Source organism: Staurois parvus, unplaced genomic scaffold (assembly GCF_062004578.1).
Source record: "Staurois parvus isolate SC_StPar_1 unplaced genomic scaffold, SC_StPar_1.0 ptg000106l, whole genome shotgun sequence".
NCBI lineage: Eukaryota > Metazoa > Chordata > Amphibia > Anura > Ranidae > Staurois > Staurois parvus.
The window spans coordinates 8,010,883-8,288,457 of NW_028317902.1; the positions used below are offsets into that span (position 1 = coordinate 8,010,883).

At 41.5% G+C, this 277,575-nt stretch overlaps 3 protein-coding genes across 6 annotated transcripts; all 3 read left to right on the forward strand.

Moving 5' to 3' along the window:
* Positions 1 to 655: 655 nt before the first annotated feature.
* On the forward strand, positions 656 to 87,305 carry LOC149467570 (flavin-containing monooxygenase 5-like). Of its 2 annotated transcripts, none has more exons than XM_089671536.1 (9): positions 656 to 691; positions 23,141 to 23,306; positions 36,602 to 36,790; positions 38,421 to 38,583; positions 48,151 to 48,293; positions 54,117 to 54,313; positions 67,821 to 68,176; positions 75,039 to 75,111; positions 83,749 to 87,305. In XM_089671536.1, the coding sequence occupies exons 2-9, from the start codon at positions 23,175 to 23,177 to the stop codon at positions 84,092 to 84,094; spliced, it is 1,599 nt and encodes a 532-aa protein (XP_089527662.1). In that variant the 5' UTR covers positions 656 to 691; positions 23,141 to 23,174; the 3' UTR covers positions 84,095 to 87,305. The 2 variants fall into 2 exon arrangements, with proteins under 2 accessions (XP_089527662.1, XP_089527663.1); XM_089671537.1 differs by lacking the exon at positions 656 to 691 and adding an exon at positions 10,945 to 11,038.
* A 20,009-nt stretch (positions 87,306 to 107,314) lies between these two features.
* LOC149467571 (flavin-containing monooxygenase 5-like) lies at positions 107,315 to 160,233 on the forward strand. Of its 2 annotated transcripts, XM_089671538.1 has the most exons (9): positions 107,315 to 107,375; positions 126,370 to 126,535; positions 129,960 to 130,148; positions 134,654 to 134,816; positions 138,787 to 138,929; positions 140,222 to 140,418; positions 142,282 to 142,637; positions 147,410 to 147,482; positions 155,238 to 160,233. In XM_089671538.1, exons 2-9 carry the CDS (start codon positions 126,404 to 126,406, stop codon positions 155,581 to 155,583), a joined length of 1,599 nt encoding a protein of 532 aa, XP_089527664.1. In that variant the 5' UTR covers positions 107,315 to 107,375; positions 126,370 to 126,403; the 3' UTR covers positions 155,584 to 160,233. The 2 variants fall into 2 exon arrangements, with proteins under 2 accessions (XP_089527664.1, XP_089527665.1); XM_089671539.1 differs by lacking the exons at positions 107,315 to 107,375; positions 126,370 to 126,535 and adding an exon at positions 133,130 to 133,709 and having other exon boundaries at positions 130,021 to 130,148; positions 155,238 to 155,896.
* An 18,265-nt stretch (positions 160,234 to 178,498) lies between these two features.
* Positions 178,499 to 221,491, forward strand: LOC149467572 (flavin-containing monooxygenase 5-like). 2 transcript variants are annotated; one of them, XM_089671540.1, is made up of 9 exons: positions 178,499 to 178,680; positions 181,717 to 181,854; positions 191,274 to 191,462; positions 194,985 to 195,147; positions 195,727 to 195,869; positions 203,840 to 204,039; positions 211,064 to 211,413; positions 213,668 to 213,740; positions 217,952 to 221,491. In XM_089671540.1, exons 2-9 carry the CDS (start codon positions 181,723 to 181,725, stop codon positions 218,289 to 218,291), a joined length of 1,590 nt encoding a protein of 529 aa, XP_089527666.1. In that variant the 5' UTR covers positions 178,499 to 178,680; positions 181,717 to 181,722; the 3' UTR covers positions 218,292 to 221,491. The 2 variants fall into 2 exon arrangements, with proteins under 2 accessions (XP_089527666.1, XP_089527667.1); XM_089671541.1 differs by lacking the exons at positions 178,499 to 178,680; positions 181,717 to 181,854 and adding an exon at positions 189,223 to 189,365.
* The last annotated feature ends 56,084 nt before the right edge of the window (positions 221,492 to 277,575 follow it).

Below are 277,575 nucleotides of genomic sequence, written 5' to 3' on the forward strand. Positions count from 1 at the left end.
ATTTATTAAATTATAATTTATGATTTCGTGTTTCAAATTTTATCCTACCCGGGATGTTTACTAGACTCTTGTTCGTACAGATTTCAGTGAGTTATTTCTAAAAATTACAGCCTACAATAAAAAACGACATATTTCCATGCAAAAAAATGGTACCGCTTTCAGCACAAAAAATCGGAAATAATCAGACCGCCGAGGAGGTTAAATGGTGGCAGTGCTGAATGACCAACCCCTTGTGGTCAGAGTGCAATGAGGCATAGGACCTAAGCAAGACCCAGTAGGTTGCTGCACTGACTACTGCAGTGATTTCCACCTTCCCAAGAGGCCCATAAGGAGTAATGCATACTTACAGTACTTATTGTGCCAAGCTGGATCAATGTATTTATCCAATATAGATATCTTATGCAGTTCAGCTTTAATTAAATTGTCCATTTAATATTTTGAAAATTTGGGATTATACAGTGGTGTGGGGTTACTAGGAACACAAGAAGCTTGTTTTTAAATGTTTTATCAGGCAACACTATTACTGCCAATACTGTAGTTTACTTGGCTTACTGAACATTAACAAGGAACCAGCTGCCAAGTTTGCTTTATTTAACAGATGTACTTAGTAAGGGCGGGGGATATAATAAAAGCCCTTGCCTCTTTTCCACAAACACTCATTCAAGAAGAAGCCGTTTTTGGGATAACTCAGGCAAGTTATTATTTCGTCCACCTCTATTGCTTAGCATTTCCAATGAAACACACTAACACATTTCTGCAATAGTTGCATATTATATTTGAGGTTGGAAACATCTGGATTAAAATCCTGGATAAACAATCTTTAGCAGCAGATGGGGTATTTTTCATTTTCAGCTTATTCTCATTAAAATTGTATTTTCTTGTTAGCTAACTGCTTGTTGTATCTTCTATGAATACAGGATAAAAGTCCTTATTCATCCATTTGTCACCAATAAACCGTACCTATATATTGCATGTGAATGTCACTTATCAGGCAAACTAACCTATGGATCATTCACAACTATTTTAAAGCAGAACGTCACCCAAAAGGGGAAGTTTTACTCTTCCACTTCCAATCGGATTGCTGCAGTGATCTGAGCAGAAGTACCCCCCACTCCTTCCCCCGCAGCCTTCTGGGTCCTGTGATGTGTCCCAGAAAGCTGTGAGACCATTCAGATAGCACAATGAGCAAACCGCATGCAAAAGTGAGCAGCCATCTGCCCACAGTTAGTATGCGAGTGTTGGGGACCAGAGCCTGGTGAAGAAACCGGCAGGGTGAGGACAGCGCTCCCTGATGTATAGGTTAAAAAAAATTATTTTAGAGTCCAAAAATGTTCTGATAGTCCTGTTAAAAGCTGTTGAGGCACAAAGTACTGCTGAGAAATCTTGTTCCTAGAATATTAGTTAATAGAAAGCCAGCATGTAATTTAACTGATCTGTGCCTGCACAAAACTGCAATATCAGTTTCACTTGAAATTGCCTTTTAAAAGCACAACCACTCTCCACAATGGTACACTTTTAGACATGGTTACATAGTTAGTCTGGATGAAAAAAGTCCCATCTAGTTCAACCTTAAAAAAAAAAGTTATAAATAAGTTATAATCCTATACCTACAGTTGATCCAGAGGAGGGCAAAAAAAAATCAGGCAAAGCACGATCCAGTTTGCTCCTGCAGGGGAAAAACTTCTTTCCTGATCCCCCGTGAGGCAATCGGATAGTCCCTGGTTTAACTTTACCTATAAATGTTAGTAACCAGTTATATTGTGTGCAGCTAGGAAAGAATCCAGGCCTTTTTTTCAGCAATCCATTGAGCTGGTCAGAATCAACTCCTGAGGGAGTCTATTCCACATTTTCACAGCTCTTACATCTGTTACATGCTGTAGTTTAGCAGTTACTGTACAAGGGTTCTGTTTGTAGGGTTGCAATGACTGACCGGTGGTCCAACGTATTTGACTTATAATGGGTAATTTACTCACATACATGTGCTCTAAGGCTACATTTACACTGACAATTTATACTGTTGTGAATTGTAACGGCAGGAATCAGAGATTTCTACTGCGGTATGAGTGGTTAGGTTCACAATAATGACAGGTCAATGGCAGCTGCACCTACTCACTGCTGTTTGTGCCGCCTGCGATTACCTGTGGTGATCGCTGCTGGACGTGCACAAAGTACATCCAGCAGCTATCACCAGTGGTAATTGTTGACTGTACAGAGAGCCGGGAATAACTGAGGCTACTAGCCATCTGTCATTATGGTGAACGAAGCCAGCGGCTACACCTAGCCACTCATAGCCACAGCAGGAATCTCTGATTCCTTCTGCTACATTTTGCACTGGCCTAAATTGCCTAAAAACACTGTGCTTAACATTTTCTATACCTCCTCATTCTAAATGCTGTGCTGTATGTTCCTTATTCCACACTGCCTCACTCTGTACTCTTCACTGTACATTTGACAAAAGAAAACGTCAAGGCCTCCCAACCACTACCCAGATGTGGAGTCACTGGTATGCACTTGCAAAGTGCACAGTCTATTTTCCTTTAATAAATCAACCTCTATGTCTTATTCTGTACACTGGACTATACATTACCAATTCCACACCAACCTATTTTGTACATTGCTGTGTACATTTCATTTTCTACACTGTCTTATTCTATACACTGTGTTGAACATAACCTATTCTACACCACTTCACTCTGTACACTGCCTGTAATACCGCATTCCATTGTGTAAACTGTACTGTACATCCCATTGTCTGCACTAACTCATTCTGTACACTGTTCTGTACATTCCCTACTCCACACTGCTTCATTCTATACTAAGTAAGAAGTCTGAGACTCTATTTAATCACATCCCTTTAAGCTATGCCCAATTATCAGTGCAATGCATACCATGCCCACTTTTTACCATATTGCATGCATTTTCTTTTTTTCAAAGAAGGGGTTTAAAAGTTGAGCTTTTGATCTTACACACAGGGCCAATGGATTCAAAAAATGCTCCTGGCTTGGAGTAAGTGTGGAGATCAGAATGTCTGACTTTTTTCTTACCTCACTTGCAGCATGCTTGTTAATAGTCAGTGATTCTGAAAGTAATTACACTAGAGCAGCCTTTCTCAACCAGGGTGCCCAGGCACTCTGGGGTACTTTGAGGTTTCTTCAGGGGTGCCTTGGCAAAATGTCTAAACATTGCCCAAAACTTGTATACATTCCAGCAGGTGGAATAAGCTTTGACTTTTAGTTGCACAAAGCCACTGGTTTTCATTGTGCACCATTACAGCCTTCTAGCCACCGGTGTCCTGACAACCAATGACACCATCAGTTGATAAGGAGGATGTTGGTTGCTTGAACAGCATCCTAGTTTGACCCTTCTTTGCCTGTTACATTCAGTGCTGGAGTCACATTAGCTCAGTGATGGAAAAAACTGAGGGAGAAGAGAAACACTGGAATACTACTCAGTACCAGTGTGTAAAAGTGTATTTGCTTTGGAAGGATAAATCCCCTCTAATGTTGGGTGTCCTACATATGTGGATGTTGCTGCGGTATATAAAACTATTAGAATAGTTTTTCTCATTTTAGAATGGGGTGCCCTTTTAAAATTATGGACAGACTATAGGCACCCCATTTTAGAATGGGATGTCTCAGGACTGTCCATCATTTTAAAGGGTGACTCGGGACTGTCCATAATTTTAAAGGGTGTCTTGACTGAAAAAAGGTAAAAAAAAACTGCACTAGAAAGCAAGGTAGCAATGACAGGCCCCATATTTCACTAAGGTCAGTTTTCTATTAAAGCTGGAAGAATGTTGGGAAGATATTGGCATCTTTTTTCAAAGGTGAAACATTTTGAAAGCTTGATATCAACATAATAATAAAAAGATATAAAGCGAGCTGTAGTGTATATGTTTCAGGCTAAGCTACTGAAGTCACTGGAACTTGATAACATTTTCTACAACCAATCACACACATTGTCATCGTTCCATGCAATACATCATGATAGATTGAATTTATTTAGCATTTCATTTTGATGTCTCTGGATATAGCTAGTATGAATTAAACGTGTGATTTCAAAACTCTGAAATAAGTTGTGTAACTTTGGACTAGAAATGGGATGTAGTTTATTTGGGTTTAGGAATGTCATCAACGGTTCTGAATCAGTTTTCAGGCAAAGTGAAAAACCATCTGGGTAATTTATGTTCAATAAAGGCAATGTGCAATATCCTGTGAGATTAGACAGACTATTGAATGCACACCAATAATTCCTGCTATCACTACTATATCATAAATAGTAATAAATCAATAATACAGCGCCAACAATGCTTAAATGTGAAAGAAATTTAGATATAGTGAAAAAGTCCCAAACAAGTCCTCAGTGTTATCTACTGAGGATAAATCAGAGCAATAGAGTCCCCAAACAGTGCTTCAATGAAAAGAAATTCCTCTATTATTTCCAAACAATAGGTGTTCTGAAAAATCACCACCTAGTACACTCCACACTCACCAGATACATTGGACTCCTAAATCGTAAGGTTCCGGTCTGACCTTGTGACGTCACGTGCGGTGAGTGGAGCTTACGCTATGTGCAGCGCTCCGGATCCAGTTCTCTGTGCCCATTGTAGTGGGGATCGTGGAACATTGTTTTTCATTCAAAAGGCTTTTAATGACTTTATACATGTGAGTACAATATATTTGTGATTATTGCTAAATAAAGAGTATAACAGAGTTACACTATGTGTGTTACATAGTTAGTCTGGCTGAAAAAAGACAAAAATCCCTCCAGTTCGTCTTGCTTTGCATAACTTTCCTGCATGCACGAGGAGTACGGTCAAGCACTAAGGAAGCATATGGAATCTGGGGTTTATCCATCTGAGTCCTGTTCATGCCTGAGAACACACTTCACCAGTTTAAGCATTTTAGACTCTTATGCCATACGAGCTAGGAGTCCAACGTATCTGGTGAGTGTGGAGTATACTAGGTGGTAATCATGAAGCACTGTGGGTGACACCATTTGTAGAACACCTATTGTTTGGATATAACAGAGGAATTTGTTTTCATTGAAGCACTGTTTGTTGGGGACTATATTGCTCTGATTTATCCTCAGTGCATCACAGCACTGAAGCACTGTTTGTTTGGGACTTTTTCACTATATCTAAATTTCTTTCACATTTAAGCATTGTTTGTGCTGTATTATTGATTTGTTATTATTTAAGGTGTTTTTCACATTAGGAACAGCAACAAAATATTTTATTATATCTTGGCATATATGATTTGTCACGTTAGTGCACGTATTTAAAATTAAATTTTATATCATAAATATTGTCTAGCAAAAAGTGCTCCCCTTTTTGATGACAGGAATGAATACTATTAGAGGTGGATAGGGTTTAGAGGGCCCACCAGTTTTAACGTCGCTAAGAGGGGGCAATTCCCCCCCCCAGATTATTCTGTGCCACCCCCATGTGCCCTCCCCCTAAATTAGGCTGCTGGGCAGAACTACCAGGGTTGCAGTGAGCAGGCCCTGGCATTCCACCACCAGGGGGGGGGGCGACAAATGGAACAGAGCCCATCATAGGCAGTATTGGGGCCCCTCATGCATGCCCAAGCACCTGTACACCCAATGGCATCGCTAGGGGGGTGCAGGGGTTGTGGACCGCACTCGAGTGGCACCCAGGTGACACCAGCCAGAGGGGTGATACCGGGGCCATCTTTATCATGGAGCAAAAGGGTGTATGGAGGCCCCAGCATTCATCTTGTAGTATTTCTGTAGTCTCCGATCCCCTTCTGCAGTATTTATGCAGTCTCTGACCACCTCCTGTAGTGTTTCCGCAGTCTCCGATCCCCTCCTGTAGTATTTCTGCAGTCTCTAACCAGCTCCTGTAGTATGTTTGCAGTCTGTGATCCTCTCCTGTAGTGTTTCAGCAGTCTCTGACCATCTCTTGTACTATATCTGCAGTCTCTGATGAGCTCCTTTAGAATATCTGCAGTCTCTGTTCCTCTCCTGTAGTATTTCCGCAGTCTCTGACCATCTCCTGTACTATGTCTGCAGTCTCTGACCAGCTCCTGTAGTATGTCTGCAGTCTCTGATCCTCTCCTGTAGTATTTCCGCAGTCTCTGACCATCTCCTGTACTATATCTGCAGTCTCTGACCAGCTCCTGTAGCATGTCAGCAGACTCTAAGAGTTTTTTTGTCTTTCTCAGATCTGAAGCAATACCTGAGGAAGAAAGGAAAACTCTTGAAACCTTGTCTTTAGGTTAGCACAATAAAAAGGTATAATTGCATACAGCATACTGTTGTATTTCATAATCTTATTTATATACAGTATACTGTACTTATTTAGTTTTTTTTCAGTGGTATGATTTAATGGTGAAAATTATTATTTCCCCCATCCCCACCCCCACTATATATTGTTTCTAGAGTTGTCACCGCCCACCAGAGAATCTTAGGTCTTGGGGTCCACCTGTCTAACCCATCAAATGACACAACTACATTATTCATCCAACAACATTGTCTTTATTCCTAATGCCAAAGCATAACACAAGACAATTATGCTTTTCATTGTATCTACAGTGCAAATAGAATAGAAATGTTTGTTTACTGAAAATATTCATGTTATTTCAGGTATACAACATAAACTATTTGCACCTTACAATTACCTTAAAAAAAGGTCAAGAATGAAACATGCAATTGAGTTTTAATTTCCCCCTCCCACCTCCGGATGGCAGGTACATAACACAGATTTAATCCAGTCTCAGTGACCGCTCTCCGTCTGCCTATACTGTCCTCAGATCACCTTCCATTCTGCTGCTGGGAGCTAAGAAACCATTTTGGGAATCACAAGTCCCAACTTTAAGCTTGCCACTGCCATCCTAGATTGTAAGCTTGAAAGAGCAGAGCCCTCGATACCCTCATGTTTTGCATTGTATTGTTGTTCTGTCACATGTTCTGTCCCCCTTTGTAATGTACAGCGCTGAGTGAACCATTGGCGCTTTATAAATACTGTATAATAATAATAATTAGTTAAGTACTCTCTTTAACACAAAATTAAGAATGGACTCTCTTTTTTGGGGGGATTTTTAAGGCACATAAAGACAGAAAGATTTTTTTTACATAACAATATTTAGAATCAATTTTATTATACAGAAATAGTTAAAATCATTAACTATCATTTAACTATTTTTTTGTATAATAACATTGATTCTAAATATTTTTATATAAAACAAATCTTTCTGTCTTTATGTGCCTTAAAAATCCCCCCAAAAAGTTGACCCATTCTTTATTTTGTTGTTTAGGGATGATGGCACTACCTATCACCACACTAATATCTTTCAAAAAACTCTCTTTAACACATGTGGCAATACTGGGAATTTGAGCAATCAATCAGCAAGCATCAGCGCTGTCATTGTGGAAGTGTTGTGAGCCTCATGTGCAACATTACCTGAATTGCCAAATATTTTTCCCAAGTGGCATGGGAAGTAAAAGAAGGGAAGAAGAGGGGAGAAGCTGGGGAGGGAGGCAGTTACGTAAGCCTGCATTTGTAAAGCACCATTTTACTGCAAGGTAAGGTCAGTTTTCTAAGATCAGCTATTGCAGAGGTTCTCAACCTTTGTGAAAACAGGGCTCAGTAAATTCTTTCAAAAAGCTTCCATGTCCCAACAGTAAAAAACAATTGTATTCCTATAATAAATGCATGGGGGTGCAAAATATGCGTTTATGTTGTATTGCAGCTGGTTGGGGGGAGCATTTAGTGGAGGTGTAACTGAAAACACTGCAGACCACTCCTGCCATGTTCTGGTGCTTGAGAAACAGTGACCTATGACAAAATTCTGCCAATGGGTGCAAGACATGCTGTCTGTCTCAATAGAAGCAGACAGGGAGCTCAGGAGTAAGCTCACACGAGTGTCCCTATAGGAAGTGGCTTTCTATGGTGGGCACTCGCTGAGGAGGAGGAGCCAGGTGAGCTGTCAGGGGACCCGAGAAGAAGAGGATCAGGGCTGCTCTTTTGCAATACCATTGCACACAACAGGTAAGTATAATTTTTTTGTTATTTTAATGAAACAACAAAAAAAGGAGCTTTAATATCACTTTACCTTAGACCAGGGGTCTCCAAACTTTCTAAGCAAAGGGCCAGTTTACCATCCTACAGACTTTAGGGGGGCTGGACCAGAAAATGTCCAGACATCAATGGGAGTAAAATATGCCCCATCTTTGGTGTTAGTGAGAGGAATTGTGTCCTATCGATGGTGTCATTGGGAGACATTGTGCCACATCTTTGGTGTCATTGGGCCCCATTCTTGGTATCATTGGAATGAACTGTACCCCATCTTAGTTGGAATTGTGCCCCATCGTTGGTATCATTGGGAGAAATTAGTTGGTGTCAGTGGATAAAATAGTGCCCCAAGGGCCAGATAAAAGCAAGCAAAGGTCCGCGTCTGGCCTCTGGGCCGCAGTTTGGAGACCACTGCCTTAGACCACAGCTTCTAATTTCTGGTGAAAACATTCAGTCTTACCACGGGATACTGGGCAGACTAAGGCTGAGAGATGTCATTGGTACCTAGGCAAAGGGACCAAAAGCCTTTTCCAAAGTATTTTTGGCACTTTTCCTCTGAAATTTTTCTTTTTTTAAGCCAAAATAGTTTACATTTAAAATGTCTTTGCATGTGGGGATATGGGCTGGGAAAAGTGCAACCTTGAAGTTTCATGTAAGGTCTGTTTTAAGTATTTAATAACGAATCAATTTCTTTCTTTTTTGCATACAATTCATTTGTGACATACCCCTTAAAGTGTTACTAAACTCACAACAGTAAAATCGGTCTGTATATGCAGTAAAGCATGCTTGTTATAGTCACTGTGGAACCTAAAGGGTTAATCCTCTGCATTGTGTAAAAAGGATGTCTGATCCTGTCTTTTCTTATCCTACCCTTCTTTTAGTGTCCCAATCTTTTCTCCTGATAAGACATATTGTGTGGAGACACTCTGCACATGCAGTTTGGTGTGCATTGCTAGAAATGTATTTTTTCATGGGAAAGTGCATGTGATCAGCACAGGGCCAATCAGCACTGTCCAGTCAGAGGTCAGGGGTACTGCATCAGTTTTAACCGGTGCTTGGCTGGACACTGATAGAAGTCACAAGACTGCTCTGACTGCTGATGAGAAAAGGTATTTAGCAGTTTATATTTGCAAACATAAATGCATTTTCATGTTCTGTGTACTGTGGGAGACCAGATATAGTGAATACAGGGTCCTGGGATTAGTAACACTTTAGGTATCCTTTAATAATCTCCACCTTCATGACTGACATACTGGACCTCCAAATAACTTATGATATGGACTATAGTACTTTTGTAAATCTTTCAATTAATATACAATATAAAATCTGAAAGACTTGCAAGTATACAGAATTATATGCAGTCTTTTTCAGCAATCTCTTCCCATTAATCCATAAATTGGAAACCCTCCAGTACCAATTTACACTCCTAATCCTTGTTTTGACATCCATGAAACAGTCTAGAGTAAAGGCAAGACTCTCAGAGAATCTACATGTTTTGGAGGTCAAACTCACTTAACAAGAACCTTTGGCTAATGGCTAAGCTGCAATGCAGCATGCCCAGGTATTGTAGGGTTTGGGAACTGTAGGTGCTCCTTTTTTACCAACCGACTTTGATTGTCTCCTCCTTGAACTATGATGATGATGATGATGATTATTATACAGGATTTATATAGTGCCGACAGATTGAGCAGCGCTTTACAATATAAAGGGAAACAGTACGATTACAATACATTTCAGTACAGGAATAGGAGGGTTCTGCTTGTGGAGCTTACAATCTAAAGGAAGGAGAAGGTGGTACAAAAGATGATAGCTGTAGGCAATGTTCTGATGGAAGTGGCTCAAGTACAGTTCTTAGGTGGAGGTGGGGTAGGCTTGCCTGAATAAGTGAGTTTTCAAAGATCGCCTAAAGTCAGATAGGGTAGCGGCTGACCAGACATACTTCAGTAGGGAATTCCAGAGGATGGGAGAGGCTCTGGAGAAGTCCTGGAGGTGAGCGTGGGAGGAGGTGACGAGAGAACTAGAGAGCAAGATGTCTTGGGAGGAGTGGAGCGGACGATTTGGACGATATCTGCGCATGAGGTTGGTGATGTAGCTAGGGGCAGTGTTGTGGATGGCTTTGTATGTTGTGGTTAGAATTTTGAATTTTATACTTTGGGTTGGTGGAAGCCAATGAAGTGATTGGCAGAGAGAGGAAGCAGTCGCTGATCGGTTGGTAAGGTGTATGAGTCTAGTAGCAGCTTTCATAACAGACTGAAGGGGAGATAACCTGTATAATGGTAGACCAGTGAGGAGGGAGTTGCAGTAATCAAGACAGGATATAACCAAGGCGTAGATGAGTTGTTTTGCGGTGTCATTGGTCAGAAAGGGGCGGATTTTGGAAATGTTGCGGAGGTTGAGGCCACAGGATTTAGCCAGTGATTGGATATGGGGCCCAAAGGAGAGGTCAGAGTCTAGAATTACACCTAACACCCTGGCATGAGGGAGGGAAGGACCGATGGTTGTGCTGTTGATCATAAAGCAGAGCTTCACCCAAAAGGGGAAGTTCCGCTTTAAGTCTTTGTCCCCCGCTCCCCATTAAAGATTGGCACTTTTGGGGAGTGGGTACCCGAATTTGACAGGTACCCACTCCCACTTCTGCTGCGATCACCTAGGAAGCGGAAGTTGTCCTCCTCCCCTCCTTCCACATAGTCTTCTGTGACATGTGACAGGTCCCAGAAGACTACAGGGCCATTCACAAAGTGCAGCAATTCTTATACATACGCAGTGGGCACCCGGCTGTGAAGCCGCAAGCTGTTACAGCTGGGTGCCCACGCTGAAGATGCCAGACAGAGAAGATGGCCAGTGAAACCAGCCGTGGTGAGGACATCACTGGACTGAGGGCTGTATTTTAAAAGATTTTTTTTTTCTCTTCAGGTGGAACTCCGCTTTAATGGAAAAGCCATGAGTGGGGGATCGGGGAGGAGGAAATATTACAAGCTCTGTTTTGGAAAGATTGAGTTTAAGGTAGTGTTGTGACATGTATACTGATATGTCGCTTAGTAGATTTGTGATGAATGAGGAGATTGAGGGGGTGAGCTGGGGAGTGGAGAATTAGATCTGGTTGTCACCAGCATAGAGGTGGTATGTGTGCAATCTACTACCTTTCTCATGCACAACCGCTGATAATCCTCCTCCACTAACTCCCCCCCACTTCCCTCAGCCTGAACCAAGCCCCTTTCTTTTTGCTCTCAAATTCCCTTCTCCCCATCCTATACCCCCGCACCCCCTCACTTCTCACCAGGCCCTTTTTTCCTCCTTTTCTTGTTGCTCTTTTCTCTCTTTTCTATCTCTCCTACAAGGGTTGCCCGCAATGATATTCAGGGCGTATTTACCACAAGGCAAGCAAGGCATTTGCCTAGGGCGGCATTTTTCAGGGGGGCAGCACCGGCCCCTGGAAGAAAAGACACTTTTCTCATGGGAACCAGGTGGGAGTTGAGAGAGGCTGTGGACTGCTTTATTGTGTATGCAGAGAGCCCGACTCTCATTCCCTGGAATGTCCAGAGCTGTGAAGGTGAGTGACTTTCTCTCCAGGGGGGATGTGTGTTAGTGGAAGGCTGTCCGGGGTGGGGGGCAGGGGTGTTGTTGGTCAATGGTAGGCTCTCTCTGCGGGGAGGGGGGTCTGATTTTTGTGTTGCCTAGGAAAGCACAAAACATAAATACATCACTGATGATACTACCATCACTGTTCACAACATATTTCATATATCCCTGTGTCTCTGTGACTATTGTTTATGCACAATCCCTACAATACAACCTTTGTATTTTCTGAAACATTCTGATAAAAAGACTGAACAAAAAAAAAAAAAAAACAGTGGAAGGCACTTTTTTTTTTTGCAATGTTTTATATTTCTTTTTGTTGTGTAATTACTTTTAGTGAAAACATGTTATAAAATAATTAGGACTTGAGCTATACTAGGCGTGTCTGTCAGTGTCTCTGGCACTGATCACGCTTTTTTTGTTTTTAATAATAAACTGCTCTTCTGGAGAAGACAGGAAGAAAAGCATCTGGCAATTTATCTGCATTTGCTAGAAAATCATCCGCAGTGTGGCTATATTTTCCCAAGATTATGAGATGTTTTGCAATTCAGCAGCCATAGACTTTTCATAACCCCTTGCTGACTGCCCCATAGCAGATATACTGCTACAGGGCAGCCTTGCTGTGCAGAATCACATAAATTTGACTCCAGTTCCTGGTCGTGGACGCCCTTCTTCTGCTGTGATTTGTCGCAGTAGAAGCCGATCAGTGGGTGCCAGTCAATGGATGAGCGCCGGCACCCGCTGATTGTCTAGGACTGTGTTTCCCAACCTTTTTTCAGTCAAGGCACCCTCTAAAATTATGTACAGTCCTGAGGCACCCTTTAAAATTATGGAGAGTCCTGAGGCACCCCATTCTAAAATGTGAAAAACTATTCTAATAGTTTTCTATAATGCAGCAACATCCACACATGTAGGACACCCAACATTAGAGGTGATTTATTCTTCCAAATCAAACACACTTTTGCACACTGGTACTGACTAGTATTCCAGTGTTTCTCCTCTCCCTCAGTTTTTCTTCATCACTGAGCTAATGTGAGCCCAGCACTGATGGAGAGGGGCGGGGGGTCAAACTAGGATGCTGTGCAGGCAGCTGACATCCTCCTGTGCAGGCAGCTGTCATTGGTTGTCAGGCTGCTGGCGGCTAGAGGGTTGTAATGGTGCATAGTGAAAACTGGTGGCTCTGTGTAACTAAAAGGAAGGCTTGTTCCACTTGATGGCTTGTATACAAATTTTTATGCAATTTTTTGACATTTTGCCAAGGCACCCCTGAAGAATCCTCAAGGCACCCCAGGGTGCCTGGGCACCCTGCTTGAGAAGGCTGGTCTAGGAGAATGACAGAACACAGCTCCGCCTATATAAACAAGTAGAGCTGTATCCTGTCAGTGGCAATGTGCTCATAGTGAAAACAGCACATACAGTACCCATTACACTTAGCTAGGCACACAGTTAACCCCTGATCATCCTAGATGTTTAACCCTTCCCAGCCAGTGTCACTAGTACAGTGTCAGTGCATATTTTTTAGCACTGATACCTATATTAGCATCACTGGTTCCCACAAGGTGTCAGTTAGTGTCCGATTGTCTGCCGCAATATCGCAGTCCCACTGTAAGTCACTGATCACCACCATTACTAGTATAAAAAATAAAATAATTTGTAGATGTTAGAACTTTTGTGCAAACCAATCAATATATGGTTATTGGGATTTTTTACATTTGTTTGTTTTTTTTCTGTTTATAGCGCAAAAAATTAAAAACCCAGAGGTGATCCAATACCACCTAAAGAAAACTCTATTTGTGGGAAAAAAATTTAATAAATGTTATTTATGTACAACATTGCATGACCGCTCAATTGTTAGTTAATATAACGCAGTGCCATATCACAAAAAATGGCCTGGTCTAGAAGGGGGGTAAATCTTTTGGAGGTCAAGTGGTTAAGTGTTATGGAGCAAGACTTTTGAGACGCTAATAGAAGAAAAGCAGCATGGCTTGGCATTGCCTTTGTTACCTTGGAGCATTGCAATGTACAAACACTGTCCCTGACTACTGTGCTATGAATTCATCTACCTCCCAGGTAGTGTGTGATATTCCAAATGATGTGAGTGGACAGCACGAAAAAATGACCGGCCAAAAATATATTGGTGGCTCTTCTGTCCTCCATCAAGTCTAAGTGGACTCCACAAGTTTCCAATAAAATATTGAGTTGACTCTTGGTAAAACAGTAAATGTACTATCAATATCTTAGCCATGTTTACTTAGCAGAAGCTGGCGAGCTTATGACTGGTCATGTATTTCTGTTTTCTGCCAAGACACTCCACAACTAACAATCAGCGATTGTAGGGCGATGAAAAACTGCCAGGTTTGAGGTGGATCATGTGCAGCAGACCAGTTATGGGTAACAAATTCACTTTTGTACTGCTTTATCCTGACTCGTCATTATTGCTGCAGAATATAATAAAGAATTCCTATCCAGAAGAGAACTGTGCTCCGTGGGTAACAGGGACAGTGGAGGAAGATGACATTTACTTTGATTTTTTGACTGGGATCTGGATAGATGTTGAAGTGTAAGATAAACTTGCAAAACTGTAAACTCTGTTTCTCACAAAGGATACTGAAGTCAGATGGCACTTTGTATGTGTTTGTGGATGGCCATGGACATTTCCCTTTCTTACATAGGATAATAGATGGGAAGAATCGTCAGTATGGTGGCACCTGCATAAAACTGCATCATTGTCCCTTGGGTTTAGGCTTATGTTTCATGGTTCAACTTCAAGGGTTAAGGATGTTTTTTTAGAAGGTTTTGCATCTTAGTCAGGGATTTAGATGTAATTGCTCACTTTAGGGTAGATTAGAATAAGGGTAGGGTAAAGGTTAGGTGTCAGAGTAATAAGTAAAAGTGTTACTAAACCCAGGACCCTGTATTCACTACATCTGGTCTCCCACAGTACACAGAACATGGACATGTAATTATTTTAGTAAATATAAACTGCTAAATACCATTACTCATCAGCAGTATATAGCAGTCTTGTTACTTCTATCAGTGTCCAGCTGAGCACTGGTTAATCTTGTAGGAGAAGTTTTCATTCCCCTCTGACTGTCCTCTGAGACTGCATAACCTCTGACCTTCTGTCCAAACAGTGATGATTGGTCCTGTGATGACCACATGCACTCTGCCCCCCAAAACAAAACTCTAGCAATAAACACCAAACTGAGCATGTGCAGAGTGTCTCATAGGGCTCTGTACTATCAACAGATGGTTTGGGGACTGTGAAAGAAGGGGAGGATCAGAGAAGACAGGATCAAACAGTCTTTTTACATAATGCAGAAGATTAACCCCTTAGGTTCCACAGTGAGTATAACAAGCATCTTTTACAGCATATACAGACTAATTTTACTGTTGAGGGTTTAGTAATACTTTGGGATTTTGGTTTAGGAGATCTTTAATGGTTCTCACAGGTTTAGGTCTATTCATTTTCCTCTCGGTGATTCAGTGTTTGGGCTGATTTAAGACTCTGGTGGTCATGTCTTGATTACCTGCATCCTATTGCACTTAAATAGTGCCACGGTTATGCTGGACATTGGTGAGTGAAATTGGCAGCAGGGAACAGGGGACACATCACCTGTAGGAAGCTAGTGTTAGACAAGCCTGAAAATTCACCATCATATTGGAAGACTAAACGTATATTATAGGTGACTTTCAATTCACAAAGCAGAATTGGAAAAAATGGAATGAGACTTTGTTCATAAGAAAAAGGAGTCAGTCTGGCCGTACAATATGTGTATTTTAAAACAGTTGCTACAGTTTTAAGAGCCCCCTGGAAAATGGAATGGGTGGCTATAAACATCACAGATATTTTAGAGCATTCTGGAAAATAATTTTATGATAAAATAAACAAAACAATGCTCAGGATGGAGAAATGCTGGAGTTGGGAACTCGAGATCTGAATTTCTTGCCTTGGTGATTGTAAAATATTTTGCATCACACAAGGTAGGGATCCAAACTCTGAGCAATGGACAATCCATCTATGGACTATGTACTACTATGACTGTATGACTCAATAACAAGGACAATAGAGCTGTCAAAACAATGTAGCTAACCATTTTTATATAAGAAAATGTCAGATGTTTTGCATGCATTACGTTTTGGGAAACAAAACCAAAGGTGATATTTACAGAATGATAATTACTTGTCTTATCTAATTGTCCTTTAGACAGAGGTGTGTTATATCACACTCAGTCTGATCTTTGTCCTTTATTTTTTTGGCATTGCCATGTGTATCATAGGTAAAGGTGATGAATGAGAACTATATGTTTTATGTTTTAGATGTTAGAAACATAATCTGCCTCCTCAAAGTGTACCTGTGGGCTTTTCATTTCTAATCTATCAGTGGGACTGTTAGAGTGCTTGTATACACCCATTTATTCAAAAAGTAACCCTGTACCCTGAAAATCAACCATAAATTATTGCAGGAAGCAGGGATTGCACCTGTCATGGCTGTGCTATGGTTAGTCCCTTCCTGTTCTTGTAGTCTCACTATTGGTTGCAGAGTGTAAGAGGTGGTCTCACTGACCAATAGAGAGGTGAAGGCAAGGCGGAACATACCATGACAACTGTGCTCCTTGTTTTTCTGTAAAAAGATTCCTAGTTGGTATTCTGGTAGTTGGTAATAAAATAAAATAAATAAAATTCATCAATCTCTCCCTCTCTACTGGTGCATTCCCCTCCCCCTTAAAGCACGCGCACATCACCCCCATACTCAAAAAACCCTCCCTGGACCCCACCGACCTAAACAACCTTAGACCCATCTACCTGCTGCCATTTACTTCCAAGCTCCTTGAGCGCTTAGTCTACAATCGCCTAACTGACAACAACCTCCTCGATCCACTACAGTCTGGCTTCCGTCCCCTACACTCCACCGAAACCGCCCTACTCAAAATCACTAATGACCTGCTAACCGCCAAAGCTAATGGCCACTAATCAGTCCTCTTACTCCTCGACCCTCCGCAGCCTTCGACACAGTTGACCACCCCCTACTTCTTAATAAACGACACTCCCTTGGCATCAGAGACTCCACTCTCTCCTGGCTCTCCTCCTATCTATCCCAACGCTCCTTTAGTGTTACCTATAACGCTGCAACCTCCCCCTCTCTCCCCCTCTCTGTTGGAGTCCCCCAAGGCTCTGTCCTCGGGACCCTTCTCTTCTCCATCTACACCTCCTCCCTCGGCAAACTGATACACTCCCACGGCTTCAACTATCACCTTTACGTCGATGACACGCAAATTTACCTCTCCACCCCTCAACAAACCCCTTCAGTCTCCGCCCATATCACCCACCTACTGAACGACATATCAGACTGGATGTGGCTCCATTTACTCAAATTGAACCTTTCCAAAACGGAGCTCCTGATTTCCCCCCCAGCCCGTGCTCCCCCCCACCCTCTCCATCACGAACAACAACGCCACCATCAGAACCACCCCACAAGCCAAAGTCCTAGGTGTCACTCTAGACTCAAACCTGTCCTTCCGACCCCATGTCCAATCATTGGCAAACTCATGCAGGCTCCACCTCCGCAACATCTCCGAAATACGTTTGTTCCTAACCCCAGACACTACTAAACAACTCGTTCACTCCCTTATTATCTCACGTTTGGACTACTGTAACTCCCTTCTCACCGGCCTATCTCATCGCAGACTAGCCCCACTTCAGTCTATCCTGAACTCACCGGCCAGACTCATCCACCTTACCAACCGCTCCGCTTCTGCCACCCCCCTCTGTCATTCCCTCCACTGGCTCCCGATTGCCCAACGCATTAAATTCAAACTACTAACACAGACATACAAAGCCATTCATAATGCTGCCCCAAACTACCTCACCGACCTGATACCCAAATACCACCCTACCCGTAATCTTCGCTCCTCACAAGACCTCCTACTTTCTAGCTCCCTGGTCTCCACCTCCCACACCCGACTGCAGGACTTCTCCAGGACTTCCCCCATCCTCTGGAACTCACTACCCCAATCCATCAGACTGTCACCTACCCTCCTCACCTTTAGGCGCACCCTGAAAACCCATCTCTTCAGGGAAGCCTACCCCGCCCTCACCTAACAGCCGATCTCCTCCACTCCTCCCATCACTCCATCCCCCACAGCCACGTCCTCCTGTACCACTATCCCCTCCCTCCTAGATTGTAAGCTCGAAAGAGCAGGGCCCTCGAACCCCTCGTGTATTGTTTTGTTACTGTATTGTCTCATGTTCTGTCCCCCACTATAATGTACAGCGCTGAGCAAACCTTTTAGCACTATATAAATACTGTATAATAATAATAATAATTTGCATTCAGAAACTGATAGATGCTGCATGAATATCCTACTGGGTTACTACAGATTAGAACGCTCGTATACAGTTAATAGAAAAACAGGACTAAAGATGAGGTATTCCTCTTTGTCAGATATCAGAGTTTATTTTCCAGGCTAAGGTTAAATAGTCTTAAAAATGCTCCCTGTCTCCTCCTAACACTGATTTTGACTAACCTAAGAAAGATTTGTAGGAAGCTCCTACAATGACTTAGACATGGACAGTGACTATACCCCTACTAGGCATTCCCAGCTGTTGTCAAATGCACCTCCACCAGATCATTCCCCGCAGCTAACACCTTTTGTACCACCTCCCTTCCTTTAGATTGTAAGCTCCACGAGCAGGGCCCTCATATTCCTTCTGTACTGAAATGTATTGTAATTGTACTGCCTCCTTTATACTGTAAAGGGCTGCACAAACTGTTGGCGCTATATAAATCCTGTATAATAATATTAATCATGTGATGGGATCAGAGCTAGCTGAAAAGATAAGTATATGCATCTTTCTTACGCAGTTAGTCAGCATAGTTGTAAGGAGTGTGTGTGTGTGTGGGGGGGGGGGGGTGTAGCATTTTTATAACTAGTTAGGTTAGCCTGGAATAAAACAGTTATAAAAGCTCTGTTTTTACTTAAAATAACAAACATGTTTTACTCACCTGGTCTGTGCAATGCATAGCACAGAGCAACCCCGAAGCTCTCGGCTCCTTCTCTTCTGTGTTTGCCCCCATAGCAAGGGAGAATGTCACCAGCACACTGAGGATCACCAATATGGGTCCTGATGAAGGGGTCCTGAAACTTTCTATAACTCTGATTGTTCATTAAAACTTTTGGACCTATATTGGTGATCCTCGGTCTGCTGGTGATGGTTGCCCTTGCTGATTCTGTTCGGTTCCAGCTGATGGTCGCTGCAGCACCCACTTATGCACTCAATCATTTGTAACTCAGGAACGTGTGAGTTTGGATTGTACACTTGCCCCCATATCAAGCGCACATATCAAAGTGCTGCTCAGCCCTGCCTCTCCCTCCTCACAGGATTGACTGACAACTGCAGGAGCCAGTGGCTCCCACTACTCTCAACTAAACTTGTGAAAGGGAGGTGAGAGTACTGAAGCTGGGCACAGTGCTGGATCAATACTGGATCATAAAAACTGTTCAGGGAAGTTTAGCAAAAAGTGTCCTCCTGTGAATATTCAGCAAATCTGGAGTATCCCATATCAGCCTACACTCCATCCAAGTTATTTGTGAAGTTAGCATGGAGAATATCAAAGGTAGCTGTTTAACACTCACCTTCTGAATTTTACACCTGCGATAAATAAAAGGACCAATATGGTATATCTTATCTACAATGTGTATAAAATGTAATAAAGGTCAGCTTCACTCTAACATTTTCATTCAAGGTTGCTTAGTGGAGGAAGGGTAGGCAAATGTGTTTTGTACAAGACTGATTATTACATGCAAGTGGGTGTGAATAGCTGCAAGCTTTGATGGGACTGCCTAGTTGCAGCAAATCATGGGAACTCCATGCTGGGGTTCTTGTAAATAATCGCAGGCAGCGTGCGTTCACAGGTGTATGGTTGGTGTATGTAGAAATAGATTGAAACAATAACCCACCTTAGGGTGACCAATAGTCTAGTTCTCTGCTTAAAAGTTGCATTCTGAATGAGCTTAGTTTAGCATTTCCATTTAGCATTTCCACAAGGACTTCTGTGAATCTAGGAGACTGAGGAGGGAGATCAGAAAACAGTCCTAGTCAGGGGCGGACTGACCATTTGGAAACTCGGGCACTGCCCGAGGGCCCGGGGTCAGTAGGGGGCCCCTTGAGATGCCCCTGGTACCTTTTTCATAGGCTTTTTTGAGTTTGGGCAAGGACACAGGGGCCCCATGATCCCCTATTGCCCGGGGGCCCCATGAGTTGTCAGTCCGCCCCTGGCCAGGACACAGGGGCCCCATGATCCCCTATTGCCTGGGGGCCCCATGAGTTGTCAGTCCGCCCCTGGCCAGGAAACAGGGGCCCCATGATCCCCTATTGCCTGGGGGCCCCATGAGTTGTCAGTCCGCCCCTGGCCAGGACACAGGGGCCCCATGATCCCCTATTGCCCGGGGGCCCCATAAGTTGTCAGTCCGCCCCTGGTCCTAGTATCTATCAAACTTAGAATATAAGTTTAATGGATCAAAAATACAGGTACATACTACTCTAAAATAGGTGACTAATAAAAAAAAATTATATTTATACATATATATATATATATATATATATATATATATATATACACAGTATATATATTGATCAGAAAAGACCTCTGTATAGTGTAGTATTTTTGGATGGTTGGGACTGTTAATTATCAGTTGATAACTCTATCTTGATGCAAGATGCTCAGGACTGTGGGATTGCTTGAACCAAGGAAAGTCCAGCGACCTACTAATATGCCTGTAGAAAGTATGTTGGTTGTCTTCATGCATACTGTCAGTCTCCGGTGATGGGGTTCCCAGGCTCTCCTGGTTATTTTTGGTTATTCAAATTTTTGGTTATTCATTGTGCAGTAATAGATTATAGTAAAAAAAAACCTGTATTTTACTGAGGTGCCTCCTAGTGAGGTGGTGCTTTGTAAAGAGTCTTGATACCAAGGGTTTAGGAGAAAGAACTTTGATTGATTGACTTCATTTCACCTGTGTGTTTCAAGGTGCTATGTCCACTAGGGCATGATTGGGAATGTGTTTGATTATATTTCAGTTGGTTTATGCTGTCCTTGCAATTAGTGAAGCTCCAAAAACACAAGTGAATGTCATGCTATCAGCAGTCCAAACTCAAAAAGAAAAGCCTATTAAATTACAACAAAAAACTACAATTCCCAAAACAATACCCCTATTTTTAAAGAAGGCCTTGCAGCAAAAATAAATAAAGAAAAACAATTTAACATAAAACAAAAAAAAAAAAAAATGAACATAAAAAGAAATGCATACACATCTCCTCCCCATCCCCCCCAAAAGAAATTAAAATCCTAGAATATAATCCCAGTAACGAAAGCTAATTTTTTTACTTCCCTTTCAGATGGGCGTTCCAAACAGGTCCGTCTGTCAGTTTTTTCAGGTGGACCTGATCGAAAAGTCCATTCATCCCTATGGACAGGTGGGTGTAAATGGGCTTGTGTCCATTTACAGCTGCCTACCTCTGGGTCTAGCCCTAATGCCCCGTACGCACTATAAGAAAATCGGACGGACGATTGTCCGGTTATCATCGATTGTACGCTGCTGGTCGAAAGCGATGTGTTTTATGCATGATAATTTTGTATGATATTAAGGCATTGCGTGCGAACGTCGTAGCGTAGCTTGGGAAATGATGTAATGTACGTGTGACCCTGTAGCCACGCTTTCGGTGCCATATTTGTTTTCCCTCAGCGACGGATCTTTCATGACAAATTTTCGGAATAGTAATGTATCCGAATGTTCTGAAAATACTGCAATTGCCATTATGGGTTTTGGAATTCTGGCCACACAGAGGCAACAGAGAAAAAAGACAAAAAGTGGTTATTTTTGTAAAATGGTATATAGTGAATAATAGAGTTATTGTTGAAAACATATATAATTTTTAATTGTGGTTTTATTTTTACAACATGCAAACACACACATTCATTGTGATGCAGTGACATATGTAATGTTTGTTTTTTGGGGGTTGGGTGAAGAAAACTGTTTAATAACATTAATGACATTAATGGCTGTAATGCTACGAATATTCCGTGGCGTTTACTTTCTTCAGGTTCTTTCGAATCATAAGCAGCTTCCGATTATGCGTGGTCTTTCATATCCAATTTTTCTCATATGAAAACTGTACACATTAAACAAAAATCGTTCGTTCTGTTCCCAAACGACAAAAATTTTGGTGTTTGCACTATCGTCAATTTTCGTTCGTAAGATCAGAATCGGCTGTCGAAAATGATGTACACACCGTCAGAAAATTGCACGACTGCACGAGTACGTTCATCTGATTTTCTTATAGCGTGTACGGGGCATAAGTCTAACTCCATCCTCTTCAATTTAGTTGGGTGCAACGTGGCAGGTGATTTTCATACCCTGGGATTTTCAAATTGCATGCCAAGTCGCACCCTATTGTCCGCAATTGGAGCGGTCATATCGGTACGGTTTCAACTTGGTCGGAGCAGCACCGATTTCAAAAGTAGTACATGCACTATTTTTGGTGCGATTTGCAAAGACATCTGTATCAGATTGAGATATTGCCTCTACTGGCCACTTCCTTTTTTAAACATTTTTTTCATAAAGTGAAAGGTTGTATTCTGACTCAGGTTGTTGTGATAGCAATTTATCCCTTGTGAGACCTCTCTGCCTAGCCTGTATAAGCAGATATAATCACTGTGGGCAATCCTTATCAGATAGCTGAACTCACCAATACTGTGTTCATCCAGAAGTTGCTTTATTCTGTACATGTGACAACAGGATACAGCAGAATGAATGGTTTCTAGTATTATGCGGTCAAAAGATGATACTTTCTGTAGTGTACTATGCAGAATACATGTGTCCCTGTTACATGTGGTCTGTTAACTGCCTCCATGACACAGGAAGTGCTGTACTCAAGAAGAAGGGAGGAGCTTCATATGCAAGGAACCTTGTCATAGATCTCAGGGAGGTAATATGAAAAACAAGTGCATTACCAAATAAGGCCACTGGATGGCAGCATATAACTAACTATAGAAATATCCATAGGAAATGGTACAAAGATTAACTATATGAATTCTCATGTACATTAACATAAATATTAACTGTGTAACAGCATAGGTTGGTTGCTATTGGTAATATCCACACTTCTTATGTTTTTCTCCAGGTTTTAATAAATAGCTCAAATGATACTTTCCTTGAAATGGGAAAAATATTTTTTTTCTGTATGAGCTAACAGCCCTCCTCCATACTTTACACACAGTTTTTTACTTTTCTGGTCCCTCAATGCTGCAAAAATATAATGTGATCAAATATAATACTCTCTGCTTTCTTTTGTAGAGCTAGACTTCTTTTTGACATAAACATGGTAGACTGATTGTGGTGATGGAGTTTAGACTGATTCTTTAAACATATGCATTGCAAGTGGTCATCTGAATTAAATTACAGAATTGTTTTCACATTGTCCCTGCTCCCAAACGAATAGCTTATGATATATTTTTTTGTTTTACAGATTTCCAGTTTAGCAGTCAAACTAGAATTTCATCATGGTTAAAAGGGTTGCAGTGATTGGTGCTGGTTGCAGTGGGCTGGCTGCTATCAAATGCTGTCTTGATGAAGGTTTGGAACCCACTTGCTTTGAAAAGAGTGGAGATATTGGTGGACTCTGGAGATTTAAGGTATTGTCAGCACATTATGAACAGTTTATGTATCTTTAAGTACATGTGGAGCATAACTGCTAAATACAGCAATTTGTGTATACACAGGGGTGGACTGACAACTCATGGGGCCCCCAGGCAATAGGGGATCATGGGGCCCCTGTGTCCTTGCCCAAACTCAAAAAAGCCTATGAAAAAGGTACCAGGGGCATCTCATGGGGCCCCCTACTGACCCCGGGCCCTTGGGCAGTGCCCGAGTTTCCAAATGGTCAGTCCGCCCCTGTGTATACATATAATGCATATATACATAGAATGCATAAATACATAGAATGCAGTTATATGTATCCTTCTTGGACTTGGATACTAGTGATGAGCAAATCTGTCCAGGTTCAATTCACATAGGGGTTTGGCGAATCATGTTATAAAATTTGGAGAACCCAACTTTGCCACAGATTGCATTAAGGGCAATTGGGCAGGGGGAAACTTTTGTTAGTCAATTTGTAGGGCTAATAGGTATTATAAAAAAGGATAAAAAAGAAAGAGAGTGAGAAAAAGACATAGGAAGGTGGGTAGTGCGAACTGTGAACCTGTGCCAATACAGCAGGGGAAGGGTTGTGTTGTGCAAAGTCAAGGATAACATGGAAAATATTTAAAGTGGTAGTAAACCGCTCAATAAAAAAAAAACAATGGGTCCCCTGCAGATCTAAGCCATAATATGTTAATATGCACTGCATGCTAGCACATTTGGACACACTTACCTGCTCACAAAGGCCTCCAGAGCCGTGCTGTCACTGATTCCCCAACACTTCCATCTTGACCTGGTTTTCCTTCCAGGTTTGTGGGCTCCGGCTGTTTGACTGGCCCATGCCATAATGACTCCCACGCACGGGCACAGCGTTCTGCATTCAACTGCATATTGTGTGTCCTGAATGCAGAGCATCACTGCACGGGTAAAGTCATCAGCTATTGCTGACGTGAATATCTCCTACGTTTCGGAGATATTCACTGTACCTACAGGTAAGACTGATTGTAAGCTTACCAGTAGGTACAAGTGAAGGGAAGTATACTACCGCTGTACATTCTTAAAACTACAGGTTAGGGATGCCTTAAAGTTATTACAGAATGGTGTGATTTTTACATACAGCCTCAGCATATTTTGGCTGGAATTGGCTGTGGAATTGATTTCATAAGCTGGAGTGTCCCTATACCAAATTTAGGCAGTCAGCCTGAGCTCTAAGACCTGGTTCAAACCTATGCATTTCTTAGTGTGTTTTGCAAAAATGCGCTACAGTCCATTTAAGTTGGTTTCCTATGGGACACATTCACATCTCTCCATTTTCAGCTGCATTTTTGGAAAGTATCAGTGACTTTTTTTCCTGCAACAAGTGTTGCATTTTTGATGGGTTTTTTTGCCAACAGGAAAGTAGTACAGAAATCTTTTCAAAGTTGTTCAAAAGATTAATGCAACTCTGAGTGCCAGAGAGTGTAAAGTCGCATCAAAGTGGCATCAAAGTAATTCAGGAACACTTTCAAAGTCGCAGTGGCTTTTAAAACGTTCCCGCACTACTTTGATGTGAGGTTGATTCTACATTGAGTTCCAGAGAGTGTAAAGTCACATAACATTTGCATCAAAGTTGCTCTCAATACTTTCCTGTTGGCAAAAAACCCGCTTCAAAAAGGTGTGAAAAACCCAACAGAAAAATGCATCAATCACAACATGCATACCTGTGAACAAGGCCTAATTGTTGCTGTTGTTGTTTCTGTATTCATTGGGTTTCCCCTAAGTTCAGACTTTATTTTGCTTCTGCCTGTTGCTAAGGAGTGTTCCCAGCAGATAGAGCGAGAAGAAACAATATAACTGAGTTATGAGGTTTTATTTCTCTGTGGAATATCACTTGAAGGTTCATTGTCAGTGAGGAGGGGGAAGATATAAACATTTGCAGTGAGTTTGGAAAGCTCAGCTGACCCAGGCTTTGCCTGGAGAGGAGGTTGTGCTGGAAGTCTTTGCCTCCCAGGCCTGCTGTATAGGTAGGGTATTTGCTAAAAGAAGGACCAAAACTTAGACCTAAAGAAAATGTTAGTCAATGACTTGGGGCTTGAAAGATCTTTGGTGTCCTGCCTGAGGTTTCATCCAGAGGAGGTGGAGTAGAAAGATGGCTGCTTGTATGTAGCATCTTGGATGAAGGCTTCTGTGCTGAATACTATCCTGGAGATATGGGTTTAAGCTACTGGTGGTATTACAAGGAGTGCTCAATGCTCACCCATTAAGGTACCTAAGACTGAACATATAGTTTTGGATCTGTTAGGCTTCTCTTAAAGGGCAAGGTACCTACGTTACTAGAAGTGAAGTCTGGAGCAGTGTTTGTATCTGTTTTCAGGTACCCTGTGCCCTAACCATCTCTGCTGAGTTTATTGAGCTAAATAAGCCTTCAGAAATACTAAAGTGACTGATCCTTAATTTCCTTTTTACCCACGATATGTCAAGAACTGAAATGCTAGCACATGAATCCACCTAGGAGCATCAACCACCGGTCAGTGGTAAGGGAATGCTACACTTTTATACAACAGCAGCACCCCTTGTGTGATTCATTTCAATTTTAATAAAGGACATTTTCCAGTAGTTTTAGCAGCAACGCATGCTTTTTTATCAATCAAGTACTAAGGCTGCTTTGATTAGTGGATATAAATTGGCCAGAGGTTTTCTGTGTCGGTCTCTGTTCCCACTTATGTAAAATTGTCCTCCCACAGATTAATTTAAATCAAATGCTGAGAGAGCTGTGAAAAAATGGCCAACAGAAGGACTGATTTAATCAGTGAGAAAGGCCACAATACAGAGACACAAAGCACAAACAGAAACAAGACCCCACCACTGCAATGAATGGAAATTACATTTTGCCTTCTCTGTCCTCCCTACAAGCTGCTTCCTATGGGGGAACTTGGGAATACTTGATTCACAGCCCACACTCTGCTCACTGGTTTCAATTAACAACATCAGGATCCAATGGCTCCCGCTGCTTTCAGCCAAGCATGTGAGAGAGGGTAGAAGGGAGAAGAGCTGCTGCAGACATGCACGGTGTTGAACCAAGATTGGGCACGGAGAGTATTTGGGGGGGGGGGGGTACTATGAAAAGGTTTCTTACCCTAATGCAGAGAATTCATTACAGTGTTACTAAACCCACAATGCTAAAATCAGTCTGTATATGCAGTAAAGCATGCTTACTATACTCACTGTGGAACCTAAGGGGTTAATCCTTTCTTATTATCTAAAAAGGCTGATTGATCCTGTCTTCTCTGACCCTTCCCTTCTTCTACTGTCCCAAATACATCCGCTGATAGTACAGAGTTTTAGGTGTCACACTGCACAGGTTGTGTATTGATAGTTTTTTTTTCTTTTGGAGTTTTGGAGGGTGTATGTGATTGGCACAGGGCCAATCAGCACTGTCGAGACAGAGAGTCAGGAGTTATGCAGCCTCATAGGACAGTCAGAGGACAATGAAAACTCCTCCTACACACTTTAACCAGTGCTCAGCTGGATACTGATAAAAGTCACAAGACTGCTATATACTGCTTATGAGAAAAGGTATTTAGCAGTTTAAATTTACTAAAACAATTGCATTCCCATGTTTTCTGTACTGTGGGAGATCAGATATAGTGAATTCAGGGTCCTGGGTTTAGTAACACTTTAAGGTAAAAAAACCCTTTACCTTTACAACCACTTTAAAGCCTAGTACACACGGGCTGAATGTTGGGCGGCATCAACCAGTTCAATAGAGACCGGCCGACTATGGGCTAGACAGAAGCCAGTCGTTCAGCAGGATTCTATCAAAGGGGCATGATCAGGGGCGGACTGACCATTTGAAAACTCGGGCACTGCCCGAGGGCCCGGGATCAGTAGGGGGCCCCATGAGTTGCCCCTGGTACCTTTTTCATAGGCTTTTTTGAGTTTTGGCAAGGACACAGGGGCCCCATGATCTCCTATTGACCGGGGGCCCCATGAGTTATCAGTCCGCCCCTGGGCATGACCAAAAAAGGTTCTGCCAATCAGCTCCCAATCAGAGCTCTTAGCCAATGGCTGGGAGCGCTAACCAAAATGTCCTAACTGGGGGACCGCTCCCCCCCTTGTCAGAGCACAATAGCTCACCAGAGGAAGTTGCTGTACTAACATCACATAGTTAATACAGTGGCTCCTCCTGAGTTGTCAGTTTTTTTTCATTCAGCCTGCTGAGTTGAAAAAAAAAATGGTAGTGTATACTAGGCTTTAGGCTGCTGTGAGCCCACCCTTGTAGGTGTCCACTGGACACAGCAGATCAAGGTGCTTGGCACCAATTATGGAATACACATGATTACATTTAAGAAGTACAAGGGTCGCTGGTTCGAATCCCAACCCCGGCACCACCTGCCTGGAGTTTGCATCTTCTCCCTGTGACTGCGTGGGTTTCCTCTGGGTACTACGGTTTCCTCCCACATGCCAATGACATGCTGGTAGGTTAATTGGCTCCTGTCTAAATTGGCCCTAGTATGTATATGTATGAATGTGTGTTAGGGACTTTAGAGTGTAAACTCCTTGAGGGTTAGGGACTGTTGTGAATTTACAATATATGTATGTAAAGCACCACGTAAATTGACGGCGCTATATAAGTACCTGAAATAAATAAATAATAAAAATTATCATAAATAGCTTCAATCCATGACAGCTTGCTTACTATTGTCATGCTATGAATGTCCCACAAGTATCACATGGTACCTGACACCTTGTACCATGTGATTACCTGTAGCCAATCACGATAGTATGCAAGCTGTCATGAATGAAAGCCATTCATGACAGTTAAAACTATTGCTTACAACAGTGATAATCACAGTTATAAGCAATTATAGTGTAAAAATCACTATGGCGACACTGAACTGCTCTGATGACAGTATTTAAAAAAAAATGGTGAAAAAAATGCTAAAGATAAAAAAAGGTTGAAAAAATTAGTTAAATTAGTTGAAAATAATTAGCAGTTCATAATGGTTCTGTTCCTTCTTATCTGCCATCAATTCTGCTGTACTTCTACACCTCATATGTTATCAGGCTGCATTATCCATATAATCTCTCTGCCTAAATCTCTTATTTAATTCCCTGCATTCAGTATCAAAACTTGTCATATCAGAACAGTTCCTCCTGGATCCCATACAGTATATTGTGCCTTGGAACAGCTCTGACAGTGCTCTGGGGATGGCAGCTGCATGCATGCCAAAGGGAATTTCTGGCTATAGGTTTTCTGTATGTTTTAGTGGGAATTCCACTATTCAGATCTCTGTATCTGGTGTAATCTAGAAAATTATTAGTATCCAGAAATCCCTCACATGTGAACGTTGAGTTTAGAGCATTCATTTAGATCATTCATATTTACATAGACAACAAACTCATGTATAGCCACAATTCCATATCTACAAAAATAAGATAATCTATGTACCTATAATACAAATTTAACAAATGCATCAAATGGGTTCCCATATCCAGAAACATAATGATCCTTCCACCAACCCATAAATAAGTTGGCACAAACTTAGCACCCGTCAAAATGTGACATCTATGGAGATAGAACCCATCATGAAACAAAAAATAATTGTGTGTTAATAGGAAATGGGTACGTTCAATATTCTTTTTTTCTCATTTCTGTCCATATCTCCTATACCAATCAAAATGGATTTGTAAGTCTCTACATCCAACTGAGGAACTGAAGATAATAGGGTAGATACATTACAGGTAATCAATTACCTATTGTTCTGCCTTTCTATTCCTTCCAGTTTCTGCACTAAATGCTCTGTGTCCCTAAAGCCCTGTATACACATTGAGAATATTGTCTGTTTTTTTTGCATGCTATTCTAATATCAAAAGTGAAGAGTTTACTAAAGTTACGAACATTCTTGTGCCACAGAATAAAAATTCAGAAGTGATGTAATGTATTTGTATTGTATTTTTGGATGAAAACTGTACTGGTTAAACTAAAATCGTACAATCTGGTATCGTACAACAAAACTTTTTGTGGTTGTCCCTTCGAGTAATTTTGGACAATTGCTGTGTAATAACGATGAGATTATCGTACAATTTTCTGATCACGTGTACAGGGCTTAAGGTAAGATGTAGGTCTCTGTACTATTGGTTGTAGCAATTGGTCCATCCAATTGACCAATCCCTTACTCAAACACCCAGTGCTTGCTATAATTTGTTGTGCTAGTATCTTTATGTACTTTGAGCAAATGATGAAAGATTGGAAAAATTGAATGATCTGGTATGATGTTATGCATAGTGTTCGTAACACAAATCTCCAAAGACTCAGCATATGAAATACAATTCTCTATTTCCTTTATTACCTCTCATAGCCTCCTCATAACATTTATCAATATCTAAAACTACTACTGCTCCTCCTTTGTCTACAGTTTTCTCAGTTACTTGTGAATTTTTTGTTTAAATTATGTAAGGTTTTTCTTTATTTCCTTTTTTCCTTTTCTTTTTTCTTCTTTTTTTCTTCTTTTTCTTTGTCCTTTTCTTTCCTTCTACTTTTTCCGTTGGCTACTTTAGTTGGTCTCTTTTTTTTCTTTTCTTTCTGTCATTTCTAAGAGAAATAAAACGTCGGAATATTTGTCAGTAAAATGGACAATTCTCTCTCTACATGTTTCTGATGTTCATCCAATGCTTTCCCTCTCTTGTTCACAGGGTAATAACCTAATCTTTTTCTTGTCCTAATATTAATTTTAGAGATTTTGGGAATTAAAAACCTTTCCTCTACACCTCTTTGTGAATCAATAGGATTTTGTAAATCGATTATATCAATATGCAAAGCTATGTTTTTTTGTCTTCTAGTAAGTTTAAAACCTAAAGAGCAATAACATTGCACGGATCATTAAAGTGTTACTAAACCCAGGATTCTGCATTCACTATATCTGGTCTTCCACATTACACAGAACATGGAAATGGAATTATTTTAGTAAATATAAATTAAATACCGTTTCTTAGCAGTTAGAGCAGTCCAGTGACTTCTATCAGTGTTCAGCTGAGCACTGGTTAAAGCTTGTAGGAGTATTAATTCCCCTCTGACTGTCCTCTGAGGCTGCATAACCCCTGACCTTCTGTCCGAACAGTGCTGATTGGTTCTGTGCTGACCACATGCACTCCCCCCCCCAAAAAAAAAAAACCCTCTATAGCAATAAACACCAAACTGAGCATGTGCAGAGTGTCTCATAAGGCTCTGTACTATCAACAGATGGATTGGGGACTGTGAAAGAAGGAGAGGATCAGAGAAGACAGGATCAAACAGCCTTTTTACAAAACCCCTGACCTCTGTCTGGAGAGTGCTGATCACATGCACTCTCCCAAGAAAAAAAAACCTCTCTGGCAATACACACCAAACTGAGCATGTGCGGAGTTTCTCCACACAATATGTTTTATCAGGAGATAAGAAGGATCACTGGAAGAAGGGGAGAATCAAAGAAGCCAGGATCAAACAACATTTTTACACAATGCAGAGGATTAACCCCTTAGGTTCCACAGTGAGTATAACAAGGATGCATACTATTGACTTTACTGCATATACATACTGATTTTACTGTTGTGGGTTTAGTAACACTTTAAATCAAAATCCTCATTAGAATCTGTATAATATGAAGGAACATGTAGGTTCATCACAGGGTTAATTAGAACATGACCGATTTTCTGAACCTCCCCATAATCAGGATCCATCGCACACCTGTACAGGGTGGACTGATCATTTGGAAACTCGGGCACTGCCCGAGGTCCCGGGGTCAGTAGGGGGCCCCATGAGATGCCCCTGGTACCTTTTTCATAGGTTTTTTTGAGTTTGGGCAAGGACACAGGGGCCCCATAATCCCCTATTGCCCGGGGGCCCCATGAGTTGTCAGTCCGCCCCTGCACCTGTAGTTCTTGCATAACATCAACTTTCGAGCAATTAAATTACTCACATCACCAAGCCTATCAAACAATTGAAAGTGACGGTGCTTGCATAATTCCAACCTTTGGATAAAAATGTTTTTGACCTTTTGTGAGTTCATACCTGAAAAAAAATTGTTTAAAATGTTATTATAAAAATCCATCTCCATGCCATCTGGTGTTTTGCAATGGAGATTGTGCAACAGTTTGTTCTACGAGATATTGGAACAACTAAACAAACTTGGCTAAACATTTTATAGAGACACATGAAAAGGACGCAAGATACCTGTAATAGAGATAATTAAATTCACAGACAGACCCATTAGGAGAGGGAACAGATTTTCTATATTATGTCATTGCTAAGCATTTAAGCACTTCCTGTCCGGACACTTTTACCCCCTTCCCGTCCAGGCCAATTTTCAGCTTTCAGCGCTATCACACTTTAAATGACAATTGCGCGGTCATGCAACACTGTACCCATATGAATTTTTTAGCATTTGTTTGAGACAGATAAAACTTTATTTTGGTGGTATTTATTCACCCCTGAGATTCTTATTTTTTTTTTGCTATATAATTGAAAAAGTCCAAAAATGTTGAAAAAAAGTGTTTTTTTTTTTAAATTTTACAAATAAATAATCTTTGTTCATAAATCTTGGCCAAAATGTATTCAGCTATCTTTTTAGTAAAAAAAAATAACCCAAATTAGTTTATAACCAAAAATTATAATTTTTCAAAAAACTTTTTTACATTTTATTTTTTTTTTTATATTATTATTATTATTTTTTTTTTTACCATACTGTCACCCTACCAGTACAGTGTCACCATAGTGACACTGTACTACTTTTAGGGGGTGATGAAGATTTTTTTTTTTTTTACACTGATTGCTTTTACACCCATAAAGGCTGTAAAATCAATAATATCTCCTTCTCTTTGGCTGTATTCTTGCAGCCATTGAGAAATACTGTGTGGGCTGTGATTGGTCACAGCTTGTCACATGGTACAAAGCTGTTGTGAATAGCCTTGTACCATGTGACCTCTGTGATCATTCACAGATTTCACACGTAGTAAGTAATGATGTCAGAAGTGACATCTTGCTTACTACTATTCATGTGATTACTGATTGGCCAATCAGTTATCACATGATCGGGACCTCACACAGAGGTCCCCTACACCGATCGGTGTTCCGCTGTGTCTGGAGGACACAGGGGGCACTGGATCGTGGTACCACGCGCTCCCGAGGAGCGCACACAGGCTAAAAATGTGGGCGCCATTTATGAACAGCAACCTGCTCCTGCACTGCCCCCATCTGGCTGTTTATGTAAATGGGCCGGACGGGAAGTGGTTAAAGGATAATTTCGCCTTTTGAACAAAAATAATAAATGCACACTTTTTTACAGTTAAAAAAAGAAGTGTATTCATTTTTTTGTCCAAAGGAGCCTGGAAAGCATTGCACCAGATCGCTGATGCCATACAGGTCTCCTGCAGACCTGTCAGAATATCTGACATGAGGGCGGTGGGCGTGGCTTCAGCTATGGGAACATGTTACACGTTCCCTAAAAACATGTTCCAAAGGTGAATTTATCCTTTAAGATCTTAACAATACACATACTGCATGTATATCCGAGGGAATTACTTTTGAATGGACTGTTTTTAATTACCATGGATTGTTCACAAAACAATAAGTTTGTCTATGCCAAAGTGAAATGCGTTAGATGTGTGGCCCCAAGTTAGAGGTCTGCAGTGTGTGCTGTATGTTTTTTCTGCACATTTATTAAACCCTTCTGTACTTCGAAAAACAATATTTTCTCATTTTTACTCTAGTATGAAATTTCCTTGTTTCAAAATATCTACTTGTATATAAGCAATTTGTGTGTATATAAACAATGTGTCGCAGGCGTCCTTGCTCACCCTCACGTGGTGTGCGTTAGTTAGATAAAAATAAAAGAATTAGGTGCCGCGCTCTATGCACCTAATATTATTTATTATTTTTTGTTTTGTTTAAATATTGGCATGAGGTGCATAAATGGGTATTCATGGTGATAGTTGAGAGAGATCAATATATATGAGTTTAAATAATTTTTTATTAATTTTTTAAGAAAAACAATGCATAGAGCGCGGCACCTAATTCTTTTATTTTCTCATTTTTGTCATAAAAAATATACAAAAAAACTCAAATTTCGTCAAAAATTTAGGCCAAAATGTATTCTGCTACATATTTTTGGTAAAAAATCCCAATAAGTGTATATTGATTGCTTTGTGTGAAAGTTATAGCGTCTACAAACTATGGTATAGATATTGGAATGTACACAGCTTTTACTTTCTGACTGCCTATCACATTTCTTGAGCAGCTAAAATACCAGTACAAACACCCCTAAATGACCCCTTTCAGAAAGTAGACACCCTAAGCTACGCTGAGAGGCATATTGAATCCATGGAAGATTTATTTTTTTTTAACAAGTCTTTGGAAAATGACAAAAAACATTTTTTTTATTTTTATTTTACACAAAGTTGTCACTTACATAATATATTGATCACACAATAATCCAATAAGCACCTTCAGGCTTTTAAAGGGCTTTATTTCCTCATTACATTTGCTGACTACCTATCACAGTTTTGGAGGCCCTGAAATGCCAGGATAGCACCAACCCCCCCCCAAATGACCCCTTTTTGGAAAGTAGACACCCCAAGGAATTTAAAAAGAGGTATTTTACAGAAATACATTTTTCTCACAAGGATATACTAGGCCGCTCATGCTCGCCAGTTCACCTTTATGGGGTCGGGTATGCCTGATCTTAACAGGGACCTCTTCTTCATCGTCCGAGCTACCTGTCAGGGTGCCGCTGCTGTCTACAGGTTCATATTCTGAGGCTGATTGTGTCAGGGAGTCTTCCCCTTCACTCTCACCTGACATGCTCAGAATCCTATAGGCCTCTTCACTAGTGTACCTTTTATTGGACATTTTGGTTTTTAAATTTACAGGTAACTAGAGCAACTCATGGGGAAAAAGAGCACCTGGCTGTCAGGAACTGCTTGAACTTCTACAAAAAAGTTTACCAGCAAGTGCTAACAGAGATCAGGCCTGATTCTCCAAACAGATCAGGCCTGATTCTCCGAACACTGCGGTTTTGTGTGCAATCAGGGGCGGAATGACCATTTGGAAATTCCGGCACTGCCCGAGGGCCCAGGGTCAGTTGGGGGCCCCATGAGATGCCGCTGCTACCTTTTTCATAGGCTTTTTTTAGTTTGGGCAAGGACACAGGGGCCCTATGATCCCCTATTGCCTGGGGGCCCCATGAGTTTCAGTCCGCCCCTGTGTGCAATGTATTACAGGTGACAGTGATCAGAAATTATACTGACACTGCACTTCTTGTTAGGGGTGGGGGGGAGCATTGGGGCTAAACGCTAGTGCTGGCAGTGAACGGGATGATCCTGCTGACACTGCATTTTTGGGGACACTAATACTAAGGAGGCACTGGTATAGTTTTGTTCGTGATCAATATATTGATCCGTACAAACACTATACTAGTAATGATGGTGATCAGCGACCTATAGCGTGAGTGCGATAGTGTGCGGGCAATATAACGCTAGCTGACCCTAGCTGGGAGGGACGCTAACTGACCCTGATGCTATCTGACACTATCTGACGTCGCTAGTGGCACTAATACAGTGATCAGTGAAAAATACTGCACGCTGACACTGTATTAATGGCACTGCCAGGGTGGCAGGGGGCAATCAAAGGGTTAAATATGGCAATCAAGTGGTTAAAATATCTCTATCTAACGTATGTGGGTGCAGTGTGCTGCTTTTACTCACGTGTGATGTCTTTCTTTTCTCTCTGGAACAAAATGGTTCCAGGGAGAGAAGAACCAGCTAGATCCTGTGCCTGTATTTACAAATACAGGGACAGCTCTCCATCTCCATTCGCTATAGGAGATCGGCAGAGTCTCAGCCAAAATCATTGGCTGAGACCTACTGACATACACCTCCTACAACAAAATGACAGCGGGGGTCAGCAGGGGGGGCGCACGTATGCGCACTCTAAACCTGGAAGAGCAAAGCAAGGTACGGGTACATCATTTTGCCTGCAGCTACCGCTCGCCCGCAGTACATTGTTAACCGTTTTCTCACCGCCCTATAGCAGAAATACTGCTACAAGGCCGCAGGGGTGCGCAAAATCACGTGTATATATATGTGATTTTGCATTTCTGGGTAGGGGGTGCGTGTGGGTCGCACATGTGCCCTACCCGCACCGCCATTGGCGGCCTCACCTGTCAATCACCGGGTCCCGACCTGGCGATCGCTGCGTACCGGAGGAGACACCTGTATGCAAAAAATACAGATACCTCCCCTGTCAGCTCCTGCAGTGTGCTTACAGTGTAAAGCACACACACAGCACACAGTAAAACAGCACACAGTTAACCCTTTGATTGCCCCAGATGTTAACCCCTTCCTGCCCAGTGCTATTAGTACAGTGTCAGTGCTTTTTATTAGCACTGATCACTGTATTAGTGTCACTGGGGATGTCAGTGACAGTTAGTTCCCCCCAGTGTCAGAATGCCTGTCGCAGTCCTGCTAAGTCACTGATCGCCGCAATAACTAGTATGAAAAAAAAAAAATATTCCAGTATCTATACCGCCATTTGTAGATGCTAGAACCTTCACATAAACCAATTAATTTACACGTATTGGGATTTTTTTTGCAGACGTGTAGCAGAATACATTTTGGCCTAAATTTATGACAAAATTAGATTTTTTTTATTTTTTTGCTTTTTTTCTCAAAATTGTCAGTCATTTTTTTTATAGCGCAAAAAATTAAAACCACACAGGTGATCAAATACCACCAAAAGAAAGCTCTATTTGTGAGAAAAAAGGACATGCATTTCATTTGGGTGCAGCGTTGCATGACCGTGCAATTGTCAATTAAAGTAACGCACACCGTATCGCAAAAAATGGCCTGGTCAGGAAGGGGGTAAATCCTCCCGATAGCAAGTGCTTAATCCACTGTGCTTGATATAATGAGTTAAAAGAATGTACTGCCAAAAGGAAAAAGCACACTGAATGTTCAACTGAGGTCAAAAGTGGAATCAGAGCCCAAAATGATGTTGCAAGTCAAATTCCTGGCATTCTGTATGCATGCTCATGTGTGTGTGTGTGTTGTAGCTTGGTTTTTTAAATTCTATTAACACAGTTATAAAGCAATACCAAAGGGTTCATATTTTTTACCTCTACTCTTAATAAATATAAAGAACATTACAAAAGTGCACAATACATTATAGAAAGCCTCACTGATGCAACCTATGGAAAAACATTTTTCACTTGCCTGACATTGCTAACCTAATTGATTGTACTTCTAAATTTGAATTCATGCTGTATGATGTTAATTGCAGGAAGTTCCTGAAGATGACAGAGCCAGTATTTATAATTCTGTTATCATCAATACATCTAAGGAGATGATGTGTTACAGTGATTACCCAATACCAGAGGACTACCCCAATTACATGCACAATTCCAAGGTGCTGCAGTATTTCCGCCTGTATGTCGAGCATTTTCAGCTGCTGAAATACATCAATTTCAAGGTAATTATTACTGTTTTTCAAATGTTGTAAATAATAAATGACCCTTCAATGTTATTGGTAGAATACTGTAACATTGTAATCAACACATAAAATAAAGTACAACAAATAAAATAAAGTACATTACAGTTTTACCTAATGAATTAAAGTGATTTTAAAGGTTTTTTTTTTAAATATTAAACATGTTATACTCACCTGCTCTGTGCAATGACAATAGAAATGGAATTGCTGCACATTCTCCTGGAAGCGCAAATAATTTCTTGAAGTGTCAAATACAGATTAAAACATCCCAGCAGTGATGCACTGATATGTCGGCCACCAAAAATTATCGGCCGAAATGAGGGTTATCGGCATTTTGCCAATAAAAAAAAAGGTGCCGATTTTGACAATTGACTTCAATGCAAAATTGCAACCTATTGACTTCAATGCAAAATTGCATTCCAGTTTTGATAATGCTGGTAACGTTAGCTGTGTAAAGTCACGTTAAAAACGTAAGTTTTTCAGCTTTTTTGGGGGGGTTTTTGCATTAGCGTTTAGTGGTGTTTTGCTACATTTAGCGGCGTTTTCCAGTGTTTTTCTGTGTTTGTGTTTTTGCGGTTTACCAAAAAAGTCCAAAAATGCCGGTTTGCTGCGTTTTACCACGTTTTACCGCATTGTGCCGCGTTTTTCAGCGATAGAGCATGTTTACAGCTAAAAAACTCCTCTAGAAACCGACTAGTCCTGGGTTTTTTTTCCAATCAAAAAAGTCCCTGCCAAAAAACATTGATTACAGTCCGTGTGCATGGATACATAGGATAAGATGCTGGGGGGTTTATTAACTGTAGAAAAAAAACGTCAAAAGCCAAAAACAGCAGCTGTAAAAACGTCCAGTGTCATGAAGACTTAAGCCTAGATATGGTTTTCAATTAACGAGATTCTTGGGTTATGTTTTGAATGGGAATCATTTTAATTTAGAATGTCTTCTTCATGGTCATTGTTTGTGCCAATTCACAAGTTCTGCGACTAAAGCTGGTCATACATTATACAATTTTTCTTATTCAATTTCCTTTAAATTTACCTTCAACTATGCAGTGCAAGGGCTTGCCTGATTGCATACAAATTGAATGTGATTAGGTTTGACCTCATATTATATAATTTTGGTATATCTAAAGGGAAATTGTACAAGAAAATTGTATAATGTATGGCCAGCTTTAGACAACTAAATGTTTCTAAACCGCAAAACAAACATGTAATATATTGCAGCAGTTCTCAGGTGTGATGTCTGCATTCTTTTTTAAGGCTGTTTTCAACCATGTGACCCTGTTCTAGACTGACAAAGCTCTTTTACTGTGCCGTATTTATGGAGGACCAGCATTGTCACCCTAGTACAGGAAGTCATTTTAGACTCAAGAACACTTTTCCTCATCTCCATAACATAGGTGGGAGGTGTTCTGTAGACCACATAGAGAACTTAAGACAATGCTAACGTATAACAGTACTAACGTCATTCATGTCTGCCTCAATGGGAAGAAAATGAAAAAAATGTATCAGTGACCACTGCCCTTGATGGCTAGCCTGTCTTGTTTGGCTCTGTTCCATTGGACATCAACAGGTGTAGTCAAATGGCTTCTGTCTTGTTCTCTCTTACATGAAGACGGCTGTTTGCAGCATTCGTAAACGCCCAGATTTTCTCACCACTGGCCAGTGGGATGTTGTCACAGAGTCGGAAGGAAAACAGGAGAAGCATGTCTTTGATGCCATTCTTGTGTGCATAGGTCACCACACACATCCAAAATTACCTCTTCATTCTTTTCCAGGTATGACGTTTTCAAAATGATAAGGTATACCCATACACAGGAAGATTTCATTAAACTGTGAGAGATTTGTCTACCCTTTCCTGTAAAGTGACTTTTCTCACTCATTTCACTTGGTGGATTACCATATTTTTTTGTTCCATAAGACACACCTAGATTATAGAGGAGGAAAACAAGAAAAAAAATATTCTGAACCAATTGATTGCAGACATAGTACAGGGGATGACCAGAGACTGCGGACATAGTACAGATGACCAGAGACTGCGGACATAGTACAGATGACCAGAGACTGCGGACATAGTACAGGAGATGACCAGAGACTGCGGACATAGTACAGGAGATGACCAGAGACTGAAGATATAGTACAGGAGATGACCAGAGACTGAAGATATAGTACAGGAGATGACCAGAGACTGTGGACATAGTATAGGAGATGACCAGAGACTGCAGACATAGTACAGGAGATGACCAGAGACTGGAGACACACTACAGGAGATGACCAGAGACTGCAGACAGTACAGGAGATGACCAGAGACTGCGAACATAGTACAGGAGATGACCAGAGACTGCGGACAGTACAGGAGATGACCAGAGACTGCAGACAGTACAGGAGATGACCAGAGACTGCGAACATAGTACAGGAGATGACCAGAGACTGCGGACATAGTACAGGAGATGACCAGAGACTGCGGACACAGTACAGGAGATGACCAGAGACTGCGGACACAGTACAGGAGATGACCAGAGACTGCGGACACAGTACAGGAGATGACCAGAGACTGCGGACACAGTACAAGAGATGACCAGAGACTGCGGACACTGTACAGGAGATGACCAGAGACTGCGGACATAGTACAGGAAATGACCAGAGACTGCAAACAGACTACAGGAGATAACCACAGACTTGCAGACACACTACAGGGGATGACCAAGAGACTAGAGACAGCACAGGAGATGACCAGAGACTGCAGACATAGTACAGGAGATGACCAGAGACTGAAGACCTTTGGGGAGGGGGGGTACTTGCACCCACATCCGCGGAGTTGTCCTCCCCGTAGTCTTGTGTGACACGTGACAGGTCCCAGAAGACTACAGGTGTCCATTCACAAAGCACAGCGCTTCTCGCACATGCGCAGTGGGCACCTGGCTGTGAAGCCGCAAGCTGTCACGGCCGGTCGCCCACACTACTGAAGATGCTGGCGCCAGGGAGAGAGGATGGCTGGTGAAAGCAGGACACCACTGGACCGAGGAACAGGTAGGACCGAAGAGCAGGTTCTTCTGCACAGTACAGCCGAGTGACCAGCCTGGTATTCTAACACGGCGGCGTATTTGCTCTATAAGACGCACAGTCATTTGCCCCCATTTTTTCGGAGGGAAAAAAGTGCGTCTTATGGAGCGAAAAATATGGTAAGTGAAGCTATGTTCACTTCGATTTACTAATCATGTGAAAATGTAAACCTGTTTTTTATTAATTACTCTGCACATAACTGGATATTCAAATTAAACGTAGTTTCCCTTTATTTACTAAGCTAAACAACTCACTTGGATGCCACAGATGGCATGTGACCCATCAACATATAGACATATATGGGGAGCAATATTACTCTGCAAATGCCACTTTATGCATTGTCATACTACCTTAAACCCAGTCTTTCCAGACAGTATGATCACCTGCTGACTTGGCACCGTCCACAGGCAGTTGCACTCTTCAATAAGACACAGAAGTTGAATTCAACACAATTTTACTTCAGACAATTGCAGTACAAAGAATATTTTCCAGTCTTTTGAAGTATAGGAAGACAATGACTTTCCAGAGCCCTCTCTGTGAAAACCTGTGAGCACTTACTAAGGGAACATGGAAGAAATGGGGGGGGGGTGTCTTGCTAGGAATTAATAAACTAGCACTAAATAGGAGGGGTCGGCTGAGGATGATATCACAGTCACATTAGTAAATTGTAGTAATGGCCAGAAACTTCCACTAGATATCAAAACATGCTGATGAATAATAAAATCTAAAGCATCTCAGTACAATACAGAAAAATCACATGAACATGGGGCAGAACACTGACCAGATCAGAATATCAGCTGGAAAAACTGGTAAGCGGGAAGACTTCCACATTTAGAGATCTGATCACTAATTGGTTAATGGCTTTGCTGTCTTAATCTCTATTGATGAAAACTATGATTGTGATGAATGATAAGATGATTAAATAAATATTAGAGATCCAGCTCCAAATGGCCCTGTATCCATAGCATTTTCTTTCTAAACCCCCAAGGGGGTTAAGAACTTCAGATCTAGGAGATGAAATATGAATATGAACCTATTGTTATGAAAAGATCCAAGAGTCAATGGCTGAGGAGGTGTTTTCGTTTGAGTTCACAGAACCCTTTATGATAAGGCTCATTAAAATGTGTAAGGCCTTTGTACTGAAAGGTCATAGGAGGAGGATAGCACCAGCATCAGTTGGAGTTTGTTTGGGCTTGCCATAATCTTGATTTATGTTTTTTTTTAATTTGTTTATAACGTTTTAGTAATTTTATTTTGTTACATAGTTACATAGTTGGCAGGGGCGGACTGACAACTCATGGGGCCCCGGGCAATAGGGGATCATGGGGCCCCTGTGTCCTTCCTCAAACTCAAAAAAGCCTATGAAAGAGGTACCAGGGGCATCTCATGGGGCCCCCTACTGACCCTGGGCCCTCGGGCAGTGCCCGAGTTTCCAAATGGTCAGTCCGCCCCTGATAGTTGGTAAGGTTGAAGGTTGTGTGTGTTTGTCACTACCACCAGCATATTCCTGTACATTGTGCTTGCTAGGAAACATATGTAACAGTTTTTTTAAAGTACAAGTATAGCTTTTTTTTTTTTTAAATGAAATGAAAAAATCTTACGTGCTACTATGGATCAAAAAATCAAGTGCATCTACAAAAACATGTAAATACACATATAGCTGCTGTAACACAACACCCTATCTCATATATGGGTAAGATCAATAAATAAATGAAAACTAATGTGCAGCGCTATAAAGTGGGAAATATCCATATCATATTAATATAACAATAATAAAATAGTGAATAATATAAGTGATAATTGTATAAAAGTCCCAAAGAAATTGCTTCTAATAGAATATCCTTCCTCCTGTGAACACATGGTGTTCCAACCACAGAAATGTGCACAATTCCTGCACCAGATGTCTGCTCACCTCCAGCAGTGCGACCTCACATATATTATGCTCGGTCTAACCACGGTTTTGGTCCCATAATGGACTCTGAAGATCCACTTGATGAGTAATGGAATCCAATGGCTCGCTCCAAAAGCAGCCCTCATTGGCAGTTATTCCTTATTATTAAAAAACTTCACATAGTATGTACCCTTTAAAAAGCTTTATTTCTCACAAAAAAACTTCCAATTATTCACTCACATGTGACAGGTGCCAGACTACACCAAGTATAAAAAGCCTCCAATATATATCTCTGCAATCTTAAGAATCTGTGCCGTCTGAGTCAGCTGAAAAATACTACAGTGGTATGTTTTAAAAGCATGACATCGCGTCATGATGTCATCTGCAAGCTCCCCCCTTTTTTTGCTATGCTTCTCCTATGGATCACAGAAATGCAGTTCATTCTGCACTCATGTGACCTGTTTTCAGCTAACAGCAGGCTAAAGTCACTCTCTCTGAAAATATGCCGACCATATGGGCACCTGGCTCAGCCTCTCGATCCACTAGGACCCTGAGTCAGCCCCTCCAACCCCTTCCACAGCCCAGTGACCCAGTGAGCGCTGGAGGGACAGAGCAGGAAGCTGGTGACTGGCAGTCACTGCTCTGCTCAGAGCGGAGGAGGAGAACTGAGCAATCAGTGGTGTTTGATCACTCAGTTCTCACTGCAGAGCCAGCAGGGGGCAGATGCAGCATCAAATCAATGCTGCATTCACTTAGGTGAATATAATTATTTTTTTTTTAAAAGACATACTTCTCATTTCATTTACCTGCTCTACCCACTGACACCACCAACTGTAGAAGGGACTTTCACATCATCACCACTCTAACACTAAGGAACCTCTTCCACAGTTTAAGACCGCGCTGCTTTTTTTCCAACTTTATTGTGTGGCCGCATGTTTTCATAGCCCTTTTTAATCATCACTCAGGGAAAATAAATTTAATGTATGTAATTGTTCCTCACAACTGAGGTCCTTCAGCCCCCTTAACCCTTTCGCTGCCAGGTCCATAAGCAGGGGGTTTTATACACAATCTGGTGGCTGCAGCCATCGGGATTGTGTATAAAACTGACAGACTCCTGTCTATTAGGTGAAAGCAGTGAGCTATCTCTGCTGCTGCCAATTGTTTCCACAACCACAGTTCTGATGCCCCCCCCCGTTGGCACACTCCTGCCATTAAACCGGGCTCTGCTTGCCTATCTGTGGGCCCAGGGAGAGCTCTACTCCCCTTCTTTGTGTGACCTTGAAGGTGACGTCCATGATGTCCCTTCTGGGTCACGGATGTCACTTTCCTGACTAGATTAGCCAGGGAAAGATGTATAGCAATGCGATTTGCATTGCATTACATCTACTGGAGCCCAGAGGAGACATGCAGGGTCTTTTAGATGTATGTCTCAATAAAGAGAGCCTGTCACCAAAAAGTCATCACATAGGAGACTTTGTGTCCCCTATGTGATGACAAAAAAAGTTAGGTAAAAAAAAATAAAATTACACCTAATCACATAACATCATTCCTACCCCCCCAAAAAAAATGTTGAGGCCCCCCCCCACATACATACACATACAGACCTTCTCCAGAATGCTAAACTGATGACCTGTAGGGGCTTTTGAAGCCTCTTCTATAGAACATATAGGGTACTGAAGTTTGATGCAATTTCATAGGCACACACAAATTTAAGGTTTGGCATGTTGGGTATTTATTTACTCAGCACAACTTCATCTTTTATATTTTACTAAAATCTGGGTAATGTACTGCGTTTTTTTGCCCTAAAATTCACTTTAGTGTGATTTTGTACTGACATTTTGCTTTTCCTAGACCTTTGCAATAATATCATGTGACCCAAAAAATTTGGAACTACAACTATTTTATTCTCTAGGGTGTCTGCTTTCAGAAAATATATAATTTTGGGGGGTTTTGTTTAATCTTCAGGCCTAAAATGATTTTTTAAACGTGTGCAAAAAATTAGGGAAAAAAAGGCCCTGGCAGCGAAACGGTTAATAGCTCCATTGCCGTGCTTTGTACTCTCTTCAGTTCAAGCATATCCTTCCTGAGAACTGATGACCAGAAATGGACAGCATACAGTAAAGGAAATAAGTATTTGATCCCCTGCTGATTTTGAATGTTTGCCCACCTACAAAGAAATGATCAGTCTAAAAATCGAAAGGTAGGTGTATTGTAACACTGAGAGATAGAATAGCAACAAAAAATTCAAAAGAAATGCATGTCTAACAAATTATAAACTGATTTGCATGTTCATGAGGGAAATAAGTACAGTGGGGATCGAAAGTTTGGGCACCCCAGCTAAAATTTTGTATTAATGTGCATAAAGAAGCCAAGGAAAGATGGAAAAATCTCCAAAAGGCATCAAATTACAGATTAGACATTCTTATAATATGTCAACAAAAGTTAGATTTTATTTCCATCATTTACACTTTCAAAATAACAGAAAACAAAAAATGGCGTCTGCAAAAGTTTGAGCACCCTGAAGAATTTATAGCATGCACTGCCCCCTTTGCCAAGCTGAGACCTGCCAGTGTCATGGATTGTTCTCAATCATCGTCTGGGAAGACCAGGTGATGTCAATCTCAAAGGTTTTAAATGCCCAGACTCATCTGACCTTGCCCCAACAATCAGCACCATGGGTTCTTCTAATCAGTTGTCTAGAAAACTGAAACTGAAAATAGTTGACGCTCACAAAGCTGGAGAAGGCTATAAGAAATTAGCAAAGCGTTTTCAGATGTCAATATCCTCTGTTCGGAATGTAATTAAGAAATGGCAGTCATCAGGAACAGTGGAAGTTAAAGCAAGATCTGGAAGACCAAGAAAAATATCAGACAGAACAGCTCGCAGGATTGTGAGAAAAACAATTCAAAACCCACGTTTGACTGCACGATCCCTCCAGAAAGATCTGGCAGACACTGGAGTTGTGGTACACTATTCCACTATAAAGAGATACTTGTACAAATATGGTCTTCATGGAAGAGTCATCAGAAAAAAACCTCTTCTACGTCCTCACCACAAAAATCATCGTTTGAACTTTGCAAATGAACATATAGGCAAGCCTGATGCATTTTGGAAACAAGTTCTGTGGACCGATGAGGTTAAAATTGAACTTTTTGGCCAGAATGAGCAAAGGTACGTTTGGAGAAGAAGGGGCACAGAATTTAATGAAAAGAACCTCTGTCCAACTGTTAAGCATGGGGTTGGATCAATCATGCTTTGGGGTTGTGTTGCAGCCAGTGGCACAGGGAACATCTCACGAGTAGAAGGAAAAATGTATTCAATAAAATCTCAGCAAATTTTGGATGGTAACTTGATGCCATCTGTGAAAAAGCTGAAGTTAAATAGTGGATGGCTTCTACAAATGGATAATGATCCTAAACCCACCTCGAAATCCACGGGGGATTACATCAAGAGGCGTAAACTGAAGGTTTTGCCATGGCCTTCACAATCTCCTGACCTCAACATCATTGAAAATCTATGGATAGACCTTAAAAGAGCAGTGCGTGACAGACAGCCCAGAAATCTCAAAGAACTGGAAGACTTTTGTAAGGAAGAATGGGCAAAGATACCTCAAACAAGAATTGAAAGACTCTTGGCTGGTTACAAAAAGCGTTTACAAGCTGTGATACTTGCCAAAGGGGGCAGTACAAGATATTAACTCTGCAGGGTGCCCAAACTTTTGCAGACGCCATTTTTTTGTTTTCTGTTATTTTGAAAGTGTAAATGATGGAAATAAAATCTAACTTTTGTTGACATATTATAAGAATGTCTAATCTGTAATTTGATGCCTTTTGGAGATTTTTCCATCTTTTCTTGGCTTCTTTATGCACATTAATACAAATTTTTAGCTGGGGTGCCCAAACTTTCGATCCCCACTGTATTTGATTTCCTATCATTCAGCAGGATTTATGGCTACCAGGTGTCTTTCATACAGGTAACAAGCTGAGATTAGAAGCAATCTCTTAAAGGAAGTGCTGCTAATCTCATTTTGTTACCTGTATAAAAGATACCTGTCCACAGAAGCAATCAAACAATCAGATTCCAAACTCTCCACCATGGCAAGGACCAAAGAGCTGTCCAAGGATGTCAAGGACAAGACTGTAGACCTACACAAGGCTGGACTGGGCTACCAAACTATCTCCAAGAAGCTTGGTGAGAAGGTGACAACAGTTGGTGCAATCATTCGCAAATGGAAGCAACACAAAACAACTGTCAGTCTCCCTAGGTCTGGTGCACCATGCAAGATCTCACCTCTTGGAGTGTCAATAATCATGAGAACTGTGAGGAATCATCCCAGAACTACACATGAGAATCTTGTCAATGATCTCCAGGCAGCTGGGACCACAGTCACCAAGAAAACAATTGGTAACACACTACGCCGACAAGGATTGAAAGGGAGCAGAGGTCCCTCTGCTCAAGAAAGCACATGTCCAGGCCTGTCTGAAGTTTGCCACTGAACATCTGAATGATTCAGAGGAAGACTGGTTTAAAGTGTTGTGGTCAGATGAGACCAAAATCAAGCTTTTTGGCATCAACTCAACTCGCCGTGTTTGGAGAAGGAGGACTGCTGCCTATGACCCCAAGAACACCATCCCAACTGTCCAACATGGTTGTGGAAACATTCTGCTTTGGGGGTGTTTTTCTGCTAAGGGGACAGGACAACTGCACCACATCAAAGGGACAATGGACGGGGCAATGTACCATCAAATCTTGGGTGAGAACCTTCCCTCAGCCAGGGCATTGAAAATGGGTTGTGGATCGGTATTCCAGCATGACAATGACCCAAAACACACGGCCAAGGCAACAAAGGAGTGGCTCAAGAAGAAGCACATTAAGTTCCTAGAGTGGCCTAGCCAGTCCCCAGATCTTAATTGAAAATCTGTGGAGGGAGCTGAAATTTCGAGTTGCCAAACATCAGCCACCAAACCTTAAAGACTTGGAGAGGATCTGCCAAGGAGAGTGGGCCAAAATCCCTCCTGAGATGTGTGCAAACCCGGAGGCCAACTACAGGAAACGTCTGACTTGTGATTACCAACAAGGGATTTGCCACCAAGTACTAAGTCATGTTTTGTGAAGGGGATCAAATACTTATTTCCCTCATGAACATGCAAATCAGTGCATAATTTGTTAGACATTTATTTCTATTGAATTTTTTGTTGCTATTCTGTCTCTCAGTGTTACAATACACCTACCATTAGATTTTTAGACTAGTCATTTCTTTGTGAGTGGGCAAACATTCAAAATCAGCAGGGGATCAAATACTTATTTTCTTCACTGTATTTAAGTTGTGGTCAAACCAGAGTTTTGTAAAGTGATAGAATTATGCTGTAGTTGTATCGCTTGAATATATACTCTTTTTAATGCATGCTAAAAGGTTTCTGGCCTTGCATGATACAACTTGTTGTTTGCTATTGTTTGTCTACTAGGACCCCCAGATCTTTTTCCATCCTGGATTCTCCCAGAGGTTCTGGGATAGCTCCCAAGTGCATCACTTTACATTCTTCAATATAAATCCTTATCTGCCATATAGCTCCCTACCCCACTATTCTTTCTAGATCTTCTTCTACAGTTGCTATATCCTATTGTGAAGTTATTGCTCTGTTTAGCTTTGTATCAACAGCAAATATGTAGCATGACTTTTGTTTTGCACATATCTATCAGCTCAAATTTTCAATGTTGTGATAAAAATATTTATAATTACATTTTACTTTTACATATCTAAACTTGAAATGTTTAAGGCCCCTTTCACATGGTGTGGAAATCCATTCCGATCAGCAGGGCATCCATTCACAGATCTCTTACTGATACTCAGAGTATGCAAAGTGGACATGGACGGAGACTGCTTTGCTCTATGGGTGGCTGGGAGTAAACAAACTCTTCGGTCTGTTTACACCTGATTACCCTCTGATCAACCTAAATGGAAGAGGATGGATCTCCTTCTCTCTTCCTTTAGTGGACCTGAACAGACCCGGAGGTAGGCAGATGTAAATGGACACAAGTCTGTTTACACCCGCTTGTCCATAGGAATGCATGGACCTTCCGATTAGGTCTACCAGAAAAACTGACAGGTGGACCTAATTGGATCACATGTGTGAAAGGGGCCTAACTCTGTATTTTACACACATATCTATTTCTTTATTTTTATGCTCAGCCATTGAAGACTACAGGAAAGATTGTCTGTCCTATCAGCATTGGTAGCTCGAAAAACCCAGCCTATAATGTAATTAACTTTGCAAGCACTTAATGTTCCAATAAACAGCATTACCCTGATAAGACAGGGTTTTATATTTATTTAAATAGGAATGCGTTTTTGGGAATCAAAAAGGTAATACTTCTTTGCTGTTGTTTACAGGCATTGAAAACTTCAAAGGTCAGTACTTTCATAGCCGCGACTACAAAAATGCCGAACCTTTCAAAAACAAGAGGATAATAGTTATTGGTATTGGAAACACTGCAGTTGATCTTGTGGTGGAACTCAGCGCTGTAGCTAAGCAGGTATGTATTCTGATTCTTCTGAGGATGGGGTGAATCTTTTTTTAAGTCTGTATTTTCAAAAAGTTCACTGCTCTAAAAAAGATTTTGCTGCAAAATGCATTTATCAATAGCGTGCAGAAAGAGTGCTATAATGTTCTATTACCCCTATAAATTAAGTATAATGAGTAGCACCCTCCATATTTAAGCTAGTGTGAGCTAGACTTGGTTGGACAGGGGCTGAGCAGCAGCCCAGGTGTAATAGCCATAGAGGGGTCAAATTGTGGTCAGGGCTGAGAGGATCTGCAGGCCAGCTCCTCTGGAATTTCCCCCTGTTCTAGGGCTTTTGGAGGAAGGCCTTAGAGGCAGTGGATGGATCTATGGAGTGGCTGGCTGCACTTTTGAGGGGTTCTAGTCAATCCCCACAGGAGGTTGGCAAAGGGCTGGGTACCCTAAAAGTGTTGGAGCCTGCTCAGTTGCAGAAGAGTTGGCGGGAGTGTTTGGGTGGAAGATGTAAAGTTGATGGAAGGAGGCTGTGAGGAAGCCCAATGGGATTGGGCCTACTTGCAGGCCTGGATCTGGAAAGGAGGAAAGCTCAGAGCTCTCCGACCCCCTGAGAGAGTACCACCTGTATAGCAGGGAAGGAGCAGCCCAGCTGACAGGCCTGGTAACAACAGCCAACCCACAAGCTGTACAGGAAAGGATCTGAGTGAGTACACTTACACCACCTGGGTGGATAGGGGAAGGAACACTCTGGTGGATATCCAGATTAGCCACCTACCAGTGACTGTTCAACTATTAAAGTGTCAGGAACCGGATCCCCTGCTTAGGGAGGTCCCCAGATTGCTGGGTGAAGAAGAAGAGTTCATCTAGGGTCTGCGGTGGTACATTAAGGAGACGCTGGCTAGCTCTCCAACAAAGGCTGTGCTGCAGAGAAGACTTTTAAATAATTCCAGGGAGTTGTCCTTAGTTTATCAGTTTTCTTTGGCATCCTGTACACCCCTAACCCTATCCTAGTTCAAAATCCCCTAAATAAAACAACAAAACCAAGGCTGAAGGACTGATTTCTGACTCTAGATGAAAGCCTGTGTGAAGATGCATGATGCCTGGCTGTGCAGGACTATAGGGGGACCCAAATCTCCTAGTCACTCCTAAGAGGGTAGCGCTAGACATGAAAATGAACTCTTCAATTTGTTTGGAGCATGTTCTGAACAAGGTGCTTACTGAACTTCTCTGTGTGCTCCCACCAACATAAAACAATACTGCCTTCTTCTGTGAAAGGAATTCACAACTCCTAGAGAAACTGTTGTATTTTATACTAGTGCCTGTTCACTGCTAATCTGTGTGAAATTGCATCTGATGGCTGTGCCCTCATGTTGTCCATAATAAAATCAACAAGCGATCTCAACAAATGTCATAATTGCTAGTGCATGTGTAAACAGCAACTATGAAAAAATTGATCCTGACCAATAATTAAATACCTCAAACAAAATAAATCAATGAATACATAAAGAGTAATCTGACAGTCAATGTATAATACTGTAATGTTTAAAAGAAAAGTGTGGACTTTTTTTTCACCCCTCTGGAATTTCCCAGTATGTACAGCCTGTGAAGATGGGGGCACCAATATGTACTTCTTGAAGACGCTGCCAGGCGAAACGTACGTCAAAGCGCGATTCCGGGTTCCAGTGACGTCACGTCCGGCCCCAGCAAGGGCGAGGCTTGGAATGCATGTTGGCCATCTTAGACTTCACAGGCTGTACATACTGGTGCTGGTAGAATAGGCACCTTTACATGTGAGTGCATAGCATTCTTTTAAACATGTTCCATTATAAATAAAAACTGCACTTAGATTGCATAAATTTCCCTTGGTTTTTTTGAGTGACTTGGCACTACAATATAAGGAAAACCTGCTACAAGGTACCCCCTTTTTTCTGGAGAGTCCATTGGCAATCCTCCTTCCTTGGACCATTACCTGCGGAGTGTTGGTGACTGGGAGGACTAACCTGGGATAGTTCACTTTTTTTCACCGGGGTGTGGACACGTGAATTTCTGTGATCAACATTATCTCCCAAAGGACTGTTATAATCCTTGATTGTTATCACGATCAATTTGTGTTTGACACATGGTGAAGGCACATGGACTTTTATGATTTACATTACACCTACGGTATCTTTCCCCAGCCTGGACCAGCTGAGTGATGTCACGGGTCAGAGAAGTGCAGAACGAACTACACTCCTGTGATCCACAGAAGTACAGCCAAAAGAGATTTGGCTGTACTTCTCCTTTTAATAAGGTTCTTCAAAAAGTTTCTGCACTTTTTTTTTTACATAGATATGTATAAAAGTGCGGAAGCTTTTTGAAGACCTCCTTGTATATAGTAAATATGTGCACATTCATAGTACAATCATAAGTTAGTGCCAAGTCCCTGCAGATTTCATCCAGCAAGTGGCAAAGAACAAACAGCATGTAAATGTTTCTCCATGTGGATCCCCCACCATAATTCACTCAGCCTCTTACAAAATATTATTGCTCTCCTTTAGTAACAGAGATCCACATGCGGTCAATGTAGGTAAACCTCTGAAGCAGTCTGCTTCTGCCAGCACTATCCATCAGACCTCCAGCCAGCAAACATCAAAGGGTTAAGAACACACCATATACAATAGTGTTATCGTCTAAGAAAATAAAAGGTAGCTGACATAGTGTTATACCGCCAAACTAAGTTGCTTTGTTCCTCAATAGGGCAGGTACTCACACAGCAAATGAACAGAGAACACAAGCAGGTAAGGCCACAAATCTGAGCAGAGCTAGGACAAGGGGTGGACAGGAGGGGCGTCTGCCCTGGGCGCTGTGATATCATTTGAGATGGGGGAGCACTGCATAAAGAGTTCCTGCAGCTACAAGCTGACAGGAGTAGTCTCAGCAGAATCACTACTCCTGCCAGCTTAGTGTAGAAAACAAGCAGAATCAGGAGAGCTGAAGAGATCCAGGAGAAGGTGTGGGCTGTGCTTTCTCTCCCCTCCAGTTCCTCCTCCTGCTACTGCAGAGCTCCCACATCTGGACTGTCTGAATGGGACTGTGCAGGGTTTCCGTACCTGCCGCCATCTCTTCCCAACAAAGAGCAGGTAAGGAAACCCTGGGGGTCAAGTATTTGTGCTGAGAGTGGGCTTGGGGAATCTGGGCTTGGGGAGAATTTGGCATGCTTAGGGGGTTAGTGTGCAGATTAGTGCTTGATTTGGGGATTTTTGCTGACATGTAATGCTCATACATCTTAGGGGGAGGGGTGCAGTTTGCCATCTTTGCCCTGGGCATTAGGTAAATTTGTCTCAGCACTGAATCTGAGACTCAGCGGGCGTGGTGACATCACTATCTAGGCCCCGCCTAACATGTTTCATTTCAATTGTTTGTTCTTTGCACTTGCTGGATGAAATCTGCATGAACTTGGCCCTTGGAATTTGCCCACTTTTATGATTGCACTATGAACTTTCTTACTATATTTTAGGTGTTATTATACATTGACTGTCAAAGTATTTTTTATGTTTTTATTGATTTATTTTGTTTGAGGTATTTAATTATTGGTCATGATCAATTTTTTTCATGGTTGCTGTTTACACATGCACTAGCACTTTGACATTTGTTGAGATCACTTATTGATTTTATTATGGAAGCACATCAATTTATCTAGACAATTGTTTTAGTTTCTATAGTATATTGGTTCTTAGAGTGCTGAATTCTCTCATATACCAAGCGCGAGAACATTATCTCTTATATATACTCTGTAATTGCAGTGGGTGGCTGACAGAGAGCAAGATAGCCAATCAGATTGCATGCAGATTAGTGTTGATCTGGCTAAATGGTTATCACTTCCTCCTGGCAGTACTAGGGTTTTTGGTTCTGAATCCCAAACATGGCATGTCCTGCCTTGAGTTTGCATGTGATCCCTGTGCCTATGTGGGTTTCCTCCGGGTACTTCAGTTTCCTCCCACACTCCAAAGACATGCTGGTAGGTTAATTAGATCCTGTCTAAATTGGCCCTAGCATGTGTGTGTATGAATGTATGAATGTGAGTTAGGGACCTTAGATTGTACACCCCTTGAGGGTTAGGGGCTGATGTGACTGTACAATATATATGTAAAGCACTGCGTAAATTGATGGCACTATATAAGTACCTGTAATAAATAATAAAATGAATAAAATATGTAACTTCCAGCAACAGAGATCTGTGTGTATGTGTTTGTGCATGACTGTCTAACAGTCCAGACAGCCGACAAACTTCAGGTGGTGCCATATACCCCAATTTCTTGTTAGCAGGTGTACATTTTTTGGGTTGTTTTCTGTGTTCAGATTGGGTAACTTTGGGTTCTCACTATAATTTTCCTGCAATGATGGCGTGAGGATGCATGAGTGATGACGATACCTCTGGCTTCTCCTGTTCTTTCCACCTCTCTAATAGATCACTTTAGACTTCAGGCCCATTTTGTAGGTATAGCTATGTAAAACATTAAAAATAAGCGCCTATACTGTTTAAATTCAGTAATACACTGTCTCACCCTGCTTTGCACATGCTCAGTTGCTCTCCATTATTAGGCACTGCCGAATTTGTACAGGCCGATCTGCTGACAGCCTAAAAATTTACTGCTGATCAGAGGCTCTAGGCTGCAGCAAAATGTCAGCCTCTATCAAAAATAAACAGGAGCAACGCTGGAGGCCATTTACAGTACACAGTAATGTTGGTAGCATAATTTTAAATGGGGAATGTATGTATGTTCTTGCTAAAGAACATTATTTTTATCAAGTTGTTATGGGTAAAATGCCACTTTAACTTAGTTCCTGGGTAGAGCATTCATATCCTGTTTACTGAATGCTACTGGAGGACACAAATTGTTGGAAATTGTTTTAACACATAGATCTTTTGGGTTCATTGCATATAAAGATGGCTGAAGTTTATGTATCCTGTTGCTTTGGAATTAAGTCTTCTGTACATTTTCTGATTAAAAAAAAATAAAAAAGGTTAATACTTACAAAAGCACCCATCTGTCATTCTGACCAATAGGTCTAAAACTGTCCATTTACATGAAAATCTGAATGAACAATCTCCTTAAAATTTACCAGCAAAAACGCAATGTGAAGGGCAACTTAAAGGATCTTTTTAATTTTTTTATTCAATCAGGTTCTCATACTACATAGTTTAGGAATATAAACTGGAGAGTTCTTTAGGATAAACATACATCATCTTTCACCATTAATGATTTGCCATGCTTTCTTCTACACTGTGTCTTAGTGTTGAGTAGTAGAGGCAGGGCTTTGCTTCCTCTTGTCAGAACCTCTCGCAAGAAGAACCGTGATCAGGACAGTAGTGATATCACTAAATCTCCCTCCAAATCACACGAGACTAGAAGTCAGATGTAGCTGAGCCTTAGAATCTACACAGCAGACATTCAGATATGAGGCTGTAGGTACAAAAGTGCTCAGGCACACTCACTGGAAGTGCTCTATTTTTTTAAAGAGAAATTCCAGACAAATAGTAAATAGCAGTGTACTGCTTCAGCGTAATTAACATTCCTTTTTTTTTTTTTTTTTACAGTTTCAATAGTTTTTATTGCAATAGTTTTTCTTTTCTTAATGCTTTTAATTTTTTAACATTTCTAGGCATTCTCTATAACATAGCAAATCTTCCATTTTGGGTTCAGATCTAATTTAAGGTGAATGTTTGAATCTATTTGTAAGAAATAGCATTTGATTAATCAAGTGTGCCTCTAGCTCTCAATATTCCAGCTTGTTGCTTTAATCGAAGCCTTCTAAAGCTGTATTACAAGAATTTGCAGAATTTCCTCCACTGTCTTTTAGGTATTCCTCAGCACCAGAAGAGGGGCCTGGTTGTTAAATCGTGTTTGTGATAATGGCTTTCCATTCGACATAGTTTTGACCACTCGCCTAAATTCCTATTTGCAAGATACTTTTCCAAATCTTATTAACAGCTACATGGAGAATAAAGTCAGCGCCAGAGTTAACCATGACAACTTTGGTCTAAAACCTAAACACAGGTAATGAGGTCTTATTTTCTTTATTCGGAACATGTTATTAAAGTCTCAGGTTATTTCAGAAAAGTGAAACTGGAGATGGATGATATGAAAGAAAAATTTTTTATGCTGAGCAGTTTAACAACCTGCCCACACTGAGAGGGCTCTCCTCGATAAAGGAGTTGGGCAATGAAATGCTGGGAACACAAGGCCTTGTCTGTTCCAGTAATTTTCAGATCAAGCAGTGTGCATAGTTGCCAACATTTCTAAAATGTTTTTAAGGACAATTTTCTGTCTGTGTGTACAGAAAGCCATAGTAGGTGGTGCATAACATTAATTAGGGGTGGGGCATTTATTTCTTAAGGGCGTGGCTGTAGAATAAGCAGAGAAACAAAAATGTGGCACGCAGCACATGCTCCAGGCGCAAGGTGGGAATGACTTAAATTATGCTAGATATTGGGCGTGGCTTAAAGGGGTGCGGTTAAATGGAGTGTGAAATGACAACTCAAATACAATAATCCAAATGCATATACAGACAGTCCTCTACACTCAGACACATCTATTGTGAACCAAAAGGGAACGTACAGGGGGCGCATGCGCGGCCAGGGATGATGGCAGACGTGTTCTGCTGAGCTCCGCTCATCCCCGGCCAGGAGTGACTCACCCGCTCCGCACTACAGCTGATCTTCTGCCTCGGGTGAGTCACGTTTCACCAAGCACCCGGCCCAGCACCAGGGAGAGGCTTCTATGGGGAAGATAGGGCACTGGAAGCCCCCCTCCCCGCAGCCTCAGGACCCGCGGCCCTCGTCTCTGCGGCGCTTCCTATATAGGCCGCAATCCCCGGCCTCTAGTGAGGATAGAGGTCCGAGGAACGATCCCGGACCTCTAGCGGCCGCGGAGGGTACTGCACCCTGTATTTTCCCAGCACAGCTGCAAACCTCTGCTCCGATCCTTCCACACATGGGGGATCATGACCCCCAATTGACAGCAGGAGAGGCTATGGACAACCCTACTCCAGGGGGTCTCCCAGCCCCTGGTCTGAATCTTCAGCAGACAAAGTCGTCTCCTCTGCTCACAATCTCCGCGTTAGACGACAAGCTGCAAATTTTTTTACGAAACATTACCGCCTCTATAGCCGCTGAAGTGGGAAAATTGGCTAATGAGCTCAGAGGGGAAATAGCCCAGATTGGGGACCGCACGGATAAGCTGGAAAGTAAGTTTGATGATTTGGTGCAATACGTTCACGTTTTGGAGGAAGATAATGCCTACCTGAAACATTCCATGTCCCAAATGCAACTCCAGCAAGAGGACTTGGAAAACAGGGAACGGCGCCAAAATATCCGTATACGTGGTTTGTCCGAATCTGTTGCTGATGCTCAATTGCACTGCCATCTACTGTCCTTCTTCATCGCTACTGCCCCCATGGTCCCAGAAGCAGATTGGCGGATGGATAGGGCCCATCGCTCTCTGGGCCCTAAACCGATTGAGGGAACCAGTCCACGTGACGTTATAGTCCGCTTCCACTACTTTCAAAGTAAAGAAGCCTTACTATCAGCAGCCCGCCACAAATCTTCTTTGGAGTTTAAAGGTGATAAACTCCAACTCTTCTGTGATCTTTCTCCGATTACTCTTGCTAAGCGACGGGCTTTTAAGCCGATCACCACACATCTTCAACATCATCGTGTCCTGTATCGTTGGGGGTTCCCCTTTAAGCTGGTGGTTGTTAGGGACAACACCCATGTTGTCCTCCGTGATCTTCAAGAGGCGGATTATTTCCTTAAGCAGTTGGGACTTCCACCTCTACCTGATGATATGTCCTCGCCGCCGCCTACTCCATCCCGTGGATGGCTTTGAAGGAATTCCGATCCTCAGGAGCAGATATCATTTTTGTCCAAGAGACCCATTTCAAATCTACAGGCTCCTTTCGTTTTGCCTCGAGATTTTTTCCCCGTGCCTACTCGGCTTTTGATCCTTCTGGGAAGGCCGGAGCGGCAATTTTGATTGGGTCACATTGCTCCCTTCGGGTTGTTTCCTCCAAAGTTGACCGACAGGGTCGTTTCATTCTTCTGGAGTGTATGTTTGGTGAGACTCCCATAGTTCTGCTGAATTTATACGCCCCTAACACAGGCCAATTGCAATTTCTATCCCAAACACTCGCCGAACTGGATTCCTTTTCCACTTCGCAGGTGATAGTTGGGGGAGATTTTAATCTGATTCTTTCTCCCCATAAAGACAGGAAGGTTCTTTTTGAGTCCTCTCCCTCGAAGCGGCAATGCTCCTCTTCAAAATCCTTTCGTAGATTAATTAGGGAGCATCGTCTCTTTGACGCATGGCGGATTAAACATCCTCTCCATAAACAGTTCACTTTTTACTCTACCCCTCACCGTAGTTATTCTCGCCTAGACCATTTTTTCGTTTCTGCTCCATTGCTTCCACTTCTGGTATCTTCTGATATTAATCCCATTACTTGGTCCGACCATGCCTCTTTGACTTTAAACCTTTTTTTCCCCCCTCTTATATCCAAACCTTGTCATTGGCGCCTTAATGAGACCTTTCTTTCCACAGACCATCTTAGAGATGAATTATCGCAGGGACTTGATACTTATTTCACCCATAATGTTGGTTCCGTAAACTCCTCCTCAACTCTATGGGAAGCTCACAAGGCGGTTTTTCGAGGGCTCTGTATTTCTATGGGTTCTCGTTTAAAAAAGTCCTCGGCGAGTGCTAGGGCTTCCCTCATACAACAGCTATCTTGGGCGGAAGGTCGGTTATTGGCTAAGCCATCTATTCCTGGGCTCCAGAGGGTAATTTCTCTACGGGATCAGGTTAAAGCTCTTGACTCCAGTAGGACTGCTCAATCCCTCCTTTGGGTCAAGCAGAAATTCTATGAATTTTCCAATAAGCCCCATCGTATGTTAGTCAATCGTCTCAAAGCTCAGTCCCCTTCCACGATGCCTGACTTACTAATACAGCCAGATGGAAGCCCCACTTACGATCCTCGGGCTATGGCAACTCTTTTTGGCTCATTTTACGGGAAATTGTATAACTGTTTAACCCCGGACCTGCACCCACCCCTCACACAGTCATTATTTGATAATTTTTTTGATACATTGTCGCTCCCGAGTATTTCACCTTCGGACACTGCCACCCTTAATGCTGACATTACCCCAGAGGAATTACTGGACACAATCAAACTTCTCCCTTCTCGTAAAGCTCCGGGACGGGACGGATTGCCCTACTCCTACTATAAAACATTTATTCATATTCTGGCACCGCATCTCCTCTCTCTATATCATGATCTTTTTAAGGGAATTATACCTCAGACTGAATTCTCCCGTGCATATATCTCGGTCATCCCTAAACCCGATAAGGACCATTCTATCGTGGACAACTACCGCCCCATTGCCCTACTCAATTCCGATTATAAGATTTTTACCAAAATTTTAGCCAACCGATTGTCCGGAATCATCTCCAAGATCATACATAGGGATCAAGTGGGCTTTGTACCTGCCAGACATGCCGCAGATAACACTAGGAGAACTATTGATCTGGTTGATCTGGTTAACAGGTCCTCTACCCCTACAGTGTTATTAAGTTTGGACGCTCAAAAAGCTTTCGACCATTTAAGCTGGCCTTATATGTTCATGGTCTTGGAGAGATTTGGTTTCAAAGGTCCATTTGTAGCAGCTTTGAAGGCCCTCTATTCATTCCCCCTTTCACAGGTCAGATTAGCTTCTTTTCTCTCGCCTCCCTTTCAGATGTCAAAAGGAACGCGTCAGAGCTGCCCACTCTCTCCTTTACTGTTTATTCTTTGTCTGGAACCTCTAGCCATCGCTATTAGGTCAAACCCGGATATTCGCGGGATACAGTCACATTCCCATGAGTACAAATTATCGTTATTTGCAGATGACATTCTTCTCACGCTTACGAGTCCCCATACTTCTTTACCGATTTTGCATAAGTCCTTGAAACAATTTGGGGCTATTTCAGGTTACAAAGTCAATACGTCCAAAACTGAGGCACTCCCAATACATATCCCACCTATCGTTTTGTCCTCGCTTCAGGAAGCCTTTCCCTACCGGTGGTGCACACACTCTTTAAAATATTTAGGTACTAATATTTCTCTCTCTTACCAATCCATATACGAGGCCAATTTCCCCCCTTTGTTTATAGCAATCTCTCGCTCTCTGAAACGTTGGGATGCCTTGCCCATCTCTTTTCTCGGTCACATTAACGTTCTAAAAATGACCGTGTTACCCAAACTCTTGTACTTGTTTGCAACTCTCCCCGTTCCCGTTCCTATGTCCAAGCTTCACTCACTTCAGAAATCTTTCCTACACTTTATCTGGCACAATATGCGGCACAGGATTGCACGCTCTGTTCTGCTTTCTCCGCGTTCTAGGGGAGGTCTGGGAGCGCCGGATATAATCAAGTATTATTATGCAACTCACCTTAGTTTTCTTCTGTCATGGTCCACGCAACACCCTCCCAACACATGGACTGAGATTGAATCTTTACAACTGTCCCCAGTTCATCCATGTTCCCTTCTTTGGTCCACCGCGGATATCTCTTCCTTCCGCCATCTATTCCTTGGTCCCATGCAATTTTCATTGACGGTATGGCAGAAATGTAAGACTCAATTTACTCTAGCCTCTGAATGCTCCCCTTTGACAAATATCCTCTACAACCCTAACCTGCCAGACAATATGGCCATATCTCGGATGTCTCTTTGGGTGGTATCTAACCTTTTTCAATTGCGTCACTTGGTACATCCGGTGACTCGTAAATTACATTCATTCCCGGATCTCCAGAAAAAAGCTTCTTTACCTCCTCATCACCTATATATATATTTCCAAATACGCCATTTTTTCTCTACTCTATCACTCTCATTGATCCTGGGGAAGCCTACACCCTTCGAACGTTTATGTATGCAGAGCCCCCACCAAAGGGGTATTATCTCCAATACTTATAAAATTCTTATGGCTGCATCCCCTTTATCTAATGAAACTCACCTTTACATGCGTAGGTGGTCTCAGTTTGTACAACGTGATATTGATTTACTGACGTGGAAGAATATTTGGGTAAATGCATCTAAATCTTCTGTTTGTGTGGTTTTTAAGGAAAACATTTATAAGATTTATGTTATGGTACAAAACACCTGAGGTTCTTCATGCTTTCAACCCGAGTGCTTCTCCTGTCTGCTGGCGCTGTGGTAAGGATTCAGGTTCTTTCTATCATATTTTTTGGACTTGTAAATCTATTGTTCCTTTTTGGGAGGATGTCCGTTCCTTGTTGCAATCAATGCTGCATGCCTCGCTCCCTTTTGACCCTCTGCATTTTTTGCTGGGCTTGCCATTCCCGGGTCTATCTAATCCAGCCAGAAAACTTGCTGCTCACGTGTTGACCGCGGCCAGGAGAAGTATTCCTATGGTTGGTTATCTTCTACTCCCCCCACACTGCTGACTTTGTACAAACTTATTGCTGAAGTAAGACGGATGGAGTATTTGACTGCTTTACATAATTGTTTGTCTGCTGTATTTGAGTTGATTTGGCTCCCGTGGGATTCCTTCATTTCCTCTTTGCCGGCTCGAATCTAAGATCCTGATTGTTTCTGCACTGATTTTGTATGACTTTGTATGATTCTATTGGACATGATTATATGTAGTTATGCCATCAATGTTTCTCTCTGTTCTGTTTATAATTTACTTATTTGAAAACCAATAAAAATTGTTAATACAAAAGGGAACGTACATGCCCCCAGGCTTCTCCAAGAATTTAATTCCAAGTATCCTGAAAAGATGGCCCAGGTGGGCATCCGGAGGCTTCCCTTTAGGGGGGAGCACTGTCAGGGTCTTGTCCACGGTAGAAGTTCTGGAAGATCTTGCATTTCTGCCAGTACTCTACATGGCTGCAGAAGTACACATCAGCCTCAGTCTGGTGCCAGACAGCCTTTATAAGGAGGCTCATCAATCCCTCTAGTTGCTGGATGATCTCTAGCTTCCCGTGCCCTGTTCCTGTCTCTTGTGATTCTGACTTGTGATTTCCTGTTACCGACTCGGCTTGCTTCTGGACCTGTCTACTCTGATTTAGCTCTGATCTGACCTCGGCTTGGCTTACGGATAGTGTTTCTCTCTCGCTCTTCTGTGAATGACCTCGGCTATCCCATCTGACTATGACCGCTCTGATTCCCACCTGGTACCGGACCTTGGTTTGAACCGAGTACTCAGTAAACATCCAAATCCTGGAAGGGCTTGCATACCACGCACAGGCGCTTCCTGTCTGCAGACCTATCTCCATGCACCAGCTGTGCTTCTGATTGGACCACCAACCAGCACTCCTACAGGCGACCTGTGCAACTTTGGGCCAAACTCCCGCTGTCCCACTCTCAGGGGAGTCCGGAACTTAGCCACAAGGGAAGCCCTCTCTCCATTGGCCTCCATCACCAGGTACTTGATATGATGGCTGTGTCCAATCACAGCCATCTCTGAATGTCAACAGAGACATGTGTCTCTGTGGCTGTTTCCCTCCACTGAACTCTGGGAGCATATATCTAACAAGACGACCCAGAGGCAAATCGGGATTCGCTGCTTTCATGGAAATATGGCAGTATGCTCGTTTCCAGAATTCAAGCATTGTTTTTCCAATGTAGAAGCCTATATCTATCCCCATTTGGTAGAATGGTATTACTGTCGATATTCATATATTGACAGTAGGGGCAACCCCCACACGTAAAGTACCCAAGTTTTTATAAGGGTCTTTTTTGGAACAACCTAAAAAATCACTGTGTACCAAATAGTCTTTTAAGGATTTTGCCTTATGATAAGTTATTGTGGGATTCTCCAAAATGTGGGGACTAAGTAATGGATCTAAGAGATGCCAGTATCTCTGCAAGATTTTTCTAATTTGTTGGTGCTGTTTGGTGTATCTCGTAATGATACTGACACCTCTTTTTTTTTGGAAGAAGATTTTTTGGAGAACAGATCTTATCTAGATTTTGCTCTAACTTTTCTAAAGGCTTTTTTAAGGCATGTGGGGGTATAAAGTCTTTGGAGTAATCACTCTTTGCTTGCACTAAGAAATCACTATCCTTTGAACAATTGCACCTAATGCGCAGGTACTGGCTATAGGGAATTGATGAAATAAGGCACCGAGAGTGTGAACTCTGAGCATGAAGGCTTGCATTGCCTGCAGTGGCTTTCCTGCAAAGGTTACTTGTAAGAATTCCATCTGAATCTTTGTTGAAAGTGAAGTCTAAAAAGGTGATCATAGCAAGATCATAAGCCATTGTAAATTTGAAATTAAAGGTGTTATTGTTCATGGCTTCAAGACAATGTGAAAGTAAGTTAGGGGGTCCTTCCCAAATAAGGAAGATGCCATCTATGTTGCGATACCACATACTGATATGATTGGTCAAAAACCTCCACTCCTCATTTTCCAAAAAAGTTTGTTCCACTCCCCCAGGTACACATTGGCATAGGATGGGGCACAGCATGTTCCCATAGCCACGCCCTGCACTCGGAGGAAGTGGGAACCCTAGAAAATGAAGACATTGTGAGTTAGAATATATTCCAAGGCCAGAACTACAAATTATTTTACTTTTTGATCTTGCCTATGTGACTGAGACAGTATATATTTATTAATGGAGAGTCCCTTATCATGGGGAATAGAACTATACAGTGTCTCAACATCAATGGCTACCAAAATAGCATCTTTAGAGAGTTGGATGCCCTCCAGGTTTTGTAACAAATTGATTGTATCTCGGACGTAAGATAGAAAACTAGTAATAAAAGGTTTAAATTTTTCTTCTACAAAGTGGCTAATATTTTCTGTCAAAGAACCACAGCCTGATATAATTGGTCTTTCTGGAGGGTCAGTGCTATTCTTATGAATCTTAGGCAGAGCATAGAAAGTTGGAGTTTTGGAGTGATTTGTACAAACAAATTCCCATAGTGTTTTATCTATGACCCCATTTAAAAAGGCATCATCAACTAAGAGATAGAATTCTCGATTGTACTTATCTAAAACAGAAATTGGGCGATACCACTCAGCATTGTTCAGAACTGAGGCGCATTTGTTTGTATTGATCATTGCTCATGACAACAATATTTCCACCTTTACCAGATGGCTTTATCGTTATGTCAGGGTGGTTGAATAGTTCCTTCAAACTTTCACTTCAAAATGAGACTAGATGGATTGCATTGCTCAATGCTACTACCCCTCCAGGACTAAACGACACACTCAGTTTTAAGCCCTTTTGGGATAGTTTTGTCTCGAGTTGGTGGGAAAGATAATTTGAGGCAGATGTCCATCCTTATAGGTTATCCTCATGAGTTTTCCCCTCCCACATATCTAGACCTTGTAGATTAATCCACACACCACATCATCTCTTAGTATTGAGAATTTGGGTGTCATGCTTGCCAGTTTTTATGTATTATGCATTTATTATGTTTACATCTAGCCTGTTGATATTGAGCTGTATGTTTTACTTACATACACCTTGTATGTATGTTTCTTGTTGCAACCACTGGTGTGATCCAAGGTGTATATGCTGAGGAGTCTTTGTTTGTGGGGAAGGTACCTTCCCTGCTTGTATGATTTTTCTCCACCTGGTGCACCAGGGCCGGTCAGTTACCCACAACCAGCAGTGTTTGGGAGGAGGTGGAGGGCTGTGTTGCCCACTTCCCTCTTCCATGGTCTAATTCATCCCGCCCTGGTACTGGCATCCTGCCAGTCTGCTGGAACTGTGTGCTGGCGAGGCTCTTGATGTGTGACATCGTAGGGGCATGGCACCAATGCCTCAGCGGTTGCCATGACAGCGGAGCTGCGTATGCGCGGTTTATGGCTCAGGCTGCGCAAGCCTGGTGGTCCTGATGCCATATTTAAATCCTGATTTATGCAGTACATGGTAGATCTTTTGATGTCATATTACCACCACGAGGAGCATATTTTATGAGAATGTATTGGGAGATTCAGGTAAGAAAAAGCTTTCCTTTCATCATTTTTTTTAGCGTTATATTTTTGGACACCCAAACCTTTCTTAGGAAGTTGGAAGAAGGGGGGAGCAAACAAATAACCCCCTCTTGCATATGATTTGTTATTTTTTATGCAATGCACCGCTGATATAGTAATTTGCCCAAATTTTGATAGGACCTGAACTGTCAGGACAATATTAGGTATAGAGAGTTCATGGATACTGTGGCGCCTACACATATATATTTGTTTATGCCTTGACTATTAAAGGTATATACAGTTGTGTCCAAAATTATTCAACCCCCAATGCTGTAAAGGGGTTTAGGGACTATAGTGTACATTTGGAATTGTATTCAGAATCAAATCCTACAAGGACGTTGTAACTACCCAAATGCAACTAAAATGACATCAATTGTTTATGTAATACAGTAGTAAATGGTTCTTATGTGGTTTCTTCATTGCCACAATTATTCAACCCCTTAAAGACTACCACTCTGAAGAACAGAGGTTCATACAGGTGCTTTCCATCAGGTATTGAAAACACCTGTGGATGTCACCGAGCAGCAATCAAGCATAATAAGCACCAATTAGGCAGCTTTAAAATGACTGTGATACTCAGCTCCTTCTAGACATTTACTGGTGTGGTTACAAACATGGTGAAGGCAAGAGAATGGTCCAGGAAGACAAGAGAAGAGGTGATTTCTCTTCACAGGAAGGGCAATGGCTATAAGAAGATTGCAAAGATGTTAAACATACCAAGAGACACCTTAGGAAGCATCATTCGCAAATTCAAGGCAAAGGGCACTGTTGAAACGCTACCTGGTCGTGGCAGAAAGAAGATGCTGACTTCGACTGCTGTGCGCTACCTGAAGCGTAGAGTGGAGAGAAGTCCCCGTGTGACTGCTGAGGAACTGAGAAAAGATTTGTCAGATGTGGGTACAGAAGTTTCAGCCCAGACAATAAGACGCACACTGCGTAATGAAGGCCTCCGTGCCAGAACTCCCAGGCGTACCCCCTTGCTGTCTCCAAAGAATAAGAAGAGTCGACTGCAGTATGCCAAAAGCCATGTGGACAAACCACAAAAGTTGTGGGATAGTGTTCTGTGGACTGATGAAACAAAATTAGAACTGTTTGGGCCCATGGATCAACGCTATGTTTGGAGGAGGAAGAACAAGGCCTATGATGAAAAGAACACCTTGCCTACTGTGAAGCATGGTGGAGGGTCAATCATGCTTTGGGGCTGTTTTGCTTCTGCAGGTACAGGGAAGCTTCAGCGTGTGCAAGGTACCATGAATTCTCTTCAGTACCAGGAGATATTGGATGGAAACGTGATGCAGTCCGTCACACACCTGAGGCTTGGGAGACGTTGGACCTTTCAACAGGACAATGATCCCAAGCATACCTCCAAGTCCACTAGAGCATGGTTGCAGAGGAAAGGCTGGAACATTTTGGAGTGGCCATCGCAGTCACCAGACTTAAATCCGATTGAGAACCTCTGGTGGGACTTAAAGAAAGCAGTTGCAGTGCGCAAGCCTAAGAATGTGACTGAACTGGAGGCCTTTGCCCATGAAGAATGGGCGAAGATACCCGTAGATCGCTGCAAGACACTTGTGTCAAGCTATGCTTCACGTTTAAAAGCTGTTATAACTGTAAAAGGATGCTGTACTAAGTACTAAGATTGAATGTCACTTGGGGGTTGAATAAAACTGATAATGCTGTGAGCACAGAAAAGACATTTGTGGTTATTTCATTATAACTGTTATGTTATATTTGTCTGACCTACAAGTGCCTCTTTAATGTAAATGTAAGCAAGATGACTGAATGATCAAAAGCAATGTCAAACTGGCCAAAACACTCAATTTCAGTGGGGGTTGAATAATTTTGGACACAACTGTATACCTATTTTCAGACATGTAGTTTATTTAATATTCTGTGCTGTCCCCTAATGGAACTGTCTGCATAATATCTAGTGCTGGGAATCTGTGGCTACTGTGGCACTTATGCATTTATATATTCACATATATGCATACGCTCTTATTGTTGAAACTCTTTTTTGTTGAGATGCCATCTCATTTCAGTAAATTTATTTTACGTATAACCAATCGTGTAATTTTTTACTTTTTCATTTAGTATATATGATTCTTTTCTCTGATAATTTGTTTTTTAAGCTTCGAGGGCAGATAGTATAGTAATAGTTTCACATTGTGTCTTTATAGACCCATTTTTGACCCTCCTAGCCACCAAAGTGGCTCCACTGTCTACCTACAGGTGATCCCTGTGTGAAAGAATCACTTTGGGGATTGGTTTCCTCCCCCTCCTCCTAAGCTACCCTTTTCCCATCCAGCCTTGGCACATCAAGGTGTTGTTGGTGAGCACATCAAGAATAGATAATTCTTTGCCTTTCTTTGTGCAATCATGGCAAGTTAAACGTATAGAAGAAAATTGGATGGTATGTAGGACTTAGATATATATATGTTCTTGATTGTATAATATTAGTGATGTTATTGCTAATTTTAAATCATGTCCACTATACTCTGTAGAGTATTTTGCTGGCCATCCTTCCTCTTCAGCATATGCCTGAAGAAAGACTTTTGTTCTGAAACACGTCGGGTTTTTCACTTGCCTCTCGTTTTCTTCTGGGTCACAAAAGAGGGTGAATCCTCACTTCTCAGCTCATAGCAAGTTTTACAGGCATTTCTTGTCATGTTTGATGAATGATTTTAATATTTGTGTGATGTGTCAAATTACGATGTTTCTTAACAATTCTGTAATAAAATTATTTACATTATCTGTTTTGAGTTGCCTTAAAACTCCCAGTAAAAACTGTTGGGGAACACACCTTTGGGCATTATACTGACACGGTGATCACCCTCAGGTGTCCATACCCCTTCACTCAGGGCTGATAGAGGAGGTAGGGGGAGGGATCTCTCTGCTTGAGTGTCCGTGATGGAGCTACATTTTTGAGGTTCTGTCAAAGCTCTGAGCAGGACATAGGTGGAATTTCGGGATTGTCCCGGGCATTTTGGGTGTGTAAAGTCAGAACTCCTGACCTATAGTCTATACAGTAGCTGACCACACATTATAGATAGTGTAGGGATCTGCTGCACTTTACTGTTTGTAAATAACTGTGCTTCTTAAGTATCATATAATTAAATGTGTACAATCATTTCCTGTCTCTGGGTGATTGGGTTGGAAGCCCCAGAGGGAGAAACTATAAAGGGAGAGTTTAATAACCACGTCCTGCTATGGAAGAGCTGCTGCTGAATCCAGACCAAAAGCAGGAATTATTAGACAATATTTAATACTTTACTATTGTTGCCCATAGCTTCTGGCTGTATGCATAATATTCATAGACTGGTGACAAAAGTATATCTGTCCCCTTGTTATGACACATGCATTCTACCAGATAGTTCAGTCTGTGACACAGTGTGCTTGCATAGTGGTCACCTGTTTATTGCAATAGAGTTTATATGCAGCTCCTGTATTCTAGTTAACCATGTCCTTTCTGGTTTTGGATTCTATAACTAGTGTTCGCTTAGAGCTCAATAACCAGCATAGGCTAAATCAGATTAGGCATCCAACGGCCCACAGGTAGAGGTCTGGTTGCATGGTAAACTAGAAGCTACTAGGGACTAAGAAGCAGAGTAGATAGGCTAACCCTGCGTTCCAGTGCCACTCCATGGTTTCTTCTGGTGAGAAGCTACGCTGCATGCTGGTTGGACAACGGTTGGCAGATCTCCCCATCATCACTTCAAGTTTTCAACGCCAAGACAGACACCACATCATGATCATCATCAGGGGCCCCTGCAACTGGACTTTGCTGAAACATTCATCTGGGGGTGTTTTTATTATTAGCTACAGTATATATAGATATCCGGGAATATGTGCACAATTCCTCCAGGACTCCAGTCAGGCCCTTTGTTGACAATACGTGTTTGTACATTGGATATATGTAGGATTATTAACCTTTTATTATTACATTATTTCCATACTCGTGTATCTATGTCATTTTGGTTAATAGTATTTGCTGGCTGCAGTAGTTCCTCTTTTATCAATTACTTTGATTAGATTGTTGGTTAATTTTCCAGGAAGGGAATCCCCTCTGCTCACAGAAGCCCTGTCTTGGGTGCTTGGATGGAGATAGTGGCAACTTTATTATCAAAAACACTCTCCCACTTAATGGTTCTCATATTTACCTACAGGTTTAGCATAAAATCCTGTTTGGGGAGATCAATTTCTCACCCCCCCATGCCCATTGGGCTATTGCATTCCGATAGCTAGTGGTTGCATCTGATTGGATGCAGCCACTGTTTGGCTGACACTATTCGGCTGACAATCTTCTAACTCGTTCTTTTGGTTTTCCAGTCAAAGGCCGTTGGGTGTGAGGAGGCTGACAGGGCCACTCACAAAGTAAATTTCAGTGGGTTTTTCAGGAATCGGACAAAACTTGTACATTGGTCAAGTTCTACAGTATCAGAATATGTTTAATGCAAAAGCTACCATTTTACATAAATCATGTCTCTACTTACATATAAATATATATATTTATATATATTTACAGATTTTTCGGTCAGCATCCAACAATTAGTGATGATTTACCTAATCGCATTATCTCCGGCAAAGTGCTGATGAAAACTAATGTGACACGTTTCACTGAGACAAATGCCTTTTTTGAAGATGGGACAGTAGAAAAAGACATCGATGTGGTCATTTTTGCCACGGGATATAATTTTTCATTCCCTTTCATTGATGAATCTGTTATAAAGGTTGAACAGAATGAAGTGCCTCTGTACAAAATGGTGTTTCCTGCGAATCTGGAAAAACCATCAATGGCTTTCATTGGTTACATCCAACCAATTGGTGCTATAATGCCAGTCTCTGAGATTCAGGCTCGCTGGGCAACAAGAGTCTTCCAAGGTAAAGAGTAATGGAATTATTCATCTATTTATTGATGTTTAATTATTCTATCATGATTAAAGTGGAACTCCAGGCAGATATAAAATACACGGAAATGGGGGCAGCTCAGTATATTTACATCATGTATTCGTACATGTATTTTTAAAAATATATGCTATTTGTGTAAATACTCAAATTTGATTTGGTATCAACCTCTTGTAGTCCATATACAGCAAATCTCAGACTTGTAGAGAAAGAAGCAGCACAAAAAGCAAGTCATTTGTGCTGCAGTGCAAGGAGCATGCCCATAGGAGGAGAGAGAGAAAAGATCATCAGCCTGCTGCTTCCCCTTTCATTGTCTAATTACAGGCTTTGGGTCAGGACGAGACATACATTTTACTGAACTGTAGCAGAGGTTTCCTGTCCTGCCAGAGAGAGCTGTGTGGTATAGCTTACAAAAAAATTACAACAAAATATATATAGATGACAATTACCCTAAAATATCTGCGTACTTCACAAAGTGTCCATAAAAACAAAGGTGGATATATAAATTAATAAATACATATAAATAATTAATTTAATAGTGCTCAGAAAGTGCCAGTGATTATATGTAATCAAAATCCATTAAAAAAAATCCCAAAAAAAGGAATAAACAATCCTATAGTGATCTCCAATAATCTTCCCAATGCCCTCAATCCAGTGTGCTCAATCCATAGTGCCAGGCCCTCTACCACCATGCACTCGCCAGAAGGCTAATGATTAATAGCCTATAACCCAATCCATAAGGTACCTCCATAGATTGCTCCTCAGTACAGTTGAAAATACAACCGAAATGGAATCCTAGGAGAAAAAGCAGCCTCTGAGGTAACAAATCAGTGGTCCTAGAGAAGACGTTTAATCTTGCATGTTATTTGCATGGAAAATCATTGCAGTATAACTTCCACAGTGCAACATTTCTCAACCACCTGCCATTCATAGCACCCGTTAACAGTATGCAAAATTTCGAGGCACCTCTGTCTAAAACCACTTTCAATTCAGTACACAGGAAGTTACAGGGGCACTGGATTTCTGTCAGGACCATCAGATATATTTCTATACTTGCATAAAATGTACTTAGACTCAGACAACTCACCACCTGCATCTCATCACCTCACGGCTTCCTGCCATCTCCGACTTCCTGCACTCCCTTAGACTATGGGGGAAATATTCTAGTAACTTAATTTCTCCTTACCTCCCGTTATTGGGACTTCTCACTCCTCAACATACCTTCCATCGGCCCACCTTATGAGAACCCCATTGCAGTCCACTGGTGGCGCCTCAGATATACATATGAACTCCTTTCTCTAGATTGCATTAAGTCCTTTGGCTATCTCTCTCTATCGAAATTGGCACCTACCAGAGGGAAATCTCTTTCTCTACATCCAAATTCAACATTACCTTTCAGACATGGTCGCACAAAAACCCCCAACACTTAACTCCTTTTAAAAACAGTTGTAGAAAGGACCAATATTCGAAAGGTCTAGAGTCACTCACAGACACCATGGGCTCAAATAGGCAAGCATACATGGACAGGTGGGAGCAGGATCTCGGCATCACCCTGGATATAAGACTAGAATGCTATTGGGCTGGCCTCCTCCAAATGCTCGCTCAACATATTGGTGCAGGAGAACACCTTTAAAGTGCTATCCCAGTGGTAACTGACCCCTGACCTCCTGTCTAGATTTGTCCCCAATGTCTCTCCACATTTCTTCCGGGGCTGCACTAACTGTGGCACCCTGTGGTGGACCTGCCCTGTAGCCTTTTGCTTTTGGATAAGAGTTTATAACCTACTTTGTTCGGTCCTGCACACTAATTTTGCCCATAACCCAACAGAAGCCCTCTTGAATAAGCCTATCGCACACCTGGGCAAATATCAAAGGAAGCTGGTAGGACATGTGTTCCTGGCCGCACAGCAGACCCTAGCAAGGGCTTGGAAATGACCCTCAATAAACTTTGTCGATTTCAAACAGCATCCCCTGGGAACCATGACTCTGAAAAATCAACCTCCATATTATCAGACACACACCCTGTGATCATTGGCCTTGGGCCCGCACTTGCTTAACATTGATTGGACCCACAGACGCCCCTCCCCCCACCACCCTCTCCAACCATTCCCCCTCCACACTTCTTCCCCTTTTCCTTTTTTTCTCTATTCCTGCTTTCCTTCTATCCTATCCTGACACACTTCATCCTGTCTTTTAGATACCAGGCGCACCCCTCCCCAGTTTTTTAAACACTGTTTATTGATGAATAGATGGAGGATTCCTCATGGGCCTGTTCATGCCGTATCAATACCACCAGTCGTGCTCATTGAACACTCCCATGAGTGGCCTGGTCATTTCTTTTATTTACACCTTTCCTATTTGTTGTTGCGGAGATTCTCTCTCCCTTTGGTATAATTCTTAATGATGTTAAGTGTATTTATTACACATAGTCACTTTTGTACTTTGTACAAAAAGGAAATTTCAATACACATTTTGTAAATAAAAGGACTTTGCTCCATTTAGAGAAATTTTATGTTACATCCTGTTCACTCTATAGGTCAAGAATTGAAGTAAAATCCCCCCAGGGGGACAAAGATGGAAAAATAAAAAAAAATGACTGGGGTTCTACCATTACCTACTTTATTGTGGCTTTATATACACTTTCAGTATATTTTAACCACCTCCCGCCCGCCATATAGTCCAATGACGGGCGCAAGGTGGTTCTCTCATTCTGGGAGGACGTCATATGACGTCCTCCCATTCTCACCGCGCATGCACGGCTTAGGGAGCGCACAACGCGGCGATCAGAGGTGTGCTGTGTCCCTCGGACACAGCGGATCACCGATCTACAGAAAGAGCCGAAGATGTCGGCCTGGTCATGTGATCAGCTGTGTCCAATCACAGCTGATCACATGTAAACAGGGAAATGCCGGTTTTCGGCATTTCTCTCCTCACGAGCTGTCACGCTGACAGCTCGAGAGGAGAGGAGAGCCGGTAATCGGCATTCCGTGGAGGGGACATGTAAACTGATCATCAGAGCACTGATGATCAGTGTGCCCTGATGATCAGTGTGGCCCCAGAAGTGCCACCTGTCAGTGTCCATCAGTGCCAGCTGAACAGTGCCACTTGCCAGTGCCACATCAATTCCAGATATCAGTGCCTATCTGAGTTGCCTTTCAGTGTCACCCATCAGTGCCAGTCAGTGCCACCTATCAATGCCAATCAGTGCCACCTATCAGTGCTGTGAATCAGTGCCACCTATCAGTGCCAGTCAGTGCCGCCTATCAGTGCCGCCGTTCAGTGCCCATCAGTGATAACTGTCAATGCCCATCAGTGCCACCTACCAGTGCCTCCTCATCAGTGCCCATCAGTGCCACCTATCAGTGTCCATCAGTGCAGCCTATCAGTGCCCATCACTGCAGCCTCATTAGCACACATCAGTGAAGAAGAAAGATCACTTATTTACAACATTTTACAACAAAATCTAAGAAAAAACTTTTTTTTTCAAAATTTTCAACAGTTTTTGGTTTGTTTAAGAAAAAATAAAAAACCCTGAGGTGAATAAATACCACCAAAATAAAGCTCTATCTGTCACAAAAAAATGATAAAAATTTCATATGTGTTGCATGACCGCGCAATTGTCATTCAAAGTGTGACAGCGCTGAAAGCTGGAAATTGGCCTGGGCAGGAAGGGGGTATAAGTGCCCTGTAGGCAAGTGGTTAAACACTTATTACTATTGTGTATTGTACTATTTATGTAGCATTATAGTTTTGTGTTATAATTTATGTAGCACAAAATAATTTTAGCATACATAGTTTATGTAATCTAATTATCTGGCTGCCTGTCAAGCCCATCATCCTTATTGAAACCAATAGGCTAAATTGTTGGGTCAAGCCATGCCCCTGCCCTATAGTTTACGTACGTAAACTAAAAGCCTATTAAAGCCCAACTCAAGGCACAGCATTTTGTAAAATCTCCAATTTTTACATTAACTTAGATGTATGGGGTTTATAAAAAAATATATATATACATACATACTCACCTCCATGCTGCAACATTGGTCTGATTCTACAGCTGTCCTCTGCCCCCTCTAAGCTGTAGAACTTGGCCCCTGATTGCTCAGTTGTCACTTTACTCGTGTAGAGTGAAGAGTGGTGACTGTCAGTCACTGCTCTCCGCTCTGCTCCTCCAGGGATCACTGGAGTGCTGAGCTGGAGAGGGGCAGGCACAGCTGACTTTGGCTTTCAGCCACGGGCAGAGAGTCAGAGCCAGCGGTCAATAAAGTAAATAGGTGGAATCCTGACAATATGGTTGGGATTCTTCAAGAGCCTGTGAGCCTGACCCACTGTCAACTGATTTGTATGAAGAGAAGTATGGACATTTGGCCATACATCTCTTTTAACACTGTCAAATTTTTACTAACCAGAAGCTCTATCAACTCCCCTGAGAGCTCCTGATACTGTATGTGCAATGGGAACTGCACTTTTGACTTATCACTGCATCAGAACAAGGTCTATGGACAACACCAGAACCAGTGTTGTGCCTCCTCCATCCCCCACATATCCCCTAGAGTCTAGGGCCTAGACCCTACACTCTGCTGTGTCATTCATAAAGTTTAATAAGGAAGTTGTGATGTATTTTGTGAATGTCATGGCAGACTGAGGGTTGCAGAGGCCCAATACTGAAACCAAAGACTCTATTCCAGTGTAGTGGTGGTCCTGGAATGTGGATCCCACTGTAGATATCAGGAGCTCTCAGCTGAGATAAGAGAGCTCTTGAATTAATAAGAAATGACCGTATTAATGAAAGCCCATACCTTCATCAAAACTGCCAATCCTTCATATGGATCCCCTTATTATGACTATGATACTGTGTTTCTGAACAAATGTATAATTCAGCACAAAATCAAAAATATTGGTACCTGTGAGGCCATCAGTGGCCACCTTTTTATTCATATCTCCTGGGCTACGTACATGGGTAAACAGTGGTGCTGCATATGATTTCCTCCTATCTCTCCCCATTCAGCAGTAAACTACACATCCCATCATGCATCATGCAGTGTCCTGTGTGGGCATTACTTGAGTGGGTTTGTGGATGGTGTCCAAGGGAATAACAGTAGTACAAAACAGTCAAGATTACAAGTGAATGGGTCTAAAAAATACTGCACGGAGCTGGGAAGGGATGTGCAAAAATAGGCACTAAGTTCAAAATCTTGTCATAGCTCCATCCATAGCTCTTCTATATGCTGATGTGATAATGTCAGCAATATTCCAGATCAATTTACAGAAGAGGTGGTGAGGGGACCAGTCCCCTGGGAGCAGCCCTTATTGTCTGGTCCCCTGGACAGAAAATACTAACATTCTGCATCTGAAAGAGGACTTTGAGAAAAGGTCTCACATGAATGTCGTTGCTTCAATACAACTTAAATTATTGCTAGTTGTCTGTTTGCCTACCACAATGTTCTCCAAACTGTGGCCCTTTGCTTGCCTTTATCTGGCCCTTGAGGCATTATTCCTGCCACTAACAACAACAATGGGGCATAATTCCTGCCGCTGTTAACAATAATGGAGAATTATGCCTTCCACTGACACCATAAATGGGGCACTATTCTTCCATATCTTCCCCAAATACGCTTGAGGTGATTGTAGCCGTATTACTGCACTTGCAACAGAAACAATTGAGTACTGACGTGATACTTTTTTTAATTTGCACTAACATACAATTTTGAGGACAAGCTTTTGGGGTATGTCCCCTTCTTCAAGGTCCAGGCAGTACCTTGAAGAAGTGGACATACCCCAAAAGCTTGTCCTCAAAATTGTATGTTAGTGCAAATAAAAAAAGTATCACGTTAGTACTCAATTGTTTCTTCCCCAAATACCAAAGATGAGGAATTGTTTACTCCCATGCAGCACAGTCCAGCCCACTTAAAGTCTGAAGGACAGTAAACTGGCCTTTTCTTTAGAAAGTATGGAGACCCCCTGGCCTAACAGACTGAGAGTGGGGCTTTAGACCCAACTCACACTAGGTTAGCACATGAAAGCACACTTTTTTTGATTTTGCATTCATTTGAGAAATGGTGCATATCTCATCAGGACTGGAGTTACATCTCAGGAGCCTATAGGCAAAGAATTGTGAAGCACTTCCCCCCCCCATTTACAGTATTGCTTGGAGGTTGTGTCTCGTGTCGCTGCGCCTGTGTTTGATGCCGCAGCAAAACCGCAGCTGGTAGCAGTCCACGGCCTCAACACAAATGTGTGCAATATATATATAAATTCAACCGCATTATAACACCACACTGCCATGATATAATGCACTTTAAAAATATATATAGCTAGATATATAACAGTCATAGGTGTGCACTCCAAACCAAAGCTCAAACATGTGTTTGAGTGTGTGTGTGTTGCCAGTTAAAGAAGCACAGTGCTGAAAAGCAAAGAATAGCCTGGTCAGGAAGGGGGTAAAACCTTCCAGCGGTCAAGATGATTTTTATCTGTCATTTTTAATTGTTCTCACATGTGTTAAAATAAAGGTTTGATATCCAATCAGATATCAAAGCATATTTTTAACACGTGTGAACAATAAAAATAACAGTTAACAATGAACTTAAAGCGTATGTATTGCCGAGGTGGTGTGAGTGTGTTTGATCTCTCAGAAGTGTTGGAGGCTGGGGCTTAGGTAAGTTTTTTTTTTGAGCAAATGGTTTGTTTGCAAATGGCTTTTTAGTTATGTTGGGGAAAGGAGGAAATGAGGATGAATAAAAAAAAGCAGACCTTTATATGAGCAACTTATTTTTTAATTTTTATAGCTGTATATAAAGTTGGGCTTTAAATGTTATTAACCATGTCTACACTTATCTTAGGTCTTGCCAAGCTTCCATCCATGAATGAAATGAAGGAAGAGATCAACAAGAGAAAGAAAGACTTGGAGAACAGGTTAGCCAATCTCCATGCACAGAATTGGTCAAAAAGTTTGAGGAATTGGATCTCCACTTTTACGCCTCTTGCACATGGGACACCTGAAAACACCATGTTTTTAGGCATTCATGCATGCTTGCATGAGTGCATGCTGATTTTTGCAGAAGTCTACATTGACAATTTTAGGCATTCCATGCATTATGAATTTTATTTTTGAATACTTCTAAGGGGATGCAGACACTGCAACTTTTTTATTATTATTATTATACAGTATTTATATAGCGCCAAAACGGTTTGCTCAGCGCTGTACATTATAGTGGGGGACAGAACATGAGACAATACAGCAACAAACAATACACGAGGGGTTCGAGGGCCCTGCTCTTTCGCGCTTACAATCTAGGAGGGAGGGGATAGTCGCACAGGAGGAAGTGGCTATGGGGGATGGAGTGGTAGGAGGAGTGGAGGAGATCGGCAGTTAGGTGAGGGTGGGGTAGGCTTCCCTGAGGAGATGAGTTTTCAGGGTGCACCTAAAGGTGAGGAGGGAAGGTGACAGTCTGATGGATTGGGGTAGTGAGTTCCAGAGGATGGGGGAGGTCCTGGAGAAGTCCTGCAGTCGGGAGTGGGAGGTGGAGACCAGGGAGCTAGAAAGTAGGAGGTCTTGTGAGGAGCGAAGATTACAGGTTGGGTGTTATTTGGGTATCAGGTCGGTGAGGTAGTTTGGGGCAGTGTTATGAATGGCTTTGTATGTCAGTGTTAGTAGTTTGAATTTGATGCGTTGGGCAATCGGGAGCCAATGGGGGGAATGGCAGAAAGGGGTGGCAGAAGAGGAGCGGTTGGTAAGGTGGATGAGTCTGGCCGCTGAGTTCAGGATAGACTGAAGTGGGGATAGCCTGTGTTGGGGTAGGCCGGTGAGGAGGGAGTTGCAGTATTCCAGACGTGAGATAATAAGGGAGTGAACGAGTTGTTTAGTAGTATCTGGGGTTAGGAACGTACGTATTTTGGAGATGATACGAGGTGGAGCCTGCATAAGCTTGCTAACGATTGGACATGGTATTGGAAGGACAAGTTTGTATCTAGAGTGACACCTAGGACTTTGGCTTGCGGGGTGGTACTGATGGTGGCGTTGTTGGTCGTGATGGAGAGGGTGGGGGCGCGGGCTGGGGGGAAAATTAGGAGCTTGGTTTTGGAAAGGTTCAGTTTGAGGAAGTGGAGCGACATCCAGTCTGATATGTCGTTCAGCAGGTGGGTGATACGGGTGGAGACTGAAGGGGTGAGTTGAGGGGTGGAGAGGTAAATTTGCGTGTCATCGACGTAGAGGTGATAGTTGAAGCCGTGGGAGTGTATCAGTTTGCCGAGGGAGGAGGTGTAGATGGAGAAGAGAAGGGGCCCGAGAACAGAGCCTTGGGGGACCCCAACAGAGAGGGGGAGAGAGGGGGAGGTGGTAGCGTTATAGGTAACGCTAAAGGAGCGTTGGGAGAGATAGGAGGAGAGCCAGGAGAGAGCGGAGTCTCTGATGCCGAGGGAGTGTAGTTTATCAAGGAGGAGGGGGTGGTCAACTGTGTCGAAGGCCGTGGAGAGGTCAAGGAGTAAGAGGACTGAGTAGTGGCCATTAGCTTTTCTTATTAGAACACTGAAAGTGCACCAGGTGCTTATAATGCACCAGACCCTCCTATTCAGGAACATTTATTACTTACAGAGGATTGTTTTTTTTCTCTTGTTCAAACATTTTATTAATTTACAGAGCCAAAGGAACAAACATAAGGCATCTCAAATACATGTATATGAACAAAACAAAACAATAAAAAACATAAAAGAAAAAAAGGTAAAAAGGGGGGGGGGATAAGGAAGAACAGGTTGCCCTTCCACAGAAAGGGATAGCAATATGATACACATTTAACAGTTGAAAGTGTTGCATAACAAGGGAAGGTGAGACATGGCAAGCTCTGGGAGAAGAGCAATATTTCCTTGAACTACATGAGGGTTCCGCATAAGGCCACAGAAAAAGGGTTAAGGTAGGAGAGAGAGAGGAGGGGAGGAGAATAGGAAGAACCAGAGGCAGGTACTGAGAAGGAGGTAGGAAGGTGTGTGATTTCCGGGGGAGAAAGGGTATTCTCTGGACCAAACCAAGGTATAATTTAAATGAAAATGGTAGGGCCTTCACAAGGAGGGACTAGATAGTGCTAAGGGAGAAGCAGCGTATCATCAAAGTTTGGCGGAAGGAACCGGTCCAACCATGGAATCCATATGGTCAGGAATTTCGGGACCAAATCTAGGACGGTAGCTTCCACTTTGGCATGGATCATTGCTTGGGTAACTTCATTCTTAACTGCAAGGATATTCAGAGATGGGTACTTCCACACTTTGGCCATGATCTGTTTAGCTGCTGTGGTGAGTTATAGGAGAAGTTTAAATTGAGATTTAGAGATAGAGGGGGATGAAGATTTAAGAGGGCTACAATCGGATCTGGTGGTAGTGGTTGAGCAAATAGCAGGGATAGCATGTGAAAAATTTCAGTCCAGAAGGTTTGGGCAACCGGACAAGACCAATAAATATGAAAGTAAGTTCCGACCATCGCACAACCCCTACAGCATTCTGGAGGGTAGCCAGGGGTATATTTAGCTATCTTCGCCAGGACTAAATACCATCATGTCAAAACTTTGTAGTTAGTCTCTACGGCCACCACATTCTGCAAAGAGGACTTGGCAGCTGACCAGATACAGTCCCAATCTGTAGGGCCCAATTGAAGTCATAGATCTTTCTCCCATCCAGTGACATATGTAGGGGTAGGAGGAGACTCTGGTGTGGACAAAAGGCTATAAAGAGCTGAAATAAGGCCACACCTTTGTGGGTCCTTGTAGCAACAGCGTTCAAAGGTGGACATTGAATGGGTGGATTGGAATTGGGTGGCGATTGGAGCGAAGAAGTGCTGTATTTGAAGGTATCTAAAGATTTCCAACGCTGGTATAGAGTACGATTTGCGGAGAGAGGAGAAAGTTTTGAAGCCCCTATTAGTCACAAAGTGGTGGGGACAAAGTAGGTTTGCTGAGGACCAGTAATTGAAGGATCGGAGGACCAGGCTGGTGGAAAGACCGGGATGAGATTAAATTTATGTATAGTTGAATGAGGTACACGGGGACGAACGGAACCCCAGATATATGAGTAGGCACGCCTCTGCAAGATGCAGAGAAAGTGCATGGGTACTGTTATGGATAAGACTCTAAACAGGTACAGTATTTTAGGAAGGATAGACATTTTTACTACAGTAATTCTGCCAATCCAAGCCAATGGTAGGGAGGATCATTTGGTCATGAGGCTAGAGAGATGAGATAGCATAGGTAGGTAATTTTTGGAATAAAGGTCGGAATGGCTAGCAGTCAGCTTGACGCCTAAATAGGGGATGGATTGCTGAGTCCAAGAAAGTGGTAGGACTTTTTGCCGGTGGGACAGGTCGTGAGAGTTTAAGGAGATATTTAGTGCCATCGAATCTTGGGGATTAACATGTAGGCCGGAAATATGGCCAAAACCATGGAGAAGCTGGAGTAGGGTCGGAGTAGAGGTCAGTGGAAAAGTGAGGAGAAGAAGCATGTTGTCCGCAAAGAGGCAAAGGTTATGGTGAGTACCACCTATCTCGAGTCCTCAAATATCAGGATTTTTTCTAATCTAGAGGGCCAGGGGTTCAATGGCTAGAGTGAAAAGCAATGGGGATAAACCTTGGTGAGTTCCACAAAGGATTGGGAATGAAGATGATTTGAGTCCCAGATATTGAACATTGGCTCGCTGTATAAGGATGAGATCCATGACAAGAAGTGTGTTCAAAAGCCCCAGCGACGCAAGATAAAATAAAGGTAGGGCCAAGAGACCGTATCAAAGGCCTTTCTGATATCCAGAGAGAGAAAGCATGTAGTAATGTTACGAGCTCAAGCCAAATGTGCCAGAAGAACCGCGCGCCTAACATTGTCACCCGCTTGGCGTATTGGTATGAAGCCTAGTTGGTCATTGTGGACTAGGGAGCCTATAAATGGGTTAAGGTGAGTGGAGAGTATTTTCGCGAGAAGTTTAATGTCTACATTAAGGAGGAAAATTGGCTTATAGTTGGACCAGGCAGAGTCATCGGAATTGGGCTTTGGAATCATGGAAATAGTGGCGGTCACTGTTTCGGGTTTAAAGGACTGACCGGAGAGGATGGCATTGAAGGCATTCGTAAGAACTGGAGAAAGAAGGTGTTCAAATAAGCTGCGGAGAAGCCATCAGGACCAGGGCGTTTGCATAGCTTCAGGGTCTTGTTAGCATTTAGGGTTTCCGTCGGGGTGATTGATTTCTCCAGGAGTTCTAGCTGATAATCAGACAGTCTTGGAAAGGATTGTTTTTTTTCTCATCAAACGTGAAGTTACACTTTAACCCGTTCATGATGGGAAATAAAACAAAACATAGTGCCTGGACACATTTTTGAAAGTTTGGCATGTGTTTGTAAAACTTTACATATCAAAGCATCAACCATTGCACAGAACCCAGTGTCAGAATGTCTACCGCATTCCCACAGTCCCGCTATAAGTTGCTGATCGCTGCGATTACTAGTATAAAAAAATAAAATTCCATTATATATACTGCCATTTATAGATGCTAGTTATTTGTAAAATGTTTTGAAAACCATTTATCATTTTCCTTCCACTTCACAATTATGTGCCCCTTTGTGTTGGTCTATCACATATCCCCCTGTATCCTAAGTCCATAGCTCTGGGGGCAGACCCCTGTCAGATCCCAAGCGTCTACAAACTATGGTATAGATACTGGAATTTACTCTCTGACTGTATCATATTTCTCGAGGTGCTAAAATGCAAGGGCAGTAACAACACGGAAAGTAGACACCCTAAGCTATCTGCTGAGAGGCATGTTGAGTCCATGGAAGATTTATTTTTTCTCCACAAGTTTTTTTTACAGAAAGTTGTCATTTAAATGGTATATTGCTCACACATGTCATGGGTATATTTGGAATTACACCCCAAAACATATTCTGCTACTTTTCCTGATACCACAAGTGTGAAACTTTTTGGAAGCCTAGCCACATACAGAAGCCCAAAATCCAATGACCCCTGTGAAAGCCTGATGGTCCTTAAATTCCTCATTTCACTTCCTCACTACCTATCACAGTTTAGGAGGCCCTGAAATGCCAGCATAGCACCAAACACCCCCAAATAACCCCTTTTTTGGAAAGTAGACACCCCAAGGAATTTTTCCACAGGTTTTGAAAAAGAAAAAAGAAAGGAAAAAATATGTTTTCATTTTTTTTCTTTCTTCATTTTCTAAAAACTTGTGGAAACAAACGAGATCTGCAAAATACTGCTAATAGACTTCTAGTTCTCCTGGTTTAGTATTGCCAAGCTACTCAAAGAAACCAAGAGACATTTATGCATTCTAAGTGCAGTATTTATTGATAATTGAACACCTATAAAAGAATGCTATGCACTCACATGTATAGGTGCCTATTCCACCAGTATGTTCAGCCTGTAAAGTCAAAGACGGCCGACATGCATTTCAAGCCTCGCTCTCACTACGGCCGAATGTGATGTCTAAGGAAACCGGAAGTGACGGAATCATGCTTCGACGTACGTTTTGCCTGGTAGTGTCTTCACTTCAGGAGGACCATCTTGGGATATTCAGAGACGTATGTTCCAGCCAATACCATCAAAACACATGGAAATGGTGGGATTGCTTGTCCCACTTTGAATTTATGACAATTTATTGTACAGTGCCTACCTATTCGCTTTTGTAGTGATGTATGGTCCAGCAGGAGAAACCACAGAGAGCAGCCAGCTAGCAGTTATTTACACAACTAGAAGTGTGCAAATATGTGCAGTGTTTGAAAGCACGGTGAAGTGGTAGCTTTTCAAGAAATTGGCCACTGGATAGGTAAGTATACGCTGTCTTCTTTTACTGTTTTTATGGACCTACACGTGACCCTGTGCTGACGGGATCACTTTAGGTAGAGAGAACTCTATAACCAATTGCATGATCATTATTGCGGGCTGCATTTTATGAGTGGTCTGTAAAATACAGGCCACGGTATGTAATAATATGGCTGTGTACAGAAGAGATCTAATAGCTCTTTGCTATAAACAGGCCCCTATTGTACTAAAGCACTGTATTTCATTAACAATTTACTTTTTTTTTTAATAAAATACTTGTTTTTTTATCTTTTTTAGCTGGGCTATGCCTGCTAATTTATGTTTAAATAGCTAACTATAGTCTGTAGTGCTTTTGGGTAATGTGGCGCTTTATGAATAATAAATTATTAATGAATTGGGCGGTGTCTGACTCGCGTATATAATTAGGACACAGTGCCTTCAGCCATTAAGGCAAAATAACTTAATCAATAATATTAAATAATACAGACACCTTGATAAAATATACCAGCACAATGTAATTTTCCTAAATTCTTTTACCAATGTGATTTCTTACCAAATATACAAATATCGCCAATTTGAATAATAAATAAATAATTTATTTATATACAGAAATATTTATATATATTTTAATACAAATTAATTTACTGGTGATTAGTGTTTCTTACACACGATCAAAGGAATAACCCACGATAAATTGCAATTAGGTCAGTCTTAAAATGTATGCAATAGCAAAGTAAAATAACAAAACTCTTGATTTATCGGCGATTTGAAAAATATTATATTTCAGTATTCCATGTATTTTCCACAACTCTCGCGGCCGAAGAAAGTCAGGAAAAATACTTCTGACATTATAAAACTGAAACACTTCAAATGCATCCTAAGAACAATGTGTTTCCAGCATACCAATATAGAGAGGAAAAAAAAAACTCTATTCTACAAGCAATACAATCCGACACGAAAAATTAGCACCCAATCTCCCTATACACCATCCAATCTCGATGGTTCAACAAGATCTATACAATTACGAAATAATTAGCAGTTGATATCAGCATGCACAGTACCAGCACTACAGCTCAATAAAAATAGTTATAAAGTTCTAGTAATAACTTTAGTATGAATAAACGTTATGATAATCTGGCCACAATATCTCACCACTCCCAGAGATAGCGTTTGAGATTTTGGATGGAACAGTAGGCAGGTGAAAAGTGTTGTTCCTTAGCAAGCAGCAGTCTCTCCAACCAGCAAAAGTTCTCCTCTTTCAGTAAGCCAAGCAAAGGGTATTTCTCTTTTAAAAGCAAAAGCTGTGTTTCTTTTCTTTTTCCAAGCAAAAGGATTTCTTTCAAGCAAAAAGTGTGTGTTTTGGTAGGCAAAAGGTTTCTTTTCTTTCATCAGCAGAAGGTTTTTTGTTTCGTTTGCAGAAAGTTTTTTTTTTAAAAATGCTCTCCTTCTGTATAAATACTGTGGGGATCCACTGTCTGCTGGGTCCACCCATAGCAAATGTCAATTGGACAGTTAGAATACGACGTTTATTTTAGATGTTCTTTACCTGTCCACTAGAGGCAGTTGTGTTCCATGAATGAAGATTTGATTTTCTGCTTATGTGAAATTTAAGTAGTATTGCATTAACAAAATATTTGTCATGATGAAATATCAAAGCAGCTTTCATAGATATCCCTCTTGATAAAGTCCATTTATTTGCGTTGGGTTAAACATTGTGAACCATCCTTATTAAGTGAGAATTATATCTCTGCGGTTATCAATTATTATGAAAATGGTTGATATTAAGGAGAATACTCCCGTAATTTGTCATGGTACTTTATCAGATGATGCACATGTGTTATTTCAGTCCATCATATCATATACCTCATATCTTTTTTCACTATGATATGTAGGTACGTATTGTTAGTAAGTAATATTTTTGAAATGGTCTACCCAGAATCACAATTCACAGCATATGTTATTGGAAATTGGTTGACATTTGGTTAATGCTTGATGGGATTTTATAGTTGGGAAATTGACATGATTTTATCCTTTGAGAGTCTTTTTCAAAATTTTTCTTAATAGTATCGTGATTTTATTTAATCCATTACTAGATTCAAATTTAAACCTATTTCTTTTGGCTGAACTGTCCCTTAGCTCACCTCATAATGTTTGTTCTTACTAATTCCTGTGTGGCTCTCCTAATGCCCAGAAACAACGAGAGTAAATGAACATTCATTATGTGCAAACATGGAAGAGTTGCTCCTATTGTCCTTTTAGTTAAATGTTGGTGCTTTGCAAATGTGAGCCATTTCTCTCTTGCTAGATGTTTTATTTCTTTTAGAATCCAGGTACATTTATGATGTGTCTTCACAATGAACATTCATGACATCTGGAAGTCTTTTGGTCAATACTGGCCAGTGTATTCCTGGTTAGGGCTGTGTGAACCATTGCATCTATTTTTATCAATTGTGAGAGTTAAATAGGCCATTTAGATTCAGTCAACATAATGATTACCTTCTTCTTGTGTGCACCTGGTTGGTCAACAATTGTTAGTGTCTTTTGTTTAAGTGGTCTATAGTAAAGAAAAGGCACTTCTTTCTCTGGAAAATTACTAGTGCTTTTGAAATGTCTCACTGAGTTATTTTCTGATATAACTTATGGATCTTTATGTATCAAAGCCATAACAAGTCTCCAAGAAAAATAAGGAGACCATAGGAAAACGATCTTGGAATATTCTTTTCACAATATTGTCCAAAACCTCTTGTTTCAGGTATGTCAAAAGTGAGCGTCACACCATACAAGTGGATTATGTACTATACATGGATGAAATGGCAGTAGAGGTAGGCTGCAAGCCCAACGTTAAGCATCTTTTCCTGTCAGATCCCAAGCTTGCCTGGGAGATATTATTTGGTCCATGTACACCTTACCAGTATCGCCTGTGTGGACCAGGGCAATGGAAGGATGCCAGAAAAGCCATTCTATCTCAGAAGGATCGCGTCATAAAGCCAACAAAGACTCGCATCACAGATACTGAAATGACCCACAGTTCATTTAATATGCTTGTTAAGCTTCTGGGCATCTTGGTGATCTTTGCTGCCATATATGTCTTAATGTAATTAGGCCAAGTAATGCTATGATTCAGAAAAGTCCATTCTTACAGGCTTCAGTCTCTTGACCAAGACCTATTTGTTATATAAAATATCCTTTAAATTTGAAAAATCCCATATCCTCCAACTTGGATTGTAATGAGACTGTCCTTTTTATTCTTGGTTACTGAAAAAAAATACATTCTCCTTAAAGCATTACCTCTTATGTGCAATTTCTTTTTATTGTTTTATTTTGATCTCTATCATAAAGAGAAACTCTGATTCAAAAAAGGAAAACCTTTTTTTCCAGTAGATATTATGGCCTCAGACAAATGTCTTTTGTTAGCTCCATTGGTGCTTCTATGCAATACATACAGTCTTTTCCTCTGGAGAGAAGTTTTACATTTTAGACGTATTTTTTTTGGGGGGGGTGGTTAGGGGGGGTGGTATACAGTTTGTACCACTGGATTTTGGGGATCATAGTATGGCACATTAAAAAATTAAGTTTCTGTACTGATTCTATTTGTTCTTGCTAGCATCACCATGATAGTAGTGTTTTAGGGGTCGGGCCCAGCTTAAAGTTTAGGTAAAAGGGCTTTTCTTTATGTCTGGGTAAAGTGAAGAGGGGTTAGACCTAAAGGGTGTTTATTCTTGTATGTGTTTCTGATGGGGAAATTCACCCTCTCTATTTCCTGGGGACCATTGTCAGTATAACTAAAAGTAAGGGGAAGGCCAAAATTTTGAGCTGTCACTGGAAAAAGCATAGAGAAGAATTTTCCAACAGGAAAGTTATTTCAATGACAAATGTCTTAGGGATTGTTTTCACTTTGGAGAAATTTCTTCTCATTTCCTGTCTACATGGTTGACAGTGGCAAGAAATCTCTGGAATGGGATACAATGACAAAGAATACCTTGCAAGGGTTTTGACCATTTCTTACTCAATTAATTTAGCTATACTTTAAAGAAGGAGATTTTTATTAATGTGTTCTGTTCCCCAGGGAACAAGATAAATATAGCACCTTGTCCCATCTTCCTATGTGCTGTCTAAGGCTAGCTGTGAGATCAAACAGGGCATCCCTCTTCCTTCCACTGCTGTCCAACAATGTAGCTAGCAAGGAGATGGCTGCTTTTACGAACAGCACTTTTTCTCCATCTCCAACTCCAAGCGCTTGCCTGCTTGCCTGGAACATTTTAGCTAATAAGCCACTCTCCCCTCACATTCCTCATGAGGTGCTTGACTGAGGAAAGTGCTTGAAAATGGAGAAAAGCAACGGTCTCCATGCTAGCTGTACTGTCGGACTGCCATGGAGGAAAGGGGGATGCCCTGTCCAACCTCACAGTTAGCATTAGACAGCACATAGGAAGATGGGACTAGTATGTCAAGTACTTTGTCTTCTGAGGAACAGAACACATTAATATACATTGAAATAAAGCCTCTTCTTTAAATTTAGGGGTTGTGTATAGAGCCTACAGAAAAGTTAAAAGCCAATATGTTACTATTCCTTTTCAAGTGTGTAAAATTCTTTCTTAATACTGAAACTCACACGCCAAAAACATGTATTTTCAGAAGTTGTAAACTAATGTACCATGCAAAGTACAGTATGCATGAATTTGACCTGTACTTTGTATGCTGCCTAATCTGTTCTAGTACATTAAACATGTTACTGTTAACTGTCTGCAGTCATAATTTTGTATATTGTCAATTCACTGCTACTTATCTCACATTTCACAAACCAGCTCATGCACAGATTTGAAATCTCAACTGGCTTGTAGTGGAACTGAGAGGTGACAAAAGAGATTCAGGCTTCAATCTAATAGTATAGCCCAAACCTTTTTTTATTAGTAATGGATAGAAAAAGAAGGAATTAAAAACCTCTGCAGTGTTATTTATTATTGTATGTCAACCATTGTGGGAATTCCCTTCACTTCTTGTCCCAGAGCTGTAATAGGAAGTTAAAGGAAATCTCTCAAAGCACGGGGGATTCCTCTTTAAGACAGTTGTCCCCAGAACAGGTGTCTCCATTGGACGATTTCCCTTTACCCCTTATTCTGGGGACTATTCTAAGATTTTGGATTTCCCATCCCTTTCTTTCCCAGTGACAATGACCACCAATACAAATAAAGGGGAGAAGCCCCCCAATGGGGACTCAGACAGCAATAACAGCTTGACAGAGAGCCTTCCCTATTATCCAGAACAAAACAAAAAAATAGGTTTTGCCTAGATATGCACCCAGATGGAGGTTTTTCTTAAATTATCCTCTTTTACTATGCCCTTTAAGGGACAGCTTTGCTTGGTTACATACTGTGATACAACCATTAATCAGAGATAGCAACTATAGTGGTTCCTTCATTCTTTTATCCTATCCTGTCAATAAAGCAGAGCATCCTTTGTTGCTATAAATGTTTATTTTTTCCTGATAATAATCAAAATAGTCAGGGGTATAACTACTGATGATTAATTCTAATATTCCACTGTTGGTTTATTCTTTTTGTACATACACATAAAAACATGTGAATACATAACATCAATGATCCGTTTGTAATGCTTTTTCTGCATTTTGTGATGTCAATGTAACCGTTATTTGGATTTTTTTTTTTTTTTTGAGGGGGGGAGTGTAGTTCTTATGCATGCTTTCCAGCATCTTACATACAGATGTGTGTAGTATATTGTGTGTAATATATATGTATATGTATTGAAGACATTGAAACACATACTGTTCATTCTTGGACGGGCCAGTGATAAGACCACTTTACACACCAAAAGAACTCCTTACTATGTTAATGTATGCAGGAGGTAATTACATTACCTTTGTTGTGTTGGGTTAACCTGTTTTTGATTAAATAAAGGAGAGTCAGGGGAAGTTTCTAGGTCTAGACACATAAAATCAAACATGCTACTAAAAGTGGCCAATCAGGGTGCTTGCCATTGTACTGAATGGGGAAAATGTGTATATTAACACAGGACACAGAGCACAAGTCAGGATACATGGGACAGAGCACAGGTCAGGATACGGGTGACAAAACACAGGTGACAGGACAGGTATAGATCATAACTCACATTATTGCATGCATGGGAGCAACCTAGGTATGCTGGACGGTGTACTATCTCTATGCTTGATATTAAGTATCTTGAATGGGACTTTGAGAGTTGTTGTTCATTGTAACATTTACAAGTATTCAGCTGGATTTCTGTCATCTGTAACAAATATCTTTATCCGAATAAATGCATCTCTCTGGGAAAGGACTATTGGTTGCTGCGGGAAAAGTATATATACAAATACACCCTGGTCATCCGGAGAAGGGCTGGATCTCCATGTTTGATGTGACGTATCATTGCAATCTTTACAAATATTCACCTGGATTTATGTTCTATGGATTGTCATTGAGTCCATTAAATCTCTCTAGAAAAGCTATACTTGTCATAATTTTAAGACAACATTGGTGCCGTGACCCGGATTCGAACCGGGGTTGCTGAGGTTGTCTTAAAATTATGACCAATGTTGTCTTAAAATTATGACAAGTGTAGCTTTTTTAACACAAAGTTGTCAATCTATAAGATATTTATAACAAATAGCGTGAACATACCAATAATTACACCCCAAAATACATTCTGCTACTCCTTCCTATTAGGGGGAGTGTAAGACTTGTGTAAGACTTTTTAAAAATTTAAACAGTATATGTACCCAACATTGCAACCTCTGCAACACAAAAATCAACAAACACTGTATAAAAAACAATATAAACAAAAGATTACCTGTGGTTTGAGAGAGAACTGGCCCAGGAAGCAGGCAGAGACATGGTCAGCAACAGCCAAAAATCATCAAGACAGCAGGCAGGAATATGCTCCATAAACATGATAGGGTCAGTACAGGCAGCAACATGACACCCAGGCAGCAGGCAGGAACAAGGTCCATAAAAAGTCCTGGGTCAATACAGGCAGCACGCAGAGATTTGGTCAGCACAGCCAAAGAATTAGTCTAGGCAGCAGGCAGGAGCATGGCCCATAAAAAGTCCTGGGTCATTACAGGCAGAGATATGGATAGCCCAACCAAAGTATTTGTCCAGACAGCAGGCAGGAACATGGCCCATAAGAGGACCTGGGTCAGTACAGGCAGCAGACAGAGATATAGTCAGCATAGCCAAAGTATTGTCCAGGCAGCAGGCAGGAACATCAGGCTTAGGGCCTCGTTCAAGTAGGACCTGGGCACAGGGGTAGAGGCTTTGTCCTACCCAATCTCTTCAAAGCCTCCAGACTAATAGACCCTGTTCCAGGAATTACACCCGGAGAAAACCAAAAACTGTTTCTCTCTACTTGGAACTCCACTCTGAATCCCCTCACATATGTGAAACCCCTGTATTATCTTGAATCCCACTACTACAGTAGCAGGGCAAAAGATCAATCCAAGTGGAAGGCAAACAACATGATTGATTAACAAGCCCAGGTCAGTGCAGGAAGACGGTAGAAGCATGATTGATAAACAATCCAGTCGACAGGCAGAAGCATAGTTGATAAATAGGCCAGGGTCAGTTCAGATGGAAGGCAAAAACATGGTGGATAAACAATGCAGACGGCAGGCAGAGGCATAGTCGATAAAAAGGCCAGGGTCAGTTAAAATGGAAGGGAGTGGCATGGTTGGTTGAGGCAGCAGGCAAATGATCAGCACACATATTGAACGTAGGGAAATGCAGGCTATTAGAACTATGGGCAAATATTTTAGTGATCAGTCTCTGATGCATAGGCCCAGTTGGGAGGGACATTGGAGACAATGAAAACTGGTGTCTTTTCTAACTCCCTCTCTGGTGCATACTCATCATATTTTTTGGCCTACTACTGTTGGTGGAATGCTCTCTAGGAAATGCACTCATGAAGTCTGCTCACAGAATCAGAGCAATTATTTTCTGGGAGGATCCTTGCTGGTAGATAAGGGTCGATTTGTTCAATAAATTATACCAGAAATGGGACCTTCTTGTTGTTAAATAGAGCTGTAGCATCTGATCATTGAAATCCATCCCCCCCTGCCCCCATGTAGAAAGTATAATCCTGAATGCATGCAGACTTTTGAATGGAACCGTGTCTTCTGGGAATTTCCACCAAGGTGTCATTGTGGATAGTGGACAGGATGTAAACATCTCTCTTAGCCTTCCAGTTCATGGCCAGCATTTCGTTGTTTCTTAGATTCCCCACTTTGCAGCCTCCCAAACTTTGTGGGAAGCCCTTCCTGTTTTTTTGGGAGGTACCACAGGCCAAGGTTTTCTCACGGTGCAGGTGGTGTAAAAGGGGCAGACTGGTATAGAAATTGTCTTGGTAGATGTAATAACCTTTTTGGAAAAGTGGAAAAGCCAGGTCTCTGACAATTTTTCCACTTGTGCCGATGTAGGTTGGGCACATAAGGGGCTTGAGCTTAGAAATATCCAGTGGTTCTTTCACAAAGCTTGCAAAGCTTTACTCCATATCTGGCCCTTTTACTTGGAATGTACTACTTGATTCCCAGCTGGCCAATGAAGTGGACAAGGGATTTGTCCAAACATATGTTTTGGTCGGGGACATAAAGTTCAGCAAATCTTTGGGGAAAAGAATTAGGAAGTGGGCAAATTTTTTATTATTTGTCATAGTTGGGATGAACTTTGGGAGGGCACTGAGTATTGTCACTGAAATTAAGAAGTGCATGATCATTTCATAGCGTGACCTGTGCATTACAGCAGAATAAAAGGGCATGGGGTGGGTGGACCAGTAAGCATGTTCTTCATTTTTGTAAGCCCCATGTTAAGGGTGAGGTCCAAAAATAACTTGAACTCCTTTACCCTTTCCAGCAAACTTTATGTAGCACTATCCCCTTAAGGGTTGCTTAGTAATTTTTGGGTTTCCTGTCAATCTGGACCTCTTTCTGAAAGCCCAACCTCTGCTGACACCACTGTATTCTTATGACCAGAATAAGCCAGGACTGTAAAATGGACTCACACACAAGTTAGTGTAAACCAATATAAGGTTTATATTGAATTTGAATGTAGTTTGATAAAAAAAAGCACAAAATAACATTGGCATGTGCAGCAATATAATCACTCTTCCCAGCTTTAAGTAAAAGTAACAGCATCCACAGTAAAGTGCCAGTAACTGTTAGCAGGTCTGCCTTCAGAAATAATCTAATCCCTCAAATCTGAGGTGACTCTTGAATCCTCAGTGAGTGGGAACAACTGTCAATAAACAAGTAAGCTCACTGCGTGGTCCTCAGAACCTGACAGCAAGGATTAGATCTGAAAATGGAGAGAGCTCTCATCTATAATCGACCAATGTCCCTTTAAGAACAATATGGAGTTTTATCTGTGCTAGTTGACCCAATTGGTGTGAAGATGATCTAAGGTGTAGATGATAGTTCCTTAGGATAACAACACAAAGGATAAGGAAGGAACAAAAAGGAGGAATAAGTACTTCTCTTCTTAATGGCAGTGAACTGATGCAAGGTCCCCTTTAAGGCACTAAACAAGGACAGATTTAAAGTAGTGAAGTGTAACAGTTGGCATAAGTGTCTGTGAGCAAGAACAACTCTCTCTCTGGATGACAAGGGCCAAAGACAGCAGTAGTAGAAATCCTGTTCAGCTGGGAAAGGTAAATTGTTGTTTCAGTTGGCACTGCTGTATTCTGGCGGCTGGCCTGCAGCTTTGTGCCCTGCAGTCAGCTTGGATGATGAGACTGTAATGCAAATGTATTCCAATGATGGCAGCTGGAAGAACTAGGCCGCAAACTGGGGTAACTATGAGTAATGTCCGCAACTATGTGCAGGTAGATGTGATGAGATTGTCAGTGTTCACTTAGTGGGTGTATGGAACTCTCTCACCTGATCAGTGGTGTCCGACAGGTCTTAGCAGTCTGTTTTTCTCTACAGATGGGGGCCCCCACAGACTCTCCGGTCCTTATTCGGCATCCCGTCTGGCCTCCTGCTTACAGATTGGCTCGCTGGGCGATGTGGCAGGACTGACAATCGGCAGACTCTTTCCACTCCTCCTCCCTCTCTGACTCTGACTACACGGCATGGTCCAATACACTAACCATCAGCACACTTCCTTCTCTCTCGATCTCTCCCCTCACACTTTCTGTTCAGTCTCCCGGGCTTTTAGATATTTATACCCTCGCCCACCTTCTCTGGGAAATGCAGCCCCTAGGTGCTCTGCTCCCCAGTGAAGTCCTGATGTTCAACATACAAGTTCCAGAGGGCTGTTCTGCCAAGTGTGATTGCCCCTGACTGGCAGGCCATGGCCATCTAATGTCCATTTTAATACACTACATCTAACACCATATCAATAGGTTACAATAGCAATAACAAATAGGGATTTTTAGTTCACACGTAATGCAATACATGTTTAAGCTGGCCAACTGCATCAAGGTATTCTCTTTTGGCCAGTCTTACTCTGCTCTGCCTACACAAATGCTTCTGTGGACACAATGCCAACATGGGGCAAACAGACACAAGGTGGGGGAGAGCTACTAGGTATAGTAAACATAATAAATAATGTGGCAATGCTCTGGAAAGCAGTGAAACACTATGTTCTGGTGTGAGCACACAATATTGTTTTCGGTTTGCAGCTACTTGCATTTTTCTATGAGGAAATTGCACACAATGGGCCCTAAATCTGCAGCCATGACTAACAACAAGTAAAGGGAGGTCCTGACCAAATCACTGACATCAGGAGAAAATACAAGTCAACCAAAACCAGACAACACTAACGAAAAGCATAAAAAAAAGCAAAATAAACACAAATGACCACCCACAGGTAGAAAACAGAATATATTAAGGGCCAATTCAAACTACTGAGCATTTTAGCCACTGTCAAAACGCGGGTCTACACGTGGACACACAGAAAACAAGTGTCCCACTCACACTGCAACACAGCCCAGACCTGCGATGTAGGGGTGCTGCAAAAAAATGCAGACATGCTGCATTTTTTTGCAGCACACCATACAGAATGGCATGGCATTGGACAAAAGAGCAGAGCATCGCACTGCTGTTCAGCACCATGATTGAAGTGAACATTTTTTTACACTTCAAATAAAGTTTGTACAAAAAAAAAAGAGCAGTGTGATGCGCTGAATCAAGCACCACACTGTCCCCTACCTCAGCCAGTAACTGACAGTTGTAGAAGCAGTAAAGGGGTCCGGCAGTTTTGTAACTCCGACCCAGGAGTTACAAAACATACATAGCAGAGCAATGTTGCAATGTAGAGTTTGTCATTTCCCACACTGCCCATAATGTTGTGATAAAAATATTAAACATATATGAGCTGAAAATTGCAAATATTTATATAAAACAGTGTAGTGCCTCTCTAGTTAGCCAGGGGGAAGTAGCAAGGTTTTTTAGTTAGAGGCTAGATAGCAGCCTGGGAGGAATCAGCCTGGGTGTGAGTCAGCCAGATAACTTGAGGTCAGGGCTGAGGGCACTGTAGGTCAGTTCCCTGATACCTCCCCTTGCTTTAGAAGCTTGGGAATTTTCTACAATGCAGTGGGTGGGGGTGAGTAAGGGCTGATCTGCATACTCAAGGGACTCTGGCCAATCAAGCAGAAGGCTTGCTATGGGGGTCAGAACAGCCCTTAAGTATAGGAGAGCATGACCAGGAAGTGGTCAGTGTGGGGTGGAAGATGAAGTGAGAAGGTTGGTGTGTGGAGCCTGGGAGGGCCCAGGGAGGGACCCACCTGCAAGCAGGAGCTGGAAAGGAGGATCTCTCTGCCTCATTGTTCCCTGAGAGAGAACAGCCTGGGAAGCAGGGAAGGAGCCAGCCCAATGTAAGGCCTGAAGGCAGCCACCAACCCACAAGCTTGCAGGAGAGCACACCTTCTGGGCCAGATAATGGGAGAGGGCAATTAGGTGGCGAACCCAACTAGCTCCTCATCTAGGTTTGTTTTTCTACATTGGCAGCTTCTGGGTCCCCTTGCCCAGGGATTTCCTCATGGAGCTGGGTAAAGAGGAGAATTCATCTGGGGTCTGAGGCGGTACACCAAGAGGGCTGGAGAGGTCTCTACATTGCAGTTTTCTTGGGCATCTATCCTATCCAAGTTCAATAACCCTTAATAAAACCTAAAAACCAAGTTCAAGGACTGTTTACCGTCTCCAGTGTGCAAGGTCTGAAGAAAATGCATGTTGCCTGGCTGTGTAGGACTATAGGGGGACAGAAACCTCAGCGACTCCTAATTCGGTTAGTGCTACAGATAACAAGCAGTCTGAAGACTGCTATACACCTTCATCAGGGATGAACTTCAGATTTGTGTCAATGGAAGGTTCAACCTAAATTCTAGCCATTTGAGGTTTGCTGAATGGACAAATTAAATGTCCAGATCTGGTCTTTTTGCCTGCAATGAACTTCTAGCTTCTACTGTAGTCAGAATTTCTTCATTTAGTGGTGAAAACATTAATGCCCCAAAGGAATGTACATTTTTTTAGTGAATGAGGAAAAAAGGGTACTGTGCATCCCTTGCTTGCTCACTTGGTGGGGGGGGGGCAAATATATGAGGCCCCTTATGTTAAAGAGGGCTCTCAGATTCTGATTAGTTCTCCCCTACAGACTCCTACCTCCATTGGGCCAGGGTAGAATGCACCTGTCATATACAGTACTGTGCAAAAATAATAGGCAGCTGTGAAGAAATGCTGTAAAGTAAGAATGCTTTCAAAAATATATTTTTAATTGTTTATTTTTATAAATTTGCAAAATGCATAGTGAGCAAACATAAGAGAAATCTAAGTCAATTCAATATTTAGTGAGACTACCCTTTGGCTTCAAACCAGCTTCAATTTAATTAATCAAGAAACGGCGATTTTGAGGATCGTAGACATAGTGGCCAGTCAAGGTAACTTAATGCAGCAGACAATAGCCACATCATGCTTCCCTTCAACATGGGAAGATGTCCAGCAATGCCATCAGCACAGAACTAGCAAGAACCAGTGGAACCCAGGTACACTCATCTAATATCCGGAGACGTCTAGCCAGAAATGGTCTTCATGGAAGAATTGCAGCTAAAAAGCCATGCCTCCAATGTGGAAACAAGGCTAAGCAACTCAAGTATGCCAAATATATAGGAACTGGGGTTCAGAAAAATGGCAGCAGATGCTCTGGACTGATGAATTGAAATTGAAAATATTTGGCTGTAGCAGGAGGTAGTTTGTTTGCCGAAGAGATAGAGAGCGGTACAATAATGAGTGTCTGCAGGCAACAGTGAAGCATGGTGGAGGTTCTTTGCAAGTTTGGGACTGAATTTCTGCAAATTGAGTTGGAGAGTCGGTCAGGATCAATGGTGTCCTCAATGTTGAGAAATACAGGCAGATACTTAACCATCAGGTAGGCTTGTGATGGCCTAAAAGTTATTCTACACCAGGACAATGACCCCACACATACAGCCAATGTCATTAAGAACTATCTTCAGTGTGAAAAAGAACAGAAACCTGGAAGCGATAGTTTGGCCCCCACAGTGCCCTGATTTCAACATTATCGAGTCTGTCTAGGATTACATGAAGAGACAGAAGGATTTGAGGCAGCCTACATCCACAGACGATCTGTGGTTAGTTCTCCATGATGTTTGGAACAACCTATCTGCCGAGTTCCTTCAAACACTGAAATGTGTAAGTGTACCCAGAAGAACTGATGCTATTTTGAAGGCAAAGGGTGGTCACACCAAATACTGACTTGATTTGGATTTCTCATCTTTCATTTACTTTCCATTTTGTTTATTAATAAAAATAAGCCATTAACACTTCTATTTATGAAAAAATTCTTCATTTACAGCATGTTTTCACAACTGTCTATAACATTTGGACAGTACTGTACATGTAAGCTATGTGGATTTGGGCACAGACATAACTTTATTTTTGATGCACAGTGCAGATCAGTCACCAAACCAAGGTCTCTGTTTCTCTGTCCTATATTGACAATGTGGGTTTGACTTACTAAATACAAATAGGCTGTTTACTTTCCAAGAGATGTTGCACTTTGCAAGAGCATTTGCCCCAAAACTTAGTAAATGTGGTGAAGATTTGCTTTGCAAAGATTCATAAGCAATGGGGGGGAAAATGAATTTTTGTTGCACATGATTGGATGACACAAGTCAGTACAGCTTCACTTCAGTCACTAAGCTCTGGAGCAAATTCCCTTTTAAAATGCAGCTTCCCTTTAAATCTGAACAGCCTATTTGCCTTCAATAAATCAAACCCTCTATGTCCATTAAAATATGCTATAAGTAAGTATTTGGCATTGTGCACATTGCAGTAGGGTCTGGACAGCAAGAGAGCACTTTAATACAGTTGGCCGGCTTGAACATGCATTGCAAAATATGTGAATTAGGAATCCCCATTTTTATGCAAAAGTTTGATAGAAATTTGTAAGGGTGTATAGCAGAGGGTTATTTCAAAATTTTATTTGAAAGTTGCATACATGACTTTTGCCTTGTGCAATGAGCAGGATAATCATGTAAATAACATTTGCATTAAAGAGCATGTAGATATGATGTCTTTTAACTAGATAACCATTAATACAACAATAACATAAAATGTAGAATAACATTTTATGTTGAATATTAAATATTAATAAACACGGATATCAAATAGACTTTGCTTGAGTATATAAATAATACATGTGTCTCTACAAATGAATACTGTATTTATTTGAATACACATCTTTGTCCAGTGATAGCTTTGTTACTGTGAAGATATAATGCTTTATAAAAAACAGGTTAGAAAATGAGGGTAGTTATAGAACGTTAGATACTAAAGAGTGCAGCACTTAAAAAAGTGACAGATAATTAGAAGAAAACAGTGAAAAAATGTGTGAAAAAATAGTCCATCCAATAAAGAAAAAGTCCCAGAGGCTGTGATGAAAAAAAGGAAATCCATGGACAGTTGTGTCACCAACCACTCAAAAGGCTTACCAGAAAGGCATAACCCGCTGTTAAGAGTGGTCAATCACGCTTTTTTAAACAACCCAGAAAGCCGGTCACTCGAATCCTCCTTCAGATCACCAAAAGAGCAAATAAAGATCTTCCAAACAATGGATCTTACTTAGGGTAGCTGAACAACTCAGGATAAGGCTCAAACTCGTAGTAGGAAACATGTAAAGAAAGAGCGCTCCACATAGTGTGAAACCATTATAACAACATTTATTTAAATTACGGTTGCACTCACATGAAAGCTAACATCATTAGGCATTGATAGGGAAAAAAATTCTAATTTTCCAGTTTCCAAAATGGCCACCGGCTGGTTGCGTATGCGCAGTAGCGTGTGCACGTGGCTCGTCCCTAAGCATTTCGGCACAGGTAACGTCATCAGGGGCACCTGAACATGTTACCTTTTTTTGATATCTGTATTACTAAACATGTGCATGACAATGGTATGTTAACGGTATATTCATTTTGTATTAATTGTTTTATTTTAAAAAGTTTGTTTGCTTTCCTAAGATTAGTGTATATTTAGAGTTATGAAGTAGTTTGTGGGCTATGGAACTTATAGCAATAAAAAAACCCGTTAATTTGTATTATTTGAGAGCCATCTAGATTATCTTGATGTATGGAAGGACATGCACTTTAGATGGTCCCCAAAGACTCTAAAAAAAAGTGGCCGTGTGGGGCTCCGCCTACCCAGCTGCTTCACTTATTCACAGCCCCCAGTGAATGGTAAACTACAAGTCCCGATAGCCTTAGTGGCTGTCAGCTTGTAGTTCTGAATTAACTACCACAATGCTGTGAGCGCTGTGGTAGTTCATTCAGTCTTCATAGTATCAGTAACAGCTTTCCCCTACGAAGTACGAGGCAGCAGACACACTGACAAGTCTGCATAAGACCTGCATGGCATCAGCAATCTCTTGATCGCTGGTGCAATGCTTTTCAGGCTCTTGCAACAAAAAATAATAAATGCACATTTTTTACCTGCAAAAAAATAAGTATTATTTTTTGTCAAAAGGTGAACTTATCCTTTAAAAGACAACATCACTGTTATGTTATCCTTTATTGCCATTAGGTGTCAGCCTAGTTTAGGCTTTAGATATATTCTGTGGTTTAAAAGTGGAAGTTATTAGATTCAAACTTTTAAACAGGTCATTGTAAGCTCCAAAGAAAAAAATAATGATAGCTTTTAGTGGTCATGATTCCTGACCTTCTTCTGAATGCCTTTTTAATTGTCATTTCTCTCTTGATTCATTTTTCCAATTATCTGATTAGTAAGGTGAGTTTTATTTCTGAGAATGTAGTTTTTCCCTTTTACAGCAATTAGTAAGCCAATAGGATATAAGCAGTTGTAATTTTTGCCAGTGGTTGTAGTTTTCTGTTCCTGTCTAATGTGTACTTTGAAAGATCTTGATGAACAGTAATAGTTCTTTTCATAGAAAAGCTGTTCCAATGATCAGAGTTTAAAAGAGAAGTATGGGATTTCGATTTAAAAAAAAATCATACTTGCCTAGGTGGATGCAGCATCGGTCCTCCACTGGCTTTAGGAATGAGAACTCAGATCACATGACCACAAATCGCTGAGTTCTCGCAGCCGCTCTGAGTAGAGAGTGGTGACTGTCAGTCATCCAGTGGTGGACTATTGCTGCAATCCTCACATCCAGAGCCAGTGTATGGGAGTGATGATGTCAGGAACAGTTCACCGCACAAGAATGCAAAACCATAGGGGGGAGCATATCTCTGCTATCCTCACCCCTAAACAAAAACCAGCAACTAACCCTTGCAGTGTGGGTTGCCATTAATCACATTGTCAAGCATCAATCACATTGTCCAGCAATGCAGATCTGATGAATGACAACTGCTGACTCATTAAAAGCAAAGACCTGCTGACACGTCTGATTCTGATGACTGCTCACCATGAATTACATGATTTGAGGGGGTCCCCCTTAACCCTTTCTCTGCCAGGTCTCTGTATCGTACAGACCTGACCAGGGGCGGACTGACAACTCATGGGGCCCCTGGGCAATAGGGGATCATGGGGCCCCTGTGTCCTTGCCCAAACTCAAAAAAGCCTATGAAAAAGGTACCGGGGCATCTCATGGGGCCACCTACTGACCTCGGGCCCTCGGGCAGTGCCCGAGTTTCCAAATGGTCAGTGGGAGGGGGTTTATACACAATCCAGTGACTGCAGCCACCGGGATTGTGTAAAAACTGCCAGGCAGACTCCTGAGGCTGAGCTGCCGCCCGATTTCTTCCACATCCCCTGATAATGGTCTCCCCCCCCATGCACGTGCTCTCCTGCCATAGATTCCAGGTTCTGCTTGGCGGATGCCAGTGGAGAGGAAAGGGGAAAGCAGATTAATGCCCGTTCTACTCCCCTTCTTGTTATGACCCGGAAAGCTACGTGTACGCTGTCACTTTCTCTGACTATTCTATCTGCATAGAAATGTATTTCAAGAGGTATTTTAGACCGTGCATGTCTCATTAAAGAGAACCTGTCACCTAAAAATCATCACATAGGGGACTTTGTGTTATTTTTATTGCAAAAAAAAATAGTTACACCCAAGCACATAACATCCCCCCAAAAAATATTTTGAGGCCCCCCTACCACCACATATATGCACGTTGGGGCACCTACGTGTGAAAATGTGGATTGCAATACATGTTACATATCACCACGCATGCTGGAGTGAGAGCAATAATTCTAGCACAAGACCTCCTCCACAACACTAAACTGATAACCTGTAGGGGCTTTTGAAGCGTTGCATAGAGAAAATTTCATAGGTGCACACAAATTTAAGGTTTGACATGATGGGTATCTATTTACTTGGTGAAACCTCGTCTTTTATATCTTACCAAAAATGTGAGTAACGTATTGGGTTTGTTTGCCCTAAAATTCACTTTAGTGTGTTTTTTACTGAAATGTTGCATTTCCTAGACCTTTGCAGTGATATTGTGTGATGTATAAAATTAGAACTAGCAGTAATTCTCTAGGATTTCTGCTTTCAGAAAATATATAATGTTTGGGGGTTTTGTATAATATCCAGGCCTAAAATGATTTTTTAACGTGTGCAAAAAAAAAATGCAAAAACGGCTCTGGCAGCGAAAGGGTTCAAATCCATATCAGACATGAGGGACCTGGTATGAATAATAGGGAGGCACCACTGTTCTTTTTAATCTATCACCCCTTGATTTACATTCACCTGTTAGTGAGTTTTTGTGGAAGCGATGGTAGAAATAGAATACAGATTTTCACCACAGATAGAAAGCATGTTTGAACAGAAAGTAATTTTGAAGACTGACGATAGCAGGTTGCATTTGAGGCGTTTCTGCATTGCGTTTTGCGTCGTGTTTTTTGCACTTGCATTTTTTATGCATTTTTTATGCGCTTTTTATGCATTTCGCTGGTTTTTTATTTTTCCTGTTGCTAGGCAGATTTTAAACTCAAAACACATCAAAATCGCAGCAACAACGCAATATATGCTTTTCTGTAGCATTCCCATTGAAGTCTATAGAACCAAAAACACAACTTTTTGCGTTAAAAAAGGTTCCTGACCCTTTCCAAAAAACTCACCAGGTGAAAACGCGCAGATGTTAACATGTCCCATAGGATATCATGTTAAATGAACTGTACTGCATTTCTACAAAACGCAAAACACTGCAGAACATGCTTAGGTGTGAACCTAAGGTAAGGCTAGGTTCACACCTATGCAGGTTGCTTTTGAGCCTTTTCTGTAATGTCGTTGCATTTTGCACCTGCGTTTTTGCTGCATTTTTTAATTTTTTTTTTTTTGCTTACTGCTAGGCAGGTTTAAAATGCATCAAAAATGTGGCAGAAATGCAGCAAAAACACAGCAAAAATGCAATATATGCTGTTCTGCAGCATTTGCATAGCAGTCTATAGAACCGAAAACGCAACTTTTTGCATTAAACAAAGTCCCTGACCCTTTCCAAAAAACGCACCAGGTGAAAACGCAGAGATGTGAACGTGTCCCATAGGAAATAATGTTAAATGGACAGTCGCACATTTCTGAAATACGCAAAATGCTGCGGAAAATGCTTAGGTGTGAACCTAGGGTAAAGAAATGAGTGTCTTTTTTTTTAAACTGATACTGTTTGCACCATATCTAAAAAAAACTATTTGGACAGGCTGCAATTTCTGAGCGAATTAATAGGCATTTAGCACCCTTAAAAAAATAGTTTATATTTTTTAAAACTGATGATGTTGAAAAAAAAGACTCAGTTCAAAAAAATAGTGACAAGGAACCGCTGAACTGTTTTGTGATTTCTCTGCACACCTGAAGACAACATACCTTGCTCACCCAGCACTTAACCGCTTCCCGACCGCCCTATAGCAGATATACTGCTACAGGGTGGCATGGGTGCGCAAAATCACATATATATACGTGATTTAGCATCGGCAGTTAGGTGGTGCGAGCGTTACACGTGGGCCCTACCCATGCTGCTGTCACAGCTGTCAACCACTGATTCCTGGCCGGTGATTACCCGCCGGCGCCCGGTGATTGCCGAGCATCTCCAACGGGGAGGAGAACTGTTGACTCCTTGTCAGCTCCTTCACACTGCTTTAATGATGATGCACTGCAATTCAACCAAAAATGAATGACCAATGCAGCCTAAAAAATTTAACAATTTCTACATCCATTAAGAAAACTGTATAAATAAAATTTTGGGTATTAGTGGAAACAATGCAATGTAACCCAAAAGGAAAATTCTTATAGAGAAGAGGATCAACCATAGCCAAAGATTATATAGTTTTATCTACCATTACACAGCTGAGAAAAAATTGAGTTTTGGGTGTTGGTGTTTCCCAAATACAATAACCCCACAGAAAAATTCCTGCAGAGCGGAGGATGGTCTTTCTTTAACAAACATTAACTGTATCTGCAACTGTAGGACAGCTGTGAGAAAATTGGGTGTTGAAGCAAGAAATATGTCACCAGCATACCAAGGATCTCCAGAACAGGTCCAAACCTTTATTTAGTGATCACACCATAGTTACAAAAGCAACGTTTCAGAGCCTCGCAGGATCTTTTCATCAGACATGCCTGATGAAGGGGACCTTTGAGTAGCCGAAATATTACTTTTGTAACTATGGTGTGATGACTAAATAAAGTTTTGGACCTCTTCTGGAGATTCTTGGTGTACTGTTAACATGCGTTTCCCTTTGAATGTCTGCAGCACCCACATATATTGCCAGCCAATTTCAGGAACATGTGCATTTGGAATACTGTGCTTTTTAAGTGGGTTTTGGGTGCCATGATGCCCAAATAGCCCCACAGATAAAATCTTAGAGTACAGGATGGGCCTTTTTAAGCAAAATTCACAGCATTTGCATATTTGAAATCGTTGCTAAAAAATTGCTGCAAAAAACAACAGCTATGGCCCCATTTTTAGTCGATATTGGTGGCAGGCCTTCAACAGTGGCTGCAGATATTAGAGGTGGCAGGTAGAGGGGCAGGGTGTTCTCAAGGAGACCAGACATGGTAATTGTGACAGAATGTAAGATATAAATATATGTAAAAAACGAGTGCTAGATCTGTGTGGGTGGAGCAGCTAGCATGAAAGGCAATGACCTCAGAACCTTCTAAATACAATATATATATCAACATCAAAATGAAAAGTCTTATCATAAATCATTACCAATAACAAAACCCGTATAGCCTACAGATATATATAGCGTCTCTTGATATTTGAAGAAATTATAATATACAACACTCTGAATGTGTGGTAATCTTGTGACAGTCTTACACAGGTCAGAATCACAATGGTGACATTGGTGGTACGTATAGGTGTAGATTACACTAACCAGATAGCACTAACTATAGCGCATATGAATGATGATACATAGGTCATCTGCCGTTGGACATCTAGGATATGGATCGTCTGATGGACTGCCACAGGAATTCCAGCCTATTAGCCACTCTTCCAGATAATAGCAAAGCGATCAGGATCCACCAGAGGGAGCCAGCGATCAGGATGTCATCACAGATATTTAACCCTGCATCAGGGAGTATGCAGTATACCCGAAATCCACCAGAGGGAGCCGGTAACTAAGGTGTCATCCAGTGGTCTCCTTTTAAGAGGTAGGCTCATAGAGAAAAGAGCCCAAGCACAGAAAATGCCATAGTGTAACACTGCTTTATTGTGAAGAACATCAATTAAAAGGAACGACACTTACACTATTTAAAAAACTTTTGGCGCCTAGCCAGCTGGGCGGTCCACGGGGTGTAGTCACTGAGAGCCCCCACATCCCCACCCCTTTGCCCATGTCGCCAGGGATTCTCCAACATGTAAGCTAATGGGACCGTGTAACATCATTGGTTTGTGAGGACACCTACTGAGTACTTAGAAACCACAGTTCATTCACTTATATGTCTGGAAATTCACTTTCATAAATCTTTCTAACCTGTGGTAGAAGATAAACTTAAAGGATAAGTTCACCTTTCATCAAAAAATAATAAATGCACATTTTTTTGCAGGTAAAAATTGTGCATTATTTTTGGGGGAGGGAGCCTGTAAAGTATTGCAGCAGTGGTCAGCAGATCGCTAATGCTGTGCAGGTCTCCTGCAGACCTGTCACTGTATCTGCTTCCTTGTACGGGGGAGCTGATACTTATTTGGCAGGAAGACTCAATGAACTACCACAGTACTCACAGCGCCATGGTAGATCATTGAGCCAACAGCCGCAAATTTTTAATTCACAGAACACAGTGAGTGATGCCGCTGGGTGGGAGGAGCCCCTTACACTTTTTTTTAAATTATGACAGCTAGCGGGAGGAGAAGATCCCTCGCTAGTGTCACAACATGGTTTCGGGGGGGGGGGGTGCAGCGGCCAGTCAGGGTTCAACAAGTAACATGATGTTGTTCCACCAGCCTCCAGCCCCATTCACTTACAACTTGCATGACTGGGAATCCTGGCCACGTAAGCAAAAAAGCCAGGAACTGGTGTGGGGGTCGTCCCTAATTCATGTCAGGCCCTTTGGGTCTGGTATGGATTTTAAGGGGGTACTTCACACAAAAATCAAGGAAAAAAAGACTGAGGCACTCCTCAGAATCCATACCAAACCCTTATTTGAGTATGCAGCTTGGCAGGCCAGAAAAAAAGTAAAGAATCAGGGGCTTATTCAGATCTATGGTCTTTTAATAAACCCCTAGTAGTAAAAAAAATAGATTAAAAATAAAAAAAAAAACACATTTGTGCAATGTGGGAACTCATGTGAGTTCCCACATGTTGCAGCAGTACACAAAAACAAGGGTTGTTCTTGGTGTGCTGTGGTACCATTCATTGTTAATGGCACCCTGATACACCTTGCTAACACACGTGCGTTGCTTCATGCCACAACACTATGCTAATTTATTGCTGTGTGCTACATTTTTAAAAATGTGCGTGTGTGTGGAAAATCCATTTAACAACTTGACGACAGGGCTATAGCCGAATGACGACTACGGCACGGTTGTCCAGTTTTGGAAGGGCGTCATATGACGTCTGATACAGCTGATCACATATCACAGTAAAGGGCCAACCACAGAGGCCCTTTACCACGTGATCAGCTGTGTTCAATCACAGCTGATCTCAATGTAAACACAGTTGCCGGTTATCAGCTGCACTTTCCTCATGCTGTCACAGCGTGAGAAAAGTACTGCCGATAACTGGCAAGTGTAAAAGACATCAGTGCAGCCCCAACAGTGTCCATCAGTGCAGTCCCAACAGTGTCTATCAGTGCTGACTGTCAGTGTCCATCAATGCTGACTGTCAGTGTCCATCAGTGCTGCCATTCAGTGTCCATCAGTGCCGCCAGTCAGTGTCCATCAGTGTCACCAGTCAGTGCCTGTCAGTGCCACCAGTCAGTGCCGCCTATCAGTGACCTTCAGTGCTACCTATCAGTGCCCATCAGTGCCGCCTATCAGTGCCCATTGGTGCCGCATATCAGTGCAGCCTCATCAGTGCCTCCTCGTCAGTGCCCATCAGTGCAGCCTCATCAGTGTCTCCTCATCAGTGCAGCCTATTAGTGCCCATCAGTGCAGCCTCATCAGTGTCTCCTCATCAGTGCAGCCTATTAGTGCCCATCAGTGCAGCCTCATCAGTGTCGCCTCATCAGTGCTGCATATTAGTATACATCAGTGCATCCTCATCATCGCACAACACTGAAGAAGAAAAATTACCCATGTGTAAAATTTTAGAACAGAAACTAAGGAAAACATTTTTTTTTCTAAATTTGTGGCCTTTTTCTGTTTGTTTAGCAAAAAATAAAGAACCCAGTGGTGATTAAATACCACCAAAAGAAAACTCTGTCTCAAAAAAATAACAACTTTGTTTGGGTACAGTGTTGCATGACCACACAATTGTTATTCAAAGTGCAACAGTACTGAAAGCTGAAAATTGGCCTGGGCAGGAAGGGTGTAAAAGTGCCCAGTAGGCAAGTGGTTAAATGAATTGGCTACCCAACTCTTAGATTGTAAGCTCTAAGGAGCAGGGCCCTCTGAATCCTCCTGTATTCATTTGTGTTGTAATTGTACTGTCTGCCCTTTTGTTGTAAAACGCTGCGTAAACTGTTGGCGCTATATAAATCCTGTATATTAATAATGCAAAACATATTATTGTGCATAAAATCACACATCAATATGCATGCATTACCACAATAGAGTGTAGGAGCAGTGACATCATGACCTCCACCTCATCCAATCAGAGAATGCCTTATAAACAAAAGAAACCTAGAAAAGTGATGGCACAAAAAAAGACAAAGTGGTCCATTAAGTCTGCCTGTGGTTTTTTTTAAATTTTATATGTGTAGCATTACCCTCGTGAGGGCTGCTGTGTTTCTTGGTACCTCTAAGCTCTGCACAGCCAGACAACATGCATTTTCCACACTTGCACCCACAGCCAGTGAACAGTCCATTGTTATTTTATTAGAGGAATATAACTTGGATAGGGATTATAGGATGCCCAACTTAATTGAATCAAAGCACTGGGATAACTTCATTCCTATTTACAGAAACAGATACTGGACTGTTCTTTTCCTTGAAAGCCGTCAGTCATTGCAGATCAGTAGCAACAGCCCTTTACAGGCAAGGAACTAGCAGCCCCTCCGAAATCAATTTAGCTTCTTGTAAAATACACGCAGAGATGTCTCCCCTCCCCTGCAGAACTGCTCCAAACTCCACAGCCTGCAGACACTACCAGCCTTCCTGGCTGCTCTCTAGATCTCCCAGGACAATGATAAGGGATTAAGCCCAGTGCTGTCCTTTGGAAGTTTGCTACATGTGGCAGACTCTCACCTTGTGAATCCCAGGGTCTGCTCATGTACTCCTAAGCCTTGATCCTGTTCTGTACTGCTGAATGGACCCTCCTGAGCCAGCTCGGAGTCAAGCCCTCCCCAGCCGCCAACAGTCTCCTCAGCACTCCAGCTTGCACCTGACTAGCCAGTCTGACTATCCCATATTTCTGGGCTTGTCCACCACTCTACCAGGGCCTCCAAACCTGGGATTAGTTAGACTCCCACAAACATGTAGATTAGGTCTGACAGGGATTGGGTTTAAACTCAGAAGGGTCTCTTTTACCTGAGCCACCTAGAATGCTGGACAGGTCCCTGAACAAATTATTTGATGATCCTGTCTTGAACCTTGTTTTCTCTTGCACCTTGAAGTCTTTGCCCCTCCAATTCACTTCCTTATTTATGCCATGCCTCTGCACTTCCTATTGCCAGATTATTGTGCTCCTCCCCGTATTTCTACCCACAGCTTTGAGCTACCACTATTACTACTTGGAATCAACTTTGGCTTGTGACCCCAGACTATGAAATTCTTCTCCTGTATTAACCGTGGCTTGTGTTCTGACTACGAAACTGTTCTCCTGCATCAACCTTGGCTTGTGACCACCGACTACGAAACTCTTCTCCTGCATCAACCTTGGCTAGTGACTCTGATACTGATCCTCTATCTAGTGGTCCAAATAATTCAACCTCTTAAGAACTGTGAGCGGTGCTTAGCCTGATGTTCTCAGTCATTTGTCTCCACTCTCTACAGGTATTTTCCTAACACCGCCTCTTCCATCTACTGGCTTCTGGAAGGTTTCTATAGTCCTCGAGAACCAGGTGGAGGCGATAGAGTTCCAACTTGTTAAGTCACCCAGCTTGACTTGCAGTAACCTGAACTTAATCACAGATTCACACAGTTACCATGAGTCATACCCAATAGATTTGCTTACACTATTCTAGTAGCACAATAGAGAGTGCTACATATGTTTTGCATTTTTGTTTTGTTTTGTTTAGATCTGAGTATAGACCTATGTTTGTCCCAAGCATGTTTGAAACTATTTACTGTTGACTGGCTTACTACCTCTGCTGGAAGTTTATTCCAAGCATCAACTATCCTTTCAGTAAAATATTACTTTCTAAGATTAGTTATCCAGTTTCCTCCAGTTAGTTTGAGGTCATGTCCCTGTTTTCTTGATTTTGGTTTCATATTGAAAATACTGACCTCTGAACCTTATTCACTCTCTTGATGTATTTAAAGGTTTCAGTCATGTCTCCCCTTTCCCCTTTTCCTCCAGACTGTACATATTAAGTTCCTGAACGCTCTCCTGATGTTTTGGCCCTCAGACCTTTCACCATTTTCCACAGGATAGAATGAGTCCTGAAAAAAAATACAAAGTAGTCCACAAATGGTGACAACACAGTGCGACCCCCCTGAGGCCAATGTGCAGAGGAGCAGCTGCTTTCACAGGACCTGAGAGTATCCTGCAAGATTGCAGCTATCACTGTAGTAGCATAGACAGCTACAGCGATTTCCAACTTCCCAAACAGTACATCAGGTATGAGTAATACATACTAACCAGGGGCGGACTGACAACTCATGGGGCCCCCGGGCAATAGCAAATCATGGGGCCCCTGTGTCCTCACCAACACTCAAACCACACCCAAAAAGCCTGTGAAAGGTATCAAAAGGCATCTCATGGGGCCCCCAACTGACCCCGGGCCCTCGGGCAGTGCTCGAGTGCTCTAATGGTCAGTCCGCCCCTGATACTAGCATCATGCCAAGCTGGACCAATGTAGATGAGCAATATAGATTATTTGTGGAGTTCCGTTTTAATTACATTGTCCATGTATTTGTGAATGTAGGGGCTTATGCTATTATGCAGCAGTGTGTGGTTAATAAGGAAAACAAGAAGCTTTTCTTTAAAATGTTTATTTTGGCAATACTAATGCTGTAAGTACTGTAGTTCACTGGTTTACTGAACATTAACAAGGAATTGGCAAAGTTCCAGCTGCCAAGTTTGCTTAATGTAACATATATACACGTTAAGGGCGGGGGATATATTTAAAGGCCATGCCTCTCTCACACAAACACATTCAAGAAGAAGCTGTTTTTGGGATAACTCAAGTAAGTAAACTTTATGACCACTTATACTGTGTAGCATTTCTATTGAAACACATTAATAAATATCAGAAAAATTTACATATTATATTTGATGTTGGAAACATCTGGATTAAAATCCTAAACATAATCTGTAGCAGCAGGTGTAGTATTTAATTTCTAGTTTATTCTCATTAGAACTGTATTTTCTTGTTCGCTAACTGCTTGTTTAAGCTGTTGTGATTGCAGAACAAAATTCCTTTTTCATCCATTTAGGACAAACAGTACCCCAATACAGCTTGCAAGTGCATCACACAATCTTACCTAGAGATCTTTCACAGCCATGTTCATTTTCATCCAAAAACTTGGATTATAGTACAATTGAACTGTCTACTGTAGATGATAATGATGTTGACTGTGTTGTTTTTTCAAGAAAACCTATAACCATAGTGGTTGCAGTTGCCAATCACTTTCTAAAAACGCTAGTTTCCTGGTCATCATGCTGAACCACTGACTTCAAATGCGAAATCACTGTCTTGGAAGGCTAGCAAATTCCTAATGTATTCAGTGCATACAGTGCACATGGGCTCCAGGTGCAGATTGTGTACTTACTATGCACACCAGGGATTCAGGTCAAAAGGGGCTGTCAGTGGAATCTGTCTCTCCCTTGTAATCCTCATCACTTGCCCCAGCATTCAGAAGCAGATGGATAGAAATCTGTATGTGAAGTCTACCTCTGTCTAGTCTTGTTCTTCCCTCTGCAATGCAGCCACAGCACATTGTAGAGAAAGTTGTAAGGTATTCCAACAATCCAGTTGGGGGATATTATTTTACTAGCACGTCCTACGTCTATCCTGGGGCCCTCTTCTCCGCTGAATGTGACTGCAAAAGATCCCGGCAGCATATGTAGAAGGCACCTTGTAGCAACTGTCCTACTTGTAGCAACTGTCCTACTAGCCCCTGTACTGCACTGAATTACCTCATTCCATACACTGCCCTGTACATACCCAATTCCACACTAACTCATTCCATACACTGCCCTGTACATACCCTCTTCCACTACACCTCATTCCATACATACCCTTTTCCACACCACCTCCTTCTGTACACTGTGCTGTACATATCTGAATCCACACTAACTCATTCCATACACTGCCCTGTACATACCCTCTTCCACTCCACCTTATTCCATACATACCCTATTCCACACCACCTCCTTCTGTACACTGCGCTGTACATACCCAATTCCACACTACCTCATTCCATATACAGCACTGTTCATACCCTCTTCCACTCCACCTTATTCCATACATACCCTATTCCACACCACCTCCTTTTGTACACTGCGCTGTACATACCCAATTCCACACTACCTCATTCCATACACTGCCCTGTACATACCCTCTTCCACTCCACCTTATTCCATACATACCCTATTCCACACCACCTCCTTCTGTACACTGCGCTGTACATACCCAATTCCACACTACCTCATTCCATATACAGCACTGTTCATACCCTCTTCCACACCACCTCATTCCATACATACCCTATTCCACACCACCTCCTTCTGTACACTGCCCTGTACATACCGGAATCCACACTAACTCATTCCATACACTGCCCTGTACATACCCTCTTCCACACCACCTCATTCCATACATACCCTATTCCACACCACCTCCTTCTGTACACTGCGCTGTACATACCCAATTCCACACTACCTCATTCCATATACAGCACTGTTCATACCCTCTTCCACACCACCTCATTCCATACATACCCTATTCCACACCACCTCCTTCTGTACACTGTGCTGTACTTACCCGATTCCACACCACCACAATCCATAAGCTGGGCTGTGCATGCCCTATTCCACACCACCTCATTCCGTATGCTGGGCTGTACATACCCTATTCCATGCTGCCTCATTCCGTACACTAAACTGCAAACCCAATATTCAGCGCAATGTAAACCACACCCACTTTATGATGCAGTACACACATTTTCTTTTTCTTGTGATCATGCAAACAGGTCCACTGTATTCAGAAAATGATCTGTCTATATACAGTACCTGTGCATACTGTAAATGTGGAGGACTCGGGACAGTCCTGCTATGTATTCTTTCAAAGATATAGCCAAGGGATCTGTAGACTTTGCTGCCCTCAAATGGCTGGGGTAGTCCAGAGACCAACTGCAAAAAGACAAAGAACAGAGGGTGCCACGGCCTAGTGCATTATCCCAAGGGAGTTTTTTAAAAGTAGGCAAAAGCATATACACTCACAAACAGCAAAGTTGTTACAGCAATATGCAAATAGTTGTCCACTAATGCAGAGGTGGGTAGGACCCAAATAGAGGTGAATGCCAAAGAGACTCCGTCCGGGAATCCGCGGTGGCTGACGCGTTTAAGGGCAAGCCCTCTTCTAGCTGTGAAGAGGGCTTGCCCTTAAAATGCGTAAGCCACCATAGATTCCCGGACAGCATCTCTTGGGCATTTGCCTCTATGTTTGCCCATTTCCATCACCACTGGGGTCACTTTAGCTGTGGAAGGGGGGAGGAGAGGAACGTTGGAATACTAGTCAGTACCATTGCGCAAAGCTGTATTCACTTTGTAAGAATACATGAGTCCTACATGAGTGGAGGTTGCTTTGTTATGTGAAACTATTAGTTTAGTTCTTTAAATTTTAGCATGGGGTGCCTCCAGATTGTGCAGAATTTTAAAGGCTGCCGTGACTAAAAAAAGGTTGAGAAACACTGCATTACACAAAGATAGATTGAGGTATTCATCTTAGATGCCTCTGGGTATAGCTAGTACAGATTAAACACATGATTGCACAATTATGATATAAACTTCAGATTAGATGTAGGATGTAATTTGTTTATGTGAGTTTAGGAATGTTATTAAACACTCAAAATAATTTTCAGTATGGGTAGGTTATATGCAATTAATGCAATGTCATCAAATATAATTTAATATTAGACAGACTATTATGTCCACACAAATAGTATCTGTTATCTCCACTATATCATAAATAGATTAGCAGAAGTGTTCCTGTTTGTTGATGAATGCAGTCAGAGGCACACTGGAACACTGGGGATCAACATTCATCTGCTTCAACAAGGACTGGCTGAATTTCAATCCATGTGTGGCCACTGTGGTTGAAAAGAAGTTGTTCTATCGACTGACTTCTGTTCAACTGCCCTGTTGGTATTTTTTTTACTTGATCAGTGCCACAGGCAATAGACTACAGCACTGATCTGTGTATTCTGACACTGGGGAAGTCTCTCCACTGTCAGAATACAAAGACTCAGCAAGGCGAATTACCCCATCTACCTCCATTGTGTGATTGAGCGAATCGGGTCAATTTTCTTCCTTCAACCCGCTGATTGATGGATAAAAACTGACCCATGTGTGGCCCACGTTAAGTCTTGGGACTCTTCTGGTCAACTTATCACATTTTTCAACATGACACAACCACATTATTCATCCAACAACAATTCCTTTATTCCTGATGCATACATGACACAAAACAATTATACTTTCCATTGTATTTACAGTATCACACGGTAATGAAAATATGTAGTAAGTCTGCATTCAAGGGAGTAGAAATTCTTGTTTCTGAAAAATATTGATGTTATTATGGTTATACAACACAAAATGTGTGCATTTTTCACTTATCTTTAGCTTAAAGCTAGTTCAAGGCACTTAACACCGGTAGATCTAATCTAGTTTAATTCATTTAACTTGACAGTTCCTCACCTTCCATTCAGCTGGGAGCTAAGAAACCCTTACATGAACCCAGGGCTTTTTTTCTCAGAGAATAGATGCAGGAACTACTCCCTTATGAGATACTTCTTGTCTCAACCCCTACCCACTTCCCAGTACCGCCCCTCTTAGAGAATACAGGACCAAGTATCATTTTGTGGTGTCAAGTAATTTTTTTAGAATCTGTTATTGAGAACAAGAAAAAAACACTAAAAAAGAACACCTGCAGCCAGCAGCAATAGACCCCAACAACAATAGACCCCCCAGCAACAATGGACTCCAACAACAATAGACCCCCAGCAGCAACAGCAGATTTCTCAGCAGCCAGCATCAATAGACTCTTCAGCAGCCAGTGACAACAGACCCCTCTCTTAATAGTAGATCCCTGCAAAAGTGAACCTCCCAGCAATACAAGCCCCCCAGCAACAATAAATTCCCCATCAGCAACAATAGACTGCCATGTAAATATAGTTGCACTCCATAATTAATTTACTCCCCAGCAACATATTCCACCCCTCAGCAACAATAGATCCCCCAGCAGCAACAACAACAGACATCCACAGCAACAATAGACCATCATCAAAAATAGGTCTCCTCCAGCAACATTAGATCAACCAACAGACAGCATTATTAGACCCTTCAGCACACCCCAGCACCCCCTGGAATTATATTCCATGCTGGAGGTGCCGGAACTGCATTCTCCCATGTTCCTACTGAAAAAAAGCCCTACATGAACCACAATCCCAACTTGAAGCTTGCTAATAGTACTCTCTTAAAAGCCCTATGTGACAAGAGTGGATAATTGAGTGGCGAAGCATCAGCGCTGTCACACCCTTGCAGAAGTGTTGTGAACCTCATGCTCTCCATTACCTGATTACCCACTCTTTTTCTTTAATAAAGACCTAAATAACAGAGTAAGCAAAATAAATGCAGGAAAGTGGAGCAGCTGGGGAAGGAGGTAGTTATGTAAAACTGCATTTGCAAAGGACCATTTTACTGCAAGGTAAGGTTAGATCTCTAAAATTGCCCATGGGAGTGGTTCTCAATCTTTGCAGACCAGGGTCCAGTAAATTCTTTTAGAAAGCTCCTATGACCAAACAGTATAAAAAGAAAAAAAGTATATGTTCCTAGAAAAAAAAGCATAGGAATGCAACAATATGTATATAAATTGTATTAAAATGGAAGTAATTAATTGAAAATATTAGTTACCTTTACATTGGATTCCTGCATTGGGCCATACATCCTTGAATGCAGGTGACCCTAAGCATTAATACAGCTCACAACAGAATACAATAATTGCGTATTTCAATCTGTCATTGATTTTGACAGGCTGCAGGCACTGGGCTGTATACTGTACCTGTGCCTCCCTTGAACCAAAGAGAGCCTGGGCCAAATAACCCATGTACATAAGCCCTTAAGGTCGTAGTAATCGCTAATAAGAAGTATCATTAAAATTGCTGCTTTTCCCTCTCCCAGTAGAAAGAGGGAAATCTTGTCTCCAAATATCACCCAAACCGTACTCTCCGCTCCTCACACGACCTCCTGCTCTCTAGCTCCCTCGTCTCCTCCTCCCATGCTCGTCTCCATGACTTCTCCAGAGCTTCCCCCATCCTCTGGAACTCTCTACCCCGATTTATCAGACTATCGCCTACTCTGCTCACTTTTAGGCGATCTCTGAAAACCTATCTCTTCAGGGAAGCCTATCCTGCCCTCAGCTAATAATGGAATCTTCTGCTCCTTCTACTAGTTCATCCCGCACAGTTACTACCTTTTGTAACACTAGCCCCTCCCTCTTAGATTGTAAGCTCCGAGGAGCAGGGCCCTCCTGACCCTCTTGTATTGAACTGTATTGTTGCTGTATTGTCTCCCGTTATATTGTAAAGCGCTGAGCAAACTGTTGGCACTATATAAATCCTGTATAATAATAATAATATTCGACAAGCAGGTTCCACTACAGTAGCTTTATCTAAGATCAACATTTAAATGATAAGATAACCTTTTAAAAAACAATAATAAATGCAAATTTTTTTGCAGAAAAAAATGTGCATTTACTATTTTTTTATTAAAAGCACTGCACTGCACTGCACAATGCAGGGCTCCTGCAGACTGTCAATGTAAGCTGTCTGCTTGTACCTCAGATGGACAAGCAGTTACACAATGATAGCATGAATTAACTACCTAGAGAGCTCAACAGCACCCTGGTAGTTCATTGAGAACTACAAGCCAACAGCTGCAAAGTGTGTTGGTACTTGTAGTTCATTCATTCACAGAACCTTGTGAATGAATAATGTGTCCAAGTGGGCAGGGCCTCTAATGGCTGTGCTCTTTTCAAACAGTGACAGCAGGTAAGGTTAGAATACCCCTAACCTGCTGCCACAGGGGTTTTGGGGTGGACCAGGGAGCGACTGTACTTATCCTTTAAACTTTTTTTTTTATTTTTTTATTGGTATGCAGCATTTAGAATGACATGGTTGCTTCACAGAACAGATAAGCCACACAGTGTAACATTGGAATCATCCATATGTACATACATGCTGGTGAAAATATGTTCGGGGCAGTTATCATAAAATGAAAATATATGTGGACATAGAGCCCAGTTGCAGTAGTGAGTGTGAGTGTACAATGATTAAGGGGATCTCTCCGAGCAGGTTGTGTAAGAGCTCCCCCTGCAATGGAAATAGTCCTTCAAATTTCCAAAACAAGCTTCTGATAAATGTGAGAAGTCTGATGCGGGACATTCAACTAGGGTCAGACCATACCAGTTTTTAGTATATTATTACAGAAGAGTGAAGAGACAGAGAAAAGAGAACAGGGAAAGAAAAAAAAAGGGGGTGGGGGGTAGGTAGGAGGGGGGAGGTCTAAGGGGAGGGTAAGTGCCACCCGGGGAGTAGGGAACAGCAGTACCTGGCCTGCGGATGGAATCTCAGGTTCTAAAGCACAGAGCAAAGGTTATGTGTATTGCAGAAGCGGAAAAGGTCCCAATAAAACCACCTGGTCTTATGTTCTTCCGATTTGTCCCAAATAGTAGATGTCAGGTCCTCCATCTGTTCAATGTCATTCACTCTTGCGAGACATTGGGCCACAGTGGTGGCAGTCTGTTGCTTCCATTGGCTCGGTATACAAGCGAGCGCTGCGTTTTAAACATTTTTTGAGAAGAGATTTCTTTTTTAACATGGGGGTAAAGAATGCAGATGGGTTGTTATGCAGGGATATATCTGTAAGTTTGTGAATAAGTTGAAGGACTGGTTGCCAGAGAGTCTGAAGTTTGAGGAATTCCCAGGAAATATAAACAATAGTGTCCAGATGTTGTTTGCAGCTCCAGCAATGGTTAGATGGGTTGAGAAATAGTTCAGCTAAGACTGATGAGGCTCTGTATCATCGTGTAGTAATTTTGTAGGAGGATTCTTGACATTTACTACAAATGGAGGACTTCTGCGCAAGAAAAAGATTGCATTCCTTCTGGGGTTCTGTGAAACTAGTTTCTTTCTTATTTCTCTAAAAAAGCGGCTGAAGAACTGGGTGGAGGTTTGTCCTCTATGAGGATAAATCTTTTCTGCAGGTTTATTTGCTCTGTTAAATTTTTGGAGTAATAGTTTGGAGCTCTACAATTGTCCAGATTACAGCTAGTTTTTGGAATTATCCAACGGGTGTTTATCCATCTACCATTGAGGGCCAGTTCGGTCCTTTTGATATCATAAAGTGTCCAGGTCCATGGCATGCATCTGGAATTTGCATTGTGCATTTTGACCCATCCTTAACTGGGGATCAATTTGATTTAGTAAGAGGCAGAATTTTTTGTGTGCTGGTGATGGTGGATTTTCTTCATCTTCTTGACCAGATTAGAAGCATTCGTGACATTGATGTCCCAGTAAAGAGGGGCTTATTTCACGTTATATCTCTTTCACTTGTGAATTGGACTTTTCATTTATTCCACGTATTTCCATTATTGTTTTGGTTACATGTACTTTTATATTATACCGGTATAACTATTAAAGAACAATGCAGTAAATTCAAATAGACCTTTGATATACTCAGTAAAACATAGCACATTTCTATGTACTTGTACCTATATACCTATATACATATATGCATCCAGAGAAATACAAAGGCTAAGTGCAGCAGCCGTCTGATGCACTAGATTGGGGTCAGGTCGACACGGTGCAGCACCAGAAAGCCCCTGGGGCCCCCGTAACTGTCCCGAGTCTGTCCAGCAGGGTGCAGGATTGGTCATGTCTATAATAGCCCATCGGGGAGACAGAGGGTGGCCAGGTGGTGATAGAAAGAAAAAAAACTCCCACCTCTAAGTAGGTCAGGGTGGTCTCTTCAAGGCAGAACTCCATCCTCCTGGCAAAGTTTGTGTCTGGACATCCCATGACTCTCCTGGGGGATCAATAAACTGCCTAGAAGGAAAAAATAATATATCAACATTTCATAAAATGCATGTGATAATAGAAGCATTTAAGAGGAGAACTATCTACTTCAGTAACTACAATATGTAAAGAGAAAGACCTGCCACAGCTCACAGCAGAATGTGTTTGGGGGTCAAAACAGGCAAATCCATATTTTCCCTAAGGACTCTCCTGTAGGACTAACATATTCACTGAAGGGGACTGGAAAGCCCTCTGGCTCAAAACATGTTATGAAACTGCTGAACAATAAGCGGTCTTACATAGTACGTAGCCAACACACGACCTCAAGGGGCTGGTGTTGGGTGGGCCCGAGAGGGACTTCTTCGAGGCCAATGGTTGGACCGGCTTCTTTGTCGACTGCGAGGGGGGTGTCCGGAATTGCAGATTATGGGGTATGGATACCAAGAGCCAGTTGGGTACAGAGATCGGGTCCATTTCTGCAAAAGGTGAACAGATCCAGTAGTTCCAATGGGTGGCGTAGGGGAAAGGTATTCAGGTCCTTTTGGACAATGAGTTGAAATGGGTGTCCCCACATGTATGTAAGTCCCTTCTCCCCAAGGCCATCTAGAATAGGTTTAAATCTGCCGTCCCAGGGTTCTATGAACCAGGTTAATAGCTATGTCCATGTTAGGCAGGCGATCTAGGTAACAGTTAAAGATGGTGGTCACCATTGAGTGTAACTCTACAGGACAGAGTCTTGGACTCCTCTCAACCATATATTCTTTCTGCGACTGCAGTTCTCTAGGTCATCCAGGAGAAACTGCACCTGGATGCCTTGATCAGTAAGCTCAGTATTGGAGGATTGTAATGTTTTCATGGTCTGAGATACTTACTGAACCAGAAGTGACTTTTTCATCCCCAACTCTAAAATATGCCCCCTCGTAGGATCTTTACAACTCTCCCAGTCCATGCCCTCATATTATCTTCTATCTTTGCCACTAACTAGATAAACTCCACATTCGTGAATAATATACAGAACACCACCCAGTTAACTTATGATGTGGGATGTAATACTTTTTTTTTATTAAGCTATCGCTTCCCATTAATCTATATGAAGTGCTGCTAAACTGGAAACAGCCCAATATCTCAAAGCACCAGTTTACATTCCTTACACGTGTTCTAACAGCCACAAAACAGACAATAGCAACGGCATGGCTCTAAGAGAACCTACATGTGACAGAGGTCAAATCTTGGTTGCACTAGACGTTATTCAATGAAAAACTAATGGCTAAGCTGCAAGAAGGTTTTGGGAACTCATTTTCTGCCAACCAACTTTTACTGTTGCCTCCTGTTGGTGCATGCAGTTTACAACCTATATAACGCACAACCACAGCAAATCCTCCCTAACCAAACCCTCCCTTCCCCATCCCAAACCCAGCTCCCACCTTTTACCTGCCCAAATCTCCCCTTCCTTTCCCCCTGCCACTCACCTATACCAAGCCCCTTTCCTTCTTGCATGTTTCTTTTTTTCTACAATGGTTGCACTCTGATACTACAGTTACCATTGTCAAATTTCATGTACCACTTTTTGGTTCTGTGTATTGTTTATGTGCAATCCTTACAATTCCTGAATCGTCAACCTTTGCATTTTCTTAAACCTTCTAATAAAAAGATTAAACAAGAAAAAAATGTGAAATACACTTTGGGGCTGATTTACTAAAACTGGAGAGTGAAAAATATGGTGCAGAAACAAATCAGCTTTCAGGTTTTATTGGTAAAGATTAAATGAACAAGCTGTAGTTAGAAGTTGATAGGCTACCACGCACAGTTGCACCAGATTTTTCACTCTCCAGTTTTAGTAAATCAATCCCTATCTTTTTTTCTGTCCTGCAATGTTTTATTTTTGATCATTATGCAAATAGTTTCAATGAAAACACCTTGCAAAAAATGTATGTGAGCTATACTGTCTGTGAGTGATCCCGGCAAAGATCATGTTCTTTCCATTTTTTGAAAGCAACAATGCTGTTATGGAGAAAACCATCTCATCCATCCAGGAACTCATCCAGACTGAGGCTTTATTCCTCCCCGCCATATGGTGTTTTCCTAAATGTCAGCCATTGACGTTTCACAAGTGACAATGAGTGCAGTTTTGAGAAGGTCATGGAGGAGAAGCATCTGGACTGAACATTTCCATTGCTTTTGTTACCTTGGCGCATTGTCATGTACCAGTACTGTCCCTAGCTTCTGTGCTGTGAAACCACTTACACCTACCTCAAGGTAGTGTGCAAAATTCCAAACAACCTGAGTAGACAGTACAAGAAAGGACTTGCTAGAGATATGTATCTTTAATATTAAGGCCTCATTTACACCATGGTGCAGAGACAACAGTTTTAACAAGCTCATGTCCCTTCATTCCGCTCTTTATGACCCAATGCTTGGGTTTCTCTGTTTACTTCCTACTCTCTGAGCAGCCATGTGCTTTCAGATAGTGTACCATGGGTCTTTTGTGAGAGCTGCCAGATTAGGTTCAGTTGAAGGCTCCCACAAAATAGCCAGCTATTGGTATAGAGAAAAATGATGTAATTCCAGACTCTGGAAATGTCTTAATTTCCTGCATCCTATTCAAATTAACTAGTTGCCGACCGCAGATAGCTGAATGACGGCTGCACTGCGGCCGGCCAGTTCTGGGAGAGCATCATATGATGTCCTCCCAGAACACGCTCTCCTGTGCGCCCCCGTGAGCGCACACCCGGCGATCTACGTGATCGCTGTGTCCTACGGACACAGCTGATCATGCGATGTGGTGAAAGACCAATCACAGGCCTTTTACCACGTGATCAGCCATGTCCAATGACACGCTGATCACAGGGAAATGCAATTGCCGGTTCTCGGCTGCACTTTCCTCACTCTGTCAAAACGTGGGGAAAGTACTGCCGAGAACCAGCAATTGTCAGAGCAGGGATCGGCACTGATCATCAGGGCACTGATGATCAGTGCCCTGATGATCGATGCCCAGCAGTGCCACCCACCAGTGCCGTCCACCTGTGCCCAGCAGTGCCATCCACCTGTGCCCAGCAGTGCCACCCACCTGTGCTCACCAGTGCCACTCACCTGTGCCCAGCAGTGCCACCCACCTGTGCTCACCAGTGCCACCCACCTGTGCCTAGCGGTGCCACCCAGCAGTGCCACCCACCTGTGCCCAGCAGTGCCACCCACCTGTGTCACCCACCAGCAGTGCCACCCATCAGTGCCACCCACCTGTGCCCATCAGTGCCACCCACCAGTGCCCAGCAGTGCAGCCCAGCAGTGCCACCAGTCAGTGCTGCCAGTCAGTGCCCAGCAGTTGCGCCAGTTAATGCCCAGCAGTTGCGCCAGTCAATGTCCAGTAGTGCCGCCATTCAGTGCCCAGCAGTGCCGCCAGTCAGTGCCACCTATCAGTGCTATCAGTACCCATCATCAGTGTCACCTATCAGTGCCGCCTATCCGTGCCACCTCATTAGTGCTGCCTATCAGTGCCCATCACTGCTGCCTATCAGTGCCCATCAGTGCCGTCTATCAGTGCCCATCAGTGCAGCCTCATCAACGCACATCAGTGAAGGACAAAAATTACCTGTTTGCAAAATTTAATAATAGAAACAAAGAAACTTTTTTTTTTTTCATATTTTTTGCTCTTTTTTTGTTTATAGCGCAAAAAGTAAAACACCCAGTGGCAAGTAAATACCACCAAAAGAAAGCTCTATTTGTGAGAAAATAATGGTAAAAAATTTCATATGGGTACGATGTTGCATGACCGCGCAATTGCCATTCAAAGTGCGACAGCGCTGAAAGCTGAAAATTGGCCTGGTAAGGAAGGTGGTATAAGTGCCCGGTAGGCAAGTGGTTAAAAAGTCCCACTGGCATACAGGGCATTGGTAAGTGAAAGTGGCAGCATGGGACATTTCACCTGCGGGAGGAGATATTTTAAATCTAACTCTGGAACAATCACCATCCTATTGCTTAGCAGGAATTTTATAAATATATCACAGATGACTCTCACTGCACAAAGAACAATTGGGAAAAAAAAGGAATGAGGCTTTGTTCATAAGAGAAAGGAAACATTCTGGTCATACAGTATGTGCATTTTAAGAGATGTAAGGCTTCATGAACAGTGGGCTTAAAAAAACACCAGTTCCCTTGGCAGAAAAAAATGCTGATATACCGGTAGATTGTTTTTGTACAGTTTAGGGAGCCTAGTGGGGGTTTTTTTCTGCCAGAAAGCTCCAATCAAAAACGCAAACAAGAAGGGCTTTTTTTCCTGCCTTGAAATGTTCAGCTTCAAATGTGCCTCTAATCGTCCTTAAGCCAGAGTGCATGGAGCTTTACAGTTTCAAGCACCCCCTGATAAAATAGAATGGCGGCAATAAACAACACAGATATTTTATAGCATTCTGGAGAAAAATATGATGAAATAAATCCATGCTCAGGAAGGAGAAATGATGGCGTTAGGAACTCAAGATTGTTGCTTTGGTGATTTGTTATGACAATTTGATCACACAAGGTGGGGATGCAAATTTTGGACAATGAACAATCCATCTATGGACTATGTACCACTGTGACTGTATGAATCAATAACAAGGACAAAAGAGCTTTCAAAACAATGTAGCTAACCATTTTTATATATGAAAATGTTAGATCCCACATGGAAGAAAAATATATTTTAGATATATTTTAAAAATATTCTTCCCAAATATAATGACATATACTACATATTTGGCCATATTCTGTATATATATATATATATATATATATATATATATGTATGTTGAAATGTGTTTTTTATATATTACAGTATATATGAAAAATATTTTTTTATAAACATATATATTTTTACATATATTTGTAAATGCATTCCAAAAATGTAAGATTAAATGTATTTTTAAAGACATACAGTATATTTCAAAATGTATTTTTCAAAATATTTTCATATATTTTGTAATATATAAAAAAATGCATTTCAGCATACAGTATATATGTGTATGTGTGTGTATGCATGTGTGTATATATATATATATATATATATATATAATGGTTTTTTTTTTTAATATATTGAATACGGCCAAAATTGTAGTATTTCAAATATATGTCAATATATGTGGGAAGAATATTTTTCTTCCATGTGGGATGTTTTGCATGCATTAACTTTTGAAAAACAAAGCTAAAGGTGAAATTTATAGAATGCTAATCACTTGTCTTATCTAATATACCCTTTAGACAGATGTTTATTGTACCACACTTGGTCCGATCTTTCAACTTTTGTGTTATTCTTGGCATTGTCCTGTGTGCCAGGTAAAGGTGATTAAAATGTCAGGTTTCTGTTATGTAAAATAATGAGACAAAGATAAATCATTTCAGAACTTTTTCCACCTTTTAATGTAACCTGTAAACTGTGAGAAACTAAGAAAACAAAGACTAGTTATGGACTCAACCAGAATGGGGAATTTGTAAATACTCAAAAGAAATAATTCAAACAAAGGAGAAGACAATCAATGGGGCACACAAACTTCTTTATTAACACAGACAAAATTAAAAGTATAAAACAAAACACAAAAAAATCGCACCACACTCCACAGGTCCCAAATAAATAAAGATAACAAAACTTCCCTCATACACCAAACACCGAGGCATAGAGATCACAACAGCAACTGGTTCCATACGTACGACCACATGTAGTCCATAGGAGGATGTAAATATGGTATGATAACCCTGTGACCCCCTCAGGTGTCGAGCTGTAGGGCACCATCCAGGGGAGATCCTGTCAGGCCACTGTAACCTCCCTCATACATGATCAGGTCAAGAACTAAGCTGAAAGACGATGGTGTATTGATGGATGTTCCTGAGAGTACGTATGCTCCAAAGGTGGTTTAGATGGAGAGTGCACTTCTTTGAGGGGTTTAACATGTAGCGGCCATAGATGAACTAGCAACGGGATTTTCTTCAAACTGAAGGTAATTGGTGTGGCCAGTGAACAATCAGAGTAAGCAATAACTTCTCAATTGAAGAGGTGACATTAGTTAAAGAGAAGCACAGTCTCTTTGATACACAAGGGTGCACATGGTGACACATATAAGCAATCAAAATAGGCTATGACTACTTAATTCAAGAACTGTCATTATCTGAAGAATTGTCCCTTTGAATGGTGCAAATAGTATAACTTTTAAGCAATTGAAGTATGCAGTGACTTCTCAGTCAAAGAAAGAACATTATCTGAAGCACTGTCCCTTTAAAAGCACAGGGGTGCACATTATTATTATTACTATATATTATTATTATTGTACAGTATTTATATAGAGCCAACAGTTTGCTCAGCGCTGTACATTACAATGGGAGACAGTACACGAGACAGTACAATAACAATACAATTCAATACACAAGGGGTTCAAGGGCCCTGCTCCTTGGAGCTTACAATCTAAGAGGGAAGGGATAGTGGTACAGGAGGAAATAGCTGTGGGGGATGGAGTGGTAGGAATAGTGGAGGAGATCGGCAATTAGCTGAGGGTGGGGTAGGCTTCCCCTAAGAGATGGGTTTTCAGGGTGTGCCTAAAGGAGAGGAGAGTAGGTGATAGTCTGATGGATTGGGGTAGGGAGTTCCAGAGGATGAGGGAAGCCCTGGAGAAGTCCTGGAGATGGGCATGGGAGGAGGAGACCAGGGAACTAGAGAATAGGAGGTCTTGTGAGGAGCGGAGAGTATGTTTTGGGTGGTATTTGGATATCAGGTCGGTGATGTAGTTTGGGGCAGTGTTATGAACAGCTTTGTACGTCAATGTTAGCATTTTGAATTTTATCCGTTGGGCAATCGGAAGCCAGTGGAGGGATTGGCAGAGGGGGGTGGCGGATACCGAGCGGTTAGTAAGGTGGATGAGTCTGGCCCCACTATTCAGGATAGACTGGAGCGGGGATAGCCTGTGGTGAGGTAAGCCGGTGAGGAGGGAGTTGCAGTAGTCAAGTCGTGATATGATAAGGGAGTGAATGAGTTGCTTGGTAGTTTCCAGGGTTAGAAACGGACTTATTTTGGAGATGTTGCGGAGGTGGAGTCTACATGAGTTTGCCAACGATTGGACCTGGGGCTGGAAAGATAGATTGGAGTCTAGGATGACACCTAGTACTCTGGCTTGTGGGGTGGGACTGATGGTGGCATTGTTGGTCGTGATGGAGAAGTCGGGGGGGGGGGGGGGGGGGCACGGGCTGGGGCGAAAACTAGGAGCTCAGTTTTGGAAAGGTTTAATTTGAGGAAGTGAAGTGACATGCAATCCGATATGTCGTTCAGTAGGCTAGTGATTCGGGCGGAGACTGAAGGGGTGAGGCGAGGGGTAGATAGATAGATTTGCGTGTCATCGGCATAGAGATGGTAGTTGAAGCCGTGAGAGTGTATCAGTTGGCCAAGGGAGGAGGTGTAGATGGAGAAGAGAAGGGGCCCGAGGACAGAACCTTGAGGGACCCCAACAGAGAGGGGGAGTGAGGGGGAAGTGAGGGGGAGTGAGGAGTGAGTTTTCCTCCCAGCCCCGCGCCCCCCCTCTGACTTCTCCATCACGACCAACAATCCCACCGTCAGTCCCATCCCGCAAGATGGGACAGAACTTGGGACCCTTACAAAGAAGGGTAAGCTGGGCTTCAGAGAGCTCCATACCAGATAAGTTCACTACCCTCAGGGTCTCCTGTTCTCTGGGGGAATCATATGCTGATCTATTCCGTATTTTTTTCAGGAAAGGTGTAAATATCGTGTGGGTACTTACTTCCTGTGGTGATATCTGCATTCTCATTCCTGGGGCAAATGTGGCTGATGGTCACAACCTGGTCCACTACCCCTCGAGGTCCTATATCTATTGTGCCTCCCCCTTCTGCGCCTTTTGGGCCTCCATCATTTTTTGCCTGCAACAGAGTTGACGATGGTAATTGCATAGATGTCTCCTCCAGGTTTCCCCCTACGTTAGCCACGACAACTTCATTTTCTTCCAAGGCCATATTTTTCCTTTTGACAGAATCCTCTTGGCCAAGGTGTGTGTGTGTGTGTGTGTATGCATGTGATATAGAGAGCTTGGATAAACTTCTTGAGGGCAGGATCTTATATGAATGTAAAGCACTATGTAAATGGTTGGTAATGTATAAATACCTGTAATAAAATATTACTATTGTCAGTGGCACTTTTTGTTTTGCCCCACATAGGTACACTTTTTTTTTACGTTATCTACAGTCTAACTTCATAGACATGCAAACCTATTATTATAGGCACAAATTACAGAGGGCAAAACTAACAAAATGTATACAAACAATCAAACAAAAGAAACAATAACATCAAATTGATTTAGGAATTTATAAGGTTGCTACTTTGGGTTCACATAGCTATCAGCATTCATATAATTAAACATTAGACTGTATTTTATATTCTTTTTGTGTTTGGTGTATGAGGGAAGTTTTGTTATCTTTCATGCATCCTTCCCGGTATTACACTATTACTTACATCATTGGTCTGGTGCTGGGCTTATGGCTGGTCCAGTCTGGGCGTAAGAGTCTTTTTGTTATGATGCTTTTTGTATCTTTTCCTGCATAGAACATGTTAGACCTTACCAATGAGTCATCCATACAATTATCTTTCAACTAATGAGTTTCTCCCCTGATGGGGATTTATTTATTTGGGACCTGTGGATTGTGGTTCAATTCTTTTTTTTTTTTTACTTTTAATTTTGTCTGTGTTAATGAAGAAGTTTCTGTGCACCATTGATCACCTTCTCCTTTGTTTGAATTATTTCTTTTGAGTATTTAGAAATTCCCCATTCATGTTGAGTCCATAACTAGTCTTTTTATTCTTTGTTTCTCACAGTTTATAGGTTACATTAAAAGGTGGAAAAAGTTCTGAAATTATTTATCTTTGTCTCATTATTTTACATGTGCCTTGAAAAAGTATACTGAGATTAAATGTCACACAGGTGGACTCTATTTACTAATTAGGTGACTTCTAAAGGCAATTGGTTCCACTAGATTTTAGTTAGGGGTATCAGAGTAAAGGGGGCTGAATAAAAATGCACGGCACTCTTTTCAGATATCTAATTTGTGAAAAATTTTGAAAACCATTTTATCATTTTCCTTCCACTTCACAATTATGTGCCACTTTGTGTTGGTCTATCAAATAAAATCCCAATAAAATAAATTTACGTTTTTGGTTGTAACATGACAAAATATGGACAATTTCAAGGAGTATGAATACTTTTTCAAGACACTGTAAAAGGGTGCAGATGATACAGAAGTGTAAAACTGGCCAGCAACAGGGCAATTTTAGTAAACAAGGCTAGACCCAAATTTATTAGAAACAGAGAGCATGGGCAGAGATTTTACAGTTTTACAACAAGAATTAAGATATTACATAAGATACAGCAATGTAAAATTGGCCAGCAGCAGGATAGGCTTAATCAGGGGTAATAGGACTAACTAATGTATGCCTAACTTTTATTTCTACTATGAGGATGGGGGTTGGTTTGAATGTGAGTGATTGTATTTGATTTGGTTAAAGTGCACATTTTTCTTGCAATTCGTGATGTTCCAAAACAGATGGTCCAAAGTGAATGCTGTGCTTTGAGCAGTCCAAACAAAAAATAAAAATCACAATACAATAAAAAACAAACAATGCCAACAGAATAAAAAAAACCCTAAAAACAATATTTGTTATAGGAAGCTTTGACAGTTGAACCTAAAAAGGTACTGTGATGGACCGCCTGGCACCCCACCTGGGTGCTTTCATCAGAGAACTGTTTCCTCGCCGCTGGGACACAGGACCAAGGTATTATAGCTGGGCATTGCACCCAAGAACTAGACAACACTTGCTTAGGTGCAACTGGAACTCACTTTACTGTCAATTCACACAGAATTTATACCACACAAGATCAGATAAGAGCTTGATAGCATAATCCTAAACAATACAAACTGTAAACAGTAATATCATCAGTACATCCAATGAACAGCCAACAGCAAACAGTGATCTAATCATACAGTAATCTAATTAACAGTTAGCAGCTAACAGTGATTTAGTATGCTAATCTACAGTCAAGCACCCAGGCCAGTCAGGGAGCTCATCCAAGACAGTCTGGCACCTACAACCCTGGATACACAAAGTACATTACACATGCTATTTTCAAGGTACTTGTGTAATCTGTCCACTAGAAAAGTCATCATAAGGAAAAGTGGAATTCATTTATCTTCATAGACTTTTTGAGGGACATTGTTGATAAATATTTCTGTCCCAAGTGGAGGAGCTTCTCCAGCCCAATCTGCAAGAAGGCCATCATATTTCCTCTGACCATTAACCTGTACAAGATTAAGAATATACCTTTCCATCCACTCCAGAAGGAAAGCTTTATTGTATTTATTCAGAGAATTAATCCAAGTCTCTCTCTCAGCATTCATCACACTGCTCTCTCCATGGGCCTTAATCAGTGGATAGAAGGCTAGCCCCTAGCCCCAGTTGGGTCTGTCACAGGCACTATGAGCATAAAATAAAAACCAATATACCCCCCACCCCACCACCATCACCACCACCTTAAAAAAACATGAAAATCCCAAAATAGTGTTATATTAGCTCCAAAGTGAAGACATTTCCTTTGAAATGGGAAAAAGATTTATTTTCTACATCAAGTAAACATCCCTGTTCCAAACTATACATACAGCTTTCTGCTTCCCTGGTCCTTTACTGCTGGACAAATATAATGCTGTCTGCTTTATTTTGTGGAACTAGTCTTCTTCTTGACATAAACATGGTAGACTGATTGTGGTGACTGAGTTTAGACTGCTTCTGGTGGTAATTTGGATTCAATCTTAGGATAATTTTTACTTTCCTCCTGTATCCAAACAAATAGCTTATGATACATTTATTGTTTTACAGAATTCCAGTTAATCAGTTAAACTAGAATTCCGCCATGGTTAAAAGAGTCGCAGTGATTGGTGCTGGATGCAGTGGGCTGACTGCTATCAAATGCTGTCTTGATGAAGGTTTGGAGCCCACTTGCTTTGAAAAGAGTGGAGATATTGGTGGTCTCTGGAGATTTAAGGTATTGTCAGCACATTATGAGTTTTTGTTTTATATATTTTCACTTATATTTTTATGCAAATAAACCCTAACATGATGTAAAATAGATGACTGATACTAATTATGTATTACAACTGAAACAAGCAGCCTTTCCAAAGCCTTAAAGTGGACAGCCGGACAGCCATGCACAGTCATGCAAAGCAGTGTGCTTACAATGAAGCACAAAAACAGCCCAGTATGTAAAACACACAGCAAATAGTTAACCCTTTGATCGCCCCAGATGTTAACCCCTTCCTGCCCAGTGCCATTAGTACAGTGTCAGTGCTTTTTATTAGCACTGATCACTGTATTGGTGTCACTGGAGATGTCAGTGACACCAAGTCAACCCCCCCCCCTAATGTCAGAATGCCCACCACAGTCCCGCTATAAGTCACTGATTGCTGCCATTACTAGTAAAAATAAAAAAAAGAAATCCCAGTATATATATACTACCATTTGTAAACTCTATAACTTTCACATACACCAATTAATTTACATGCATTGGGATTTTTTGTTAGCAAAGACATGTAGCAAAATACATTTTGGCCTAACTTTATGTTGAAATTTGATTTTTTTAATTTTTTTTACTGGACATGTTTAATTCAAAAATATTGTTTTATTCTCAAAATTGTCGGTCTTTTTTTTTAAATAGCGCAAAAAATAACAATGCACAGGTGATCAAATACCACCAAAAAAAAGATCTAATCAGGGGAAAAAGGATGTAAATTTCATTTTAGTGCAGCATTGCATGACTGCGCAATTATCCGTTAAAGTAATGCAGCGCCGTATGGCAAAAAATGGCCTGGTCAGGAAGGGGGGTAAATCATCTGGAGGGCAAGTGGTTAATCTCATTCATTCAGGTTAAATAAACATTTTCATTTAATTTTAGCAGCAACACGTGTTTTTATCAATCAGTACTAAGGCTGCTTTGATCAGTGGATAGAAATTGGCCAGAGGTTCACTGAGTCTGTCCCTGTTCTCTGCTCTGATGCAAAACTGTCTTGCCAAGGACCAATTTTCATCAAATGCTCAAATACAGCTTTGAAAAAAAGAGACCTGCAGGAGGACAGTTTATATCTGGGAGAAAGTCAACATACAGAGATTTAGAGCGCAAACAGCATCAAGACACCACCACTGCAATTCACAGAGAAAAAATCCACATTTGCCAGCAGACTCTCATCTCTTCCTATACGGCTGGTCTGCTTTCCCTCTTTTCTCTCTATAGTAGCTTCAATACTCTCACATTATAGCTTCAGTGAGCCCACTGTTGTATGGTGGGGGGAGGGGCTGGCTTATACAAAATGCATACGTTACTTTGCAGTGCGATTTGAGCCCATTCATTTTGTATGGGGTAAAATCGCATAACAAAGGTATCAGTAATCGGTATCAGTGAGTACTTGAGCACAAGTTTCAGTACTCCTACACGCCGATAAAAAAAAAATGGTACCCTATTTCTAATGCATTTTAAAACCTGAAGAGCAATAACATCCTGTGAATCACTAACCTTAAAATGCTCATTAGAAACTAAATAATATGACCAAACATGTACATTCATCACAGAGTGCAACAGAACATGACATTTGAACCTCCCCATAATCAGTATCCATTGCACACTTGTAGTCGTTGCATAAAATCAACTTTCTAGCAATTAAATTGGTCACATCATCACGCATCTCTAACAAATGAAAGTGATGGTGCAGTGTATAATTCCAACCTTTTGTATAACCGATTTTTCACACTAAAAAATGTAAAATGTACCATTTGGTGTTTCATAATGGAGATTGTGCATCCAATTAATCTACAAGGTATTGGCGCAACTAAATGAACAAACATGCTAAAACATTTTATAGACATACAGTATATGAAGAAACACAGATCCCTGAAACAGCAATGACGGAACACAAAGAAGGATCCATTAGAGGAGAGGACAGTTGTTTTACATTATGTAATCAAGAAGAATTGCAGAACTTCACAATAAATATTTGTTTATCAATTATGATGGATTGTTCATCAGACGAGTCTGTCCATTCTAGAGTTATGAAATGATTTATTAAATATGGTATTATTGTCCTTAGACATATTTCCTTAAGCAATGTTGTTGATATCAGTCCTCATGCACACTGGACGGTTTTACAGCTGCTGTTTCTGGCTTTTGACATTTTTTCTGCAGCTAGTAAACCCCCCAGCATGTTATCCTATGTGTCCATGCACACATAGACTGTAATCAACGTTTTTTGGCTGGGATGTTTTTTGGCTGGAAATAAAAAACACAGGACTGGTGGGTTTCTAGCGGAGTTTTTTAGCTGTACAAAACTCTGAAAAATGTGGTAAAACGCAGCAAACCGGTGTTTTTGGACTTTTATTAGCGAAAAAAAAATTTCTGGGTAAAAAAAAACACTAAAAAACGCAAATGCGGGAAAACGTGGAAAAACTCTGCTAAATGCCAATGCAAAAATGCTAAAAAGAGCTGAAAAACTCACATTTTTAACGTGACTTTACACAGCTAACATTACCAGTGGTATCAAAACGTCTAGTGTGCATGAGGTCTTAAATGCAGCTAGGGGAAGTACGTGAGCTTAACTTGGTAGCAGCCACTTGTAATCCTTCCTGTCCTCATGCACAACAGCCCGCAGACTGGGATAGGGAGCTGCAGTATTAGTAGCCAATCAGGTATGCTGCATGCACATGTACTGAAGAAGAGGCATGTTGATTGGAGGAAAGAGCAGCATGAGCAGGGGTGCTCCTTACAGGCTAGGGACAGGAGGAGGTCATCAGACCTTAATGATTAGCAATGATAAGGAAAAATATGGTCACCATACTGGTTGTATAGACTGGCAAAGTTGTGCAAGTTCATTATTGGTTAGATAGAAATAAAAATCCTTCGACAGGTAAAAGAGATCCTAAATATGTATTTTTGAACCCAACGCTCCATACAGTTTTTAAACTGAGTTACATTTGAAAGCCGTCCAATGCAGGGACCTCTTTATTGGCCACCAAAGTGGGATGAGCAAGTGACAACTCTAATTAGTTACAGGTTTTTGTTTTGGTGAAAATTTCTATTTACCGGTAATCAGCTGCATATGATATTAATTAAGAGGATGTACTACCAAAGGAAAATAAATACATGCCGAACATTCAACTGAGGGCAAACTAGGAGTCAGAACCCAAAGTGATGTTGCACGCCAATTTCCTAGCATTCTGCGTTTTGAAGTTTTCTAACTCGAGTTAACACATTCAAATCAACACCAAAGGTTTATTATTTAGCACCTATAGTCTTGATAAATTAAAAAATGTCACAGCCTCAGTGATGCAATCTATCGTAAACCATTTTTCACTCATCTGACTTTCTTAGCCTAGCTGACTGCAGTCTCTATATCTGAATTCATGCTGTATGATGTTAATTGCAGGAAGTTCCTGAAGATGACAGAGCCAGTATTTATAATTCTGTTATCATCAATACATCTAAGGAGATGATGTGTTACAGTGATTACCCAATACCAGAGGACTACCCCAATTACATGCACAATTCCAAGGTGCTGCAGTATTTCCGCCTGTATGCCGAGCATTTTCAGCTGCTGAAATACGTCCATTTCCAGGTAAGTATTACAAAGATTAATGCGATAATGTGTTGTAAACCAAATGAAATCCTAGCATAATGTTCTACTACCACAGTACTGTAATAAATATATAGGCTGTACTGAAAGGAACGCAAAGGTGAACATAACTTTTTTATTAACACTAAATAGTTACATAGTTAGTCTGGCTGAAAAAAGACAAAAGTCCATCCAGTTTAACCACTGAAAAAAAAAAGTTATAATCCTATTACCACAGTTGATCCAGAGAAAGGTAAAAAAAACCCAGCAAAGCAGGATCCAATTTGCTCCTGCCGGCAAAAAAATTCCTTCATGATCCCTCGAGAAGCAATCGGATATTCCCTGGATCAATTTTACCTATAAATCTTAGTAACCAGTAATATTTTGTGTATCCAAGAAATAGTCCAGGCCTTTTTTAAAGCAATCCACTGAGCTGGCCAGAACCAACTCTTGAGGGAGTCTATTCCACATTTTCACAGCTCTAACTGTGAAGAAACCTTTCCATGTTTGGCGATTAAATTTCTTTTCCTCCAGACATAAAGAGTGCCCCCTTTTCCTCTGTGATGACCTCAGGGTGATTAGCTCTACACCGAGTTCACTATATGAACCACTGATGTATTTATACATGTTGATCATATCCCCTTAATCTCCTCTTCTCAAGAGAGAATAAATTCAGTCCCTCTAATCTTTCCTCATAGCTGAGCTCCTCCATGCCTCTTATCAGTTTGGTTGCCCTTCTCAGTATATTTTGCCAGTAGTGCTGTGGAACATCCAGGTGCTCTTTTGCAAACTTCAAACGTGCTGCAATCTTCTTTTTGGACAGCAATGGCTTCCTCCGTGGTGTCCTCCCATGTACTCCATTCTTGTTTAATGTTTTCCTTATTGTAGATGTGTCAACAAAAATGTTAGCATGTGCCAGAGATTTCTGTAGGTCTTTAGCTGACACTCTGGGATTCTTCTTTACCTCATGCAGCATTCTGCGCTGTGCTCTTGCAGTAATTTTTACAGGACGACCACGCCTAGGGAGAGTAGCAACAGTGCTAAACTTTCTCCATTTGTAGACAGTCTGTCTTACCGTGGACACATGAACATCAAGACTTTTGGAGATACTTTTGTAACCCTTTCCAGCTTCATGCAAGTCAACAATTCTTGATCGTAGGTCTTCTGAGAGCTCTTTTCTGCGAGGCATGGTTCACATCACAAAGTGCTTCTTGAAACCAGTAAACCCAAAACAGGTGTGTGTTTTTTAAGGGCAGGACAGCTGTCAGCAACACATCCAATATCATCACACTGATTGGAGTCAAGGTTGGCTCCCTCCTGGCTCCAATTAGCTCTGGGAGAAGTCATTAAGCTAGGGCCTCACATACTTTTTCCTCCCTGCACTGTGAATGTTTACATGTTATGTGCAATTAAACCATGGCAACATCTAATGTTTGTGTAGTATTATGTTCAGCAGACTGTGTTCTTCTATTTTTGTGACTTAGATGACGTTCAGAGTACATTTTATGCCCAATTCATGCAAAACTCCACGGTTCACATACATGTGTGTTGCCTTTCCACATACATGTACACGCTCATGGAAAGGCAACGCACTACAGTACTTAATCATCTCCATGGGTGATGCTTTAAAAGCCTTTACTGGTTACCAGTTTAGTTACACAGAAGGTCTGGTGCTAGAATTATTGCTCTTGCTTCAATGTTTGTGGTGATACCTCAGATGTGTGGCACAAGCACCATTTATATATGTGTGCGCGACTTACATATTCATTCACCTTTGCACGTGGGGAGGGAGCACTTTTAATTTTGTTTTGTTTTTTGTACACTATCTTTTTTTTTAACCCCTTTGCATTGGCACCTCCCGGCCCTTTAAGAGTTTCAGAAGCCAGGAGGCAGGCGTGGTTTTAGGGTCACGTGACCACTGTGATTCGCTGTCACGAGGGTCACATGATCGGAAAAGGTCCCAATTGCAAGGGGAGATTGGGACCTTTCCATGAGTCACGGATACCTGTGCTGGGAGCGCGCAGGGCACGCACTCTCAGCACATATGTATTTTCTCATTGCACACAAATATGCAGCCACACGGCGTCAAGGTCCAGGTGCCGAGTGGCCGCATATTTGCATGCCCTCGGCGTCTAGTGGTTAAATCAACATTATTGCTATTACAAGGATTGAACAATGTCCCTTGTGATAGCATGGCCTGTGACAGGTCCTCTTAATGGAGAGATCTGGGGTCTTTTAGACCCCAGATCTCTTCTTTGGCCTCCAAAGCAGCCATTCAGGTACAGATCGGTCTGATCGGCTGCTTCACTGACTAGTAACCAGCCAGTGTATTTCAAAGGAACAGAGGAGCCCAAGAAGGTGGCGTAAGACGCCGCCACCTGTAAAAGCAATTCAGCGGCTAAATAGTGTTCAGCATCGCTGGCTGCAAAAACACTGATACTGGGTTCCCCGGTATCCCTGGTTCCACTAGAGGACATACGAGTATGTCCTACAGTGTTGCAGCAGTTAAACTTCTTCATCTATGCACATGCACATTGCTCTTGTCAATGGCATAATCTGCATAAACATTCTGTAGTCTTCTGTGGATGTCAAACAGCCCGCACCCCTCCATCATCAAGAACTCAATGACATCACATTGCTTCTGCGTGGAATCCATTATCTACATACAATGATAAAAAAAGATGACTTACTATGGAGAAAGATTTACTCTACCAACGTATGAAATTTGATTAACCTATACAAGTTAATAAGAACGTTTATTTTGCAGTACTTTTGGTACAGACCTCGTACTGGGTGTGTATGTGCGCACACTCGTCATGCACATACAGACTATTTTCAAACTTTGAAATTGAAAATGACCCTACATGAGGGTTTTCAGGAGGATTCTTGGAATGTTACAGGGATTGAGTGAAACATTTTAATTTTTCTATTTATTGATTGATTTAAAGACAACTTTAAAGCCTAGCTGTATTTTCAATTAACAGGAATCATTGGTTATGTTTTGAATGGGAATGGTCTCAGGTGATATACAGAGATGAACCTAATCCTCCTACATAAGTTGAACCAGTTTATCTGCAGTTTTGTCTTCTATACATCTGTTCAAATTGCGGAATGTATAAAGCTTGTCTGAGCTGTCAGTAATACGGGATGGGGAGCTGAAATTACAGACTATAAAAGATGCACCCCTATGACTACGAGCAGTTACTCGAAACGCGTCAGAGAGAGCTACAGCAGGTGGGACGCTACGCCGCCAGCGCCATGAGGGGCCCCGGCGGCCATCTTGACTATACACTTGGTCAGTACATTGGATCTCTTCTTACCTCTGCTACTATGTATGCCTGTTTACTGAATAAATACCTTAAGGATATTACACTATGTGGCTCTCTCTGTTTGTTTGAGTTCTTTTGAGAACCAATCAGGATTACAAAGCAGCCACGTCTACCTAAACTCTAGTGTGACAGCACCAGGCAGTGAGAGTAACGTGACCAGATCTGACCAGACCAGTTGGATGACACCAGATGTTCAGTGGTCTCTATACAAATGCGCATTAAGAGTGCGTATCTGGTGAGTGTGCAATCTTTACATTATCCATCACCTTTTTTATGGTTCCACATATTAGACATCTGAACACTCCTGTTTGGACTTATTGATTTTATCATCACTTCCTTCACTTCATAGCCACTGCATAGTGGCCTTTTTTGTGCGCACATTGTCACTTTTCTTTTTAATATTTTAATATTTTAATTTTTTAATTTTAATTTTGATTTATAATATTGTTGAGAATTTCATGGCGCTGCATCCTCTTTTGTCTCTGAAATTACACACTGCTGAGCTCAGTGAGAGCTCTGAGACCTGATTGGAGGAAGGGACACACTCCCCCTCACACAGCCCACAGGAACAGAGCTGAGGTTGTTAACCACAGGCTGTGTGCTGGAGCTCTCTCCCCGTGACCATTTGTTTTCTCTTGGTGTCAGGAAAACTTGTCAGAAGTAACTCATGCAGATAGAGTACAGACAGAAATGACACTTCGTGCTCTGGATTGAGGCAAGTACACACTATAGAGGGATATGCTTTTTTCATATTTCATGACTGAGGTTTACAGCCACTTTAAGACAACTAAGTGTGTCTAAACCTAAAACAAACATGTAATATAATGTAGCTTACAAGGCTTTTGTCTTAATTTCAACCATGTGATGCTGTTTTAAGGTGACAACACTCTTACTGTGCTGTAATTTATTTAGTAACAGCATTGTCACCCTAGTACATTAAGTTGTTTTAGACTATAGAACACCTCCCCTTTCCTCCTCTCCATAAAATTGGTGGGAGGTGTTCCGTAGAGAGAGCTTAGGACAATGCTATCTTATACTAATATCTTTCATGTTTGCCATAATGAGGAAAGAATGTATTATTGATAACTGGCCTATTGATGGCTAGCCTGTCTTGTTGAGCTCAGTTGCCATGAACAGGTGTAGTCAAATGACTTCTGTCTTGTTCTGTCTTGCATAAAGACGGCTGTTTGCAGCATTCAGAAGCATGCAGATTTTCTCACCACTGGCCAGTGGGATGTTGTCACAGAGTCAGAAGGAAAACAGGAGAAGCATGTCTTTGATGCCATTCTTGTGTGCATAGGTCACCACACACATCCAAAATTACCTCTTCATTCTTTTCCAGGTATGGCACTTTCAAAAAGATAAGATAATAAGGTATACGCATATATGGGAAGATTTCATTAAATCATTAAATTGTGAGAGATTTGCCTATCCTTTTTTATGTAATCACTTCTCTCCTTCATTTCACTTATTGAATTAAGTCAAGCTATGTTCACTTCAATTATCTAATCATGTGAAAATAAGAACCCTTTTTTTTTTTAAATGAATTTCACTGCACGACTGGATTTTCAAAATAAGCATACCTTCACTTTATTTACTAAGCTGCATAAGCAAGACTTTTGGATGCCACAGATGGCATCTGACCCATCAACATATAGGGGTTGATTTACTAAAACTGGAGAGTATCCCCATAGACAAGCATTGAAACTCTGATCAATCCAAAATATCAACAGGCAAAACTGGGAACTTAGAGATCTGATTGATGATTGGTTAGAAGCCTTGCTGTCTTAATCTCTATTGATGAAAACAGTAATAGTTAATAATATAATGATTAGATTATTAGTTGGACGAATATTTAGATATCCAATATCAAATAGTCCTATAGCCCCATCATTTTGTTTCCATACCTCCAAGGAGGGTTAAGAACTTCTCATCTAGGAGATGAAATATGAATATGAAGCCTGTGAGTGGGTGCAGCATGGGGCAGTGCAGTCTGGTTCCAAATAACACAACTTGGATTGAAGTCAGGGCCCAAAGATACAAAACAACCCAGTGGGGGGGCACCCAACTGGAAACACTCACAGTTCTGAACAGTAATGCAGAGCAGGTCCTGATGTTCCAACAGCATCTGTCTCTGAGGGTAGAATGTGGTCTGGTCGGTTTGTGCCCAATTAGGAAGATTACTGAAAACTATAGCATGTCCCTACTCATACAGTACATTTCCCTACTGCAATTAACTTTTGTTGACAAATGGGTGACCTGCACCTACTGTCAGAGCCTGGGTCCAAACCTGGGCCTTCTGCGGTGAGAGGCAATGTTTCTTCCTGCTGAGCCACCTGGAATGCTGGACAGCTCTCTTGACAATAATTTGGATGATCCTGCCTTGACCTTGTTTATCTTGAACCTTGAACCCCTTGCTCCTCCCATGAACTTCCTGATAAAAGCCATGTCTCTGCAATTCCTGTTTGCCAGATTATTGTGCCTTCTCCAGCCAGTATCTCGCTTTGTCTCTCCTGCTGCCATCCATACCTTCACTTCCGACCTTTGGCTTGTTCCTTGACTATGATTCTACCTCATCCCAACCTGCTACCGCTTGTTATCGACCCTTGGCTTGTTTACTGACTAGGCTTCTGCTAGATGCCTAACTGCCATATCTGCTACTGGATCCTGGCTTGCTCACTTCCTGGTGGGGTGATCCTGAGAACTGCGACCTGGTACTAACACCCAGCAAAATCCATCTCCACCATCAGGAGCTCTGGTGAATACCGGTTAGTGCTTAGACCCCGCACCTCAGGTGAGCCTGCGTCATTTCCCAGGGTGACCTGCTTGTTTACCTATCCTGTTGGTTGGTCTGCTGCTATAGCTACAGGTCTCTGAACCTGACCTCACACCGTGACACCTACACTGTCCACTTACAAAATGTGCACCAAGCCAGGGAGCTAGGGTCTTAAGTAGACTCTGCCTGACCCAACATAGCCACCGGAGTCACATGGGGCTGCAGTATCCAACTGGTGTCAATCAAGCGTTACATAGTTAGTCTGGCTGAAAAAAGACAAAAGTCCATCCAGCTCAACCATAAACAAAAAAAAGGAAAGTTATAATCCTATACCGACAGTTGATCAAGAGGAAGGCAAAAAACCCCAGAAAAACATGATCCAATTTGCTCCTGTTGGGAAAAAAATCCTTTCTGATCCTCAAGAGGCAATCGGATATTCCCTGGATCAACTTTACCTATAAGGAAGCGTTGGGCATCTTTACCATAGGTGAGGGCAGACAAAACTTGCCTCGGCGTGACCATGGACTCTGCTTTCCTTGGACATTGTGTTGACTGTCCTGGGGGTTGTTCCTCTGCTCCAGGAGCCACTAGTTTAATGGCAGTATACATGAACTTTTGAATTCAGGTCACCCACAGTTCTTATGCTGGCGGTGTGAAGGTCACACCGCCAGCATATTTCTTCCTTGGGGTCCCTCCGCAACGGATTCTCACTCTTGAAGGGGTGGACAGAGTCCCATTTAAAAGGAAGACATTCCCTGTTTCAAGGAAGCCACATCATGGGTTTGTTCCCTCAGTACTGTCTGAGAAGATGACAGGGGCAAAGTGGCAAGGAACTCTTTCAAGTGCATAGGCTCATACTTTTTTGTCACCGTCTTGGCTGCTTTTGCATCTTCCTGTTTTCCTCGAAAAGAGCTGGTTGCATCCTGATTTGTTCTTGCAGGGCCCTCTTGACAAGGCCAGATTTCATTCCCACCATGAATTGCTCCCTCAGCAGATGCTCTGATGTGGTAAAATTGGCACAAATGCACACATCACTCTTTTGCAGGTGTTTCTAGAGGATCTGGAGTGCTACCACAAAATAAGTGAGACTCATCTTCCTGTTGCCCCTGGACAAAAAAAAAATCTCTATCTCAGCTCTGGGACATTCTATCCAAATAGGACCTCCAAATGTGATACAATCTGTTACAATGTGGCTTGTTCCTCTTCTGAAAGCGCCATCACTGCTTGGCGGGCATCATCCTCTAAGGCGTTATTAGCCTGCTCCACAATCATCCAAGCAGGAACCTGATATAGGAGTTTAGCACTCTCTAATATCTCCTCCCACTCAGCCAGGGGAATGTTTGAACTATTGAACTTAGGCACTAGTTTAAATAGACTTTGCCTGACTCAAGATGGCCACCAGAGTCACATGGGGGGGCAGCATCCAACCAGATCACTTCCCCAGTGACCTTGGAAACCATAGAGGAACATGTTCCTCCTGACTTGCTCTCCTTCTGCAATTCCGCTGTTGTCGAGCGCCACCTGCAGTGGAGAAAAGAGACTGCATCTGCCTACAAGCTATTATTGCATGGAACCCTTTAAGATAAGGTTCAATAAAGTGGATCTTCACCCTCAAAAGAAATCTCTCTCCTCTCCACCCCTCCTCCACTCTGTTACACAAGATTCTTTTCTTTTTTAGCTGTTTTACCTTTTTTTTAATTAAAAGGATTTGGTCCTGGTGTCCCTTCATGTCACTCGCCTAGATAAATGATGTGCGCTGTGCTCCCTGTGCCTCCTGAGATATGCACATCACTTATCCCAGAAGGCATAGTATTTGAGCAGCGCATCATCTGGAGGCCTGCCAGCTGAACCTAGAAGAGTCAGCAGCCTCCCAATGTCACAAAAAATGATCTGGTCAGTGGAAGAATAGAAGAGGATCTCAGCAGGACAAACCTGGATCCATTGGGTAGGTGAGTATCTGAACTGTGCACAGACTGCAACCCAATGAGCAGGGGTTAAAAAAAAAACAGGGGGAGGGGTAAGATCTGTTTAAAATGTGTAAGGCCTTTTCACTGAAAGATCTTAGGTGGAGAAAAGCAACAATAACACCTGAAGTTTTATTGGGCTTGTCATAAGCTTTTTTTTAATTATTTGTTTATAACTTTTTAATAATTTATTTTTCTGCATGGCTTCTGTTTTGCATGTATCTATATTCTGCTTAAAATTTCAATATTTTGCTAAAATATTTACATTTAAGTTTGTTTTTTTACTTTTACAAATCAGAACTTGAAATGTTTACCTCTGTATTCTACATTTGTTATGAATCCATTTTTTTCAATGTTATTGGCCACTGTAGACTGTAGCAGGCTTAACGGAGATTCTGTTGTATCAGTATTGGTAGATCGGAAAACCCAGTCTGTAATGTAATTCACTTATAAAGCAACTAATGTTCCATTAGACAGCATTACCATGATTAAACAAGGGTGTATATGTATTACTAAACAGGATTGAGTTTTGGTGAAACAATAAAACAATGCATCTATGCTATTGTTTACAGGCATTGAAAACTTCAAAGGTCAGTACTTTCATAGCCGTGACTACAAAACTGCTGAACCTTTCAAAAACAAAAGGGTAATAGTGATTGGTATTGGAAACACTGCAGTTGATCTGGCGGTGGAACTCAGCGCTGTAGCTAAGCAGGTATGTATTATGATTTTACTTATGATGGGCTGATTCTTTTTAAGTCTGAATTTTTCCTTGCGGCTTCACAGCTTGCTCCCCAGTGCACATGTGCAAGCCATGTTGCGCCATGTAATGTGTCCCATGAGGTTGCGGGGATAGAGGGATGCAAACTTCTGGTGAAATCGCTGAGGCGATTCCAACAGAATTCAGGAGCAGAAACCTGTCAGAGCTAGGTACCCACTCCCCTCTCCAAAAATGTTGTCATTACTTGCAGTGGTGGGAGGGAGGATTAGGAAGAGCAGAATTTCCATTTTTTAGTGAAGTTCCACTTTAAGCACAATTAACTTGTCTAGATATTCGTTACACCACGGGTGTCAAATGGGTGGCCCTCCAGCTGTTGCCAAACTACAAGTCCCATGAGGCATTGCAAGACTGACAGTTACAAACATGGCTCCCAAAGGCAGAGGCATGAAGGGACTTGTAGTTTTGCAACAGCTGGAGGGCTGCCAGCTTGACACCCCTGCCTTACACTATAGCAAATCTTCCCTTTTTTGAGTTCAGGTCCACTTTAAAGTGGTTCAAAAACAAATTCCCCCCCCTTCCTTATACTTACCTGAGCCCCATCGTGATCTAGCGCTGTGCATGAGAACTACGGCTTTCCTGGCTTTGTCCCTCCTCACTGGGCAGATTGACGGCAGCAGGAGCCATTGGCTCCCACTCCTGTCAATCAACTCCAGACTCTGTGTCAATGGACGCAGCAGTGGGACTCAGGAGCAAGCCCATATGAGTTCCCCCATGGGAATCGGCTACCTATGGTTGGCACCAGCAAGAGGAGAGGAGCCAGGAGAACCGGTGGGGGACCAGAGAAGAAGAGGATCTGGGCCACTCTGTGCAATTCTAGTGCACAGAACAGATAAATATAGACATGTTTGTTATTTTAAAAAAAAAATCCTTTACAACCTTAAAGGTGGATGTTTGACAGTCTATTGTGTGTTGAATTGTTGTGTAAAATTGTGTTAGGTTAGTCAATTGAGCCTCTAGCTCTCCATACAGCACTTTGTTGCTTACATCTAGGCAATCTAAAGCTACATTACATGAATTTGCTGCATTTTTCAAGTGCCCCTTCTATAAATAGTATTCTTCTGTTTCTACTGTTTTCTTCCGTATTCTACTGCTTCTTTCACCGATGATTTTAAGATGATATTTTCTGATATGTGTCAGAGATTCCATCCCCCATTTCTTTTGTGACTAAATGTTTTGAAAATGTTATTAAATTATTAAAATTTGAGCAAGACCTCCACTGTTTTTAGGTATTCCTTAGCACCAGAAGAGGGGTCTGGTTGTTGAACCGTGTTAATGACAATGGCTTTCCATTGGATATCGTTCTGTTCAGTCGCTTCTACGCCATTTTGCAAAATGCTTTTCCAAAGCTGACTAATACCTACTTGGAGAACAAAGCCAATTCCAGAGCTGACCATGACAACTTTGGTCTTAAACCTAAACACAGGTAACGAGGTGTTTTCTTTCTTCAGAACATACAATATAATAACACATAATAAGGTCTCGGAAAAATTCAGAACAGTGAAACTAGAGATGGATATGAAAGAGCTATTCCTCTACCTGCCTACACAGAGAGAATAGGTTCAACAGGGTTCTCCTTTATAAAGGAGTAAGGCTATGAAATGTTGGGGATACAGGCTTTACTTTGTGAGCCTTGTCTGATCCAGTCATTTTTACTACAGATCAAGCATGCAGTGTAAAGTCAGAACTCCTGACCATCACTTTTGTAGCAGAACCCCAGTAGGAGCCAGCAGTTTTAAAGGTCCCAAGGTTTTTTTTCCCAGAATTGTCCTGCAGCCAGACACACAGTCATTCTTTGTCTCAATGATTATTCCAGGGCTGTTCTTTTTGGTGTTTTTATTTTAAGTGTAACTCAGATAGGAATGGGGGATTAGTGGAATACCGCAATATGAACTATATACAAAGATCAGGGCACTAACCTTCCTTCTGTAGAACTGTAAGCAAAGTCCTTGTAAAAGCAGGCAGTGGATTTAGCTGCATAGTAGTAGCTTAAGACACAAAAACTTCCTCTTTTGAACAATTTGAGCAGAGTCCCTTCACAAAAGAATTATAAACTGACGTCTTCAGGATGCCAGCCGATGTCCCCTTCGCATGCACACAGCTGAATTTCTAGCACCAGAGGGGTGGCAGCAGCTCACAGGCTCTAGGATCTCACACCAGTCTGTACTTACAAATGTCCTCAGATAATGGTTGCCTCCAGGCACAACCTTTCAGACACCTTTGCCAGTTATCTCAGACTAGATCCTCAGATGACAGCCCCTCAGTCAGCTTCCAGCAACTTTCAACATCCAGGCCCCTCCGATAGCCCAGCTTAGGCCTCATGAACAGCAGGCACATGGCAGGGTTGCCTATGGAGGAAACCAGCCCACCTTAGGCTAAGATGCTCTCCTGCAGGACAAGACAATTCTGCTCCAGGTCCCAGACTATTTATACCCTTTTCCCAGCAGCCACCTGTAAAGGGCTTACAAAGATTGGCTGGGACAGTATAAACATTCATCCTGCCCATTTACATTACCCCACACCTATGTTCCAGAACCACCCAGATGCTTCAGAAAAGGCGAGGGAGAGCAATCAAACCTGCACCCTGTGAGACACAGAACAGACCTAATCAATCACATGCAACTGCACTGGCTACAATGAACTAAATTTGCCTAATCCATAAATTTCAGTCACACTGATTACAGTGAGACAAGCTAAATTTTCCTAACAACAAAAACGCAGCCCCACTGGATACAGTGAGCCAATAGTAAATCTACCTAATCCTAGCACCTAACAGATTCCCTGATTTGCTCTATATAGAACAGATGGACAAATTCTCCTGCTAGGCTATTGCATTCTGACAGCCAGTGGCAGCATGTGTCAGAATACCTGAACAGTGGTTGCAGCCAGGGGCGGACTGACCATTCGAGCACTCGGGCACTGCCCGAGGGCCCGGGGTCAGTAGGGGGCCCCATGAGATGCCCCTGGTACCTATCATAGGCTTTTTTGGGTGTGGTTTGAGTGTGGGCGAGGACACAGGGGCCCCATGATCCCCTATTGCCCGGGGCCCCATGAGTTGTCAGTCCGCCCCTGGTTGCAGCTGATTGGATGTAGCCACTGTTCGACTGACGATTAAAGACTATTTAACAAGAAGGGGCTGATGGGGCCACTCACAGAGTGAAGTTTGGTGGGTTTTTCAGGAACCAGATGAAAATCACACATAGGTCAAAATCTTATTTAACCATATCAGAATATGTTTAATGCAAAAGCTACCATTTCTAATAAAATATGTCCATGCTTAAATATTCAGAATTCTGGGTCAGCATCCAACCGTTAGTGATGATTTACCTAATCGCATTATCTCTGGCAAAGTGCTGATGAAAACCAATGTGACAAGTTTCACCGAGACAAATGCCTTTTTTGAAGATGGGACAGTAGAAAAAGACATAGATGTGGTCATTTTTGCCACGGGATATAATTTTTCATTCCCATTCATCGACGAATCTGTTATAAAGGTTGAACATAACGAAGTGCCTCTGTACAAAATGGTGTTTCCTGCACATCTGGAAAAGCCAACAATGGCTTTCGTTGGTTGCATCCAACCAATTGGTGCTGTAATGCCAGTCTCTGAGATTCAGGCTCGCTGGGCAACAAGAGTCTTCCAAGGTAAAAACTAAATGTATTTATTCATTACTAATTCATTTTAATTATTCTGATATGATTAAGCTGACCTCCAAGCAGATAATAATATGAAAAGAAGGCAGCTATGTATCTATTAATACATCATGCATTTTAAAAAAAATACAAACTGTGTAAATACCTGAATTCTGTTTGGTATTGGCCTGTTGTGGTCCCTATAGGGCAGAGCTCAGACTGGGAGGGATCAAAACAGGATAAGGAACCAATCATTTGTGCTGCAGTGCAAGAAGCATGCTGATAGGAGGAGAGAGATAAGCACATCAGCTTGCTGCTTCTCCTTTCATTGTCCAATTACAGGCTGGGGCAGGGAGGGGGTGTGTACAATTTAACTGTAGCAGAGAAAAAAACAGGTTTCCTGTCCTGCCAGAAAAATTGTTTAAGCCTCAGAACTAGTTGGATAGAATACAAATTCTTTGACAGTAAACAGTTTCCTTATCAGTGTATTTAGCTGTTTGCCTGGAGTTCAGCTTCAAGCTTCATCCCACTCTGTGGATATAACAAATTGGGCATATTTTCCATTATTCACATGTGGTATAGAGTATGGGGCAAATAATTCAAATGAATAGCAATTGAAAAATGGAATTTTCAAATATTCATACTTTTATATAAAGTCTACTGTATATAAAGCCAAACCTTTTTTTTTAATTTTGAATAGAGCCTATGTCCTGTTTCTATTGCTGTCGGGATCACCTGGAGAAATTCACTCACTCTATTTGCCCTGGTCACTAAGATTAAGAATGACAGCAAATCAAACATTTTGAGTTGGCAGCAGAACAGGATCAAAGTGGTTCTAAAGTCTAGATAGATTTCTTTTTTTTATCCTCTGTATTTTTTATTCTCTTTATTAATGTGAAAAACTCCCCACTACCTATCCTGACCCTCTTCTTCATTCCTAAACACTTGCCAGACTGAGTGACCAATCCGGTGCTGTACTGGCTGCTGCACCACTCTTCTCTATCAGTCAAATTCAGGTGAGGAAGGAGCAGGAGTGGGGCTTACCGGCACTGTGTGCGTCTATGGACGCACACAGCCCAGATCAGGAGCGCACATGCATGGGTGTCCCTAAAGCACAAAACTTGCTAAGGGGGCACTCAGAGAACTTAAAGGGATAATCTTACAATGGGTACACACTTTCTGGTGACAACTGTCTAAGTCTAGGTTCACACCTATGCATTTTCTGTTGCGTTTTGCAGAAACGCACAGCAGTCTATTTAACATGATTTGCTATGGGACAGGTTTAGGTCTCCACGTTTTCACCCGGTGCGGTTTTTGGAAAGGGTAAGTGACTTATTTAAAGGTGGGAATACAGGATTAGAAAATCGACCGATTGGTCATCCGACGACCGAGAGGCATTCGTTCGTTGGTTGAAATTGTGGCCCACATTAAGAAATCTAAAAAAAATCGTTCGTCGGGCAATACGTAGTGTTGAGGTCCTCCATACAAGTGGAAGTGATGCAGTGTGCGTGTGACCTTGTAGCCACACCCTTCTGGCCAGAACAAGCGATATACACAACAATTAACAGCAATGAGTATAATATAGTTTATTACATTATCTATATACATAAATAGTGATACATAAAATATAATCTGCAGAATTCTGGTTTCATTATCACATTAAGCCAATCTACTTTTAACATTTGGATTTTTCGTTCCTGTTTACGAAGATTCATTGGACATAAATATCCAGGTCATCTTCTGATTCCGCTCATGCGTACGACCATCATACCACAGCATAGAAAATCGTTCGTTCGTATGCGAAACGACAAAATTTTTAACTGTTACTCAACCGGATTTTTCTGTTCACAATATCGTTATCAGTTAAAACATTCTGCTCATCAACGAAGAGAAAATCGTTCAATCAGTGGTTCCGCAAAAATTTTTGGACGATTTTATTTATCATGTGTATGGGGCATTACATGCAAAACGTTGTGTTTTTGGTTCAATAGGCTTCAAAGGAGACGCTGCAGAAAAGCATGCAGTGCGTTTTTTATGTGTTTTTTTTATGCGTTTTGCATTTTAATCTGCCCAGCAATCAATTGGAAAAAAACCACATCAAAAACATGTCAAAAATGCATGTGCCAATACGCACTGCAAAAAGCACTGCAGAAACGGATCAAACACAAACTGCATAGCTGTGAACCTAGCCTTAGAGAGGATTTCTCTAAATTTTGAGAAATTGGAGTTCTAAACTACATACATATAGGAGTATTAAAATAATCTAATTTATGCTGGATCTTTCTCCCAGGAGCTGGCAGAAAAACCCAGCATAAATTATGTTCGATCCCATACATATTTACACACGTTAATGTGCATATTTATGTGCATTGATAGGCATAAGGTATTGGCTAGAATATTCATTTTTTCTAGCTGCTAGGCTGAGATTATATGAATACATGCACATTTATGCATCTATATGCATGTTTACGTACACATATGTATAAATTATGCCAATATGCTTCTGCTTTCTGAATGCAGGTTTGGGGCATTTTTTACTCCTAAATGTAACTAGAATACAAATTGAAATGCCACAATGTGCATGGACACATTCACTAAAGCTGCATTCAGAGGCATAAAAGTAAAGAGAAACAAAAAATGTTCCAAAAAGTGTTTTTTTCTGCCTAGGTGCTTGAGGCCTTAATGTGAAATTCCAAATTTGGAATAACTTTACCAGAACTGCCATTCCTTCATATGGATCCCCTTATTGCATGGATCTCCAAACTGCAGCCCGAGGGCTGGATGTGGCCCTTTGCTAGCCTTTATCCGGCCCTTGGAGCCACTATTCCTCCCAATGATATGAAGCAGTATTCCTTCCACTGACACCGGCAATGGGGCACTATTTCTTCCACTGATAACTATTATGGGGTACTATTCCTCCCATTAATACCAATGATGGGGCACTACTCTTCCTCTTACTCACCACCATCTCTGAGGCCATGTTTTTCACTGATACTGGGCTTGAAACACTTTCTACCCCCATTGGCTATACTCCGGCCCTCTTAACCACTTCCCGACCGGCCGTTGTATATAAATGGCCAGACGGTGGCACTGCAGGGTCGGGTGGCCGTTTATAAACGGCCTCCCTGCACCCTGCTTGTGTCCGCTCCCTGGGAGCATGCAGTACCGTGATCCGGTGCCCGTGAAACACCGATCGTCGGACGGGACCTCTGTACGAGGTCCCGATCATGTGATCCCTGATTGGCCAATCAGTGATCACATGCAAAGTAGTAAGCAAGATGTCACTTCTGACATCATTGCTTACTACGTGTGAAATCTGTGAATGATCACAGAGGTCACATGGTACAAGGCTATTCACAACAGCCTTGTAACATGTGACAAGCTGTGACCAATCACAGCTCACTCAGTAGTTCTCAATGGCTGCAAGAATGCAGACAGAGAGAAAGAGAAATGATTGCTTTTACATCCTATAATGGTGTAAAAGCAATCAGTGTAAAAAAAAAAAATCTTCATCACAACCCAAAAGTAGTACAGTGTCACCATGGTGACACTGTACTGCTAGGGTGACGGTATGTAAAAAATAAATAAATAATATAAAAATGTAAAAAAAAATTTAAAAAAATTATAATTTTTGGTTATAAACTAATTTGGCTTTTTTTTTTTTACTAAAACGATAACGGAATATATTTTGGCCAAGATTTATGATGAAATATTATTTATTTGCAAAATTTTATAAGAAAAACACTTTTTTTCGAAATTTTTGGACATTTTCATTTACATAGCAAAAAAAATAAAAATCCCAGCGGTGAATAAATACCACCAAAATAAAGTTTTATCTGTCTCAAAAAAATGGTAAAAAATTCATATGGGTACAGTGTTGCATGACTGCGCAATTGTCATTCAAAGTGTGATAGCGCTGAAAGCTGAAAATTGCCCTGGTCAGGAAGGGGATGAAAGTGTCCGGTCTGGAAGTGGTTAAAGTCTGAAGGACCATAAACCGGCCCTTTATTCAACATGTTTGGAGACCTCTACCTTATTGTAACTAATAGTTACTAACTATGATCCTTTTTTTGTAAACAAATGTATAATTCAGCCACAACATCTGGTTACCTGGACAGGAAATTACTAACATACTGCATCTGAAAGAGGACTTTGAGGGAAGATCTCATGAAAATGCAGCTGTTGAAATACAGCTAAATTGTTGCTAGTTGTCTGTGGGCCTATAGACCCAATTCACACTAGGCTAGCTTGTGAAAACACACTAAATTGGGTGATTTTATGTGCATTTGAGAGATGCATGAAACACGCATGTTGCATTTATGTTGTCATTCAATGTTAATGGTACTCCAAGCAAGAAGTGCGTTGTTGCACAATGTGACAAATGCTCCAAAAATGAATGGTAAAAAAAAAAGCTCAAAGTCTGAAGTTCCAAAAGATGCATGAGCATCTTTGCTGCAATTGTCACATGTAGGACAGTCCACTGTAATGTATGGGCTATCCTACATTTACAAAAACATGGGAAAAATACACTAGTGCAGGGGTGTCAAACTGGCAGCCGTCCATCTGTTGTGAAACTAAAAGTCCCATCATGGCTCTGCCTTTGGGAGTCATGCTTGTAATTGTCAATCTTGCAATGCCTCATGGGACTTGTAGTTTGGCAACAGCTGGAGTTTGATACACTAGTGTGAATAGGGGATTAAAGACAAACCATATACAGTACATAGAAAAATAGCTGCAAGTTAGGTTTTAAATGTTATGTTTAACTATGTCTGTACTTGTCTCAGGTCTAGCCAAGCTTCCATCCATGGCTGAGATGAAGGAAGAGATCAACAAGCGAAAGGAGCACATGCAGAGCAGGTTAGCTAACCAACGATAGGGCACTATTCTTCCCACTGACACCAATGATGGGGCACTATTTCTACCACCAACACCAACGATGGGCACTATTTCCCCCCAATGACGCCAACAGTAGGGCACTATTCCTCAAACTGACATCAATGATGGGGCACTATTCCTCCCACTGACTCCATTGATGGGGCACTATTTCCCTTCCTCTGACACCAAAAATAGGACACTGTGCCTCCCACTGACACCAAAGATGGGGCACTATTCCTCCCACTGACTCCATTGATGGGGCACTATTTCCCTTCCTCTGACACCAAAAATAGGACACTGTGCCTCCCACTGACACCAATGATGGGGCACTATTCCTCTCACTGACACCAACAATTTGGCACTATTCCTCCCACTTACACCAATGAAGGGGCACTATGCCTTCTCCTAATACCAAAGATGCGTTGTTTACTCCTACTGATGCTGGGACAATTTCTACTCCCAATGGCCAAAGTCCGGCCCCGCGAAAGTCTGATGGACAGTAAACTGGCCCCATGTTTAGAAAGTTTGGAGATCCCTGATCTACTGTATCCCAACAATCACCCAACTGTATGAGATACAAGAGGGAGTCAACAAGCAAACAAAATGGGAGCCTTTCCCCTGCAGTGCCCCCTAGTGGCAGAAATAGATTTCCATAGACTGAGAACTGCATTGAGAAGTACAGTGTTCTTTGTATTCCAGGATTTGCTTGTCATCAACTGAGAGAACTTTACGTAAAGTCTCAGAAATCTCTCATTAAGGTCTTCTTGCTATATAGTTTGAATGCCATGTCTAATATATATTATTTACCATTTTAAAAGAACATATTCCCAGAAACAAATTTTCTCATTCCCATTTTTCCAGAAAAAAACAAAAAATGGCTTTGCAAAAAACAAAGTTTTTTTTCAAGTCCTTCCCATCTCTAATAGGACCCCCTCATATTGTCTGCAGCAGGCGTACTTGTAATGGGGACATCTGCTTGGCCAGACATTGGCACTAAAATGCACACGTCCCTGCCCCACTTCTTGTATAGGATCCACTGCTGGTAGTCAGAAGCCTTATCCATATTGTGCCCAACTCCTTGTTATAGGCCTACCCATGACATCCCTGGCCATGAACCTATATATTCATGAAAAAGGAATATCAACACTCGAAGTACTGTATATTTTTCTGCACTGTACTGTTCTTCAAAAATGACAGTGACATATAACATTACATGGACATAATGACAGAACTCTTTGACATCGATTTCCATACATAAGAGCAGAACTTCTGTAGCTATCACTCAGGAACAAGATGCCATCACATAATTAAAGTATAACAAAAGGCAAAACTTTTTTTGTTTTTTTGTCAGAGTGGAGAAGAACTAGAACACCTATTAGGTTTTGATTGCCATCTGTGCCCCTGAAAGTAAAAAAACTCCAAATTTTGGGTTGTCCCCACAAAAGAAGGAACATTTTTCAATGGGGATACTAATTCTGGAGACGTAGGGGTCCCCAAGGAATTCCCTTAAAGTGTTACTAAAACCAGAACCCTGCATTCACTATATCTGGTCTCCACAGAACATGAAAATGCAATTATTTTAGTAAATATAAACCTGTTAAATACCTTTTCTCATTAGCAGTATATAGTCTGTGACTTCTATCAGTTTTCTGCTGAGCACTGGTTAATCTTGTAGAAGGAGTTTTCATTCTCTCTCCCATGAGGCTGCATGACCCCTGTACCTCTGTCTGGACAGTGCTGATTGGCTCTGCGCTAATCATATCCACCTCCCAGCAAAAAAAAAAACCCTCTCTAACAATGGACACCAAACTGAGCATGTGCAGAATGTCTCCTAGGGGTTTTTGTTTACTATCAGCAGATTGGGGACTGTGGAAGAAGGGGAGGGTCAGAGAAGACAGGATCAAACAGCCTTTTTACATAATATGGAGGATTAACCCATTAGGTACCACTGTGAGTATAACAAGCATTCTTTACTGCATATACAGACTGATTTTACTGTTGTGGGTTTAGTAACACTTTAATTTGCAGGGATTATCTCTCACTACCTGTTTTGGCTCCTTGAAGCCTTCCCCGTGACAGATCATCTCAGTGACACATCAGGCATAGTTATATTATGGTAATGATTAGCTGATACAATATATCGTAGCCTCTTGCACTCTCACTAACAGCAGCACTGCTGTGGATTAGTCCTGGAGGTTGCATCTGTCAGACCCTAATGTTCCCTCATTGATTTTGACACTGGAAGTGAATCAAAATTGTGAACTTCATCTATCAGCCATTAGAGTAGACAGAGAGAAGAGCCATTTCTCTGGACGTGGATGATCCATGCTGGATGCAGGATTTGTAGTCAAAGGAAACATGTCAAGTTGTGGAATGAGTTTTCCGGCATTGGGCTTCACAACATAGCCTGAATCCATGGGACACCAGGATTTTGCTGAAATCCTGGGATAGTATTGAAGAATCCAGAAAGGTAGGGAGTTATGTGCATCTTGTACTCACATTGAGCCCCAAGGTGGGGCTTAGCTATGTAATCATCTCAGAAGACAGATGGGGGGTTATTTACTAAAATAGCATGGTGAAAATCTGGTGCAGCTCTGCATAGAAACCAATCATCTTCCAGGTTTTATTGCCAAAGCTTAATTGAAAAAGTGGATGTTAGAAGCTGATCAGCTACCATGCACAGCTGCACGAGATTCTGAGTGCACCAGTTTTAGTAAACCTACCCCATTATGTGGCTCGGCAAGGTCACCATACACGTTACAATCTGACTCTACAATCTTTGCACAATTAACTCTAGATTTACCAAGACTATGTAATATGAGGATTTGATTAAACTATCCAATTTTTTAGTATTCAGGCTGTTCCTTACACTACATAGTTGTCGGCAGATCTAAAGCAGAGTGTACAATCAGATTGTAACATGTTTGGTGAGCTTAAAGGATGTGTTCACCTTTTTAAAAAGAAATAATAAATGCACTTTTTTTTGCAGGTAAATAAAATGAGCATTTATAATTTTTTTAGGAGCCTGTAAAGCAGTGGTCACTGGGACACTATTCCTCCCACTGATACCAATAATGGGGCATAATTCCTGCTACTGACATCAACAACCGGGCACTATTCCTCTCATTGACACCAACGATGAGGCACTTTTCTTCCCACTGACATCAATGATAGGACACCATTCCTCTCACTGTCACCAATGATAGGGCACCATTCCTCTCACTGACACCAATGATAGGGCACCATTCCTCTCACTGTCACCAATGATAGCGCACCATTCCTCTCACTGACACCAATCATGGAGCACTAACATAAAAATAGTGCAGCGCTAAAAGTAGTGATAGTAAGACAGGTATAAGTCCACTAAAAGTCTTGGTCATAAGAACGTGTCCAGTGACAAGTGAGGATTCAAACTTGGTGATCCGTGTGGAAACGGCTGAAAAACGCACTCACCAGAAGCAAGACACATAAACGCAGTGTGCATCTAGAGCTCATGGATCCTCAATCCAGAAGGGAATAAAGCTGGTCCAGTTACAGGAATGGTATGGTTCCATACCTCTGAAGATGTGCGTGTGCACGTAACGCGTAAGGAGGAGCCTGGACGTTGAGACGCTACGCCGCCGGAGCCACGTGGAGGCCCGGCGGCCATTATTCAGAGTGTCAGGGTTAGTTTGTCTTGCTGACACATGTTTATGATACCTGCCTACTTTGAATTGGATACTATAATTTTTAATAAAGCTGCTTTTTATAACCTACTACACTATGGGTGTCCTTCCCTAAACTCCCCTGAGGAGCTTTTGCTTGCAGAATCCTGATCTTGGAATCCTACACCTAATTGGGAAGAGGAAGATCTGTTGCTGCATCCACAGAGGAGGGATACACCATTCCTGTAACTGGACCAGCTTTATTCCCTTCTGGATTGAGGATCCATGAGCTCTAAATGCACACTGCGTTTATGTGTCTTGCTTCTGGCGAGTGCGTTTTTCAGCCGTTTCCACACGGATCACCAAGTTTGAATCCTCACTTGTCACTGGACACGTTCTTAAGACCAAGACTTTTAGTGGACTTATACCTGTCTTACTATCACTACTTTTAGCGCTGCACTATTTTTATGTTATTCCATTTTAAGTACATATTGGTTGCTTAGAATGCTTAGCCGCTTTCAGGACTAGCGCTCACTGTTGTTCTCCTTATTTGATAATCATGGAGCACTATTCCTCCCACTAACACCAATGATGGGGTACTATTCCTCCCACTGACAACAATGATTGGGCTCTATTCCTCCCACTGACACCAATGATTTGGCTCTATTCCTCCTAATGGCACCAATCATGGAGCACCATTCCTTCCACTGACACCAACAACAGAGCACTATTCCTCCCACTGACACCAACAATGGGGCACTATTCCTCCCACTGACACCAACAATGGGGCACTATTCCTCCCACTGACACCAACAATGGGGCACTATTCCTCCCACTGACACCAACAATGGGGCACTATTCCTCCCACTGACACCAACGATTGGGCACTATTCCTCCCACTGACACCAGTGATGGGGCCCTAGTCTTCCTAATGGCACCAATCATGGAGCACCATTCCTTCCACTGACACCAACAATAGAGCACTATTCCTCCCACTGACACCAATGATGGGGCATTATTCCTCCCACTGACACCAACAATGGGGCACTATTCCTCCCACTGACACCAACAATGGGGCACTATTCCTCCCACTGTAACCAACGATTGGGCACTATTCCTCCCACTGACACCAATGATGGGGCACTATTCCTCCCACTGACACCAATGATGGGGCCCTAGTCCTCCTAATGGCACCAATCATAGAGCACCATTCCTTCCACTGACACCAACAATAGAGCACTATTCCTCCCACTGACACCAATGATAGGGCACTATTCCTTCAGCTAACACCAATGATGGGACACTATTCCACTGATACCAATGATGGGGCACTATTCCTCCCAGTGACACCAACAATAGGGTGTTATTCCTCCCCCTAATATCAAAGATGCATTGTTTTCACCCACTGATGCCAGAACAATTTCTGATCCCGATGGCCACAGTCTGGCCCCCCAAAAAACTGAAAAGTAAACTGGCCCATTGTTTACAAAGTTTAAAGACCCCTGCTGTGCACCTGCAATCAGCATATCATGGGTGCAGTGTCAGGCTCCTGCAGACTGTCTGTGTACCTTTCTGCTTATACCTCCGATACACAAAGACAGTTTCTGAATGACAGGAAGATCAATGCACTATGAGAGCACTCACCAGCTGCAATGGATGTCGGTACTTGTAGTTCATTCATTCTTAGGACTCTGTGAATGAATGATGCAGCACTGTGGGTGAAGCCCTGCATGGAGGAATGGAGGGGGGGGGAGTTGCAGATGCTGAACATATAACATGTTAAACCCTAAATACAGGTGTAACATGTAGCATGTTCACAAAGGCGAATTTGTCCTTTAAATAGACAAGAAAACTGTATGGTGGCATGCTGAAAAGTTGTGCCAAAAACCTGACTTGGAGCTTTAGTTGAAGATTACATAAAGAATTGGTATTTAAATATTTCTATGCCGTGTTCAGTGGGGATTAACATACAAAGAAAAAGCACAAAAGACACAAAATATAATTGTGAAAGTGACTTTATATTAACAATATCTTACGACTGCTTTATCTATTAATGTGAATATATATTTGTTAAAATGATTCCGCTTGTTGAATCTGCCAAACATTTGAATATAAACCTTCATAGCGAACAAATGACAGAACACCCAGTCTTCATGTAAATATTTATCTTACTATGTATATAGTCCAATTTCAACACAGAGCAAATCTACACGAATCCCTTTTTTTCTTCAACCGGATATGTAATATTGACAAGCAAATATTCTATTTACTATATGTGATTGTGTAAAATAGTCATTACTCCACTACCAAGGGTGTTGCTAGGATTGTAAAAGACCTGGAGCACCCCATAGAGAAGAGCTCCAGTGCAACGTGGCAAATAGTGGGTGCGACCAAACTGTGCTGACAGTGGATGAGGCTGAAAAGGGCATACTGTAGAAAAAGAGGAACCACAGTCCTCGCTGCACTGGTTCTGCCCTCCCCCAGTGTTACCTTTGAGTTCTGGCAGAGCCCTGCGTGGGACATTTCCTGTGTGCACAAAGATGCATAGGTTTGGAGTTTCCATAATAGACTGTCTTTGCGCATGGATGGGGAAACCTACAGGCGCAGGACTTGGAGCTCTGCAGCATATCTACATACATGCAGGGGGGCACAACCGTCATTTTTGCCCAAATGAAAAATTCAGAAGTGCTGTTTTGCAGTACAAATAAATGGTCTTAAAAAAACTGATATCCAGTTGTATGAGAGGGGGGAGAAGGGTACTAATGCGGTGAAGGTCTGCTTTAAATAGCGCCCAAGCCTATTTACTGCACACACAGTACACATGCTACAGAAAAAAGCTTTTGCAAACCCCAAGTGGGCTTTCATGTACTTTGCACAAGAGGAGAGGCTTCTGTCTAGCTACTCTGCCATGAAGCCCATATTGGTGGAGGACTGCAGTAATGGTTGTCCTTCTGGAATTTTGTCCCATCTCCACACAGTCTCTCTAGAGCTCAGTAAGGGTGATCATGGGGTTCTTGGTCACCTCTCTTACTAAGGCCCTCCCTCCCCCCCCCCCCTGTTTCCTCAGTTTGGCTGGGTGACCAGCTCTTGGAAGAGTCCTGGTTGTGCCAAACTACCCCCCCCCCCAAGAACATATGGGTCATTGCTCTGAACCATTGGCTGAAAGCACTGATCAGATGCTGATCAGCAGATCTTTTATGGTCATGCCCCTCATCAGAAGCTGGCTGAACATCCAGGTGCCTGGCACACAGCTGGCTCAGCCTCTTACCATGCCGCTGAGAGCCTAAGCCAGCCACTTCTGTCCCCTCCACAGCCCAGTGCTCCAGTGAGTGTTGGAGAAGCAGAGCAGAGAGGCGACGACTGACAGTCACCACTCTCTGCTCTGTGGAGACTGAGATCAGCAGTCATGTGATCGCCAGTTCTTGGTGTGACAGCTGCAGCATCAGATTGATACTACAGCCACATAGGTGAGTATGTATGTCTGTCTTTTTTTTTCAGTAATCCTGCACTTGTCTTTTAACTCCTTCCCATCTGCCTGCCTGTGCACCAAGTCCCTTTAACTGGTTATTTAGCCATGGGAGGGGGCAGAATAGATTTCCCCACCACGCAACCACTATGAATGACTGTCACAGCAGTCACATGATCATGAGTCTGTCTTGGTGTCTCCCAATCATAACTACAGACTGGTAGCTGTTGGTGGCAGCTGGGTCACTGTGCTGGGAGTGTGCAGCAAATGCTTTCTCAGTGCAGAAACCTCAGCTGCCATGGATGAATATGTGGAGAGTGTAGACATTAAGGTTGCAGCTACACAATTGTGTTACATGGTCGGTAACTAGTTAAATACAATCCTCCAGCCCCTATGTGCATCCCACGCACAAAAAAAAATGTTTTAACCTTTTTATTGAGTGCACTTTGCCTGCATAGTATGTACTTACTTACCTAACTATAGTCTTCACTGGAAGCCTAGGTGGCAGGGTAACAGTTGTGGAGCACAACTCCTTATGTTCTGAACATAAAAAAAATAAGAAAATACTAAAGCGATTTTTTCTTGGAATATTCTTTTTACAATATCGTTGGAAACGTTTTGTTTCAGGTATGTCAAAAGTGAGCGTCACACCATACAAGTGGATTATGTACCATACATGGATGAGGTCGCAGTAGAGGTAGGCTGCAAGCCCGACATTAAGCAGTTTCTCCTGTCAGATCCCAAATTGGCCTGGGAGATATTCTTTGGTCCATGTACACCTTACCAGTATCGCATCTGTGGACCAGGGCAATGGAAGGATGCCAGGAAAACTATTCTAACTCAGAAGGATCGCATCATAAAGCCAACAAAGACCCGCATCATGCATAGTGAAATGGCTCACAGTTCATTTAATATGCTTGCTAAGTTTCTGGGCATCTTGGTGATCTTTGCTGCTATATATGTCTTAATGTAATTAGGTCAAGCAATGCTTTGATTGAAAAAAGTCCATTGTTACAGGCTTCAATCTCTTGACCAAGTCCTATTTGTTACAGTATATATGATATTCTTTAAATTTGAAAAATCCTATACTCTCCAACTTGAATTGTAATGGGACTGTCCTTTTATTCTTGGTTACTGAAAGAAGTATTCTTCTAGAAGCATTACCTCCTATGTGCAAATTGCTACTGCAATTTTTTTTCTATTATTATTAGTATTATTGTATATTGGTCCCTGTTATAAAGTGAAACCCTGCTACAAAATAAAAAACCTCTCTTTTCCAGCAGAAATATTGTCCTCAGACCAACTGTAAAATATTTTGTTAGCTTTATCAGTGCCTCTATGTCAAACATACAGCCTTCCATCAATGAAACTTTGGTGCCCAGTTTGTAGCATAGGAGTTTAGAGGTTCATAGCAGGGCACATTGACAAAATAATGTTTCTGTACTGACTCTATTTTTTTTTCTGCTAGCATCACCATGAGAGTATTTCTCTCCATGAAATTTTAGAGGCTGGCCCAGCTTAAAGTTTAGGTGAAATAGATAGGTGGATAGGATTAAGAGGGGTTAGAACCTCCATCTGGTTTTTATTGCTGTGTGTGTCTCTGATGGGGAGATTAAAGTGATTGCACACTCTCACCTTGTAAAACAACGTATTCAGTTTAAAATAGCAATGAAAGAAAAAACATTTGTGTATAGATATATAAAATTGTAAATACTTTTTTTTTTTTTTAAATAAGTGATCAGTAGGGAGCTAGGGTAGGATAAACAGCAGCACACTGATCTTCCCATTGAAAGACTGTGCAGGGAAGGGGGGGGGGCATTTCAGGACAACTCTGATCATTGGAGGAGAGTACACTGAGTTGCCAGTACAGTTAGAGAGCTGACCACGTTGTGTTCTCCTGCCTAGTGTGGTCAGTATTTAAAAGGAAAGTAGAGGGACTGCCAGGAACACCAGGGATTTCACACAAAGGAAGCAATACAAGGAGAACAGGATACTTTTCCATACAAGTACATGGTACAGCAGGCACATAGCAGGAATATGAAATGTCAGGTTTATAACTCTCTATATCCTTCTGATCATTTTCAGTAGATCTAAAAGTGAGCGATAATCTAAAATTTTGAGTTGTCATTGGAACAAGCATAGAGTGGGGAAACTTTCTTCAATGACAAATGTCTAAGGGAGGATTTGCTATAACTTTGGAGAGAATTCTCACTTCCTGTGTTCTTGATAGGAATTGAAGAGAAATCTCTGAAATGGGATACAGATAACAAAAGACAACCAGACAGGACTTTTGACCCTTTGTTACTCTTGAACTTTAGCTATACTTTAAATAAGTAGCCTTGACAGACAAAGTACATGTAGAACCTTATCTCATCTTCCTATGCGGTGTCTAAGGTTACCTGTGTGGTCGAACAGGGTATTCCTCCTCCTTCCATGGCTGTCCGACAATGCAGCTAGGAAGGAGGTGGCTGCTTTTACAAATGGCACTTATCTCCATCTCCAAGCATTTGTCCGGTTTTCTGAAACTTTTTGGCCTACAAGCCACCCTCCCTTCACATTTCTCATGTGATTCTTGTCTCAGACAAATGCTTGGAGATGGAGAAAAGCAGGTGTCTCCTTGCTAGCTGTGTTGTTGGACAACTGTAGCAGGGGGAGGATTGCCTTGTCCGACCCCACAACTAGCATTAGACAGCACATAGAAAGATGGGGCAAGTACTTATTGTAGAAAATTGAAGTAGGATTTCTTTAGGTTTAGGAGTCATGTATTAGGGCTGGGTAAAGATAAAGTGGTTGTTAGGACTAAAGATGTTTTTTAACCTTAAGGAATTATCTGCATTAAGGTTAAAAAAAAAATTTAGGTGCAACTACCCCCTGCCCCGCGATCCAGCACTATGGTCAAGAGCAGCAGCTCTGCTCTCTCTCTCTCCCTACTCACTGGACTGGAGGGCAGCAGGAACCATTGGCTCCTGCTGCTGTCAATCAAATCCATTGACAAAGGACTGGGGGAGGGGCTGAGCAACACTGTGCGTGGCATGAGACACACACAGTGTGGCTGTGGATTGAGCCCGCATGAGTACCCCCATTGCTATGGGGACACTCAGGAGGCAGGAGGAGCCAGGAATGTCAGCGGGGGAACGGAGAAGAAGCAGATCACAAAACCATTGCACAAAGCAGGTAAATATAATATATTGTGTTTTTTTTTTTTAAACAGAACCTTTACTATCACTTTAAGAGTCAATAGGTCACTTTACTTTTCAGGTGACACTGAGACTCACACACAAAAAAAAATCTATTTTAAAAAAACACTGAATCAAAAACTCCTGCTCTGCAACAAAAAAAATATATTAAATAATAAAAAATTGTAATCAAAAGAAATTATATATATATATCAAATGTATTTCAGCAGCTGTTGTCATGTGTCCCTACACCGAAAATGTGTTTAAATATAAACTCTGCGCAATCAAGGATTAATGTAATTGTGAACTCGTGATTAGATTTAAAAAATCATATATATACAATTCCTATAGATAAATAGAATCCACTACATATGAATAAAAAAATTACATAAAACACAAAAAACAGTGATCAAGTCCACACACATTAATGTATATTAGTGTATAAAAGTCCACTATGATCTTCCACCTTGAGTGTAATCCATATAAATATATAAATTCTACCAGTGCAGCTATTCTTGATCAATCACCACCAGAAATAATTCCTCACCAAAATGGCCAACTTCCAGTTCCTGTGTAAGTGATGACATCATACAGCCATGCCCTTGACATGTTTCGTCTTCCAGTCATGACTGCTTCAAAAGGACGTGGCCGGGAAGGGTCATATTTATACCTGCTCCTCCTTGCCAAGCACCGAGCGCCATTTTGTTGTATACTAGGTGTTATTAGATTGTATACCAATTGTCAGCCACTAGAGGACCATCAGGAAATCTATATTGTAGATCTGGTCAACAATAAGAACAGATCGAGAAACACCACATCCGTCCACTAGCCTCCATATTGTAGAAGAAAAAGCACCATTTTCCCATATACCACAAGAAAGAGATATATAAAGGGCACAAACAAAATTAAATTAAAAAACACCCTTTAACACTTAATATAAATATATAAAGGAGATTCCAGGAGACAGGCAGTTACTCTAGGAGAGCTGGACAGAGCCGTAGAAGGTCCTTAACCTATCAGCAGGACCGATATCTGCTCCTTTGTGCAAGGAAGAACAGGATGAGCACTGCCAGAGCCCTACAAAACATTACCTCCAGCAGGCCATCGATCTGAATGTCTCTGACCAAACAATCAGAAACAGACTTCATGATGGTGGCTTGAGGGCCCAATGTTCTCTAATGCTCACTGCCCAGCACTATAGAGCTTGATTGGCATTTGCCATAGAACACCAGAATTGGCAGGTCCGCCACTGGCGCCCTGTGCTTTTCACAGATGAAAGCAGGTTCACCCTGAGCACATGTGACAAACGTGACAGGGTTTAGAGAAACCGTGGAGAATGTTATGCTATCTGCAACATCATTCAGCATGATCAATGGAGGACATAAAAGCTCTTGCCCTGTAATATATATCATGATGGATACCTAAATACACTACTCAAAAAAATTAAATGAACGCTTTGAAAACACATCAGATCTCAATGGGGAAAAATATCATGCTGGATATCTATACTGATATGGACTGGGTAATGTGTTGGGAACGTAAGGATGCCCCATCATTTGATGGAAATAAAAATTATCAACATACAGAGGACTGAGTTCAAATGTATTTTAAGAGGTTAAAAGCTAATGTAGCACAAAAGCATGCATGAAATTGACCTGCACTATGTATGCCAAATAATCTGCCCTCTACCTCTACTGTTTATCTCACATTTCAGCAACCAGCGCAGGCACGGATCTGAAATCTCAGTTGGCTTACAGTGGAAATGTGAAATGATGAGAGAGACTTCAGTCTGACTGCATTGCCAAAACTTTAATTAGTATTGGATAGAGTATGGAAGGATTACACCCCTACAAGTTTTTTGGGTTTTTTTGCTGTATGTGTACCATTAGGGGAAATTCCCTTTACTTCCTTTCCCAGAGATGCAACAGTACATTGGAGAAAAAATTTCAAAGCAAGGGGAATTCTTCTCTTATACAATTGACCCCAGAACAGTTGTCTCCAATGGATGATATACCATTTACCTCTTTTTCTGGGGACAACTCTAACATTTTGGATTTCCTCTCAGTTTCTTTTTCAGTGACAATGGTCTCCAGGACAAATATAGGGGAGAAGCTCCTCAATGGGGGTAAGAAAGCAGCAAAAATTTGACAGCAGGCCTAACCCTCCCCACACTATCCAAAACAAAAAAAACATTTTACCTAGATATACACTTTAATGGAGGTCTTTCTTTTAATCTTTTAAGTGTTCCTCTTTTTTTATGCCCTCTAAGGGACAGCTTTGCATGATTACATACTGTTGTACAGCCATTAATCACAGAAAGCAATTACTGAATAGTGGTTTCTTCATTCTTTTATCTTATCCTGTGAATAAATGGATCCTTTCTTGCGGTAAATGTTTATTTTTTTGTATATACAAATAAATAAATGCATCTGAATACATAACATAAATGGTCCATTTGTAGTGCATTTTGTACATTTTGTGCTGTCAATATAACAGTTATCCAGAAAAATATTTTTGTAGGTGTAGTTTTTACATGCTTTCATCTTTATAGCATCTTACATACAGATATGGCCCCATCATGGCACATCTGTGTGCGACCAAAAATAGCCCGAACATTGCCAGAAACCACAATTTATGGTGCACTACTCAAAAAAATGAAAAATGAAAATGAAAAAATGAAATCAATCATAAAAACAATCCATGTGAAGCAAGATAAATAAACTCTGCATTTATATACAACAGATAAACAAACGAAAGTCCATTATCATGAGACTGAGATCAAATCATTCGGTAAGGGCCTAAAATGCTGAAGTGGATAAAAGGACTTTATAGTGCCTCATCCACGGCGGTCAAGGTTAATGGGTCCCTTTCCCAGTTTTTTAAAATGTATAACAATACCAGACAGGGTTGCCCACTCTCCCCTTTATTGTTTGTTATATCCTTGGAACCTGTCCTGGAGAAAGTAAGGAAGTGGGTGGATGTAACAGGAATAAAGATGGGACAAGTGGAGCATAAAGTGGCAGCTTATGCGGATGACGTTGTTTTATATAGTAAATCCAAGAATAGCCCAACTTAATGAAATTGCTAAAACAATATGGGGATATATCAAATCTGAAAATAAACCCGGCAAAATCAGTAATTTTAAATATTAATATTCCAAAAGCGGAGAAGCAAAAGTTACAAAAAGAATTCCCATTCACATGGAGGGATAAAGAAATAGGCTATTTAGGAATAAAACTGACCCCTTCAATAAAAACTCTTTATCAGACAAATTATATTCCATTAGTGAACAAAATAAAAAGAGAACTGGGGAGGCTGTCAAAAGGTGGTGCTTTCTGGATAGGTCGTATAAACTTGATAAAGATGGTGATAGTACCAAAAATCTTGTATAGGTTCCATATGCTTCCAATATATATCCCAGGATCTTTCTTTGTTATAATACAGAAGATGATAGGTAGGTTTATTTGGGAAAAAAAAAATGAGAATTAGGTATGACACACTGAGTAGGATGAAAGGTAATGTGGGTTTGGGGCTGCCAAATATTAGGAATAATTACCAAGCGGTGTTACTTTCACGAATAATAGATTGATAATTTAATTCACAAAGGAAAGGTTGGGTGAATTTGGAAGAGACATCGAGTAAGACACAGTTAGGAAAGATGGTTTGGGTTCCACATAAGTTTCGTTCACTAGATGGGAACACCAGTTCACTGACAAATAAAGTTTTTATTGTTTGGGATAAATTGCATAAACAAAAAGGATGGAAATATAATTCGGGTATGATCCCCTTGGTGGGAACGGAGTTTTTCCCACTGGTGAAGGATAATATCTCTGAGAAATGGATTAAAAATCAGAACACACGTTTAAAAAATATATTGAGGAAAGGTAAGATGCACACTTTTTTTGATTTAAAAGAAAAAAAATATTTATTTTTTATTTTAGATGACTTACGGTATGGTCAACTTGCTCACTTTGTATCAACACTTCCACAACCACTGAGGATCCTGGAGGATCAGTACCAATTTGAGAAATTGTTGAATGTAACTATAGCCTCGAAACATGGCACCTCTAGGATATACAGTTGCAAGAAAAAGTATGTGAACCCCTTGGGATTACGTGGAGTTTTGCATGAATTGGGCATAAAATGTGCTCTGAATGTCATCTAAGTCACAACAATAGAAGAACACAGTCTGCTGAACATAATACTACACAAACATTAGATGTTGCCATGGTTTAATTGCACATAACATGTAAACATTCACAGTGCAGGGAGGAAAAAGTATGTGAACCTTTGGACTTAATAACTGGTTGACCCTCCTTTGGCAGCAATAACCTCAACCAAACGTTTCCTGTAGTTGCAGATCAGACCTGCACAACGATCTGGAATAATTTTGGACCACTCCTCTTCACAAAACTGTTTCAGTGTAGTAATATTCTTGGGATGTCTGGTGTGAATCGCTCTCTTAAGGTCATGCCACAGCATTTCAATCGGGTTGAGGTCAGGACTCTGACTGGGCCACTCCAGAAGGTGTATTCTGTGCTGTTGCAGCCATTGTTTTGTTGAATTACTTGTATGCTTTGGGTCATTGTCCTGTTGCATCATCCATCCTCTGCGGAGCTTCAGTTGGCGGACAGATGGTCGTACGTTTTCCTGCAAAATGTCTTGATAAACTCTGGAATTAATTTTCCCATCAATGACAACAATCCGTCCAGGCCCTGAGGCAGCAAAGCAGCCCCAAACCATGATGCTCCCTCCACCTTGTTTTACAGTGGGGATGAGGTTTTGATGTTGGTGTGCTGTGCCTTTTTTTCTCCACACATAGTGTTGTGTGTTCTTCCCAAACAACTCAATCTTGGTTTCATCTGTCCACAGTATATTTTGCCAGTAGTGCTGTGGAACATCCAGGTGCTCTTTTGCAAACTTCAAACATGCTGCAATATTCTTTTTGGACAGCAATGGCTTCCTCCGTGGTCTCCTCCCATGTACTCCATTCTTGTTTAATGTTTTCCTTATTGTAGATGTGTCAACAAAAATGTTAGCATGTGCCAGAGATTTCTGTAGGTCTTTAGCTGACACTCTGGGATTCTTCTTTACCTCATGCAGCATTCTGCACTGTGCTCTTGCAGTCATTTTTACAGGACGATCACGCCTAGGGAGAGTAGCAACAGTGCTAAACTTTCTCCATTTGTAGACAGTCTGTCTTACCATGGACACATGAACATCAAGGCTTTTGGAGATACTTTTGTAACCCTTTCCAGCTTCATGCATGTCAACAATTATTGATCGTAGGTCTTCTGAGAGCTCTTTGCTGCGAGGCATGGTTCACATCGGACAGTGCTTCTTGAAACCAGTAAACCCAAAACAGGTGTGTGTTTTTTAAGGGCAGGACAGCTGTCAGCAACACATCCAATATCATCACACTGATTGGAGTCAAGGTTGGCTCACTCCTGGCTCAAGTTAGCTCTGGGAGAAGTCATTAAGCTAGGGCCTCACATACTTTTTCCTCCCTGCACTGTGAATGTTTACATGTTATGTGCAATTAAACCATGGCAACATCTAATGTTTGTGTAGTATTATGTTCAGCAGACTGTGTTCTTCTATTGTTGTGACTTAGATGACGTTCAGAGCACATTTTATGCCCAATTCATGCAAAACTTCACGTAATCCCAAGGGGTTCACATACTTTTTCTTGCAACTGTATAAGATCCTTGGTGATATAGAGAGTACTGACCCTCCTTAGTTCTTGGAAAAATGGGAGTGGGAGTTGGCATCAAAGTTGAACGAACAACACAGGAATCATTTATTTGAATTAGCACATGAGGTAACAAATATGAACACAGTGGAAATTAATTATAAATGTATGGCCAGATGGTATATCACACCGAGTATAGCACATAAACAACAAGCAGACATTTCACCTTTATGTTGGAGAGGTTGTGGGGGAAGAGGCACGATGGCACATATTTGGTGGGAATGTCTGAAGATACAAGAATATTGGAAAGTTATATTACAACATATTCAGGAGATATGTGGGACTAATATACAGAGGGATCCGTGGAGCTGTTTAGTTTATAAATTTGAATCTTTGACCAAATTACACAAGAATATGGTACCTTACCATCTAGTTAGTGCGGCTAAGGGCCTGATCCCTAAATTTTTGCTTGTCCCTGATCTTCCATGTATGAATGATTGGGTTAATAGAGTGGATAATATTTATAGATTGGAGAAGCTGTATCATATTAAAGAGGATAAAATGGAAAAATTTAGGAAAACATGGAGTCAGTGGTTGGCCTTTAAAACAACTAAAATATATGTGGATCTACTTGGAATTTAAGTAAATAAGTATTGAGGGAAGCATGCAGGAGTGCCTACAGAGAAGAGGGAACAGGAGGAAGGGAACACAGATATAGACTGATAATGACGAAGGTTAGAAACTAGGAAAGTGGCAAAGTTTTAGAGTTTTAGGGAATGTGGAGGGGGTGAGGGTGGGATGACGAGGGTAGGGAAAATATGATATGAGTTATTTGGGATGTACGGGAGAAGATTGTTATTGTATGTGCTTTCTTTTCCCCAACTTATGTTTATTTGATGTTCCTTTTCTTTTATTTGATGTTCCTATTCCTTTCTAATAAAAGATATATTATAAAAAAAAAATAATAATTTCGTAAGAGGCCATCTATATGTGGTGGAGGATAATGTTGTCTTTGGAATGATTTTCATCACATCACTTGTGTGGACGTATTTGTTTATCTTTTGTATATAAATGCAGAGTTTTTGATATCTTGCTTCACATGGGTTGTTTTTATGATTGATTTTATATTATCCCTATATAAGTACTTGATTTTTTTGAATAGAGGGTAAGGGGATGCTCTGGTCTCCCTGCGGCAACAGTGCAGATGTAATCACTGCGGTCTGTACTGCACTGCCTCAGTTGTCTCTGCTGATCTGGCCTCTCAGCCATTTGGTCAGTATGCAGCAGATGTGCTCTCATTGGTTTCCTTGTCTCCACGACTTCTTAGAGCAGTCTGTAAAAAACTATTCCACCATGCCTCTTACTGCACAGTGCCTATGGGATTTGTATTCTGAAGAGTCTATGGGTCCCATTATATGGCTGTTGTCCCTAACTACAACTCCCAGGATTCTGAGCTATTGACATAGAAATCTATGGGCTTGCTTGGCTTTACTTCTTCCCCTGCTGGCCAGAGGAGAGTAGTGCAGTATAACATCAGTATACCCTGTAGAAAGTGAAAGTGGTTGTAAAGAGGGAAATGTATCCTTCTCCATGTTTCTGTAGTCCAGCACCCAGCTACACTGGGAATACAAGCAAGTTTATATGGACATTCATACTAAGGACAGTGCATATTCTTAAAAAGCAGTAAATGAGCTGTGCAACAACCCCCACTGAGCTCTGTAGTTGAAGCCGCACAGAAGAAATGTGTCCTCAGTGTTCACAACTGAAACACTGAAAGTGGTTCTAAAGTAAAAAAAAGTGTTTACCTCAATGCATTCCCTGCAATAAAGTGGTAGTAAAATGTTTTGTTTGCTTGTTCCTCCAGGCAGGGCCGTGGATAAGGGAGTACCACCAGTCCTACTGTAGGGGGCCCAGACCAGACCAGCAGGGGGCCCAGGCAGCTGGGGGAATCAGATGTAGGCAGGGAGGGTGATCGGAACAACGGAGGGGCAATTACTGGAACCTATCCCCTGAATGGCTCTCTCTGCAACAACTGAAAACTGGCTTCTTCTCCTCTCCCTCCCATCAGCTTTTAGGTGCTGCAGAGAGAGCCATACAGGAGATTGGTTCCAGTAATTGCCCCACATCACCCTCCTTGTGCACCATATGTTTCCCCTCTGCTGCCCAGGACCACCCTGTGTGCCCCCACCCCCACAGTGCTGTCTGCTTCTCTCCTCTCCTGGAAGGGTCCAGTAAATATGTCCCATTCACCAGCTCCTTCCTTTCCTGAATGAACACAATGAGTGATTGATACTGATCACTTCCTGTGTTCATTCATAACTGAAGCATAATTAACTGTGGGTTTTTTTGTGTTTTTTTTTGGGAGGGGGGCCTGCCAGGTTGGCTGTATGGGGCCCCATGCTTTCTAACAGTGTCCCTGCCTCCAGGTAAGCTTACAATAAGGCTTACCTGTAGGTAATGTGAATATCTTCTAAATGTGCACCGCTTAAGAGATATTCAGAGCTGCTGAAGCCGTTGATGTCACCAGTACATGTGCAGTGTGCTCTGCATTCAGGACACACTGAGTAAGAGTGGCGGTGCTCTCCCTACATGTACATGTGACAGTACTGAGTGCCGAGTGATAGGCCCCCATTCATGTGAGTGTACATATTGGGATTTTGTTTTCAATCTGTTTTTAAATAAAGCAATTTGCACAATGAAATGCCCTGTTTGTCTATATTCTGCATACTGAAAGCTGGTGGAGTGGAGAGAAGAACTTTGGTGGCAATTTCCATAGAAGCTGTCCTTAGTAATTCCATCTAACCAGGAGAGAGAGGAACACAGAAGAGGAAAGATCTGTGGCTCTAATAGATAAAAGCGCACACTGACCTTCCTATGACTAAGGGGTCATATATTAATGAGGAGCGTACACCTGAGTGGGAAGGTGGACACAGAAGAAAACTCTTTTTACCTTTTATTCCCAGTAAATTATTGAGTTTTGAGACTTTTTATATTTATTTATTTATTTAATGATGAAATATTTATTTTTACATGTATTTATTTTTGCATAAGTCACTTTATTGTGCACATACAGTACGTCTTACTTATTTGAAAAAAAAACCAGCTGAATATTTCAGGTTCACAGTTTACTCTATTAAGATTCATGGTCCACTGAGATGTAAAAACACTTTTTTCAGTATGTTTGCACTTTATTAAGTTTATGGTTTACAGAAATCATAGAAGTCAAATACAGAAGTCAATGCAGAGCACACTGTGCCGCAATCATGATTCCCAAGCACAGCATGTAACCATCATGCGCATGCATCATTGCAGCCTGGCCATTCAAACACCTGGAGAGCATGAACCCAAAGGGAAGATGAGGTGAAGATGAAAGTGCCTGCAGGAGGGCTCATTAATTTACTACACTGTAAAGGCTCTCCCACCACCTCCCTCTCTTTTCTGAGGAAACTCTGAGCTTTATGAGAGACCCCTGGCCAGCTTCTCAGGACCCATTGGTCCACGATCTACCACCACACCCCAGACCCTATAAGAATATGCTATGAATAGGTTAATAAGTGGCTACACCTGTTTAGTATCTTATGTGTTTTATATAGAAAAGCCATTTAGGACCTGATCACTCCATTATTACTGCATAGTGCAGGTTAGTAATCAGCTCCTTGCTGCAACAGGTTTGAACTCTCCTCTATGGAGTACTGCCACGTCATGATTTTTGCTAGTTGTCTGGTATGTTTGTTTTGTTTTTACATTCACTTCACATTGCACTTTTTAGAGGGATTCTGGTGCTCTGCCATGAGTCTTCATTATCCTGGATTCTACTTATTGTTCACCACACAGTGTCCTGTTATTGGCTGTCAACATTTTACTGCAGTTTTTGGTTTGCAATAGGGTTTGATGCTTTGTGTATATAACTGCAGTTACTCCAAAGCTTAGTAAATTAGGTAAAACTTCACCTTGCAAATAATACCCAATCGCGTGTAAGGAAAATTAAAAAAAAAACAGTATTTTTGCTTGCACATGATTGGGTGCTTTTAAGATCTTCTGCTCATTTTCTAAGCTCTTCAGCAACTGCTCTTGCAGAGTGCAACTGCACTTTGCAAAGTACACAGTCTATTTGTCTTTAGTAAATCAACCCCATTGTCCAGTTACCCTATGACCTCTGAACTTTGCATTGCGCTGTCAAAACACAAAGGTGAGGGGGCTTAGGTTTTAAATATACTTGCATGTGCATAACTTGTGTTTAATGTCTTGAAGAAGACAAGCAGTGTCTTGTGGAAACATTTAGCAATAAAATGTTGCTTCAGTACAAGACCCGCAGGAGAAATTCCCAGGAGAAATGTGCTGATCAGAGACTGCTGCTGTCATGTGAGTGCAATGCAATGTGTGAAGACCTGGATACTGAGAGCCCACACAATGGATCAGTTTTTTCACTTGCTGGACACAAAGAGTAACTTTGACCATCAGCATACCCCTGACCATAAGGAAAGGACCACTGGCTACTGCGTGGGGCTCTAGCTTGTGAGGAAGGACCCTTTTGCAAGCCTACATGAAAACACCTGGAGTTTGGAGAGTTCCTACTGTGTTGAAAGACCTCTTGACCATTGACTTTTTTCTTGTATTTCCACCCCAGTGGGGTTGCCTTAACACCTCTTTATTTGAGAATAATCCAATGCCACTTTTGGATTACAAAAAGTGTACTATAGAGCACTCCTACCACTTGTAAGGAAGGAAAATGGGAACTGTTTTATAATTCCTTGCAATATCATAATCTGGTAAAACCACATCTTAGCTAAAGTACGGGAACAAGGCTTACCTTAGAGCACCAGAGTTTAGTACAGGTCAAGAAGCAGGGTTCACAGTAAATTCAGCCCTAATCTTCAGGCACAGATACATTTCTGATCCTATCTCACCTAGTAGATGTATTTTAGACTTTAGTCAGCAGTGATAGAAGAAAAATGTTTTTATATAGTCAACAACTTGCAGACTTGTTCCATTACAGACAAGGAACTCCGTACAGGTAAGATCCTTTAATAGGATGAGATCTGTGTGGATGCTACTTTCATCAAATGATCATGCATCAAAAAGTCATGGGATTTAAAAGTTTAATGCATACCCCATGTGAGGGCTGTGTTTACCCACACAGGGATACACAAGTGTTCTGTGCAGGCACTCCCATTGATGTCAACTGGGGTGCAGTGCCTACACAGACACACCTGCTGACATCCGTGTAGGTGTTGGTGCATGCCCTGAATGCACATTGTTTGAGTTTGGGGACACCCACACAGATGTCAATTTGGGAGCAGCAGATGTGTCCATGCACTGCACCCCAATTGATATCAATGGGAGTGCCTGCATGGGGATGCACAGAATGTCTGTGCATCCCCATGCATAGAAACACAACCCTCACGCAGGGTACGCATTGATATGCCCCATGTGCATGACTCCTTAGAAAGTAATTAGTAATTTGTAGGATAAATTACCAAAATAATAAATAGGTATGCATCTATTCACATAGTTAAATGTGCTTGGACACATTGTAATAACCACCATGAACATTTACTATATAAGTCTTCTACAACTATGGATCTAAATCACATTGTTATCTAACATTCCTACCCATGTATCATATTGAATTATATTTTAATATAAATGTGTATTTAGTTTCAGTGATAGCAGGTTTGGTATTCAGGTGAAGTATTCAATTTTAATATGTGAATTATTCTGACAATGGATGTCAATATCATGATGGGAAAGTGTAAGAAGGGCCAAAAGGAAGTGGACATAACGATTCATTCCCAGGTACCAGTAACAGGCCTCTTGCCCACTGCTATGCTAGTGTGAATCTCTGCTCCCAGAGGGAGCAATTACTGTGCACAGTTCCAAAACCAAATGTACATTACCATGCCATGACTCCTCACCCTGAACTTGTCCAGCTGAGCCAGTTTCCAATTCAGTGTAGCAGTACCCCCTTAAGGGTTATTTTTGGGCTCCCTGTCACTCTTGACCCCACTTTGAAAGTCCAGCCCCTGCTGACATCACCATACACTTCTGGCTAAAGTAAACTCTCAATATTACTAGAAAATAGACTTAAACACAAGTTAAAGTGAACCGATATTTTGTTTATATCAGTATGAGCACAGTAAAGCAGCACAAAATTATAGGCGTGCATATAATAACAGGTATCACTCTTAGTGATAATTTTTCTGGTAATTTTTTTTTTTTTTAAATCATACTTATCTAGGTGGATACAGCATTGGTCCAATGCTGAATCTGTCCCTTGCTGGCTCTAAGGGTGAGAACTCAGCAAATACATGACCACTGATTGCTGAATTCTCACAGCCGCTCTGAGCAGACAGCGGTGACTATCAGTCACCGCTCTATGCTCAGCCCCCCTCCACGCTCACTGTGGAGGAGGAGGGAGTGGCTGGCTAAGGCTCTCAGGGACTCACTGTGAGGCTGAGCCAGGGGCCTCTCCAGACTTTGGGGTGGATCCCGACTTTGAAGTCGGGATCTTTCCCCAGCCTTGACCGGCTGAGTGATGTCAGCCGACAGCGGGCTTCAGCCTGCTGTTGGCTGAAAATGGGTCACAGGAGTGCAGAATTAACTGCACTCCTATGATCCACAGGAGAAGTACAGCCAAAAGAGTTTTGGCCATACTTCTTTAGGCAAAGGTTAGAACACATACAGCAAAAATCTCAGTTATGACATCCTGCAAGTCAGAATTTAACCAAAGGCCTCAACTTTGAGATGTTTCTGTCCCCAGTGAGCAAAGGAAAACTATTTAAGAATAAGGCTGGGTCACTTTGGGCCCTCAGAAGCTGATGACAAGGTTCAGGTATAAGATAAAGAAAGAAATATTTAATTAGGAACGCTAAAGTCTCTTTAACTACAGTGAGAGATTTTCTGCAAGCTTGTTGGGGTCCAGTTGATGCATTACAAGAATCCAGAATCTTCTTGGTTGCGACAGGTGGAAGTCCATAAAGGAGGATTTAGGCAAGCACAGGCACTGTCTCTTTAAGATGTATTTAGCTTGGTCATTACCCCTTTAAGACACAAGATGAGCTGCAGGCTTTAAGTAAGATGTCTAAAGGGTGGGCAGAAGCAATTAAAGGCAAAGGGTTAATTCCTCTCTAAGCCGCAGTAGCAAATGACGTGTCCCTTGATGGATGTAGACGCATTGCAGAGGAAACTGGTGTGGCTTGACCCGCAGAGGGTGGATACTGCAGTAGGCTCTGCTGACTGGATTATGCTGGAGATGTGTTTGATAATAGGCCAGGTGAACCAGGCCCTAACTTGTGGAACTTGTGAACAATGTCAGTAACTAGATAGAGAATGGATGATTCAATAGAATTTCAGTGGAAACTTAATTGACTGAAGTTTGAGACTCTCACCCGATCTGTTGCATAATCCCAGTCCCTGGTGGTCTCTCTGTAGATGGGGGCCCCAGGGGACCTGCAGCTCCTCCTGAAGAGTTCATTAGTGGCTGCAGCATTCCGGGTCACTGGCCAACAGGATAGTTCTCCAGATTCTCTGGCGATGTCAGTAATCGGCCTCTTTCTCTGCTCTCCCACTCTGTGGCCTGGTCTGGTCCTCCGGCATTCTGCACAGCTTTCTCCTCACATCTTCCTTCCAGCTCTCTCCCTATTCACTTCCTGCCTCGGTTCCCGGGCTTCTATATTTATATGCCTCTGCCCGTGTGCCAGCTCCTCTGGGAAATCTAGTTCCCCAATTCCCTGCCTTATATCAGAGTCCGATGGTTCAGCCTGCAAAACTCATAAAGCTTTTCACCAAAATGTGTACCACTGAGTTGCAGGATACCGCCACATTGTGTCTCTTTTAACATCCTGCAGTCTGAATAATAGCAAGGTGTTACACCAGAATAAGTCAAGATTAACCACTTCCTGTCCAGACAATTTCACCCCCTTCCAGCCCAGGCCAATTTTCAGCTTTCAGTGCTATCACACTTTGAATGACAATTGCGCGGTCATTCAACATTGTACCCACATGAATTTTTTAGCATTTTTTTTAGACAGATAATTTTATTTTCGTGATATTTATTCACCACTGGGATTTTTATTTTTTTGCTATAATTATAAATAAAAAAGTCCAAACATTTTGAAAAAAAAAGTGTTTTTCTTCTAATATTTTGCAAATAAATAATCTTTCTTCATAAATCTTAACCAAAATGTATTCAGCTATCTTTTTAGAAAAAAAAAAATAACCCAAATTAGTTTATAACCAAAAATTATAATTTTTCAAACAATTTTTTTATATTTTTATTTTATTTTTTTATTATATTTTTGTTTTTTGTTTTTTAACATACCGTCACCCTAGCAGTACAGTGTCACCATAGTGACACTGTACTACCTGTGGGGGGTGATGAAGATTTTTTTTATTTTTTTACACTGATTGCTTTTACACCCATAAAGGCTGTAAAAGCAATCATTCCTCCTTCTCTCTGGCTGCATTCTTGCAGCCATTGAGAAATACTGGGAGAGCTGTGATTGATCACAGCTTGTCACATGGTACAAGGCTGTTGTGAATAGCCTTGTACCATGTGACCTCTATGATCATTCACAGATTTCACTAGTAGTAGCAATTATGTCAATGATGCCAGGAAGTGACATCTTGCTTACTACTATTCATGTGATCACTGATTGGCCAATCAGTGATCACATGAATGGGGACCTCACACAGAGGTCCCATAGAGCGATCAGTGTTCCGCTGTGTCCAGGGAGCGCACACAGGCAGTGAATGTGGGGGCCGTTTATAAACGGCCACCCTCTTCGGCACTGCTCCCATCTGCACGTTTATGTAATGGGCTGGACGGGAAGTGCTTAAGAAAAAGGCCAGTCCAGTGAGTTTTCAATGCATGCTTAAGAATGGTATGGCAGACAAGACCATTTCCAGCAGTGGTTGGCTGTACCTTAACCTGGGCGGTCACACTTTGTCCTGTCCCTGCAACTATCACCAACTAGATGTACAGGACCTCCTTTAGGTATTCCCTAGCTGGCATATACTTCTCACATTCAAGGCTACATGGCTGTGGAAAAGGCCCTAACTAGTCCCATGAGAGCTCTTTTCTGCAACCACTGCCTTTCAGTTCTACGTCTCCACCCGAAATCACTCTCCACCCAAATTTATAGTCCACCAGAGGATGCCGCCTAGTGTCTAAAGTGGGAATTAAATCAACTACATTTATCTCATCTAGAGCCTGGTACATCCTTGTGCCAGTTGTCTGGAAAAGTACCGCCAGTGCTTGCCATACACAGTAAAATATAAGTGCAGAACAAAACTTCATCAATGGTAATTTTTGGGAAAATATACCTAAACAAATCAGGTTATAAACAAAGAACATAAATACTAGAATACTATCTCAAAAAAGGCAATACAGTACAACAATTGTACAGAGCTCAGTTTAAGAACATAACATTTAGAACCATGGGTCCGGCATGTGGGCCATGTGTGGATTCTTGCTACTGGAATGACCAGGTTATGAGATCAGCAGCAACCCCTCAGCCCATTTAAACTAATAGCGGGCTGACAGCGGCCCATGCTGTTCACATGTAGCCACACACAGAGTAATTTGCTGTGGATAGGGACCAGGGGTGGACTGACCATTTGCGCCCTTGGGCACTGCCTGACGGCCCAGGGTCATTAGAGGGCCCCATGAGATGCCCCTGGTACCTTTCATAGGCTTTTTTGGGTGTGGATTCAGTGTGGGCAAGGACACAGGGGCCCCATGATCCCCTATTGCCCAGGGGCCCCATGAGTTGTCAGTCCGCCCCTGATAGGGACCAATGTCCAAGCCCCGGCACAGTAAGCTGCATCCAGGCTCGGGCATCTCTCCCAAACTGCAGCTAACTGCTATGTTTGTGGCTACATGCGATCAACAGCAGCTGCTGTCATCCCTCGGTCAGCTGTCAAGCTGTTGCTGATTGCATAACCCGGTCATTCCAGCAGCAAGAATCTGCAGGAAAAAAAAACGGGAATTGGCTTTATATTCAGACGTACAGTAGTTGCAACTATCATTTTCATATTTTGATGTTGATTGGTGGTTCTGCCACTAGGTGGTGTTGGTGTTCTTGCATGTTATGGAGTTCTTTCTAGAGGTTTTGATATTATTTAGTTTCTGTGTTCCTATCATTTCCAATAAAGGGCTCAGCCTTGTGTCCAGCAGCATCTTCAATAGTAAGTCAAATCTGCAGCAGCTTTCTAATGTTCAGCAGCACATCTTACCTTACTTCCTCTCTGAGTGTTCACTTTAACCACTTGCCTGCCGGGCACTTTTACCCCCTTCCTGCCCAGGCCGATTTTCAGCTTTCAGCGCTGTGGCACTTTGAATGGCAATTGCGCGGTCATGCACACCAATAGTTAATTCAAATGGATACTGCGCTAGGTGAACCCTTAAAACTTTGTGAGCACTATGAAGACCTTCACACCTCTGAAAAGCGATAAAAATTGAAAGTAAAACACTGTAATAGTTAAACTAAATAAGTGCATACATATGTCCTATGAAGACCCTCAGCCCTCTGAAGGGCAATCAAAATTAAAAAAAAATTAATTGAATAAACTGAGTGAGTGCAATAATCATAAATATGTGTAAGAAACCATAATATGTGGTCAAATTAACCTAAAATTTAATGCATTATCTATGAGCCCTATGAAGACCCTCACAACTCTGAAGAGTGGTCGAGGTTGAGGCTAGGTCAAATCTTAATGTGCAAAAAATTCACCTCAAATATACATAAAGATTAGTAGAAAAATGTCAAAAACAAAAAAGCAATAACAAAAACTCCATATAGACATATACCATAGTCCATAAGTATGAGAAGAAAATTCCACAATCGATGGTATTATTGTAGACAATGCTGTAAATGCAAATAAACTTGCTTCAACTGGTCACCAGAGTGCACACCACCACCAAAGTAACGAATGGAGGCTTACCAGAATAGGAGACCCCTTTTAATTACAGGGGGTCCCAACCAGCTTTATAATGTAGAGCACTGTCAGTTTTCCCGTATCACGACACAAAGCATGGAACTTCCCGGACTCCAACTCAAATAAAAACTCAAAGTGTAGTGCCAGACAAGGTCATGAAAGAACAAACATGCCTCTCATAGCCTAATACATATCAAAAACTTCTTTATTTGGATCCTATTTACAAGCTGTAGAACAATTAAAAGCATTCATATGAACCAAATCCAAGATGGCCAACAATGCGATAACATCAGAGGGAGGTTCAGCACACCAATAGTTAACACTTTTTTTATTTATAAAGGTCTCCTTACCCCTGGTTCACATATCTGCGTTCCTGCGTTCCTGTGTTCCACGTTTTGCGCGGGCACGAGAGCCCATTCATTGGACACGCAGGGAAGAAGTCCCTGTACTTCTGAAAACGCAGCCCGCACGGGAACCTCAGTTCCCAGTACAGTTGTGATTTCCAGTGTAGGCGGCATGCCATTAGAATGAATGGCACCTTCCTGTGGGTCCGCATTCTTCTGTGCAGGTGGTGCGGGTGCATGGATTTTTGTGCGGATCCGCAGCGGCACCACCTGCACATATGTGAACCTAGCCTTAGAACAACAGCACCACAAGCAGCTGTGTAACCAAAATGCCCGGTTGGGAAGTATTTACAACATAACATAATGATTGATTGAAGTAATGGGACAGATTGTGGTGAGAATATAATATGTACAGCAGCAGAAACAATGATTATATGCAATGTTTTGGAGACATACTCATTAGCTCCAGTAAGTTCTAATGTTACGCAATGCGGCTGATGATGATCACAGCACACCAGTGATCTTCGCTGCATTGAGAAGCACTAGAAAAATAGTAAACAGGTGGCGCACACACCTAGTGCATTTATTCAAAGGTATAAAAGACAAAAACATACTCACAGACGAAGCATGTATTTTGCATAATGAAGATGGCCACAACGGAGTGCAAGGTGTTCCAACTGTCAATGCGGTCAAGAGGCTGACGTGTTTCGGGGACGAGCCTCTTGACCGCACTGACAGTTGGAACACCTTGCCCGCCGTTGTGGCCATCTTCATTCTAGGGCAATTATTTATAATTGGCTCTGAGGAAGAGGCAAGTCCTCGAAACGCGTCAACCTATTGGATGTCTACATTCCCCATTACGGACTGTTACTCAGTGCGCTGTTGACCCAGCTGTTCTTTTAATGTTGTGCCTTGACTTTATCGTTTGTGAGTACAACACCTATTTTATTTCTTATTAAACATTTTTTATGGTAATGCGCTAGGCCTTTGTTCTTTCCTCATTCAGTATATTTGGATTCCCCCGGTCTGTTGAGGGCAGCAAGGTGTGCATGTTCCAGGACATTCTTAATGTGATTGTAGACTGCATCGAGTCCATCCCCAAGCGCAGGAGCATTTGTGTTTGTTGGTTAGTTGGAACACCTTGCCCGCCATTGTGGCCATCTTCATTCTAGGGCAATTATTTATGATTACTCTAAACTGGTGACATTTGGGGGGGGGGGGCTTTTAACCCCTTAGTGACTAAGGGTAAAACAAATCTCAGTGGTGTAACAAAATTTTAATACTTTCACATGTGTTAGTAAAATCGTACATATCATCGGAACTACTTTGTGCATCTAGATTTATACTTTGTTTTTTTCAAGACATTCATTTCAGATATCTCCTGATTATTTTTTCTTTATTATCAAAGGAAAACTAGCCCAAAATATTAAAAAAAAAAATCACTTTTTTTTTAAATTTAGCTGTATATTTCTTGCTACTACTATAACCTACCACCAAAGATCAGCCAAAAATAAATTCTCCTGCTCCTGACAATCACAGTGATACTACATATATGTATGTTATTTGTTGTTTGTACCTGTAGTAAGGCCCAAAAACAATAGTGTGCATTTTTTTTTATCCTACCTATGACATACTGGCATTGACACTGTCTGACACTGAAAGTAATTTTAAAAGTGCTTAAAAAAAAAAAATCCTGAACAAAATTGATGACCCTGACCTTTGACCCTAATACTAACCCGAGCACTGACCTAGATCTAATTTTGATCTAGATATTTTTTTATTATTGTTGTTATTATCTTTTTTTATTTATTTTTTTACACATGTGTTTACTATCTCTCTGCAATGAGAGAGAGATACAATGTATCTCATTCAGAGAGAAAAAAGAAACACAGGGATGGGCTGCACAGTGAATAATCACTGTTATAGCCAATCAGAGACCTAATTATCCTTCTTATTTTTTCTTTTTTTTTCTGTATCAACAGCAAGTGTGCTTGCCTTGCTAGCCTTTGAGACTCCTCTTTACAGCTTTTTTTTTTTTAATTTTTATTATTAATGCAATCTGCACTCTATTAACTTGGAGGTTTTGGATATCAGGGATCTAAAAGAGAGAACTTGTCACAGCAAAATGTTATCACAGAGGGTCCCCTATATGTGATAAAAACTAACATTTAGTGAAAAAAGTGTAAAAAAAAGTAAAGTAACACCTAGATCAAATTTTGATCTAGGTATTTTTTTCTTTATTTTTTTTACACATGTTTACTTTCTCTCTGCAATGAGAGAGAGATACAATGTATCTCTCTCCCATTCAGAGAGAAAAAAGAAACACAGGGGTGGGCTGCACAGTGAATAATCACTGTTATAGCCAATCAGAGGCTACCACAGCAATCAGGTGACCTGGAACCTAAAGTTTCGGGTCCCGGTTGTTAGTATGGGACTTTGTGCTCCCGGTGACAATCCTGTCTTTGTGCTTGGAGTGCGGTGTGTGGCACGCTCCCAGCACAAAGACAGGTTCACATATATGTGGCCCCATAGAAAAAACCCCAGTTCTGTGAGGTTGCATGTATGTGTACAGTTGGCGGGAAAGGGTTAAAGAGTTACTTATGGAAAATTTAGGGAACCAAAGTTTGTTGCCATTTCACAGGCGCACCCAATTTTCAGACTCAACAAGCTGGGTATATGTTTACTGGCTGCAACTTCATACTAAATATATTACCAAAAAAGGGGTAATATATTATATTTGTGTGACCTAAAATGAAATTTACTGTATGTGTTGTGCTATCTCGTGAAATTAAAGTTGAAATTACCACCATTTTAATCATCAGGGTCTTGGCTTTCAGAAAATATGTAATATTTGGGGGATTTTAGGTAATCTTCCTAAAATTATTTTTTAATGTGTGCAAAAGAGGCAAAATGTCTCTGGCAGTGAAAGAGATAAATAAAGATAACAAAAGAGTAAATCATTTTTTTACAAGCAAATGTCACTTCAAGCTGCTCTGTGATCAAAATATATTTATTTATTACAGGTACTTGTATAGCGCTGTCAATTTATGTAGTGCTTTACATATATACATTGTACATTCACATCAGTCCCTAACCCTCAAAGGGTGTACAATCTAAGGTCCCTAACTCACATTTATATACTAGGGCCAGTTTAGACAGGAGCCAATTAAACTACCAGCATGTCTTTGGATTGTGGGAGGAAACTGGAGTACCTGAAGGAAACCCACACAGGCACTCCCTGCAACATGCAAACTCCAGGTAGGTGGTGCCATGGTTGGGATTTGAACCAATGACTCTAGTACTGCCAGGCGGAAGTGCTAACCATTTAGCCACTGTGCTGCTCACAAAATGATTTGTTTTCGCTATAGTGCAATTTCTGCTCACCCCTACTTGTCAGTTCTTACAGACAGAGATCATTCTTGTATTTTGTGACTGCTTTTACTTTGCAATGGTGTTTACATGGCTCATATACAGGATATTATCTTTGTTTGTATAAGCCTTTTTATGTGGTGCCTTTAGAAATGATATTGTCAGTAAATAAAATGAATGATAAAGTCCAAATAGCTTTTGTGCAGTAGACCAAAGTACAGTTATATTGCACTTGGTGATAATACACATGATAAAACATTAACAGGATTCTGGGTGAAAGGCTACTGTGTGTATTGTACGCATAGCAAGAGGCCGCAGCTCTGCATTCTGTCCCTGTGATTGGTGTAACCAGACCTACAAACACACTCCCTTGTTTTTCTTTTGACAGTTTCCTGCCTGGGAGACTAGTAGAAGCTGTCAGGGCTCTGTGTGCTGTCCGTCTGCTTAGAGTTAAAGGAGGAAGGTACAATTCCACTGTACAAAACAGGAAGCAGTAGTGTCACTTTCATATAGCAGCCAGGCCACAAATTCACATATTCCTTCTCTTATAGGTTCGTATTGTTGTCTACAAAACGTCTGATTCTTGATGTCACTGAATATTTTCTGGCAGTTGTTTAGCTGCGCTAACTTGCAAGTACAGGATTTATGTCTGTCTTCCTGCATGTGTTTATCTTCTTCTTGCATGTATTTACTTTAATTTTCTTTTATGTATTTACTTTCTTCCTGCATGTATTTATCTTTGTTTTCTTTCATGTAGTAACATTCTCCTTGTATGTATTTATATGAGTCTTCCTGCATTTACATTCTTCTTACATGTAGTTTTCTTCTTCTTCTTGCATGTAATTACTTTCTTCTTGCAAGTATTTACTTTCTTCTTGCATGTATTTATCTTCATTTCCTTTCATGTAGTAACATTCTCCTTGTTCGTATTTATATGCGCCTTCTTGCATTTACATTCTTCTCGCATGTAGTTTTCCTCTTCTTCTTGCATGTATTTAACTTTGTTTTCTTTCATGTAGTAACATTCTCCTTGTATGTATTTATATGAGTCTTCTTGCATTTACATTCTTCTTGCATGCAGTTTCTTCTTCATCTTGCATGCATTTACTTTCTTCATGCAAGTATTTATCTTCGTTTTCTTGCATGTAGTAACATTCTTCTTGTATGTATTTATATGCATCTTCTTGCATTTACATTCTTCTTGCATGCAGTTTTCTTCTTCTTGCATGCATTTACTTTATTCTTGCATGTATTTATCTTCATTTTCTTGCATGTAGTAACATTCTTCTTGTATGTATTTTATATGCATCTTCTTGCATTTACATTCTGTGTGCATGTAGTTTTCTTCTTCTTACATGTATTTAGCCACTTGTCATCCAGAGGATTTACCCCCCTTGCTGACCAGGCCATCTTTTTGTGTTACAGTGCTCTGTTACTTTAACTGACAATTGCACGGTCATGCAGCACTGCACCCAAATTAAATGTATGTCCTTTTTTTTTCCCCACGAATTGAGCTTTCTTTCGGTGGTATTTGATCACCTGTGCAGTTTTTATTTTTTGCGCTATAAGCAAAAAAAGACCGTCAATTTTGAGAAAAAAAACAATATTTTGGACTTTTTGCTATTAAACATGTTCAGTAAAAAAATTTAAAAAATTAAATTTTGTCATAAATTTAGGACAAAATGTATTCTGCTACATGTCTTTGCTAAAAAAAATCCCAATACATGTAAATTAGTTGGTTTACGTGAACGTTGTAGTGTTTACAAATGGCGGTATAGATACTGGGATTTTTTTTTTCCCTACTAGTAATGGTGGCGATCAGTGACTTTTAGCAGGACTGCGGGCCTGCGGCGGGCATTATGACACTGGGGGGGGGGACTGATTTGGTGTCACTGACATCCCCAGTGACACCAATACAGTGATCAGTGCTAATAAAACAGTACTGACACTGTACTAATGACACTGGGCAGGAAGGAATTAATGTGAGGGGCGATCAAAGGGTTAACTGTGTGTAGGGAGTGTTTAACTAGGGGGCGGGGGGTGTGCTTCACTGTAAGCACACTGCTCGGGATGGCTGTGCTGTGCATAGCCATCTCGAGAAGTATGCCCGAGCTGACAGGGAGGAAGACTGTCTGTAAACAAAACAGTCTTCCTCCCTGTCTGTGATTGTTGGTAATCACCGGGTGCCAGCGAGCAATCATTGGCTTGGGCGTGGTGATTGACATCCGCAGACGCGAGCACGGCAAGCTGGCACCCCCTACCTGGAAATGCGAAATCACGTATGTATATATACGTGATTTTACACACCTGTGCTGCCATGTAGCAGTATATCTGCTGTACAGCGGCGGGTAAGCGGTTAACTTAATTTTATTGCATGTAGTTACCTTCTTCTTGCATGAACCTTCTCCAAAGTCAAACATCTTATATTTATATATGACTTGGTGAAAAGTTTCGAACTGTAGGGATTTCCTCTCACTTCCTGTTTTGGTTATGAGACAGGAAGTGAAGGGAAATCTATCCAATGGGGACACAAATGGCAGTTTACAGGAGTTATAACCCTCCCTTACTCTATCCAAAATGAAAAAAAAAAGTTTTGCCTTAAGTTATACTTGAAGTAGATGTGAACCAATGACATTACATTTTCTAAAGCACCGCATGTCATAAAGAACTGCTATCTTTGTAAACCTGAAGTTAATTGTTTTCTTTTTAAACATGGACATGTAGGCTTTGTAGATTTCTTTTGTATAAATACTTCTGTTTGCCTGTCAGCAATTTTCATTTTGAGTGCACATTGAGCTGCACATGCGCATCTGTGCCAGTATTAAAAGAGAAGTGTGGAAAATAAAAAAAATAAACATACATACTCCCCTATATGGGTCCAGCATTAACCAATTGCCTACTGGGCACTTCTACCCCCTTCCTGCCCAAGCCAATATTCAGCTTTCAGTGCTGTCGCACTTTGAATGACAATTGCGCAGTCTTACAACGCTGTACCCATATGAAATGTTTAGCATTTTTTTCCCCACAAATAGAGCTTTCTGTTGGTAGTATTTAAGCGGTACTGGGTGTTTTATTTTTTGCACTATAAACACAAAATTTTACAAACAGGTAATTTTTCTCCTTCAATGATGTGCACGAATGAGGCTGTACTGAGAGGCAACACTGATGAGCACTGATAGGCAGCACTGATGGGCACTAATGGGTGGTACTGCTGGGTGGCACTGCTGGGCACAGCTGGGTGGCACTGCTAGGCACTTGCGGGTGGCACTGCTGGGCACAGGTGGATGGCACTGGTGGCTGGCACTGCTGGGCACTGATGATCAGTGCCGATTTGTTTTCTGACAATTGCCGGTTATCAGCAGTACTTTCCTCACGCTGTGACAGTATGAGGAAAATGCAACCGACAACTGGCAGCTGCATTTACCCGGTGATCTCCTGTGTCATTGGACACAGCTGATCATGTGGTAACAAAGGCCGCTGTGATTGGCCTTTTACCATATCACGTGATTAGCTGTGTGCATATGTAAGGTATGTTATTTTATAATTGTCTGCATCGTCTTAAACACATTTCCCATTTTGTTTTCTAGGCCACCATGGGGAAAAAAGTCGCTGTGATAGGAGCTGGAGCAAGTGGCCTGGTTGCTATTAAAAGCTGTTTAGAGGAAGGTTTGGAACCCACTTGCTTCGAGAGAACTGAAGAGATTGGTGGACTATGGAGATTTAACGTTAGTTACCTAATATCTTAACAAAAGTTCTTGCATATGCAAAAGTGTGTAAAGACCAGTGCCAATATTCTCTAACCAGTCTCAACCTAGATTTAGTTTGGGAGCTGCTTTTGAACCCATATCTCTTTGCAAATGTAAGACAGGAAAACCATTTATTTGAAATTTGCATTAAACCCCAAACCAAAATGTAATACATTGTAGCTTACCAATCATCGTATATAGGGACTGCATTCTTTTTATTTTTTTAGGTTTTTTTCCCTCTGTTCTCACCAAGTGATCTGGCCGGTAACACAGCTCCTGTATTAGAGTGCCCCCACTCTGGATGAATGAGCGCAGGGGCACCTTTGAACAGCAGCATTGTCAGTCTTGGGGGGGTGTTAGATGGACTTGCAGAGTTAGATACACTAACAAATTGAAGCCAAACTCTAGCACACACTTTAAAAGCAGTTACAGCTAAAATGTTTTTTCATTTTGAAATAAAGGTTTTACATAAATAATTAAAACTCATCCATTTCAGTGGTAAATGGTTTGTCAAACCAATAAAGTGCAAAGTGTCCGCTTCACAGTAGCGCGGTGATGAAATGAAAAAAGTCCCTATAATGACAGTTCACAATAACTAGTATGTGAAAAAAAAGTGCATTATTCCTTCCCAAAACTGCTTCTTCCCACCAAAACCTCATAAGTACTTGTGCAAGTTCCTCTTCCCTATGGGCAAGCAGTCACTGAATCGGCATGCTACCCACTCTCATGGCTGGCATAGCTAGCTTTAAGAGTTGCACATCTGCTCTCTGGTAGTTGTTCTCCACTCAAAACTCCTCAATCCAATCCACCAAATATCACCATGAAAAAGAAAAAATAAGTCTCCAATGGTACAGTAACCAAAGTAAAAATGTTTTATTAAAAATGAGAAGCCACTCACAAGATTAAAAACAATATTGCATTCATCTTAGTAAACAAATGGATAGGCATCAGATGTGGTAGTGATATTAATACTGTGTTATCTCACAACCTCGGACTACTCGGATCGCATTGCCACGTCACTTCCAGTTATAGTCCTAACATCACATCCGGTTGCCGCTCACGGGACGTTGATGCGACTTTATTGGTTAAAAAAGAAAAGTAATGCAGACCTCACATCTGAGAATTGGCAAGCTGCAATATAACAAATGTTTGCTTTTGAGTTAAATACCTCTTGAAGTTTAGAGCCTACCTACTAAACTAGAGCCCCTAAAGCTTTATGTAGTCATGACTGGTTAGCATGATGTTCTCCCCTTTCTATACCTGTGTCAGGCATTCTGCTTGCCACCATGGCAGTTAATTCAATTGGTACTATGGCTTCTCTATCATATGTGGAATGCCTCATGACATCTAAATGGCCAAAGACTGTAGAGACAAGACAAATAACAATAGAATTAGAGTTTTGATGACTGAGAGTGTATCTACCCCACCACCACCACCGCCCTACCCCCAAAAAAATAATATATTGCAGCTAATCAGTTGTTAGGTATGGAGGCTTTTATTTTCATCTGGTGATCTGCTAGGAACACTAGCAACAGGGTGATAACATTTATTAAATACACAAGGACACATCATTTCTAGCAGAAATACAAGAGCATTGTTCTGTATTCACAGAAATTGTACTTAGTCCTAAAAAAAAAATACTAATGTAGCATAATCTAGTATGCTACTAGAATAGTGTAGTATGTTGCAGTTGTGTATAACTCATGGTAACTGTGTGAGTCTGTGATTGAGGTCGGGCTATTGCAGAGCATCTGGATGACTTAACAGGTTGTGGCTCTATTGCCTCTTACTGACTCCGGAGGACCATAGAACCTTCCAGAAGTAGGTAAGCAGGAAGGGGTAGAGACCTAATCTGCAAGTTTATGGGAGTCCGGCCAATCCCAGGTTTGGAGGCCCTGGTAAAGTGGTGGACTGGCCCATAAATATGGGAGAGTCAGGCTGACAGAGGAGTTGGGTGGAAGATGGAGGGCTGAGGAGACTGTCAGTGCTTGGGAGGAGTCCCCTAGGTCTAGGGAGGCTGTCCTCCAGGCTGGGCTCATCTGGCTCAGGAGGATACATTCAGCAGTGTAGCATGAATGGGATCGAGATCTGGAGCAGCAGAGAGCAAAGGGACAGAGTGAGTACAGCAGCACTCCCTGGGGTCTACAAGGGGAAAGACTGTCATATGTAGCAAGCTTTCAAAGGACATTGCTGGGCTCAATCCTTTATCCTTGTCCCGGGAGATCTATCAAGTAGCCAGGAGGGCTGGTGGTGTTTGCAGGCTGCAGAGTTTGGAGCAGCTCTACAGGAGGAGGGAAGATATCTCTGCATGTAGTTACAAGAAGCTAAGCTGATTTTTGAGGGGCTGCTAGTTCCCATAAAGAGCTGTTGCTACTGATCTGTAAAGACTGATGGCTTTCACAGAAAATAACAGCCCAGGATCTGTCTTTGTACATAGGAAGGAAGTTGTCCCTGTTTTTCTATCCAAGTTATTTTCCCCTAATAAAATAACAAAACCAAGCCCACAGACTGGTTACTGTCTCTTGAATACAAGTGTGTGTGTGTGTAGAAAATACCTGTTGTCTAGCTGTGAAGAACTTAGGGGTACCCACAATACAGCGGCCCTCACGAAGGTAACACTACATTTGGGGTTCTCCTCTGGGATATCCGTATAGCGACTTGCACAGCCGTTGCCCCTAGCAACCATCGAGCGGGATAACTGTTATGTGCTACCAAAAAATCTTAGGAACTGAGTGGGAAAGTGGAATTGTGCTGCACTGCTGGGACTGTGACTGTGCTATGCAAATGCTGTTTAATATGCTGTCACCCGTAGTAACCATGTCAGGCCTGTACAAGTGTCCTCCCACTGTCCTACAGGTGGCTGGAGTTAAAGACTGTGCTAATTATCTATTTTCCTATGTCAGTGAGACCGGCATCGCTGTCTTGCATGTCGTTACCCGTAGTAATTATGGCCGGTTGCCACATGTATATCCTGCTGCTTTACAGGTGGTGGGAACAAGGGACTGTGCTATTATCTGGCATGTCATTGCGCGTAGCAACCAAAACGGGTCATCGCCTTTGTGGATTACAAATTCTCATCAGCTGCCAACAGCATCAGGGGTTATAGTTACATAGTTAGTCTGGCTGGAAAAAGACAAAAGTCCATCCAGTTCAACCATAATTACTGCTCTTTGACTTAGTGCACCGCTGCCAGTAGCATCCATGATGGGCCAGCGTTTCTTTGTGGATTACAAATGCCCAAGCGCCCAGCTGAGGCTGAGGTCGAGTATCATGTTGAGACAAGTTCTGCAAATACCAGTGGACTGTTCTTATGTTCCTGCCAGGAAACAGTGCTTCTGGAGCTTGCAACCCAGTCAGTACATGCCTGCTCTGCTGAGCAAGGGTTAACACAAGCACGGGGAAAGTCCTGCAAAACAGTGCTGTTGGAGCCAACAAATCTGAGTGAGGGGCATGGCCGAGCCTTAAAGTCTGCATGGTACAGTCAGTGCAGTGAGAAGGTCAGAGAGAGGAGCAATATGGCGGGTTACCAAGTAACCAATTTTTCTACGATACTGGGATCAGTACCAGACTACTGGTTGGACCCTAGTGTACGCTTGGAACACCAAAGAGGATTCACCCTCAGCATAGTTGATGGAGTGGAGAGACTATGCTTGCTATGTACTGATTGCCGGAGACCCACTGCAGTAACAGGAGCCTGGCTGAGGCATGGGCATTGTGGCAAGCCACTGATGAGACTGGTACCCAGTGACCTGCCATCGGTCATTTATTCAGTGTATTTAAGCTCAGGGCTATGCATGGAGAGGAAGGAGGAGGAAATCAAGAAGTGTGTGATGTGCGATCCTACAGTTGGTCAGGTATTCACCACTACCCTTGTGGGAGAGGCTGGATGATAGCCATAGCCCGGAGCCTGGGGAAGGAAGAGTCGCGACCGGAGGCAAGTGTGGTCGCCTCAACTTAAGTTGTTCTCCAGGAAGCCGGCTGCTGAAGTGCGCCCTGTCACCCCCACTCAGAAGGAGCCAAGTCCAGATGACTGTATATTTTCAGGTGAGCTGGTGGGGAGTGACAGCCGGGGCACGATCGACTGGGGGCCTCCTAGACTGGAGGCTGAGTTTGGGCCCCTGGAGATAGAGACTGAGTATTTCCCAGAGAGTGATTCAGATTAGGAATGGTGCTGGGGGGATGCTTAGGACACTGCTGACCTGCATAAGGGACTATCTAGAGGGGAAGCAGAACGGGGGGAGAGGACCGTTACCCCTGACTAGGCAGGATTGGCAGCTGGAGTGGAGCTACCATCAACCCCTGGAGAGAGACAGCAACTAGACTGACAGGACTTGATTCACGTCAGACATCAGACTTAGGAGGGGCCATGGCATATGAAGGGCAGGAAAGAGGCCCGGGACTTGGCCTACAAGCTGTAGATTACCCGGTCTACGAAAGCTTGTGTACTACCTGGACAGGGCAAATACAAGGAGCTCCCTAGATTCTTTAGGTTCCAAGGGGGTGATAAGGGAGGAGGAGTGGTAATAATGGATAAAGGAAATTATACCAGAGAAGTGCATAATATTCTTAGTGACACTGATACATATTGTGTCTTGTTGAAAGACCCTTTAAATGTATATAAAAAATCTCTCAAGGATATCATTACCAAAGGGTATCAAGATAGAATAATCAACAAAAAGGAGAGGGAATTTTTATGTCCCTCTGCTCCGAGGCTACCAGTTATGTATATCCTTCCGAAGGTGCATAAGGACCCACTAAATCCTCCTGGTAGACCCATCATAAGTGGGATCGGGTCCTTGTGTTCTAGAGCTGGACAATACATTGACTACTTCCTGCAACCTTTGGTACGAACTACCCCCTCTTATCTTAGGGATACGAAGCAGGTCCTACAGGAAATTAGGAGTCTCCCTTTGGATAAGGATACATTTTTAGTAACGGCAGATGTTACATCATTATATACCAGTATTAATCACTCTCATGGCATGCAAGCGGTTGAATTCTATCTGAAAGAATCTGGGATTTCTGTTTTACACCAAACTTTTATTCTCACTCTCTTAGACTTCGCTATGACCAGAAACTATTTTTGGTTTGATGGTATTTTTTATTTACAGACAAGGGGTGTGGCTATGGGAGCGAAATTCGCTCCCAGCCTGGCCAACCTATTCATGGCCAGGTGGGAGGAAGATGTCATTTATGCAAGAGATTGGCCAGAACTTGTTTTTTACAAACGGTATATAGATGACATCTTGCTCTTTTGGAGAGGAGAGGAACAAGCACTAGTGAATTTCTTTGGGACTCTTAATAATAATACGCTAAATATTAGACTTACTTACGGGTATAGCAAGACCAGCATTAACTTTTTGGATCTAACATTAATGAATTCCAATGGAACTGTTGCGACCTCTTCCTTTTTTAAGGAGACGGATCGCAACAGCTACATCCCCACTAGTAGCTGTCACCATCCGTTGTGGCTTTCCAATGTACCCAAGGGGCAGTTTCTCAGAATTAGAAGAAACTGTACCTCAGTGGATACTTATTATGTACAGGCCTCTGTTCTGAAAAATAGATTTGTTGACAAAGGATATGAACAATCTCATCTCACTCATGTTATGCAAGAGGTGGCAAACATGGATAGAGAATCACTACTAACTGATAACTTAACATGCAAGCCTCCTAAGATTTGTCCTTTTGTGACTACATTTTCTGCTCAGTTTAAAACAATCACGAAAATAATTAACCAAAATTGGAAAATTCTTAAAACAGATCCGGTTTTAACAAGGATCTTGCCGGATAAGCCGGAGATTATGTTCAGGAGGGCACAACCTTTGAGAAACGCAATAGCCCCGAATATCATTAACCCGCCCAATAAAACTACGTTTTTTAACAACATGGTTGGATTTTTCCCGTGTAATAATTGTATTATCTGTACATGTAATGGACACAGGAAAAGGAGAATTGATGACTTTACATCCACCAGTACTGGGAGGACTTATAAAATCAACAACTTCATATCATGCAATAGCAGATATGTGGTTTATCTTTTGCAATGTCCTTGTAAAAAACAATATGTCGGACGTACCACCAGGAGACTCAGAGACCGACTGCGGGAGCATGTTAATAATGTGAGAAAGGGTTATAAAGAGCACTCGTTGTCTATGCATTATAGGACACATCATAACAGAGACCCATCTTCCTTGATATTTGCAGGAATTGATGTAGTACAAAACCACTGGAGGGGAACGAATAAAAAGAGAACAGTTTCCCAGATGGAAACTAAATGGATTTATCAAATTGATTGTATGCGTCCTAAAGGACTTAACATAGATATGGACATTAACTGTTTCATTGACAACAGTTAGTATCATTCCTCCCACTACTTTATTGTCTTTCTCTTTTTATTATTGGCCGATTTTACTGCGGTTGTTTTTAGGTCATAGCGAAGTCAATTTTACGAGTTAATTAACTTTTTGATTATATATTTTATATATATTTTTATTATTTTAATATTGGATTATTCCATTTTAACCATTGTATTGTAATTATATGTTTTTATATGATTGTTGTAATTAAAATTAACATGTGTTTTTCCTACATTTGAGATATTGACTGTGAGTCTAAAGAGTGTGGTATCAACAATGACCACCAGGCATAATTTGCATAATTTACATTTTAAATTTGTTTTTTTGGCACAGAGAATTACTGTTTATGCATGTGCTGACCAGACTGATAATAGCATTGTCTGCCTTTAATCTGCACTGCATATAAGTTCTTGGCAATATATTCTTTCCCTGATGATCATTATTATGCCATAAGATTGTATAACTCCGTACTGACGGCGCGGATCGGACTACTCATGGGGCTGTGTGCCTTTGATCTGCGCCGCATATGGGTTCCTGGGTAATACATCTTTCCCTGGTGATCATCGTTATGCCATTTACTGTGTAACTCCGTACTGACGGCGCTCGCGCATGCGCTGTTTGGCGGGCTACATGAAAATGGCGCCCGATACGGAGACATTTGTGGATTGGAAAATGGCGCGCGATCATAGCGCATGCGCCGCTTTCCTTATTTAGGTCCTCTACAGACGTCCACCGCTGTAAGCTAACCCCCTATGACTACGTGCCTTCGCACGAAACGCGTCAGAGAGCGGCTACAGCGGTGTGACGTCACGCCGACCGGCGCCACGAGGGCCCCGGCGGCCATTTATGAAATCAATGTATGGTCAGTATCTTTCTTGCTCCTGCCTGTATTGTGTGTTTTTTTGGGAATAAATACCCCTTGCCATCAAGGTATCACACTATTTGGCCTCCTTTTGTTCTTTGGGCTCCGACGGGAGTCATTTACGTCTGCAGAGCGGCCTTTTTCATCCATGTGTGGCAACACTATCAAGTGGCGAGGGGCTTTTTGACCAGATCTGACCAGACCCATATGAGGACCCTAGGATTATCTGGAAATATTTGTTCTGAATGCGCATTTGGATTGCGTATCTGGTGAGTGCGCAATCTTTATACCTTTATCACCCCACCTATGAATCCAGCCATTGGGGTTCTTTGAAGACTCTCTTGGGTTTTGGATCACGTTATGGACTATACTTATCATCTGTAGTCACTTTTTTATGCACTTTATAAGCACCTTAACATTGGTTTATATGTATGTGTATATATTAAGTTAGCGCTGCACCTTCCCCCTTTTTATTCTGATTATTCTGGAGGTTCATACGGTACCTTTTTTGGTGTTCAGCTGCTACTGTCTCATTTTCATTCTATTTCATTTTATTAATTTTATAATCTAATTTAAGCGCTCACTTACCCTGAGATTTACTGTAGGATGTACATATGTTCCTGGTTTGATAACTTTGCTGGCTGCAGGAACCTATAGTCAGAATGTATAAATGCCTTATTTAAATTTTGAGGACAAAGTGTATATTCTTGTGTATATCTATATATATATGTGATATTGAATATTTATTTGTATATATCCCCTTCCATATTTGTACCCTTCTCTTCTCCACTTTTCTTATGGGATGCCATTGCTCCTGGGCTAAGGAGCTATTTTTATACATATTTTTCCAGGCAATGGGGACATAGCTGTTTTTAGGGGGGGAGGGGGGGGAGTGTAGCACCATCTAGTGTGCTGCTAGAATAGTGTAGTATGTTGCAGGTAAAATCATAGTGTATGACTCATGGTAACTGTGTGTGTCTGTGACTGAGGTCGGGTTATTGCAGGTAAGCTGGATGACTAAACAGGTTGTGGCTCTGTCGCCTCCTCATGACTCTGGAGGACCATAGAACCTTCCAGAAGTTAGTAAGCAGGAAGGGGTGGAGACCTAATCTGCATGTTTATGGTAGTCCAGCCAATTCCAGGTTTGGAGGCCCTAGTAGAGTGGTGGACTGGCCCATAAATAAGGGAGAGTCAGGCTGACGGAGCTGTCCGGTGAAAGATGGAGTGCTGAGGAGGCTGTTGGTGTCTTGGAGGGGTCCCCTAGGTCTAAGGGGGGGGGTGGCCTCCAGACTGGGCTCGGGATGGCTCAGGAGAATACATTCAGCAGTGTAGCGTGAATGTGGTGAGTGTGATTGAGACCTGGAGCAGCAGAGAACAAAGAGGACAGTGTGAGTACAGCAGCACTCGCTGGGATCTACAAAAGGAAAGACTGTCACATGTAGCAAGCTTTCAAAGGATAGCTCTGTGCTTAATCCTTTATCCTTGCCCTGGAAGATCTTCCAAGCAGCCAGGAGGGCTGATAGTGTTTGCAGGCTGTGGAGCTGGGAGCAGCTCTACAGGGAGATAGAAGATATTCCTGTATGTAGTTATGAGAAGCTAAGCTGATTTTTGAGGGGCTGCTTGCTACTGATCCGCAAAGACTGACAGCTTTCATGGACAAGAACAGTCCAGGATCGGTCTTTGTACATAGGAAGGAAGCTGTTCCCCCTTTGTTGATTCAAGCCAAACTGGGCATCCCATAATCCTTATTTCCCTATACAAGTTATTTTCCCCTATTAAAATAACAAAACCAAAGGCATGGACTGGTTACTGTCTCTTGGATGCAAGTGTGTGTGAAGAAATTACCTGTTGCCTGACTGTGCAGAGCTTAGGGGTACCCACAACGCAGCGGCCCTCACGAGGGTAATGCTACACTAATGCAGACAGATAGCACTTAAGGAGTAATAAGCTGCAATATATTTCATTTTTCATCCTGGGTTTAGATATACTTTAAGGATTGGCAAACATGTGTTTTGATGTTTAAATGGACATAACTGTTATTTGATTTTTTAAAATTTGTATTCATAAAGCTATGGCTTGCCTAATTTGTCATGTGTATTCAAACCAAAGTTGTGTCTACTGTTTATACTGGCTTTACATCAAGGAAATAACGCAATTATTACCATAATCCATTGCAGGAAAATCCAGAGGATGGCAGAGCAAGTATTTACAAATCTGTCATTATCAACACTTCCAAGGAGATGATGTGTTATAGTGATTTTCCAATTCCAGACGATTTTCCAAATTATATGCATAACTCTAAGATATTTGTTTATTTCAAAATGTATGCAGAACATTTTCAGCTGACAAAGTACATCCAGTTTAAGGTAAGCTTGCTGAGGACCTATGATGTTCAACACTATATATATATATATATATATATTTGAATAAACTGTGCCTTATGTATGTCTTATTGGTAACAATATTGGCTGTGCAAATTTGGATAAGGGCAAAATATATGCAGTATACCAGCTATATTGTAAATAGCAACAAATCTATAATGTATAGTGCTAACACATACAGGCACCACCCTACACTTTTTGAGAGGACTTTTAAAGTATATGTAAACCCTCACCTTGTTAAACAACTAATTTAGTTTAAAATAGAAATGAAAGGCAAAACATTTGTGTACAGATATAAAAAAACATTATAAATACCCTTTTCTCTGTTTTATTAGTGATTACATACACTCTAAGCTCCTTATGCAGCTGAGACCAGAGAGCTGGGAAAGGACAAACAGCGGTACACTGATCTTCCCAAAGAATGGCTAAGCAGAGAAGCAGCAAAGGGGGGGGGGGTGTCAGCAGAAGTCTGATCATTGGAGGAGAGCACACTGAGTTCCCAGCACAGCCAGCAAACTGATCATGCCTAGGAATGCCAGTTGAGGGGAACAACTGGGATTTCACACAAAGGAAACAATACAAAGAGAACATGATACTTTTTCATACAAGTACATGGTACAGCAGGCGCATATCAGGAATATGAAATGTTGGGTTTACATATTTTTTAAGCAAGTTTAACCTCCCTGGCGGTATGATTATTTCAGATTTTTGGTGTTGAAAGCGGTACCATTTTTTTGCATGGATATATGTAGTTTTTTTTTATTGTAGGCTTGTCATTTTTAGGAATAACTCACTGAAATCTGTCCGAACAAGAGTCTAGTAAACATCCTGGGTAGGATAAAACTTGAAACACGAAATCATAAATTATAATATAATAAATAATCATAAAAAATAATAATATAATAATAATAAATTTAATTCAATAATATAATCAAACCAAAAACACTGAAATTTGAAATAGAGCGCCAAGTTCGCACATCGCTGAGCAAAATCGTTTTCAGTGTCTGATGACGAATTTCCCCCACGAATCATTATCACTCAATTCTGCAAACTGATTTTGACCTAAAGGGACGCTTTTTGGCCACCATGGACTTTTCTAAGTTTCCAGGCAAAAAGAACAGTCAAAATGCAGGCAGGGCACAGGACAAAGCAGTAGGGACAAAATGTATGTGAAATGCTTTGAAACAGCAATGTTTTACTGTGTAATAATCGTTTACAAAAAAATGTCATTTTTTAAAACTTTCAAATTTGCCGCCGGTTCCGGCCCCCGTACGTCCCGACGTCACAGGGACCGGAACACGGAAGCCGCATGCCGGCATCGCCCGGAGGAGATGGCCTGGGATGCTGCAGGAGGGACATCGCGGGAGCGAAGAACAAGGTAAGCGCTGCAGGTAATCCCTGAGCAACGCCGCATGGTATTCCCGAGTGTAGCTCGGGGTTACCGCTTTTGGTACTGAAATTTTACCCCAAGCTACACTCGGGAATACCGCCAGGGAGGTTAAAAGATGCTGTGCAAAAGTATAAGCAGGCTGTGAAATGTAATGTAATATAGGCAGTAATACATAGTTACATAGTTAGTCTGGCTGAAAAAAGACAAAAGTCCATCCAGTTCAACTATTAAAAAAAAAAGTTATAATCCTACACCCATAGTTGATCCAGAGAAAGTAAAAAAAGCCCAGCAAAGCTTGATCCAATTTGCTCCTCCAGGGGGAGGCCGAGAGACAATTGGATATTCCCTGGATCAACCTTACCTATAAATGTTAGTGTCCGGTTTTATTCTGTGTATCTAGGAAAGAATCCAGGCCTTTTTTAAAGCAATCCACTGAGCTGGTCAGAACCAACTCTTGAGGGAGTCTATTCCACATTTTCACAGCTCTCACTGTGAAGAAACCTTTCCGAGTTTGGAGATTAAATCACTTTTCCTCCAGACATAAAGAGTGCCCCCTTGTCCTCTGTGATGACCTCAGGGTGAATAGCTCTACACCGAGTTCACTATATGAACCACTGATATATTTATACGTGTTGATCATATCCCCCCTTAATCTCCTCTTTTCAAGAGAGAATAAATTCAGTTCCTCTAATCTTTCCTCATAGCTGAGCTCCTCCATACCTCGTATCAGTTTGGTTGCCCTTCTCTGTATTTTCTCCAGTTCCCCAATGTTCTTTTTGTGAATTGGTGCATGACCCTATTTATGCTGAGTGCAGTAGAACAATATTGTAATGCTGTATTTGAAAGACCGGTTTTCTTTCCCAGCTAGCCATTCTTTAGTTTTATTAGCATTTTAATTTGTTTAACCACATATTAATGCTCCACGCCCTTGGCAAACTTCTATACTCTCAAGTGGGATCCTCTTGTCTGCTTGTTTATGTTACTGTAGTTAACTAATGTCTGTATCCTTTGTCTTCTACTGATCATTATTCTGTTTTTGGTTATGTTTGTTCTCACATACTTTGTGTAATCTGATTTGTTAACCGGAATACTGACTACCTTATTTGTAATCCAAGTGGTCTACTATGGCTGTAAACAAATAACCAAATAAACATATTGAACAAGAAAGTCCAGTTTTCTTACCAGCTCCTTATCTTTTGGAAGTCTTGAGGGCCAGTTCACACCACAAATACGCACTCCAGATGCATTCCAGATACGTTTTTGCATACAGTTCACACCACACTTTGTTCCGGGGCAGTTTTGATGTCATTTTCTCTGTTCCAGTACAGTTCCGTGCAGAAAAAATGCATCATATTCTACTTTTTTTTCAGCACCAGAAACTGACTGTACTAGTGTGAACTAGGACCATTGGAATACATTGAAAACACTGTGCATGCATTTTTGATGCAGAAAAAAATGCACTGGACTGCATGTAATGTGAACTAGCCCTGAGATGTTCTTTTCTAACAATATACTAAAGGTTAAAAGAGGCGACTATTTAATTATAATTATATTACACATATATGGCCTGGAAACAGCATACTTTAGCTAAAAAGAAAGGTAATTGAGAATAATTCAAAATAGTCTGGGAATAAAACCACAGAAAAGGAATAGCATGTGGTACACATAAAATACTTACTGATAAATATTAAATATTTGTAAAATAACAGAGCCCTATGTAACAAAGGGAGCGATTTACTAAAGCTGGTTCTCTCAGAATCTGGTGCAGCTGTGCATGGTAGCCATCAGCTTCTACTGTAACTCCAGCTTGTTCAATTTATTTTTTATTTATTTAATTCAAGCTTTGGCAATAAAACCTGAAAGCTAATTGGTTTCTATGCAGAAGTGCACCTGATTTTGCACTCTTCAGCTTTAATAAATAAACCCCAAAGCATCAAAAATGGGCCAAAGATGACCTACTAAATAAGTAAAGGATCCGTTTTGTAATATTTTGTAAAGACACCCTAGGTCACATGCACAGAATATGCCTTTATTTTTTTTTCAAAAGATGAACTTTGGCTTTAAGTGAAGTCATGAATTAGTAATTTTTAATTAACAGTGTTGCATTACAATTTCAGACCAGCGTGGCAAGTGTCACAAAACGGCCAGACTTTGCTACAACTGGACAGTGGGAGGTCACAACTGAAAAAGATGGCAAGCAGGAGGCAGCCATCTTTGATGCCGTATTTGTTTGTAGCGGCCATCATACAGATGCCCATCTTCCTCTGGATTCATTTCCAGGTCAGTTCATTATTTTATTGCAAGTCTTGTGCTGCTGAAAGTAGTTTCTAATGCAACTTTATTCTCCATTGTAAGGGCATATTATGTTGCAATTTATAAATTAGTTGCTGAAAATTACCTTCTTTTAGGTATTCAAAAATCTCTGATTTAATCAAACTGCCTATTAAATATGTTGATGGTATAAATACCAAATGACCATGTTTATTTAATGTTACAGTAAATAGAAGCAGTAAAGTGTGAAATTCAATAACCCATATCACCTGGCATAACTGCATTAGTAATCTAAAATGTGATTGGTACAAACTACTTTTCTTACCAATTGGGAAAAAATCCTACCAGAACAAATAACCTTACAATGCTGGGAAAATGCTTTCAACATTACATATAGTGAAATTTGGTTCATTTGATGAAAGCTTTTAGAAAACTAAGAATGCCATACTGTACGTTTAGTGAACACAGAGCAGTTATTTCTAATTAAAAGTAAAAAAAAAAGCTTTATGACTATTCAACTAACTTTTTTGGGATTTGTATGAAGCTGTAAAACAATAATGTATATCCATCTGTATCTATCTGTGACAGGTATACAAAATTTTAAAGGACGCTACCTTCACAGTCGGGATTATAAGAACCCTGAAGAATTTTCAGGTAAAAGAGTGATTGTAATTGGCATTGGAAACTCTGGTGGAGATATCGCTGTGGAGCTCAGCAGGACAGCATCTCAGGTATGATCGAATGCACTTGCAATGACTTTGTGCCCTTGACCTGAAATGAATATGCAAACAAAGACTTCGGACTTTACACTGATTTTTTTGAAATGCATATGTGCTTTGGGTCTGTGATTCAAAATATTGATGCAAGTGAGTCATCCTAATAGCCAGGCAATAAGTATCTTCAGAATGAGGCCAACAACGACAGACTCCCTGATTCTTTTTGCAAAAGTTTATTTTAAAACTGTACATTTTAAAAATCCTTTTATGGAAGCCCACCCCCTTTCCCCCCACAAGATAGTAGGCCTCTAATACTCAATAGTCTAAGCAGATACAACAAAGATAAATGTTTAATGTATTCCTCGTTCCCCTATCAGCTACTGCTCTGCTCTTCCTCTTCTGCTGCGTTTGTCCTCAACCTTCTAACATACATTTTAGGATTTCTGATCCTGCATTGTATATGATGATATTAGCAAGGAGGCAACTACACAACCAACAGCAAGGAGCAGATTTCCAGCAGAGGGGAAACTTACAGGAGCAAGGAATAAGGTAAGTACGTCTGTCTAATCACTGCCCCATAGGCTAAACATGCAGTAGAGAATTACTTTCCAGGGATTGGGAGGCAGGTAAACTACCAGAATGGGATTTTTATTAACTGATTGGAGTTTAGCAAAAAAGTGATACTAAACAGAGAAGTATTAATTGCCATAATTCATTCACATACATCGTATATATCAAGTACCTTATTCCTGCAGCGCTGTTGTGTGGTCACATGAACTTTCCCTGTTCTTTGTCATCTGCAGTGAAAGCTCTTTAGGAGGGGCTTTTGATATATACTCTACAGTATGAGTCTGTGTCTGCACTGGTGCTGCATCGGTGATATTACTTCAAAAAAAATGTTTCAGATGAGCAATGCAAAATAATTTATAAATATTGAAAAAAATTGCTTTACAGCTCCCTATAAATCTTTATTGGACAACAAATGTGCATTTTTGTGCATTAGTATAGTGTAGGCGGAGTCAAAAGGTGATTGACACTAGCTTTCATTTTGTCTAGATGGTGCAGATGGCATCCGCATCCAATACTCTTTTTTTAATGTACAGGTATTAGTAATTACATTTGATCAACAAATCATATCCCACCCTGATAGTGTTTAGAATGAGGAGGAGGGAGAGAGGCAAGTGTCATTTACCACTGTGTATATGCCCACATGTGTGCCTCTATAGTCACATGGCATATATATATATATGTATATATATACAGTGGAGCAAAAAAGTATTTAGTTAGCCACCAATTGTGCAAGTTCTCCCACTTAAAAAGATGAGAGAGGCCTGTAATTGGCATCATAGGTAGCCCTCAACTAAGAGAGACAAAATGAGAAAAAAAATCCAGACAATCACATTGGCTGATTTGGAAAGAATTTATTTGCAAATTATGGTGGAAAATAAGTATTTGGTCACCTACAAACAAGCAGAATTTCTGGCTCTCACAGACCTGTACCTTCTTCTTTAAGAGGCTCCTCTGTCCTGCACTCATTACCTGTATCAATGGCACCTGGTTGAACTTGTTATCAGTATAAAAGACACCTGTCCACAACCTCAAACAGTCACACTCCCAACTCCACTATGGTGAAGACCAAAGAGCTGTTGAAGGACACCAGAAACAAAATTGTAGACCTGCACCAGGCTGGGAAGACTGAATCTGCAATAGGCAAGCAGCTTGGTGTGAACAAATCAACTGTGGGAGCAATAATTAGAAAATGGAAGACATACAAGACCACTGATAATCTCTCTTTCGATCTGGGGCTCCACGCAAGATCTCACCCCGTGGGGTCAAAATGATCACAATAACAGTGAGCAAAAATCCCAGGACCACACGGGGGGACCTAGTGAATGACCTGCAGAGAGCTGGGACCAACGTAACAAAGGCTACCATCAGTAACACACTACGCCGCCAGGGACTCAGATCCTGCAGTGCCAGACGTGTCCCCCTGCTTAAGCCAGTACATGTCCGGGCCCATCTGAAGTTTGCTAGAGAGCATTTGGATGATCCAGAAGAGGATTGGGAGAATGTCATATGGTCAGATGAAACCAAAATAGAACTGTTTGGTAGAAACACAACTCGCCGTGTTTGGAGGAGAGAGAATGCTGAGTTGCATCCAAAGAGCACCATACCTACTGTGAAGCATGGGGGTGGCAACATCATGCTTTGGGGCTGTTTCTCCACAAAGGGACCTGGACGACTGATCCATGTACAGGACAGAATGAATGGGGCCATGTATTGTGAGATTTTGAGTGAAAACCTCCTTCCATCAGCAAGGGCATTGAAGATGAAACGTGGCAGGGTCTTCCAACATGACAATGATCCCAAACATACCACCTGGGCAACGAAGGAGTGGCTTCGTAAGAAGCATTTCAAGTTCCTGGAGTGGCCTAGCCAGTCTCCAGATCTCAACTCCATAGAAAACCTTTGGAGGGAGTTGAAAGTCTGTATTGCCCAGCGACAGCCCCAAAACATCACTGCTCTAGAGGAGATCTGCTTGGAGGAATGGGCCAACATACCAGCAACAGTGTGTGCCAACCTTGTGAAGACTTACAGGAAACGTTTGACCTCTGTCATTGCCAACAAAGGATATATAACAAAGTATTGAGATGAACTTTTGATATTGACCAAATACTTATTTTCCACCATAATTTGCAAATAAATTCTTTCCAAATCAGCCAATGTGATTGTCTGGATTTTTTTTTCTCGTTTTGTCTCTCATAGTTGAGGTCTACCTATGATGCCAATTACAGGCATCTCTCATCTTTTTAAGTGGGAAAACTTGCACAATTGGTGCCCCACTGTGTGTATGTGTGTGTATATATATATATATATATATATATATATATATATATAAATATATATAAATATAAAGAAGGAAATGAGCTTAGAAATGATCTGAAACTGGAGCATGCTCAGTAGAGGACACCAGCTGGTCTACACATTCTCAGACTGCATAGGGGAGGGCAAGGGCGGACTGACAACTCATGGGGCCCCCAGACAATAGGGGATCATGGGGCCCCTGTGTCCTTTCCCAAACTCAAAAATACCTATGAAAAAGGTACCAGGGGCATCTCATGGGGCCCCCTACTGACCCCGGGACCTCAATAGGGGATCATGGGGTCCTTGTGTTCTTGCCCAAACTCAAAAAAGCCTATGAAAAAGGTACCAGGGGCATCTCATGGGGCCCCCTACTGACCCCGGGCCCTTGGGCAGTGCCTGAGTTTCCAAATGGTCAGTCCGCCCCTGGGGGAGGGACAGCTGAAGGCAGCATCAACCAAGTATATTTCACTTTTTGAGTATGCACTCTCTGGTATATAGCATGTAATGAGGGTATTTCATAGTCTGGGCTTAATGACATATTAAGTATAAGTCTACCTGGAACTGATTACTACATTATTGTCACCAGGCCATAGCTGCATGTAGCCATGAAATCTCTGGGGAACAGCAGAAAGGAGAATATTTTTTTAAGGCTACAACTGAATGATTGAATCTAACTGATATATAGTTTGGTGTACTTGTCTTTTAACCACTTTCCAGCCACCCTATAGTAGAAGTACTGATATAGGGCAGCAGGGCTACGCAAAATCACGTATATATACATGATTTGCATTTCCGAGTAGGGGGTGTGCCCCGCCCTAGCCGCGCTGCTATTGGCAGCTAGGGATGTCAATCACCGGGTCTCGGCTGCCAATGCCCGGCAGGCACTCAGCAATTGTCGGGTAAAGCTGACAGAGGAGAGACCTGTGTGTAAACAACACAGATCTCTCTCCTGTCAGCATGGACATGCTGTTTTGTATCTCTGCACTTGTTTAATTGACAATTGCGCAATCATGCAATGCTGTACATAAATAATATTTTCGTCCTTCTTTTCACACAAACAGAGCTTTCTTTCAGTGGTATTTGATCACCTGTGCACTTTTTATTTTTGTGCTATAAACAAAAAAAGAACGAAAATTTAGAAAAAAAACAATATTTTTTACTTTCGGCTATAAAAAATGTATAGTATACTCAAAGTTAGTCATAAATTTAGGCCAAAAATGTATTCTGCTACATGTTTTTGGTAAAAAAAAAATCCCAATAAGTGTATATTGATTGCTTTGTGTGAAAGTTATAGCATCTACAAACTATGGTATAGATACTGTAATTTCCGCCATTTTTTGCTATACATCGCTGCACTATTTTAACTGACAATTTGCACGGTCATGCAGTGCTGTACATAAATAAAATGTATGTCCTTTTCACACAGATAGAGGTTTTTGTCAGTAGTATTTGATCACCTGTGCGCTTTTTATTTTTTTATTTTTGTGTGCAATGTATCAAGTGACAGTGACCTACTAACACTGCACTTGTTGAGAGAGAAGGGGGGGGGGGGGTAAGCGTAATGGATCAACATAGGTGCTGATCCCACTAACGCTGCAATTTTGGGTACGCTATACTAATATGAATGCTGGTATATTGCTGATCTAAGCAAATATATTGATCCCTTCAGACACTATACTATCAATGGAGGTTTAGTGTGTATGTGAGCATGTTCCTGGCAGTCAAGGGGTTAAATGTGATTACTGGTGTACTAATGGGCAATCTGACGCTATCTGGGAGGGGCGCTAACTGACGCTAGCGCTATCTGAAGTCGCCAGTGACAGTAATACAGTGATCAGCAAAAAATCTGTACACCGTACTAATGATACTGGTGACAGGGCAGTGAAGGAGTTAACTGGGGGACAATCAAGGGGTTAAATGTGTCCTAGAGTGTTCTAACTGTAATTGTATAGTGCTTTTAGTTACATTTTGTTTATTCTTTTCTCTCTGGGATGGAGTGTGCACAGAGAGAGAAGTTTTCACCACTTCCTGTCCTGTGTAAATGTCAACACAGGACAGGATAGGACAGGAATCGATCATCCGACTTGGGCCGGACAGCAATGGCCAAAATCAGATGATTAATCCCTCGAGGATCAAATCGAGGCACCTGCGGGTCACGAAAACTGCGTGAGTGCGAATCACATATATATATATTTTGCCCTGTAAATGCACTGTGGGCGGTCCTTATGTGGTTAAAGCACATGCAGATGGAAGAAATCCCCAAACTGCTTAGAAAAATCACAAGAATAGGATCAAATAATGGAAACATAAAAAGGGATTTAAATGATTTTAAGAAAGTATACACATGGTCAGGTAGAAGGCACTGGGGTACAATATTTTGACAAATCTGAAAAATTGATTTCAAATGAAAGAGACAATTCTAGTAATGATGAACAAGTTGATAGATCCAATAATTTTTGAAACAATAAAGCAAGGGAAACAGGAAGATTAAGGAGAAATATACACCCATATCAGCAAAGAGAAAATTATGGAAATGATTTTCCAGGAAATCCTGGTAATGGAAATTATACTACCTCTGAAGATTTTTTTAAAATCTCAAAGGTAGGAGGTAGGGAAACCCTACCTAAAGGACTTAAGAAATGGAGATCAATGTGAATATACAGAACCAAAGAGGGGGAGACACTCTAAAAAGTAAAACAATTCTGTCTTGTGAAATTCAGTGAATATAAGTACCAGATATACTGTAAATGTCAATGATTCAAATAAAATGAAAATCTCCAATATATCTTTAATGATTCTTAATAAACAATATATAAAAGCTTTTGAGAAGGGACTCACTTTTGCTCCAATGTCTAGCTTCATTTTATTTGATTGGATTAAATATCTAAACGTATTTGTTAGGAATTTGTCATTACCAAAAAACATAGAATGCATCAATAGGTTAACAGTAGAAAAATTTATGACCGTGAAATTACTTGAACCTCTACAAAAAGAAAGAGACAACTGGGACAGAAGCCTTCTTAACCAAGTCTGAGATCATAAGATTTCAGAAGGACTTGAGATCCCCTGAGTACAGAATCTAAGCACTAACAGGTTATCACCAGAGCTTCTGATGTGGAGATGTATATCACTGCCTGCTGGTATGAGGTTTTGACTCCCTGCTTAACTCTTCTTTAGCATGTCAAGACTAATCTATGCAAGCCAGAGATGATGAGTGTGGAAGCGTTTCAGAGTACTGGCAGACACAAAAATGGGTAGTGAAGATAAATAAAATCCAGGAAACAGGCCAAGGGTCAGGGCAGGGGGCAGACAAGTGAATCTCAGAATGAAAGCCAAGGTGGGTACATGGGATGTCTGTCCAAGGTGAACACAGACCACTGAAGGCCACTGGAGCCACTGGAGGGAGCTTGCTCAGGCGCCAGAGGCTAGGATGGAGTTTCTTTAACCTATCTGCTTCCACCAATATATGTCATACATCGGCAGCTGCATAGGGTTTTTAGCACACTCCTGGCTACTATAGCAGCTGGAGGTTCATGTAAATATGACAATCCGTCAGCTTTCAGATGGCTTTCAAATGGAAGTGATCTGGCAACTGTACAGCCGCTGGGTCACTTCCACAGGTCCCTTCCTGCCATGTTTCCCAGGCCTGGGCCCCCCATGGCATGTGCCACCAGGTTGAGGGAAGGTAAACCAGGAAACATCCATTTGCTGAACTGCCCTAGCTAAAATTATAATTAAGCCTGTAGATAAAGGTATAAATACAGTATCATTGTAATGGATAGAAAGAAATATCTGTCCATTCGTTTAACAATTTTACAACACATTAGAAATTATAAAATTCTAAAAAATCTATTTTATAGTAAAATACATAAAAACAACCGGTTAATAATTTAAAAAAAAGCTCTAGAATGTAAACTGACATTGAAAGTTGAATTTATATCCATACTAATTCAGAAGCCAAAAATTGCAATATTTTATGCTTAGCTCAAGTTGCATAAAGATCAGGAAACCCCTCCAGACAGTCCAATTTTCTGAAAACTCAAAGTCTTTCAGAAAATATGTTGAAGCAGTTAAATGACTTGCCTGTTTTAAAGAATACTCTCTTGGCAAAAGTTGATGTTTAAGCATCATACTGTAACATTGAACATGACCTCAGTTTAGATGCCTGAACTTCTTGCCTTATTAAAAGAGGAATTTATTTTCAGAAACGTTTGGAGTTGGTGTTACATTGGTTAAGTTTTGTACATTTTTTTCCTCGTTAATGATATGGTTTATAGGCAAAAAAAGAAGCACAGCAATGGGAACCTGCTGTGGCCCACCTTTGCAAAGCCGTGTCTTGCGTCGTAGGGAGGAAATATTGTGTTTAGTGAGGATATGGTTCAATATACAGCCTGTATATCATTGGGGGAATGTTATTGATGACATTTTTAAATTGTGGGGAAGGATCCATATAAATATTAAAAGGATTGTAAACATACAAAATAACAGTATAGGTGTGTTTTTAACAAGTTAAGTGCAAACAGATAATTTACTTTTTTTGGGAATTTTTAAATCCAAAGTAAATATACATTTTGCTTCCTTTCTCAGAAGTTGTGCATCCAAGCTTTCTTTTCTGGGGACCAATTTTAAAAGCACCCCAGAAGCATTTAGCTCTCCTTTCTTCATGTTTTTCCCACATATGATATGAGATTGGTTTATCTCTTTTAAAATTATTTATTTATTATTTATATGCTAGATTATTATATGCAAATATACCATAACTCAGACAGATAATTAAACCCTATTTAAGATCTTGAGCTTTTACAGGTAAACATTTTGCTGTTGGGTAGATACATTTGTCTAATCAGCATTGTAGGCTGCTACAAACCTTGATATCTTGAGGAAGCAGCAGGCTCCATTTAATACATCTATAAACTATGTATGTGTAGACAGTACTACTTCCAGAGAGCACAGTTTTCCATGTAATATTACATCTGAATACCAAAGTTTGCTTCTACAAATTTATAGGTTACAGTCATGTTTTTGCTGTTTCCAGATAAGACCTATCTTTTAGTGTTCTTTGTATGTTGACAGTTGTACATGCCAAACCTTTTGTCACATTTCCATCTGTATTTTTTCAGGTGTTTCTCAGTACCAGGAGAGGTTCTTGGATTCTAAATCGTGTCTCTGATTATGGCTATCCAGTGGACATGTTAAATATTACTCGCTTCCTAAATACATTGAAACATTCCATACCAACTTCTCTGTTGAACTATGTTGGAGAAGCCAAAGTCAATAGGAGATTTGACCATGCAAATTTTGGCTTGAAACCTAAGCACAGGTACGTTCTTCAGCTAACTGAATTGGGGAGCCTGTTCTGGCTTTACAAAACAATATTTAAATGTTTGTCTTACTCCACATTAGTCAATAAGCTGTTTTTCTCCAGGGATATCTCATGGATACTAGCTGTGAAAAATAAAAACTGTGATTCAAGGATAATAATGAGCTAAGGATCAGGCCGAAGTCATATCATCTTGAACCCTTGGGAACCTATCAAATGATAGCAGGCTCCCAGGCCATTCAGCTGCAACCTGGGAATTTCCCTCCTTGCAGCAGTATTTAACTAAGAGGTGAGAATGCTGGTCACATCATTGACCTAATATGGCTCCATACATGGACAATAGCATTGTGGTGCCCTTGTAAGTTCTAGTGGATTGAACTGAAAGCACAGAAAATGATATTTTCCTTTCAGGCTATGGTCTGTAAACTTCAAATTTATCTACCACCCCATGTAATGGAGATGAAGAGAGGAAAATGTGCCTGTAATCTAAATCAGAGGAGCATCCTTTGTAACACCTATAGATAATGCGGAATTATTTTTTTGACAGAATGCATCATATTTAACCTTTTTTCCTGCTGCCAATATCTGCAATCTGTGGGTGAGATACCAGGGGTCTAAATGGCAACTGATTTTCCATTAAAGAGAACCTCTCACAACAATAATTTATCACATAGGGGACTTTTTTGTCCCCAATGTGAAGTAAACAAAGTTTCAGTGAAAAAGAAATATAAAAAAATTAAAGTTACACTCAAGGATATAAAAACTCCCCAAAAATGTTGAGCCTGCCCCACCCCAATGTGCATGCACATTTGCCTGTAAACACACATCGGGGGCACCAACATCTGAAATATCGCTTACACTCAGGGACGGACTGATCATTTGGAAACTCGGGCGCTGCCTGAGGGCCCGGGGTCAGTAGGGGACCCCATGAGATGCCCCTGGTACCTTTTTCATAGGATATTTTGAGTTTGGGCAAGGACACAGGGGCCTCATGATCCCCTATTGCCCGGGGGCCCCATAATTTGTCAGTCCGCCCCTGCTTACACTACATATGTTACATATCACTGTACATATCATAGTGAGACCAGTAAGTCCAGGCTTCTAAACTGTTGACCTGTTGGAGCTTTTAAAGCATTTTAACTAATCTTCAGGCCTAAAATTATTATTTAAACGTGTGCAAATAAAGCAAAAACACCTTTCACAGGGAAAAGTATAAAAGGATAACCAGACAAAACTAAAGTAAAAAAAAAACTAAAAAAGTTATGCTTTAAGTTGCTAGTAAAACTATATTCATATTGCATCTTGTGTGAGAGAAGCTGAATTTCTTCAGGTTTAGAGCCAAGCACCTTTACGGCATTAATATAAGCAAATTTATAAGATAAGGATCCCAACCACAGGAATGTAGTTACTGGGTATTTATGAGTAGAAATTATTGCTGGATGAAAAATTATAGCAATTGAGCAAATAGAAAGTTTCTGAGTGAGTAAAATAAGTTAAAGTGGTTCTAAAGTCTGAAGATTTTTTTACCTTAAAGCTTTCTCTGCTTTAAAGGATAAGCTCATCTTTCCAAAAAAATAATAAATGCACATTTTTTTACAGTGAAAAAATGTGCATTTATTATTTTTTGTGTGAAGAGCCTCTAAAGCATTGCACCAGCGATCAACAGACTGTAAATGTATCTGCTTGTTCATACATCTCATATGAGCAAGCCGATACTTCTGACAGGAAGAATCAATGAACTACCACAGTGCTCTCAGCGCCGTATTAGTTAATTGAGGACAACAAGCGGACAGCTAAGGCAGTCGGAACCTGTAGCCCATTCAATCACAGAGGACTGTGAATGAATGATGCGGCCGTGTGGACAGAGTCCCGTTCCGCCGTGCTGTTTTTGAAATGTGAAAGCTAGTACAGGGAACTTCTCCTCATACTTCTGTCATAGGGGGGCTGTGGGCGGGGGCTGCAGGATCAGGAACATGTTACATGTTCCACTCTAAAAATGGGTGGAACATGTAACATGTTCCCAAAGGTGAACTTATCCTTTAAGGTAAAAAACCTTAGGTATGCAGCTCCCCCCAGGCCCCCCTTATACTTACCTGAGCCCAATTCCGATCCCACAAGAGGCTCTCTCCCTCCACATTGGCTTAGACACAGCAGCGGAAGCCATTGGCCACTGCCTCCAATCACAGCATTTCAGGATTGACACATAGAGCTGGCTCGGGAGTGAGCATGCACAAGTGTCCCCATATCAATAGGCTTTCTATTTGGGCACTCAGTGGGGGGAAGGAGCTCTGGTGGGGGACCCGAGAAGAGGATGACTGGGGCTGCTCTGTGCAATACCATTGCACAGAGCAGGTAAGTATGTTTTTTTTTAATTCAATATAACGTTTACAATCACTTTAAAGTGCAAAAACCGTAGGTGACCTTTATGAAAAGGAAATAAAATCCCAAAATTTGGGTTGTCACCAAAACAGAAATATAAGGGAAATCAATAGGAACACTAGTGCTGGTGACCCAGGGATTCTCTCACTTTGAAGGAATTATTCTCTCAGTTTTCTGCTTTGGCTATGGGACAGAAAGTAAATGATAATGCAGTCAATGGTGCTTGACTCCTGGTCGAGGAATGAGTAGATGTGGCCACACGTAACTTCAACTCCACAATATATATTCTTAAAGTGTTATATTGCATTCCTTTTCCTATTGTGTATGGTATGGAGCATTTAGAATAGATACCATGTGCAAAAATGTGTACAGTATATTCCTTATACAAAAGCAAACTTAGAATTGTTACTATGTGCAGGACAGTGTGTGTACTTTGAGGGATACACTGCATGAGTAAACAGCAAAGGCATTTCTGAAAAGGAGTCTCACAAATAAACTATTTGAAATTCTCCAAAAGAATATGTGCTGCCTTCCTATCTCAGCCTTTATGGACACAAGTCAGAAATAGAATAAAATATCAAATAAAATACATAGCCCCCAGAAAGTGTACTTCCCCCACCCCTGCTGTCGTAATCTTCAGGTGCAGTGGAGAGTTAATAGAACTGAGGAGCTGTCCCAGGCGCTCATCAAAAGTGCCTGACTATGCCCACATTTCCTGCCCAGCTCGTTCATTTCTAGAGGCCATACTACAGCTTCTAATAATGAAACAATCTATGAATGGAGGAGAGGCGAATTATTGAATGTTCTGCCCCCTCTATTCATAAATCCTGTTTCAATCATTGAAGCTGTGTGAGTACCTAATGTCCTTTGTGCTTATTGTGTTTTTGTTTTTTTTGTACAATTGAGTACTGTCCGTGATACTTTTTTTATTTGCACTAACATACAATTTTGAGGACAAGCTTTCGGGGAATGTCCCCTTCTTCAGGTCTGAGCAGTACTGAAACAAAGATTTAGCAGAATGTTGGAAGAGATGTAGAGGGTGGGAAAAAAAAAGTTTTTTTTGTAAACTTTGAATTCACATTTTTGGTTTTAATTCAGATTTTGTTACCAGCTGCTATGGACCACTTGGTGTATTCTAGCAGTCTACAGGACAGGATTCCCCAGGGCGCGGAGTCTAAGCCCCAGTCTGCTTGTTCACCAGAGCCCCTGATGGTGGGGATGGGCTTGGAGCAGACAGTGACCAGGTCGCGGCCCCTGAGTACACCCACCTGAGGTAGAGGAATCACCAGAGGTAACGACAGGTGGAGAGCCTGGTGTGACGAGGCAGACAGGTCTGGAGAGTAGCAGCTAATCTGTGCAGGTCGGATGGATGGCTGACCAATAGCGTGGTCATATGGGCCGGGTCGGTAACGGGCGGACAGCGTGGTACAAGACAGCAGGCACAGAGGAATCAGGTCACTCGCCAGGTCTGGTAACAGAAGTTCAGATCAGAAGGGATATCCAGAAGAGTAGTCAACAAGCCAGAGGGTCAGGGCAGGAGAATATCAGCAAGGTCAGGTTCAAGCAAAGGTCAGAAACAGTCAGGAATCAGATCACAGGAACAAGATCAGACCATACGGCAACTTGTATCTGTGCAGGGCTGGTTTAAGTAGCCCGCCCTGCGCCTGACAGACGCAGCCTAGGTCCTAGTGCCTGCCCAGCTCCGTCATAGGTGACGGGTGCGCCTGGGTCCTAGTGCCCTGCTGCCTGCATGTCTTGACAGACACCTACGCATTGCAGACCCATGCGTCGTGATGGTCCCTGACACCAGCAAATGAAACGTACTAAAGTAGAGCTCCACTAGAACAGCACATCACAAGATATCTATATAGCATTGCAGATCCCTTTTTGGATTTCTGAAAAATGATAAGCTCACCAGGTTCAAACACTTGCTATAGATTTGAGGCCCATGCTTCTGACAGTCATCTACTTTATAAAATTTCCCTATGTGTTTTGCTACTTCATGTATCTTTGAAGAGGAAATAACTCAAAAGGTTCCTCAAAACACCGCCTTGGCTAAAACGTCTAATGGATAGTAGTAAGTTCCCCAAACAAAGGCAGCATGTTGCTTATCTTTATATGACTTCCGCCTCTGAAACAAATTATATAAACTAAATAAAAATGTACATGGTCAGGAGACTCCACAATGAGTTCTGTTACTTGTCTACTTAGAAAAAAAAAAAAAAAAAAAATATATATATATATATATATATATATATATATATACACACAACAAGTTAACTCCATTTTAATACTGAGTTTCTGAATGTAACTAACACAGTTCATAGCTAAAAAGACTTTAAACTCATAGTTTGGTTTTGTTTGCTTGGGAATTGTAATAAAACATGATTGTATCTTTCAAGAATATTGATACCATATATGCTGATTAGGATTATTGCCACATTGATGGTAGGTATGCAATCTCTGGTTATATCTAATCTGCTAAGTATTGCTTGGTACATTTACAAGGTCCTGTGTTTTTATAACACATTATACAGCTAATGCTTTAAAACTACAACATTCTTAAAAAAAGAACCATTTTGTTTCATTGTTTTACACTTAGGAAACAATTAAATTCATGTGTTGTCAGCACCTGTGGTAGTGAGCCCTTGTAGATAGTCAACTTGGGGTTCCCCAGGGCGCGGAGTCTAAACCCCAGCCTGCTTCTTCACCAGAGCCCCTGATGGTGGGGATGGACTTGCAGCAAGCTGGGACCAGGTCGCGGCCCCCAGGTACGCCCAGCTGAGGAAGAGGAGACCGCTTTCGGGAGCAGAGTACAATAGGAGGAGACAAATGGAAATCCGATAGACTAGCCGAGGTTAGGATGGGTGGAAAACAAGCACAGTCAGAGAACGAAGCTGGGGTTGGTACATGAGTAGTCAATGCAGGATACAGGCAATAGCAACACACAGGTGCTCCGACAACTAGGAAGTTGCTCAGGCAAAGTGGCCTAGACTCAGCATGACTTGTATAGGCAGGCAAACAAGGAGGCGGGCCAAGAAGTGATGGGAGGGAAGAAAATAAAAACCCAGAGACCAGCAGACGATGCCCATAGGTGAGCACAAACAAACACATGTGAAAGGGATCAGGAACAGCAAGGAGGTAAGAGCACAAACAAGAAACTGCAGGCTAACTTGTGATATGTGTTGGATGGGATTGTAGACTTTCCCTGAAATTTTTCAATTTCTGAGGTATGGTGAGCCTACTGAAAAAGTAATTATGTGAAAATGTCATTGTGCCCAATAGTTCAAGAGACAAGTACTCAGTAAAGCATATACTTCACACTTCAGTGACCTTATGAAGAATTTATCTCTCTTTCTGTTCCTGTGACAACTGTACAAGGAATGTGGAGTATGATTGTCACTGGCATAGGGAGGATTAGACAGTAATAAAACCATCATCAGATGTTCTAACCCTCCATCAATCTACTAAAATGTGTTTCTTCACCTAATTATTTGTGAACATATGGGTTATACTGCTGCCTTCAGGAGGTCTGGACAATGGTAAACAGAAGAGTTAAGTGAGCCCTCGTATTACCCTGCATTCAACTTTCATGCCTCTGCTAGTGTCCTAGGAGATGGAACACTTTTTCTTCAGCGTTGCTGAGGAAAATTCTAGATTTTTATTATGTTTATGATTTTGCTTCTTTGATCAGTATACTCAATTCTCAACAGATGTTTTCTTTTAATTCAGTCAAGACATTTAATATGCTGTTTGAGCTGGTCCCTATACTGCAGTTTCTTGGACTGGCTAATCCTCAGCAACATTTTTAAAGCCTGTATGCAGACCTCACTGGACTGAAGATTGCAGTCTATCCTCGAAAGTGACCTTTAGACAGTAGGCTTTGCTGGTGGCAGTTTGTGTACTGTGTTAAGTTAGAGTGCTTTCCGAGCCCAGAGAAATGGCAAGACCTCTGGTGTTACCCAATCTCTGAAGTCTCAATTGATATGTAAGACCATATAGCTTGTGCTATGCTTTGAAATTCAATTTGAAATTAACGCATCTAGATCCCTCTGCTCTGTCAGACACAGGGTTACCCTAAATTGTGATCATGGGGTTCTTGTCTGTCCCTGATGTCTCTCTTATAAGTGAATGAGTAGAGCTATGTGTGTCTTTCAGCCACTGATTTCTGCATATTGGCACTTTCAGGCCTTTTGCGTACTATGCTAATCAGCCGCAGATCAGGTCCAGAGCCAAGGCACCACTGGTGATGTAGTCCAGTCTCTGCAGTTTCATTATGTACACTATGTGTCCCTTTGATGTTACTATATTTCTGTATCTAAATGCTAATACACTGAACTCTGACCAGAGTGATGTGGAGCACATTATGGAGTGTGCTTCCAGCATAAATGCCACAGTGCATGTATTCAGTGCCATGGAAGAAGGCCCACTAAAGTGATGTTGCACATAAGTGATACATTGGCATTAATGGGTTAAATAATTTGTAATTATTAAAATTTTTGGTTACCTATAAGAGCTCACTTTATGACAGTCAGAGTGTGTCCTTAGGTCTAGGACAGTGTAGAGGTTGGCAACTTGATTGCATCCAGTACAGAACTACAAATTTTAAACATTATTTTTAATTACCTTTTTTCCCTATTCTTAGGATTTTTAGCCAGCATCCAATGGTGAATGACGATCTTCCAAACCGAATTATTGCAGGCAGTGTACTGGTAAAGTGCAACGTGACAAAGTTTACAGAAACGGATGCCATTTTTGATGATGAGACTGTAGAAAAAAACATTGATGCTGTCATATTTGCAACAGGCTATAGCTTCAGTTTCCCTTTTTGCAAAGAGATTAAAGTAGAAAAGAACAAAGTGTCGTTATATAAATATACTTTTCTGCCTGAGCTGGAGAAACAGACTCTAGCTGTCATTGGTTTGATACAACCACTTGGAGCCATCATGCCCATCTCGGAACTTCAGTGTCGATTGGCTGCAAAGATCTTCGCTGGTAAGTACCCATATATTAAAGATCTTAGTGGGAGAATGAAAAACAATTGTTTTCAGCATTAGATTTCTTGCCATATATTGGTCTTCTACTAGAAGGGAATTGCCATTATAATATATCTTATAAAAATGTGTTCCTGTGAATGTCTGTATCAATTTTCTCAAACTTCACTGGTATGTACACATGTATTAAAAATCTTAGTGGGAAAATGTAAAAAAATATTATTCAATGTTAGATTCCTTGGCATATACTGAGCTTCTGTTAGGAAGGAGCCGTCATTATATTTTATTTGTAAATGTGTTACAGTGAAAGGCCCTTTGAAATGTCTGAACACTACTGTGACTCCAACCACCAACTTTAGTATCTTTTTTGTATTTTCCTGTGCTTGATTACAGATATATTTTTCCTTACACTTCTGCAGCTATCTCAGCTGTGCTTATGTAGATCCATGGATATGCAAGATTCTAATGTCAACAGCACGGCAGATCAGATAATAAAACTCCGTATTTCAGCACTCACTAGCTCCATCCACTTTCAGTGAATTTAGAATATGTTGTGAGAGAGCTCCTAAAGAGTGCTACAGTTCTGGACTCAGTTATTGTATTTTATTTAATTGTTTAACAATAAAATGTATCATGTCTCTAACTAAAAGTGCTTAAAGTGGAACTCCACCCAAAAGGGGAAGTTCTACTTTAAGCCTTTGTCTCCCTCTCCCCATTAAGGATTGGCATCTTTAGGGAGCGGGTACCCAAATTTGACAGGTACCCACTCCCACTTCCACTGCGATTGCCTAGGCGATCAGAAGCGGAAGTTGTCCTCCTCCCCTCCCTCCCTGTAGTCTTCTGGGACACGTGACAGGTTCCAGAAGACTACGAGGCCATTCACAAAGCACAGAGCTTCTCGTGCATGCGCAGAGGGCACCCAAGCTGTCACAGCCGGGTGCACACACTGAAGATGCCGGCACCAGGGAGAGAAGACAGCTGGTGAAACCATCCATGGTGAAAACACAGCTGGACCGAGGGACAGGTAAACTGCTGTATTTTAAAAGTCAGCACCTACACTTTTTCTAGCTGCTGACTTTTTTTTTCAGCTGGAATTCCACTTTAAAGTGCTTCTAAAGGCTGAAGGTTTTTTTACCTTTATACATTTTATGCATGAAGGTACACCCCCCCCCCCCAATAATTACCTGAGCCCAATCTTGATCCAGTGATGTGCATGAGAGCAGCTGCTCTCCCAGCTCTCTCCCTTCTCATTGACTCAGGGACAGCAGTGGAAGCCTTTGAGGAGGAAGCAGGGCTGAGCTGTGCTCTGTGTGTCAATGGACACACACAATGGGGCATGGGAGTGAGCATGCACAAGTACCCCCATAGTCAGTGACTTCCTATGGGGGCATTAGGGAGGAGCCAGGAGTGCCAGCAGGGGACCTAAGAAGAGGAAGATCGAGGATGTTCTTTGCAAAGCCATTACACAAAGCAGGTAAGTATAACACTTTATTTATTTATTATTTATTTATTTAATTTTGCCTTTAGTATCACTTTAAGTCAGGCAATGAATGTATGTCTATAAGCACTCTATGATCTCACCAAGCATGCCATATATAACCCTACTTGCAGGAAGAATCAAGTAGTTGGTTTAGATTTTCCTCGCCATTGATGATTGTTTTCCCCTCTGAAATATGGGGGCTCAATTACAGTGTTTCTCCTGTCTCTTCCATAAGCATACACATAGACATAGACATTCAGGCGATGTGTATTGAACCATATGAATGTAGTAGATGCTTGTAAAAAGTTATTTTCTTTACAGTGGTTGGATTCTACCTGGACATATCCCCATCTAGTCTTTACAGGTAGCTTAAAGTGGTATTAAACCCCAAAACAAAAATGTAATATATTGCAGCTTACCAATATTGGTAGGTAAACCAATTGCTGCAAAGGACTGTACTTGTAATTACACTGGAAGAAATAACTTGAAGGGTCCAGTTCACTTCTAGTTCATTCACACACATAGGGAGACTTCCCCTCTTTTACCTGTTCATTTGATGGCATAACAATTTGAATTTACCTCCATGTCAAGTCCCTGTGACAGTAATAACTAGGACATATAGAAAGGGTCAAAGGCAGCAATAAAACCTTGACAGTGTTAACCCGTCCCTACTCTATCCAAAGCTACAGAAAAAAGTAACATTACAAGTATTGTTCTATTATATATTTCAGCACAAATTGCTTACTGTATTTTATTTTTGCCCCCTCAATCAAAGGAGAAAAACAGCTGCCCTCAGTTAGTGCCATGAAGGAGGATATCAGACAAAAGAAAGAAGAGATGGCAAGACGGTAAATTTGAAAATTCTGCTAGAATAAGATTACCAGAATCAAAAAATACAAAAATGCATTGGGGATAATTTTAGACCATTACCTCTTACTAATATATATATATATATATATATATATATATATATATACATACAGTCAGGTCCATAAATATTGGGACATCAACACAATTCTAAAATGTTTGGCTCTATACACCTCCACAATGGATTTGAAATGAAACGAACAAGATGTGCTTTAACTGCAGACTGTCAGCTTTAATTTGAGGGTATTTACATCCAAATCAGGTGAACGGTGTAGGAATTACAACAGTTTGCATATGTGCCTTTCACTTGTTAAGGGACCAAAAGTAATGGGACAATTGGCTTCTCAGCTGTTCCATGGCCAGGTGTGTGTTATTCCCTCATTATCCCAATTACAATGAGCAGATAAAAGGTCCAGAGTTCATTTTACGTGTGCTATTTGCATTTGGAATCTGTTGCTGTCAACTCTCAAGATGAGATCCAAAGAGCTGTCACTATCAGTGAAGCAAGCCATCATTAGGCTGAAAAAACAAAACAAACCCATCAGAGAGATAGCAAAAACAGTAGGCGTGGCCAAAACAACTATTTGGAACATTCTTAAAAAGAAGGAACGCATCGGTGAGCTCAGCTACACCAAAAGACCCGGAAGACCACGGAAAACATCTGTGGTGGATGACCGAAGAATTCTTTCCCTGGTGAAGAAAACACCCTTCACAACAGTTGGCCAGATCAAGAACACTCTCCAGGAGGTAGATGTATGTGTGTCAAAGTCAACAATCAAGAGAAGACTTCACCAGAGTGAATACAGAGGGTTCACCACAAGATGTAAACCATTGGTGAGCCTCAAAAACAGGAAGGCCAGATTAGAGTTTGCCAAACGACATCTAAAAAAGCCTTCACAGTTCTGGAACAACATCCTATGGACAGATGAGACCAAGATCAACTTGTACCAGAGTGAGAGTCCTGGCAGAGCATCACCAGGTATGAAACCCAGCGTCTGGTGATGTCTATGCGTTCCAGATTTCAGGCTGTAATTGACTGCAAAGGATTTGCAACCAAGTATTAAAAAGTGAAAGTTTGATTTATGATTATTATTCTGTCCCATTACTTTTGGTCCCTTAACAAGTGGGAGGCACATATGCAAACTGCTGTAATTCCTACACCGTTCACCTGATTTGGATGTAAATACCCTCAAATTAAAGCTGTCAGTCTGCAGTTAAAGCCCATCTTGTTCGTTTCATTTCAAATCCATTGTGGTGGTGTATAGAGCCAAAAATGTTAGAATTGTGTCGATGTCCCAATATTTATGGACCTGACTGTATATATATTGTGGGAACTCGCTTCAAATGGTAGAGCTTTGTTAAACGCACACAGCAACTCGCTTCCTTTTTTAAGTCTTTTTAGCCCACTTTTATTTAAAGAAAATGTCCCGTCACATAAAGCTTCCCACGCAGGGGTATTTACCATCAAACACATGCAAATGAAAACTCAGCCTCTTGGCTTGCTCACACGTTTTATGTCTGTCTCCTACAGACTCTTTTCAAAATATGGCTCTTGCACACAGCTGGCCACGAGCACACAGCTAGTCAGTAGCACACAGCTAGTCTGGCTTCCACCTCTCCTGGGTGAAGTCCTCCTGACTCCAAGGCAGAGACCTCCTGTCTGCCAGGGTGGAGCCCTCCTGACTCCTATCTGCCAGGGTGGAGCCCAGAATCCTGGTCCTGACTCTACAAAAGAGCCATGCACACCTGTGCAAACAGTGTAATGGCCATTCCCAAAACCTGGTCCCAGGATTGGAGATTTCATCCCTCCCAGATCTCTTTGAAATCTCCAGGCTCCAGATCCCAAAACGGACTTAATGAATAAATGAGGAAACCAAAAAGCCAGTTTCCTCTGCAATACATCAACCCCTCAACCTGCCTGGTTGAGAATCCTGGGTGAAATAACTTTTCTACATCGTGACAGCGCCACACTGACACAATATATATATATAAATATTTTTTTTGGTTTGTTTAATAGAAAAGGTACAAAACATTGACTGCACATCAAAAAATTATAATACAATAACATACAGTCATAAAAATAAGGGCAGAAATAAACAACAATGTATAACACAACTACACCTGTGACTAATATAGCAATACAACGCACTCCTTACCCTAAGGAAAATCTAGAATATAAGGCCTCTCTACATGCAAAATATAAAGGTGACATAATTACAACTTCCACCCATTATCTCCAAAAGTATAAGCAGGAGAAGCCTGGAAGTATCTTTTTAAAATGGTGGAGATATAACTTTGCCAGTAAGCAGAAACTTCTGGTCATTTATAGTTTGTGATAGACAGATTTTCAGTAGAATTGTGCAAGTAACAAAAACATTTTTTATTGGGAACAGAGCTCCCAGATTGGTAACTGGACCTGAAAAATAGGACAACCTGTATCATTAAACCTTGGTGTCATTTCAAGTCAGTCCACGCTTGCCTGCCATGGTCACCTGCTCGCACAGTTCATTAGTGGCAGTCACTGTTGGGCTGCTTTCATGCTGATCCATTTTTCTTCTGCCTTTGCGTTAAAAAAAGTGGAAGAAAAGTGTTTTTTAAAATCCTGCTTGCTACATTTTTGATGCAGGTTTGGTGCTGTAAAAAACACACCAAAAAGCACCACCCCATTGAAATAAATGGAAAACATGGCAAAAACACATCTGCCTTGCGTTTTTGGTGCATTTTTTGAGTCGCATGTCCTGTTAAAAACGCACTGCAAACATGGTAAAAACAAGATTTTGATGCATATGCAATTTTGCCTCATTTTTGTTACAGATCATTGTGCAAGTAGCCAAACAGCACACTGACATATTCTAAATCGGCTTCTTTATTGATCCATAAAATCAATTGCACAGGAGATCTATTTACATGTTTCATACACACAGGAGCTTAGATGGTTCTGTGTGTTCTGTTTCACGCACCGTCTTATACATTGACATACCTTCCACAGACCTTAGTCCATGTGGCCATGATCACCTATTGAATCAGTACTTCTCCACAGACAGCTTAACTCTCCAATAAGACACAGCAGTTTAATCAAACACAGGTTTACTTGTAAAATGCAAGAAATGGATGTCCAGTGATATCAAAGTGTAAGAGGACAATGATCTTCTACACCCTGTCCATGATGAAGTCTGGATAATAACTAAGGAAGAAGAGAGGAGAGGTCTAGTTAAGGACTAAACTAACTAATCTAGACACACAGGTAGGTTGGATTATACAATTTTACAAGCATTACATTGCAAGTTGTTTTTATACTAGATTACCACTAGGGGTCAGTACAAAGGTATCATACGATATATAACCAAGTCCAATGTAAGGTGATACATAGACAATACATGCTCCAGAACACTATGAATAAAGCCCTGTGTTCATGAAACAATAGAAGTCTTTAGAATACTGCTTTAGAATATCATTAAGAGGCAATCCTTCCCCATTCTATCCAAGCTCCCCAGTTTTTTGTTAAAAGTGGTTCTAATGGCTGAAGGGTTTTTTTTAACCTATATCCATTCTCTGAATTAAGGTTAAAAAACATCTGTGGACCCTCACCCCTTATACTTACCTAAGACCAATTTTGATCCAGAGCTATACACGAGAGAAACGGCTCTCACCTTTCTCATTGTCTCAGAGATACCAGTGGGAGCCATTGGCTCCGGCCGCTGTCAATCGCAGCCAGTGACTAAAAAGTGTGGGGGGGCATGGGGTGGAGCTGAGCAGTGCTCTGCATGTCAATAGACACACAGAACACAGCTCAAGATCGAGCCTGTACGAGTGCCCCCATAGAAAGCGGCTTGCTATGGGGATACTTGTGCAGGGAGAAAGAGCCAGGAGTGTCAGCAGGGGACCCGAGAGGAGGAGGATTGGGGCTGCTCTGTGCAAAACTATTGCATAGAGCAGGTAAGTACAACATGTTGGTTAATTTAAAAATAAAATTGCACCTTTACAATTGCTTAAAGTTGCACTTTACATAAAATGTAGAAAGGGTAAGTGAAAATATAACAGGAGTCATATAATAAATGTAAAATCCTTTACTTATAGAGTATAAATGGCATTTGAGATTATTATGTTTCAGACTGTGTCAATCAAAGAAGACAAAATTAGGGAATATATTATTAACAATGATTCCTCATTCTGATCTTTTCTTCATTTCCAGCTATGTGTACAGTCAGCGTCATACCATACAGGTAGACTACATAGAGTACATGGATGAATTAGCAGAATTGTTGGGTGTGAAGCCTGATTTGTGGAAGCTCCTTCATACTGACCCCAAACTTGCTTGGAGCATCTATTTTGGACCCTGTACACCTTATCAGTATCGAATAACTGGGCCTGGAAAGTGGGACAAAGCCAGAAAAACCATCCTGACTCAATGGGATCGAACAGTGAAGCCAACAAGAACTCGCTATGTAGAGGAAAGCTCAGGCGTTTCTCCTATACGATTGTTTCTTCTGGGAATACTGGTGGTTTTTGCTGCTATATTTTTTTACTCTTAAAGAAATACTTATTATATTTCAGACCATCATATATTACATTTAAGTGGGACAGTTGTCCAGCAGTAAAAAGTAACAGATATTGTGCAAACTTTTGACAGATTTGCATATGAAGTATGAAAAACAAGTATAATTAAGTTAAATTTATTAACTCTATGTCAGCCTAAGGAAATGAATGTAATGACTGGAAATTAATCCAAGTTTATGTATAAGTAATCAAATCACAATGAAGCCACAGCTCTACCTTTCCTGCAATACTTTTTCATAACATTGCTACATGCCATAGGAAAGCTGTTTGGTGCTTCCTTAACTCAAGATTCAAATATTTTTTTAAACCAGTCTGTCAACTCATATTAGTAGACTGTCTATGTCACAGGTGTCAAACTGGCGGCCCTCCAGCTGTTGCCAAACTACAAGTCCCATGATTCATTGCACGATTGACAATTACAAGCATGACTACTAAAGGTAGAGGCATGATGCCAGTTTGATACCCCTGGTCTACATCAGAGCTGGACAGAGCAGAAAGTACATTGGCCCATTTGATATGTATGAATAAGCACTGACAAATTCCATTGAAGATTGTTTGCCTGTAGGCACAAATGTCAACTCAGTGGTGCCAACAAGTAAACACTGTAAACAATGCACTAGCCAACAAAAAAGAACAACCTATTGACTAAAAAGATAAATACGTGAATACAGTCTATGTGGAGGCAACCAATTATATTCCAGATGACTTTTTTCTATTGTAGTTTTTAGAATGAAAGCAAATGACTATTTTGTTTCTAAAAAAAACTTTTCATGTCTTTTACCTTTTAAACCATAAGATTTCCTTTGGGAACATGTTACACCTGTATTTATGGTGTAGCATGTTCCTAAGCACCCCTTATGCCCCGCCATGAAAGCGTACAGGGGTTCTTCTCCCCCACAGTCACTATCACATTTAAATTCAGTGCGGTTGTACAGGGTTTCATTTAAAAAGATCTTTAAATAAATAAACTGCAAGTCCCATCTGCCACTGCAGCATTCAGTGCACTTGTAGTCCTTTCTAACTGTACGGATTTTTTCTAACTGTACAGATTTTTGTAATTTTATATAAATTATGTTTTGATAATATACCTATGGGAATATCATAAAGAAAATTTAAAAAAATTGTTTTTGGTATAGTTTTTACCAACATTCACCAGTTAAAGGGTATCTAATGCAGACACAAGGTTCATAGCACATTTCATATACAAGATGCAGGCTTTAATATAAACAGCAGTGTAAGGCCCCTTTCACATGGGACAGACTCCCCCTGCGATCCGCTTTCTCAGCAGGGGATCTGTCCACTGATCCCTCACTGAGCAGGCGGATGACAAGGCAGTGTCTGCTCTACATATGCAGAGTGGACACAGACACAGCCTGATCTTCACTTTGGGCTGTAGGATGTAAACAAACCGGCTGTTCCTTTACACCTCCAATCCAGTCTTGCCAGACTGAGGGGAACAGATCCCCTTTCCATTCTTTTTCCTGGATTAGATTAGATATAGGTGAGTGTTAACCCACACATGTCCGTTTACACCAGCCACTCCATAGAGGAGGATGGCGGGTCTGATCAGGTCAGCCTGAAAAATGGACAGGCAGACCCAATTGGAACGTTTGTGTGAAAAGGGCCTTAAGCACAAGGCCTTTACACTGCCAGGCAACCGCCAGGAGTCCACTTGCTCAGCAGGGGATCTGTTAGCTGATCTCCACTGAGCAGGTGGATGGCTGGTCCGTGTCCGCTCTGCTGATGCAGAGAAGACACAGCCTGCTGTCCTCTATGGGCAGTTGGATGTAAACTGACCACCTGTCCATTTACACCCAACTGCTATCTGATCCGCTAGCCAGTAAAGTAGGAATTAGCTTTACCCCTACCGTGAAGACCAAATAATCATATATCATAAATAAATATACATACACTACATTGCCAAAAGTATTGGTACACCCTTCCAAATCATTGATTTCAGGTATTCCAATCACCTTTATGGCCACTGGTGTATAAAATCAAGCACCTAGGCATACAGACTGCTTCTAAAAACATTTGGGAAAGAATGGGTTGCTCTCAGGAGCTCAGTGAATTCAAACGTGGTACTGTGATAGGTTGCCACCTGTGCAATAAGTCCATCCATGAAAATTTCCTTGCTACTAAATATTCCATGATCAACTGTTAGTGGTATTATAACAAAGTGGAAGCAACTTGGAAGAACAGAAACTCATCCACAAAGTGGTAGGCCATGTAAAATGACAGAGCAGGGTCAGCACATGCTGAAGCGCACAGTGAGCAGAAGTCGCAAACTGTCTGCAGAGTCAATAGCTAAAGACCTCCAAACTTCGTGTGACCTTCAGATTAGCACAACAATAGTGCATAGAGAGCTTCATGGAATGGGTTTCCATGGCCAAGCAGCTGCATCCAAACCTTACATCACCAAGTGCAATGTAAAGCATCAGATTCAGTGGTGTAAAGCACACCGCCACTTGACTCTAAAGCAGTAGAGACATGTGCTCTGGAGTGACGAATCACGCTTGCCTGTCTGGCAATCTGATGGACATGTCTGGGATTGGCGGTTGCCAGGAGAACAGTACTTGCCTGACTGCATTGTGCCAAGTTTAAAGTTTGGGGGAAGGGGGATTATGGTATGGGGCTGTTGTTCAGGGATTGGACTTAGCCCCTTAGTTCCAGTGAAGGGAACTCTTAAGATGTCAGCATACCAAGACATTTTGGACAATTTCATGCTCCCAACTTTGTGGAAAAAGTTTGGGGATAGCCCATTCCTGTTCCAACATGACTGAACCACTGCACAAAGCAAGCTCCATAAAGACATGGATGAGCAAGTTTGGGGTGAAGGAACTTGACTGGCCTGCACAGAGTCCTGACCTCAACCCTATAGAACATCTTTGGGATGAATTAGAATGGAGACAGCGAACCAGGCCTTCTCATCTGACATCAGTGCCTGACTTTGCAAATACACTTCTGGAAGAATGGACAAACATTCCCATAGACACACTCCTAAACCTTGTGGACAGCCTTCCCAGAAGAGATGAAGCTGTTATAGCTGCAAAGGGTGGGCTAACTCAGTATCATAAAATGTAAGCAAAAATTACAATTGTCCCAACTATATTATACTTTTCTTTACTCAGGCTTTGTCATTGAATGTGATTCTAATAAAATGCTCTTGTCTGGCTCTGTTCCCAACCTTCCGTATTTTCCAGATGGCATTCTGAAAATTGCAGTATCATTTAACAAAAGCCTGGAACGTGTAATGGAACATATACACATATACCAACTGTGAAATGAGTAGATTTTAGCACAGATACAAAGTATAACAGTTCAATGGGTTCTTGCATGTACTTCTTGCAATTGTTTTCCAACTAAACTGAATGTAGAACACTCAATTTGTTTAGATAAATGTAGCGCTACCCTCAGAGCAGCCACTGAATTGTTTTGTGATTTCTCTGCACACTTGAAGATGACACACCTCACTCACCCAGCATTTACTGTCACACCTTGAGGTATTTCAGAGTATCTATTAGGTAAGCATAGCTTAAAAGAAGAGATGATTAGTAAATGTACTTTTACAATCATTAAGGCCTGAGGTGTGATGAACAATCTTTTTGGTTGTCTAAGATCTCACCCGAGTGGTGGGTTCCATTCAGCCAGCAGGCCAGAATTTTTCTTACCACCCGCTAGCTTTAAGATGGTTCTCCCCTTTCCTCTCAGCAGCCTGCAGACATACTTCCCCTTACTTTGCTGCCTTACCCAATCACATGCTTCCCGAATCAAATCAGACCCTGCAAAGGTGGCTGCCCCTTGCACTGAAGATACTCCATTAATGAGCATTGCCAAGTGGTTTCCTTAAAGATGGGCATTGCACTTCTGCATTAATGAATATTCAGTTTAACCCTGTCCACACTGCAGAAGGATAATACAGCAACAATAGAAGAAGTTCCACAGCAGTTATCAGCTACAGTCCAGGTTAGATAAACATTCAACAGATAAAATCTTGATATTAATCATATGTATGTCTGCTAGTGTTTAAAGACATTTTTCTATATATAGATTATATTTATCTATGCCCATTGGGAAAGCCATATTACCTTTAAAATGTGTAGGTTCTGTTTTCTGCTTTGCAGTGCTACACAATGGTTCTGCTTTACAGTTTCATCTCACAATACAAGCCTATGGATCTCCTGAGCCAGTGAAAACAATTTCACACAGATTAAGGAGGTACAAACCTTCAATTTACCATAGGTGCCTGCACTTTAAAAGAATCTCTGTTTAGGAATTTTTCAACAATAAAGGTTTGTTTTAAACATAAACTATATATAATAACATTTCTCATGAGTATTTAAAATGTAGCATTTAATTTGGCAGTCTGATGGCATTCCAGTGGAATAACAGATGTGACAGTGCTTCCAGTTTAAGTTGCATCTGGCATTGGAATACATTGAGATGTTCTTAGCTCTCAGGTGGTGCACTGTTCTTATATAAATCGCCATGTAGGTATATTATTTCCTTTCAAAATAGCAAAATATATCTAAATAGATGGCTTCCTTCAAAATGTCCTGCATAGCATGGCGTATGAGTTTAACCTTCAACTCAAAAAACAGCGCAAAACACAAAAACAATCTGTATATGTGAAATACCTTATCCTATAAATAATATTAATACAAATATTACAATTTTATACAAGTGTTAAAAAACAAAAAAAATCTAATGACACATACAAAAAACGAAAAAATCAGTGACACATACAAGAACAAAAAGTCCAGCGACACATACAAAAAAACGTCCAGTGACCAAAAAAACTTATATTTTCATGAATTTCTTCAGTGCCAATAGTAATCCTTCCACCATCCACCAGTGGAAAACCAACATGAACCGCACTCACCAGATATTTGGTGAGTATAACGCCTTTCAGGATTATTTAGGGCTCCTGGACCCCCTTTATAACCTCCAAATATTGCCACCTCTAAGATATAGAAACCTCCTCCGATTACTCCCCTCGCCGACTCCACCAAATTCCAGGAAGAAGAAAAAAAAACGAATAGTGTGATACCGTTATAACTAGAGATGAGCGAATTATTCAAAAATTCGATTCGGCTGATTCGCCGAATATGCGGGAGAAATTCAATTCGATGCGAATTTATTCGCTGCGAATTTAACTTATTAAAAGGGTTTCTAGGCTTCAGAGAGCCTTTATATTAGTGCAGAACACTGTACCTTTAATTTAAATGCCCTTGGAGTCTGCTGGGGAAGAGAAATAATACTGTCAGTCAGTATGACATGCAGATGAGTGCCGTCGATCTTAGAATCACCGCACACTTCACTCATTTGGGCAGTCACGGGGCACGACGAAGAAGAAGAAGAAGAATGAAAAGAAGAATGAAAAGAAGAAGAAGAAGAATGAAAAGAAGAAGAAGAAGAATGAAAAGAAGAATGAAAAGAAGAAGAAGAAGAATGAAAAGAAGAAGAAGAAGAATGAAAAGAAGAAGAAGAAGAATGAAAAGAAGAATGAGAAGAAGAATGAAAAGAAGAATGAGAAGAAGAATGAGCAGAATGAAAAGAAGAATGAAAAGAAGAAGAATGAAAAGAAGAAGAAGAAGAATGAAAAGAAGAATGAAAAGAAGAAGAAGGAGAATGAAAAGAAGGAGAAGAAGAATGAAAAGAAGAATGAAAAGAAGAAGAAGAAGAATGAAAAGAAGAAGAAGAAGAATGAAAAGAAGAAGAAGAATGAAAAGAAGAATGAGAAGAAGAATGAAAAGAAGAATGAAAAGAAGAAGAAGAAGAATTAAAAGAAGAAGAAGAAGAATGAAAAGAAGAATGAAAAGAAGCATGAGAAGAATGAAAAGAAGAATGAAAAGAAGAAGAAGAAGAATGAAAAGAAGAAGAAGAAGAATGAAAAGAAGAAGAAGAAGAATGAAAAGAAGAAGAAGAAGAATGAAAAGAATGAAAAGAAGAAGAAGAAGAATGAAAAGAAGAAGAAGAAGAATGAAAAGAATGAAAAGAAGAAGAAGAAGAATGAAAAGAAGAAGAAGAAGAATGAAGAAGAAGAATGAAAAGAAGAAGAAGAAGAATGAAAAGAAGAAGAAGAAGAAGAATGAAAAGAAGAAGAAGAATGAAAAGAAGAAGAATTCCAGTACAGCAAAAACTGTATCTGCAGAGAGCTCCGCTATTTCTGACAGTTCTCTGACAGTTCCTTCACATTTACAGCGGTTGAAACATTGTATCTATTTATTTCCGAATAAAAACATCAGTATCCTAAATGGAAACAAATAGATACAATGTTTCAACCGCTGTAAATGTGAAGGAACTGTCAGAGAACTGTCAGAAATAGCGGAGCTCTCTGCAGTGACACTTTTTGCCGGCTGATCGGGAAAAATTCGATTCGTGCATCCGAAGTTTGCTAAAATTCGGATTCGGTGCGAATCGAATTTTTCCTAATATTCTAAACGAATTCCACTTCGCCAAGTTCGATTCGCTCATCTCTAGTTATAACTTTCAATCTTAATTAGCTTTAAACCAGACCACTCACATTTTAAAAGGTAATAACCAGCATTTATTTGTGTATAAAAACGACTTTTCCACAGATCCTGTAATAAGACCTCACAGCCAGGTACACAGCAGGATGACAGACCTCAGAAACAGCCTCCTCCACTAAGCAAGATGGCCCCTTGGAACGCACCGCTCGGCGTGCGTTCCACTCACCGGAAATGACGCAGGACGCCGGGACGTCCAGCCGGAAATACGTCAACGCGTTTCGCCCCACCCACAGGGCGTTCTCAAGACGAGTCTTGAGTCTTGGTCTTGAGGGTGGAGGAGGCTGTTTCTGAGGTCTGTCATCCTGCTGTGTACCTGGCTGTGAGGTCTTATTACAGGATCTGTGGAAAAGTCGTTTTTATACACAAATAAATGCTGGTTATTACCTTTTAAAATGTGAGTGGTCTGGTTTAAAGCTAATTAAGATTGAAAGTTATAACGGTATCACACTATTCGTTTTTTTCTTCTTCCTGAAATCTGGTGGAGTCGGTGAGGGAGTAATCGGAGGAGGTTTCTGTATCTTAGAGGTGGCAATATTTGGAGGTTATAAAGGGGGTCCAGGAGCCCTAAATAATCCTGAAAGGCGTTATACTCACCAAATATCTGGTGAATGCGGTTCATGTTGGTTTTCCACTGGTGGATGGTGGAAGGATTACTATTGGCACTGAAGAAATTCATGAAAATATATGTTTTTTTGGTCACTGGACGTTTTTTTGTATGTGTCACTGGACTTTTTGCTCTTGTATGTGTCACTGATTTTTTTGTATGTGTCATTAGATTTTTTTTGCTTTTTGACACTTATATAAAATTGTAATATTTGTTTTTTGAGTTGAAGAAATTTTGTGATTGTATACCTGTGTACAGCAGCATTTCACGCAAAGAGTGTGTTGGGAAGGTGGTCCTGGGCGCTGTGGTTCTTTTTTCTTGTATTCAATATGAGTTTAACCTAGCTTGAAAATATTTGTTCATAATACAGGTGCCAAATAAAAGAGGAATTATGAGTCATGCAGGTTTGCAGCATCATCATATTACATCCCTACAGGTGTTAAAGGAGGTTAGATTTCTTGGCAGACATGTACTGTATTTAAAGACCCATTATGTCACATTATTCCACCTCACAGCATTTCTCTACCACCCACCTTTCCACACCAGAATCCCACCACCCACAGCAGTTTACTGATATCACATTCTCTCCCCTCTTACAGCGAGTCCTCCACATCCTATCCCTTTACTCTCATTGTATCTGTTCCCAGACACCATGCATCCTTGTCAGCTTTTTGCCCCTGATCTATTGTCAAAATTAGGGATGAAATTTGAGTCAAATCAGAGTGCAAAGTGAACGCAACCTGTTTGCCTTTTGCTGATTCATCCAAAAATTGGCCTTAGCCCACCAACTAAATCCTTCCCTATTGCTTTGTAAACAATCAGCCAGGGATCCTAATGACAAAATTGACCACATTTGGTAAATGACCATATTTGATCAATAATGTCACCCAGGATCCCTGGCATTGTGTTTACATTAAAATGTTCTCTACAGCCATTCAAAGTGCAGAATGTACACAGCTTGTCTTAGGTTTCAGAAAGCTCAGTGTTAAGCTGAAGTTACACTCTGCTGAGCTTAATGAGGAGAGCTGAGAGCTGATTGGAGGGAAGGGACACAACTTCTTCACACAGCACATAGGAACAGAGCTAAGGCTTTCAATCGCAGGTTGTGTGCTGAAGCTCCCTTCTCTGTCACTTTTTTTTACCTCTTGGTGTCAGGAAAAACTGTCAGAAGTAACTTAGGCAGATTTCAGAAGAATGAGGCAACACAGAGAAATTGTACTCAGCGCTCTGGACTGAGACAAATATACACTATAAGGGGGCTGCACTTCCTGAAGGCGATCCATCGAAACATGTTGAGGTTTGATGATGCAACTTCTGCCGAAGTCACATCCGCCCTGTGGAACATACGCTGCCCCAAGGAGTGATCAGGTCAGCAGCTTCCATGTTTGATTCACAACAAGGCTGAGTACACCAGGTGCCAGACTATAGGCACTTCTCTTGTGAGTGTACATTTATATAACTACCCCCAATAAAGGTACCAAATGGTTCTACACTATGGGATGCCCCCTTCTTTTTCTTCATATATGGTGATACATTTCTATGCTGCTTGCGGAGTTGAGGAGATAGTGGGCTTTTTTGGAAATATTTCCTTATATGTCACAGACCGCCCTAAGGATAGATGATCACAGGTTAAAGGATCTGGGGACCATTAGCTTACTGGGATTGTTCCACAAAGCATTAATGACCACTTTAGAGATAGATGGTCACTGGAATGAGAGTGAGTGTTAGTCCATGTGGGGCACTTTTGTTGAGCACAGTGGAGCACTAATCAAGATATTGAATACAAGTTGAACACAAGCTCGAGCACCTTTTTTCACTGATTATGGGACTGGTTTATGCTATGTTCTAAATATGGTTTTTAACTTTATAAGGGGGCATGCTATGTTCATGCTATATTCATATTTCATGCCAAAGGTTTACAACCACTTTAATGCAGCACAAGGGAATTGTCAATTCTTTGTTTCCGTAAATATTATTGTTCTTTTTATAAGCTTGCCCAAATTTTTAAAAACTAAAAGACTTTTTTTTAAGATGGTGTTTGTGTGTTTATTTGCATTTAATTCCTAATGAGAATCAGTAACAAGGATTACTAATGTATCCCTGTGCCCTTTCCTTTGGGAGAGTGCAGATATCTGAGGGCCTCTCATTATAAAGGGAAGTTTTAGGGGGGTGTGGCTTCGGCATGAGAGCGTGAGGATGTGAAAACTTGAGCTCTGGGCAACCTGCTTCTACTATAGCATCCACAGCGGCCTCACGGGGATGACTTACCCTCCTAGCAATTCCTACTAAGCAGTGACAGTCCTCTCAGCCTTAGCAGACCCCTCGGCATCGTTCCAGTTCAATATTTATACTTTTCCTAGAGCTGACGGGGACATACCGAGTCTTCCAAGATGGCACTGGCTGGAGACTCCTCCACTTGACACATGGCCTCTAAAACAGGGCTTAAAATTTGGAGTCTAGACCTACTAGCCAGGCACAAACCTTACCCTCCACCAGTTGCCCCACCCAACCTTGCCCAGGTCCGCCTCCAACCCCAACCCTGGCCCTGCCCCCAAACACGCGCCCTTAAAGCTTATGAAACTACATTTTTCTATAGAGTCCAAAATATAGTCCCCCGCGGCGGTGTAGAGGGTGTCTCCTCTCAGCGGAGCAGAGCGGACTTCTCCTGCACCTGTCCCCTCAGCGGCGGTGCCGAAGAAGCCAGAAACCGGAACTCCAAAACCGGAACTCGGCTTCACAGTGAGGCTTGGAGCACAGCCGCTCCATCATCTGTGCTTGCCGCTAGAGAATTTCTCCTCTCATTTGGCAAGCGGCTTTTTCAAGCCCTGCTCTAAAATATCATCTCCAAGGTTGGTGCTTGCGACGATTCCTCCCCTCACCTCCCCATGGTCTTCAGACAGCCATGACAAGGGCTCTGATGTGAGAGATGCCCTAGGTAATTGAGACCTCTGCACACACATCTGGTTTCTCCACACAAAAGAAGATCAGGAGTGGTTCGCCACACGGGTAAAGAAGGCCTTATGGAAAGACATTGAGAACTTAGAAACTGAAACTACACACCTTGGGGATAGAATTGAGTCACTAGAAACAAGACTGGAGGAAATGCTACCAACCCTACAAGCATATTTCTCCTTTTCAAGGAAAAATGTTTGACACAAGACAAAGAGATTGACTCCTTACACAACCATTTGGATGACTACGAAAATAGGAGCCGCAGAGCCAACACATGCATTAGGGGCCTGCCGGAGGCCACCTCATCCGGGGCATGGTCCCTACATTACAAGGCCTTTTTAAGCAGATCTTGGCCCTGGATGCCCCACCACATACTGAGATTGATCGCGCTCAAAAGGTACTCTGGCAACCATCTCTACATATGTACACAAGATGCAATCTGCCTCAGGCGCCATGGTCCTACACCCCTCCAAAATAGTGGAAGCATGTTGCGACTATTATGCCCAACTCTTCCATCTGCCAGACACTCTCCCTGGGACTTCTACATCACAGAAGGTGTCGCACATCATTCAGTATTTGGAGGAAGCACAGTTTACAAGGCTCACCCCTCAGGTCTCTCATAAGCTTGACGCACCTATAACACCGACTGAATCGGCAGCGATTATCAAAGAACTCCCTACAGGAAAGAGACCAGGTTGAGATGCTTTACCAATGCCTATAATGTCAAATTCCTCTCTAATCTTTCTTCCCACATGTGTTCTTACTTTAATGCCTTAGCCACGGGTACCAGTGCACCCAGAGAATCCTTACTGGCTTATCACTGCCCTTCCAAAGGAAGTTAAAAATCATACTTTTCCCAATAACTACAGGCCAATCTCCCTCCTGAACACAGATATATTAGCTAGGATTTTGACAAGCCAACTGAAGCCCATCTTGCCGGTAGTAATTCACCCCTACAAAGTGGGATTCATAGCTGGACGGGAGGCCAGAGACAATGCCAACAGGGCCATCCAAATTTTTTGTGGGGCATGAATGTGTAGTGATCGTCTACCCTGTCTGCTGCTTTCTACCAAGGCCGAAAAGGCATTTGACAGGGTGGGCGTACCTTCACATAGTCCTGGTTTAGGTATCCTGGCCATTCGCCACTGCTATGAAGCTATGGCACTACAGAAGATATTAGATTGGCACCATCATGTTGAAGACAAACTCTGGGTACTGCTGGAGAAGATCTTAGCCAGCCATAATTTAACTCATGCTCCATGGCTGGCTTACTCATTGAAGGGGCTGGCTGAATCCACCTCTCCAACCACCACCCACGCACTAAATTTATGGGATGTAGTAAACAGGCTAGGGCAATTGTTGCCTCTGGTTTCCCCCTTGTCCTTTTAGGGGGCTTCCCCTGGTTTGAACCTGGGGAACACCATCCTTCTTCAAGTATTGGTTGGTAGATAGGTAGGTTTGTTCACGAACAGGGTTTACTTTGCCTGAACACATTACAAGAGCAGTATGGGCATTTCCCAATGGATGTCTAGTGGTATAGACAGCTTCATAACTTTGTTCATAGCCTGTTCCCCAAAATCTGTCTGCTGTCCACCTTTGACAAATTTTGAGAAGCTTTGTATGGGGAATGTTCAAGTCCCTCATTCCCTTTCAGTGTTGTATGAACTGCTCCAATCGGAGGAGACAGCTGGAAAACCTTGATACATATTGAAGAGAGACTTGCAGTATAACTTTCAGAAACACAACTTGACCACCTGTACCACTTAACTCGTACTAGCTCTGTTGATACAAAGATGCAAGAAAATAGCTTCAAATTGCTTACTCATTGGTATAAAGTCCCCTCTAAATTGGATAAGATTTAACAGCCCCCCCTTTTCTGGCTTATGCTGGAGAGATTGTGGTCACCACAGTACCGTTCTTATTATTTGTGGGAGTGTCTTAAGCTACATCCCTTTGGCAAGTCAATAGAACTCAAATTAAGCTGACCCCTTGACATGGATGTTCCTGACTCCTTTGTGCAGTTTCTACTTCATGTGCCCTTCATTCCTCTTAGCCACTATAAGAAAAATATTTTACCAAATCTCTTGAATGCAGCACAGCATTTAATCCAATGTACTGGAAAAAAGTCCCATGTCCAAGTTTGAGGTGAATGGATCAAGCTGGTGAATAATGTAATGGAGGTGGAGGAATGAATGGCTAAATACAAAGATCGATATAGCAAATTTCACACAATCTGGGCCATGTGGATCTATTAAACTTCAGGGGCCTCAGGGACCTCGCAACCCCTCTCTCCAGCGATATCCCAACCTTAAAGTGGTTCTAAAGGCTTAAGGTTTTTCTGCATTCTGTGCATGAAGGTAAAAAACCTTCTGTGTGCAGCATCCCCCCCAGCCACCCTAATGTTCACCTTAGCCCCTCTCGATCCAGCGATGTGCACTGGAGTCTCGGGTTATTCCGGGACTCCCTCTTCTCATTGGCTGAGGCAGAAGTAGGAGCCGTTGGCTCCCACTGCTGTCAATCACAGCCAGTGAGCCAATGAGAAAAGAGAGAGAGAGTGTGAATGGATACATGAGCAGCTTGCTGTGGGGGCACCCGACAGGTAGGAGGGGCCAGGAGAGCCTGCAGGAGACCCAAGAAGAGGAGGATCCGGACTGCTCTGTGAAAAACCACTGCAGACAGCAGGTAAGTATGTTCCTTAAAAAATTGAGCCTTTAGAATCACCTTAAATGGTGAAGGTGTGACAACCTCTCTCAGCCTCTTCCTCCCAGGTCTTCTTTTGTGAACTTGAATCGATATGGTATTTGAACCCAGACCTTTTTAAACATATGTTTTGTTCAGACATGTTCTCTATGCCTACCATGCAGAGTCCTTTCACTAACAGAGACTGTGAGTGTTTTTATCTTTTTCATTTTTGTGTCTGTTTCCTTTTATATTGTTTCTATTTTTATTGTTCTTGGCGCTTGGGTACCTACTGCAGCATATGCTACATTGTGGTGGGGTGATTTATGCCTTGTGGTATGACCAGGCATATTTTTAGAACCCGTTTTGGTGGGGACCTCTCACATTGGGTGAGTGAAGGTGCCCTGAGTGGGTGCCCTACACTCCCGGTCCATTCCGGCCAGACAGTCATGCGGTCCCTGTGTAGAAGTTGGGGGACCCCATTCCTCCAACTCCTCTTCAGACTTACACCGGCATTTGGGCCACATCTGGCCCCTGTAGAGGCCAATGTTATCATTTGTGGATAATCTTACTTTGATGCTCTTACCTAGCTCATTGCTACATATAAGCTATCACATCTTTGTTACACAGCTTCTATGTCTGGTACTGCCTTTTTTATCTTTATGTATGAAAACCTTTTTTTTTTTTAAGTAAAGTCTACTTAACAAAAATAAAAGGAAGTCTTAGAACCCTTTAGGTCCCCTCACAAATCCCGAAATCCTTTTTGGAGGTGTGTATGTGGGGAATAGGCCTTTTTCCCTCAACATTAGGACAAGGTGCTTTGCATGGGTGGGTTGAGTCTTTACTGCCACCTCAATCTTAAGAGCCATATGATCTGATCTTGTAAAGGGAGGGGGGGGGGATGCATGATTGCAGCCCTTTGTTTACTGTCCACCCAGAATGCACACCTGGATAAGGGTCTGATTGTATTTTAAGAGAAAACCACAAAGATTTTCCACTTTTATTTTAAAAAGACAGATAAATAAATGTGGTGGGGTTCATCTTAAAATTCCAAGTAAACATTCTTATGAGTATGTAGCCTGGGAGGCCAAGAAAGGGATGGCAGCAACCAGCTCCACTTCCTGTACCAGACCAGCCACTTGCTTTTTTCAACAAAGTAGGTATCTTGCAAGGGGCTAGCAATGGTTAAATTTCACTACCATTGACCTCCAATGCAGGGCGCAAGGCTGGGGGGTAAATTCCACTGCCTCCAATATTGGGGGTGGCAGGTTAAATTCACTTTCAATGACCACCAATGTTAGGGGGTTTAATAGTACTGACACCAATGCTGGGGGATATTATTGCAACCTCCGACATCAATATTGGGAGTTATTGTATTCACGTACACAGATGTTGGGGGCTATAATTTAATCCACTGACACCAGTGTTGGGGGTATTAATGCACTTATGGACACCAGTGTTTGAGGTTATTATTGCAGTCACTGACACCGATGTTGGGGGTTATTATTGCACCCACTGACACCAATGCTGGAGCTTAGTATCCTAATGGCACTCAAATACTGTATATTAAAGAGGGCCAATATAGTACCACATCCATGAAATTCACCAAACTGCTAAATAAAACAAAGAATACTACCACAGATTTTACAGGTACCTAAGGAGACCACACATTAGAATACAAAAAAATGCTGTAAAAGTACAAAAGGTTTATTAACAAATATACATTGAAAAAATATTCCCTGTTCCAAATTATTATGTAAATGATATTTTTCTCATTTACCTAAATAATTGATGTAAATAGCAGTCAGCATAATTCTCATGTTATCAACTATTAAGAGTACAATTCAAATTTTATTGAACAAACCTCCTAATGATAACAGTATTTTTTTTAAACATAAAACACTTCCAATGACTGTTCCAAATTATTACACACAGTACGTTTCAAAGCACTTTATAGGTTTTAAAGAACTGAAAATTGTCATTTGTTGTGTTTGCAGCATATTTACTGAAATCAAAAGCTATTTCAATCAAACTTTTAAAATTTTAACTTTTTAAACATTTTAACAGGTCACGTTACATTTTACCATAGGACCCCTTATTTGATAGCAGCTTCACAAGTCTTGCATCCATTGAACTTGTGAGTTTGTGGACAGTTTCTCCTTGAATTTGTTTGCAAGATGTCAGAATAGCCTCCCAGAGCTGCTGTTTGGAAGTAAACTTCCTCCCACCCTCATAGATCTTTTGCTTGAGGATGCTCCAAAGGTTCTCAATAGGATTGAGGTCAGGGGAGGATGGAGGCCACACCATGACTTTCTCTCCTTTTATCCCCATAGCAGCCATTGATGCAGAGGTATTCTTTGCAGCATGAGATGGTGCATTGTCATGCATGAAGATGATTTTATTACGGAAAGCATAATTCTTCCTTCTGTACCAGGGAAGAAAGTGGTCAGTCATAAACTCCACATACTTTGCAGAGGTCATCTTTACACCTTCAGGGACCCTAAAGGGGCCCACCAGCTCTGTTCCCATGTTTCCGGCCCAAAACATGACTCCACCACCGCCTTGCTGACGTTGCAGCCTTGTTGGAACAGGGTGGCCGTCCACCAACCATCCACTACTCCATCCATCTGGACCATCCAGGGCTGCATGGCACTCATCAGTGAACAGGACTGTTTGAAAATTAGTCTTCATGTATTTTTCTGCCCAATGCAGCCATTTCTGCTTGTGAGCATTGGTTAGTGGTGGCCGAATAGAAGGTTTATGCACAGTTGCAAGACTCTGGAGAACTCTACACCTTGATGTCCGTGGGACTCCAGAGGCAGCAGCAGCTTCAAATATCTGTTTGCTGCTATCTAATGGTATTTTAGCAGCTGCTCTCTTGATCCAATGCATGGATCTGGCAGAAATCTTCCTCAATGTGCCTTTATCTGCACAAACCCGCCAGTGCTCTGAATCAGCCACAAATCTCTTAATAGTGCGATGATCACGCTTAAGTTTTCGTGAAATATCTAATGTTTTCATACCTCGTCCAAGGCATTGAACTATTTCACTCTTTTCGGCAGCAGAGAGATCCTTTTTCTTCCCCATATTGCTTGAAAAGCTCTGCTTAATAATGTGGAACACCCTCCTTTAGTAGTTTTTCCTTAAATTGGGCTCACCTGCCAATCTAATTATCACAGGTGTCCGAGATTGTTTTCAGTGATCAAAAGAGCCCTGACACACAATGCCATCCATGAGTTAAACTGAAAAACAAAATATTTAATCTTTGTGACACTTAAATAGAACTTGCATAATAATTTGGAACAGGGAACAGGGTGTAGTTGACTGCTTGATTCTAAAATACAACATAGTGTTATGGTACAGTGCTGTGAAGATGTATTTGCCCCCTTCCTGGTTTTTTTTTTTTGCATATTTGCCACACTTAAGTATTTTAGAACATTCTGAATTAATGGCCTGTTTAAGGTCATGCCACAGCATCTCAATCAGATTTAAGTTTGGAGTTTGACTAGGCTACTCTAAACCTTAATTTTGTTTTTATTGAGCCATCCAGAGGTGGACTTGCTGGTGTGTTTCGGCTCATTATCCTGCTGCACAATCCAAGTGCACTTGAGCTTGAGGTCACGAACTGATGGCCGGACATTCTCCTTCAGAATTTTCTGCTAGAGCACATAATTCATGGTTCCATCAATTATGGCAAGTCACCCAAGTCCTGAATCTGCAAAGCAGCCCCAGACTATTACACTACCACCACCAAGTTTGATTGTTAGTGTGATTATCTTTTTATGAAATGCTGTGTTCGTTTTACACCAGATGTAACAAAATGCACACCTTCCAAAAAGTTCAATGTTTGTCTCATCAGTCCAAAAATATTTGCCTCAATGTCAAGATGTTTTTTGCCAAATGTGAGATGCCTTTGTGTTCTTTTTTGACAGCAGTGGCTGTTATCTTGGAACCTCCCATGGATGCCATTTTTGCCCAGTCTCTTTCTTATTGTGGAATCATGAACACTGACCTTAAATGTTCTTTTGATGTTGTTCTGAGTTATTTTATTACCTCCTGGATCAGTCATTGTAGTGCTCTTGGACTAATTTTGGTAGGCCGCCCACACCTGGGAAGGTTCACCACTGTTCCAAGTTTTGTCCATTTGTGAATAATAGCTATCACCGTGGTTTGCTGGAGTTCCAAAGCCTTAGAAATGGCTTTGTAACCCTTTCCAGACTGATACATGTGAATTACTTTTTTCTCAAGTGTTCTTGAATTTAAATTGTGGCCTGATGTGTTGCTTTTTGAGATATTTTAGTGTGCTTCATTTTGTCAGATAGCTTCTATTTAAGTGATCTCTTGATTCAAAAGGCCTGGCGGTAATCATGCCTGGGTATGGCAAGTGAAATTTAACTCAAGATTCCAAAAAAAATGTGGTTATTCACAGTTCATTCATGATTTAGCAAGGAAGGGGGTGGGGTGGGGGACAGTTACTTTTTCACATAAGGCCAGGCTTATTTAGGCAGCTTTTTTCCCTTAATAAATGAAATCATCCTTTAAAAACAGCATTTTGTATTTCCTCGGGTTATCTTAGTGTAATATTTAAATTTGTTTGATGAGCTGAATCATTTAAGTGTGACAAATATGCAAAACAATACAAATCAGGAAGGAGGCAAATACTTTTTCAGAGCACTGTAGATATATGCGCATGAATACAAATATATTAGTTCCATAGAAGGGTTAAGAACAACGACAGCCTAATACACTCTTACGATTATTAATGGTATTGTATTACTACAGAGTAAATAATGATCATGGCCAATGGTGGAGCGTCGCACCACTTTTCCCTAACGGATTTCATGCATTTCTTCAGGATAGGAACGATATCACACTATACCTGATAAAACCTTTGTTCTAGATATATAGTTCTTATTTGCATCACAACATACAGGTAAGTAGAAAATCATCAATGGTACATATATTAATCATATGATAAACATACTTAATCCATTTCACTGTAATTCTTCATGTGCGTGCAATAACCAATGAATGGGCAAAGCCACAGAAGGAATCCACCACACTGATTTCTGGGTTCTAATAAAAGTTATCAAATATATATATACACACACACACACATACATACACACACACACAACAGCAGCAGATAGGAGAGATATTAAAAAAACAAAAAAAACAAAGTGACAACCACCAATATACCCTTAATAAGGAGCCCTGTATTAGCTAACTTATCCCACTTGTGTGATTCAATATTCCTAACCCTAGGTTCACACCTAAGCATTTCCTGCAGCGTTTTGCAGAAATGCAGTACAGTCCATTTAACATAGTTTCCTATGGGACATGTTCACACCTGTGCGTTTTCACCCGGTGCATATTTTGGAAATGGTCAATGACATTGGAAATGCTGCAGAAAAGCATGTATTGCGTTTTTGTTGCCTTTTTGGTGCATTTCTGCTGTGTTTTGCTTCAAATTTGCCTAGCAACAAGAAAAATAAAAAAAAATTTAAAATGTTAAAAATGCATCAAAAACACTGCAAAAACACAATGCAGAAACGGCTCAAACGTAACCTGCATAGGTGTGAACCTAGCCTTAGTAAGGATCACCCAACCAGCTGGTAAGTAGTGTTGGGTAAGATATCTTCGGTCGTCAAATAAAGCCTGCCTGCAAACATAAAGGAAACCATTAGATGGCAACGGTGGTTTAACCTTACTAGCCAATAAACTAAACTTGTCAGCATACATTTTATTGTCATGCAGCCCGTTACATTATGTGGCAACATATTGCAATGCGCTGCCACACATGAGCTGAATGAATGTAACTTTTTAAAAGTTTTAAAAAAGAAAACTAAATCAAACACTTTGACCTATTGTTACAATGCACTGCAGTGCTTTTGCACAATGCAAACCAGCGCATGCAGGGTATGCCTATCATAAAGCCTACCCACTAATGCGAATGGACCCTTGGTGCAAGGTAAAGTGCATTATCACTATGTTTGTGTATGTTATGTGTGTGATTTGTTTATAGAGAGTGTGTTTGGCTTCATTCACACTGCAAACATTCAAATGGTTGAGGGGGGTGCAGAGTGGTACGTTGGCAATAAAGACAGAGTGGCATGTCAAATACAAACACCCCAGCCGGAGAACGCCCCTTGGGGAAAACACTCACTGTTCAGTTCAAAGGCAGAGATGCAGTGTCTGTTTCAGAGGGTGAAGTGTGGCCTAGATGGTCCAGTCCCAAAGGGGAGGCCTCCTTGAGGATGGAGGATCCCTAGCCTGTCCCTCTTTGTCCGGAACCTTTCCCTGCCAGACATGGTATCTCCCCCTATTCTATCCACTATGCAAAAGCATGCCAAAACCCAGGGGCAGAGACTTATAAAGGCCCTGCTAACCTACGATGGCTATCAAAGGTCACATGGATGCAGCATAGCCAACCACCATGGTACTCCATGAGCCAGGAAACCACAGAGAAACCAGGTTTCCCCTGACTTCCTCTTCAGACTGTGGTAGCACTCGTTTTAATTATAATTATTTTTCATGATTTTCTATATTTTGTATACATTCTTTGATGGGGGGGGGGCTTTAGTGAAATATCAATGGTCTGAAGAGGCCCCTTATGATTCAGTCTCCTCTTCTGCTGCTGCTCCTGCACTCTATGAATGAATAGGAAGTGTTCTGTACAGAGGCTTCCTGTTTATTCAAAAACTGAAAATGAAAACATGGTAAACACTGTTTACTATGCTTCAGTTATGAATGAACACATAGTTGATTGGTACCAATCACTCACTGTGTTTATTCCAGAAAGGAAGGGGTCAGTAAACATGAAAGACCCCCCACTCCCTATCCTGTAATCCAGTGATCCCCCTGTGTGCCAGCAACAGCTGACAGGCAGCAGGGAGATGAGTAGGAGACACTGAATACAGGGAGTATTGAGGGCAGCAGAGCAGCTGTAGAGACAGTGGGGGATGTCACATTTTTAATGAATAGCTTTGGTCAGTTCCTAATTACAGCTACTTTTTTAACCAGTGGAGTCTGTGGGACAGTTCCAATGTAAGTTAGTGGTCATTAAAACAACCGTGAACTTATAGCAGAATCTGGAAAGCCTAGGAAGTAAGGCATACTGAGCTGGCCAGCTGGGAACACTCATGTTCTTAACCTAGGCTTTACATCCTTGTCAGCTAAAGAAATAAAACATGGTAGCTTTCATTAAGAGGCAAGAATTCTTTATTTTTGATTTAGAAAATTATAGATATACATAAAGATTTTAAATTATTGCTTGTAAAAAACAAACAGGAAAACAGTACAAGAAAATATATGCATAAGAAATATTTTTAATAGTCAATACAAACAGTAAAATTAACTGGATAAAAATGAAAAATGTCTGACCTTTGTCTCTGGCAGAGTCCAAACCGCTAGAGCATAAATTGATCTGAAGTATCACTGGTCCTCAAGATGGCTTTTAGGGGTCTATTTATTTAAAAAAAATGCATAACTATGCATCCAGTGATACTGCAGTCATTTTGTTTTTCCAAAATAAACTCTACCTCTTAGCCTATAAAGCCCATGGAATGTTGGCTCAACAGCTGGGTTTCTGCACCCCATCATATCCATCCATAAATGGAAAGTGCGGAAGCCCTGAAATAAACTTCAGAACTTTCAATGGTTAAAACTTCACAGCGTTAGACAGTTACAGAGCCACTGACATGTTTTGGCTAAGTAGATTGGTTAACGATTTCTATATATTATGTATTCTTGGTGAGCTGTGACAGAATCGCTTTCTGTCTGGAATATGACAATTTCCTCAGTCAAGCATCTTTCAAAAAACTCTGGAACCGGGCTAACACAGTCAATGCCTTCAGCCAAGAATTGTCAAAAGTCTTCCAATCCATTGCAATTTTTGGTTTCTTCTCTTGCTGGCATGACTTTACAATTTTCACATAAATATCATAATTTATGCCCAACTGGATTTGTTGAAAATCAAGGTCTTTCCAGTACATCTGGTGGATTTTTTTTGTTCCATTCTTTGAAATAATTCTTGAACTTTCTGCAAATAATATTGAAATGATTAATTGAAGCACTGCATTAGGAAGTTTTTATTTGTATATACAAATACATTCTATCATGGATAAATGTGGAAATATTCATTAAATATGTGGAAACTGTCTTCTAATAATGATTACCCCCTCTTTATTCCTTTCTGTTAACTCTCTGCTGATCTTACACTTATATAACAGCTGTCTTTCGCTCACCCTGTCATTCAGCGGGAGGGAAGTGAATGACCAGGTGTGTCTCGGAGGGTGCTGTTTTTTTCTTCCAGCAGGCCTCCTTTGTCAAGGACCCCTATGTTGAGGGCATGTGGCCTGGTATGTTTCATGAGGGAGGGTGCTGCATGGTCAACCCTTCCCATTTTTGGCCAGCGAGGCAGCATGCTTGGGTTAACCCCTAGACGCCGAGCGCACACAAATATGTGGCTTCTCGGCGTCTGGGCCTTGACGCCGAGTGACACATATTTGCGTACCATTTGAAAATACATATGTGCTGAGAGTGCACACCCTGCTTGCTACCAGCACATATGTCTGTGACTCATGGAAAGGTCCCAATCTCCCCTTGCGATTGGGACCTTTTCTGATCATGTGACCGCCATGACAGCGAATCACGGCGGTCACATGACCCTAAAACTCCGCCCTGCTTCCCAGCTTCTGAAACCTCTTAAAGGGCGCCGGCGCAAAAGAGGTTAAGGATGTCGTATAGACTTTTTGGGAGATCCCATGCTTTTTTTTCCCCCCTTGACTTTTGTGTGAGGTTTTCCCTTAAAATTAATACCAGACCTGGATTTTTTAGAGGCCTCCAAGATTTTTTTCATCCCTTTGTTTACATTTCTCTAGCTGACAGCTAAATGTGCCAGGCAGATATGAGACATTGGTTCTTAGGATACTGGTGGGTGCCAGGTCCCTGATAACCAGGAGCCCTGAGCAGAAAGCTGTCACATTTAGCATTGTTAGTAGTACTGATGCAACAATCAGGCCATCACCTTCAAACAAGTCAATAAAGGGGGAGCAGTTGTTGCGATGGATACAAACAAATACACACAAGAGGGCTAAAGGCAACTGGCAAATGCTGCTTACTATAAAAAAAAATGGAATATGATCTGACCCAGGATTTTACTCAGCAATTAAATGGTCTCATTAAAACATTTCCAACCTGTGACAGACCCAACCAGGACAGAGGCTCTTGGAGGGGACTAGGGGCTACCCTTCTACCCACTGATTATGGCCCATGAAGAGAGCAGATCATTCTCTAATGATGGACAACAAGATGAATGCTGAGAGCAAGGCTGGGATTATTTCTCTGCATGGACAATACATCTTCCCCTCTAGAGTGGATGAAAAGGTGTAATATTAATCTTACATAGGTTAATGGCTCTCATGCAGACTGGGTTAGAGAATATCCTCTATTTGGGCCAGAAATATTTATCATTAATCTCACTCATGAAATCTATTAATTCCAATCTGTTAAACTGCTAATTATTGTATGAGTTTTTTTTTATGATGGACAGAATATACAAGTGAAAGCAAACACCTGATAGACAGAATGTGTAATGCACTTGTGTATTCATGGTTGGGTTGCTACTGGTATGTCTGGGATGGACTTCCTGATTAATCAAAGAACTGTCTGGGTGCTTGGCTTTTGATTAGCTTACTGTTAATTAGAGCACTGTTAGCTGTATTGTTTACCGTTTGCATTGTTTAGAATAATGTGATCAAGCTCTTACCTAATCAGTGTGGGATGTTTGTCAACATGTGTAATATTTGTTTTATTGTTCATGTGGGGACTTCCTCTATTTCTGAAGTATATAAAAACCTGTGCTCCTGTTCAATAAAGTAGTTCCAGTGGCATCTAGTCTTGGGTGGATTGCCCTTGTAATACCTTGGTCTTGTGTCCCAGCTGCGAGAAAGCAGTTGTCTGACTGAATCACCCAATCGGGGTGACAGGTGTTCTGTCACAAAACCCACCTACATTCAGAATTTATCAGTGCAATTCCGGAAAAAACAGAAATTGGGAACTACTACATATTGCCCAAGATCCACAGGCCAGGAAATCCAGGCAGAACCTAGGCCTTCTAGAAAAAGTATTAAAACTATTAGTCATAAATACTGCCAGTTTCCTGATGGTATCCAACTGATTTTCTGAACAAGATCAGCACTATACAGTAATTACCATCAAACATACTTTTAGTCACTATGAATGTAGAATCTCTGTATAGTGACATCCCTCACAAGGATGAGTTGGCTGCATGTCAAAGATTCTTATCATCCTCACCAAACCACAAATACAGTGCTAAGGATGTTACACAGCTCACTGATTTCATTCTAACACACAACTACTTCACTTTAAAATAATGACATCTATCTTTGGTGTTATGCTATGGGAAGTAAAATGACTCAAGAATATGCAAACATACTTATGGATGACCTAGAGGACAAATTCCTGAACAGCATACCACAAAAGCTTTATTGAAACTCTTGCTATATGGATGAAATTTTTATCATATGGACAGAAGATGAAGAAAATCTAAAACAATTTTGCTCCTTGATCAACACCTTTCATCCATCAATCAAACTAAAAATGGATTATTCAAATACACATGTCAACTTCCTAGACACTACAGCATACATCAAGGGAGAAAAACTGCACACCTCAATATACACGAAAGCTACTTACAGATTAAACTAACTCCATAGTTCATGCTTTCTCCCCCAACTCACTAAACATGCCATCAGCCACAGCCAGGCCATCAGATATCACTGAATATGTTCAGACCCAGAAGACAGAAATAAACATCTCAGAACACTAGCAGACCCTTTCCATAAGAAAGGTTACGAGGACAAAACAATCAATACCTTCATAAACACAGCCTTGAAAACCTGAAGAGAACATTTCTAGTACAAAGAGCAAAAAAAACAAATAACCTCTAGTAAACACATACAATCCAGCATTAGAAGGGATAAGAAAGATAATCAAAGATTTACAACCTGTTATAACAGAGGATGAAACTCTGAAAGAAATATCCCAACAACCCCCTATGCTGGCTTTCAGACAACCACCCAACCCCAGACATAAACTAATCAGTAGGAAAACTCATTCTGATTATGAAGTCACAGATAAAGGAACTAGGCCTTGCAACAAAAACGATGTAAACTGTGCAGCCAAATGAATCTATCAAAAAGCATCACATGCTAAAATGAGATCGTCATTGTCACAGGATCATACGTCTGCACCTCCAGTAATGTTGTGTACCTCATCCAATGCACAAATGTAGCAATTCATCTTATGTGTGCAAAACAGGACAGAAGTTACAAACAAGGATGAATTTCCATATACATACCATCAAGGAAGGTAAGGAAGATGATTTCTGCACACCTGTGGGGCATAATTTCTGACAATCAGACCATACTATGGAAGACCTCAATGTTTTAGTTCTTAACCAATAGCCTACAGGGCACTTATACCCCCTTCCTGCCCAGGCCAATTTCCAGCTTTCAGTGCTGTCACACTTTGAAGGACAATTGCGCGGTCATGCAACACTGTACCCATATGAAATTTTTATCATTTTTTTGAGACAGATAGAGCTTTCTTTTGGTGGTATTTAATCACCTCTGGGATTTTTTTTTCTTAAACAAACCAAAAACCACTGAAAATTTTGAAAAAAAAACTTTTTTTCTTAGTTTTTGTTATACAATTTTGTAAATAAGCGATTTTTCTCCTTCACCGATGTGCACTAATGAGGCTGCAGTAATGGGCACTGATAGGCTGCACTGTTGGACACTGATAGGTGGCACTGATGGGCACTGATGAGGAGGCACTGGTAGGTTGCACTGATGGGCATTGACAGGCATCACTGATGGGCACTGAAAGGCAGCACTGATACTTGACACTGATATATGACACTGATAGGCGGCACTGATAGGCAGCACTGATAGGCAGCACTGACTGGCACGGATAGGCGGCACTGACTGGCACTGTTAGGTGGCACTGATAGGCGGCACTGACTGGCACTGATAGGTGGCACTGATAGGTGACACTGATTGGCATTAATATGATTGGCATTGATAGGTGGCACTGACTGGCACTGATGGGTGACATTGAAAGGCAGCTCAGATAGGCACTGATATGTGGCATTGATGTGCACTGGTATGCACTGATATGTGGCATTGATGTGGCACTGATGGGCACTGGCATGTGGCACTGATGAGCACTGACAGATGGCACTTCTGGGGCCACACTGATCATCAGGGCACACTGATCATCAGTGCCCTGATGATCAGTGTACATGTCCCCTCTGCGGAAAGCCGATTACCGCCTCTCCTCTCCTCTCGAGAGGAGAGAAATGCCGATAACCGGCATTTCCGTGTTTACATGTGATCAGCTGTGATTGGACACAGCTGATCACATGACCGAGCCGACATCTTCAGCTCTTTCCATGATCCGCTGTGTCCGAGGGACACAGCGCACCGGTGATCGCCACGTTGCGCGCTTCCTGAGCCGCGCATGCGCGGTGAGAATGGAAGGACATCATATGACGTCCTATCAGAACGAGAGAACCACCTTGCGCCCGTCATTGTACTATAGGGCAGGCGGAAGGTGGTTAAAGGGAATAACAAAAACCACTCAGGAAAGGAAATTTTTGAACTAAGAATGATAACTCTATTTGACACAAAATCTAATGGGCTGAATTTAGAACACTTTTACGACCCCCTCTGTGTCTATAAATACCCGCCTTCAGTTTATAGCTCTCTCTCTCTCTCTCTCTGTCCTATCTCACTAACTATCCCAGTTTAATTATCATTGTTGTGTATGTTTGATTGTGTTTTTTTCCCCTCAGATATTGTCTTACTTCAGCATTCTGCTAAAACTTTGTGTATTAGTACTGCTTGGACATACCCCGAAAGCTTGTCCCGAACAATTGTATGTTAGTGCAAATAAAAAAGTATTATGGACAATACTTTTTATTTTTTGTTTCTGCCATTTGCACAGAAATCTCAATAGACTGTACACAGTGCTGAGGTCTCCCTCATATTATTTCCCCTGCTAGTCAAATGTTCTTACCCTTAAGTGTTAGACTATTTTCTCTATTGATGAATGTTTTATGTCTATATTTGTTTTAGGATTGAATGTTAGGGAATGTTATGTTCACCTGGCAAAGGGCAACAAATAGAAACTGACATTACACACATTACAAACATTCACAAAGCAAAAATTAAAAAAAAACCAGACCTCCTAAAAATCTATCTCCTCTCCACTTTCCTTAGTAGCCCACTCCCATCCTCATCATCCCCTTCCCATGTCATGGGAACCATATCTACTCCACACCCACAGAAGCTACATCTTACGAAAATACTTCACCCTTTTGGTCATAGAGCCATAAAGGACTATCTTTCTGTCTACCCCAAAAAGATTTTATGATAGTTTTCATAACTCATATAAGGTATGTACAGTATTCTTGCCTGGTCATCTTTTCTATTTAGCTCTGAATCATGTTTTCAGATTTCTTTATTTCTGAGTTGCTCTCAAAAACGTTAAACTAAATACTATATTTGTCCACATGATAACTACAAAATAAATCACATTTACTAAATATTAATTACAATATTTGACTAATAAAATAAGACACTCTTGCTTGTGATGGCAGTTGTAGGTCTTAGAGACAGGACCGCTGAAGGATAGAGTCTGTCCCTGGAGTCCTCAAGAAAGATAAGGAACCCGTTAGAGATTTGAGCTCACCAGTTTTTTCTCAAAAGCTAAAGAAATATCATTTCTTTAGATTTCAAATATATTTTGGTTGACTCAATAAAGGATATAAAGTATTCAAAGATTTTGTACACATTTTATTTCTTTTTCTAGGCTAAAAAATACTATATTATAACATATTCTTTTTAGTCAAACTGATTTGCTAGTTACATAGGAAGTACTGCCTATTGTGTATTCTCATATTCAGCCAGCTGATGGAGATTTAGGCTTCATTTCATATACTTTTTCTGAATGAGTCAGACGAGTGACTACTCATTACTCACCTCCACTCTTTACAGCTCCTTCTGAGGTATTAATTAGGAGCAGCACATTTAAAAGGAAACAGCTTCTGTTGTTCTTTCTTTTTAGAAAACCCATAATGCTGCAGGAATCCTTTGTCACAGGTGGTGTCTGTAATAAATATTTTAGTATAATACAAAGATTCTATGCATAGTGATACAAAGATGACATAAATATAAATGAAAACAAAAATTGAAGTAAAACAGCTAGTTTGTTTCTCTTTAACATACTGTATTTTTATTTTAGAATAAATAGAAACAACAATCCACTGAAACCAAAGTTTCTGCTACTCACATATATCCTATTAGTTCTGACAGTTAGGCAAATGGCCAATTTAAAGCAAATTCCTTAGTCTGAGATATCATGTCTAAACTTATTGGGTAAACAGAAAATAGCCTATCTTCATCTCAATGTGTGCACTGAAACAGATGTTCATTGTATTCATGTGTTTTATCATATGACCCGTCTGTTTTGCTAAATGTATCCAGACGTTTCAGTGAATTACTGGGAAATAAACTCACAATGTTAGGGCAGATTAAAACGGAACATGGATGTTTATTTTGGTGTCTACAAATCTCTCCATGGATGTAAATAAATCAGATAACATTGTTCTAACCAGAGATCAAAACTATGTGTTTTATGATATAACTATCATGTTCTTTTTAAATAACCATGTTATAAAACCACAAATGTGCACTCAAGAATGTTCGGACAACAACACTGAAATCAGGAAGACATAATTTCCCCCAAGAGTTGTATTACTATTGTGTTCTTTACCAGATGTGTACTAAAAAAGGATCTAAAAGTCTAAAAGACTTTTAGATGACGCATTCATTTTACTAGATTTTTATCACATAGGAACCAGATCTGTCAATTGGGTTCTTAATGTTGATACTTGCGATCCTAAAATTACAAATTCAAGCCCTCTGTACCATGGTATGGGCAGAAAAGAAGAGATAGTATGTTTATCTGTCTCACTGAATTCAGAAAAATGCTTGCATTTGCATTAAATTGAAGACATAAAATGATTACATCTAACTTCAGAGATACCATAAAATCTGTAGTATGGTGCTATGGTCCTTAGAAAAAGAAAAAATATGATCATAAAACAAAGTGGTAGAATCTGCATCTGCAAGCAAATGGTAAACTCTGAATTCTCGTATGACTGTGCTCTAGAAAAATTGTTTAAAGTAGTTGTATAGCTAAAACTTATATATATATATATATATATATATATATATATATATAATATTTTTTTACCTGCATTGTTATCCTCACCCCTGCCCCCCCCCCCAAACACCTACCTAAATCCTGTATCGATCCAGCAGTTTTGGAGACCCTGAAATGCCAGGATAGCACCCCCCCACGCACACACACAAATGACACCTTATTTGGAAAGTAGACCCAAGGAATTTAATAAGAGGGATGGTGAGTATTTTGCATGTCTTGTTTTTTTTATTTATTTATTTATTTGTTTACTTTATTATTTTTAATTTTTTTTTACTTTTTTTTCAAATTGTAAACTCCAGATGTTAAGGTCTCTCAAAATGTGATAACCAGTTTCCTAACATCTTCCTAGACCGTGTATATTTGTGCCTTAGACTGTGCCATACTGTACCCTATACTAATACTCGTATATGGTAGCAACGGAAGCAGTTCTTGAGGAAGAGACCAAGTGGGCAAGGACAGGAGGGACAAAAAAAGCATGAGTCATGCATAATTCTATGTCTGCTACAGACAAGACATCTTTTTTGGGGTGACTTTTGGGTTGGGGTACCAGGAATGGCATCAGGAAAATGGCTTACTGCATCTGGGTTTGGGGTTTGGGCTACAGCACCTTCTGGATACAAAAGTACTGTGATGATCTCTTCCTGGAATTTTAGGAAGGATCCATTTCAACCAGTTGCTTTGTAAAGCACAAAAGCGTTGTACAGAGCCAATTGAAGTAAATAAACAGACACTTTTTTGTACCAGCATCTGGCTTTATGGAAAACTAACTATGGCTTCATCACCTGGTCGCTGAAGTTCACCCCTCCCATGTTAAGGTTATAGTCATAGACACAGAGGGGCTTCTCAACAGCACCAGCTGCCATGGAAATTTGGACGGTTGTGTCTGCATGAATGGAAGACAGGACGAAAACATCTCATTTGTCCTTCTACTTCACTGCGAGCAATTCATCATTTTTTAAGCAGGCTTTCTCCCACTTTCTAAGAAGGGTATCTACAAGCCGTTGGGGGAAGCCTTAGCGATTAGGTTGCACGGTGCCACGTGCACCAATTCCAAGATTGTACAAATGTCTAAACAGTGGCACACTTGTATAAAAATTGTCCATATATAAATGGTACCCCATATGGAAAAAGGATGACACCAAGATGTTTTGCTGGGGAGTATACACATCTGCATATTTCTGGTTAAGGTGATTTACAAGGGGCTACGTTTTGTGGAACTTATCATATTCAGTGTCACCCCAAGAATGACAGAGTGTATTGTCATTGAAATTCATAAATTGCCTTATATTCTCATATGTATCTTGCAAGAAAATCCAATGTCGGACTGCGCCATTAATACAAAAAAAAAATAGGGGTTCTAGTACCGTGGGGGAGCAGCTATTTTTGCTATGGTGAAATACCCCAAAGAATTGTGCAAACAAATATAAAACAGCACTATCCAACACCCCACTAACCTGTCTTATTCAGACATATTCTACATCCATCAAATATTAACGTGAAAATAATAATCAAAAACTTAGCTTATATTACTCAAAATGCTATGTGCAAACAATTATGTGAAAAATATGCATATATAAAGTGCTATTGTGCCAAGTGAACAATCAATTCATATATATATATAAATCCTATAAACAAAGTCCAAATAAAAAAAAAAAACAGAAACCTGACCTTAATACTGTAGGAAACAGAGGGAGTTTATACTTGAATTACTGGAATTTGCGATGACCAACAACTTTTTTTGGTATAATAAGACCTTTTTTCAGCAGCTAAAGGGTGTTGCTATGGGAGCAAAATATGCCAGTGTGGCAGATTTAGTAATGGCAAAATGGGTGGAGGAGAACATATATCAGAAGTGGCCAGAGATGGCACTGTATAAATGCTATATTGATGACATCTTGATTATTTAGAAAGGTACGCAGAGGGATCTTGATGAATACTTAAGCAGTATTAATAACAACATATATGGTCTCAGTTTCACAGCAGAGAGTCATCTACATCAAATTAACGTTTTAGATCTCACCCTCTACAAGAAAGGGGGGAGAATATGCACCAAAACGTTTTTTTTAAAGAAACAGACCAAAGCAGTTATATATCCACCTCAAGTTGTCATCATCCGAGGTGGATATATACTGTAACACTACTAATAGCCAGTTTATGAGAATTGGAGAAACTGTGATATTGACACTGATTGCATCAAACGATCAAATCAATAGACTTATAGATAGATTTGTAGAGAAGGTATATTAGGGAATGTTTTTAGAAAAAGAAAGGGAAAAGACCCTAAGAAGGAACTTTTGTTAGATCATAAAAATAAAAAGAGAAAGAAAAAGTATGAGAATTTAGAATTTATTACTGATTTTAATGCACAATGTTAGGATATTGAGAGCATTTTTGAAAAATACTGGCAGTTTATTAAAGGATAATATCCTGTGGAATGTGATTTCAAGAAACCCCAAATTTTTATGTAGGAAAAATAGAGCATTAAGAGCAAAAATTGTACATAATATAACTGAATCTCCTGGAGACCCAATAATGTTCCCTATAATGGAAGATTTTTATAAATGTAATAAATGCAAAACAACAAAAAAGGAGAGAAGAAAAAAAAAATGTATTGCTTATATCTTGTGATTCGTCCCATGTAGTGTACATGCTGGAGTGCCCCTTCCATACCCAATATGAGGGTCGAACCACAAGGAAGCTGAAAATGAGGATTGGAGAATGCATTAATAATATAAAAAATGGGTTTGATAAACATAGTGTCTCCAGACATTTTAAAATAAAACATAATAACATAATATCCCAGTTTGTTAGCCTTTTATGGGATAGAAAAGATTAACAGTCTTTGGAGAGGAAAGGATATGTTGAAAAAGGTATCCCAAGGAGAGACCCATTGGGTATATTACAGCCTAAAAGGTTAAATACAGATATTGACTTAAATTGTTTTGTGACTAATTATTAAAAGGAGGATATGGAATGAGGTCCTTCCTCTCCCCCCCCTTGTTGCTTTTTCTTGTGTGGTATTCATTTCTTCCATATGTGTTTTGTGGAGAAGGTGCATATTAATTACAAATAAAGGATTTAGAGGTTAATAGTTACATCAGGTTTCATCAATATACTTGAGAAGCCATGACCTTACCATGTTAAGATCTGAGAGTTTGATAATTTTGTTTTATGGTTAGATGGGAGAAAGCCCCTTTAGGGTGGAATGGCCCTTTAAGATTTATATTGGAAGATTACTCTGGTCCAGGGGTGGACTGACCATTTGGAAACTCAGGCACTGCCCGAGGGCCCAGGGTCAGTAGGGGGCCCCATGAGATGCCCCTGGTACCTTTTTCATAGGATTTTTTCAGTTTGGGCAAGGACACAGGGGCCCCATGATCCCCTATTGCCCAGGGGCCCCATGAGTTATCAGTCCGCCCCTACTCTTGTCTATTCATGGAGGACATACAACATTTAGGACACATAATATTAAGCACACTGGGTTAAATTAGTTTAATAAGTTTACATTCCCTCTCGAATATATTTTAAGAATAGTTTTGGTATTTATTTTATGTTGCATAAAAGAAATATTTAAGTCTGCAAATGACACAAATAAAAGAGCGTGGGAGGTGGCACATGTCCTTCCGCCCCAGGAGGACGTCAAATGACAAAGCGTGTAGGGTGGGGCCAGGAGGTGACCTCACCATGCACAGGCGGGTTTGAGCTTGAGCAAACTAGCGGTGGCTGGAGACGACCCATTTCTGATTATATATTTGATCTTATGAATAAAGTGGTTTTACTCTCTGGGATCTTCCCTTTTTCTTCCTCCTTGTGGGGATTACATAAGGTAAAAGGAACGTCCAGTGGAATGAGTGGCTGAGGAAAGGAATGGTATTACTTTTTCTTGTTCTGTATAACAATCTTTCATGAATAATTGTAAAATGTCAATCAATAAAAAGTCATTAAATAAATAATTTTTTAAAAATTCTGGAAAGCCTAACCTGACCACAGGAAATAAGCTCATGTGTGAGCAGGTGGCATGGGATCTCGCAAGGTGCAAAGTCTAAGCACAAATTGGTCAGTACTGGAGTACTGGAGGAGACAGAAATTGGCAGAAAAGCAAAATAAGATCTGGAAATAGGTCAAGGGTCAGGACAGGTTGAAGACAAGCATATGTGAGAGTGAAAGTAGGGGTCTGTACACAGAGAAAACAGGCAGGAAGAGGAATCGCTGGAGGGAGTTTGGAGGGAACTGGAAAAGGTTGCTTGGGTACCATAGGCTGGGGTTCAGTTCCTTTAAATAGGGGGAGCCACTTTAAGAAGTGCATGCTGATGAGGTCATAAGCCATGACAGAGGTCAAGAAACATGGAAACGCTGTGGGATGAGAGGCAGCCTGGTGGTACAGGAAGGGGAAGGTAAGTGACAGTCACTTCTTTCATGCAGAGTTTGTGACACTCGCTTACCTCTGCAGCCATGCATGAGTGGGTGTACAGCAATGAACACATGCCATCTGCATTTGGGTCCATGCACCTGTCCCTGCATGTGTCTTTACAGTTGCTGTGTATCCATTCACTAACATAGGCTCCAAACAGCTCCAGAAATGTAAGCAGCTGCCTCTCCCTTTAGGCCTCCCAGACATAATGACTACAGAGGATTTCCTAACTTTATTAGCAGTTATAGCAACATGAGAATTAGGTTTGCAGTCCTTTGGTGCACTAAACAGTACTGTGCTAGTTTGCTGACCTGAAAAAAAAATGAAAAGACCCTGGGGAAATATAGAAATAAAATATACCTCCCGCAAAGCAATATACCTAAAAAACAAAACCCCAAATTCCAACTCTAAAACTCTATAACCTAAATCTATAATCTCAATAAAACAAAAAAAATAGGAGAGTGGATGTTCAACAGCTAAACAGCAACTTGACATTTATAGGAAGGGGGCTGCACTTTACAAAACCACCATCATTGCCCTTCTATGCCAGCTGACTGCAGTTCAAAAGCCAGGAAATGCATTATTGGTAATTTGTTGCTATGATGGAGAATTAAACCCATTTCTTCTCCATTTTTCTAAACTGCAAACAGCTAGAGTTTGGGTCAAATCATGGTCAGCTCAAACTCGGAGCTCATCCCTATTTGTTACATTAATTATGTTTTGTGTGTGTGTGGATGGACCCATGTTAGATCCTTAGGACTTTAAAAATTTAGATGAGAAATTAGGTTCTATATATATGTGTACATGTGTTTCCTTGGATATCCCAAACAACAAACTCTGCTTCCTATGAGATTACCTCTTATCTTTTGCCATAGACTTGATATTGTTGGAGCTTACATACACAATGGACGTTATTGGCTGGAGCTATCAACCAAAACATTTTGAACTAAGCAATGCTTATATCTGGCAAGCGCAATCTGTAAACAGGATAAAAGTTCAAAGGAAGCAAACATCAAGTCTCGAGATTCTCAAGAAGGAGCTGTCCTGGCTAATCCCTATTTCCAGTATCATATTATTGTACAGTAGAGCTATTATTGAAGCCCATAAACCACATACCTACACATGTGTATCATCAAGGACAGTAGTAAAAGTAAAACACTAATAGTTGCTTAGCTTACTTCACTAATATTATCACATAGTAGCTGCAATAGTCTGTACATGGGGATCATGTCACAAAAAAGAGCATGATGAAGGAAGGAAGACAGAACAGAGTGAGCAGGGGGGTGAAGTCAGCAGCATGGGTGTAGAAATAGGGCACCGTTGTTTTCCTTTTACAGAGAGGGGTCACTGAGATGGGGCTAGAGAGGGGTCACTGAGATGCAGTTGGTAAAATTAAATACTGTATGTATTCTAATATATGTGAACCAAGAAATTTACTGATATACAAAGGTTACTAGTAGTAATGTATGAAAAAGTATATATTAGAGGGCAACAGGTTAATTAAGATCATATAGTCCTTGCTTTTCCCTGTCCATGTTTTTTACAGTACTTGACCAGTATAGGTTTCAGTGTAAGTTGCTTTGAATTGGCACTTGTGGATAAAGATCCACTCCAAACTTTTTTGTCAGTTAAATAAATTGCAACTGACTCTCATGTGCAAGAGCCTATTAAATCAATTTAAACATAACATGTGGTGTGTTCATAGCCTTACATATGTTTTGCTAAAATTAAGAAATGTTTATAACTTACTAAATATTTTATAGCCTGGATCACTTTTGTTTTATCACGTTATATTATTGTTTTCTGCAGTATTTTATGTTAAATTCAGTTTGCAAAAATGATCTCGACTTTCCAAAGTGGCATTTAAGCTTCGCCCAGGGTGTTGGGGTCACTGCCCGCCTTGAGTATGCTAATGTGACATGCCTCTATGAACTTTTTAACATGTGAGTGGAATTTTACCTTTCTTATGGAAATAAACTAGCAGTCTGCACTATTGGATGTTTCCTTGCTTCCTTTTTAAAATATCTATTTCTGGTAATGACCAGGTGAATGCTGAAGAAGATCGTGGTGTAAGCCGTGTACCGGGGTGGGCTCCCCAGGATACAGCGAAGTCACGAACGAGGAAAGCAACCCCAACACCAGCCTTTGCCACAACAGAATTTTACTTAGATGTGGCAAGTAAACACAACCACAAATGCTGGGAACATACAATAAATTTACATACACCCAGCCCAAAGGCTGAGACCCTTGTGCTGCACAGCATGGCGCCTCCTGATGGATGAAGGTAGAAAGTGAAGTAATTTACCTACTGGCGGGCACAACTAAGCTGCAACACCTTACCCGTTATTACCCTAAGAGAGCAGGAATCAGTGTATGGGTGTATGGTATGGGCTAGCCTGCGGTGCAGCACAACAGCTTACAATCTTACACAAATCTACAGTATTCCCCCTCCCATAACTGGTACTGTAGCATGTGCCTGAGTATTCCTTCTGAGCAAAACGCCAGTCTGGCTTAAGTTTGTAGAGACCCCAATTAACTAACTATAGGCCTGGACTCAGTCTATAGGCGCCAACACTGAAATGAGGTGCGTGCACGATCTTACCGACCCGGGTCTGCTCCGCATCCGCTGGTGACTCTGAACAGAACAAATGTCTCTCCAACAAGCTTGCGATATTGCAGCGTATGCTGCATTGTTCCTCTGCTCTCATCAGCATTACTGGCAGTAATCTTCCTTTCTCTGAACAGGATCAGGGTCTTGGACACGATCAGCTTCACTTAGCCGCAGCTCTGGTTACCGAGGGAAGCTCCTACACCTGGATGTCATCGGATTATAAGCTCACACGGCCCCTTCATTCAGCACTGTTTAAAACATGGCTGCAGTCTCCTCTTCCTGTTCACTCCAACTCTGTGTGAAAACTCCACCTCTTCATGAATATACAAATATCTATGCAGTCTCAGGCTGTGTTAGAAAAACAGTGACATCTTGTGGCTAAACAGCAGAATGTCAGTCAAAACATTAATTTACTTCCACACAATCAGTGTTCAAACAATGAGAGCTGTTTCCCCATCTCATATTCATACAGTACCAAAGCTACAAAAAGTTTGAAATAGTTAAAATGGTGCAGTATACTTGCACTCCACTATGTTTTTCAGATAATGTGTACTCCTGGCAGGATCCACAAATGTTTTTAATTCAATGATTTGTAGAACCACTTTGCCTCTGGAAGGTTTTACCCCCTTCTTGACCAGAGCATGTTTTGCTATTCAGCGCTGCGCTAATTTAGCTGGCAATTGCTTGGTCATGCAACGCTGTACCCGAAAGCAATTATAATTTTTTTTTCACACCAATAGATCATTCTTTTGGTGGTATTTGATTACCACTATGTTTTTTATATTTTATTATATAAATGAAAAAGGCCAAAGATATGGAAAAAAAAGATGTTTTTTATAAAACCTATCCAATGAAAAATATTAAAAAATCCAATTTCTTCATAAATTAAGGCCACAATGTTTTCTGCTACACAAAAAAAAATCCTAACAAGTCTATATTATTTGGTTTGAGTTCTAGCATCTACAAACTATGGTATATATACTGGAATTAACACCGCTATGACGCTATATTGGTAATGGTGGTGATCAGCAAGTTATAGTGGGACTGTGATAGTGTGGCGGGCAATCTGGCACTAGCTGATGCTGGCTGGGAGCTACACTAACTGACTAACTGACACTGGCATCAATAGTGACACTATTACTGTGATCAGTGCTAATACTGCAAAGTGTACACTGTACTAATGACACTGGCTGAAAAGGGGTTAACATCAAGGGGCAATCAAAGGTTTAACTGCGTGCCTAACAATGTGTAATGTGTGTAATATGTGCTGCTTTTACTTACAGATCTGGCTGTTTTTTCACCCTGCTTTGCGGGGAAAAGAAACAGCCAGATCGCTGATCTGTATACAGAGCCTTGTATTGTTTATAAACACAGGGCTCTGTGCTGTAATTGGCAACAGCCGATCAGCAGGACTCAGCCATAAATCTTTGGCCTGGACCGGCTGTTAACATCACGCTGTAGCCAATCACACATGCAGGCCCTTAACCCGGAACAGGCTGGATGATGTACATGTACATGGTCCAGCCTGCTTGTGCGGCCCGCCCACAGTAAATATACTGTTGACGGGCGGGAAGTATTTAATGAGAACATACTGTATAAAAAAGTTACAATGCACTGATGACAACCATTTGTAGTTGTAATCCTTGTACATATTACTGCCAATAGTCATGATTGAAAAGAAAAATTCTCAATGTGTCCATATCAATAATACATATTTAGTGTGAATTGAAGAAGGCAAATGCTAAGTAATGTAGAGTTCGAAAAGGCACCAATCCCTAAAAGGGGTGTCTCTGTATCGTATGACATAGTTTATGACTGGACCCTATCTATGCATGTAAAAAATAAAATATTTTTATTTAGCACCCATATGTAGATATGGCCATAAGATCTTATAAATGAACAAAAGTTCACAGTTCATAGCTTAAATACTGTAAATCTTGCAGTCTTTCGAGAACTCAAGAAATAAGATAGATTGGTTCTTCACAATATCTGGATGTGGCAGACCTCCCAGCCAGGGAGCTGCCAATATGTTTCCAAAGTGGAATTCGCTCTCAGTTGCAGTAATACAATAAACCACTTTCATTAACTGCAGCATACACTCAGTCTGCACTATAGACACATGTTTTCAAAACCCACATAAATCAAATATTTACAAAAGTCCCACATAAATCTGAAAGGCATGGAAAAATGACTGTAGTAGATGATATTGATAAATAAAGCCCACACTTTAAATTAAAAAATGAATGAGACATTAAAGTGTTATTAAACCCAGGACCCTGCATTCACTATATCTGGTCTCCCACAGTACACAGAACATGGAAATGCAATTATTTTAGTAAATATAAACTACTAAAACTTGCCTTTTATCATCAGCAGTTAGAGCAGTTTTATGACTTCAGCTGAGCACTGGTTAAAGCTTGTAGGAGGAGTTTTCTTTCTGCTCTAGGAGGATGCAAAACCCCTGATCTCTGTCTGGACAGTGCTGATTGGCCCTGTGCTGATCACATGCACTTTATGAAGGAAGTGGGTGGAGCCTGACTATGGCGGCTCGGGAGTGTGTGTAGCAAGCACTCTCCGTTAGCCTCCCCTCGTTTATCCTCCCCATGAGGCCCCGTAGATAGAGAGACCAGCAGCATGGAGAGGGATCAGTAACTCACCCTCTGAAGAGAGATCGCGGAGGCCCGGGGACGGTTGGGCTGCTGAGACCCAGGAGAGCGCCAGAGAGAGAACCGGAAGGAGGACGCCTTGGGGTTATCCCCTGACGACCGCCGGCGCCTGCAGAGGAGGTGTGGAGTTGTCGGGGAGACAGTCGGAGACTGGTCCAAGAGAGAGCCGGGAGAAGGACGCCTCGTGGCTTCCCCTGCTGTCTCGCGGTGGCCTCGGAGGAGGAGTAGGGTTGCCAGGGAGACGCCAGTGAGACGGCCGAGGCATTGGAGCGGCGTTGACACGTGGGAAGCCGCAGAGGAGCTCTGGGAGCTCCGAGTGTCCGTGTGTGAGAGAGAGAGAGGTGCCCGACATCTGACATCTGAGCAAGTGGGTGAAGAGATGCAGGGTAAATATTGTATTGCCCCCACAATATAATATATTACAATATTAATAGTTGCCCACCATCGTCCTGTCTCCTCTATTCACCCACACCTCAACACTACCTATATACCATATCATATCAGCTCTGCAGTTCAATAGTTTTATATTATCACCTCCTCAAAACGGCTAAAACCTCCAACTTCCACATTACTCCTGTTTTTCCATTATGTTATCAACTCGTGTACCACCTTCAATTTAAGGAGACATGTGATGAGAAGACAAGCCATATGAGGTATATGAGACCCTTAGGAATCCCTTCAAGAGGACATTAGAGGACACAATTACAGAGGAGGAACGCTCCTGGTGTGGAGTTCCAGCGTGGAGGGTGAGTGATGACCGCGGGTCTTCCTGCAGGTCCTCTTTAACACTTTATAGACATTGGACTTGTATATCAGACTTATATACACATTGAGTTTCCGCACTAGATTCCTATGTGCCTATAATAAGACTTTGCATTAAAAATTTAATCTGAAGAAATAGGAGATTCCTAGGGCGGGTCTGAAGAGTGGGAGGTGTAAGAGAACAGGAGTTCCTTGAAATAAGAGTAAAAAGTTCCAAAAACAACATGAAAGGTAAAAATACCAAAGGGAGCGGGCCTAAGAGCACACAAACTGGTACGATTAAGAAATATGTGTCACAAGGAAATGTTACCCCAGAAAGATCTCAAGGAATAAGTGAAAAAAGTGATTTGGAAATAAGCTTGGATAATAGCCCGAGACTCTCCCTGGGCCCGGTATATAATAGTCAATTGGAAGGCATTGAACCGAGAGATCTTGAAAGAGATATGCAAATACCTAATAAAAAAGAAATGGCGGAAATGTTTAAAGGCTTGGAAAAATCAATAAAGCAAGAGATGGGGATGCTCCGAGAAGACTTGGGACAATTGTTAACTAGGGTGGAGGAAATAGAGGAGAAGGTTCATGCCCAAGACCAGGATATCCCTAAATTAGAGAAGTGGATAATGGAAGATAGAAAAGAACAAAAGAGATTGCTTTATATGATGGAAGAACAACAAAATAGAGAAAGGAGAAATAATCTTAGAGTAAGAGGAGTCCCGGAACTGACAGAGGGGGAAGATTTAAAAGAACTAACTGCCAAAATTTTGATCTCTATAATGGATAAATCGGATGAGGAGATGCTTAAATTGGACGAAGTATACAGGATTGGGAAGTATCAACAAGAAAAAGGGGTAGAAAAACCAAGGGATATAATTGTTAAACTTCATAACTACGGAGATAGAGAAAAAATATGGAAAAAGATTAAAGGAAGAACAAATATTACATACGAAGGAAAAAGTATCTAAATTTTTGCAGATTTAACAGCAGAGACTCTGAGAAGGAAGAGATCACTGAAACCCCTCCTAGAAGTGATGAAAAAACATAATGTGAAATACAGATGGGGCCGGGACATAAGTTTAATTGGGTGGAGGGATGGAACTACAGCTATATTGAGATTTCCGGAAGATATGGAAGAATTTTGTGATAAATTGGGACTGCAGAGACAAGAGATACCTGGATGGGATGTGGGGGAGGGAGTGCTGGACAGTGGTGGGTCAAGAAAGTGGCAGCTGGTTGAAAGAGGAAATAGAGAAACAATAGATAAGGGGATACCGGGGAGGAGGGGGGGAAGGTGAGCGGTCATTGTCAGAGTCGAACCCTTATAGAGGGATCAGAGGTGGAAAATGATCCGAGGGCATAGGAGGCCTGGGGGGGAAGGGGAGAGGCGAGGTTGGGTGGAAGGGAGATCTCAGGGGGGGAGGGATAGGGCGGATGGGGTCTTTAGTGGTAACACTCTGTATAATGGGCGAGAGAGAGATAGGAAAAGAGAGAAAGGATAATGACATGAAAGATGGAAGAACTCCGATTTATAACTTATAATGTAAAGGGATTGAATTGCCCCGGGAAGAGATTTAAATTATTTAAGGAGCTACAGTATAGGGAGGTTTTGGTGGTATTCCTGCAGGAGACACACCTAGAGATTAAGTCAAATATAAAGTTGTACTCTAGAAATTACCCTACATGGTTTTATGCGGATTCCCCAATCAAGAGAGCTAAGGGAGTAGCAATAGGGTTTGAAAAAAATGTAAGGCTGGAGATAGATGAGAGAGAGGTTGATCCTGAGGGAAGATTTCTGTTTTTAAAGGGTAGATTACAAGAGCAAGAATGTACAATTGTAAATATTTACTGCCCAAATAAAAGACCAGAAGTTTTTCTGAAGGGAGTCCTGAGAAAACTGATGGCCTTTAAGAAAGGACGTTTGATAGTGGCAGGCGATCTGAATTTTTGTATGGACCCACAAATGGATACGACATCTTCTGTGCAAAGAGAGGGAGGTAGAGCTCTGAGAATCCTGAAGAGGATGATCCAGGAGTGTCAACTGGTGGATATTTGGAGAGTGATTCATGGAAAAGAGAGAGATTATACCTTCTTCTCTAAAGCACACGAGATGTACTCCAGATTGGATTATATATTAGTAGATCATCAGCTTATAGATTTGGTGGATAAAGTAGAAATTGAGGCGATGTCTTTTTCAGATCATGCCCCTGTTTCATTGAAAATGAGGTGGAGAAGACGAGTGACAGGAGGGATAGGTTGGAAGCTGAACGAGGCTCTACTCCTGGATCAGGAAGTGGATCGAAAAATCAGAGAAGAGATTGAAAGATATTTTCGAGAGAATGAGACAGGAGGTATCGATGGCTACAGTGTGGGAGTCCCATAAGGCTTATATAAGAGGTATCCTGATTGCGTCTGGGGCAAAAAAGAAAAGGGAAAGAAGAGAAAAATTTACTGGGCTGTTAAAAGAAATAGCTGAGTTAGAGCAAATACATAAAAATAAAAGATCAGAAAAGATAAAACAGAAGGTGATAAAAAAGAAAGAAGAACTAGAGCTATTGCTGGAGGAGGAGAAGAGAAGAGTCTTTAATAAAGTTGCAAGTGAGAGATATAAATGGGGAGATAAACCAGGAAAATATTTAATGAGAGCTTTGAGGAAAAAAAAAATATAGAAATTATATTGAGAAAATAAAAAACTCCAAGGGGGAAATGGTTTACTCTACTAAAGAGATCATCGAGGTGTTTAAAGAATATTACAGCAAGCTATATAATATCGCCTCCCAAGACCCAGTAAATATAAACGGAAATAAGAGAAGAGAGAATAGAAGGGAATATTTAAAAAATGCAGGTTTACCGAAGTTAAATTATGATCAACTGAATTCCCTTGACTTGGAAATTACACAGGAAGAAATAATAAAAGCATTAAAGGACACTCCGACGGGGAGAAGTCCGGGCCCAGATGGATATACAGTGAGATACTATAAAAAATACAGTGACCTGTTAATACCCAAACTGAAGAGATATATGAACGCCCTGGGAGGAGAGATGGAGGTGAGAAGGGAATCTTTACAGGCCCATGTGGCGCTGATACAAAAGGAAGAGAAGGATCCCTCTCAGTGCTCTAGCTTTAGACCGATATCACTTTTGAATATAGACATCAAGCTATATGCTAAGGTCCTAGCAAATAGACTAAAAGATCTCATGCCAGAATGGATCCAGGGGGACTAGGTGGGTTTTGTCCCGGGGAGGGAGGGCAGAGATAATGGTCTAAGAACTCTGTTGCTTATCCAAAAAGCTAGAAAGGGGAAAACCCCGGTAATAGTACTTTCGATCGATGCTGAGAAGGCATTCGATAGAGTAGATTGGAGTTTTATGATGGATACCCTGGAAACTCTAGGAATAGGAGTAAGAATGAGAGAATGGATAGGAAAGCTATATAGAGAGCCCTCAGCGAAAGTAATGGTTATTGGAGAGAGGTCGGAACCTATCAGAATGTCAAATGGAACTAGACAGGGTTGTCCTTTATCTCCATTGTTGTATATATTGGCATTGGAACTAGAGATGAGCGAATCGAACTTGGCGAAGTGGAATTCGTTTTGAATATTAGGAAAAATTCGATTCGCGCCGAATCCGAAAATTAGCAGACTTCGGATGCGCGAATAGAAATTTTTCCAAAAATGGCGGCGACATGTGTGGCGACGGAGCGGGGATCTCTGGGAAGGCGCGCAGACAAGGAGCGCTGACCCATAATGCATTCATTCATGACATGTGATCGCATTAGCCAATCAGCAGCCAGCCAGCCAGCACTGTGTAATGGTGGAGCTATAAATTGCGGCCATCTTACAATTCTCCATTTGCCTCCGGTCATTCAAGAGAGACAGACCTCTCTGTATTAGGGACAGAGTTAGGGCCACAGATACTTTAGGGACACAGAATCGTTACTTAGGGACACAGAATTGTTACTCAGGGACACAGAACTGTTACTCAGGGACACAGAATTGTTACTAAGGGACAGACACAGAATTGTTACTGAGGGACACAGAATTGTTAGTGAGGGACACAGAATTGTTACTGAGGGACACAGAATTGTTACTCAGGGACACAGAACTGTTACTCAGGGACACAGAACTGTTACTCAGGGACAGACACAGAATTGTTACTGAGGGACACAGAATTGTTACTGAGGGACACAGAATTGTTACTGAGGGACACAGAATTGTTACTCAGGGACAGACACAGAATTGTTACTGAGGGACACAGAACTGTTACTCAGGGACACAGAACTGTTACTCAGGGACACAGAACTGTTACTCAGGGACACAGAATTGTTACTCAGGGACAGACACAGAATTGTTACTGAGGGACACAGAATTGTTACTGAGGGACACAGAATTGTTACTGAGGGACACAGAATTGTTACTCAGGGACAGACACAGAATTGTTACTGAGGGACACAGAATTGTTACTCAGGGACACAGAATTGTTACTCAGGGACACAGAATTGTTACTCAGGGACACAGAACTGTTACTCAGGGACACAGAATTGTTACTCAGGGACACAGAACTGTTACTCAGGGACACAGAATTGTTACTCAGGGACAGACACAGAATTGTTACTTAGGGACACAGAATTATTACTGAGGGACACAGAATTGTTACTGAGGGACACAGCATTGTTACTCAGGGACAGACACAGAATTGTTACTGAGGGACACAGAATTGTTACTCAGGGACACAGAATTGTTACTCAGGGACACAGAACTGTTACTCAGGGACACAGAATTGTTACTCAGGGACAGACACAGAATTGTTACTGAGGGACACAGAATTGTTACTGAGGGACACAGAATTGTTACTCAGGGACAGACACAGAATTGTTACTGAGGGACACAGAATTGTTACTGAGGGACACAGAATTGTTACTCAGGGACACAGAATTGTTACTCAGGGACACATAATTGTTACTCAGGGACACAGAACTGTTACTCAGGGACACAGAATTGTTACTCAGGTACACAGAACTTTTACTCAGGGACACAGAATTGTTACTCAGGGACAGACACAGAATTGTTACTGAGGGACACAGAATTGTTACTGAGGGACACAGAATTGTTACTCAGGGACACAGAATTGTTACTCAGGGACACAGAACTGTTACTCAGGGACACAGAACTGTTACTCAGGGACAGACACAGAATTGTTACTGAGGGACACAGAATTGTTACTGAGGGACACAGAATTGTTACTGAGGGACACAGAATTGTTACTCAGGGACAGACACAGAATTGTTACTGAGGGACACAGAATTGTTACTGAGGGACACAGAATTGTTACTCAGGGACAGACAGAGAATTGTTACTGAGGGACACAGAATTGTTACTGAGGGACACAGAATTGTTACTCAGGGACAGACACAGAATTGTTACTGAGGGACACAGAATTGTTACTGAGGGACACAGAATTGTTACTCAGGGACACAGAATTGTTACTCAGGGACACAGAACTGTTACTCAGGGACACAGAATTGTTACTCAGGGACACAGAACTGTTACTCAGGGACACAGAATCGTTACTCAGGGACACAGAATCGTTGAATTAAAGAGTATGTCAGACAACACGTAGAGGAGTGTCAGAGGAGGCCATGTTTTAGGAGCAAGCAGACGTGGCAGCAGAGGAAGGGGTCGAGGCAGCACTAGTCGCAGCCAGAGGCCAGTGCTCCCGGTGTCATCCAGCGGTCGTGTCTCCACCGACAACCCTGCCGTCATCGATTGGTTGGCTCGGTCGTCTTCCTCTTCCCAGGTCACCTCTGACACCTACAGCCAACGGTCGGTGGGTACGTCAGACACAACCGTTAGTTGGCATGGCCCGGGAGCAAGCCCACTGAAATCACGTGTCCTCTACCTGCCCCTGTCCTTTGGTGTTCCCTCACCAAGCGAAGTATCGCATGCTGTGGGCTCAGCCCCACTGTACAGTGAGGAAGAGCTAACAGAGGGCGGTCAGGAACGGGGGGAGACATCCGCCTCTTCAGCAGCCAGGCGAAGAAGTACTGGCGAGGAGAGTGGCTCGGTAGCCGGTCTAGAGACAGGTCTGTCTCCTGACCCACACGCAGCCGAGGGGGCTAGTAGTGAGGCGGAGACCCTAATTGATGATGATGAGGCTGGTCGCACTTGGCAGCCTCGTCGTCATCAGGCTATTTCTTCCGCATCATCAGTAGAAGAGGGTGCCAGCTTGGCAGCGAGCAAAACAGTCGGTGGGTTGCCCAGGAGGCAGCAGGGTCGCAGCAGTGTCAGTGGAGGCAAATGGCCACGGAGTAGAGCACCAGCTCCACTGCAGCCTACCACCACGGCCAGTAGTGGTGCCGGTGTGCACGGAGGAAGTAGCAGTCAGCCAGTGAGGAGTAGCGGGGGCAAAGTTTCCTACTCGGCGGTGTGGCAATTTTTCGTCAAGCCGCCCGAGGAAGTAAACGTAGCCGTATGTCAACTATGTGGCCAGAAAGTCAAGCGTGGCCAGGGGGCCCATGTTGGCACTACAGCGTTGCATCAGCATATGCAGCGTCGCCATTCGGTGGCCTGGGAAAACCGTGATAAAGATACGGCGGATCTGCCTGCCCCAGCCCCCGCTCCATCACCCGCTCCGTTACTTGCTCCGTCACCCGACGTCAATCGCCCTCTATCAGCCAGTCAAGGCTCCAACACCTCTGCTGAGGGGAGTTGTCGCTCGTTGGCATCTTCCGCTCGTTCAGATGCTCCTTCTCCTGCTACTCCTCTTCACGGATTCCGTCAGCAGTCTTTCTTGGAATCCGTTTCCAAGAGACAACAGTTTGCGAGCACGCACCCGACGGTGCAGAAGCTGAACGTCCTCCTGTCCAAGTTGCTGGTGCTGCAGTCCCTCCCTTTCCAAGTGGTGGACTCAGCACCTTTCCGAGAAATGATGGCTTGTGCCGAGCCGCGGTGGAGAGTACCAAGCCGGCATTTCTTCGCCAAAAAGGCAGTGCCAGCCCTGCATTCACATGTAGAAGAGATGGTGGGCCAGTCTTTGAGCATGTCGGTCTCTGCCAAAGTGCACGGCAGCGCCGACGTGTGGAGCTGTAACTACGGTCAGGGACAGTACATGTCATTTACGGCCCACTGGGTGAACGTGGTGCCGGCACAGCCGCACCAGCAACTTGGACAGGTCACGCCGCTTTTGCCTCCACGTTTGCACGTCCTTGGTCCAGCAAAGATGTCCGCCTCTACCACCTCTTCTTCCGCCGTGTCCTCAGCCGCCACCCCTGTGCCAAGTCCCATTACCCGACCGGCATATCACATGTGCAGGGCGCAACGGTGTCACGCTGTGCTGCACCTGGTATGCCTTGGCGAACGTAGTCACACAGGGGAGGAACTTCTGAGTGTAATGAACAGAGAAATCGACAGATGGCTGTCTCCGCGCAAACTGAAAATCGGAACCATGTTGACCGACAACAGAAAGAACATGGTGTCTGCTCTGAATCAAGGAAGGTTGTGCCATGCGCCATGCATGGCTCACGTGTTCAATCTGGTTGTCAAGCGGTTCCTAAAATCCACCATCCCACTGCAAGACATCCTTAAAATGTCACGTAAACTTTGCATGCATTTCAGCCATTCCTACACCGCAAAGCACACCCTCCTTGAGCTGCAGCGGCAGAACGGAATTCCACAGCATCGCCTGATCTGCGACGTTGCAACAAGGTGGAATTCAACCCTACATATGTTAGACCGCCTTTACGAACAGCGAAAGGCCATCACCGATTTCCTGATGTTAAAAGCGGATAAAGGTACTCCCCTGTGTAACTTAGATGTCAGCCATTGGCAGCTCATGCGTGACACCTGCCGCTTGCTCAGGCCCTTTGAGGAGGCCACGCTATTCGTGAGTCGGCAGGACTATGGGATGAACGACGTCATTCCTCTGTTGCACGTCCTGGAACAAATGCTGTTAACAATGGTTGGTCAGGGTGCGGTAGACGTGGCGCACAGATCTCAACGCCACATGACCCCTGTGGGGGCAGGACAGGAAAAAGAGGAGGAGGTAGAGGAGGACATTGGTGCTCAGGAATTATTGAGTGAAATGGGTGGTTTTTCCACTCAGCGGACAGGAGTGGAGGAGCAGGAGCATCTGGTAGAGGAGGAGGAGGAGACAGAGGACCCAGACGCACCGTGGCAGTATGCTGTGGAGATGGAGGCAGGGAGTCCCTCGCATTCCTTGGCACAAATGGCCCGTAGCATGCTCGGTTGCTTGCGTAGCGACAGCCGAATAATAACCATCAGACAGAGGGATGACTTTTGGCTGTCCACCTTGTTGGACCCTCGCTACCGTTCAAAAATGGTGGCCTTTTTCACACCTGCTGAGAGGGAGGCCAAAATAACGTACTATAAAAACCACCTATGTAGTCAGTTGGTCTCTGCCTTTCTGCGCCAACGTCCATCCTCAGACACTGTGGGCCCTGTGCGCTCGCGTTCTGCTGCCATGGCAGCAGGGGAGGGGTGGGGTGGTAGGAGCAGTGGCAGCTCCACCAGCAGCGGCTGCCTCAGTCTGCAGTCGATGATGAGTAGCTTTCTTCACCAGCGCAGTGAGGAAACTACTAACCAGCCGCAGCAGCATCAGGTGGACCTGGAGCAGGACCTCAAACAACAGGCTCGGGCCTACTTGGACAGCACCCTGCCAACCGAGGTAGACAATCCCCTTGACTACTGGGCAACGAAACTTGACCTTTGGCCCCAACTAGCTGAATTTGCCCTTGAAAGGCTGTCATGCCCGGCCAGTAGCGTGGCATCGGAGCGCGTGTTTAGTGCGGCAGGAGGTATTGTAACTCCGAGGAGGACACGACTGTCCACCCAAAGTGTGGAGAGACTCACGTTTGTGAAAATGAATCAGGCGTGGATTAGTCTGGATTTCAAACCACCAGTTCCTGACACAACTGACTAAATCCGCCATGAATCATGCCCCAAACATGTTATTATTTTTAACATAGGCCTCTGTATGGCCTTCAATTTAAGCTGCTTACGCTTCGCCACTCTGCCATGGGCCCCTGTACCGCCTCCTCTTGCTGCTGCCAGGTCCAGAGTGTGTCATGGGTCCCTGTACGGCCTCCCATTGCTGCTGTCTCCATCGCCACACTCTGCCATGTGCCACTTTCAGGTCTCCTCACACTGCTGGTGGGTTCCATTTTGTCATAGGGTGCTGGCAGATTACGGGCCTCCCATTGCTGCTGCCAGGCCCGTAATCTGCCATGGGCCCCCGTACGGACTCCTCATGCTGCTGCCAGGCCCGTAATCTGTCATGGGCCCCTGTACCGCCTCCTCATGCTGCTGCCAGGTCCAGAGTCTCTCATGGGTCCCTGTACGGCCTCCCATTGCTGCTGTCTCCATCGCCACACTCTGCCATGTGCCACTTTCAGGTCTCCTCACACTGCTGGTGGGTTCCATTTTGTCATAGGGTGCTGGCAGATTACGGGCCTCCCATTGCTGCTGCCAGGCCCGTAATCTGCCATGGGCCCCCGTACCGACTCCTCATGCTGCTGCCAGGCCCGTAATCTGTCATGGGCCCCTGTACCGCCTCCTCATGCTGCTGCCAGGTCCAGAGTGTCTCATGGGTCCCTGTACGGCCTCCCATTGCTGCTGTCTCCATCGCCACACTCTGCCATGTGCCACTTTCAGGTCTCCTCACACTGCTGGTGGGTTCCATTTTGTCATAGGGTGCTGGCAGATTACGGGCCTCCCATTGCTGCTGCCAGGCCCGTAATCTGCCATGGGCCCCCGTACCGCCTCCTCATGCTGCTGCCAGGTCCAGAGTGTCTCATGGGTCCCTGTACGGCCTCCCATTGCTGCTGTCTCCATCGCCACACTCTGCCATGTGCCACTTTCAGGTCTCCTCACACTGCTGGTGGGTTCCATTTTGTCATAGGGTGCTGGCAGATTACGGGCCTCCCATTGCTGCTGCCAGGCCCGTAATCTGCCATGGGCCCCCGTACCGCCTCCTCATGCTGCTGCCAGGTCCAGAGTGTCTCATGGGTCCCTGTACGGCCTCCCATTGCTGCTGTCTCCATCGCCACACTCTGCCATGTGCCACTTTCAGGTCTCCTCACACTGCTGGTGGGTTCCATTTTGTCATAGGGTGCTGGCAGATTACGGGCCTCCCATTGCTGCTGCCAGGCCCGTAATCTGCCATGGGCCCCCGTACCAACTCCTCATGCTGCTGCCAGGCCCGTAATCTGTCATGGGCCCCTGTACCGCCTCCTCATGCTGCTGCCAGGTCCAGAGTGTCTCATGGGTCCCTGTACGGCCTCCCATTGCTGCTGTCTCCATCGCCACACTCTGCCATGTGCCACTTTCAGGTCTCCTCACACTGCTGGTGGGTTCCATTTTGTCATAGGGTGCTGGCAGATTACGGGCCTCCCATTGCTGCTGCCAGGCCCGTAATCTGCCATGGGCCCCCGTACGGACTCCTCATGCTGCTGCCAGGCCCGTAATCTGTCATGGGCCCCTGTACCGCCTCCTCATGCTGCTGCCAGGTCCAGAGTCTCTCATGGGTCCCTGTACGGCCTCCCATTGCTGCTGTCTCCATCGCCACACTCTGCCATGTGCCACTTTCAGGTCTCCTCACACTGCTGGTGGGTTCCATTTTGTCATAGGGTGCTGGCAGATTACGGGCCTCCCATTGCTGCTGCCAGGCCCGTAATCTGCCATGGGCCCCCGTACCGACTCCTCATGCTGCTGCCAGGCCCGTAATCTGTCATGGGCCCCTGTACCGCCTCCTCATGCTGCTGCCAGGTCCAGAGTGTCTCATGGGTCCCTGTACGGCCTCCCATTGCTGCTGTCTCCATCGCCACACTCTGCCATGTGCCACTTTCAGGTCTCCTCACACTGCTGGTGGGTTCCATTTTGTCATAGGGTGCTGTATGGCCTCCCATTGCTGCTGCCTCCACCGCCACACTGTGGCTCCACACTCTGGTTTTGGCCCCGTGACTGCCCAAATGAGTGAAGTGTGCGGTGATTCTAAGATCGACGGCACTCATCTGCATGTCATACTGACTGACAGTATTATTTCTCTTCCCCAGCAGACTCCAAGGGCATTTAAATTAAGGGTACAGTGTTCTGCACTAATATAAAGGCTCTCTGAAGCCTAGAAACACCCTTTTTATAAGTTAATTTCGCAGCGAATATATTCGCCTCAAATCGAATTTATTCCTCGAATTCGCCGAATCAGCCGAATCGAATTTTTGAATACTTCGCTCATCTCTAATTGGAACCATTATTGGCAACTATTAGGAAGAATTTAGATATAAAAGGAGTGCAGATTGGGGAAGTCGAACATAAAGTAGCTGCCTATGCGGATGATCTTTTGTTTTATGTGGGAAATCCTAGGGTAACACTCCCAATTCTAATGAAGAGCTTAAAAGAGTATGGGGAGTTATCAAACTTGAAAATTAATCCAACCAAAACTGAGATCTTGAATGTAAACCTTTCAAATAGTGAAAAAGAAAAAATACAAAAAGAATTCCCCTTTATATGGAAAAATAGAGAGATAAAGTATTTGGGGGTGAAACTTTCTGCCTCATATATAAACCTGTATAAATTAAATTATATCCCACTTTTAAATGAGATTAGGAAGGAACTAAGGAGATTCGAAGGAGGTAACCCATCCTGGATAGGCCGTATAAACCTGATAAAAATGATAATTGTACCAAAAATCCTCTATAAATTTCAGATGATTCCAATCAAAATTCCGGAGGCTTTTTTTAAAGTAATAAAAAAGATGTTAACAAAATATATATGGAAAAATAAAAAACCCAGAATATCATATGACTTGTTAAATAGAAATAAAGAGAGAGGAGGCTTGGGAGTGCCATATATTAAAAGGTACTATAAAGCAGTAGTTTTAGCGAGAATTTATGATTGGACACATAATTATGAGGGGAAAAAGTGGGTTCAGATTGAGAATGAACTAAGCGGCGTTACCTTGAAGAGAACTATATGGGCACCAGCACAATATAGAGGGTTAAAAGATACCACGAGCGTTTTTACATTAAATGTTTTTAATGTTTGGGACAAATTGCATAAATTTATGAAATGGGATTTTAACTCACAACTAATACCACTGAGGAATACGGATTATTTTCCCCCAGGCAAGGAGGAAAGTATAGGGAAATGGATTAAAAAAGAAGATATCCAACTGAGAGACATAATGGATGGACAGGAATTGAGAACACTTGGTGACTTGAAAGGGGATAAAAGGGAACTTTTCATTAAAATAGATGAATGGAAATATTATCAATTAAAACACTTTGTTAGAAACCTCCCAAGACCGTTCAGATCGAGAGAGGATTGGAACGGGTTTGAGAGGTTGTTAGAAACACGAGGTGATGGGAGGCGAGGCACCGCAAAAATTTATAAAATCCTCACTGAGTTAGACACTTACACAAAACCAATGTATATAGGTAAATGGGAAAGAGATTTGGGAATAGAGATTGACGAGGATAAGCAAAGAAAAATATACAGATTAATACACGAGAATATAAGTATGAGAGAGGTGGAGGTAAATTACAAGTGTTTAACGAGATGGCATATTACACCGAACATTGAGTATAAGATATGTGGGGAAAATTCACTAGAGTGCTGGAGGGGTTGTGGAAAAATAGGCACCTTATATCATATATGGTGGGAGTGCCCAAAAATTCAAGGTTTCTGGGAGATGATCGTTCAATTAATTGAGAATATCTCCGGGATAAAGATAGGACTGAACCCAGCAGTATGTCTCCTACATAGTACAGAGTTATCAGTAAATAACTACAAGGATTCGGGTATATGGTGCTATCTAAATGCGGCGAAGGGGTTGATACCTAAGTTTTGGCATAGACCAGAGGTGCCGAAGATAGAGGATTGGGTGGAAAGAACTAATCAAATTTATAAGATGGAGAGACTGTGCTAAATGCAGGAAGACAGGATGGGGCTGTTCTATAAGAGGTGGAGAACATGGGAAGAATTCATGGTGAAATATATGAAGTAACTATGTGAGAAAGATAGAAGGATTCGTACCCTATATTCGCGTATGAAGAGGGATAATAGAATTATGCAGAGTGGGTGGGTTTATTTTGGGGGAGGGAGGTTTTTTTTTATTTTGTGGGGGGAAATTAGATAGTGGGGGGGTGGTATTTGGGAATAAAGATAGATAGAAATGTTATTAAAGATATGCAAATTTGTTTGTATGAGAACAATGATGAAATGTGCAATATATATGGAAAATAAATAAAAAATTTAAATTAAAAAAAAAACATGCACTCTCTCAAGAAAAAAAAAAACCTCTCTAGCAATACATACTAAACTTAGCATGTACATAAGGGCTACGGGTTAAGTCTGTCTTATCAGCGTGGACATTTGATCAAGAGGAGGGGCAGAGAAGACAGGATCAAATTGCATTTGTACACAATGCAAAGGATTAACCCCTTGGGTTCCACAGTGAGTATAACAAGCATGCTTTACTGCACAAACAGACTGATTTTACTGTTGTAGGTTTAGTAACACTTTAAATGCAGTGAGTGCATCACTGAATCATGATTGTCTCTTATAGATCATGTGTGACATATATAATATGGGGTGGTTTTATGTGATCAAACAGGGAATATCTCATCCAAATAGTAGTACTGAATAGGCCACTGCTGGCACAAATTCATCAATTGTCTGCATGACAAAGAGATCCTTGCTGCTGACTGGAAGGTCCTCGGCAGGGGAAAACTGACAACTCATGGGGCCCCCGGGCAATAGGGCATCATGGGGCCCCTGTGTCCTTGCCCACACTCAAAAAGGTCTATAAAAAAGGTACCAGGGGCATTTTGTGGGGCCCCCTACTGACCCTGGGCCCTCGGGCAGTGCCCTAGTGCTCAAATGGTCAGTCCGCCCCTGGTCCTAGGTGCTATCTTGGTTTAGTGAGTGTGTGATGGAGGTGTGGAAAAGACGCAATACTCAACACCATATACTTTCTAACAAGTTTTGTCATGGCTTCCTTAGAGGAGTGTGTCTATATTGTGATCACGTTTCAATAGTGTTTAAATTATTATATTAGCAAGTATTACCTAATAATTATTAGCTATACTAGAAAAATATGGCCAAAATGTTTAGCTATAATGTTCAAACAGAAGAAAGGTTGAACATATAAGGGAAACAGGTGAGGGGTCTGTGAGGCAGGGCAGGGGCTTTAGTCTACATCTAGACCCAGTAAATAAGTTTTAACATGTACATCAGATTTGGAAGGAATGTATCAGTCTGTGGGACCTGTTTATCAATTCATGCTAGATCAGTCCAGAGAGGATAAATTGTGTGAAGATTCACTTCAATAGTCTAAGGAGAAGATTAAATAGGTAAACAGTAGTTTGCTTTTCACGTGATTGGATAATATCCATTAGTAAATTAGCCTTTATCTGGCTGGCCATAGATGGAGCAAATTTATTTCCTGCAACCAGGAATTTATTTCCTGGGTTACAGGAAAGAAATGGGCTTGATTCCCCCATCAATACAGGCAGTTGTGACATGGGAATCCCTCCAGCGGAGCTATTGTGTTCTCCCAGTGGGGGAAGTGGCGGGAGCCATCCCCACTGGGAGAACACAGTGATCATTGCTAGTGGCTATAACAGTCGCTAACAATAATCGCATATAAAATCCTTCAGGTTGGTTGTACCCAAGTTGATAGAGAAATCAACTTGGGTACATTCAGCCTGCCCATACATGGTTCAGCAGGAACCAGATGAGATTCAAGCCTCTATGGCCGGCTTAATACTCTGATAATTGGTATCTGTTGTTTGAAGCAATTCTGTGATTTTATCAATAAGGAGTGAGCAATCAAATACATTGCCGCTGTGATGCCAAAACATCCACGTGATAAAAACACTTCTAGATTTTTTTCCAGAAGGCCACAGCTGTTCTGGTGATACGGCTCTTGCTTTTCTTGTTGGTGGCATTCAAGATTATTCCTCATAGTGTACTGACTCTTCCCACCATTAGAAAATATTAGTATTGGACTCTTTTATTGATTCATTTTTATAAGTGGCATTGGATTTTAGCCAATAAAAATAATATAAAACTCTAATAGCATTGTAAAATGTTACATATTTAAAACCACATTAGACACTAATGTATTGCCCTTGCCTCCTGTCGTTTTCAGCACACCCACATTGAAGGTCTTTTTTTTTTTAAAGGGAGGAGCAGAACAAGACATTCAAATGAGAATCAGTAAGCTTCACTTCACTGATACTGACCTGGCTGCCATCTGCATCTGCAACATCTGCATCTGCACTAAGTAAGTAAATTGTATATTTTAAATATGTCATTAATATTGCCATATGAACAGTCATTCTACAGTGTTATAAAAATGTATATGGTTTAGCTTGATTATTTTATTTGATGTTAATGTCATTTATATTCCCATTATTTGCTAAAACTTGTAATTTTTTGTTTATTGGTAATATATGTTGTTCTTCAAACATAGTAGCAGTGTATGTTTAAATATGTATAAATGTATGTATAATGTATATTTCAATTTGTTAATGTTTAAATAATTCATATAGTTTATATAATCCATATTCAAACAATGAGTCAATTGCCAGCGTTTAATTGACTTTAATTGTTGACACTATATCATGGTTATCCCACCCTGTCTAAGAATGCATTTGAAGTAACTGAAGCTTGAAACACATTGGCTGCAGCAGTTTTTTTCTAAGCAAACATTTCATGTCACAAGGGAGAGGTTCAGCAGAGATTTTAAAATGAAATACAATACCTAAACCAGGGAAAGATCTCCAAAAAGTAAAAAACTATAAACTCATATCTCTTATTAATACAGACATCAAATTATTTTCCAAACTAATAGCTCACAGACTACTACCAATCTTACCCTCACTAATACATCCCGACCTAGTAGGCTTCATACCAGGTTGACAAGCTCCAGATGCCACTAGATGATTAATATCTCTACTACACAATATAAAAGACCGCCAAATGCCTTCTCTGCTCTTCTCGCTTGATGCAGAGAAGGTATTCGACTGTGTCCACTGGTCATTTATGCAAAAAGGTTTTTTAAAAAATTTGGTATCACAAGATTGATACAATCAGCAATTACCTCCCTATACTCCTCCTCATCAGCCAGAGTCCTAACCGATGGTATGCTCTCCCAACCCTTCGAAATCATTAATGGAACTAGACAGGGATGCCCACTATCCCCTCTAATATTTGCACTACTAGTCGAACCACTTGCTGCAAAAATAAGACAGGACCATCTTATAGCAGGAATAAAACTCTATGACTCAGAACACAAAATAAGCTTGTTTGCTGATGATATCATTCTAATAATTACAAACCCAGCCAAATCGCTATACAGAATAAAAGAACTCCTAACTCAATATGCCAGTGTCTCCTACTACAAATTCAATAATCCTAAATCTATACACACCAAAAAAAATCCAATTGCTCCTCTCAAAACACTTTCCGTACATGTGGGCTAATCACTCTATCCCATACCTTGGAATTAACCTAACCTCTTCCCCCTCTCAACTTCACAACCATAACCACAAACCATTCCTTCAAAATCCTCCCCAAAGATATAGCCTCACTCCAAACATTTGGTCTATCCAAATTACTGCATTACTGCCCTGAAAATTATTATCCTCCCCAAAATCTTATATATCTTCAGAACCCTTCCCATCCCCATACCAATGTACTTTTTTCATACAGCACAAAAGTACTTTTCCCAATTCCTATGGGTATACAAGCGACCCAGATGTTCTAACAATCTATTAATCCACCCTTACCACAAAGAAAGAACGAGTTTTCCCCACTTACATACATATTACCTAGCCATACTACTTGATCAAATTTACTACTGGTGGAGAAGGAGGTTAAAGCAGCATTGGAAGGAGGGAGAGATCCCAACAGGAATACTGGCATATAAGGAGAGTGATTACCGAGAAGATCTGGAGGGATATCCATTCATTATCTAATAGATGATACCACAAGTGTTCCCATTGAGAACAAAAAGCGTAGTAAGCCTATCTACTAGGCTTACACGGAGGTGAGCGCATAATACAATCTTATTAAGGAGTCACAAAAATTCACCATTTATATTTTGGAGCTCAGTATCAGTTTAAATTTTGGGACTATTATTATGCATTTAATCACAGAGACTTTTTGTATTATTTATATTAGATTTATTAGCACTTTATGAGTATTTTCACAATTTCAGTTGCAGTATACAACACATAAGATTTTTGTTTGTCATGCTGATTGAATTTAGATGCATTGAATCATGAATATTTAAAATGTGATATTTAGCACAATTAGTTTAATATGAGATTATAGTTTGATTATTAACACACAGGAGATATTATCACCATTTTATTTTCTTTGGAGCGTGGCATTTTTTGAATGATTCACATTAAATATGTAATTGGTATTATTTAAATTAGAGTGTATGTTGGTACACAGTATTGTATAAATTAACACAGATTTGGGAGCGCGACATTTATTGGTTTTTACTGATGATCAGTGTGCCCTGATGATCAGTGTAGCCCCAGCAGTGCCACCTGTCAGTGTCCATCAATGCCACCTGTCATTGCTCATCAATGCCACCTGCCAGTGCCCATCTGTGCTACATCAATGCCACATATCAGTGCCTACCAGTGCACATCAATGCCACATATCAGTGCCCATCTGAGCTGCCTTTCAGTGTCACCCATCAGTGCCAGTCAGTGCCACCTATCAGTGCTGCCAATCAGTGCCACCTATCAGTGCCAGTCAGTGCCACCTATCAGTGCCAGTCAGTGCCGCCTATCAGTGTGCATTAGTGCCGCCTATCAGTGCCCGTCAGTGTTGCCTATCAGTGCCGCCCAACAGTGCCAGTCAGCGCCATCTATCAGTGCCAGTCAGTGCCGCCTATCAGTGCCAGTCAGTGCCGCCTATCAGTGCCACCTATCAGTGCCATATATGTGTGCTGCCTTTCAGTGCCCATAAGAGATGCCTGTCAATGCCCATCAGTGCCACCTACCAGTGCCACCTATCAGTGTCCATCAGTGCAGCCTATCAGTGCCCATCACTGCAGCCTCATTAGAAGGAGGAGAAAAATCACTTATTTACAAAAGTTTATGACAAAAACTAAGAAAAAACTTTTTTTTTCAAAATTTTCAGTGGTTTTTGGTTGTTTAAAAAAATATAAAAAACCCAGAGGTGATTAAATACCACCAAAATAAAGCTCTAGCTGTCTAAAAAAAATGATAAAAATTTCATATGGGTACAGTGTTGCATGACCACGCAATTGTCATTCAAAGTGTGACAGCGCTGAAAGCTGGAAATTGGCCCCTTCCTCTGGGGGATGTACGAGTCCCTGTAGCGTAAAGCATAGGGGAGGGGCAGTGATGTCACCACGCATCCGCAGTCGGACACGGCGAGTATTGACAGTGTGCGCAGGCACACCAACAAGGCTGTCCTCACCGCTATCCGCGGCTGTGTATATATATATATATATATATATACGCAAAGCGCATTATATTTTATCTACATGTAAGTGCAATATTGGCGCACATTAAAGTTTCTTACCCAGGATAAGACACTATGTATCTTTTCTTCTTTTACTTATGATCCATGGGAGGAGAGTTGGATTAAGGAGAGTGCTGGGGAAGGAGAGATTTCGTCTATCACAGTGATTCACAGTGCAGCTCTTGTTGTTAACCATTACAGCCACACAGCACAGGCTACTACAAAGGAGAGTATACTGCATTCATCTTTCTGTTGAACTTACATGGAAATTGTCATCATCTCAGTGAATATGGGACTATTCATTTATATTTTATTCTCAACTTAGTATTATTATCATTTTTATTCACAAGGACTCTGTCTTATGCAAATATTGGCACAAGGTGCATGAATAGTTAATCACGGTGTTAATTGAGAATATATATTGATTCTTTACTTTTATTTTTTTCTTAAAACAATGAATAGAGCGCGGCATCCAATCTTTTTAGCTATTTTTCTAACGCACATCACGTGAGAGTGAGCAAGGAAGCCTGCGACACTTTGTTTATATACACACAGATATTTGCATTCCTTAGTGGCTCACAAGTACATTTTACACAAGATATATAATAAGGGAGTTACATAGTCCGCATGCTGGCGGTGAAGAATCCCTATATTGTATTGACAGGGCCCTGCCATTTCAACTACAGATGACGGATGTCATATGGAGATATTACCACGGCCACTAAGTCTATTTCACAGTATTATCTTGTACACGACTGTCTCTATATCAGATTTTTACAACTCATGTTGCCCATTAGTGCCATTTTTGAACCATCACCAATTTCTTCTGTGTGTTTTTACACAGTATAGCCTTGGCTTTGGCGCTTACATAAGCAGATTTACTTTGTATTGCATATGTCTCTCATTGATTCCTGCCCTGAATTGGATGTTTTATACTAAGTATCGGGTTCCTGAACCCATCTTTAACTGATACCACTATATATAGTACTGCATGTTTGATGTATAGCCTACTAAGGTACAATTTTTTGAATACATCCCCTACATGGTGGTGTTACCTGTGTGTCTGTGCTGCTCATGTACTAGACCAAGTGTCATTACATTTACAGCACCACTTACATATTCATGACCGGTCATGACGTCTTGTTTTTAACAATTTTGGTTTTAGGTCATACTTTTTTGTATTGTCTCATCTTGTGGTGATGGATAACTGAGGTATTTACCTAAATGTCTATACATGCATTGTTCGCAATAAAGCATAATTTTAGAGAAATTTTTGCGTATCACTTTCTGTTCATAATGTAACCACTTTTCTTGTGATTCCCTTTTCGCATCCCCCCCCCCTTTTTGATGTCTGGTTTTTTGTTACTTGGCAGATAATATACATTCAGCGATACGTCAAATTTGTAGTGCCTCTTGCTTTTTTGTTATTGGTTCTAGGTTGTAAATAGTACCCTTGCTTAGTCACAAAAAAACATTTGACAAATCCTTATTAAAAAATAAAAATCCTCAAAAAAAGTGCCCCTTTGTAAATCACATCCAGTCCTCAATTGCTTCATCCAGCGATGCAGATCCATGTCAATCACAATGCCCGATGACTGACAACGTGCAGAAAGGAAAAAAATTGCACTGCAGTTATATGTCCTGCTTGTCACCTGGCAAATGGAAAGCCTAGTGACTGACAGCTGTTACATACAAGGAGACGGGGGTCTTCCGGTGATGTCACTGACCATATATGGACATGACGATATATGATGAATAACATTACTAAGATCCCTCCCCCTTTCTTACATGCCTGGGGATTCCTGGCCATGTAAGTGATTGAGGCTGGAGGCAGCACTGGTTGTTAAAAAAACAGTGGTGCCTCCACCAGTCAACATCCTTAGCAACCATTCACAGCAGGAAGCTGTCATGTATAATAGCAGTAGTAATACCACTATTATACATGACATTTGTCTCCTGCCGAATTAGTAAACGTTTGGGTGTGCGTCCGGATGCTCAAACAGCCAAAGTGTGGTTCTAACTTGTGTTTGGACTGAATTTTGAGCTCATCCTTAGTGATTAAATATGGGTGATCCTAAAATATTGGTAACAAAAAATATTGTATGATTATGACCTTGATATAGCACAAAAACTACATATGTGCATAGTTTTTAAGGTTATAAAAAAGACACCAGTCCATCCAGTTCAGCCTGTGTGGGTGTATGT

Bases quoted from the DNA above. Each gene is read 5' to 3' on its own strand.
- LOC149467570 (XM_089671536.1), top strand. From the start codon at position 23,175: ATGGTTAAAAGGGTTGCAGTGATTGGTGCTGGTTGCAGTGGGCTGGCT. The intron at 36,791-38,420 runs GTAATTATTACT...TCTTACATGAAG, and splicing joins TGAAATACATCAATTTCAAG to ACGGCTGTTTGCAGCATTCG. The intron at 75,112-83,748 runs GTTAGCCAATCT...CTCTTGTTTCAG, and splicing joins AAGAAAGACTTGGAGAACAG to GTATGTCAAAAGTGAGCGTC.
- LOC149467572 (XM_089671540.1), top strand. From the start codon at position 181,723: ATGGGGAAAAAAGTCGCTGTGATAGGAGCTGGAGCAAGTGGCCTGGTT. The intron at 191,463-194,984 runs GTAAGCTTGCTG...TTACAATTTCAG, and splicing joins CAAAGTACATCCAGTTTAAG to ACCAGCGTGGCAAGTGTCAC. The intron at 195,148-195,726 runs GTCAGTTCATTA...TATCTGTGACAG, and splicing joins TCCTCTGGATTCATTTCCAG to GTATACAAAATTTTAAAGGA.
- LOC149467571 (XM_089671538.1), top strand. From the start codon at position 126,404: ATGGTTAAAAGAGTCGCAGTGATTGGTGCTGGATGCAGTGGGCTGACT. The intron at 126,536-129,959 runs GTATTGTCAGCA...TGTTAATTGCAG, and splicing joins GTGGTCTCTGGAGATTTAAG to GAAGTTCCTGAAGATGACAG. The intron at 138,930-140,221 runs GTATGTATTATG...CACTGTTTTTAG, and splicing joins TCAGCGCTGTAGCTAAGCAG to GTATTCCTTAGCACCAGAAG.